General features: G+C 38.9%; 2 protein-coding genes and 1 long non-coding RNA gene across 7 annotated transcripts; 2 read left to right on the forward strand and 1 right to left on the reverse strand.

The window, feature by feature from the left end:
* Window positions 1–58,494: 58,494 nt before the first annotated feature.
* Window positions 58,495–61,108, reverse strand: LOC120234763. Its single transcript, XR_005529192.1, has 3 exons — window positions 60,982–61,108; window positions 60,578–60,636; window positions 58,495–58,667 (listed from the first exon to the last, which is right to left on the reverse strand). It is a non-coding gene; the product is annotated as an uncharacterized LOC120234763 (long non-coding RNA).
* A 63-nt stretch (window positions 61,109–61,171) lies between these two features.
* Window positions 61,172–76,300, forward strand: HTATIP2 (HIV-1 Tat interactive protein 2). Of its 4 annotated transcripts, none has more exons than XM_039236760.1 (6): window positions 61,172–61,227; window positions 61,774–61,969; window positions 64,517–64,624; window positions 72,604–72,741; window positions 74,788–74,849; window positions 75,567–76,300. In XM_039236760.1, the coding sequence occupies exons 2-6, from the start codon at window positions 61,775–61,777 to the stop codon at window positions 75,775–75,777; spliced, it is 714 nt and encodes a 237-aa protein (XP_039092691.1). In that variant the 5' UTR covers window positions 61,172–61,227; window position 61,774; the 3' UTR covers window positions 75,778–76,300. The 4 variants fall into 4 exon arrangements, with proteins under 4 accessions (XP_039092691.1, XP_039092687.1, XP_039092688.1 ...); XM_039236756.1 differs by lacking the exon at window positions 61,172–61,227 and adding an exon at window positions 61,234–61,434; XM_039236758.1 differs by lacking the exon at window positions 61,172–61,227 and adding an exon at window positions 61,424–61,510.
* Window positions 76,301–78,740: 2,440 nt separating this feature from the next.
* PRMT3 (protein arginine methyltransferase 3) lies at window positions 78,741–208,600 on the forward strand. Of its 2 annotated transcripts, XM_039236752.1 has the most exons (16): window positions 78,741–78,956; window positions 79,219–79,354; window positions 80,963–81,045; window positions 83,103–83,152; window positions 83,783–83,885; window positions 90,806–90,965; window positions 92,726–92,870; window positions 97,343–97,408; window positions 104,931–105,052; window positions 124,508–124,607; window positions 148,033–148,111; window positions 158,325–158,512; window positions 160,389–160,475; window positions 189,628–189,678; window positions 189,874–189,961; window positions 204,656–208,600. In XM_039236752.1, exons 1-16 carry the CDS (start codon window positions 78,929–78,931, stop codon window positions 204,763–204,765), a joined length of 1,596 nt encoding a protein of 531 aa, XP_039092683.1. In that variant the 5' UTR covers window positions 78,741–78,928; the 3' UTR covers window positions 204,766–208,600. The 2 variants fall into 2 exon arrangements, with proteins under 2 accessions (XP_039092683.1, XP_039092684.1); XM_039236753.1 differs by lacking the exons at window positions 78,741–78,956; window positions 79,219–79,354 and having other exon boundaries at window positions 81,014–81,045; window positions 83,103–83,649.
* The last annotated feature ends 58,472 nt before the right edge of the window (window positions 208,601–267,072 follow it).

Consider the following 267,072-nt stretch of genomic DNA (forward strand, 5'->3'; position numbering starts at 1 on the left):
ACATAGTTGGTTAATTTCTTCTCCTGGTGGCAATGGCTGTATAAGAGAGCATGAAGTTTGAAGTCAGTGTTTCCTTATCATCTAATATCTGCAGGACCTAGGAAGATAATTTCTCTGCAGGATATCAGAGTGATAATAATGTATGCAGCTTACAGAGTTTTCGTAAGGATCAAGTGAGGTGGTATATCCTATTGTGATGTGTAAGGAGTAATAAAATATTAGTCTTATCACTTTACTTCGAATTAATGACCATTAAGCTCTCAGTGCTAGTTATCACATTACACTGTCAGGCCCTCATGGCAAATTGATGTTATTACCACAAAGTTAAAGCTGTGTCCTTGTTTTTTTCCTGCTATATCTTACTGCCTTTCTGCAAATGCCTAGACTGTCTGGATTCCAGAAGCTTGCTTGAAACTCTTTCCATGATGAAGAATTGTAGTCCCTCTCGCAATCTCATCCAAGGAACATCTGCTCTGAGAAGCCAGTCAATATTGTGGAGAAGTTCAAAGAATGCAGACCATTAGTAGTGTCAGCTTTACAACCAGGAGGTAATGGCATTAAAGGGAATGGTCATAATACCCAACAAAAGTGACCTCATTAACCAGTGATTTATCATGATGAAAAGACCTGTTTAACCTTTGGTCTCCACAAGCTTTCTCCTTTTAACAAAAAGGTCTATTATTTCAAGTTGTCAGGAGATAATTTGTGAGTTGTTAAAGGACAGATTCAATTACTCTTAAGACAATTATGTGGAAAATGTACTCACTGCAAGGTGCCTGCACCACAATTTTTGTTTTCTTCAGTCATTTTTCTGGGAACAAACAAAAAACCCAGGAGTTCGATGAGCTTTTCCAGAAGAAACAATTGTAGTTGTACGTTCTTATTGCTCTGCTGTAGATATCTGATTACAAATGGGGCTTTCTTTGAAACTAGTGCAAAGGGGACTTGAATGAGGTAAGTTCATTGACATATAAGGTGACATGTCAACTCTTCTGCCAATTCTATGTAACATTTATGGAGGGCCTATCCTGAGATCAGCCAAGTTGGGCATTGTGGTAGGGGATCCAGCAACGGGTAGGCGGGCTCTGCCTTCCAGAAGCTCCGAGACTTCTGTGGGGTGTTCTCTCAGTTTGCATTTTTTAGGCCCTTCTATGGTTCATGAAATGATTGTGTTCCTGTAGGTCTCCCACCGCTTAGATCTGGCAATGACTGAGGGGCAACATCTCTCTCCCTAAGGCAACTGATCAGAACATCAGGGAACTAGGAAAAAAAGAGACAGAAAAGGTGCCTTTTGGGGGCGGTACAGATTACTTGGAGGGATTAACTCTGCTGTGTGAATTTTGTCCCTCTGCTCCAAACCGAGGAATGAGAAAAACTATAACATCTGTGCCACTCCAGATCTGGGCCTCTTTAGAGCAGAAACTGTCAGTTGTGACAAATTGAGCCCAATTGTATGGAGGCTTTTGTGAGGTAGACAAATGTCCATCAGGGTCTCAAATGGCCACCAAACTCAGTTCACTTGTGCTTTCTCTCTAATTTACACCCTGGGTCCCTGAGGTGAGAGACCCTGCTATTTGATTGCCTGACCACAGTAAATAACACCAACTAGAGAACTTTTAAATGAAGATGTTTAGAAAAAGTCCAACTTTCAGAATGTGATGGAAGGCATTTCAGTTGCTTGCTTACATTGTTTCATTACTGATGCAGGGGGTAGAAGAGATATTGGAAATAGAATCACCTTTGATGAAGCTTGTATTCCACAGTAAACCTGAGCCCCAGAGTTTGGTTATAGGTTAAAATTTTTGATGCTGTCCTTAATAAAACATGTTGCTTATCATTCATGTTGCCCAACTACCTTGTGTATTATTTTGAATTTTTGTTCTTAAAGACTAATATCAAATTTTTACACTGGGGTTTCCTTAGGGTATAGGATTCCTCACTATCTGGTTTTAGCTGCTTGTGAAATTTTTAATTTTTGTTTTTTAAAAATTATCTTTTCAGTTTTTTGTTGTTGGGTTTTTTTTTTTTTTTTTTTATTTAGAAATCTAGACAGTCATCCTTGATGTGACTAGGAGGTAAACAATACCCAATTTTCTGTAATAAATATTTCTACCTGATTATATCATTACATGGATTGCATTGAAAGAAATACATCTAGGTTCTTGGAAGACCTTGAGAGGTAAGTAATTAAACCAAATAGTAGTAAAAAGAGAGGAAGGACCTAATAGAACCCATTCTTAAACAGCCAACATTAGTTTAATCTGTCTGCTTTTGAGTTGTATGCCTGCCAACTTCCATGGGAGTTCTGAGCTTAAATAAAGTTGCAAGACAGATTTTTTAAAGATGATATAAAGGAAAGATTAAGTAATTATAAACCAGAGACATAACCTTTGGCTTAAACCAAAGGGAACTAAGATAAATTATATAAATCCTAATTTATAATTAATGGAAATACGTGGTTTATCAGGAAAGTCAGATCTTTTCCTAAAAAATCCAGAAAGAAGTTTTTTTATTGATGGTTGGATTTTAAACAATTAGTCTCAAAATGAAAATCAGTTAGATCATTATCTCTTAAGGGTGTGGCCTTCATGTTTCAGCAAAGAAAAAGACTAGAAGATAGGATGTCTATATACACCTTATATTCCACCACTTGAAAGTATCAGCAAACCAGAGGAAGTTAATGCTGTGTATGTTATGTCAGGTGAAGAACTTCTAAGTAAGTATGTAAGTAAATACAGAAAGATTTTAAGCAAAAACCCAAGGCAATAGGAGAAAACAGTGCTTTATCAATATCAAGCTGTTACCTAAGGAAAAAAACACAGTTAAATGTTTCTTGATAGTTGTTGATCTTACTGGCTTTGAAATCACTGTTTTGAAGAACAATTTTTGTCATAAAATAAGCTATACACTCTTGGAGGACACAGATTTTACCTTGTTCACCATCCCTGTTATAGAGCTGTTAGATGAGCATGGGCCTGATAAAGAGTAGGTAGGTATCTAAAACCATTGGCTAGGTTGAAGGGAAGTATCCAGGATGAAAAGAACTAGAGTAAGGAGATTACTCTGTGCATTGACTCTAGCAAACACCCCACACATTATTTGTTTGTTTTATATAAACCCTTGGTAGAATCTTAGGGTGTTACAACTGGAAGGATCTTCGTGTTAAAGTTTGATGTGTCCAGTCATACCCACTGCCCTGCCAATTTCAGAAAGAGTTGAGAATTAGTCATAGATAGCCAGTAGAGCTGAACTGGAAAATAATTTTGTATTCGAGATCCAGTGGAATTTCAGAAACTATCACCTATTTATGAAGAGAAGATTGGGTCTGCAGGATGGACAGAGACTCAAAGCAATTACAAGGGAAACAACACACACACACGCACACATGCACACACGGATGGGCCTCTACACCTTCCTCTAGAATGGTACTTCTAGAACTATCTGTACTAAAGAACCAATTTGGAATGAAAATTTTAACTTTAGAAAATTTAGATAATTTAGATTAAAAATGAGAGTGAAGTCACTATTAACATTTTGAGCTAGCTTTGTAATATGTTCTAATATCTAATATCTCGGATGACAAACTGTGTCCTTCACACTGTTTGTAATACTTTTTAAAAAGTTCTAGACTATTCTCAGACCTTAGTGCTCTGGATGTACTTAAAATTATATCTGAGTTTTAAAATATGCAATTGGAATTTTTATTGAAATTCATCAAATTTATAGATGAGTCTGAAAAGAATTTACGGCTTTATAATAATCAGTCTTATCACTGAAGGACATGCTAGGTCTTAACCATTTACTCAAGTTTTCATTTATGTGCTTCAGTGAAGTTTTATAGTTATTTTAATTATTTTATTTTAATTCCAGTATAGTTAACATATGGTGTCATATTAGTTTCAGGTGTAGAATTTAGTGATTCATCACCTACGTACACCACCCTGTGCTCATCATGATGGGTGTACTCCTTGATCTCCATCACCTATTTATCCCATCCCCCCACCCCCCCCTCTGGAGACTATAGTTCTCTATAGTTAAGAGTCTGTTTCTTGGTTTGTCTCTCTCTCTTTGTCTTGTTTTTAAAATTACACCTATGAATGAAATTTGTTTTTAAAATTACACCTATGAATGAAATAATATGAAATCAAATGAAATCATTTGTCTTTCTCTGGCATATTTCACTTACCATTATACTGTCTAGCTCCAACTATGCCATTGCAAATGGCAAGATTTAAGTTTTTTAATTTTTGGGTTTTTTTTAATGTTTATTTATTTTTGAGAGAGAGAGAGAGAGAGAGAGAGAGAAAGAGGGAGAGAGAGAGAGAGAGAACACAAGCAAGAAAGGAGCAGAGCGAGAGACAGAGGATCTGAAGCAGGTTCTGTGCTGTCAGTGCAGAGCCTGATGTGGGGCTCAAACTCACGAACCATGAGATCATGACCTGAGTGAAAATCAGACACTTAACTGACTGAGCCAGCCAGGTGCCCCAAGACTTTATATATGTGATATATATGTCACATCTTATATATATATATATATCACATCTTCTTTATCCATAGATCTACTGATGGACACTTAGGCTGCTTCCATTACTTTGCTGTCATAAAAAATGCTGCAATAAATATAGAGGTGCATGTGTCCCTTTGAATGAATGTTTTTGTTTTTTGGGGTTAAATACCCAGTAGTGTGATTACTGGATCATAGGGTATTTCTATTTTTAACTTTTTGAGGAATCTTCATACTATTTTGCACAGTGGCTGCACTAGTTTGCATTCCCACCAACAGTGCAGGTGGGTTCCTTTTTCTCCACATCCTCACCAACACTTGCTCTGTGTTGTTGATTTTAGCCCTTCTGACAGGTCTCAGGTGATATCTCATTGTAGTTTTGATTTGTATTTACCTGCTGATGACTGAAAGTGAGCCACTTTTCATGTGTCTGTTGGCCATCTGGATATCTTCTTTGGAGAATTGTCTGTTCATGTCTCCTGCCCATTTTTAATTGGATTATTTGTTTTCTGGGGTGTTGATCTGTATAAATTCTTTATAGGTTCTGTATACTAACCCTTTATTGGATATTTGCAAATATCTTCTCCCATTCAGTAGGTTGCGTTTCAGTTTTGTTGGTTGTTTCCTTCACTGTAGTGAAGCTTTTAATTTGATGTAGTACCAATAGTTTATTTTATTTTATTTTATTGCTTTTTATTTTTTTATTTCCCTTGCCTCAGGAGACATATCTAGGAATTATAATTTTTTAAAATAGGTTCTGCAAGTTTTGCTTCATCCAAAGTATTATATTGTAGTGCTTGTCATTAATACTGGCACCTGTTTTTCCATTATATTTTCCAACTGGTCGCTACTTTTCTATAGCATTTTAAGTTATTGTTCAATAATAGACAAATATTCTAATTAGTTCCAATAACAATTTTCTTTGGTTAGAGAAACGTATAACATAAAATTTACAACGTTAACCATTTTAAGTATACACGACAGCAGGTTAATTATGTGCATATTCTTGTGCAAAAAGATCTGTAAAACTTTCTCACCTTGCAAAACTGATACTCTATACCCATTGAATAACAACTCCCTTTTCCCCTCTTCCAGCCCTTGGTAACCACATTGTAACTCCTTTCTATTGGTTTGACAACTTCAGATGCTTCATATAAATTAGAGAAAACAGTTTGTATCTTTTTGTGACTGGCTTATTTTACTTAGTATAATGTTCTCGAGGTTCATCTATGCTGTTAACATATAACAGGATTTCCTTGACTTTATTTCTTGAATTTTCTAAATGGCCAATCAAATAATCTATAAGCAATTAGCACTTTCTCTACTTTTCTGATTTTTTTATTTCGTATCTTCTTCTGGTGTTTTATTATTTAGAAGAATCTTGGCTGATAATTTGAGATAATTCCTCATAATGTCATATTTTAGTAGCATACTAAGTTACATTGTTACTTATTCTGTTTATTGAAGTTTTCTTAAGTCAAGAACAAATGTTAATAGATAATCTTATGGTGAAACATTTTTGAAATTTTAGAATAAACCCTATTTGGCTATGTCCTGTCACTCTTTTAAAAATATACTCCCATAGGGGCTCCTGGGTGGCTCTGTGGGCTGAACATCCCACTCTTAATTTTGGCTCAGGTAATGATCTCAGGGTCATGGGATCAACCCCTGTGTCAGGCTCTACACTGATCGTGGAGCCTGCTTGGGATTCTCTCTCTCTCTCTCTCTCTCTCTGTCCCTTTCCCCAGCTTGCGCACTCTCTCTCTAAAATAAGTTTTTAAAATGAAAAAAAAATTAATATGCCCAAATGGGTTTGCTATTATTTCATCTGATATATTTATATCTATAATAGTAACCCTGGCATTTTTTTAAAATTGCTATCTGATAAAATGTGCTATCAGTTTTGGACTGGAAAAAATCTTCATGATTTTCTGTCCTCTGGAATAGTTTAAATGCAGGAGGATACCTGTCCTTTAAGAGGTACACTCATCTCACATACTGGTTTTGTTTCAAAACTCTTTTATAGGAAGCATCAGCAATGACACTCTAAAAACAGAAATCAGGTTTGTTGAGATATAATTTACATAGAATAAAATTCACCCTTTTTTAATGTATAGCTCGACGAGTTTTGTGATATATGAAGCCATGTAAACACCAACCACTCAAGATATAAAATAGTCCAATTATCTCTCTAAAATGTAACCTCATGCTAGCCCCTGGTAACTTTGATCCTGTTTTGCTTAAAATTTTTTAGTGACAGAGAGAGAGCATGAGCAGGGGAGGGGCAGAGGAAGAGGAAGACACAGAATGAGAAGCAGCCCCCAGGCTCTGAGCTGTCAGCACAGAGCCCAATGCAGGGCATGAGGCTCGAACCCGTGAACCATGAGAACCCACGAACCATAGCCGAAGTCAGAGCCTTCACTGACTGAGCCACCCAAGCACCCCAAAAGTCATATAAATATTAAAGGGGACTCTTTGAATGGAAAGGAAAGACCAAAAGTAACAAAGACAAGAAAGGAACAGAGAAAATTTCCAGAAACAATGACAAAACAAGTAATAAAAAGTCACATAAATGGAACCATATAGCATATAGCCATTGGTGTCTGACTTCTTTGACTCAACATAATGCTATAGAGGGGCGCCTGGGTGGCTTAGTTGGTTAAGCGTCCGACTTTCGCTTAGGTCATGATCTCACAGTTAGTGGGTTCGAGCCCCGCGTCGGGCTCTGTGCTGACTGCCAGCTCAGAGCCTGGAGCCTGTTTCAGGGTCTGTGACTCCCTCTCTCTCTGACCCTCCCCTGCTCATGCTGTCTCTCTCTCTCCTATAAATAAATAAAAATATTTAAAAAAAAACAAAAAAAACAAAAAGAAACCATAATGCTTTTGTGACTTGTCATGTTATTACATGTATGAGTAATTCATTTCATTGTTGAGTGTATTTTTCATTGTTGAGTGGGTTGGATTTAAGAAACTTTGTTTCCCCATTCACCGGTTGATAAACATTTGGGCTGTTTCTAATTTTTAGTGACTCTGAATCAAGTTGCCAGCAACAGTCACCTATAGGGTTTTTTTTGTACATGTGTCTTCATTCCTTTTGGGCAAATAGCTAGAAGTGGAGTTTCTGGGTCATATGGTAAGTACATTGTTAACTTTGTAAGAAGACATCACATTGTTTTCCAAAGTGACTGTACTATTGTGTATACCCACCAGCAAAGTATGAGAGTTCTATTTGCTCCACATCCTCACTTGAGCTTCCTATTGTCAGCTTTCTTTTCTTATAGCCATTCTAATAAGTGGTATCTTATTGTAGCTTTAATTTGTGTTTCTCTACAGATGTTAGCATGTGTACATGTGCTTACTGGCCATCCAAATCTCTTTTTTGGTGATGTGTATGTTCAAATGTTTTGCTAATTAAATTTTTTTTCTGGGGCATCTGGGTGGCTCAGTTGGTTAAGCGTCTGACTTCAGCTCAGGTCATGATCATGCGGCTCATGGGTTCAAGCCCTGTGTTGGGGTCTGTGCTGCTCTGTACTGGAGCCTGCTTCAGATTCTGTCTCTCTCTCTCTCTCTGCCCCTCCCCTGTTTGTTCTCTGTCTCTCTCTCAAAAATAAATAATCATTAATTTTTTTCTTATTACCGAGTTATAAAGAGTTCTTTAGACATTCTGAAGGTAAGCCCTTTATCAATTTTTTTGCAAATATTTTCTCTTTGTGGCTTGATTCTTTTATTTCTTAGTAATGTCTTTTAAAGAACAGAAATAAAAATTTTTATTAAGTCCATTTTATCAACTTTTTGTGTGTCTCAAATTTAAGAAATATTTGCTTAAATATAAAATCATAAAGACTTTTCCCCATGAACTTTATACTTTCGAGCTTTACATTTGGGTATATGACCATTTTGGGTTAACTTCTATACATGTGAATAAAATTGAGATTTTATTTAATTTTATTTGTTTTTGGCATATAAACGTTCTATTTATCCAGCACCATTTCCTAGAAAAGATTACACTTTGTCCATTGAATTACCTGAACACCTTTGTTAAGAATCAATTGACTGTATCTGTGAAAAATTTGTAGACCCTCTATTCTGTTTTATTGATCTATATGCCTTATATACTTGAATATCTCACTGTCTTTATTAGTGTAGCATTATAGTAAGTCTTTTTTTTTTTTTTTTTTAGGTATTGTTGACCCACAATGTTACCTTAGTTTCATGTGTACCACTTAGTGGTGTAACAACTTTTTCTGTTATCCTATGTTCACCACAAGTGTAGCTACAATCTGTCCCATTCCATCCCTATGATAATATCATGACTATATTCTTATGCTATGCCTTTTATTGTTGTGACTTATTTATTCCATAATTGGAAGCCTGTATCTCCCTGACCCTTAACCCATTTTGACTACTCTCCTGCCGCACTTCCCTCTGGTAACCATCACATTGTTCTCTGTGTTTATAGGTCTGGTTCTGCTTTTTGTTTGTTTATTCATTTGCTTGTTTTAGACTGCAATTACGAATGGAATCATATGGTATTTGTCTTTCTCATTCTGACTTATTTCACTTAGCATAATACCCTTTAGGTCCATCCATGTTGTCTCAAATGACACAATTTCATTCCTTTTACGACTATAACATTGTTTATGTTTACTATATTTTCCCTATCCTTTTTTTTTTTTTTCTTTTTTGAGAAGGAGAGAGAGTGTATGTGTGAGTTGGGGAAGGAGCAGAGGGGGAGAGAGAGAGAATCTTAAGCATATTCCATGCTTAGCATGGAGCCCAACATGGGGCTTGATCCCACAACCCTGGGATCATGACCTGAGCTGAAATCAAGAGTCAGTCACAGAACTGACTGAGCTACCCAGGTACTCAGTCATCTGTTGATCGACACTGAGGTTGCTTCTGTATCTTGGCTATTGTAAATAATGCTGCAATAAATATAGTGGTGCATTTGCCTTCTCAAATTCGCATTTTCATTTTCTTTGGGTAAATACCCAATAATACATTTATTGAATCATATGGTTATTTCTATTTTTATTTTTTCAAGGAACCTCCATAATTTTTTTTATACATACTAATTTATGTTTCTGCCAATAGTGCACAAAGTTTCCTTGAAATCAGTTGATGTTTTACTTTTTCAAAGTTGTTTTGACTATTTTAGGTACTAGATTCTCTATATTAATTTTAGAATAAGCATCTGATTTATAATTTATGCAAAATATCCTACTGGGATTATGATTGAGATTGAGTCAAATCTATAGATCCATTTGAGGAAATTGACATCTTCCAGTATTGAGTCTTGCAGTCCATGAATATAGTATATCTGTTTATGTAAGATTCACTTTCTTTCATCAGTGCTTTAGAGTTTTCAGCACATAAATCTTGCACATATTTGGTTATATTTATTTCATGTTTTTTCAGTGTGACTAGCGCATGTTTTAATTCCATTGCAAACGGCATTTAAAAATTTAATTTCTGACTGTTCATTGCTAGTAGATAGCTATAACTGAGTTTTGTAAATTGACTTGCATACTGCAACCTTGCTAAACTCACTTATTCTAGTACCATTAAAAATAGATTATGTGGGATTTTCTACTTAAACGATCATGTTGTCTGCAAATAAAGAGTTTTATTTCTTCCTTTACAATTATTTTATTTCTTTTTCTTGCATCTTTGCACTAGTTACAATCTCCAGTATAATGATGAACAAGGGTAGTAAGAGCATTGTTGCTTCTTTGATTTAGTGAGAAAAGCATTCTGTTTCTTACCACTAAGTATAACATTAGCTATAGGTTTTCATAGATGGACTTTATAAGGTTGAGGAAGTGCCTTTCTATTCCTAGATTGTTGAAAATGTTATCATTAATGGATGTTGGATTGTGTCAAATAGTCCTTTTTTTTTTTTTTTGCATCTATTGCTATGAGCACAGAGCATTTTGCTTTTTGTTCATTGACATGATTTGTTAACTTTCAAATATTGAATGAACCTTACATTTTGGAGACAAACTATTTGATTGTGTTGTATAATCTTTTGTATATTGATAGATTCAATTTGACAAAATTTTATTAGGGATTTTTGTGTTAGGATTCATGAGATTCTTTTCCTATAATGTCTTTCTCTGTGTTTGTTATTAGGATGATGCTGGCTTCATAAAATGACTTGGGAAATGTTTTCTTCTATTTTATGTACACAATTGTACAAAATTGGCATATTTCTTCCTTAAATGTTTGGTAGAATTTACCAGCGAATCCATCTAGGCCTGAAGTAGTTTGTATCTTTCAAGAAATTTGTCCATTTCTCCTAAACTATCAATTCATTGGCTTAAAGATGTTTACAATATTATCTTATTTATATTGATGTCCTTTCTTTCATCGCTAATATTGGTAATTTGTGTCTTCCTGCTTCTTTTTTTCTTGATCAGCATGGCTAGAAGTTTATCAGTTTTATTGATCTTTTCAAAGGATAACTTTTAACTTCATTGATTTTTCTCTATTTTTCATATTTTATTGATTTCTGCTCTTTATTATGTCTTTCCCTTTGCTTGCTTTGGTTTTGATTTCTTTTTTTAAATTTCATAAAAGGAATCTTAGATTATTGATTAAAAGACTTACTTGTTCTCCAATATAAATATTTAATGCTACATATTTTCCTCTTGGCTACAGCAATGTGAAGAATGAACTTGCTTCATGCTTATTAGTTAACCCAGTCTAGGTTGAATTGACAATTTCTAAGTGCTTAATGACAGTGTCTGCATTACTTATCATTGATTGGTCATAATCATTTTGGTCAGTAGATCACATTTGAGTATCTCTGCTTTAGATAATGGAACCTGGGTTCTAATCCAGGTTTGCTCATCACATGGATTAAGAGTGAGGGCTGGAAGGAGAGTATTGCACCTGTAACCTGTGGGCCAGCCAACCAGAAAGAGAAAGAGACAGGCCTTGTGGAAATAGCAACTTTAATGTCTTATATCCCCCAGGAGAAAGAAGTAGCAGCTAGGAATCAGATTCTAGCCCTCTCCCACCTTAGGGAGTAGCCATTAGGAGGAAGGGCTCTCATTCTAATATCCAGAAGAAAGTGGAAATTCTGTCTCTACAAACCTATATAAATAAGGAGAGAGACAAAGATCCCACTCTCTTTGTCACTCTCCTATTACCATCCACTTTCCTGATTCACCCACCTTAAAAATCAATTATATTTAATCATTTCCTAAGTAAACTCACAGTGCTTAAGTGCAATGCATGAACTCAACTAGTTTGTTAGTGTTAACAAAAGAGAATGGAAGATTTCTTGACTCTTAGCCTAATGGATTCTTTTCACAATAGTAACTTTAAATTATCTTTCCCTTGCCTTTTAGCTTATATTCAAAGTGAAGGGGTGTGTGTGTGTGTGTGTGTGTGTGTAAAGAGAGAAAGAGAAATGTAGATTTTCATTATTTAAAGGTTTTGATCAATCAACTTCTGGTTAATAGATATAAATATCATAACAAAGATTTCTTTATTAAGAAATAGGAATTTGAATATACCATATGTCAGCAGTGAGATATGTCAAAGTCACTGAACTTTTGGATCTGGGATCTGTATGACTCAAAACTCTGTGCTCTTTTCAGTTCATCTCTGCTTCTCACATGTGATTACAAGTCCCAAGTCATAAAGGCACTTGGCTTTCAAGTCCCAGAAGCATCATTTTCTTGCTGTTTTCTCAATTGCACAGCACTTGTCCCCAGAGTACTGACCCTGGGACATAGGGCTCTAACTGACTGCCCTTATTCTCACTTTACAAGAGGAACGAAGGTTTTCATGGAGTAGAGTGAAGCTGAAACTAGTGTTGAAAGAACAGTTGCTCCTCTTACTAAATTGTCCCAAGAGCAAGGAGTCCATTTGCTCTCTCCTCCCAGCCAGCCTCCCACCCCCAACTCACACCCCTTTTACCAAAGCAAAGGAGTATGCATCTATCTGCATAGTCATTAAAATGCACCAAGTCTCAGAACTGGCTTTCTCTCCCCCCCATTCTACTGCTTGACAAAGGATTTGTGACAAAAGACCTTCTTCCCAGTTTGTAAAACAGTTGTGTAAAACTCGGACTGTAAAGTCACAGTTGACTGCTTTAATGTGGAACAGCTGGGAGGGTGTAGACACACTGGCAGGTTGAGACAGGGACTGGGAATGGTCCCCCATTCTGCAAAGGGTCGACTTAGTCACACCACCTGCTGCCCCTATTATTTCAAGAGCAAACCAGTCATGACAGCCTCAACAGACGGACACACGGCACCAGACGGTGCAAGGGAAGTTAAGAAAAGATAAATTAAGTGATCAATAAAGATAAGGGACCTGCTCAGCAGTAAATGGTGCTGACAGACCAGACAAAACATGAAGCAAACGGGCATTTGATAATGTGTCGGGGTGCGTGGAGCTTAGCGTCAACCTTCATAGTATTGACATTTCAGAGACCATTGGGACATTGGCAGTGGATTTTCCTGGCTGGGCTGACTTGAGCTGGAGGTGGTTGCCTTTATCTTTCCATTGTAGATGTAGAAGGGTTCAGGGTCCATTTTAGAAGTGTACTAAGCTATATACATGGAAGAAGTTGTAGCAGCCTTGACACAAGCCAAACTAGATGGTGCATGAGTATGAAGTTTGAGATCTAACGTCCACAGAGATGCCTCTTCTTTTGACTTATTTGTTGAACATTCATTAGTTTGTTCATTCCATGTAATCTTGAACAGGCATCTATTATGGACTAGGCCCCGTGCTAGTCCATACTAGGTATGGGGATATGGTGGTTGTCATGGTGATGGTGGTACAAAATTGCAGTCCTTTCCTGGAATGTATTATAGACTAATGAGAGAGACACTCCCAATACCCCACCCCCAAAACCAGTTTAGATACAATATTACTCTTAAGTACTATAGTGGAGAGATGTACAACATGCCAGGGAGAGAATTGGTCTGCTTGAAGGAATCAAGAACATTTTTATAGAGGAAGGTAGGAGGGAGAAAGTCAGGGAAAGACATTTCTGGCACAAAAAAACAACACAAAAAGTGCAGAGATATGACAAATGTGGCCTTCCTTCCCACATTTAGATCTAAGGAATTCTCAGACCCACAGGCTACTCAAGGGCGAGTGATTTAAATAGTTTAGTTTTATTATTGTAAACACAAGTGTATACTAAAGGAGAATGAAAATTCAAATTAATTTTTCAAGATAAAATCTAATGCTTCCAAGAAATTCTGGGCTTTTCTATAAGTCTGCTTCAAGCTTTCTCCTCAGATATTCCTGGAGTTTATGCTTATTCTTCTCTGCCATGAGTAGAAAAGGTCGAAACTTGTGTTCAATATGGTAGAGCTAGAAAATGAGATGCCTGGAAGGGGAGGCTGAGATGGACAGGAGAAGAGAGCAGGAACAAGGCTGGTCAGAGGGGTTGTGGCCATACTGAAAAGATGTCTCAATGCCTCCTGTTTAGATGGAGTTTTACAAGATATAAAGTACTTTTACAGAGTTATTTCATCTGACCTTCATCATGACCCTGTCAATGACTTTGAAATGGGGATAACCTGAGCATATCTGTGGACATTGTTGTTTCATATTTGAATTCAAGAAAGGCTCTCTGGCTTTTGTAAGAAGAATGTACTTGATGGAAAGAGAAAAGAATGAAACTACAATTACTGATGGCCTACAGTCGGCCAAATACTTCATTATCTTACATAGATCTGGCCACAGCTGACAGAAAACTCAAAATAAAATTATCTTAAAGAGGTGGATTATTTTAATTATTCATAGGGATATTCAGAGGGAGTCTTTGCAGGGCTGGCATGGGAGACCCACTGTCTCAGGATTTGGGACCCTCCAGCTCTCTGTTCAGCCTTCCTCAGGGGCCGAGAAGTTTGTTGAGTTCTAGCCATCATGCCTTTGTTTCAAGAAATAGGAAAAATTAAAGGGCATGGAACACTCCTAATTATATCTTACTGGCCGACTTCAGTCATGTGACCACAGCTAGCTGCAGAAGATGTTGGGAAATGTAGTCTTCTAACCAGGCAGCAATGTGCTCAGATAAGAAGGAAGAGCATGGATCCTGACATGCTGGAAAATTGTCAATTCCAGCTGACAACTGGAAATTTTGCCACAGAATTATCATCCAGGTGTTCAGAAAAGATAGATGATTTGTTCCAAGTCACAAAACCGTAACACTGCAGAGCATAGGTTCAATTCTAGTTCTTACTGCATCTGAATCTGATGCTGCTTCTACAGTTGTGCTTCACTTGGGCATGGGCTACTGGTGGGTAAGGAACAGTAAAATTAAAGCTGAAAATTAGAAGTACATCGAGTAGCATAATGAAGATATGAATTGATTAAAAAAAAAACTCTTAAACCATATGTTGGATAATAATAACGAACGACCATGTCTTGAATCTTGGCCACATATAAAGCTTTCTTCTACATTAGCTCATTAGTTCTCCCAAATTTGGGAGATAGTTATCATTCATTCATATTTACAGATCAGGAAACCAAGACTCAGGTTAAGTAATATGCCCAAGTATGATTCTCTGTTCAAGTTTCATGCCATGCTACCTCTCAGTGTATCACTAGAAAGTAAATATTTTGATTTATGGATTTTTGTTTATCTCCAGTTTTTCTAAAATATTACTATCATAATCCAGTACTGAAAGGAACCGTAGTCTTACTATTCAATTTCCTTTTCGGGACACCAAAGCACAGGAATGTAACAATGGCAACAACATCAATGACAGTGATTACAGTTACAGTATGTTGGGTGCTCTAAGGTAGGAGAGTCTCCAGCCTTGTCTCCCAGTGCCTACCTCCACTGACCATCTTCCATGACCCCTGTCAAGGGAAGAATTGCTAAATGAATAACAAGAATCTAAAACATTGAATGAGCCATGACTACCAACAGACAAGGTCACTATGTTAAAACACTTCTACCGTTGGGGCAGTAGGAGGAGCATCTGACTTCAACTCAGGTCATGATCTTACAGTTCATGAGTTTGAGTCCTGCATCGGGCTCACTGTTTCAGCACAGAGCCCACTTTGGATCCTCTGTCCCTCTCTCTTTGCCCCTTCACCACTTTCTCTCTCTCTCTCTCTCCTTCTCTTTCTCTGTCTCTCTCTCAAAAACAAATCTTAACACACACACACACACACCAGTGCTACCATTTCCTCCCTCCTCTGTGTGATAAGCAGATCTAGACAGGGCCTGGCACATCAGTGTGGGCCCAATCATTTCTCTTTTTCTTCCTCTCCCCACCCCCTCCTCCTCCCTCTGCTGCTTCTTCCTTCTTTCCTTCTCTCTCTCTCTCTCTCTCTCCTTTGCAAACCCAGCCAACTTTTTATTTCTCTTTTTTGACTTCCTTTTCCCATGAATCCCCTAGATGGTAGCTGATTCTGAGGTTGAAATGTGGGAGGAGGGTGCAGAGGTTCTGCCTAGTCGTCAAGTCGAAACCATGTGCTCCACCAAAGCTTTTCCAAAACTCAGGACAAGGGTGTGCCAGCAGCTAATATCAAGAAGCGAATTTTAATTCCCATCCGCTTTTGTTCCTCATGTGTTTAGCTCCTTCCAAGGGAGGGGAGATTTCAGGGTAGGATTTGGTGATGCCTGGGTTCCTCACTCTGATATTATCAATTCACCCTTCACCAATAAGAAGAGTTTACCATGTGCCAGGCTCGGTGCTCAGCACTTCATGTGTATGATTTCACACACTCTACACACATCAGCCATCTAAAGATACTCTTATTACTAAAGAGGAAATCAAGATTCACAAAGTGAAGGACTTGCCCAGTGCATGGCCATCCCACCAGGATCAAAGTCCAGGTCTGTCTGGATGGCGTTTATCGATCCCCTCCAATGTGCAAAAGTAAGCCCTGGCCTGACAGCTATAGCAATCCTAGATTTAATGGAAGATCCCAGTTTTTTACAAGCTCTTCCAGTCATGATCATCCTAGTCTTTGGTTAATGCTTTGCATCTATGAGATGGACCAAGCTGGCCATCAAAGTATTTCCTTTTATGAACTGGCCTCCATGACTCTAGTCCTGAGAAGGCCATGGCCCATTAGTGCTGTCGGCTCTGCTCAATAGGGACACGACATCCAAGCATGATCTCAGCAAACAACTGGAAGTGTAATGCCAGGGTGTGGAATTCACCAGTGGCAGTCACCATATGCTTTGTTTGGCTGTTCTGCCTTCATCTAGCCAAGTTTTTCTTAGCAATTTCTGGGAATCTTTTTCTTCCTCACATGACAATTACTAATCTAAGTAAGTGAGACTTTGGGACATTGTCGGGAAGCTTATAAAAGAGTGCCTGAAACACCTGTCCTAATCCTCGCTCTTCTCTGTGCTAGCTTTGGACCTCTCTGAGGCTTAACTTCTTGGCACACCAGTGTCTTCAGCTGCTTAATAGGGACGACAGAATGCCATTGAGCTCCAGTGAGTTAGTAATGCATAGCAGTATCTTGTGAAATAACCAAACAAATGTCATTTTTTGGGTAACGTTTTTCACTCTAGAATCTGAGCTTTTTGAGAAAAGGGACCTGTCACCAGAGAGAATAACACCTAAGCTACCAGATTCTTTTAAGAATCAAATGAAAACCTCTCTGCAAAGCACCCAACATGGAGCCTATATAAAGAGGTGGGAAATGAATATCAAATCTCCCCCACATGACCCCTTTGTTTTGTGCCCCCAGCTCTTAGCACACAGTAGACATTAGCAAATATTGAGATAGGCAGTATGACGTATGGATTATGAACAGCAGCAGTAACAGTCATTATTAATACTCATGGACATGCTGTCCCAGGCGGTATTCTAAGTGCTTTAAATATATCTAGTCACTTAATCCTCATAACTACCCTTCTAGGAAAGTCCTGTTATTATCCTCATTTTACAGATGAGGAAACAGACAGCAAGAGGTCACTTACATTTCCCAAGGCATCACAGCTAACACCTAGCAAAGCCAAGATTTGAACAAAGCTCTGGCTCTAGAGTTAAGAGATCACAGACCACGTGTTCAATGGCAAATGGTCAACAATTCCTTACAGCTCTTCCCATCAAGAGGCAGAATCTATTTGCCCACCCATTGAGCCTGGACTGACTTTGTGACTTGCTTTGATCAACAGAAAGAGTTCTTAGCCTAGACCTCAGTAGGCCTTGTAGTTTCTGCTCTCACTGTCTTGAAAGGCTGCCACCATCTGAACACATCAATATTAGCCTCCTTAAGGATGATATGAAGAGAGGACCAGCCCTGTAAGTGAGGCCATCCTAGACCACCTAGTCCCAGCCACACGAGCCCAGAGCAACATAACCTCCCAGCCAAACCACAGAATCATGAGAAACAATAAAATGGCTGTTGTTTTCAACCATGAGGTTTGAAGTGATTTGTTATATAATAGGAGGTTGATCTGCTTAGAGGCTGTGTGTCCTTGGGTAGGCTCCTTAGCGTCCCTGACCTCAATGTCATTACTTATAAATGAGACTAATTATTCCCACTTCACAGGAGACTGCATGTTTGACACGTATGAGAAGGAGGTACTCAAAGTATGTTTTTTCCCCATGCAGAGTACACTATGCAGAGATAAGCTTTAGAGAGATCAAAGTGGCTAGAAGATCAATTTGTAGATCAGGATTACAAAAATGTTAGAACATGGCAGGTCACAAATGCTTGGAACAAGTAAGGGGGTATATTGAATTTTTGCTAAATTCATTATTTATTCAGAGTGTGGGTTGCAGGGTTGGGTTTGAGGACCTTTAACATTTGTTCTATTCCTGAGGTTTGATGACTCTCTGGCATCAAGGATCATATGAACCAGGTTAAAACCTTTCCTCTTCTCTTTTCCTTCCTATCTTTCCCAATTACATTGCCTTTAATGCGTGCTGGTAATGCCTGATTGTGGTTGAAACTATGCATGATTTGTCAAGTGACTGTCTTTCTAACTCTAATTTAAACACAGCAGAGGGTAGGGGCTCAAAAATGTTAGCTAAATTGAGCATCCAGCACAGAGGATCCAACTGGTTTTACTAAAATCTTACCAGGAGTGGACAAAATAATTAAAATAATAAAAGCAGAAGGAGACAGAAATAGAAAGCTTCATTTTGCAGGCTGATAAAACACACATCAGTGTGCCCGTAGGATGATGATGTTACGGTGTTTTATTCATCTGTTTGGTTTTCTGGCTTGCTTGCTTGTTTTTTTATTTTGCTTTTAAAGATTTGATTTTACTATGGGAGGCCTTTTATAACAACTGGAATTGCTGATTCTCTGTTGCTTACAGGGATCTCATTTGAGTCCCTTAATCTCACTGGCCAATTTCACTAAAAACCCTGCAAATGACCGAAGTCAGACTTGCATTTGATGGATATTTTAACGTGTTCCTTCAGTAAAGACATTCAAAAGCATAAACCTAATTGAGATGGAATATTTCAACAATTGGTCAAAGTATTTGCACAGTCCATTTCACAGCAGAATTTGGGGTGTGTGTGCAGGGGTGGTGGCCTTTAATGAAGAAAACTAAAAATATAAAATCAACCCACAGAGAATCTAAGTGAGTTGAAAGGTTCTCCTGTACTTCTCTCAATATTTTCATGGAGGAAAAACAAAGTTCCTCCTCCGCTTTTCCCTTCTGTATTCCGTGGCTTCAAACTCTCGCCTTGTGATCCCTCTCCATTTCCCTTCTTCACGCTTTTCTGGTGCAAGTCATCTCTCAGCTTTGCAAACCCCAGCACGCTGATGAATAAACATCGTTCCGTCTGTGGCGCCCCATACACTTTGGAGACAATGTTCAGCTTCAAAGTTTTCAGAATTGCCTGGTCCGGTTTTGTTAACGACATTAGTGGGACCGCATTGTCGGGGTTAGGGGCGAGACAATGGCGCATCTCTTACATCATCAGGCACAAGGAGCTCCGTCTCCAGCTGTACAAACAGCACAGGAAATGGATTTTTTTCCTTCGTGTTATGTTTCGTCTATTAAAATTATGCAAACCCGGCAAATACAACAATCGCTTTGTTAAGACTCCGAAATGTCTAACCATTCATTTCCCAAGTAAGGAGCCTGCGGTGCGTTTGATGCTGAGGATTGTTAATCCCAAATGTGGAGAACTAATAAAATAATCAAAAAAGGGCCCCAGAAGTGTTGATAAATTTCAATTATCTCTTGCTCTGTATCCCAGGATTGGACTAGCAGGATGGGACTGTCTTCAAGTAGTACTTGAGTCGGGCTGCGTTTTCTCCTCGTCGGGCCCCTAGGCACCAACGTCTCTCCTTTGTGGCTGAATCGCCTTAGCAGGGCTGGTGTGTGGAGGTGCTCAGGGCCAGAGGAGACAAAGCGGGCCCGCGGCACAAAGGCGAGGGAGCCAAAGAAAGCAAAATTGAATCTCTAGCACCCTGCTCCTGAGTAAACAGACAAAACTAATGGGTCTGCCATTTCTCCTCCCATCCAATTACTGGGTTCCAGTAGAGAGAATATGGCAACATCAGCTCACACAAATCCTAATACTCTTAATCCCTTCCATACATATAAACCTCACATCCACCCACATGACTTCATTACCCAAACCACCCAGGCAGACAGTGTGAAGGAATGGGCCCACCAGCTGCAGAAACCTGCCTTCTTCAGGTTTTAATCAGCTAATGAGGGATATGCAAATGAAAAGCTTATGGGATTATGGCTTGTCCGACAGCAGGTCACCCCTAGCGATAGAGGACTAATACAGGTGTTAGTAAACGGGCTATTAGGCCCGGCCTAATTTAGGCCTATTCATGCTGCGCTTGCACTCTTAGCCTAAACTTTGATCCTCATCCTGGGCGCCCAGTAGGAGCCATCTTTAGGCCCTGTGGTAGGTCTCGCATGAACTCCTTGCTAAAGGTATGAAGTTAATAAATCCGGCCATTGGGTGTTTAGGCATACACAGCGACATGAGAGTGGCCTCTGGTAGGGGCTTTTTTTTTCTTTCCCCACCGGAGGGGGGGGGGGGGGGGGGGGGGGGGGAGGGCCTGAGAAACTGCTGGGGAGTGAGAGGGAGTTTTACTCAACATCGTTCACCACTTACTTTGATTCACAAAGAGATAGGGACAGAGACATGTTTAACAATCAGCTCTCTAGAAGAGAAAAAAGGGCCCCGATTCGTGAGTCCACTGATCTCTGTGGAGTAAATGCTCCTACCATGGATCCCGCCAGCTGGCCAATGTGACGTCAAGCGTCTTGCAAAAAGTTAACGAGTCAGGCAGTATGTGGTGGCTCTACCAGCGCCCCACTGGACACAGCTCTTGACCCCATGTTACTTACAGTCTAGCACATTCAGGGTGAGTCTGTGAGGTCACAGCTATTTTTACTTTATGCTAAGATGCTATTTGCCCTTGCTTCACAGGTTGGTATCCTCCCTGTCGGTGCAGAACAGTGGTGATGTAACTGGAAGCTTAGATCAACACTGTTCGGATCTTTGTGTTCTCCACTGCCACTTGCTTGCAGGAAAACAAAAAAATTCCAGCATCTCTTAAGAATTTCCTTGATGAAGCAGTAAAAGCTATTAATTTGATCAAGTCTTGACCCTTGAATGCATGTCTTTTTAACATTCTGGGTGATGACCGAGGAAGTGCATGTCTTCACACCAAAATATGATGATTACCTCGAACAAGCACTGTGTGATTGTTTAAGTTCTGAGCTGAACTAGCTGCTTTCTCATGAAATGCCATTTTGACCTGAAAGAGTGACAAGCTATGCTTATTCAGACTTGGTTGTTTGACAGACATTTTCTTGCAAATGAATGAGATGGGCCTGTCATTTCAAGGAAAACAATTCATGGTATCTGTTGCTAATGCTAAAATTTGAGATTTCAAGCAAAAATTAAAACCTTAGAAAGCTGTCTCCCCACATTATGAATTTGACATATCTCAATATAAAGGCTTATATGAGATTAGTAGTGCTACTAGTGCAAGTGATGTTCCAAAGTCATATAATGAATTATGTCAACATTTGAAAGATCTGCATAACTTAGTGAACCAACATTTTCCAAATCACCAATGCACGATGTTAACAAAATCAGGCATGGATAAAAAAATCCATTCAAAGTGCCTGATGGACCAATGCGTATGAAAATCCCATTAAAATCGTTTGAAATTTCATGTTGCAACTCTGATCTTTAAGAAATTACTTCTTGCTGGGGCGCCTGGGTGGCTCAGTCAGTTAAGTGTCTGACTTCGGCTCAGGTCATGATCTTGTGCTTCGTGGGTTCAGGCCCCACATCAGGCTCTGTGCTGACAGCTCAGAGCCTGGAATCTGTTTTGGACTCTCTGTCTCCCTCTCTGTCTCTGCACCTCCCTGGCTCTCACTGTCTCTCTCTCAGAAATAAATAAACGTTAAAAAAGAAAAAGAAAAAGAGAAAGAAATCACTGCTTGTTTATCTTAGGTATAATATTGAAGAATAAAACCCGGTTACATGAAGTGGTTATTAAAATGCTCATTTTTTCCCCAACCTCATATCTGCGAGGCCAGATATTCTTCATACACTGCAACCAAAATAATGTATCCCAATAGATCAAGTGCAGAGGCAGATAGGAGAATTCAATGTCTTCTACTGAGCCCGACACTAACGGGGTTTGCAAAAATGTGAAACAAAGTCACTCTCTTTACCAAACATGTTTATTTTTGGAAGCTTTTCATAAAAACATGTTATTTATATTGTTTTTATTTAAAAATTTTTAATATTCAGAAAAGCTTTATTGATAATAGTAAAAAACAAAGCAAGAAACAATGCCAATGTCTACAGACAGAATGGATAAATTAAGACAGCAAAGAAAACAAATCTCAAATATAATGTTCAGTGAAAACACCAAGCACAGAAGACTATGCACAGTCAATATCATTTACAGAAAGTTCAGTTAATGAGCAAAGAAAAGCAATATATGTGGTAATGCAGCAAGTGACAGTAAGAGACTGACAAATATGAAATACTAAAAGGTCTAGTGCATTATCAATATTTGGCCCAAACCAAATATCATCATGGAACAAACTTATGGGAGACAAAAACAAACCCGAAACTTCATTTTTAAAAAGAATTGTTGCTACATTTCCGTTAGTAAACATTTTATTTTTTATTTTTTTAATGTTTGTTTTTGAGAGTGAGCGCTCGTGCTCGTGCTTATGTGTGGGGGAGGGGCAGAGAGCGAGGGAGACACAGACTCCAAAGCAGGCTCCAGGCTCTGAGCTGTCAGCACGGAGCCCGACGTGTGGCTCGAAGTCACGAACCAAGAAGTCATGACCTCAGCGAAAGTTGGACACTTAGCTGACTGAGCCACCCAAGCACCCCAGATGTGTTATGTTTCTTTTAATGAATAAATGTTTTTAAGCTTTTCAGTTTTAACTTCTCATACTGCAAGTATAAGGAGATATAACCCTCACCAACAAAAAACATTGGCATTTTCAATAAGTTTTAAGAGTGACCAGGGATCCCAAGACCAAAAGTTGAAGAACCATTGGTCTAATGAACAGTACTTTTTGTCTTAAATAATAGGTAGGAGTTTGCTAGATGAAGGTGATGGGAAAGGAGTGGTCAAACAAGAAGTGCAAAGCCAAGAGGACATGCACTTGGCCTTCCATAGGAGAGGCAGCACAGCTGGACATTAGGTGTGTGTGGTAGTGGGGGAGCAAGCTGGGGCAAGGACAGCTTGCAAAGCTGCAGGCGTACGTGGGGGTCTTGTCCCCTCCCTACATATTTTGTGGCATCCAGGAGCCACAGGAAGCCTTTAAGCGGGGTCATGACCTGATCTACAGCTTAGAAAGATTGCTCTGACCCCAGGGGTCTTAGCACATTTATCCAGGGGCCAAAGGCTGATGAGTGAGAACCCAATTTCAGAAGTTTTCTTTAGCTGGCACTGTGTTTTGAAAGTTTAGAATTTGACAGCTGGAATGTTCCAGGTCCCATCATTCCCTGTGGTCTTACACTCCCCCACCCCCATGTTGATGTTATCTTCCTAGTCCTTACGATGATGTAAACCTGAGAAGATGGGTACACTCATGGGTACTCTCTCTCTACTGGGCAAAACTGGCAACTTCTCCATGCTTTGTGAGGGTTCTCATTGGTCCAAGGGTTTTTGAAATGCAAGTGATCTTTGGCACAAACAGAAAGAAAAGAAGGGCTTGTGTAAAGAGCAGAATCAGGCTTAGAGAATTTCAGGCTTTAAGATTTCTCTAATGTTCTCTTAGAGAAGAAAGACCATTACATGTTATGACTTGATTTCCTACAAACTATCTCTACTGGAAAATAGTAAATATACATGCCTGTTATCATAAGGAGTATCTCTTACTCTCCTGGGGATAATCTTACAATCTGTTGGACTTTTAAAAATTATAACTCTTATTTGTTCTCCAAGGATCAGTGAGACGTAATAAAAAGCCTAAGGTGGAGAGAGAAGAGGAAAGAAAGACAAATTACCTCTAATCCCCCTCCACACAGTTTTTATTATTTTTTTCATGGTCTCTCCCAGTATTGGCCCCCACACATACACAATGATTACGTAGTTGTCATCCTAAGCTAGAAATAATTTTATATCCTACCCTTACTTTTCAGTAAGGCAAAGAGAAAGACGGACACACCTGAATGCCTGCTGCATCCCAGGGATTGCTAGATGTTGTAACATGCTTTATCTTATTGATTCTTACAGTCACTTAACAAAATGGGTATTATTCAGACTTTGACACAGAGGTTATGCGACATAATTAGAGGTTAGACTAATACTAATTGGTTATCAAGTTAACCAGCTTGTGAATGACACTGAGGAAGGATTCAAACCTCCTTTCTCTGGCTGGACATCCCCTTCCTCTTTGCGTTGTATTCTTTCCATGTTGCTTCATCATCTCCGATGCTGTAACTTGTGTTGGCTTGACTATAATCTAGTCCATCATAAACTGCCTGAAGGCAATTTTACTTGTCTTCATCCCCAGCACCTAGCACAGTGCCTGGCCAGTCATAGGTATTGGATCAATATTTGTTGGATAAATGCAATCCCTGTACCCACCTTTCTCAGAGTTTAGGGCTAATGAGGGCCTCCTCCTCCTTACTTACTTTATTTGACAAAATTTAATTAAACTGATGCAGGCCGGCCAGGTCTGAGAACCCAAGGGAGGGTCCCACAGGACCAGCCAAGAGGGTCCTTGGCTTCATGCAGGGTAGAAATCAAACGCAAGCCAGAGAAAGTGGAAACAGTTTATTGGATAGTATGAGTGAAAGGATAGCAGATGGAGTGTGGGGGCCACTGGGAAAGGAGAGAAGAAAGTCTCGTTGTTGCTTGGGGTTAGGGATTTATATTGGAAAGAGATCTAGGGTAGGTGTTCTTTTGGGAATTTAGGGTAGGGTCCTATCAAAGGTGAGTGTCAGGTGAATAGGTGTTATTTCATAGATTGCTGAAGGTAGGGGTATTGATGCCAATGTTAGCTGAGGTTTGCTTAAAGCTAATATTCTGGAACATGCGTAGGATCTGGCTCTTCTTAGGTGTTATCAGGTATTTGGGTCGTAGGACAAAACTCAGAGAATGATTAACTTACTTGCTTCCCCCTTGAGCTGGGAACACAGCTTTGTTGGCTTATTCAGAGGCAATGTATGGAACATGAGTAAATGGGGTCTGGCAGAAAAACAGCAGAGACAAAGCCTTTCTAAATTGGTGTGCCTTCAGCTCTCCACTTCAAAACTAGTATGTCCTGGGCCTTGACCAGCTACGCAGAAATAAAGACCAAAGCTCCCTGAAGGGATGCAGGCAGGATACTGGGAGAGAGTGTTCCATGGAGGTACCCGCAGGCAGCAACCCAGGGAGAAGCAGCTAGGGATGTGTGGGATCATCTGGGGTGGCTCCACAGGAGAGGTGACTTTCTTCTATCGTCTACAAATAGCACCTCAGTCTCCATCAGCCATCTTTTGAGAATGTGTCCTTGGTTACAGAGGCCAGAGATGAGAAGAATTTCATGTTGCTAAGGGTTGGGGTTTCAGGCTTGTTGTTTGCCTTTGAGGCATTTCATTTTAGCTTACACAGAAAGTACGTGACTCAACTTTTTGTTTCCTGTGTATCATATTTAAATCCATTAAGGCATCTTGCAGTCTGAAAGAATTCTATTTGCAGTTCCTTCTATAAACGTAACAATTGCCACCGCCATTGCCCCTCCCCCTTTTGTCTTTTGTCTGGATCCATACACTAAATTCTCTAAATTTTGTACTTTATAGAGCGTGGAGTTAGTGTCATGTACAAAAACTTTGATTTTTAAAACATTCTGCCCTGTCATTGCAAAATCGAGGTAAGCTTGTAATCGATTGGTGCCAGTTTCAATCACATTAGTGAATCCATGTGTCCTATCTATGCCAACACCTTCAGAACTCAGGGAAGTGATATGAGAGTTCTGGTGCTTGATGAAATTGACCAGGTGCCTTTTCAGAATATGTTGTACAAACGCCTGAAGAAATGCGTTTTTCTCCCTTCAAAAATGTCATTTTCCAGGTGCATGATCTCATTGCTCTAGAATTCCATCTTTGAATAACAATATAGCCAAAGTCAGTGCTTAAATACTTTGCGGGATGGCTGAAGAAAATTTTTCTGGCCTTTGGAGTGCATGGGGTTAGGGGGTGGGGAGGAGGTATCCAATTACACTTCTCTTTCCTCCAGCTCTAAAATGGTCTCCTTCCTCCTGCCCTTTCCCCAAGCCTAGATTTCCCTGGAGAATTCATAGTCCTAAAATGTAGAAAAGATATTGGCGGTATTTAGATGCCAGAGTACCAGGGAGTCATAGGTACTTCTTGGAAGTTCTGCTTGGCCTCAGTGGAAGAGTGATCCCGAATGAACGTTGTTCAAGAGGGAACTGTATCAACTGATGCTGAGAACTCAGAACACGAAACAAGCTTTAGTGTTTTTTATGTGTAATCATCTCCTTGAAATAGGGAGGAGATTTTTAACGGTTTTGGTTCCCTGGGAGAAGAGAGGACCCAACTAGATTTCTTGAATTCTTCCTTACAAAAGTCTTTTTTTGTTCTCTAAATACTTTTGCTATCGGAAATAAAGAACTCAGCAGACTTAAGTCTTTCAGCAAATGTTCTAAACACCTAATTTGGGCTGACACCTTGTCCTGGGATTGGCCTGTTAACCTTTCACCCTTTACCCAGGCTGCCATGGGGGGATGATCCTCTTAGAATCCTCCCCAGGCAAGACCACAACATGGGATTCTTAAGTCTATTTAACCTGGGGATTTGGGGAGGCGGCTTTTCCACCGGGCATTGTTCATCATCGCCATTTGTTTTCTATAGTTCCTTCCAATTAGTTGGCCAGGGCTTTGATGACACATGTGATTCTAATGCCTTGTAGACCATTCCTCTATTCTGACAGGGAGAAATAAGAGCAGTCTCATGACATCTGATAAGATGCCATCAGGCTTACAGATCTGAACATAGTCCATAAAGAAATAGGTATCCCACATATTAGAGCATATGTTAATAATAATAATTGACATTTGTAACACCATTTGGAATGCAAAATTATTTTCTATGTCTTAACTTCCTTAGCTTCCTACAGTAACCCTGTGGGGGTAGATGGTGATTATAAATGCCAGTTTTCGGATGAGCAAACTAACTGAGTAAGCAAAGGACATTCCAAAGTTGCTCAGTTAGGCAAGACTGACCCATTGCCTGTTTCCATTTCCTTTCTTCATTTGAATAATACTTCAATTAAATAATTTGCTGTTTCACTTGATTAATTCATTTTTCTTAGGAAAGTATGGCTTACCATAAGCCTACTGCTCTCTCAGTATAGGACTGGTAAGTGCATAGAAAAATAAAAGAAAAGTAAAGCACTGGAGCCAAATAGAAAAAAAAGATCTAGTGCATTTGGGAGCTTAAAATATGAGATGTGGCATTCTATTTCAGGAAAAATAAATGTTTTCTTTTATAAATGGTATTGGTGAACTTCCTAGAAGTAAAAGACCCTCTTACCTTACACCTTATATAAAATTTGTAGGTGGATTAAATATTTCAATGTTTTAAAATGAAATTATAATTTTAGAAAAATGTTTGTAGAAACCTGTTATGTTGGAAATGTTCCCATTCACAGGAACCCCAGAAGCCATGACAAAAGAGAGATGTTTATTATGTGACAAAAATACCATGACAAAATTAAAAAAGCAGTAGTAGCCTAGGAAAAAATATGAAATACATGGCAAAGAAAGCTTAATATTTCTACTATGATGTATGCTCCCACAAATCTTAAAAGGCAAAACTTAGAATTGGGCAAATAATATAAATAGGAAATTCACGTAAGAGGAAATCCAAAAGTCCTAAAACACAAGAAAAAAGACTTCATCTCGGCAATCAGGGAGACACCAAATATCGGAATAATGAAGCACCATTTTGACCCATCAAATTGGCAAAACATAGAAAGAGCAATACGGTTGTGAATTAGAGAAGATGCTAGAAAACTGTCATTTCATAAATTAATGGGATGTGGGAATCTGTCTATTATTACAACCTTTTTGGGAAGTAATCTGGCAATATATATTATAATAGAGTTCATTTTAATATATGAAACTTCCATTGGCTCTAACCATCCTATTAAAAAAATATATTCCATAAAAATAAAAGCATTAAGAATAAGGTTCTAAGTTCAATGATGCTTCCTATAGCAATGCTTATAATTATAGATATAAAAATTAAACAAAACTGAAAAGTGTTCATTAATAGTGGTATCTGGCAAATAGTAAAATAAATGAGTGTATCTGCTCTATAGAATACTTTCCAGTTTCTAAACAAATTACATTATATCTTTATCTCTTAACCCAGATGGACCACAATGTATTTATTAAATGAAAAAAATGAGAGAGAGAAATGAATCTGGTACATTTTTACTTTATAAAATTTTATGTGTGTATGTATGTGTGTGTGTATCTGTACATACTATGAACTTATCTAAACCAGTTTAGTTATGCACCACTTTTAGGGTCATATTTGTAAATAATATTAACCTTAAAGTCTTAGGTAGGTTGTGTTAGCAAGTATCAGCTTCAATCCCACTGTGTGCATGAACATTTATAGCAAGCAAGCACATACAGTTCACATCACCAGTTCTGGAAGCTCCATGAAGTCAAGCTCGATTCTTCAGTTGTTTTAGCTACCATCTTGCATGACAGGTTCCCTTGAGCCAGATGTGACAGTATGGCAGGGGCAGGATTCTATTCCTGTTATGATCTATATCAGACCATCAGAAATCCTCCCAAACTGGACCAGTATCCTTTATAATCAAGCCTTAGACACCATCTATAAAGGAGTAGGCTATACAGACTTTGCTAGACTTTCAAACCCTATCCATGCAAGGAAGTGGAGTATCTCTTAAAAGAGTTCAGATAAGTCATATCTAATTGAATACTACCAATTTCACCAATGAGAACCCAGTTTAAACATCTTATCATGCTAACAAGCTACTAATTTCTCCTGTGAAAAACCCATTTCTGACATCCACTATACTAATCAGCAAAATGTCTTTGCATTTTGATTACTGATGCGGTTTACTGATGCGGTTTGATTACTGATGCGGTTTATTGATGAGGATTACTGATGCGGTTATAGGAGCCACATCTGAATTAAAGCAACAGACTTTCCCTGGCTTGTGTCTTAAACCAACTAATACACATTAATATCACATTGTTTGGTTCTAAGCATTTTAAAACAAATTAGCTACACATAACAGAACAACAGGAAGGAGGTAGAGTGTTCTACACAAGAACAATTCATATTGGTTTGGTAGACATGGAATGGGGATGGAGAGAGAATATTAACTTATTTTTATAGACCTTTATATCATTTCCTTTGGCCCAACATACTCATGTCATTTCTGTGCTTTAACAATCTTAACACATATTTTTAAAAGAGGAGTTAACTTTTACAAAGTAAAAGCAAGGATTGCCTTTGCACATGGGTCTTAATTCTATGTAGACCATCTCCCTCTTGTTTTATGTTAGCAGTGGTCTGCTCTTCCTCCAGCTCTCAGTTTGAACACTATGTCCTTTGTGAAGGCTCCAGACGGTCACATGCTTGTTCTCTATGCTCCTCCATCACCCTAAACAGTTCCTAGCAGAAGAATCATAACAATCCCTATCTGTTTGTTTTTCCTGTTACATATGCCTTTTAGGAGAGTAGGAACTTTGCCTTATTCAGTGCTACGTTTCCTAACACCAAGCCCAGCAGCAGTTAAGTGCTTGACAAATATGTGCTGAATTCATGGATGAATGAATAAGTGAGCGAATGTTGAGATACAGCATTTAGGGTTTTTATGGGATTTTTGCCTTTACAATGCTTATGAAATAGGCTCAATAAGATTTAAACTTTCTTGCTCAGCCAGTTTCTTATCATCTTTTCATGCAACAATACATGCGTCACTGGCCTAATTTTCAATACCAACATCTGCAATCCATAAGGAAGAAATAAAAATCTCCCCCTATAATAAGTTGTCAGGCATCATGGAGTAGTAGGTGAAATTATACTCCTCCAGACCTACTTTTTGAGTCCTGGGCTCACCATTTATTAAGTGTGGAATTTTGGAAGAGACTTTTAACAACTCCCTCTGAGTTTCAATTTCATCATCTGTAAAATGGAATAAAAATCGCTACTTCAAAGATTTATGGTAGGGATCAAATGAAATAATATACATGAAAACACTTTGTTAACTATAAAGTAAGAGGTATATATTTTTATTATAATGCAGGAAGGATGAAGCACGTCTCACATTTAATTCTGGAGCATTAAGGTTTTTCCATTGTTGGGACTAGGTGCGCCACATTTCATCTTTTGGGCACCTCAGAAGGGAAGAATCATAGAATGATAAAATATTAGAGTCTGAAGAGATCACAAAATCCTAGGCCACCCCCCCCCCCGCCTTTTTTTTCTGTAGTTAGGAAAACTAAGGTCCAGGGAAATGTTCTGACTTTACTCAGGCCATAGGGCAAGTTAGTTCAATGGAGGTCATCATATGCAAAGGATTGTCTTAACATCTTTTCACCAAGTCACTTTTTGGGGGCTGCAAAAAGAAACTCATTTCAGGCAGAATTTGCCTTGCTTTGACAGAAAGAAGTACTCTTAATCCCAAGGACAACACAAAGACTTCTTTGAAGAATTTATTCATGTGTTGAGCGGTGAATTCAATTATTGCATGACAAATGCAAATTTCTTTGAAAGAAAAAAAGTGTCATCTGTTGGGCAATTCATAAATGAATCTTACTGCACAGTCTCCATGAGCTTGTGTAAGCCTTGTGCAGCCCCAGGGAAACAAATATTAATGGCTATGAAAAAACCCACCAAGACCCTCAAGTCCAACACAATATAAAGAAAGACTGTGAACCACAACTCTGCCGTCCCATTGATACTGTGTTGGGGGAATTGTTTTGGGAAGAGAGCTTGGGGTTTTGTTTTTAGGATGGGGACAATAAAGACCCCTTACATTTCTGAAGGCCTTCAGAATTTTCAAAGCGAGATCACGCACATTCTCACTTTGATCCTCACAACAGCCCTGTGATAGAACCATGCAATTTTCTAAGAAAATCCACTCATGTGTTTCAACCGATCTCCTCTTTTGTTTCAGGCATATTGCGACTCAAGAAGCTACAAGTCTCAAGTGCAAAGAGTCAGAATAATTCAGAAAGACAGACATAATGGTTGGGTTTTTCAGAAGGAGCTCTGTGTGTGTGTGTGTGTGTGTGTGTGTGTTATGTGAATGATGAAGAAATAATAAGCAAATGTGGGAGAGGCGTGGTGGAGAGTAAGAATTCCAGTAGCCTATGGGAATAGAATACCCACAGCAACTGGATTTACTCTTTTACATTTTCTATTTATATGCTTATCTTCAGATAAGGCTAAAGACTTTGTAGCCTCAATTTTGAATAATTTTTAAGTTTGTCGTGGTGGTGGCAGTCATGGTTGGATGATTTCTCTAATAACAGATATCAGCAGCTATATGATAGCAACATTTGGGACAATATAATATGGTGGGTAGGAGTGTGGACTCTGGAGTCAGACTATCTGAGTTCAAATCCCAGATTCAAAACTTAACTGGTTGTATGTATTGCTGGGTACATCAGTAAACCTCTCTGCTTCACTTCCTCTTCTGAAAAATGGGTATAGTAATAGTACTTACCTTGAAATGAATTGAATGAGTTAGTATATATAAAGTGCTAGGGACAGTGTCTGATACAAAATAAGTACTGTCTGTGTTTATTATTCAGCATCACTGATCATCAATGTTGTTTCTGAGTCTGTGTCCCCAGCCCCTCTTTTCACTAGGTATTGGAGTGCTAAGTGTGTCTTATGATGTACAAGATTTTATATTTAGGGATCAGTATTTTCTGAACCTTTTCACATAATAAATTAATGTGGAAGTATGTTGCAACTCATTTTGGAATTTCTTACACAGGGATTAGGAGTCCTGGCCCTAGAAACAGACTACATGCATAAAATCTGTCCTCAACTATTTGTAAGCTATGTGAGGTAGTCGAGTTATTTAATCTAATGGTGCCCACCTCCCTGGGTTGTTTGAGGCTTAAATGAGATAATATATGCATAGAGCTTGCCAAAAGGGCTCCATATGGTTGTGGAATTACTGTTCATCAGCATAAGAGAAGGAGGAAAAGAAATATATTTGTACTCAGAAACTAAACTTCCATTAAAAAAAAACCAAGGAATCAAAGGCTAAAATGTAACAGGGACTTCCTGTTTGTGCCAAATCTTATATTAAGGTCTTATAAGTCTTATATTAAGCTTACATATGTACATTATCTCATTTAATTATATCATTTACAGATGATAAGTATAAATAAATATAAGTATAAAATAAATAAACATATAAATATATATTTCTCATTTCTAGTATATTTTTCTCCTCTTTTATTCTATGGCTCAATTTTGAGGTCATTTTTTCCCTGTCCTTTTCTTTAATCAATTCCTGTCAGCAGGGCTGGATTTATGATGCTTTAGTGAGAATGCTAAAAAAGTGAGAACTGTGTCAACTTCTTCAACAATTTTCAAGACATCAAAGTCTCCATTGTAAGGTGCTCTAGAGAGGGGCATTATGCATTGTACTGCTAACACATGCCTTCCACAGGGGCACCTGGGTGGCTCAGTCAGTTAAGTGTCCAACTTTAGCTCAGGTCACGATTTCATGATTCGTGGGTTCAAGCCTGGTGTCGGGCTCTGTGCTGACAGCTAGTTCAGAGCCTGGATCCTGTTTCAGATTCTATATCTCCCTCTCTCTCTGACCCTCCCCTGCTCATGTGTCTCTCTCTCTCAGGAATAATTTTTTTGAAAAACATTAAAAATTAAAAAAAAAGACACGTCTTCCATAGTCAACAATGTGCTTACTTACTAGCGCAGTGGAAAAAATACCCATGGGAAATGAAAATTAAAAATATCTCATTTTAAGTGCTAATACATCTTGGACTAATTTCTTTTTCTATTGTTTTTTTTTTTTTTTTAAATATTTTTTAATGTTTATTTAGTTTTGACAGACAGAGACAGAGCACGAGTGGGGAAGGAGCAGAGAGAGAGGGAGACACAGAATCTGAAGAGAGGCTCCAGGCTCTGAGCTGTCGGCACAGAACCCGATGTGGGGCTTGAACTCACAAACTGCGAGATCATGACCTGAGCCGAAGTTGGATGCCTAACCGACTGAGCCACCCAGGCGCCCCTCTATTGTTTTTTTAAATTAAAGTACAGTTGACACACGATGTTACATCAGTTTCAAGCGTATAACATAATGATTCAACAAGTCCATACATTATGCTATGGTCACCATCTGTTACTACACAGCACCATGACGATACCATTAGCTATATTTTCTACACTGTACTTTTTATCCCAGTGGTTTTACTCATTCCATAACTGGAAGCCTTTACCTCCTACTCCCCTTCACCCATTTTGTCCATCCCTCCATCCCTCTCCCCTGTGGCAACCACTAGTTTGTTTTCTGTATCTATGGGTCTGTTTCTGTTTGCTTGTTTATTCATTTGTTTTGTTAGATGCCACATAAATGTGAAATCATATGGTATTTGCCTGATTTAACTCACTTAGCATAATACCCCCTAGATCCATCCATGCTTTCACAAATGGCAAGATCTCATCCTTTTTTATGGCTGAGTAATATTCCACACTATCCTATTTAACCATCATCCATCTACCATTAGGCACTTAGGTTGCTTCCTTAGCTTGGTTATTATAAATAATGCATATATATTATTATATAATTAATTTTATATAATTATTATATAATAAAGACATAGGGATACCTATGTCTGTTCAAACCAGTTTTTGTTTTCTTTGGGTAAACAAACACCCAATAGTGAAATTACTGTATCATGTATTTATATTTTTAATATTTTGAAGAACCTGTATATTGTTTTCCACAGTGGCTGTACCAGTTTACATTCCCACCGGCAGTAAGTACATGAGGATCCCTTTTTTTCCACACTCTTGCCAATGCCTTTTATTTGTTGTCTTTTTGATTCTAGCCATTCTGACAAGTATAAGGTGATATATTATTATGGTTATGATTTGCATTTCCCTGATGATTAGTGATGTTGAGTATCTTCACATGTGTCTCTTTGCCATTTGTATGTATTTGGACAAATGCCTATTCAGGCCCTCTGCCTATTTTTATTCAGATTATTTGTGTCTTTTTGGTGTTGACTTGTATAAATTCTTTATACATTTTGGATATTAACCTGTTATCAGATATATCATTTGTGAATATTTCATCCCATTCAGTAGGTTACCTTTTTGTTTTATTGATGGTTTCCTTTGCTGTGCAAAAACTTTAATTTGACGTAGTCCCAGTAGTTTATTTTTGTGTTTGTTTTCCTTGCCTGAGACATATCTAGAAGAATGTTCCTAAGGCCATTGTCAAAGAAATTACTGGCTGTGTTTTCTGCTAGGAGCTTTATGGTTTAATGTCTCACATACAGGCCATTAATCCATTTCGAGTTTATTTTTGTGTATGGTGTAAGAAAGTGGTTGCACTATATTCTTAAGAAGATGCTCAGTTAAAATCCCTGTTCTTTGAGAGCCAATGCTGACTAAAGAGATAAACTGCTAGCTGCAAAAGCAACCTGATTGCTTGAAGGTATTGATCATCCTTTTGCTCTAAAGCAAATCCTGGATTGTACGGTATGCCTATTATAGGTGATGTTGTATATTTAGTCTAATAACTAGATATTATGAAAACATTGATGTAGGCTTTATGCTTTCTTTTCACAAACAATATAGATAATGCAGACTTTTTGGCTGAAATTATCTAGATCGGCACAGCAGTGATTAAAGTGTTCCATATTGGCACCATTCTCTGTGGCTGTCACTGTCCGCATGTGGCGCTTGAGCACTGGAAATGTGGTCAGTGCAACTCAAGTATTGAATTTTTAATTTTACTTATTTTAATGTTAAATTCAAATAGGCAGGTAGCACTATTATCTGTGGCTCCATGCCTTCTTCTTTTAAAGTCCGCCTACCGAAAAAAACCTGGAGCAGGAAAGGGCCTAGAAGAAGCAAAACCCAAAAGCACAGCAATCTAGTGCCCAGATCTTGGCTCTTAAATGCCATTCTCTACTAAGAGGGACCACAGAGCTCCTTTGACAAATGCCTGATTCAAGATTGGGGGCAAGAAAGCTATGAGCCCGGGGTATCTTGTTGAATCAGAAAGCAAGGACATGTTCAACAAATAATGGAGACATGTTAAAAAGACACAGAGGAGTTTTGATCAAGATGGAACAAGCATACTTCACTCAATTGCTTCCATTGGCTACAACTAAAACCCTGGATAGAATGTGTAGAGCAACCATAGAGGACTCTGGGAGGGGGATGGAGCAGGTGACCGTGTAGGGAAACCCATTGTTTGAGGGACAACCCAGCAGTGAACCCCCTAGATTGCTTCTCTTTTCCCTCCTAGATATCCCATCTCGGGCCCTAAGGCAGCCCGTTCCCTAGAACTACAGACAGAAAAGGCTTTAAGAAAAGCCCATGCTTTATAACCATATGACTTAGAGAGGGGAGTCCTGTGGAGCTTGACTTTCCCCCTCCAAATGAGAGCCAGCAGGTCGCCCCTCCTCTTTGGTGGCAGCAGCAGCACTGGAAGCGGCCCCTGTGGCATGACGCTCCTGGGATTCTCCCCACCCTTTACCAGGTGAGCTCCATGCGTGTGGTTGGAGGTTGCCGCTACAGGGCTGAGCCCTTGTGAGTTTCCAGCACATACCAAGCGAGCACTAGCCACAAAGGGGAATTACTGAGATACACTTTCTGCTGTGGCCGACAATTCAAGAGGGTTGTTTCTCCTTGAGGTGAAAAAAGCTAAATCCTTTATCAACACTATGGATAGTACAAAGGAAGGAGACAGAATATGGAAGAGGAAATAATATTGGGACCTCAGTATAACCATGCAACAGGGAAGCCTGACCCTTGCTGTCACTCTTTAACACCTGCCGCTGTGTACTCCCTGTCCGGCTCTTGTAGACAGCCATCCATTGGGATGCAGCCTAGAGGCAAAAGAACATTCACCGTTTCCCACCTGGGGGTATCATTTTGCCTGCAGCAGCCAAGGTGGCACCTGGTGATCAGAGTGGGAAATAGAGTGGTAAGACTCCTGCTAGGAGACCCAAGCCACAAGAGTGGTGGCTCTGTTCAGGGATCATGGACAGGATTTCTGTGGACCTGACTCCACTGTCACTAGCAGAATACTCACAGTCTAGCAGCCTACCATGATTTCAAGGGTCATTGCTGCCAGAGAGACCGCAAGCTTGCAAAAAAAAAAAAAAAAAAAAAAAAAAGTCTCAGGATCAATCAGCTTCTTTTGCAACCCCTAGATGCCAGAACTGAAACCAGTAGAGAGAACTGCTGAAGCAGTACAGCCCTCAGAACAGGAATCCTTTTAGAATATACCTTCCTGGAGTGGCCACAAGACAAAGGACAATTGGGTTTCTGTCACTTGCAAGCTAAAAAGCCTTTACTAATACAAACAGAACTTTGTTTCTGTGTATACTCCTCCCAGATCTTACCAGGCCCAAGATCTGCTCTGCGGGTCACCCTTCCAAGTTCATCCTGAGAGCAGAACTGAAAGCAGAGAAGAAAGAGGGACCATATTCCCTTTGAGCCCAGCTGTCATCTGGATGTTCCGAGCCTGGCCTGGTATGTTTTGCCCACTTTCAGACATACTCCAGCTTTGATAGACTTCAACACTACTGATTGCAATTTCCTTATTATCTGTTAAATTGAGAGTTTGAACTATACGAGTATTCAAGTTTTTTTTTTCCAGATTCCTCTGGGGCCCAGGACTCGGGCATCTCATTAACGAAAGTGCACCCTATTTAAGGAGCCACGGCATATGAATGGGCCCCTCTAATTCCCTGGCACAATGCCATGGCCGCAGTAGGTTTCTTAGTGACGATTCCATTGATTACTAATCTGGGGCAAAGCCAACACGGCTAAACCTTTTTCCATATAGGTTCATTTTGCCTTACTGTTCTTGCCTTGGGCTGTTGTCTTTTGATGAAGGTCTTAAATTAACAAGCTCATTTCACATCTAGAACTAAGACAACCTTTCCTGTTCTCCCCATTCCAAATGAGAACAATTTCATCCCTATCACTCCAAGATCCCCTGTCCCCAAAAGCTCAGACACCAATTAGCCTCCATTGGAGATTAATAAACAATACAATAATGACAGATAAAAAGACTAATTCTTTGGCTGAGAGAATCACTTTAATTAATTTAATCCCGGCTGAAAGATCAGCTGTGCTCAGGCCTGCTCACCAGCAGGGTCCATTTATCCCAGTCTGTCCCTTCCTTGAAAGCCAGGGTGAGTCTGGGAGCTGGCACTTAAGCAACAATGAGAAACAGATTGTACTGTCAGGCTTCATTAAAGGTCATCATTAGTATTCCAATTTGAAGACTGTCGCTCTAGCTCAACCTTTTACCAATTCTTCCCTGGCGCATTGTGAAGTTTGGTTCAGCTGTGAAACGTAAAAATTCTCCCTGGGCTCCCCACGTCAGGGTGGGTATCATTTGACGCCTGTCGCTTTGCAGCTTAAGGGGCAAATCTCCTGGGAAGTGACGGTCCCAGGGCTCTCTTTGAAAATCAAGCCATGTGCAGCTGCCTTGGATCGGAGCATTTCAAGGGATGGAACTTTCTAGCAGTCAGCCATAGATAGCAATCAGAAATAGGATGGCCTTGTTATCTTCCCTGGGAATCTATTCCAACTGTTCTCTTGCAAAAGAGCTGAAAAGGGCTTCTTAGTGGAACCCAGGCTGGGGACAAATCGGATTCAAAGTGGGAAATAGCTTGGGGCCAAGGCTCAGTAGAGGGATAGGAAACTACCCAGGTCTGCCTTTCCAGCGCTCAGAGCACATGCTCATCTGGCTTTGGGAGACAGTTTTCAGCCGGCTCACTTTGCACCGGATATGACATGGTAGTTTTCTTTCTCTGCAAAGAGCCAATTTTTAACTGCTTTCCCTCTGCTGAAGCAATCTGTATTATTTTTTTTTAGGTGATTCTGTGCACAGGGGTAAAATTGTACATGCTTTTTACCCTTTTTTTTTTCCTAGTAAGTAGAGCAACAGCCTTGTCTGCCTGTTTTTGGAATTAGGTCACCTCTGCTGGGGGGTCATCCCTCGCCTTTCTTTTCTCACTCCTGTTGGGTTGTTTTCAGCTGCTTATTTGGTTGATATTCTTTTGCCCCTTTTAACCTGCATGTCTCACATCTTACTTGGTGCTGGGCCATGCTGTTCCTTTTTAAAACTCTCTCTCTCTTTTTTAATGTTAATTTATTTGTGTGTGTGTGTGTGTGTGAGAGAGAGAGAGAGAGAGAGAGAGCGCGAGCGCAGGAGCAAGTGAAGGAGGGGGATGGAGGATCCGAAGTGGTTCTGCACTGACAACACAGAGCCCAGTGCAGGGCTCAAACCCAAGAACCATGAGATCATGAGCTGAGCCGAAGTTGGACGCTCACCTGCCAGCCACCCAGGCGCCCCTAAAACTAGTGTCTCTTTTTCACTGGATTCTAATCTCCAAATCAGTATGTCCCTGGAATAATCTCTGTCCCTTCCTTCTTCCTTCTTTCCCTCCTTTCCTCCATCCCTCCCTCCCTTCCTGCCTTCCTTCCTTCCTTGACTCCCCCTTCCCTCCTCCTCCCTCCCCCTCTCTCTCCTTTGCCTCTCCTCCACATTCTCTCTTGTTTCATTTGCCATCATTCAGGTTGGTAAACATTGTCAAGGAGAGAAAAAGTTAAAGCAGGAAAATCAGTGGACTGTCAACCACACTTGCCAACAAATACCTGATCTCAGAGTGATATGTTACCGACGACAAGGTCTCACTGGGGACGTTTTAACAAAATCAGGGGCAAACTAATTTTTAAAAAACTGCACTTATAAAGGAGCCAAATTAAGCCTAAATCCACCTTGCTGCAGTTGTTTCTGTTTCATGAGTGTCTTCTGAAGCTGGATATTTTGAATGGTCCAGCATTAACCATACGGATCAAGTCTTAACATTCACAGATCTGTCTGATGAACTCAGCTTCTGACATGGCTCAGGCATGTCAGTGTTTCCTCAGAGCTTCCTCCGATGTCCTCTCTCCAATTAGAAGTGACAGCAATTGGGGTGCCTGGGTGGCTCAGTCGGTTAAGCATCGGACTTCGGCTCAGGTCATGATCTCACGGTTCATGGGTTTGAGCTCCGCATCTGGCTCTGTGCTGGGATTCTGCTTGGGATTCTATGTCTCCATCTCTCTCTCTCTGCCCCTCCCCTGCTCATGCTCTTTCTCTGTCTCTGTCTCTGTCTGTCTCTCTCTCACCCTCTCTCTCATAAATAAATAAACAAACACTTAAAAAAAATAAGTAACAGCAGCCTCCTCTGAGCCTGTAGCTGTCCAAGTACATCTTGAATGACAGCGATTCTAGTATGTCATTCTAGCTGCTGGTTTAGGTGTTTGTGACTGGCCTGCAAGCAAGGAGCGTTATGGTTGTTCTCCTTTGCTTTATGTTTTTAATCCTTGTATCCCTAGTACAGGCCCGGCACAGAAAGAGCATTAAGTACAGATTGACTCAAAGAAATTATAATCACCACATGGCTCTCAGCCCTCAGCTAGCTGGATTGTAAATTCTGTGAGGACACTGACTGCAACATCTTGTTCACTGCCCTAACCTCGGCAGCCACCACACTGTCTGGAGGTGGTAAAAGATCAGATGCTCAAAAAGTAGTTTTGGAGCTCCTTCCTCATCACACAAGGCCCTACTCTATTGGAAACTGAAGCAAGGATCATATTTTGAGCCTCTCAGATCTACTCCAGAATGATGTTGATAATAATGGAAATCCCTAATTATCTGGGTGATATTCTAGAGTTCACAGAGCCTGGCTCTCTAATCTGCCCTGTTACTCCTATGGTACCAGTGCCTTTGGGAAGTAGTGAGTCAAGAAAAATGTCGATGATCTCTCGGAGTTGTTGTTTTGCTAGACAGATTAATCAGTTGACAAGTACCTGCTGCCTGGGAGATAGCAGGCACATGAATACTCATCAAATGAACAAATTCATGAAGTATGTACTGAGCATGGACTGAATATATAGCTCTGTGTTAGGGGTCCTGGCAAATATGTTTTTTAAAGAGTATAAGATATAGGGGCGCCTGGGTGGCTTAGTCGGTTAAGCGTCCGACTTTCGCTTGGGTCATGATCTCGCAGTTCGTGGGTTCGAGCCCCACGTCAGGCTCTGTGCTGACTGCCAGCTCAGAGCCTGGAGCTTGTTTCAGTCTGTGACTCCCTCTCTCTCTGACCCTCCCCTGCTCACACTGTCTCTCTCTCTCTCCTAGAAATAAATAAAACATTAAAAAAAAAAGAGTATAAGATATAGATCGTTGCAAAATAGGCAGAGGCAGCCCTCAGGAACCCTGTTTGTGCCCTGCCCTTCTGCCCAAAAGGGCCCTTCTGCCTTGATTCATCTGGATATCTATGCTTCTTACAACTAGTAGGTTGTAAGGAAAACAAATCCAGTAAGTCATTCATACTTTAGTGTAAATTAGTGACAAAAACTCCCACCATAGGTTGAATTATGCTTCTCAAGTGCCCATGGTAGGGCTGAGCACTAAGTAGAAAGTCTATAAATTTGTAGAATTTGATTGAAATAGGAGTGGAGGAAGAGGACCCCAAAGGAGAGTATCATCAATGGAAGGATTTGCAGTATATACTAAGGCGGCAGTGTCTGCTAGCGTTCCCTTAAGCCCTAAACAGACCTTCTTTACCTAATCCATGCAAGACCCCATGCATTCTGCAGAACCGTAAGAGATCAATTAAATGCCCTTTGCTACAAACCGTTGAGTTTGGGGAATGGTTTATTATGCAGCTTTATTTCAGCAATAGATGACATAGTGTTGCACAGGTGCCTTAGGGGGCTTGGCGGGACCAGGGGCAGGGAGGATGTCGATGACACGGGGGAAGCTACACAGGTGGCTCGGGGCTGCACCCGGCTTCAATCACAGCCGCCGTACTTTTATCTACTTTATGTACCAGGCTTAGAAGAAGGGCAAAAACACTTTCAAACCAGGGTGCTATTTGATCTAATGACTTTTGCAGATTGGAGCTTCTAGGATTCTATGAAAACTCCCAAGTTCTGAATTTCAGTCTCACTGGAAGTAAATGTGAATCCCAGAAGTAAATACTATAGGGATGGAGAAACAGCCCTAGCCACTGGACCTTTCCTGAGCTGCAGAGATTTTGTCTGCTCCTCAGATGCCCTGTGTGTCACATAAATGAAACAAATGAGAATTTGGAACTTCATTAGGTCCCTTCTTGTTACTCATCCGTGGTACTGTCTTGCTACCCATACCATGCCACTTTTCAGTCCCCAGGGTGTGGCAGAGGTAGCCTTTTCAGATGGCAGGCTCAGTTGTCAATGGAAAATGCTTGAGTGCAGAAGTCCCTGTAGTGGGCAATTGCCATTATTTGGCTGCCCAGCAATTAGTCCCACTACTTTTTAAAAAATGCCTTTATTGAGATATAATCCATATACAAAAACTGCACATATTTAATGTATACAATTTGATGAGTTCAGACATATGCACATACCCATGGTACTAACACCGCAATGAAGATAATAAACATAACCTTCACCTTCAAAAGCTCTTTTGTGTCCTCCTTTTTTGTTTTGTGTCCATCCTGATAAGAATGCTTAATTTGAGATATACCCACTTAATAAATTTTAAGAGCACAATACCATGTTAACTGTAGGCACCATGTTGTACAGCAGAACTTTAGAACTTATGCCTCTCGTATAACCAAAACTTTATACCCATTGAACAACAGTTCATCCTTTCCAGTTCCTGGAAACCAGACTCTACTCTGCTTTTATAAGTCTGACTATTCATATAAGTGGAATCCTACGGTATTTGTCTTTCTGAGATTGGATTATTTCACCTCCAAATTATGTCTTCCAGGTTAATCCATGTTATTGCAAGTGGTAGGATTTCCTTCGTGTTTAAGGCTGAAGACTCTTTCAATGTGTGTATATGCCACATTTTTTTTATCCACTCATTTGTTGATTGCCATTCTTTTGTACATATACCTGGAAGTAGAATTGCTAGATACTATGGCAGTTTAATTTTAGTTGTTTGAGGAATCTCCATACTGTTTTCCTTAAGGGTTGTACCATTTTTCATTCCCACCAACACTGTACGGGGGTTCCAATTTCTTCACATCTTTGCCCATGCTTATCTTATTTTTTTTTTTTTAATAATAACTCTCCTAACAGGTGTGAGGTGATATGTCATTGCGGTTTGGATTTGCATTTCCCTGATGATGAGTGATGCTGAGCACATATTCATGCTTCAGTGGCCATTTCATATATCTTCTTTGGAGAAATTTCTATTCAAGTCCTTTACCCATGTCTTAAGGTTATTTGAGGTTTTTTGTTTTTTTTTTTGCTATTGAATTGTAGGTCCCACTTCTTATTTCCTTTCTGGATACTTCTCTTTTGTGTGTAGTCTTGGTAGGAGGTAGTAGCTACCTCCTATCCCGGAAGCCCAAAGTGCTAGATTTCACAAACTTTGGCTTGACGGTTGGTATGGCTGATCTGATGCTTAATCTTCCAGGTATCTCATACTTTCTTCATTGTCTCCAAGCCTGGTCCCTTAGCCTCCTGTCAATTCTGTGAGAACCTAGTGTCTACTTAATGGACTCCTTTTCCCCCCTAATATAGCCAGAGTCTGTTTTCATTGTTGCAATAAAAAATATTCTAATTATATTCTCTGTAAGTTCACTTTCCATCTGCCTCTCCCTCTATAGATTCCATGAGAAGAAAGTGGTATATATATTACATGTCTGAAGGGAAGGATACAGGCAAGAGACCTGAACTCTTGTTTATAGACTATCATGTTTATACAGTCTCAGACCACTTTCTCTCTGTCTTTGGAATAAGAATAAATGGACTGTGCTTTACCACGTAGTTAGCTTAGAGCCGGCCCTACAGTCATTAAAGGTTATGATAGGAAAACCTGGAATAGACTGTGTTCTTCCAGCCTTTCTCTTTCAGGGCTATCCAATGGTTCCCAGTCTTTAGTATGACTAAAGGTTATCTGAAATATTATTAAGACATAAACTTCATGGATACTCTCTCCCCACACTACCTCCCCAGATTCTACCTCAATAGGAGATTCTGATGAGGGTGGCCTTAGGATCATACTTTGAAAAATGTGGGAAGCCAGTCTGAGGATGAAACCTTTACAGAAAGAAGGAGAAATCAGAGAAATTCAGAAAGAAAGGTAGAGCCCTAATCTATAAATTAGAGCCCTACTTCCTAAAGCTGAATCCACCTCTGGAGTTAAGAGAACACATTCCTTGCATTATTTAAGCTAACACTAAAATTCGTTTTCTCTTACTTACGACTAAAGCATCCTAGCTGATATGAAAATACGTTCATCTCATACATATGATTGGTTAATCATAACCAATTAAAACTAAAATCAGTTAAAACTAAAATCACTGGTTTTGGTTTTATTCCTCTTATCAGATGATGAAAACAACTTTTTTAAAAAGCTGGAATCTTTGCTTAAATCAAGCATAATTTAGAGTCAGATCCATGGAGGTAGATCTTCTTAAGGAATAATGACCCTATTTTAGGAAAAATAGGATTTTTGCCCCTACTCATACTGATTTTGTGTTCCATTACCTTCCTGATGTCTTTTCTGAAAACTCTGATATTCATTATGTGACTACCAATTGAAAACAGATTCAGTGTTGGAGATATATAATTTTGTTGCTCTTAATATGGTTTTAAGTTTCAATATTTGTCTTTTTTTCTCCAACTCTATTGTGAGTTTCTCAAAGACCACATCTTGAATCCCTCGCATTCCCTAGAAGATTGCTAATTATTGGATCACTGAATTAAAACAAAAGGGCAGGTAAACCCAAAGGTAAAATAAACTGGTTTACACAAATGTGTAACTTAGTTCCAGTAGTTTCTGACACAAAGTTTGTCCTCACTAAATGTTTGCTGAATGAATGAATGAATGAATGAATATCAATTGAGTCTTTCTGTTGTCATGAAACTCCACATCCATGACATTGGAGAGTAGGCTTTTTAGTGAAATGCTGAAAAACTAACAGCAGATTAATATAAGGTCCCACCTTGTCTTCAAAGAATAATGCTTTGAGGCTGACCACAATTTGAAGATTCTATGGGATGCTTTTAGCATCAGTACTAGTAGCACTAACCATGAGATGTTTATAACCCAACTATCATATAATTTAAGATCAATATTTCTGTTTTGTTATACAGTACAGAGCAAGAACTGAATTACACTCAATAAAAATTACAGCATACTCAGACCACAGATTAGGATCCATATGGCAAAAAAGATTAAAGAGTTAAGGAATCCAAGCACTGCCAAGGACCAAAGATAGAGATTTTAGATTTTATAATATGTGCCTACCACATTTTAATAATATTAATAATTACAAAACCTAAGTTTGCCTAAGTCATAAAAGTTCAAAAATCTGCCCAAAGGTTGGCATTTCAACATGGTATGGTAGACTAGAAAGCAATTATTTTAGACCCAAACACCTGATTTCATTTCTAGCCCTAACACTTACATGGTATGGATGGACCTTAGGCAGGTCGTGAACCTGAGACTTCTTTCCTCTTTGGTTAAAGGGAGATGACACTAAAACCCACTCTACTGAGTGAGTCATTGGGATGGCCCAGTTATACAATATAGAATGCAAAAGTACTTTATTAAATATATCATTTAGGATGATTTGTGTGCCAAGAACAGAAAATCAATGTCAAAGTAGCTTAAATACAGAGAGAGGGTATTGGCTTTCATAACAGAAAAGCCCTGAGATGGATTAGGCTCCACCTCTTTTCTCAATGCATCTCTTCTCTTCCGAGTATTTATCACTGGATTGGCTTCATTCTTAGCTGTACAATGGCTACCAGCAGGATGCTGGGCTGTGGACTTTCTTATTCACATCCTGGGAGGAAAGGATGCTTCCTATATCCTTCAAACAAAAGTTCTAGGTTTTCTTGTGATTGGACTCCTCCTGAATAATGACAGAGGTCAGGGTTATTCAGATTGCCCTAGAGCCAACTCTAAGACCAACTCTAAGACCAAGAGATGAGGTCAATACTACCAAAAGTACATAGATGCTAGAAAATGAGTAATGTTTTCTCAAAGGGAAGTTGGAAAATTGGGGGGTGGGGGAGGGGAGGTAATAAATGTTGAGTGGGCACAAACTTCACTCCATTATATAAATGGCACAGCTTTATATTTTGATTGATATTAGTATCATAGCTCAATCTAGTATACATCTGTGTATTTAATCTATATTACAGTTTGGCTTTAAGATATTTAAATGGTTAACTCATGCTATTTCCTTCCTTACTTTTTGTTGCCACTTCTCAAATTACTGAGAGTGCTCTCATAATGAGAGTCATATACACATTTGATTTGTAGCATATGGAAGAGCATAGAGAACTGGAAAGCACAATGCAAATGGCAGATACTTTCCATGCTACTTTGCTTGTTAATATGGGCCTTTGACTGTGGGGATGCCCACTAGTATGTTAGGGCTGTGTGATTCTCTGGATGGTCAAATTCCTTGGAAGATAGATTTATTCATAAAGGATATGCTTTATATGTTCCAAGAAGAAATCCCTCAACCCAGGCCTTATTATATAATCTAGCCTCAGGCTTTTCTTAAACAGGTGGCTTACTGGTTCTTAGTATAATAGTACTAGTCATTTTGATAACAGCTTAATTTGTATAATGACTGACAGTTCACAAACTGCTTAAAAAGAGTCTAAGAGCAATGGATGGATGTAGACCTTTTATAAAATTTAGGCCAAAGTGTCAGATCCCGGAGTGAGTTGGTATGGCTAGTGCAGCCTGAGAACAATCATAACCAAAATTCCTAGTAGCATAATTTTAAGATCTAAACCCTAAATCTTTATTTCTTTATAAACTTCCTAAGTGTCTGGAGCTTTATAATTAGTGCGTGTAGTCACATACCTTAGCTCAGTTGATTCCCACAACCTCCTTTGCTAAGGATTATAAGCTTTACTTTACAGGTAAGGAAACTGAACCCCAGAAAGGATAAAGGATTTACCAAAGGTCAAATAGAAAGTGTCAGGGCAACTGGGTGGCTCAGTCAATGAAGTGTCCGACTTCAGCTCAGGTCATGATCTCACAGTTCATGAGTTTAAGCCCCGTGTTGGGCTCTGTGCTGACAGCTCAGAGCCTGGAGCCTGCTTTGGATTCTGTGTCTCCCTTTCTCTCTGACCCTCCACTGCTCAAACTCTGTTTCTCTCTCTCTCTCTCTCTCAAATAAATAAACATTAAAAAAATAAAATAGAAGTGTCAAGTCCAAATCTTTTGATTCCAAGTTCAGTGTGCTTTCTAAATGCATACCGGATTCACTCTGGACTCCAGGAAAAGACTTAAACATTTGTGTTAGTAAGCGCATAGAATCAATTAGTAAGATAGGAATAGAATCTTAGGGAGTTTTACAAGGACAGAAGACTCCCCACCTTAATCCAAACAGAGGCAGCAGGAAGAACTAAATAGCTTAAAAATTTTTTCCAACTGTTAAATTCTGGAACTCTGGAATCCATAGTTCAAGGGTAGATCGTCATTCCAAGAGCTTTGAATTCATTGTCAGGAATGACTTACCCATCTTAAAGCATCTGTTTCTGACAGTTAGCATGTTTTACTAACAATTAGGTTCTTTTGAACCATGACCGTAGAATGAACTAATGTTCTCTGGCAGTCCATCTTATCCCAGGGAAAGAGTAATACCAACCAAATGAATTCATGTTGGCCCTATCGGAAGTATGTGATCTCCTCCGTGCCGTTCCGAGGGAAAGGGCTATCCAGCTTTAAGTTGAAGAATTTGGTTGACAGATCAAGTCATTCATGTTATTGAAGTTGATAAGCACTACTCTCTTAGAATTAGACTAGGTTTGACTTAAATCACTCGTTTTCCTCCAAAGAACGTATTTTTGCTTTTTGTTGAGTAGTCCTATATGCATAGTCCTTGCAATTCAGATAGTTGCAGTGTGCATTTCATTACAAAAGCACAATACATTTAAGATAGTACTTTTATATCCATTTTTGTAGCATATTAGAAAGCCAAAAGATGATTCTGTAATACACAGAGCTAATTAAAGCCAAAGCTTTTGAAGTTACAGGGGAGGGTGGTGAATCATCTCCAATAAATTATAGATGTGGGGAGATTGTATTTTGTTGTATTAGCAAAGTAAGAACATTACCCAAGTAATGTCATCTTCAAATAAATGCTTGAGTTTTGGATGCTTTATCTTGATAAGCATGTATAGTTATTTTCACACAACAAGCACATGTTTATCTTAAAAGGTAATTACTATGTTTGCATTTCATTTCATTTACATGTAGTTGCATGTGTACCATAGAAGATATAAGGCAGGATGCTACATTTTATTTACGGTAAGATTTTAAAAATGCTTATGTAGAGTATTTCAGATCGTCATCAAACAACAACAAAACCAAAATATTAGCAGCTAACTTTGCACTCTTCCTTTTGTTTATATACAATTTGAAAATGAACTTAATAAGCCTTCCCACTTTTTAATTCCCAAGCGAATTCTTGATTCAGCCTGAATTTGTCGAGGCCAGTACCAGTAGTGATGGTAGAAATCTTTTTGAACCTGCAGAATTTTTACTGCTATTAAATATTAGGCTCTCATGCAATAATCTCTAGGGGACTAGCAAGCTTTAGTGACTCCTGGTCATTGGTGCTCCTTTCTTTTTTTTTTTCTTTTTCTAATGTTTTATTTATTTCTGAGAGAGAGAGAGAGAGAGAGAGACAGCGTGAGCAGGGGAGGGTCAGAGAGAGAGAGAGAGAGAGAGACAGAATCTGAAGCAGGCTCCAGGCTCTGAGCTGGCTGTCAGCATAGAGCCCTATGTGGGGCTTAAACTCACAAACCGTGAGATCATGACCTGAGCCGAAGTTCGACGCTTAACCGACTGAGCCACCCAGGCTCCCCAGGCTCCTTTCTTAAAATGCTCATCAGTCACCATTTATTTGCTAAGTGATTTATCCACAGCACAGCAACTTATTGTGATAGACATCATGGCAGGATGGCTACCACATGCCCAGGTGAATTCTTTTCACTAACGAAGGCTTGAAAAAATAAGTCTTTTTTTTGGAAAAATAAGGACTATCATTATCATTATGACTGTTATTAGATCAGCTATTGGGGTTTGACAAGAAAAATGGTATTGAATTCTTGGCTTGCTGGGCTCTACTCACAAACCTTTCTTTGTTGTCATTGTTGTTGTTTTTAAGATTTTAGGGGCTCAAACTCACAACCCTGAAATTAAGAGTCAAATACTCTACCAACTGAGCCGGCCAGGTGCCCCTCATCAACCTTTCTTTAAAAACATGTTAATATAGGGGCGCCTGGGTGGCTTAGTCGGTTAAGCGTCCGATTTTCGCTTAGGTCATGATCTCGCCGTTCGCGGGCTCGAGCCCCGCGTCGGGCTCTGTGCTGACTGCCAGCTCAGAGCCTGGAGCCTGTTTCAGAGTCTGTCACTCCCTCTCTCTCTGACCCTCCCCTGCTCACACTGTCTCTCTCTCTCTCTCTCCTAGAAATAAATAAAATATTTAAAAAATTTTAAAAAAAAGTTAATATATAATAGGACCTTTTCATCGGCTGTGTATCTGCAAGAACTCTGATTTCTATCTTCGAATGAGTTATACTGATCTCCATAGTTAGTACATGGTTTTTCAGCCTGGAAATGAACATGGCAGGCGTAAACTAATAACACTTTTCAACCAGGATGAGGATACAAATGAACCGTCTGCTGCTGTAATCAGATTGTATATTGTTTTGTTCAGAAATGGGGTTTGAAAATAAAATGTGGCAATAATAATAATAATCCGTTATGCTGCAGCTATATTGTCCCAAGCGCTTCCCATACATTTATTTAATCCTCCCAAGAATCCTGTGTCCCAAGGAATCCATTTTACGTTCTGTAAACGCTTTCCACGCTTCCCCCACCTCCCAGCCCCTGACCAACAGCATCCCACTCTATTTCTAGGAGTTAAACTTTTTTCCTTCCCTAATGGCCTGTTTGTCTTTGCAGTCAGCTCTGGGATAGTTAGCACTGCACTGCCCCCTTGTGTTTGTGTCTGAATTTACAACCTCAAGATGAGTAAAATACTCTCCCTGCCAGCCTCCCACCCAATCTTTCCTTTTGCACTTCAACCGTGGAGTTTGCCCTCTAGTTTTAAAATTTAAATTGAGTTTTAGAAGGCTCTTAGCAGATAATGGTGGCTTTGTCCACACTGGAACCCTGAATGCTTCCTCTCTTGCACTCAAGATTTTCTCCCCTTCACTGCTCTCACTTAACAGTAGATTGCATAAAAGTGGTAAAAAGACCCCCAAATAGCCAGTTTCTCAGAGTTCAGATATTTGAACGGGAAACTGCAATATTTATTGAGCTAAGAAGCTGACTGTGTTCTGACAATTCATTTTCATAATTTCTCAATTATGAATTCCCAGTTATAAATAATTAATCAATGTTAAACAGATCCCCTGAGAGGAAATACATTTGACAAATGGCCAAACCGATGAAAAAGCCAACTCAAAGGAGTACTTAAAATGACATAACAGGAAAAGAAAAGAAACAGAAATTCTTAAAAATGACAAAAATGCTAAAAGATGTAAAAAAAAAAAAAACCCTCTCTCTCCCCAAAGTAAACCAAAACAACAAATTTCTGTAAAACCAATAACTGAGAAAAATAAGTCTTCTCACCGAACTATTATTTTGACCAAATTGTCCTATGAGCCAATTAATTTCAACCTAATTGGTTTCTTCCAAATCATATTTGGCTAAATTATTTCCAATTTGCATTTGGCCAAAGCCTATGCTATCCTCACAAGCTAATCACTTTAAGGAATTCTGTCATCAAAAGGAGATTTTTTAAAACTCCTTTTACCCAGCAATGGTAATGGTATATATTAAAGTTAGGTCTTCCTTTATATATCTTGCATGGTTTTCCAGTCTTTTCATAACCATACAATTGATCCTCACAAAAAGCTGGGAGATCATCCTTATTTTACACCTGAGGAAACTGACGTTCAGTGAGGCTAAAAGATTAATGGCAAGGCTAGGATGAGACCCCAGATCTTTTAGGCTCTATGCTGTGGCCGATGGAACCTAGAACAGAGGAATATTCATATTCAGTTCCAATGTACTAACCAGGATTCTGCTGTGGAATCTGAAAAGAAGGAGTTCCTTTTAAGGATAGAGTTGAAAGATCTATCAGTCAACACGTGTGTGTGTGTGTGTGTGTGTGTGTGTGTGTGTGTGTGCGCGCGCGCATGCGCGCACATGTTTAGCTCCTACAATGTGACAATATGGAAGACATAGACAAAAAGGATTTTTGACCAATGTTGTCAAATGTGTAATATTCTCAAGTAATCTAGTCTCCAAGTTGTCCAATGTGGTCAAGGAAAGCTAACCCACATTTGTTCATTCATTCATTCAAAAAATATTTAGTGCCTATATTGCATCAGACATCATCCCAGGTGTTGGGGATATGACAGTGAACAACACAAAGTCCTGCCCTCATAGACTATTCATTCTAGTGAGGCAGTTACTAAATAGGAGAGCACAGTAGGTAGCGGGATAAATTGGGGGGCTCTGGAAGCCACCGTGGCCAATACTCAGGGAAAGGAACATCAGTGAAGGTTCTAGTGATGTGGAAATGTGCCTGTTACATACAGCCTCAAATGAATGAAGTCATGCTTTCTAAACATGTGTTACACCAGCGCATATTTTTGTCATTTCTGGGAATATCAATTTAGTAAAAAGAGTAGGACTAGAAATGGACTCAGTTCTTGATTCTTTCATTTATTAGTTGTGTGACCTTAGGTGGGCTACTTAACAGTTTTTACTCCCATTTCATCTGCAAAATGAGAATAATATCTCTACCTATCTCATCTCTACCTTATAGAGCTATGCTGAGAATGAAAAGAAAAGATATGGAGAGCGCTTTGCACAGAAATTGACACAAGTTTAAAAATTAATAAATACAGCTGGGTTCTTTCAGTTGATCCACTTATTTGATTGAAACAAAAGAGAATTTACTGCCTTGCATAATTATATCAAACAGTGCCTTAGGACCTAATTTCTCTGTGATTTCAGCTGGATGGGTAATATCTGAATGTGAATGAATAGACACTGAGCTCTTAAACATGACACAGTTCCAAGAACTTTGCATGAATTATCAGAGTGAATCTTCACAACACCCAACAAGGTAGGTACTGTAACGACCCCAGTTTACAAACGAGGAAAGGAGGGCCAAGAGAGGTTGATAGCTAGAAAGTGGCAGAACTGGGAATCTAACCAGCTGTCTTACTTCAAGGCCTCTGTGCTTATCCCTTCCATGCACTTCCTGTGAAGACATTTAATGGTGAATAGATGGAGAGAATAAGGAGAGTAGCATTTTTTTGACTTGTGAACTACTGATGAGTTCAGTGGAAAGTCATGTGTTCACTTCTCATGGTACAGCCAGCATCTAACCAGCAGTCACAGAGAAAGCAGCTAATAGACATTTGACAAATGAATTAATTCATCGCCTACAATCTCCTTTACTTCTGCATTCTCTAACACTGCTTACTTATTTTAGCTTTTTCATTTGTGAGCTACACACCTGGCCCAAGAGTATTAGCCAGTGCTAATACTTATACACACTTATGCACACAGTCGTTTCATTTCTTAAATAAAATTCAAAAGAACTGATAGTAAGTATCCTTACACATACATGAAGATCAGAGAGGATTTTCTAACAGTGAGGAGGGTCCCTGGAACAAAAGTTTCTGCCTTCTCTGGCGCCCCCTGGTGCTTTGCGGCAGAAACTAACAGGCTGCTGATGCTGGCTGGAGCTGAGGAAGCATGAACCTGAACGTGGATTTGTCTTCTGCATTGTACACACACAGCCTTACAGATCACACTTTTGTTTTCTTTCTCTGCACGCTACTCTAACCAGTGCCTGTGTCAGGAACTGTAAAATATGTGACCTGGGTTTACCCAGTCCCACTGGCTGTGATCTACTTTATCAGCTTGACTTTCCTTCAGCTCCTTTTCCTAGAAACTCACACAGCCTAAGTGTGTGTCCCATGTGTTGTCTGGCAAGACTGTTCTAATTGGCCTCTCTCTCTCTCTCTCTCTCTCTCTCTCCCCCCCCTCCCTTTACCTCTGGCCAATGATCTGAATTCCTTGGAAAGTTAAAGCTGCAGGAAGTTCTCTTTGGAAAAGGTGTGAAGAAGACACACCTGCTCTCCATTCATTTTCCCTTTAATTAAAGGGGCGCTCAAAGCAGCACTGCTTGCCCTTCAGAAGACACTGGAGTACAGAACTTGTGTCGTTGCTAGCAAAATGGGCCTTGTAGCTCTTCATGTCCTCCTGCGCACCGAAGGACCCTTACACACAAGTGCTGGAAATTAACGGAGGTTCAGAAGGTAAATGCAAGTAACAGGTCCTACGTTGCCTTCAATCAAGTGTCCTGCTTCAAATCAGAGGACTCTAGATGCTGGCGAGGATGTGGAGAAACGGGCACCCTCCTACACTGTTGGTGGGAATGTAAACTGGTACAGCCCCTCTGAAAAACGGTGTGGAGGTTCCTCAAAAAATTAACAATAGAACTCCCCTATGACCCAGCAATAGCACTGCTAGGAATTTACCCAAGAGATATAGAAATGCTGAGGCATAGGAGCACATGTACCCCAATGTTCATAGCAGCACTCTCAACAACAGCCAAAACATGGAAGAGCCTAAGTGTCCATCAATGGACGAATGGATCAAGAAGATGTGGTTTATCTATATGATGGAATACTACATGGCAATGAGAAAGAAGGAAATCTGGGCTTGTGTAGCAACATGGATGGACCTTGAGGGTGTTATGCTGAGCGAAATAAGTCAGGCAGAGAAGGACAAATATCATATGTTTGCACGTATAGGAGGATTAGGAGGAACTTGATGGAGGACCATGGGGGAGAAGAAGGGGGGAAATGGTGTTGAAAGGGAGAGAGGCAAACCATAAGAGACTCTTGAATGCTGAGAACAAACTGAAGACTGATGGATGTGGGGGGGGAGGGGGGAAGATGGGCACAGAGGGGGGCACTTGTGGGGATGAGCCCTGGGTGTTATATGGAAACCAACTTGACAATAAACTATTTGTAAAAAAAAATTTTTTTAAAGTTTACAAAAATTAAAAATGATAAATATATAATATGTATTTATAAACATTAAAAAAAAGTGTCCTGCTTCAGCAGCTGGAAAATAGGCTCAGACCTTTAAGATTCTTGGACTTAAGCTGGAACCTGCATTATATTTCCATGTAACTGAATGATTAGTGATAAACATATTAAAATTATGAATAATAATGACTGGCTTCCATTTGATGCTTAGTAAAGTGTAATGCATTGCTGATTACTCTACCTACAGTCTCTCTTAATTTTCACAAGTCCCCTATGAAATAATGTGATGATCTTCATTTTACAGATAGGGAAAGTGAGGTTTAGAGAAGTTACATGCTTGAGAGACACTATAGCTTTGAGAGAATCCATCTGATGTAGTTGTTCAAGCCAGAAGACTGCCGTTCCAATACTGGTGCTCCCTGCCACTTTTTAGCTGGGTAAATATGGCGAGCTGCTTAACCTTTCTGTGCCTCAGTTTTCTTATCTGTAAATTCCTACTTCATAAGGATGTTGTGGGTATTGAATGAATCAATACATATAAAGTGATTACTGGTACTTGACACATGATAAGTATACACTTTATTAAAAGGAGACGTCAAGCTTGGATTGCTTCGGGCCACTTGTACGGTCTCCTAAAAGTAAAGACTCTAACAGTTCTCCTTATGGATATTATTAGGAAATGGATCCTAATAATGTGTCCTGCCATGGTAAATTTCTCCTTTGTGCGGCAGATTCATCTGAGGAGCTTTAAAAACTATAGATTTTGGGGGCTCCTGAGTGACTCAGCTGGTTAAGTGTCTGACTTTGGCTCAGATCATGAGCTCATGGGTTCGTGAGTTTGAGCCCCGCATTGAGCTCTGTACTGACTGCTTAGAGCCTGGAGCCTGCTTTGGATTCTATGTCTCTGTCTCTCTCTGCCCCTCCCCTGCTTGTGCTCTGTTTCTACCTCTCTCACAAAAATAAATATTTAAGAAAAATTTTTTAGAACTATAGACCTTGATTCGGTAGGTGTGGGGCAAGGCCCAGGCATCTTCATTTTTCTGAAGCTTCAAGAGATGTTTCAGTGTAGTCAGTGTTGTGCCTGATTCGCGAGTCCCCAGAGACCACCAAGGAGCCGACACCGATGCAAGTACAAAAGGGTCTTTATTACAAGCTCGAGCAGGGGCTCACCCGCCTACTGGTGTAGTGGCAGCAAGGTGAAGCCCTAAACAATAGCGAGCAGGGTTTTTATGGGGTAAGGGATGGAGGTATTACAGTGCACACATTATACATAAAGCATCATCACATAAGCAACAATAAAAATTGAACAGCACCCATGGTAACAGCTTTGACCATTCAGTATCTGTGAGGTGTTCGTTACTTTTGGTGGGACCCAATCATGACTTTTGAGAATCCTTTGAAAGTGACCAATTATGAGGTGAGTTCAAAGGGCCCACGTGGGGTTCAGGCAAGCGGTGAGAAATTGGCTAGTTTGTATAAAATAACTGTCTGCAGTTTCCAGCCTTGACTCAGACCATAGGAGTGTTTTTTGATTAGCTGATCTGAGGGTGGTCTGAGGATGGCTTTAGCCTTGAACAATCTGAGGCTTTTCCTGGAACTGGGGCTACGTGCAGCCTGAGGTTGCTCTTAATGGAGGCCTTAATCTCAAAATGATGTTACTTAGGCTCTTCATCAGAATTGCAAGTCACATTCATAGTACTTAGATTTTTTTTTTTTTACAAAGTTTACTAAGTTCTTCCCTGTAATAAGACATTTATTCAGTGCTTGCTATATGCTACACAGTAAGTGCTTTATTCGTTCTTTTATAATGTTTATTTTTGAGGGGGGAGGGACAAAGAGAGGGGGAGAGATGATCTGAAACGGGATCTATGCTGATGTGGAGCTCAAACTCATGAGCCATGAGATCATGACCTGAGCCAAAGTCCGGTGTTCAACTGGCTGAGCCACGCAGATACCCCACTAAGTGCTTTATTCGGATTTCTCATTAAGACCCCAACAGAACCTGCATGAGTTAGGTAATTATTATCATTCACACTTTACAGGAGGAAAAACCAAGGAAGAGAAAGCCTAAGGAACTTGCTGAAAGTCACTGAGCTAGCTGGTGGCAGAGCAGGGATTTAAAGCCAGGTGCACTAATGCCAAGGCACGTACGCTTAACTACTAGCCTGTACCGCCTTCCCACGTCCTGTCTAATTTGAACTTTGCCTTGAATCTGTGCAGTAAGCTGCTTTTGCCATCACCCACCCTGTCTGCTTATAGATGAGGAAACTACAACTAAAGACTTGACCAAATATACACAGCTAGTCAGTGTATATACGCTGGGGCTTTCCCCTGGGTCTTATAACTTGAAATCCTATGTTCTTTTTATATTGTAGAGAACTTTAAATAACCAAAGATGGTAGTTATTTGATAAGGTCTTTCATATGCATTACTTTCTTCTCTTTCCTGCCGCGAATTTCTGGTCCACACCTTCATCCCATAGATTACTCAGGCCAGGGCTTCATGCACAAGCCTTCTTCTGTCTTTGTCCCTTTTCTGCACACTACTTCTGGCTTCATCTTCATCCACTAAATGTAGAGATCATCAAGAAACTCTCTTTTTAAAACATTTCAAAAATTTCCCCATTTTTACATACTGTATTAAATGCATCCACAATAATGAGTACTAATAAATGTACTAATAGCAATTGAAGTAATATGCCACTACCTTAAAATGAAGAAAATAATTGAATATGCAATGAAAAGAAATCAAGTTAGTAAATTTTAAAACTAAGTAGTAATTACACATGTTAGTTTATCTTATGAGGTCCTCCTGTATAGTCTGGACCCCAACTGCCTCTCCAGTGTCATCTCCCCAACACTCTGCCCCATGCTTTTGTCCCTCTGTTTTAGCCAAATTGATTTTTTGGCCCCTCAAAACCAGCCACACTTCCACCTACCACGTTCCCACAACATAGATCACTGAGAGAACACACTCCAAAATGCTAGGGAAAGTGAATAATACAACCAATATAGGACAATCAGCTCCTTTAAGAGGAACTGTGCTTTCACGGAAAAGATCCTAGAATTGCCGTAGATATTTTGTCAATGATCTGGATATCTAGGTTCTTGTCCTGATTAACTCTGATCTTAGATAAAATATTTAACAGATATGTGACTTAGTTTTTCCACCTCTAAAATGAAAAAAAAAAATTAGCATGGAGGCAGGAAACACAGGCACATATGCCAGCAGCTCTCTGCTCCCACAACTTTCAAAGGGGAAAAAAATTACTGTCAAGAACATAATAGATAAACTAAATCAGCTACTTCAATTGTTGAATGCAATTAATGGTTACATTTGTTCTGTGATAGGGGAATATTAGAAAATTTTCTTCCAAAACCTACCTCTGCCAAAACCTTCCTCTACCTCTACCCCAACCTGTGCCCAATCACATGTCTCAGTCATACTATATTTATTTATAGAACTGCTTTGCAAAAATAAATTATCCAGTATAGATATTTATGAATAAACGGGATAACAAATGGAGAAGTATGGCCACTTTAGAAGCCATTTAACATCCGTGCTTCTTTCTTTTTGTAATAGTAACCACTACTTTTCTTGAGGGCTCTACCCTCTACCTCCTTCCCTACTCTCAGACGTGTGGGATGAGTTGGCCCTATCCAGGCTTCATTCCCTCAGTTACAGTGATGATCAGGATATAATTGGAATGAAGGAGATACAGTGGGGGACTTCTGCTTACAATTGTGCCCTTTTCTGCTAGACTTGAGTCTGGGAAGATGCACTCAATATCTTGAACGATCCACTCTCCTCATCTCTTCCCCCTGGTCCAGCCCTGAAGAAACCTGGTCTGCACAATGTAAGTTCCCCCAATTTCTAGTTGAGTTCTGCCAATTAGAAGTCCCAGCAAGAAATCAAAAGGCAAGAGAAGAGAGAGGTTGGGGTATTATTCCCCCGACTTCTCCTTGGTGGGGTCTCCTTGACTGAAAATCACAGCTCCTATGAGACAGTCCTCTCTAAGTTTTAGTAGCTTATCCCCTCCCCAACCTTTGAACGTTTAGACACCACCCATTTAGTACACTGACCCTAGATTACCCACTTTAAGTGCCATTATCCTTCCTATCTTTGACCCTGGGTAAAAGGCTGGAGCTGCTCACAACCTTCAGGTCATCTTGTGGCATCTAAGAGAAGATCAACATGAAGGAGACCAGAGCTAAGAGAGCTAACGGTACTGAATCCTGGCCTTGCTGGCTGGGGCCTGATTCCAGTTATGCCTGAGGCTGTCACACACACTAATGTTTCAGTTGCATGAGCCAGTATATTTTCTTTTTTGTTTAAAACATTTTGAGTTGGTATTTCAATTGCTTGAAATGGAAAGAGTCTTAATTAAGGTATAACTAAAAATATAGCTCTAAAGTGAAGATGTATGGATCCCCAATCCTAAAGCCTCTCCATTTGATCTAAATGCAGAACTACCTTCCCATGAGGCCCAATCCTCAGAAGATTCTATTTTCAGGTTTCTCTGAGATTTTGTCTCCCTTACACAAATTGTGTATCCTTACAGAATTCACAGTCTTTACTCAAGCTAACATGTGTGAGTCTCTGTTCCTTGGAGCAAAATGAACATAATAAAATGGCTCCTATTTTACAGATAACAAAGTGGAGGCCAAGATAAATGAAGAAACTTCACTTAAAGGTGACGTCAAACCTTCCTGGACTTAGCAGGTAGGTCTTCTGGCCCAAGATCGTTCTATGCTCCTTTTTTCCTCCTTCCCTTATGCTTTTCTTTTCCTATTTGCCTTAGTCATTTGTCACCCTGCGCCCTAGTAGCCTAGGACATGTCACATTATCTCAGGGCCTTGATGCTAGCCAACTGTCAGAGAACAAAAGTCATGGGTTTGTGCTTCTCTGGGTTTCTATCTCCGTGTGTATACTCATTTGGCATTTAGCATGTGCTAACCTATGAAGGTTTGGGGGATGCTTGACAATGTTAACATGTACTTTTATTTAGTCCCCCAAGTATTCATGACCTGCCATGTCAGGTGAGAGTAAATTTATCTGGTATCTGATTCATCTTGGAAAAATCCAGAGTGCCTAGCACAGTATTTAGCTCATGTTAAATAATCACTCAGTACCCATTGACGAGATTGACTAAAAGGATTTTATGTTATGCAAATACTGTCTAAGCTGCTGAAGCAAAATTATGGTAGCTCCAACATGACTTAAGTTTACTTCTCTCCAGTTGCCCACAGATGGGCAGACAGTCCAGGGTAGGTGAGGGTCTCTGTTCTTTGAAGTCATCTAGGGACTCTGGTTCTCACTTCTTGCTCTGCCACCTTCTAGGGTATTTTTCTTCCCATGATCAGAGCTGGCTCACTAGTACCACATTCACATTCTGGCCTAATGATAGGAGGAAAGGGAAAGTGAAGGGAAAGCAGGTAACTTCCTTATTAAAATGCGATTCAAATATGCACGTATTATCTCTGCTTGAGGCTTATCAGCTAAAACATTGTCACACGGTCACATTGACTTGCAAGCGATACCAGGAAATATAGAATCTAAATGCACAGCCATGTGGTCAGACATAACTCAGAGCCCGAGTGCTCAAAGAAAGACAAGGAGCCATTTGATCATTCAACATCCATGAAATGACTAAAATTAAAAAGCTTAATGATACCAAGTGGGTAGGAGAAGAAAATGGCATGTGCACCTTAGCGAATGCTTTGGTCGTTCCTCTTGTAGGCATTTACCTAAAAGTACTGAAAACCTATGCCCACAAAATGACTGGTACAGAGTGCTCATAGAAGTCTTATTCATAATAGCCCAAACCAGGAAACAAACCAAATGTCCATCGACAAGAGAATGATGGAACATGTGGTATATTCATGCAGTGGAATGCCAGTCGGCAACAGAGGAACAAAGTACTGATACACGAAATAGCCAAGGCTGACTTATCCAATTGGCACAGTAGGCACAGTGCCCAGGTCCATGAGTATATTCTAATTTCTTTAAAATCAGAAGGAAAAAATGAACTGTCAGGCTGAAGAAAACATTTTATTAATATATAATATGGATATGTTTGTTTTTATATATATTTTATTATAATATATATGTAATTATATATAATTATATAAAATAATTTTTTAACTTCATTTTTTATGAAGAAAGGGGCCCATGAAGTCGCAAGGGCCCTTGGAGGTCAAAATGCAGCCCTATAAACAACAGGGATGAGTCTTAAGAACATTATGTTGAGCAGAAAAAACTTGGGGCACAAAAGAGTATATGCTGAATAATTTTATTTAATGAAGTTCTGTAACAGACAAAACTACTCTGTATTAATAGAGGTCAGAAAATGGTTTCTTCTGGGATGGGGAGGGATTGCCTAGAAAGAAGAACGAAGCTGCTTTCCAGGATGACAGAAATGTTCTGTATCTTGTTTTAGGTGGGTTACCTAGGTGTATACACAGTTGTCTAAAGTCATGCAACAGAACATTTAGGACCTGGGTATTTTACTGTATAGCAATTATGTCACAACAAAGAAAAGGAAAGAAGGGGAGAATGGACACTGGGGACAATTAATTTCTGCAACGGATTTGATGAATGAACTCTTGAGCAGTGCTAGCAGACAAGATTTTAAATTGTGTTTTAGTGGAAAAGCTTTAGGAACTCAAAGGGAAGGGTGCAAACACTGTGACAGGTCAGTGGGGAATGAATCACTCTGCTTTGTATCATTCGAGGTCTTTTATTGCAAGCAAGAGAAAGTAGCTCTGCCTAGCTGAAGCAGAAAACAAAATTATTGGAAGAATAACAGAAACTATAAAGAACAGGCTCTGTAAACAGGCAGGAATTAAGGAGGCAAAACACAAGAAAGGATCACACCATCAGCTGTCTGACAGATCAGAGGATGATGCCCTTATCCTGTGCCTTTGTCTCGCCCAGTCCAACACTATCTCAGGCTTGCACTGCATCTACTTATTACTCCCCCAGAAGTGAAAACCTGGATGGCAGTATCTGCTGAATTGAGTCTGGGTCTCACCTACATGTAACAATTCCCAAGGAGTTGGGTGAGGAAACACATGGTTCACTTGACTTCTAGAGGGAGAGGTGGGGTCCTGTGTTCCACATACTTTGGAATTCCCAAAAATAGGGATAGCGTTTGAATGCTGGGCAGCCCAAAATAACCAACATTTAGGACACAGAGTTTAGGAATCTCTGTTCCGACTCCTACTTGTGATTTTGATTCCTGTCTGGGACTTCCCAAGATCCAGGGCAGGCCCACTGTAGATTGTTATGTTCTAAACACCACTGACCTGAGAGAGTGAACCACAGGATCAGGTGTAGAAGATCATCCTGGCTCACCAGCTGGGACCTGGGCAGGGAAACCAGTTTTACTGGTAAGCTATGGTGAGAGCGAGAATTACACAAGAGAAATATCTGAAAGGCAGATAGGATGACAGGATTTGGTGATCAATCTGGACTGTGGAAAGGCCAGGAAACAAGGAGTCAAAAGGGATAGCCCAATTTCTGACTCGAGAGAGGAGGGGTGAGGAATGTGAAAATATATAGGCACAGTGAGACTCAAAAGAGAGGCAAGGAGGAAATCTGTTTAATTTCGGTTCGGGGTAGTTGGATGGGAACGGTTAAGGTTCTGACGTGTTGAATTCGAGACAGAGATGCCCAATACAAACTGAAATTACAGATTTTAGAAACAGACCAGCGAAGGCGAAGGTCAAGTCTGTTGGCTGAGGCCTTGGGTAAGGGTGAGCTTAGCCTAAGTGGCGGCACGAAGGTCGGAGAAAGATGCCGGCGATTGCTGACATTTAGGAGGCGGTCTCCAAGCTTCCCACCCAGCCGCGCTGCGCACGTGTTCGAGGCCCGCCCCGCGCCCTCCCCCCAGGCCCCGCCCCCTCTGGGCGGGGCGAAGCAGCGGCTCAGCTAAGTCACCGGAAGACTCTGTCGGGTAGGGCCGGCGCTGGGGCCGCCTGCGACCCTCGCGCACATTTGGGAGGGGCATCCGCCAAATGGGGCGAGGGGACGCGCAACCGCGGGCACCGGGGGGTTCCCTGATGCCAGGGCCCGCGGCGCTAAGCGCGGCGGCGGCGGCGGCACTGATGGCCGCCTTGTTCCTGCTGTGGCTTGAGGACGCGGGGCCAGGGGCCGGCTCCAGGTAACCCCTCCGTGCTGGGGACCGAGCTAGGCCCCCGCATCCCAGTGGGCGGAGGAAGAAGCCCTTGGAACCGGAGGTACCGGTGAAGAACCACGCCCCTGGGTGCCGTGGCACCTGGGCGCATTCTCCTTAGGGCCCCTTCTGAGCAGTAGATTGCCTTGGGTGCGGGGATGGCCAGGGCGCCACGCCCTGCAGGTGATTCAGCACTTTCCCCTGGGCCCATACCGCGGAGAATAATACCTTTTTTCTAGAACAAATAAGCCGCCATTGTTACCCATGATAAGCAAGGGCCAGCCCTTAAACATCCTAAGACCGCATCTGTCGATGTTATTTCTGTAGCATGGCCAAGACTGAGGCGCTGGCGAAGCTTCGGGAAGACTTCAGGATGCAGAATAAATCTGTCTTTATTCTGGGTGCCAGCGGGGAAACCGGCAAAGTGCTCTTAAAAGAAATCTTGGAACAGAACCTGTTTTCCAAAGTCACGCTCATTGGCCGGAGAAAGCTCAGCTTCGATGAGGAAGCTTATAAAAACGTGGTGGGTATTTTAGCTGGGACTCAAAAATGTATTTGCAGTGGTTCTGCGGAGTGAACATATTTTTATACCTAAAGGCTGAACATTGCCCGTCCAGTGGTAGAGTAGAGGTGATCAGAATGTGGCCAAGAATAGTCTGTGAGACCCTTCCCTGGAAGCTTTTGTCGTGGATTTAAGCCCAGGTCGGACTTCCTACTCTCTGTGTGACCTTGGGCTAAGCCCTTATTTCAATCTAGACTCGTATAAGACAGCCCTTGATTGTAATGGGGGCTGGGGAGACAGAGAAGAGCACATTTTCAGGGCCATTCAAGCTGGGCTCTAGAAGCAGACCTGTAACCCTGGGCAATGTTCTCAACCACTTTGCTTGTTTTGTTTACCTGTCCACTCCATACTAATGTCAGGGAATTGCGAGCAGAGTGAATGGCAGTGAAAGGTGCGGTTGTTCACTTATAAGAATTGCCCTCTTAACTTCCCAGGGCTGCAGGCCTAGTGGAATATTCTTTTCACTGTAATGCTTACATGGTTAACCAAATGATATGCCAGATTCCCCTAAATATTTGAAGTCTGAGCTTTGTAGAGATTCCTTTCTTCATTTAAAGGGAGTTGTGAACTGCAGTAAATTATAATGTAATCCTGAGACCCCACAGCTATAGAACTTGGTCACACAGGCTTTACAGGTGAAACATTCTAGATAACAAAAGTCTCACAATGTGTGTTCTTTTTTTCTTTTCTTTTCTTTTTTTTTAAATTTATTTCTGAGAGAGAGACAGCATGAGCAGGGGAAGGTCAGAGAGAGAGGGAGACACAGAATCCGAAACAGGCTCCAGGCTCTGAGCTACCTGTCAGCACAGAGCCCAACGCGGGGCTCGAACCCACAAACTGCAAGATCATGACTTGAACTGAAGTCGGACGCCCAACCGACTGAGCCACCCAGGCACCCCACACAATGTGTGTTCTTAACCCCTATATATCCATGGCCAGTCATTTTGCATAGATCTTATGTCCATCAGGACTTTTTAATTTAAAACGGACATCTTTGCTCAGAGTTAGGTAATAAGTGGTTTTCATAGTCTGGCTTCATGGAGTATCAAATACCTCTGGTAATTAAAAACTGAAATTGAGTTCTGTACTTTGATAAACGAGTTCTGGTGGCACATCTTTTGGTCAGGCCCTTAATGGAAACATACTTTTCTTCAGCATTGCATGTAGTGCCAGGAAAATCCTTTTGAAGGAGTTGATGGTAGGGAAGGAAAACTACATTTTATTTGAATTCCTGAGTGATGGGAACTTCTCAATCTTTTGTTTTTTTAATCTTTATTTATTTTGAGAGAGAGCATGCACGTGCACACACAAGTTGGGGGGGCAGAGAGAGAAGGGCAGAGGATCCTAGGCAGGCTGACAGTATAGAGCCCTATGTGGGGCTTGAACCCACAAACCAAATCCACAAACGCAAAATCATGACCCAAACTGAAATCTGACGCGTAACTGCTTGAGCCACCCAGGAGTCCCTCAATCTTTCTTTTTTAGATTTCACAACAAATTTATGAGGTCACATTTGTTAAATTTGAGGGAGCATGAAAATTACTGAGGGTGCTTTTTAAAGGGCATTTTCTGCTTCAGAAGTATGTGTTCAACACCTAGGAATCAGCCTTTCTATCAAAGCATTCACAGGCTGATTCTAACATAGGTGAGAATTGGACTGGAGGAAAGATTATCATTTACATTTTATTGCTGAAAAAACTGAGGCACCTGGTAAATAACTTGGCCAAAATCACAGGCTTAGTAAGTAGCAGGCTCAAGAGTTGAACCTAGGTCTTTGAGATTGCAAATACCATTCCTTGTCCTGACATTCATTATACCTGATTGGTATCCCTCTTGCTAGTATAGACAGGTCTTTTGTTTTTCCAAAGAGAAAATGATAATCGAACTTGACTTTAGACTTCTAGGGATCACTTATAGTCCAATTATGTGTACTGTGGACATCTAAGTGCATTGTTGATTTTTGAGTTCAGATTAATTACTTTTTAGTGGGAGAAAATGAGCTGGCAGATTTTTTTATAACATGATTATGCATTTTCCTCAATTGAATTTCTGTTATTTTACTAAACTCGGTTTGTCTCCCGGCAAAATATCAATTTTTTAAATAGTATCTGTAACGATCAACTGGTCATAGATCTTAAAAACTACCCAGCACCTTGTTAATTCTGTGTCAATTACTAAATGTATCCATGCTTAATGTCTAATGCCCCAATTTTCTGCCACTCTGCACCAATGCTGCTCTGGCTATTTCCGAGGTTTCTTACTAAGTAAAATAAACACTATGTAGAATCGCAATTTCCATACCTAGGAATCTACCCTGCTAAATAGGCTAACATGGAAAAGATAGAAGCAGACTGGCAGGAGAAAGAGATGCCAGAGCTTACAAAATTTGATGGTAAGTGGGCAGCCTCTTCAGTAATGTTCTGTAACTTATTCCTTAAATCTGGAGGGGTATTTTTCTCTGTCTTTTAATAGCATCAAGTTATATACAGCTATGTCCTTGTCGTCTAGAATCAAGAAGTGGTGGACTTTGAAAAGTTGGATGACTACGCTTCTGCCTTTCAAGGTCATGATGTTGGATTCTGTTGCTTGGGCACCACTAGAAAAAAAGCCGGGGCGGTAAGGAAGAAATAGACTCCTTTCCCCTTTCGCTGGCCAGTAACCTCAAAGATTCCTTTCTTGCTTACTCTTTTTCTTTATGTTTGTGGTGCTTAAATGTAAATAGGCTTTTATCATTTAATATTTCATATGCTGCCCTAGCTTTTGCTATTCTTCGGATAGTACTGATAAATTCATCTTTCCTTCAAAGTAATCTTTGAGTTCAGGCCTTCGTGCTGAGAGACATCATAAATATTTACGAGCTCTTGCCTCTTGCAAATATTGCTGTCACTACGTCCCCTGACTAAGGCAAACCATTATGTCTGAGTAAAAGTAACTGGCTCATGCTGTTAGCAGTAAACTGTTTTTGTTTTCTATCTAAATGTTCTAAACTTAAAGCGTTCTCTCTCACATGAATGATTTGCCTCAACCTATTTTCGTGCCAAGCTTTAAACTTCTGATGTAGGACTTCAGAACAGAGGCACGATTCAGCGAGCCTTTAGTGATGACTCAGCCTTCTGCGATGATTCAACCCCAGTGGTGATTCAGCCTTAACTGACGCAGAAGTGTTCTAATCCATGTTTTATTTTCTTTTTAATGGTATTCTAAATTGCATCGGCCTCTGTCCAGGAGCCATCGTTTGCTACCTAGTTAGAAGTCATTGCTTACTACGTAGATCCTTGGCAAGTGTTAATACCTCTTAATTTATACCCTGGCTATAGTTTATCCCTCTGATAGAGGATTGCTGGAGCCAAATGTGTCTAGTAAATATGCAGGACCACAATGCTGCCATGGGGGCGTATCACAGATTTATCAACAGGCCCCATGCACAGAACCATTAGGAGAGTGCATGGTTAAGAACTCTTGGTTTATACCAGCTAAGGAGTTTAGCTCACATGTATTTCTCTGGGTCTGCTGGTGATCCAAAGAATAATTCTGTTCATGCTTTCGGTAGTGATGCATTTCCAGGTCTTCTGCAGTTCTGTCATGTCCACTTTGGAACCCGGCTGGGTTTGTGCTCTGTGCTGGGCAGTATGGATTATAGACAAATTTGACTCTCTCGGGAATTGGCGCAGTATGTCTCCTAGAAAGGGTCATGTTCCCGCTCAGTAGCTGGTGCAGTCTTTTCGGGCCCAGGGACGGTCACAAGCAGCATGCCCTCTGAGAGCACTGAAAAACTTTTGTTCTAGCACATTGCAGGTTGAACGGTTTCAAGGGCCAACCTGATTTTGGTGGTGACTCAGCAAAATAAAAAACACTGCATTAGGTATGGAGCAGTTGATACTCATGACAGAAAGCAAATCTCATTTGCCTCAGGAAAAAGTCTAAACTGTTTTGTTGCATTCAAATTGTGTAAAGCAATTTTCATCAGAGGAACCGGGTGTCTGCCCTATCCAGAATATTTTTTTACATGGAGATGGTTTCCTCCCCTTCCCCCTCCCCCCTTGCACTGTTCCTCTACTCCCCTCAACTCAGGCTACTTGATACGTTTTGTTCTCCAAAATCAGTTTGTTGTTTTTTTTTAACATTTATTTATTTTTGAGAGACAGAGAGAGACAGAGCATGAACAGGGGAGGGACAGAGAGAGAAAGAGACACAGAATCCGAAGCAGGCTCCAGGCTCTGAGCTAGCAGTCAGCCCAGAGCCCGACCCAGGACTCAAACCCATGAACCATGAGATCATGACCTGAGCTAAAGTCGGATGCTCAACTGACTGAGCCACCCAGGTGCCCCCAAAATCAGTTTTAAAAGATAAAAGAATTGATGGGTAAACAAGAGAAAAAAATCTAGTAACCCAACTATAATCTCAGAAATTAGTTGGGGTTTAAATGGTTGAAGAGGATAGTGGCAGAAAGGAAGCTGACATTTCCTCCAGAAAGTCTTTTTTTTTTTTTTTTTTTCCCATTTGAAACTAATTTAGATTGGATGTAATATAAAGTTTGGGGGTTGTGATAACTTTAGGTAATTTAAAAGCAATGACAGTTCACCAGTGGCTAGGTAATAGTATCTGCTGATGGGGGTTGGTGGATTTCCAAGCTCACCCTACCCGGAGTTCTGGGTTGGCAGCCCTCTCTGTAGAAAAAGAGCTCGTCAGGTGAATACTGCAAAGCTGATGCAAGTCTAGTGTCATTTGGTAGCTGTTTTGTAACTGGAACACCCCACATTTTTCCTCAGCAATATGACTTTCCATTAGAGAAACTCCAAGAAACTCATAGTTTCTGTCTTATTCATTGTTGACCCTTTCTGAGCGGCCATCTTACCTCCCTGTGATCTTCAGTGTCTGAATTTGTTGAGGCTCTTACAACAAAGTACCATAACCAGGGTGGCTTAAACAACAGAAATGTAGTGTCGCTCAGCTCTGGAGGCCAGAAGTCTGAGAACCAGGTGTTGGCAGGTTTGGTTGCCCTGAGGGCTGTGAGGGAAGGAACTTTTCCAGGCTTCTCTTCTTGACTCATAGATGACCGTCCTCTCTGGACGTCTCTTGAGTTGACGTTTTTCCTGTGTGCATGTGGCTCCGTCCAAGTCGCTCCTTTTTACAATAGTCCAATTAGATTAAGAACCATCCAACCCAGTATAACTTCACCTCAACTCATATCAGGAACCACCCTGTTTCCAAATAAGGTCACATTATGAGGTACTGTAGGGTACAACTTCAACATAGGAATTTGGGGGAGAACATTGCAACCCATAAAATTCAGCCTGCCCAGATTTCTCCTGAAACCAGGACTCAGGCCTGTTAGCTTTGTCAGCTGTTTGGAAAACCGTTTCCTGTGGTCGTGTTAGGTGCCGCTCTTCTTTTTCACCTTCACAAGCCACAGTTGTCTCATCAGGGCAGCGGCTTCCTTACTTGGCGGCAGTCCAGATCTGCTGGATCAGAATCTCTAAGGTTGAAAGCTTGGCACCTTATTTTTAGCAAGCTCCTTGGGAGATTGTGATGCAAGCCAACCTCCCTCTTGTTGGACCCGTGTTCGGGAGGCTGCTTTTCTAGGTACTATGGTCCCTAGGTGGCCTTCACCTTGCGTTAATACGTAACTTGTGTGCTGGTGAAGGTTGAAATACCCTTTGAAACCCAGATCTATACTGGCCTGGGCTGTGGAGCAAATACTCACAGATGTCACTGAGAATAGCGCTTTCCCCTTATGTGTATTAAGGGGAGGATGCAGTTAGTGAGTGTGAGGTGGTGTAATAACGGTTTCACCTCTTCATTAGTTTCCTTGCAATCCGGGTTCTTAGATTCTGTTGAGTGGACAGTGCCGTTCATGTGATTCATGCAGCCATTGTAATGTTCATTAGGCATCGTCAGAGCCTCCTGGCTTCTGATTTTAATGATACATTCTTCTAATCCAGGTCGCAGACCACAGACTGTGGCTCACACACAGCCCACCTGTTTTGGGGCAGCCCATTGAGCTAAGAATGTTTTTATATTTTTAAATGGCTAAAAAATACTTAAAAGGGGAATAATGTGTCATGATGTGAAAGTATGAGAAATTCACATTTTAGTTCCCATGAATGTAGCGTTCCTGGGACACAGCAGTTCTCATTCCGTAATGTATTCTCTGTGGCTGCTGTTGTGCCATGAAGGCAGAGCTGGGGAACCGTAACCCACGCCTGCAAGGCTGAACATTTTTGCTATCTCATCCTTTACAGGAAAAGCTTGCTGACTCCTTTCGTAATCTGTACTGTTTAATTTGATGTCTAGGAGGCTGCTTGTGAAGTGATAGGGTGCCCGACAGTTCGAGGCTCAGGATACTAAATAGCCACAGGCCCTTGGATGTGCTGGGTAGCTCCCATGAGCCAGCACCTCCTCGTTGGTAATAAGAGGGATGTGACACCTTTAGTCTGCAGAATTCTTTGACTTCCATCACACAGAGAGAAGAATGCCCCAAATGGAATCATTTTGTGAGGACACAGAGATGAACTCCGGAATCTCTGTACCCGTTTGATTTTTATTTTTCTCTCCAGAGCTTTTTCTCTAACCAAGCTCTTGCTTCTGCTGCTCTACATCAAATACAACGATGCCCTCCGGGACACAAACAAATGGGGTTCAGATTCTTACATTTGTTGTTTGTCAGCATCTCTGTTTTCTAGTCTAACCCTATGTGCTGGATTGCAAAGGGAGTAGAGGAGAAAGAATCAGAAGCAGGAATATGGCTACGTGGTCCCCTTTACAGGATGATAGATCCTCCCTCCGTGGAGAAGGAGGCCCCAGAGGTCGAGTCATTGTGGCAGGCTCGTTAGCCATGCCGGTCAGTGCTGATATACTGTGATAGCACGACTTGTTCTTAAGTCACAGTGTCCCCACTTTTCAAACACGTGTAAAGAAGAGGAGAAGAAATACTTAGTAGCTTTGGATTTTAATTTGATTTAAAGAGTCATTGGAGAATCTGTCTCCCTGGATGTTTGTGGAGCCTATGAAGATATCTCTGCTGAATTGTATTACATTGTGTTTATTCTTTTGAGCAGGTGCTGGGAAAGGAAATTTATGGTGGGAACTTATTTAGTCAATTCTTTTTTCTAGCCTAGAGTAGGGCACACTGACTATGGAATCATAAAGATACTATAACAGAATGGACGTAATGTTCTCCGAAGAGATATCTTTTCTCCTGCCATATGGTTAGGGAAACTAAACACTGTTTTTCCGAAAATTGTGTTTCCGGAATATGAAGTAGCTTGTTTTAGCTTGTTCCTCCTGTTGTTGTTTTTTATTTGTGCCGTTAGAGCACAAGAAAGGATGTTAATAAGATTTCAAAGATAGCTTCCTTCTATCTCTAAATGGAATCTTCCTCACTCCAGAGAAAATTCATGTGGGTTGGTATCTCTGAGCCTGTCACCAGGATCCACGTTTAAGTTTGGTTTCTAAGTCCTTGAAAGCCGTTGACCTCTTTGCTTTTTTGAGTTTCATTCACAGCTAAAAGGCCACGCATCGGGGCGGGGGAAGTGAAATTCAGAATTTGTGGGGCTTGGAAAAACGCGTATCTATAATCAGCTTGAGGGCTCAGAGGATTTGTGAAATCATTTTGGATTAACAGCCATTGATTGCTAATAAAACAATCTTTAGCTTTGTCCGGAGAACAGCAATGGAGAAAGGTATGGGCACCTTGTCAACAGGGCCCATTGAGCAGGGATGACGGGCTAAGCGTGGGGGTCTCTGCAGCGGCGTGGGTGCTCGTCCTTCAAGGAGTGGTTGTCAGTTGTTCGTCTGGCCGGTGAAAGGAAGGACGCCAGAGTGTGATGGCTGGGGTGGTATTGATGTGCTTTAGCGGACTAATCAGATTGAAAAAGTCCCATGGCATTTATGTCACTCTAATTTTCATCTAACAATTGGAGACGGCAGCACTCTATTAAGGAGAGGTTGATCCAGAACTAAAGCCAAATAAATTAGGGTCTCAGTTTAATCAAATTATCCCTCTACTGGCCCTGGATTAAGCGAGGGAGACAGCGTCGGTCCAGGGACTTGTGATTGGCCGAATCTTTCCTTTATTTTTACAGAAGCTGATGGAAGAAAAAGGATTTTAACGGCGACAGCTATGATAACGCTCCCAAGAAATAGTGCTAAAACAGCAGCAATGACAAAAAGGAATTTACTCCACTAGTTAGCTCTGTAATTTCATGTGAATAATGAACCCGTTATTGAAATCAGAGTTTGGGGAGTTAGGGCGAGGGGAAGAAAGAGACGTGGAAGAGGAGCCGAGGGCTTTAGAATTTTTCTGTGTCACTTCGGATTGTCTTTACTGGCACACGTTCAGCACATGTAAAATCCCAGTTCGGAGAGTGACCCTGAAGAGAACCCCTGCCTCAGGATGAGCTGAGCCGTAAACGCGGTTTGCTTCATCCTGGTGTAAAAGAGCAGCATTGAGAGTTGGAAGGAGCGTGGGTGAGTGTGCTGCGAGGAATGAGTGTGCAGGTGTACAACACAGAAGGAGATGGTGATGATGTGTGGGGACAGAGTGAAGTTCCTGTTGCCTGAGTGAGGCAGAAACACGACACTGCCCCCTGAGTGAGGCAGAAACACGACACTGCCCTGCAGCTAGTGGGGGTAGTTGGAAATGTACTGTCCGTGAAGACAAAGGAGGACAGGGTAGGCTTTGGGGGAGGGGCGATGTAGTTCCTGATCTGGGAGTCGGTTGCAGAAGATGTTCAGTTTATGAAAATTCATCGAGCTCTTTATTTACATGTTCACTTTTCTTTTACGATCGATTTCTATACAAAGTTGAAAAAGTTTGCTTGGGCCTGTTGTTTTCAAATTGAAATCTGTATTAGTTTCCTGTGGCTGCTGTAATCAATCGCCTCAAATTTAGTGGCGTAAAACCACATACATTTTTCATCTTGCCGTTCTGGAAGTTAGAAATCTGACACGAATTTCGCTGGAATAAAATCAAGGTGTTGACAGGGCTGTGTTCCCTTCTGGAGGCTCTGGGGACCAATCCATTTCTTGACCTTTTCCAGTTTCTAGAATCTGCCAGAGTGCAGCCTCTAGCCTCAGGGCCGGCAACCAGGGACTGAGTGCTCCTCACACTTTCCCACTCCCTTTTTGCACCTCTGAGGACTTTTGTGATTACATTGGGCCCAGTTGGATAATACAGAATAATCTTATTTTAAGGTCAGATGATTAGCAACCTTAATTCCACCTGCAGCCTGAATTCCCCTCTGCCGTGTAACCTAATCTATTCAAAAAGGTATGGGGATCAGGAAGGGACATCTTTGAGGGGCCATTATTCTGCCCATCCCAGTTATGAATTAGTCATTGTCATTGGCTAGAGGCAGTGTGAGATAAGAAGGAAGATGGGTACGATGGAGATACCACTCAGAGTCCAGAATTCGCATTCTGCTGTCAGTTTTCTCAGCCGGAAGCTCACCAGACTGGCCCTTGTTTTCACATCTCCATGATGACGGGGTTGGACGTGATGCTTCCTGAAGTAAAAGACAAACATTTCCTTACGAAATAAAACATTTAGGGTCCGTAAGGACTACAGGGCAAAATTTTTTTGAACAGAAAATCACGAAGATGGCAATGTAGTCTTTCAGAATTGAAATTGTCGTCACAGGAAACCTCATTATAGAGTTACGGGTATTTATGAACTTCAGCTTCACTAGGTTGTAGACTCCTCTCCAGCTGTGTGGAGTTCGAGGATGCTAGCATTGGTGGTGGTGCTGAGCGGCTGTTACTTCATGGAATTCCCTTTCTGGGTACAGGCATGTGTCCTTCCATCGGGCCCTGGAAATGAGTTTACACTGTGTTGTTTACACCATGCTTTCCCTTCCTCCTTCATTGCCACTTAGTCCTTTTTTTTTTTCCTCTCTCTCTCTAATTGGCTTTGCCTTTTCTCTGCTTTTGTCGGACTTTTATTCATTCATTCAGATATTTTTAGAGTACCTCTCATGTGCCAGGCATAAACTGATGCTGAGATAGGAATTAAGAAGAAAGACCCTATCACTGCCCTCACCAGCCTGAGTCTAGACCAGGGGCCCCCAAACCTTCCTGATCATACATCTGTCAGGAAAACAATTTGAGGATTCACTCTTTATTGATATATAAAGTATGATGTAAAACATACACAAAAATTGGAAATTAAATAGGCTTCATTCTGGTCGTGCCTGGCTAGTGCTCTCGGCTGTGCACGAGACCCTGCACGTTAGAGCTGACACAGACACAATAGAGAAAAGAGAGAGAGAGTTGTAAGCTTGTAAAGTTATTGAAAGACAGAGAAACGTGTGACTTAAAGCAGTTTATCATCCTGACCTTATTGTTCCTTCTGCTCCTTGCACATCTGTTAGGTGTCTGTGTTTCCACGTCACCATCCTTATTTTCTCGCTGGCCTTGCTGTGAAAGCTGGTCCGTCTATCCTGAGGCTCATACTTGGAGCCTTTCCCAGGGTCTATGCTCGGATGCATTTTATTTAGATCTCCAGTCCCCCGCAGGCCCGCCACCCAACCTGAATAGCAATCTTTAAGATGAACTCACAGCTTTTTGGAAATAACGTCCATCCTTTTCGCCCTCAGGAAGGATTTGTTCGCGTCGATCGAGATTATGTCCTCAAGTGTGCGGAGCTGGCAAAAGCTGGAGGCTGCAAACATTTTAACTTGCTGTCTTCTAAAGGAGCAGATAAGTCAAGCAATTTTTTATATCTGCAAGTTAAGGTTTGTGCACATTTCTGTCTTTCATATATTTCGGAGAACCCTGGCTAATTGGGAATCCTAAATAATGTAACATGCTAAATAATACAGAAAGGCATGAAGTGGATTAGATTCACTTTTTTTAAAAATAATTACAGGGACTGTATTTTGCAGGGATATGTTTAGTAAACAGGAGTGAGTTGAAAGATAATCCCCAGTACCTTTCCCCCTGCTGATTATCTAGTAATTATGAAATAAGATGTGGCAGCTCTGGTTCTTGAATACCAGTGTGGAATGTTATGTCAGAAGAGACGTGGAGGCAGCAACTCTTAACCTTTTCCTGAGTAGATGATATTTCGTTATTGGGTATGGCTCTTGCCCCTAAGGTGTCCCTAATTGGCTTATTTGGAGATACCCAAGGCTAGCCCCGAGTTTGGTAAGTTGAGAGAAGGTCTCTCAGGACCCAGCATATAGTTACACTCAAAGCTACGACGTATTACAGTGAAAGGATAGAAAGCAAAGGCAATCAACAGGGAAGGATGCATGCGGTGAAGTCCAGGGTTAAGAGGCTCAAGCTTCCAAGAGTCCTGTCTCAGTAGAGTTACACAGGCTTAATTTCACCAGCAATGTGTGTTGAGAATACGAGAGAAATTTGGCGGAGCCCAGGATTTCAGGGTTTTTATGGGGTCAGTCACGTTGGCATACCCTGAGCCTGGAAAAAATTATAAGCTTCCAGGAGGCAGCCAAGTGTTCAGCATAAACCACATTGTTTGTACAGTTTAGGCACTGTAAACTAGCCTGCCAGTTAGGTAATGATGGGGCCATTCCTGACACCCAAGTTCCCAGACACAAGCCAAAGGTCAAGCTTGCAAGCGGGCCTTTCTAAGATAGAGTCTCAGCTTGCTACCTTAACTCTCTTATGCACGCTGCTAAGAGAGACAAAACACACCTTTGTAAAAGCTAAGAGATTAGTTCACATAAACACTTGTATATGGAAGTTCACAGAAGCATGATTCATAATAGCTGAAGTGTTAACAACCCAAATGTCCATCAGCTGATGAATGGATGAATAAAATATTCATATTTTATACCAACAAAAGAATATTATTCAGCCATAAAAAAGCATGATACATGTTATAACATGGGTGAACCTTGAAAACACCATGAAGTGCTTGTCACAAAAGACGACAACTTGTATGATTCCATTTACATGAAATACCCAGAATCTGCAGAGACAGAAAGATTAGTGGTTGGACAGGGCTTGGGGGAAGGGGATGGGAGTGAATGCTGGTTGGTGTGGGGTGTTTTGGGGGGGAAGGTGATGAAATAATTCTAAACTTAGATGGTGGTGAAGGTGGCAGAGCTCTGTATATATACTAAAAAACATTAATTTTACAAAAGTGTTTAGCAAAGCTACCCAAGATTATGCGATGCATCAGGTTAGGTGCCAAGTGAATGGTATGAACAGTCCAAGAAAGAGGAGAATTATTCATGCCACTGACTTCACACAGCCTTTAGATGTCCCTGTGGCCTGAGCTTCTCTGGCGTTTCTGTCCATAGAGATGTCTGGCATGAAAATTCAGTTTGTTAAACAAATTTAATTGAAAGCCATCATGTAGATGTAACCTCACAGTCTCCTGAAATTTGATGGGATTTTTGAGGTAGGGAGTAATATAGAGGATCTTCTGACCCACTGGAACTATCTGGAAACCAAAAAAAGGTTGATGTCCATCAGCCTGCAACATTAACCCTAGACCAAGGGGAGGTTATTCATTGATGGCTGAACTCCTAACATGTTCCTTACTCTGGATCTATTTTAAAATCAGTCACATGAGAGGCCGGACTGACTATGCAGCCACCTCTCCTCAGTATGTCTTTTTGACATCTAGAGATCAGGATTACATGATCTCTTCCTTAACTTCCCAGAATCTAAAATTCTAGATAAGGAAATTTATAACTATTGGACCTGCAGAAGCAGATTATCTTCAAAACCCCCGAGTTATTACCTCTTAAGCATTATGATAAATTTGTCTTCTTGATTAAATGTTAAAATTTGGTTTTTATTAACAGGGAGAAGTGGAAGCTAGGGTAGAAGAATTAGAATTCGAACGGTACTCTGTGTTTAGGCCCGGGTAAGCATTCATACTGTCCAGGAGTATGCCGCTGTTCATTATTCTTTAGAAGTTAGTTTGTCTTTTGAAGAGGCTGACAACTAAGCTCCCTAAGTTATGAGAGAAGTTAGCTGGAGATGGATTGCTTCTCTAAAGAACATACCTTTGGCTTTGGAGGAAAAGATGGACAGTTTGGTGGTGCCAGGCTCAGAGTAGTCTGGAATTTCCTGGGTAGCTTTTGCTGCCTTTAAAAAAAAAAAAATCCTCGTTATTCACCAAATAAAACCTTTTACCCATTGTATTCACCTGTTTAGGCTGCTATAACAGAATAACACTGCAGACTGGAAGGCTTAAGCAACAGAAATTTATTTTCTCACAATTCTGGAAGCTAGAAGTGCAAAATCGAATTGCCATCAGAGTTAGTATCTGGTGAGGCCTCTCTTCCTGGTTTGTAGATGGCCTGGCATGGTCTTTCCCTTGTGTGCAGATGATGAGATCTCTGATATCTCTCCCTCTTCTGTAAGGATACCAGTCCTATCAGATCAGGGTCCTATCCTTATGACCTAATTTAACCTTAGTTACCCTCATGAATGCACTGCTTTCAAATACAACCACGTTGGGGGGTTAGAGCTTCAACCTGAATTTGGGGGAGGGCGAGGGCATCATTCAGTTCATAACACCCTCTATGGTCTGAATACAATAAACCATCTCTTCCTCTGCTTTTCTTTTTCTCTTTAGAGTTCTATTGTGTGATAGGCAAGAATCTCGTCCAGGTGAATGGTTGGTTAGGAAGTTCTTTGGCTCCTTACCAGAATCTTGGGCCAGTGGGCACTCTGTGCCGGTGACGACTGTGGTCAGGGCAATGCTCAACAACGCAGTGAGCCCAAGTGGCAAGAAGAAGGAACTGCTGGAAAATAAGGCCATCCAAGACCTGGGAAAAGCCGATTAACTCTCTCAAGCCATGACCACACTGGAGAAATGCTTCCCTCTGTAAAACTCGGCGCTCACTACCTAATTGTTACTTTCAGGGTCTAAAAAAAGTCAGTGCATTTTAGCTGTGGTTTCACTATTCTCAGCTGCCCAGATCCAATAAAAAATTATTGTGTTCTGCATCAGCAGTGCAGAGCCTGCTTGTACGTATATATTCATCACCCAGGGAGCTTTTCAAAAATAGATTCATAGGCTCTACCTCAAACTCTGAATCAGAATCTTCAGGGGTGAGCACAGGAATCTGTTGTTTTGTTCAAGCTTCCTATAGTGATTGTGGTGCCACTGGTGGGGTGGCCTGCTTTGAAAGGCTTGTCTGCAGTGGTAGCAGCGGTACAAACCTTTTGTATTTTGCAGATGAGTTCTGTTCTAAAATTGTCATTTGTGTTCCTTAGTTACCTGGTGCTGACTGCCGTGTTTGTGTGAATGAACATTGTGCCTTACTACTTCTTTAGAATATGTAATAAAAGTTATTATATAACTGGCTTGTATAATCATGGGAGAATTAAATATAGGAAGAAAAATAAATGGACAAGTCCTGGGTGCCTCTTACACTGTCAGAAAATGTCCAAGTATCAGTGGTAATAGGTAGCATTGTGGCCAGTGGGATGGTATAATAGAGTTTAGGATTTATCAAGTGCCAGCCTTTAAATATGCTATGCATCTTATAGTCCTTCAATAATCCTTATAATCTTAATAGGTTTGACTATCATCTCCATATCTCAGATGGAGAAACTGAGCCTCCCTGTGGTTAAGTGTCTTGCCCAAGCGTCCTAAGCTGAAGACCCAAAGTTAGGAAATGGCAGAGCCAGGATTCTAACCGAAGTCTGCCTGACCTCATAGCTTGTATTTTTAACCACTCTGTAAAAGCCTCCAGTATCTGTATGTTTCCAACAAGTTCCATTAATTGTGACTGGATTAGTACATGCTATGGATGAATAAAATTGAAGTATGTGGTTTCTTTTATAGGGTCTAGGATCCCTGTAGTAATTAACCATAAAATGCTCATATAGCTAGTAGAAGTGTATGTCAAGGTGTCACACTTTAAAAACTATGGAAAAGGAAGGAAAGATGCAGAAGGAAGGGTTCAAGTCAAGAGGAGTACACACTGTTAATTTCCATCTAGGAACAAAGGATAGTGATGAAACCTGTCTTAACTTCTGTGCTGAGGGAAACAGTGATTCCATTTTTACAGGGTCTAGGGGATGCCAGGGACATTCCAAGCTTCAGTGAACACCAGGATAAAGGCCATCCCCTTTAATGGGGAGTGTGTATCTGTAGAACGGATTGGACATTCCCATTCTCAATCATCGAAGAAAGAGACAGATGTTAGGATGCGGTAGGGTCTTAGGATGTGGGGAGAGAGCCTCTTCCTCCTGCGAGGCAGGGTTCCTTTGGGGCTGGACTCTGGAGAGCCTGTGCTTTGGGTGACAACAAGCGTGGGCTCCAAGAAGGGAGGCATGAAATGAGGGGACCCTATGAGGATATACTGCGGCCTGTGGGAAACTTAATATTTGATCGATTCTGTCCTCTAGGAGAGGAATACATTCAGAAGGGTTTAGCAATACAGGGCATCATTCATTCAGCAAATTTACTGAGTACCTAGTAGGCGTTAGGCCGTGTTTATATGCCAGAGAAATGAAAGCAAAGAGACAAGGCTTTTACCCTCATACAGAATGCTGGGGGTATGACCCCCCCCCCCCAAAAAAAAACCCCACCAAAACAAAGCAAATGGTAGGTATAAGAAAGAAACTAAGTGGGGGCTGCTGGAATGGCAATGGAAACTTCTTTAGAGATGGTGGTTTGTATTTGTAGAGCATTCTTAGCAAAGGCTTAATTAGCTCTAAATCAGAGGCTGGAGGGGTGGGACCCAGGGTGAAGGGATGAGCTGAGATGATGACAGGCAGACAGGATTACGCAGAGCCCAGAGCAAGGTAGTGCATTTAGTGGGATAAACATGCGAGGCTCTGGGACTAGAAGCTTGAGACAATTACCTACTGAAATTACTGCAAGTCAACTTCCTCCTAACAAAGCATTCTGTGGTTTGAGTACATGCTCGGAAGGGAGAAAATGGCATGAGGAAGGAGAACGTTTCTGTTCCTCCCACATAGCGGCCACAACATTACTTTCTAAACGTACGGAAGAGCATCACTCCGTCGGTTAATCGAACGGATCAACTGCTGCCCATTGTTCAGGACGAAGGTAACACTTATGTCTAAGCACTTTACATGTACTAAGTCATTTTATCCTTACAGTAGCTCTGGGGCTAGGGCAGCCATTGTCCCCGTTTTGTAATTGAGGAAGTGGCGGCGCGGCGGTGAGAGGTCTTGATCTTGCTCAAGACCACAGCAACAAAGTGACAGAAGTAGGATTCAGACGGAGTAGGTCAGCTGCGGAGTCTCTGCTCTCATTTAACCACTGCGCTTTAAAGACTAACATCCTTAACTCGGGGCGCCAGGCTTTGGTCCCTATGTAGGCTCCAGTACACTCCCGCGGCCTCCCGCGGTTCCCTGTCTCCACCCGCTGCACCCCAACGGGATCAGAAGCTCAGGAAGCGTGGAGACCCAGGCTCTTGCCTGCGCTTTGCCTCCTCCGCCACCAGACGGCGCCCCAAGCGGGCCGCTCCTCCACTAACAGCTCATTCCTAAAATAAGCGACGCACAGAGGGCGCGGTGCCCACTGCAAAGCCGCTGCGGCGTCTCTCCGCCTCTGGGCTCGGGGGCGCGAGTGAGAACCTCCCGCTAAGACCTGCCGCAGCGCGAGGAGGAGACAAAAGTCACGTCAACGCCTGCGACGTTCCCTCCCCGCTTCAGCGCTTACTCTGCACGCGCTACGTCAACCCGGCGGCTGGAGGAGGCCGAGCCTGGGCTTTCGCCCCGCCCACCCGCCTCACGTGACCGACAACCGCGGCCTCGGGGCCGGAAGCGCTCCCAAACCCACGCGCGCGCTCCCGCGTTTCTAGGCGACCCCTGAGCCTTCCCAACTCTGGGCCCTGCCGCGCGCTGGCGCTCGTCCCCGGGATTCCGGGCCCGGAGAGCTCGGAAGCGGCTGCGCGCGCGCTGCGCAGCCCGGTCCCCGCCCCCAGGCGCGCGGGGTTCCGGGGAAATACCGCCATGTGCTCGTTAGCGCCGGGCGCAGCGGGTGGGTATCCCCGGCCCCTTAGCACCCGGCTCGCCCCGCTCGCAGGCCGCGCCGCCGCGGGGCGGGAGAGACACCCGCGTGTCCCGCTGCGTCCCCTGGACGCGGGGCCGGACGGTGGGGCCTGGCCAGGAGGGTGAAGGAGATGCGCTGGCCGGGGCCGCGGGGAGCGGGGCGGGGGCCGCGCACCCCCGCCGCTGCTCCGCGTGTGCCCGGCTCGCCCCGGCGTCCGTCTCGGGCAGGGCTAATCGTTTGCGTGTACTAGGCGGCCGGGGCACTGTGGAGGACGAGGACGACCCGCCAGAGCTGTCCGACAGCGGTGACGAGGCCGCCTGGGAGGATGAGGACGATGCCGATCTCCCCCACGACAAGCAGCAGACTCCCTGCCTGTTCTGTGACAGGTTCGTCCCGCCCAGTGCCAGGCGCCACCCCCAGGGTGCCGGGCCCTGTGGGTACGTGTGGTCCGCAGTCAAGCCCGAGCGGACCGCCCTCGAATCCTTGAACCAGTGGTGTGGAGTGATGCTTTGTTAAGGCAGAAGCCCAGTGGCTATAGAGGGAGAGCCGTGAACTGGAAGCCAGGTTATACTAGTTCTCTTCGACAGGCCTCAGTTTCCCCTCGTGTGAAATGAGAGGGTTTGGGACTGAATCTATGGTTCCCAAATCTAGTTGTGCAGCCTTGTCACCTGAGACTTAAAAAAGAGACTGAACTCTGCACCACACCCCTTCTAAATCAGTCATGGAGTCTAGGAATTTCCTATTTTTATAAAGACATTTTCTAAGGTTATTCTAAAGAGTAACATGTCTGGGAGTCACTAAACTGGATAACCCCTCGGGACCCTTCCAGCTTTACCACTCTATAATTCATTAATAAGTAGAGAACTTCTCAAGTGACAGCATTATTTCCATTTTGAACCATCTGAAGAATCATGTTTCTTAGGAAGGGGCTCCCCACCTATCGAAGAGAAAGGAATTGATGCATTTTTCACTTAGTGAAAAAGACACTACAGTATCAACTTGTTCGAGGTCACAATGCTGTTGTTTGTCTCATATCCAAATCCCTATTCTTTGCACTTAAAATTCTGCCTGTTCATCTCAGTAAGCTTTGACTTTGGCTGACTTTCTGGGCAAGTGGGTAAGAAAGAGACCTGCTTGGCACTGGCCAGCGTTACTTTAATAAACGTTTGCCAGTTTCCCATAAATCTGGGCATGGTGCCAGTTGGTGGTGTATTAGCTCCTCTTGATTCATCATTGGTCTCACATGTAGCCTCATTTGCATAGGTACAGAATGTTTACATATACTTTAGTTGTCATAAAATAATTTGAATTGAGCATCAGGGTTGTACTTCTCTGTGATGGGCTGTACAAGCACAGCAAGGTAAACATTTGTTGAAAACTAACTGCTGCATTTGTGCCAGGCACTCAGATGAATGCAGCTTTTCTGCTGTATATTCCTGTCTCAGGTGTGCTTGGGTTTTGCAGGTCACAGAATAAAGAGGTCTGATCCTCACGATGTCCGTAACACCAGTACTTTCAGAACACTACAAGATTACCTCTGAAATATGGCGCTTTGGGAATACGCCAGCTGTAAAAATTACATTTTACGCTTTGTTTCTAAAAGCAGTCTGAGGTGTTGTAGTTCAAAGCCTCTGGAAGCAGCACTGACGGAGAGGAGAAAAGAATCTTCTGTAGGGAATTTTCATGACTTGAGGGAAATAGACTCTATCAAAGGGAGTTCTCTTCCTTAAAAGCCTTTTGATAATCTCAGTGCCATTATTTGGCAAATAAATTAACTTTGACGTTTAAAAAGTTGTTCGGGGTATAAAATGGGACTCAGAAGTACTAATTCCCTGTAGTAGTGCTGGGTTCCTCTCATGTACAGGTATGTTTGTTTCTTCTTAGTTGTATGTAAAACTAGAAACCAGCAGAAGGGGTTAGTGTATATTTAACATGAAATCCATATTTAGACTTTTGAGGTGACTATTTCATATAGCTATTATTTGATTTTTCAGGTTATTTACATCTGCTGAAGAAACATTTTCACATTGTAAGTCTGAGCATCAATTTAATATTGATAACATGGTCCATAAACATGGTGAGTATGGTTTAGAATAAAGACAATTTTTGTTGTGAAATTTATGTTCAAACTCTGTATTCTTCCAGAACTTTCCTTTCCTCTGCAAGTTCAATATAGTGAAAAATATAGGAGCAGCCTGTCTAATGAAGTTTTTTTTGAAAGTGGCCTTTGAAAAAGGACTAATTATAAGTCATTCTTCTAGATGAGATTCACTGTATTTAAGGTTATATTGACTTCACAACCAAAAAGGAAAAAACAACATTGGCATGTGATTGCATTTTTATTTTATTAGAATTAGGGAGAGCAAGGACAGAGGTGGAATGTGGAAAAAGAGGTAGTCATTATGAAAAAGGACAGTTTACCAGGTCAAAGCATAACATGAGCTTCAGGGCATACAAAGTTGAGTTTGGTAAGAGTATAGAAAAAGAAGTGATTAGGTTAAGGTGGTGAGCGAAATATTTGGATGATGATTCTTTTGAAATTTGCATTTACACATACTTCCTTTTTTTGTTGTTAATTTTTGTTTATTTTTGAGAGAGACAGAGCATGAGCATAAGCATGAGCAGGGGGAGGGGCAGAGAGAGAAGGAGACACAGAATCTGAAACAGGCTCCAGGCTCTGAGCTATCAGCACAGAGCTCAACGCGGGGCTTGAACCCACAAACTAGAAGATCATGACCTGAGCCCAAGTCAGATGCTTAACCGACTGAGCCATCCAGGCACCCCGTCACATACTTCCCTTATAATTAAAGTCTACTTCTTTAAATGGATGCAGAAGAGCTACACTATTCCACTAAAATTAAATACAGAATTGTTTTTTTAGTCCTTGTATTTACTATCAACTAGAAAAGACATTAAACGTGATACGTTTATAAATCATAAATTCAACTGCACCTGCTTTTGTAAGACATAAATGACTTATTCATTTTTTTATGTGCCATTTTATAATGTTTATTTATCTGAGAGAGTAAGAGAGCGTGTGCCACGAGTAGGGGAGGGACAGAGAGTGAGGTAGAGAGAATCCCAAGCAGGCTCTGTGCCATCAGGGCATGCCTTTAGTGCATTTTTAAACTGAATTGGAATCATACTTTAAATATAATTTTGAGGTATGCCTGGGTGGCTCATTTGGTTAAGCGTCTGACTTCACCTCAAGTTCATGAGCTTGAGCCCCAAACTGAGAGCTCAGACCTTGGAACCTTCTTTAGATTCTGTGTCTCCCTCTCTCTCTCTGCTCCTCTCCTGTTTGTGTGCTTGCTTTCTCTCTCAAAAATAAATAAATTTTTAAAATTAATTTTGTAATTTTTTTTCATTTAATAAGGTTTTTGAATGCCATTTTCCATATAAAACCTTTTAAACGCTGTTATATTTCTCATAACAACATTATTCATGACAAATAATACCCAGTTGGTTGGATATTCTATTGCTTTTCCTTTTTTCAAATCCTGCTTCATTTCTGGAAAGAAGAGAACCAGAGAACAAGCCTCATTGTTTTTTAACTTACATCATTTAACTTAACGTAAAAGCTATTTCACTTTGTATACTCTATATCTTGAAGGAGCCTCCAGGCTCTGAGCTAGCTGTCAGCACAGAGCCCAACGCGGGGCTCAAACCCATCAATTGTGAGATCATGACCTGAGCCGAAGTTGGAGACTTAACCGACTGAGCTACCCAGGCGCCCCTGTATACTCCATATCTTTACAAAATTATAATTTGGTAGGCACCTAAAAATAGAGGCTTTAAAACTTCTGGCTCTATTATCAGCTGTCAAATACTTGTTAAAATCTACAACCAAATTTTTCTGATTTGTGTTGTTCTTACAAATGAGGATTTGAATTCTAAAAACTAATTTCCTACTTTTTAGAAATGCAAGAACAGCATTAAAAATGTCATCTGTGTGACTGATTCTTAAATATTCAGAAGTATTAAAGTTACTATTTCTAGATCTTAAGAAATTCAAAACATTGTAAGTTGTATTTTAGAGGACTGAAATATTTTATTATCTAACCCCTATAGAACAGGTCAGTTTAGCAAAACTCTTACATTAAAATAGGTGAATTATTTTTTTTTTCTTTTTAGGACTGGAATTTTATGGATACATTAAACTAATAAATTTTATTAGACTTAAGGTAAGTTGGTAGCTTAATTTATAATTTTGGAGACTGAAGAAATACCATGGGGACCAATGATGCACTGATTTTAGAAAAATACAAAGAACTGCTAAATGAAGAACTGGTTTAGATTTTAGCATCATATTGGGGGAATCATGGACATTAGGAACTAGTATAACATGGAGCACCAAGTAAATGAATATACACCATGCTTCATAAGGTGTCATTTTTAACTATTTCTAGGAGGTGAATCGATGTTACGTGAAAAAGTAATACAGTGTCCAATAATGGGAAATATTGATACACAGTATTTCTCTAAAATCAGAAAGAATTTGTAGTGTGATTTCAAGTATTGTGATTGTCTTTTCTATTTTTCAAATACTTTGTCCTTTTTTCTATTCAAATGAATGTTTATGTTGCCACTTCCTCCAAATCCAAACAATATTGAATCCAATATTGAAGCCATGTTGCATATTAATGTAAGCAGTCATCCAGTCAAGTTAATGAAATGACAGGTGAACAGAGACTCCTTAGAGGTTTTATGTAACGTAGACATGGTTCCTTTTTTAATTTAATTTTCCTAGTTTTTACTAGGGGGCTTTTGTGATTATATACAGTGAAAAAACATGCAATTAATTTTACATCCAGAATCCTACAGTTGAGTATATGAATTCCATATACAATCCAGTGCCTTGGGAGAAGGAAGAGTATTTGAAGCCAGTATTAGAAGATGACCTATTACTTCAATTTGGTAAGATGAACTCACAGTATCTATTTAACGTAGGGTCATTTGTAATAGCAAAATGGTGGTTAAAAGTGTTCTAGGAAAATATATCACCTCCTTAATTCTCTAAAGACTAGTTGGTTTCAGTGGGAAGGTTAAATTTAAGAACTGCCAGTCACACTGATCATTACCAGAGAGTAATTTAGAAATACGAGCTTGTTTAAATATTGTATACACGATGCTCTGAAACATAGGGGGACTTGAGAGAATAATTTTTAGTTGTAGGCTACTTTTTAGTCTGCTGCCATTGACTAAAATTTTAATTTAGTTCACTAAAATGAATTATACTTTATTTTAAATTAACCATAATTTTAAAATCTACTGATTCAAAATAATTTTAAAGTAGATTTAATAATATCTGCTGCTTTTGTCTGACATATTTAAGTCTGATAATTGACTTTTCGTAAGATATCCAGTTTCCTGAGATTTTGTTTGGAGGCAGAACAGATGCCGCTCCAATTTCCATGAGCTTACCTACATACACAACCTCTGCGGCCTTCCTCGGGGCAGAGCCACTCTCATCTCCTGACTGGAGCTTTCTTACTTAGTTACTTGCTCTGTGCTTGGGCCATTCCTTATTGAACATGGATCTTATGAAAAGTCTGTCGGCTTCTTACAGATACTTTAATGTTCTTACTTAACCAGGGTTAATGATTTCTGTTATTTCCCCTTATTTGTATTTTCTTCTTTGTTTCTTGTGTCAGTAAGGTAAGGTAGAGGGTTTGCTCTTTTCAGACCAGTAAGTCCATTTTAAACAGACATATACCTTCACATATAGTAGTTTGACAATGTGTAATTGAGCAGTTCTCTGATTAGTGAGAACTGTGGGCAACTACTCATTTCCTTGAGTAGTACCACCGTTAGGTTGTGTGGTGGTGCAGTTTGGCAGTGAGGACCTTAATGTAGGAGTCAGGAACTATGTGACCCTGGAGAGAGCTTTCTGTTATTCAGTCGTCATCCAAAAATGAAGAACCCAGGCCAGATTTCTAATATTCTTTCTAGCTCTAAAATTTGGTGAGTCCCAGATTGATTCCTTCCTGTTTTTACAAATTCTCTTTAATCTCCTTTCTCCCCAGAGTGGCCAAAGTGATGTCTTTGATAAATGACAAAGTGCCCACTAAGTGCTCCTCATGACTTCCTAAACTCAAAATCATTCATGGATCTCTCACAGGATGAAAGTAGTATGTTAAATGCTTTAAAAACATGAATAAGTGAATCCTTCCCATTGGGAGCCCACAATCTTATAATAGTGAAAGTGTTTTGTTTTTAAATGTCTGGCATTTATTGTAATATAGATCAAATATTATAAGGTCAAATGTGGGAAGTTTCATGAGAAGTAGAAAAGGTAGTATAGTTCAGAAGAGGAAGAGATTATTCAGACCAACAAATATTGAGTGTTGTTTACTGGTCACTGTGGGTTTAGATCAGTATTGAATCTAACTCTCCAATTGTACATAATTTCTTTCAGCCTTAATTTGTAAAAAGGTGATAATGATACCTACCATATAAAATTGTTGCAAAGATAATGCGTATTAGCACAGTATCTGTCAGAGGGCAAATGCTTAATAAAGGAGAATTAATGTTATTAGTAAATAAATTCGGCCTAAAGGAGTTTGGATGAAGTCATGACTGCAATCTGGAACACTTAAAGAGACCTAGTTAAAAAAGGAGAACTTGAACCAGGTATGCCCTTGAGTGCACTGCCTGTGTTCTCGGTCTGTGCTGCTAGCCATTGGTGGAGAGGGATGGAAGAGAAGGTTGTCACTCCCCGGGCTCCAAGCTTGATTACTGACCATTGTACCTCCACTGCCTTTCAGTAAATATTTATTGAGCATCTGTTAAGTGTTAGGCTTTGAGGATGTATAAGATGCTAAATTAATAAAGATGATTAAGGAAATAAGCAATGAAGGTATGGGGGGGTAGGTAACTTTACAAGGGAGAAACCTGGCAAACACTACCACAGCCAGGTAATCTTACATCAGTGATCCACCATGTTGATGGTGTGAGCTCTTTATATGATGTCGTGAGAATGGTACTTTCCCTCTAGCCTTCCTCCCAAAACTGTTAACTTCAGTCTCACCATGGAAAACCATCAGACACTCAAAGTAAGGGTCATCGTACAAACTTCCTGACCAGTACCCCTCAAAACTGTTAAGGTTGTCAAAAACAAGGAACGTCTGAGAGACTGTTATTGCCAATGAGAGGCTTAAGGAGACATGACAATTGAATAGATTAAAGTGTCCTGGATAGGATCTTGGAACAGAAAGGGGACATGAGGGAAAAACTAATGAAATATGAGTAAATAAAATGAGTTCTTGTTTTAAGTGCTGTGTAATATTTGAAACATTCCACAACATTCCACAAAGGGTTAATACTCTTTTACATAAAGAAATTGTAAACATTGAGGGACAAAGGATCAAACACTTGATGGAACATGAGTAGATAGTTCACTCAAAAAGGTTCAAAAATTGCCCAACAGTGAGGTACCATTTCTTACCTATCAGACAGGTAAATATTTTTAAAGTATGACAGCATGTTCTGTTGCCAGGGTTGTGGAGATGCAAGCACTGTCATATATTGCTAGTAGAATGCACATTTGTCGACAACCTCACCAAACTCTATATGCACTTACTTTTTAATACAACAGTTTATCTGATAATAATCTGCCTCAAGGTCTCCAACTTGAAAAAATATAGACACAAGATAATTCAGTATAACATTATAGTTTCCAAATATTGACAACAACCCAAATGCCCATACACAGGAGATTAATAGAGTAAGCTTTGTTGTGTCCATGCTGTGGAGTAGTATACATCTATTAAAAATCATGGAGACCTCTGACCTGGTAGAGTGACAAAGCTCAGAGGAGTACCTATGGTATGATACTCTGTTCATGTAAGAAAGGGATTTGAGAAAATGCATGTGTCTGCTCATTTGTCAAAATTAATACAGGAAGGATAAACTAGAAACTAAAGAGAGTAGTTACTTATGGAGTTTAGTGGGACAGGGATGGGAAGAAATACACAATGGGGTTGAAGTTACACGGATAATGAGGGAGTGACACTTCTCTGAGGGTACCTCTGTTTAGCTCTGACTCTTAGAACTGTGGTAGTATTTCTCATAGCCTTTGTGTAATAAAAAAAAAAACAACAAAGCATCCGGGATGTGTGTGTGTGAAGGCACAAATGGAACACAAACACTAACAAATGAACTTAACTATATTACAGAGGAATAATGCAGTAGAGAAGTGGGTAGGGAAGGAAAGAACTTTGTGAGTAACTGAAACCTTGACTGGATATTGTGCCGAGGCTGTAGGTAAAAAGAAGTACATAAATGCTGCAATCTAGTAAGTAAAGGTGTTTCCAGCAGAATATGGATTAGCAATTCTGGCACTACTTTCTGTATGTAGCAGCATGGACAAGTAAGTAAATATGTTATGGATAATAAGAGCTAGGTTTCTCATTGTTAGAAAAGGAGGTTCAAAGAAGGAAATAGGGAAGGTTAAAATGAGTCCTGTGGTGATTAGGTATATCAGAAGTATCGGTATAAGTATAAATTCTACAGTTTTTAATATCTGTTCAGAATACAGATATGTGTACATGTGCAGGTTAGTATAGACACATATATTTCGTAGCTCTGTTGAAAGAGCCTAGAAAAACCCCGATAGCAATGAGCACACTTATTGCTGAGATTTTAACAACATTATCCAGAAAAGGAACGAAGGCTTTTTTGAGAAGTGATTCCTTGGATGGGGCAGGATGATACGAGGTGAGTCTGGAAGAGCTTGTGCCACAAATTAAGGACATACTTGAAAAGAAAAGGTTGGGGAGGAGGGGACTTGCCAAAAGAATATAGGAGCCAACTCCAAGAATGAAGGAATCCTCATGGCCAAAGCAGGAGGAGTTTGAGCAACACAGGAAGTGATACTATTGGGTTTTAATCCATAGGATAGAAAATATCCATGAATCCATAATGATTTAGGCAACCAAATAAACAAATGGAGAAGGAAAGCTTGATCTTAGAGTAAAACTTTCATTAATGTAGAAGGGAAGAGAGAAATAGAAAATCACCATTAGGCAAACACCACAGTAATAACTGGCAGAAAAGATCACCAGTGGATGCTGAGATTAGTGGGCAGAAATTTAAGGTGAAACAGGTTGAGAGTATCTCCATCAAGAAATTTAAGTACGAAGGAGATGTTAACTTTTCCAGTAGACACTACCACAACCAAGTGATCAAGGTTAACATCATCATTAATAAGTTAATATTGACACCAAGAAACCCCTTGGTAAAATGCACTCAGAACACATTTTTCTGTTCTTGCCAAAACTGTATAACTTTATTCCAGTAATGAAAAAACATCAGGGAGCGCCTGGGTGGCTTAGTCAGTTAAGTGTCCGACTTTCGCTTGGGTCATGATCTTGCGGGTCGTGGGTTCGAGCCCCGCATTGGGCTCTGTGCTGACTGACAGCTCAGAGCCTGGAGCCTGTTTCAGAGTCTGTGACTCCGTCTCTCTCTGACCCTCCCCTGCTCACGCTGTCTCTCTCTCTCTCCTAGAAATAAATAAAACATTAAAAAAAATTAAAAAAACATCAGAAAAACCTAGGTTGATGGACAGACTACAAAATTAGTGATCAATACTCCACGGAAGTGTGATAGAGTTCTTGGGTGCAATATTCTAAAAATAATTAGTTCAAGGTACTGAATATTTTAGTTCTGGTCTTTTATATGTTTTTGGATTTTTCTAATTCATCAGTTGTTGAGAGAAGGTGTATTTACATTTCTGTGATTGAAGAATTGTCTGTTTTTGCCTTTTAATTCTGTCAGCTTTTGCTTTTTTGAGGTTTATACTCATTTATAATTGTTACATCTTCTTGATAAATTGACCATCCTTTGTGGTAGTTCTCAGCTGCCAAAATGAAGTATCCAGGTGATTTGAACCTCCTAAGACAGAATGTAGATGTGGAAATTCATCTTCCCGAATATGGTTTAAGACTTTGAATTAGACTGTTTTGATAAATTGTAGTTATGGATCTTAACGTTTACTGAGTCTGTCCTCCTTTTCAACATTTAACCTTTAGTATATGGTTATCTACATATTATTAGTGTTGAAAGTTTTTACTTTGTCTTTTATTGCAGCAAAAAGCAAAATAGAGAAACAACAAAACCAAGAAATCAATTCTTTTAATCAGTTCTAATCTGTAACTTACACTAACAAGTTGGCTCGCAAACAGTTTGAAAAAAGGTTTTTTTTGTTTTTTTAATGTTTATTTTTGAGAAAGAGACAAGCGCACAGAGAATACAGTGGGGGAGGGGCAGAGAGAGAGACGGAGACCCAGAATCCAAAGCAGGCTCGAGGCTCTGAGCTGTCAGCACAGAGCCCAGTGTGGGGCTCAAACCCACGAACTGTGAAATGACCTGAGCCAAAGTTGGGCGCTTAACCCACTGAGCCACCCAGGTGCCACTTGAAGAAATTTGAAAACGAAATATACAGAGTTGTAGTATGAAGTAGAAAATATGGTGCTGTCCCTAAATAGTTTGGACATATTTTGTTGCTCTCATTAATTTTTGATGAATTAAATAGTGAATGAATCTATAGTGGTTTTTTTTCTGCCAGACTGATAGGAGTTTAGTGGTGTACTGCTGGACTGCTTTTATAAGAAGTTCCACTTAGGCTCTAGTCTCTAAGTTATAATATTCTCATGTACTTGTTTCTTCTTTTTTTTAATCTTTATTTTTTGAGAGAGAGAGAGAGACAGAGAATCCAGTCAGGCTCCACGCTTAGCATGGAGCCCAATGCAGGGTTCAGTCTTACAACTATGAGATCATAACCTGAGCTGAAATCAAGAGTCGGATGCTTAACTCACTGAGCCACCCAGGCACCCCTCTCATGTATTTGTTAAGCTTAGTTATTTTGTCCCAACTCTAAAGAAGTGTCACAACTAACAACTGGTGATAAGTAAAAAAAAAAAAAAAAAAAAACCATGTTTCACCCAGTGCTGTACTGAAGAGAAAAAGTATCTTCATTGCTTTTATTACTTTACATTGATCTGAAATTTAATTGGACTGGAAAATAGACCCTGGGCTTTTATAACTCTCACTAGCTTTGTGTATTAATCTCTTTTTGTGGAGTTATTAGTTCTACAGTGGAAGTTAATGATTATACATAGTGAAATTAAATTTAAACCAAGAATTTTTAATAATATTAGGAATCAGGATATTCAATAATATCAGCAATCCCTCAGTATATAGATTACACTACCCCTTAGGATGAAAAACTTAACTGAGTATATAGAACTCTTTATGTACACACTGTCCTTAATGAATGTGTGAATCTAATACCTGTTATTTTATAGATAAAGACTCAGAGTCTGAGAAAGAACCATGTGTAGTGGCAAGAACATGAGCTAGGAGGGCAGGCATGTGTTTGAATCATAGTTTTTAAATTAAACATTCAAATGACTTTGAGCTAGTCACTTAATTACTCTGTAATTTGTTTTTCCCATGCTCTAAAATAGAGATATTTATATCTTAGGTTTGTTTTGAGGATGAAACGAAATGTAATGTGTGTACTTGAAAGAAATCTGGTGATAAGTACATATTAGGGCTTTTTCCTTCCACCTTTTTGTTTCTTCTTGGGTTTGGTTCAGTATAGTTAACACTTTTGTGTGTGGTTAACTTAACTACCTAATGAAAAACTGTAACAGCATGTTCTTTACATTTAAATGGAAACAGTTTGGATATTAAATATTTAGTTAGGAGTACTTTCACAAGTTTTTCTCATCTGGCTGCTTAATAGGCACTCAGAATATATTTATTGCTAACATGTTTGTATTTGCTTCGTTGTTAGAAGATGGCTTAATGATAACGTCCACTCATTTCTTTAGATGTGGAAGATCTTTATGAACCTGTGTCAGTCCCATTCTCGTACCCCAATGGACTCAGTGAAAATACATCTGTGGTTGAAAAATTGAAACATATGGAAGCCAGAGCACTGTCTGCTGAAGCTGCACTAGCTAGAGCACGTGAGGATCTGCAAAGAATGAAGTAATTTATCAGTCTTACAGAAAATTTGTTATTTAGATCCCGAAAGTAATTCAACTTCTAATAAAGTGGAATATGGTAAAACATTTTGCGTATTGGAAAGCACAATGTAGGTATCTAACTTTAAATTTATTTTAAATTAATTTTAATTAATGATATGCAACATTTTTATATGTTATAGTTGATCAGTGTAAAATTCTGTGGTTTTTACCTGTTCTCACATACTTCTTTATAATTACTTTTGTACTAATGGTAATTTTTCTGGGAGTGTTATTCTCTTGAGTACTTTTGTTCTTTGAATTACTCTGTATCTAATAGGTTTCTCCATTTTACTTTTTCTCTCCTAGGCTTTCACAGGGAAGTGATTAATATTTTTGAAGCTTGGGGAAAATACAGTTTGAAATTTTTGTTTTTGAAGAATCAAAATATAATTATGTAGTATTTAGTTAGAAAACCACTGGGCTCCTGGGTTGGCTCAAGTCATGATCTCACGGTTTGTGAGTTTGAGCCCCGCATCAGACTCTGTGCTGATAGCTCAGAGCCTGGAGCCTGCTTTGGATTCTGTGTGTCCCTGTCTGTCTACCTCTCCCCTACTTATGCTCTGTCTCTCTCAAAAATAAACAAACATTAAAAAAAAATTTTAAAATTTAAAAAAGAAAGAAAACCAGATACATGGAATGATTTTCTTCAGTGAGTAAATTAACTTTCTGTTAGCAGTACTTCTCAGAATTTAATGTGCATAATGAATCACCGCGGAATTGTTTAAACTGTGGATTCTGGTTCAGAGGTCTGAAACAGGGCCTGAGATTCTGCATTTCTTCCTAGTGTTAGATATTGTATTTGTAAGTTGGTTGCCATTCCCTCAGTACCCATTTGATGGTTTGCCAGGATGTTCAACAGGGAGGATAGTACGACTGATTGTGGTTCTCTTTTCCTGTTTTTGAGATTTCATGCTGGATAATCTAGTAACAACAACAACTCTCCTATCTGCCTCTGCATTTCTCCCCCATTGTATACATTATAAATTATTTTTTTTATGTTTATATTTGAAAGAGAGAGAGAGTGCGTGCATACGCACTCCCGTGAGCAGGGGAAGGGCAGAGAGAGAGGGAGACAGAGAATTTAAAGCAAGCTTCGTGCTGTCAGTGCAGAGAGCTCGATGTGGGGGCTCAGACTCGGGAACCATCAGATTATAACCTGAGCAGAAATCAAGAATCAGATGCTCAACCAACTGGGCTACCCGGGTGCCCCATTATCGATTCTTAATGTGTTGTGTTCAGAGAGAGAACGGAGTTTTAGAGCTGGAGTGCATGGTGATGGTGTGTGTACATAATTCTCAATTTGGGTCAACTTTTTGCTCATATAACCTTTCCATGACATAATATGGTTTTAAAGAATATTCATAGTGTTGAAATAAACCACATTGATTCAGCTGCTAAAAATAAGATTTTAGAACCATAGAAATAGTAAAGTTTAATAAAGACAATGTGCTTTTGTTAAGTTGAAAGATACAAAGAGCTCTAAGCTGCAGTTGGCAGTGTTTCTGAGGTTTGCGGAAGGAATGTTTACAACCCATTTTGCATACACCATTGCTTAAGGTCCAGCAGGGGGAGCTCTCACTTGCTTAAGATAGATTGTGAGTTAGAAAGCTCATCACACCACATACCCCACTCCCTCCCCATTCCTCTCCCTCAACCTCTAGCCTTTCCTTTTTTCACGGTCCAATAAACCTGTCTCAAGGGTCTATTTCAAATTGATTACAGGCAATTTGCTCAGGATTTTGTGATGAACGCAGATGTCAGAACCTGCTCGTCATCTACTACTGCCATTGCAGACCTCCAGGAAGATGAGGATGGTGTTTATTTCAGCTCATACGGGCATTATGGGATACATGAAGAAATGCTAAAGGTTAGAAAACAGCACAAATGTACCAAGTCCATCCTAAAGGAAAAATAGAATAAAACAGGTTCTTAATATATATGCTGTAAGAGAACTAGTCGTTTTTTGTTTTGTTTTTTTTAGAACTGCTTTTTAAATCTCTTTGGTGCTTAATAGGACATCTTGGGTTGAAAAGGCTACAGGAGCATCACAGTCACTATAAATTCTATTGAAGATTAGTATTATATCATTATTTACTCTATTAGTAAATCTTTTGCTTGAAATAGAACATTGGAAAAAACAACTGCTGCTGATTTTCGTCTTCTTAGGAGCAACTGTTAAATAGGAACAATTAATTTCAGTGTGATATAGCAGTATTGACCTCAGTTTGAGAAAATAATTCTTTGGTACAAAGTTTATAAATAATTCTCACAATTGTCACGGCGTAACTTTTTTACATTTGAAATCAATTTCCTAAGTTGGTCAAATCAAGTTTTTAAATTTGGTTGGTTTTGATTTTTATAACGATAACATCCATATAAAATATAAGTAGATTTCTGGCTATACTTGGTAATTATATATTTTATCATGTATTATAGATTGTAAAATGGTAAGATGTAAAAAATATCTATAGTTAAACAAATGTTGGAATGTAAAAAATTGATTGAAAATGTTAGAAGTTTATTTCTGTGCATTTTTTGGAGGCCACTACTTTTTCTTAAAACCAACCAGCAAAAAATTCATTCCTAAATCCTTCCTTACAAGAATGTTTTGTTTTATGGAAGCCCAAAGACCATGTTCCCTGACACATATGCATTTAAAATAACCAGGAATATTTAATAACATGTATGTATTTTGTGGAGTCAGATTTGCAAGATCACAGAGGGGAGGTCTGCTGATTAATAGTAATAATAATTACTTGGGTCTTTTAAAGCAGTGTCATGTCATTTCTTTCCCAGTGACATGTCACAGTTGGTTGTACTTTCTGTTGCCACTTGAGTAATGGCATAGCATTACAAATAATAGTTATCTTATCAATGATGAATTATTTTAAGTCCAGAGTGAGTTTGTTTGAAAGAAATTGATTTGCTCTGTTTTCTATGTTAAAATTAATTTTATTGCATCTAGAATTTTTCTTTTTAAGTTCACTTTAGCCCATCTTTGTCATTTTAAATCGCCCCCATCAATTTAAATGCCATGAACCTTTTAATGGCTTTGGTATGGAAATTGCATTGAGTTTTTCTGACCGATAAGGTTACTGAGACTCCAGGTTGGTAGTATACAAAAGTGTCTTAGGTGCAGTCATCAGGGAAATTTAGTTTGTCTGTCTTGGACATTTGTAGCAGTATATCCGTAACTAGAGGATCTTCACAGCTGATCATATATTGATAAGTCCTTTTGACATACATATGGATTTAAGAAGTTCCACCTTGAAGTTTCCACTGCTACTCTTTTCATTTTAGAGAATCATTTAAGAATCCCTATTGGGGCGCCTGGGTGGCTTAGTTGGTTGAGCGTCTGACTTTCGCTTAGGTCATGATCTCGCGGTTTGTGGGTTCGAGCCCCACGTCGGGCTCAGAGCCTGGAGCCTGTTTCAGTCTGTGACTCCCTCTCTCTCTGACCCTCCCCTGCTCACGCTGTCTCTCTCTCTCTCTCCTAGAAATAAATAAAAATATTAAAAAAAAAAAAAAGAATCCCTATTAATACAGTTTTCCATGCCTCACTTCCTGTTAGCTGTTACACAACGTAATTACCTCTCCTTGGGGATGACTTGATTAAGTGTTCATTGGAAATATGTATTTATTCCATGCAAAGAAAACTATTTATATTTTGCTAAGTTGTGTGCTGTGGATGAGTAGGAAATGTCCTGTATATCAAGTAATATTTTGTTTCTTATCAAAACTGTTTTTAGCACACATAATCTATTTAAGGTTATGCTACCACCAGCATCTCACTTGCTCTTTATAAATAACTTAAAATTGAGAAACATGTATAGGGCTTCTATTTATGCTTAGAATTGGCCTTGCTTTTATAGGAAAAGTATTTAGATTTTTGATTGCTTAGTCTCAGATAGTTCAGTGACACTATTTTGGCATTGTTGTGATTATAATTACAAATATAGGTGCTTTGTGATCTTATTTTCCGGAGTTCCGATGAAAATAATGTTTTTGAATTCCAGAGAGACAGTCAATGGAGGGATGGATTACGTGAGCTTTCAAAATCCTTCGCTACTTTATCTTTCAGAAGAAGAGTCATTGTTGACTAATGTTGTAAATCTGAGATGCATCACTCTCTTTTTTTCCTAAGAAAAGCATTCTTCATCCTGATGGACATTTATCACAGATCATAGTACCATTAAATAACTTTGCTTTACTGGACTTGTGCTGCCCCTCCGGGCTCCATCCACCTGTCCATTTGAAACACACTGCTGTTGGGGCACCTGGGTGGCTCAGTTGGTTAAGCTTCCGACTTCGGCTCAGGTCATGATCTCGCGGTTCATGGGTTCGAGCCCTACGTCAGGCTCTGGAGCCTGTTTCGGATTCTGTGTCTCCCTCTCTCTCTGACCCTCCCCTGCTCACGCTGTCTCTATCTCTCTCTCTCTCTCTTTCTCTCTCAGAAATAAATAGAACATTAAAACTTTTTAAAAAAAAGAAACACACTGCTGTTCATATGTACATAAATTTTATAGTATATAACTCTTCTGTAGTCTCATTCTTAATATTTTTTTTTATATTTGTATGAATGATTCCGTGGGACTTTACTAGTCTTTAAAAGATTGTTTTGCTTCTTAGTAATTTTATTTTTCTTTTGTGTTCCTTGGTTTTAATAGGTTGGTGCAAAAGGTAATTTTGTAAATTTCTATTTACGTTATTCTGTATTGAAGTGTCAGTCTTTTCTGAGAATACATTTTTGGAAGTGGTCATTAGTGCCAGCCTTTTATTTCTTGCATTGTCATGTTGAGTGGATTCTTTCAGTTATGAAATTGAAGGTCTGCCATGTCCAGGGCCCTGTGTTTGGTGTACTGTGGATTTTATCGCAGCAAGGTGAGCATGTGGACCAAAGCACAGGATTCTGTAGGGTGAGCCCGGGACAGAGGGCTGCGGTTGTAGGCAGAGGTGCTCGGATTTAGGGCAGGGGTTGGGGTGCTCGTGCTGAAGTTGGAGTAGCGCTGAAGTTGGAGTAGCGTGAAGCAGCGTGATTGGTGAGAGCTGATGGGCTGATGTGTATGCGGCCAAAAATCCCTGCCTGTAGTAGAAGAAGAGTATAAAAATGACCAAAAAATATATGGAGTGGTATATTTTTTTTAAAAAAGACTTTGCATTATTTAACATGTGTGAATTTATTTAAACATTAGACTCTCTTGGTAATTCTTAAATTAACCTCAGGGAAAGGTTAAAGAAACCTGATTTAAACATTTTTTTGTAAAGCAATTAGAATTCCAACAGAAAACACGGAATTCATTCTGCACCTCCCCATTTTTATGTCCTGTGATTAAGTAAAAACAACATGGCTTTTAATCTCAGAACTTCTTTATATTTTTCTAATAAGTTTGCCAGTATTGGCCTACAAATGTTTTTTAAAGTATATGTATTTTGATATTTTGATATTGTAGCATTTGTATCAAAATTTTGATATTGTAGCATTTGGTGTAACATTTCTTTTTACCTAGTGTGAAACCCCAAATTGGAATTCCTAATCTCTTTTTATTGTGCTCATTTTATTTACTTGGCAGCAGAGCCCCTTACTGCTTAATTTGCTGTCTGTGTTAAGTCTCAGTTGAAGTAATTTAAAAGTGAATGGGCTCTTTTCAGGAGTTAAACGAAATGTTAGTGTTTGATGCCTGCCTTAGGTACAGGTCATGTGAGACCCCAGAGTGTAGAAGTCTCATAAATGTGGGCTGCGGGGCTCAAATGATTTATCTTTAGGATTCTAGGCTTTTAAGCATCATTTCCTACAACAGACATTTCTATAAACAAAACAGGATTATAAATCAGATAGGCGCTGATTGGTGACTCTCTTAGAAAAACCATACTCCGTGTAAATTCGTTTTTTATATGTAACTGTAACTTTTGCACTTATCTGGATATTTTGCTCCCATATTTTCATATAGCATTTTAACATTTAACATAGTAGTCTCCCTCTGCTGCAAGGAGTCAGCCTCTATTTAAAGGAGCAAGACATTGTGTTCATCTTCTATTCACTTTAATTATTAGTTCATGTTTTATAATGACAGTGCATGTCAAGACAAAAAATGGGTACATCTTTTAAGAACTTAGATCCTATTTGACTTTTAGTGATTCTCTGAAACATGTTCTTTGTGTGTTGTTGGTATTTCTATTTTTTATTGTTTTCTTTTAGGACAAAAAAATTAAGCTTGGCTTTCCAAGCGAGTAATAGCCATGAAAATTAGCAATTTGTGATAAAATAACAAATATCTTCCTAAGATTTTTTATATTTTCAGTCTATCCTGTAAACAGAATGTTTTTTTCTCTCCGCTCTAGGACAAAGTGCGAACAGAAAGTTACCGAGATTTTATATACCAAAATCCACATATCTTCAAAGACAAGGTGAGTAGCACAGGCTACAGAATTGGACATTTCATGTGGATCTTGGGTAGTAGAAGTCCTCCCTCGGGCCGTCATTGTGTTAGCAGTTGATGTAGTGCAGTCTGGCTTTATGTCATGGAAGACTTTTACGGTGCTGCTCTGCAGTGCAGAGTACCGACTGCAGACATGCTCGCTGGTGCTGTCATTCAGTACACTGATTTTTTAAATTGGAATTCGTTAATTACAGTGACATGGCTTAGTGAAACTTTGCTTATCCAGATTATGTTGCTTAAACCATATTTTTGATTTACTGTGATTCCTGTGAATTTCATGTATCAGATAAGCCCCATACCAAAGCATACTTTTAATGATTATTGTAGTTTGTGTTAATTAGTTAAAAATTGATAATTTTAGGAAGTTATTAGTAATAAGTAGGGTCAAATATTGTAAGGTAGAACTTGTTTTAGGTGCTTTCTTTTAAGATCTCATTTACTCCTTTATGAGACAGTTTATATCTTACAGTTAGTCTTAGTACTGTTTCAGGTTATTTCAAAGATGAAATTTCACAGTGTGTGTGTGTGTGTGTGTGTGTGTGTGTGTGTGTGTGTCTGTTTGAAATTTGTGTCATTTATTTTTCCTCCCTTGTGAATTGTATTTATTTTTTTCTTCTTTACTTCCTCCTTCCTTCCCTTTCTGCTATGGCATGTTTACCTAAAAGTTCAGTGTTACTGTCTGTTCTTCCTTATTGGAAATTAGTCCACTAATTTAGTCAAATATCATCTCTACCACATATATACCTTTGGGAATTTTCCTGACTTTTTCCAAATCAAGAACATGTATATTGTTAACATACCAGCTTTTTATAATTCCCCTTTCACCTTTATTTTAAAAGGTGCTTCTTCAAGCTATTTCATAAGCTTCACATGACATTGCAGCAATAGCTAACAATTTTTATATTTTGAAAAATTTCTTTTCTTGATTCTTATGTTCTTTAGAATATAATACAGGCTAAGTAGAGACTAAGAATTTTTTTTATATAGTTGGCTTTTGTACTTACACTCAAGTTCTGGAACAATTTATCTTATATATCTAAAAAAACCCTTTGTTTTCAGTGAAGCAAATATATTACTATTAAAAATTTCACTTTATATTTATAGTTAGGTTATGTCCAGATTTTTATTTTATCTTTTCATTAATATGTTGTAGAGAAATTAAGCATGTGCTGGTCTGGGCATCATTAGTCCTGCCTGGCGTCTCCAGAACCAGATATATAATAACTTTAGATAAGTAGTGGATCTCTTTAGGCGTCATCTGTAAAATGGAATCATTTTAACCCCTCTGGGTCAAAAATTTTATGATTTTTTTAAATTGCAGAATCATGGTCTTTGATCTGTCTTTTCTTAATGCTTTTTGATATGAATATCATAAGAATTCGTTAAGTAAAATTAAGTTAGAAGTTTCTTTTTCTGTATGCTTCTGAATATTTTGTCTTATGTAAGAATATACTGAAAAGGCACAAATACATTTAAAAAAATTTTTAATGTTTATTTTTGAGAGAGAGAGAGAGACAGACAGAGGACGGGGGTGGGGATGGGCAGAGAGAGGGGGAAACATAGAATGTGAAGCAGGCTCCAGGCTCCAAGCTGTCAGCACAGGGCCTGACACAGGGCTTGAACTCACAGACTGTGAGATCAGTCTGACCTGAGCCAAAATCGGACACTTAATCAACTGAGCCACCCAGGCACCCTGAAAAAGCACTAATATTTATAAGCAGATTCATCATTGAGAAATTAAATAATTCTTTATATTTCAATGTATATGGAATGAATCTTACGAGGTTTATTGACTTATATAGTCACTTTCTGCTTCTAGTTTATTATTCGTAACAGTATTATAGAAATGTTATGTATAGGAGGTGTCTGGGTGGCTCAGTCAGTTATGCGTCTGACTCTTGATCTAGGCTCAGGCCATGATCTCATGGTTTTTGAGTTTGAGCCCCAAGCCCCATGTCACATTCTGTGTGGGCAGTGCAGAGTCTGCTTGATATTCTCTCTCTCTCTCTGCTCCTCCTTTGCTCTCTCATGGTCTCTTTTTCTCTCTCTAAAAATAAATGAAAACTCTTTAATACACAAAAAAAAGAAATGTTATGTTTTCAGACAGAATACATGCCTATGGAAAATAATAATATTTCAGTTATTTTGTGTTTTACTTACTGTTCTTACTGAAGACATTAACTCTGCCAAAATCAGGAAACAGCTTATTAATAAGTTGGGAGCGTTTTTCCTTAACACTTTGTCTAAAATGCTTTCGTTTAAGTTATGTGTGATTAGTTTTGCTTGGCACTTATAATAGCTTTCGTATTTTTTAAATGATTTGTGATACTTTATTATGCTACGGTTACAGAATTAGAAAATACTTTACCATATATTTAAGTAGCGTTTGATAATTTATAGATTGCTTTCAAACATGCTGTCTCCTTATTACTATACAATATACTTGTAACAGGGCAGGGCAAGTATTTATCTCCTTTTGCACATGTAGATATTTGAGGCCAGTAGATTAATTACACTGAAACAGGCAACTGAAACAAAAACAATTTACTCCTTGTTTCGTGCCCTTAACCATGTGCTGCTACACTTAAACTCCATTATATTAAAAATAGAATGAGTGATTAGGGTAGGATGCATTAATTACATTTTAAGTCACATTATTTTCTATGTATAGGCTGTATGATTTCTGTGTGCCATGACAGAATATAGTCATAAAATTTTTTAAATCTAATTCTTTTTAAAAATGTATTAAATCACTTGTTTTCCTAAGTTTTATTACCATTGTTTCTGTTTGCTTTTATTCCCCATCAGGTAGTCAAACTTCATACACTAGCTCCTATATTGTATTATGTAGTGCATAGTAGAGATTTATTTTTCAAAAAGGTACTAATAGTTAAAAATGTGTTTTTTCCTCTTTTTCTTCTCTTCTTCCTCCTTCCCTTGCTTCCTGCTTCCTTTCCTTGGTTTCTTTTCTTTTTTTTTTTTTTTTTTAAGTTTATTTATTTTGACAGAAAGAGAGAGAGAGAGTATGTACATGAGCAGGGGAGGAGCAGAGAGAGGGAGAGCAAGAGAAAATCCCAAGCAGGCTCCACACTATCAGTGCAGAGCAGGGTTCCGTCCAGCCAACCCTGAAATCGTGACATACTGAAGCCAAAATCAAGAGTTGGAAGCTCAACTGACTGAGCCACCCAGGCGCCGCCCCTCCTTCATTTCTTTCTCAATATTGTTTCCATTCACAAAGCTCCTGTGGAGGCCATATGGTTTCTCAGATTTAATTTAACTTTGTGTGGCATTTAATCGTGTTATCACCCACTCATAATTAATTTCTATTTGTAGTCCATTGAAGAAATTCACAGTGAGGTGCCTTCTCTATGCTTTTGATTATTATCCACAGTTAAATAGATTCACTTTTTTTTTTAGAAGTGAATCAAATTCCTTCATCATTTTATAAAATAATGCTGGTTTATTCTGTTCATTTCTACCTTCCTCTGATTTGTTTTACTTTCTTACCTAATTAGCTAATTTTGAGCTAGATGTAATATATAATTAATATATAATTAAAAAAATATTTTAAATATGTTTTAGAAGCAGATTGACCTTTGCATGCTAGCTTTATAAATTACCAGCTATATAATCTGGGACCTGTTAACCTTCCCTCTCTCAAGCTCTCTCACTTTCCTTGTGTGCAAGATGAGAATTAAATAAGACATATATATATAAATTATATATGTGTGTGTGTGTGTGTGTGTGTATGTATGTGTTACAAAAGAACACATACTCTAATTGAAGTATATGACATATATCCTTCTCTACTTAGCATTCTTACTCAGCAACTTTTCTTAGAGATGATTCTTTATCATCTTTCTTTTCATGGCTCATATGTCCAATGTAAGAATGTGTCCATAAGTTGTAAGTTGTAAATTTTAATATTAGAAACAATGCATATAAAAATATAAAATATTTAAAATTCTTTAAATATATGTGAGAGTATAGTAATAAGATAAAATCCTAACAGGGGACTTCCTGAGTCAAAAAAGTAATTTATGAGGTGCATAGGTGGTTTAGTCAGTTGAGCATCTGACTCTTGATTTTGACTCAGGTCATGGTCTCATGGCCCTGAGGTTGAGCCCCGTGTCAGGCTCAGTGTGGAGTGGAGCCTGCTTGGGATTTTCTCTCTCTCCCTCTCTCTCTGCCCCTCCCCCACTTGCTGACAGTGCGAGCCTGCTTCAGATTCTCTGTCCCTACACCCACCCCTACCCCTCTATCTCCCTCTCCTGTTCTCTGTCTCTCTCTCTATCCCTTCTCAAAACTAAATAAACTTAAAAAAAAGTATATTAATGAAACCATAAATGTACTAGAAGAAAATGTATGAGGATGAAATAGAAATAGGGGAGAATAGGGGGAAGGTCAGTCTAATTACAATCACAATTCGGTAGGAAGCCATAAAAGAAATGATTAATGAGTTTTACTATAAGTAAAGAATATCTGCATAGCAAAAATCACTGTCAGCAGAATCAAAATACAGAATTATATGCTGAGAGAAACCTTGCAGGTTATAGAGGTCTTATCTCCTTCACTTACAAAGAACTGTTATTTGATAAGATTTGTTAAGAAAATTTTGATTAGAGGGGCACCTGGTTGGCTTAGTCGGTTAAGCGTCCGACTTTCGCTTAGGTCATGATCTCGCGGTTCGTGGGTTCGAGCCCCGCGTCGGGCTCTGTGCTGACTGCCAGCTCAGAGCCTGGAGCCTGTTTCAGAGTCTGTGACTCCCTCTCTCTCTGACCCTCCCCTGCTCATGCTGTCTCTCTCTCCCAGAAATAAATAAAACGTTTAGAAAAAAAAAAAAGAAAATTTTGATTAGAAATTTCATAAGAAAAAGACTAACAGCTCTGTGGAAAAATAGAGAAAGAATATAAGTAGATATTTTATGTAAAAAGAACTACAGATGGGTCTACAACGTATGGAATGATGCTAGACCTCATGATAATGGAAATGCATGTTATAACTAGGCTAGTATATCATAATTTTGTACTTGCAAGATTGGCAAAAAGTCAAAAGTTTGATGGTATGATCCGTAGGCTAGTCTCACCTGTAAGGACATCAGCACTTAACCATTGCTGGTTAGAGTCCCCGTGAGTAGAATTGCCCTATGGAAGGTAACTTGGTTATGTCTGGCACAATTATAAATATGCATATTCTCTCTTGCACAATATTTTCACTTCTAGGAATATATTCTGTAGGTTGACTCATGTGTGAATGGGGTTAGATATAAGACTGTATTTACAGTATTAATTGTCATAGTAAACTTTGAAACTACCTAAATGTCTGTCAGTAGAGAACTAAATCGGTAGATTATGGTATAGTCATAATATTGAGTCCTATATACACCTATGTGAGAGAAAGAAGTTCTGTAAACTGACACAGAAAGATCCTTACATTACATTGTTAAATACGAAAAGCGGTGTGTAGCGAATGCAGTGGCATAATATGCTTCCATTTATGTAAAAAGGGGGAGGAAAAATTTGTTACATAATCTTTACATAAAAATTCTGTTGAAGGATAAATAAGAAATACAGTTTTTGATGTTAAACTATGTGGTTGTATTACCGAGTTGAAGAATAAAGTAATGTTAAAGTTTAATAGATTCTTAATTCTAGTTCTGTTGTTCTTACAGTAGCTTCCCATTACTCAGAATAAAATCCAAAGGCTCTGTGTGACCTGGCCCCTGCTTAACCCTCATCTCACTACCAAGCAACCTTTCCTCACCCAGCTCGGCCACACTGGTCTTCTTGCTTTGCCTGGAATCTTGTGCCTTGCTTTTAATACCCTCCATGGGCTTGGAAGACACTCCTCCACATCTCTACGTGGCCTACTCCTTTACTTCAGTCAGTTTCTGCTCACATATATCAGAGATGTGTTCACAGACCTATTTAAAATTCTAAAATTTTAAATCCCCTCTTCCCTGCTCTAACTTCTGTTCTGGTGCTTGAGTTTTCTTTATAACACTACTACCTGACCTTATTTTGTATTTGTTTAATTTGTTGTCTGTAGCTCCTTTAAGACAGAGGCTTGGTCTTGTGTGTTACTGTCCCCCATCACTGTGATTGTGCTTGCACTTAGGAATGCTCAGCAAATATTTATAGGAGAATATTGACATACTTTCACATTTTGAGATAAGTCCATTGGATTTTAGGCCATTGATATTGAAAGATTTAAGGCACTGCAGATTTCAGGAATTTCACAGAATACTATACCTCTTGAGTATTTTGCTTAATGTGTTTCCTCAATAATTTGTTTCTGTTTTTTACTTTGAATGGAACAGCTTCCACTGTACTATCCTGGAAATAACCTGCAATTCCTTTTTTTTTTTTTTTTTACAAATAGTTTATTGTCAAATTAGTTTCCACATAACACTCAGTGCTCATCCCCAAAGTGCCCTCCTCCATGCCCATCCCCCCCTTCCCCCCACTCTTCCTTTAATTCCTTAAGGAAAATAGTGTTTATTTTATAAAGTCACTGTTTTCTGCCAATGTTAGNCCTCAGTTAAGTTCCTCCTAATCCTCCTGTACGTGCAAACATGTGATATTTGTCCTTCTCTGCCTGACTTATTTCGCTCAGCAGAACACCCTCAAGGTCCATCCATGTTGCTACACATGGCCGGATTTCATTGTTTCTCATTGCCATGTAGTATTCCATAATAACCTGCAATTCTTGATTTAGAAATAATGCTTTCTACCTGTCCCCAATATCATCTTAAACTTTGGTTCTTTCTACCTTCATCATTGATCTTGAGTATTACTTTAAAAAACTTATATTCTGAGAAGGCTGAATTCTAGAAGCAATTTGTTTTTGTTATACCATGTATTGTTTAAGTGAGTTGAATATTTAATTTTGGAAATGGAGGGGAGATGGCAATATTCTACATCTAAGATTCCTTTTTGAGCATTTTTTAGTTGTATTGGATCGGGCTCTCCTGCTTAAGTTAATTCTTGCCTCTCAAACTTGAGAAAATTTATTTCTGCTACAATTTAGAATTACTAAGCCTAAATTAGGGCATGCATACAATGGAAAAATTAAAAATAGAGAATACTTCCCTATTAAGTCTGTTGAAATTACTTATTTCCTAAAAGACATCTCTTAATTTACATTGTTGCAGCTGATTGTAGCAGAATGTGGCAAAAAAAAAAAAAACCCACAAAAACCTGTTAAGAATTTAAAACAAGTTGGAGTGCAAACAGCTTGGGGCGCCTGGCAGGCTCAGTTGGTAGAGCATAGGACTCTTGATCTTGGGGTCATAAGTTCAAGCTCTATGCTGAGTGCAGAGCTTATGTGAAAAAAAAAAAAAGAAAAATTTAGAACAACTCATTGTATTGATATCTTCAGTTTCTTCAAATAGAAAGAAATTATTAGACTTTTAAGTTCTAATTAATTAGAACTTAAAATATTAGATCTTTTCAATAATATCTGTTTTTTTGTTTTTTTTTTTATTCCAGGTAGTTCTGGATGTTGGCTGTGGAACTGGAATTCTCTCTATGTTTGCAGCTAAAGCTGGGGCAAAGAAGGTTCTTGGAGTTGATCAATCTGAAATACTTTACCAGGCAATGGATATCATAAGGTAGATGTATTTTAAGGGTTGATTTTAAATTATTTTTAAACATGATGATTAACAGTCTTGTTGTCATTAATGGCTGTCTCATGTAGACTCAGCACATTTGTCTTTTAGTAAAAATTCATTCTAGAATAATAGGATTTTAGGTCATACTCAGCCAGACATGTTTGAGCTATGAATAATCTCTTCACAGTTCTCATTGATACAAATTATTTTTATAGAATCTCCTGTCTTTCCAATTATGATTATGAATACGCTAATTATAATACAGAATTAGAGAGGTGCCTGGGTGGTTTGCTCAGGTCATGATCCCAGGGTCATGGGATAGGGCTCCCCATTGAGCTCTGCTCTGAACGTGGAGCCTGCTTAAGATTCTCTCTTTCCCTCTGCCCTTCTCCCCAGCTCGTATATGCACATGATTTCACTTCCTCTCTCTCTCTCAAGTAAAAAAGGATTAAAAATAGTAATACGAAATTAGAAATCATTGACATCAGGTAATATTGTTAGAGGACTCTGCATAACTGAATATTTCAGTTCTGTTTCTTTTAGCAAATAGTGATCACATTAAAGACCAAGGGTTATCTTTTTTTTTTTTTTTATAGCACTAACCTTTGTGTCTCCAAATTAAAATAAGTAAATTCAAGAATGACTATAAACAAAGCAAAGTGGATTCACCTTATCCCCTAAAACTTAATTTTATTCTCTAAAAGTATTTCCTATTTCTGAGGAGTTAAGTTAGGTTAATGAATCAAGGATGGATTTTATGACTGGCTTATATCATAGTAAGAAGGTCTTTATTCGAATTACAGCTTATAGAACTAGATTTCTTTAGCTGTGTACTTAAAAGCACCACAAAAGCGCCTTACATTTGGAACTTAGGAGTAATTTCCAGAGTAAATCACTAATAGGAGCTTCTCAGTAATTCTTGTTTTCTCCTCAGATTTATTGAGATAGAATTGACACATAGCATTGTATAAATGTAAGATACATATTGTGTTGCATTGATACTTTTATGTATTGCAGAATGATTACCACCATAGCATTAGCTAACCGCCCCTCCCCATTGCATCTCATAATTACCATCTCTTTTTGTGTGTGGTGAGAACATTTAAGAGCTATGCTCTTAGCAACCTTCAAGTGTATAAATACAATATTACTAACTATAATCACCATGCATTAGTTAAAACCCCAACAATTTTTTAAATGTTTATTTATTTATTTTTTTTAATAGTTTATTGTCAAGTTGGTTTCCATATAACACCCAGTGCTCATCCCCACAGGTGCCCTCCTCCATGCCCATCCCTCCCCTCACCTCCCCCTCCCCAACAACAATTCTTAAGTGTCCTCCCATTGACACTTATGTTCTGTTCTTAAAATTGATTAATGTTAATTCTTCCTCATTAACATTAAATATAATTATGATGTTTAAGTTTTTAGGTATTACTGCATAATGTAGAAGTGTAGTGTTGTGGTTAAGAGTACAAGGTTTAGGGGCACGTGGGTGGCTTAGTCAGTTAAGCGTCCGACTCTACCTCAGGTCATGATCTCACGGTTTGTGGGTTCAAGCCCCTTGTCTGGTTCTGTGCTGACCGCTCAGAGCCTGGAGCCTGCTTCAGATTCTGTGTCTCCCTCTCTCTCTGCCCCTTCTCACTTGTACTCTGTCTCTCTCTCTCTCAAAAACAATAAATAAACATTAAAAAAAATTTTTTTAAATGAGTATAAGGTTTAAGTCAGGATTGGCTTGAATCTGTACTCTCTGACTTACCAGTTATTTGAACTTAAGTTAAATTATATCTAATCTTTTTGAAACCTCAGTTGTTCCACTCTTTTTTTTTTTTTTTAATGTTTTATTTATTTCTAGGGGAGAGAGAGAGAGAGAGAGACAGCGTGAGCAGGGAAGGGTCAGAGAGAGAGTCACAGACTGAAACAGGCTCCAGGCTCTGAGCTGGCAGTCAGCACAGAGCCCGAAGCGGGGCTCGAACCCACGAACTGCGAGATCATGACCTAAGCGAAAGTCGGACGCTTAACCAACTAAGCCACCCAGGCGCCCCATCAGTTGTTCCACTCTTAAAATAAAAATAATATTGACTGCCTCATATGATTATGAGCAAAAATATAAGTTGTAAGTAAGATATACATATAAATCTCTTTGGCATATTGCTTGACACATAATAGGTATTTGAAAGTTACCTACTATTATTATTTACAAGTGCCAAATTGATATTAATGAAAAACTTACATTGATCTTGCTTAGATTTTTCATAGATCCTAGGTTTGTGATTACGATTTTCTTTCTTTAAAAGTTCATTTATTTATTTGGAGAGAGAGAGAACATGCGGGGGTGGAGCAGAGAGAGGAAAGCAGAGAATCCTAAACAGGCTCTGCACTGTCAGCACAGAGCTTGACATGGGGCTCCATCCCAGAACCCTAAGATCATGACCTGAGCTGAAATCAAGAGTTGGATGCCTAACCCATTGAACCACTCAGGCACCCCTGTGGTTATGATTTTCATATTGGAGAATATGCATATGTGTTGTCACTCTATAATCTGGTAAAGTTTTTCCTGGTTCTTATGGTACCATTATGAATATCTTCATCATCTTTGAGGTTCCGTAAAGAGTAGCTTCACTTGCTTGTACTTTGCCATACAAACAAATATGAGAAACACTAAAGAAGATATTGTTTTAGAAGAATTATCAAAAATTTATTGTGGATAGTAAGATTATGGTAAGATATTTCTCTTTTTTTTTTTTTTTTTTTTTTGAGAGAGGAAGTATAAGCAGGGAGGGGCAAAGGGAGAGGGTCAGGTCAGGCAGGCTCTATTCCTAGTGCAAAGCCACACCTGGGGTTTGATCCCATAACTGGGAAACCATGACTGAGCCAAAATCAAGAGTCAGATGTTCACCCAGCTGAGCCACCCAGGCACCCTGGTAAGAAATTTCTATTAGAAGCCTGATCTTATAAAAGATCGTGTCTATTTACATATTTGTCATTTTTGGCTTCTATGAAGTGAGGCTAGCTGTGTTCTCATTTTCATTCTTTTATAGAAGAAAAGAAAAAGAATAGTAGTAACACTTATTTTGTATTGCTTTGTTTCATTTTATTTCACGTAAGATTCCTAGTGGCTTTTTAGAAATATCCTGTATAGTGATTATATTCGAATTCATTGTGTATAAATTTAGTGCTGCCATGTATGGAACTTTTGCATAAGAGCATTTATTGAAAATGACTTAGTACTCAATTTTAGGTGCTTGATTTTAGTAATAAAAATTGCTAACGTTGGGGCGCCTGGGTGGCTTAGTCGGTTAAGCGTCCGACTTTTGCTTAGGTCATGATCTTGCGGTTCGTGGGTTCGAGTCCCGCGTCGGTCTCTGTGCTGACTGCCAGCTCAGAGCCTGGAGCCTGTTACAGTCTGTGACTCCCTCTCTCTCTGACCCTACCCTGTTCACGCTGTCTCTCTCTCTCTCCTAGAAATAAATAAAGCATTTTAAAAAAAAATTGCTAACGTTAATTTAGTACTCTATTGAGTTTCCTTTGAAGTACATATAATTACAATGTATTGTTATCCTTATTACAGAGATTAAGAAATTGAGGCAGAGAGATTAAGTTACTCTCCTTACTTGTAGTGGAGCCAGAATTAGCTCCCAGGCAGCCCGACTCAATAGTTCATACTCACAGCCAATTTACTATATGTATCTGCCTTTCACCACTTACAGGGCATGTGTCAGTTGCAGTTAATCGTTTGCTTTATGTGAAATCTGTAGACTTTGAGGGATGCCTGGATGGCTCAGTCAGTTAAGCATCCAACTCTTGATTTCAGCTCAGGTCATGATTTATCTCATGGTTCATGAGTTTGAGTCCTACGTCAGTCTCTGTGCTGACAGTGTGGAGCCTGCTTGGGGTTCTCTCTTTTTGCCTCTCTACCCATCCCCCACTCGTGTGCACTTGCACACAGATGCTTATTCTCTCTCTCCCTGTCAAAAAAAAAAAATCTATAGAGTTTGAAAATCAGACCTTTTTGCTTTAGATAAGTTCTGTTTTGGAAAGCCAACTTTATACTATTTCTTCAGAGATACTATCCATTGCCTATTTTATATTGTGAAAAAGTTACTTCTATAGTGTCTATGAGCATCTCTCCCTTGTTTTCCATGTAAAAATTTGAAATTCATACTTGGGTAAAATAACTTCTGTCCTTCTGTTTGTAAATGTGTCTATAAAAGGGTATGCAGGAAACAGTTTACCATTCATATTCCCACAATTTACTGGCTCATCATTCTACCAGTTGATGAGGCGTATAGCATATTCCTCTCAGCATCTGGAATCACACAGCTCGATTTCTGATTTTGGCTTTTTGATTAATTAGCTATATAATAATGGGAAAATTACTTAAATTCTTTAATCTCTGGTTTTCTTCATTTATAAAGTGAGGTTGATGGTGGTATCTGTCTTAAGACTGTTATAAGGATTGAATCCATTTACGGTGCTTTGCAACATGGCTGGCCTGTAACTGCTTATTAAATTTTAGCAGTAAATCGTATTAGTAGTAATAGTGGTATATTTAGCTTGGCACTAGTGCCCCAAATAATATTTTATATTTGTTTGGTTTTATTTCTAAAATAATCATTTGGGGTGCCTAGCAGGTTCAATGAGTGGGCATGTGGCGCTTGATCCCAGGGTTGTAGATATGAGCCCCATAGTGGGTGTAGAGATTGCTTGAAAAAACAAAATCTGAAAACATAATAATAATCATAATAATAATAATAAATAAAAATAATCATTTATTGTAGTTTCTCCCCCCACCCCCCAAAATATGATGGCTCTCTGCATTTTTCCAGTTGCTCACAGTTTACTCTCTTATGCCTTAAAACTTATAGATTTGGCCAATTTCTTTTCTGTGCTGACTCTCTTTCCTTGAAATCTACTCTCAACTTCTCTTATGCGTTTCTCCATTGTACATTGGAGCCTTCTACAAGTATCGTCAGTCAGTGAAGAGAGCTCTTCCATTTAGCAGGCTGTGAGTTGTCTTCAGCTCTTCTGAGGCATCTTTGTGGGAAGCGTGTACACAGTAGAATTTCTGTAAAACTCTGTCAGCTTACATCTATAAAAAGGTTAAATTCCAGAAGAGAGATACTTTTAAAATGCATTTTTCATTACTTTAAAAATATACTGTGTTACAGTCCTTGAATTGTGTTCAAAATGATAAAATAATTTGTGTTGTTTTTTATTTAAGAGAGATCTAATTTTTAAAGAAATGTGTTTAGAATGAAGTAAATATTGATTTTAATGTAGACTGACATATTTGTTAGAGCTTATATGTAAAATATATATGTAAATATTAGGACTTAAGAAGAAGGTTAGGCTTGCAGTTCTGAGGTTACAGACATGAATAAAGTAAAGTATAGATTTTCAAAGATGTTATATTAGCAGGCGCAAATAGAACTCAAAGTGATAACATGGAGGGAATGAGAAATTGTTTCTTATTTGTGCTGTCATACTTCAAACTCTGCAGTGAATAATCATTTTAGAAACATAAACTTATGTAAGGATAGCAAAGTTATCCAGTGGCAGACAGTTGTATACTGTTTTGCCCTCCGGAAGCAGGGGTAGCTTCTGGTAATATTTTTACCATTACTGTGGCTGCCTTTGGCTTCTCATTGACTCAACCATGGAATAGCTCATTATTCAGACTGCTGAATGTTATTGCAGAGGAGCTTTTCTGAGAAGGTTGATCCATCGTGAGGCTACAGTGCAATACTTTAAATCGCACTATGACATTAAAGATGCAATCTTTTATATTGCCTGTATCTAGAATACTGTTAGAAATGAAACATTTGAAAAGCCTACAGGATATTTGATCTGTTGTCATGTTTATGTAAGTGTCCTCTAGATTCTAGGACAGGAGCTATATCTTCTCAATCTTTTTATCCCTAATACCTAGCAAAATGCCTGATTCACAATAGATTCTTAGTACAGGTCTTTGAGAATGAACTTAACAAAATGATTTTGAAGGTAGTGGTGACCTCTATGTCAGATTTGGAACAACATCACAAAATATACCAGGAAAAATTCTTGAAGTAATGTTCCTTCATATTTTGTTTCTAAATTTAATAGAAATAATACAGAAGAGTGAAGAGAACTTGGAACTGCTGATGAGGTTAAAATGGTGAAAAACATACTTGTTCCAAAAAAAAAAAAAAACGCATAGAATTCTACTGAAGGTAGTGAAGGCGATGAAGACAGTTTACAAGAAAACTAAATTCATTTCTTCTCCCAGCCCATTAAACCATTCATCTCCTGTCCACTCAGTGACCCTGTCTTGGGGATCTCATAACTACCCACTAGTTCAGTGGTTCACTGGAAGAACAAAGCTTCGTATAAAGTTGTATTCACAGCTAAGATTTATTACAACAAAGGCACAGTTCAGGGACAGCAGGAAAAAAGATATCCATCAGTAAGAAGTCAGGTACAGGCTCCCAGGTAATCTTTTCTTTGCAAGAGTCACACAAATGTACTTTTTCTCTCTAGCTGCAAACACATGTGAGATGTTTCTACCCAAGGAATTTTGCTTGAGTCGTAGAGCCTGTAGTTCTCAAAAAGAGCTGATCATAGGGGCACCTCCTATGTGACCATGGTATAAATGCATGTCATGATATAAATGCATGTCAGACACCAGGTGCCCATCAGGAATATTCATGTTTGTGTTAAATAAACATGCTGCCATCCTCGTTTATCTTGCTACATGGATTTGGGCATATAGAATAGTATCATTACCCAGTGACTATGTGAATGTTGTTTTTATTAGAGTTTAGTCAGGAATTATTGCCATGGTTACAGAGATAAGTAAGAACTAATGGAATATACCTGTATTGACTCCTTTCTCACAGGTAAAAATTATAAACCTGGGATTCATACTTGACCTTTGCTTCTTTTTTACTACCAACATACCTGTTGGAAAGAGTCCTATTAATTGAGAAACCTCAATGTTTCTCAGTCATCCCTTGTCTGCCACTTATGTGTCTTAAATCTATCTTAATTCACATTTTTACTTTTCTCACCAGAATTAATACAGCTGCATGTAACAGGCTGGGTTATTTGTACTTCATCTTTGCCTCCCAGCAGCTGTCATCCATTCTGTCCAGGACAGCCATACTGATTTCCCTGCTCAATTCTCCCACCTTTCAAGTAAAAAAGAAAAGGGGCGGGGGAGAAGGATGTATTTTGTGTTGGGAAGACATAAGAGAGGATAAAGAAGAAACTAAAGGTTACCTGTGATCCTAGTGTAAGAGATCACTATCAACATTTTGGTAAGGCTTTTTAAAGCCTTAGGTCACACGAAATGAAATACATAGAAATGTAAGTTTTACTAGAATATCAGCTCCTCAATGTTAGGAATTTTTCTCTTTTTTGTTCATTGATGTGTCTGAACCACCTGGAAGGGTAACCTGGAACATAGTAGGTATTCAATTTAAATACTTATTTAATGAATGAACTAATAAATTAATTAACTTTCAAGACCCAGGACATCAAAACTGAAAGCCAGGTAAATCATCATCAAACCTGAAAACCCAGGTCTCTGCTTGTCTCTGCTTGAATCCAGATGATTCTTTTCATCTGTTTTTCATTGTATTAGAAGTTGAATTATTGCTAATTTTAAACAATAAATGTTCTCAATGTCAGTAATTCCACAGCTACACATCTATAACAAATGATACATTTGGGAAGGAGCCAGTTCGTTGAATAGCCTTATTTTGGCTTTGTGTCTGGGCCCTGTATTTGAAATGATCTGTCTGTAGAGTTTATTTTTCATGAATTGTACTTAGTCTGCCCTTTGTCTCATATGGTTGAGAATCCTTGTCTTTTGTTTGCATTTATGAGTGGAGGATTAGATTTCCTAATAAAGGTAACTGATATATATTTTCTCTCTGAGGGGAATGGAGGGAGATCTCCCTTTCTTCCATTGATTTTTCAGTTTCTTGTCACTTCCATTTTGTATACCTCTTGACTCGAGGGGTTCGAGTTGTGAAGAATGGCTTTCCCCTCCAACTCTCATTTTCTCTGATGTGTGCACGGAGCATTGGATCCATTGGGTTTGCCAGTAAATTTAATCCCCCCTTTTCTCCCATGAAATTATCAGAATCCTTGCCCTTGTTATCACTTCTAAAATATTGATGCATTTATCAATTTTATTACAGTATTTTGTATTACTTTATTGTTAGTTTGCTTTGGGAACTAAAGAGAAGTATTTATGCTCGGATGCCATAGTGAAATGAAAGCAAAGTAATATACTGATATACCTTGTGTATTTTTATATCAGAGTATTCCCTCCCCACCCTTCTGTAGTACTCATGGATTCTTCTAGAGGAACTTTATAATTATTTTATCACAAACTTTCAGTGCCACTTATTTGACTAGGCATTCACTGCATGAACTACTATGATACTTTATGCTGCTTGCATGTCTTTGGACCTAGACCAGGTCTTTAAGCCACATTGAGGAGAAGTACATTACAAATTGATCTGATATTTCCCATTCTAAAAATCCTGAAATGACTCTTTATTGTCTTTGAATAAAATCTAGACTCTTTAGTATCTATCACCTTTATTCCCAACAAAAATATATTGTCCCTATAGACCTTTTGTTGCTCTAATCATACTGAGTTATTTATAACTATTCAAATTTCCCTTTTCTCTTCTGTACACACGCACACACACAGAGGTATTTTGTGCACACAAATATATGTGTACTCCCTTATCCCTATACCCACATACATCTTTCTAGGTGCTCTATCTTTTCCTAGAGCTAATTTCCTAAACTCAAATGCCCCTCACTTAATGGCTTTTTATATAAGCTACTATGATACCCTATGCTGTTACTGTTGTCTGCCTTAGACCATATTCCTAAGTGCCTGGACTGTGTCTTTCATTTCTGTAGGCTCAGTTTAAGATAATTAAGCTTGCTGGTGATCCTATATCATGAAATAAAGTTAAATTGCTACTTTTTAGATAGAATAACAAATATTTTCCTTATTTCCTAACAAAATTTTCACTCAGAAAAATAGATGATTTCAATACTTACCAGATTACTTAAGAGACATACATAACATACCCTTTTGATGGGGCGCCTGGGTGGCTCAGTCAGTTAAGGGTCTGACTTCAGCTCAGGTCATGGTCTCACGGTTCATGGGTTCAAGCTGCACGTCTGTGCTGACAGCTAGCTTGGAGCCTGGAGCCTGTTTCAAATTCTGTGACTCCCTCTCTCTCTGACCCTCCCCTGCTCATGCTGTCTGTCTGTCTGTCTGTTTGTCTCTCTCTCTCTCAGAAATAAATAAAACATTAAAAAAATTTTTTTTAAAAATACCCTTTTGATTACAATGTCATATTTCTAGAGATTAAAGCCAGTTTTTGAGCAGGTGATTCTAGAGATAGAATTCATTTGGAATGCTTTTTTCGCTAAAGAGAGGTTTAGTGAGTAGCCACTTGAGAAAGGTAAAATATATAGTTTTTTTCATGAATGGGAAATCAGGTGGTGATTAAGATGAACAGTCTCATGAGAGAGGTTATCTATGTGAATGATCTCTGTGTTGAGCTGTTTAATACAGAATTACTGGGAATTATGGCCTTTGTCTTTTTTTCTGTGTATTGCCTGAAGTCTTAATCTTTCCTGTTATATTTATATTTGAACAAGTAATTACTGATGCAAGTAAGATTATGACTTGTAGCAGACAGTAAACAGCCTGAGCAGATGGCCTCTTACAGAACACAGCTTGTTCCAGCAGTAGCATTCTGAAGGTATTTCTAGGCAATGGGAACATTTTGCTCTTTTAAGGAGCTCACTTTTCGTTTCCTCTAAAGTGTTTCTAGTTGTTAAAGCAGAAATAAATATTTCAGTAAATAGTAAGCAACTACAGCAGTTCTATCAAGAAGAATTTTATTAAATATTTCTTTTAAAAAACCCAAATATGCAAGCATCTTTTCCTTTTCCTTTTGTGTGAAATGTAACATATGTATTAAAAGTGTATAAAACATAAGTTATGTTGTAATATGCATAAGTATGCATAAAATAGTAAGAAATGGAATATTACCTCACTTTAGAATCCCACCCACCTGCATTTGCCCTTTTGCGGTCATATGCTGCCCCTTCCTGGTTGAGGTAACTCCTGTCCTGACTTGGATGGTAATCACTCCCTTTGTTTGCTTTATACTTTAGCCACTTACACGGCTATCCATTTAAGATAGTTCAGTTTACTCAACTTTGATTTTTAAATAAATGAAATGACACATTAGGCATTCTTTTTGTCTAGCTTGTTTTGCTAAACATTATTCTTAGTGTTTATTCATGTTGTATGTAACTGTAGTTCATTCATTTTTATTATTGTAAAGAAGGCCACTGATGACTGTATCACAGTTTATCTGATCTGTTCTTGATGGACATATTTTGGGTTTTCCAGTCTATTATGAACAATTCTGTTACGAACTTTTTGTACATAACAATTCTGGTTGGCATTGTCTTATCTTTAAAAATGTTTTCCAGGTGGTCTTATTGCAATTTAAATTTGTATTTCTTTGTTTGTTAATGAGGCTGAGCACCTTTTCATGTGAATGTTGGCCCTTTGAGTTTCCTTTTCTGTGAGATATCGGTTTATATCTTTATCATATTTTTGTTAAGTTGGATCTTTTTCTTATTTATTTGTAGGCGATCTTTATTTAGAGTTTTACTTACTTATAGGTTTTATGTAATGCAGATGTCTTCTTCCATTCTTGCTTGCCTTTTTGCTCTCTTCATAGTGTCTTTTGATATACTGAAGTTCTCAGTTTTCACATAGCAACATTCTTCTTAAAAGCCGTTGTTTGTGAGTTGAATAAGAAACCTTAGTGAGGGGTGCCTTCGTGGCTCAATTGGTTAAGCGTCCAACTTCAGCTCAGGTCACGATCTCATGGTTTGTGGGTTCGAGCCCCGCGTTGGGCTATGTGCTGACAGCTAGTTCAGAGCCTAGAGCCTGCTTCAGATTCTGTGTCTCCCTTTCTCTCTGACCCTCCCCTGCTCATGCTCGCTCACTCTCTCTCTCTCTCTCTCTCAGAAATAAATAAAAAAAACATTGAAAAATTAAAAAAAAAAGAAACCTTATTGAGATATTCTATTATATTCTGTTGTAAATGCTTTATAGTTGCGTTTTTTACATTTAGGCATCGTATTGGGCATTGTTTTAGTATATGGCATGATGTAGGGATCCAGTTTTATTCTTTTGTTTTTGTTTTTGTTTTTAATATATAACCTGTTTAAATGACCTAGTTGTTGCAGTCTTACTTATGATAGAGACCGTTCTTTCCTTTCCACTTTGCAGTGTCATTCATCTTTGTCAAGAATCAAGCATCCATATATGAGAGCAGTATATAACCTTTATACTGAAATTCTACTAAGGCAATAGAAGAGAAAATTACAGGTCACTCATTCATGAACATATATGCAAAAATCTTCATCAAAATATTAGAAAACTAATTGAGCAATATATTGGAAGGTAAAGTTTATCCCAGGAATACAAGGTTGGTTAAGTATGAGAAAGTCAACCAGAACAGTCTATTGAGATAATCTCAATAGATGCAAAAAAAGGGTTTGATAAAATTCCATATCCATTCAGTACAGCCGTATATTAAAATTCTTAGCAAATTAGGACTAAAAATGAATGTTCTGACATAATATATAGTATCTGAAAATAAACAAACAAAAAATCTATAGCCTGTATCTTGATGAAGCATTGAAAGCATTTGCTTTAAGTTCAGGAATAGGCCAGAGGCACCTGACATCACCTCTTCAATTTAATACTATAAGGAGGATCCCAGTACAGCAAGGCAGTAAAAAGAAAGTTATAAGAATTGGAAATGAAGAAAGAAAACTATTCTTACTCATTAATAGTACATTTGTAAATATGAACCTCAGAAATAAACTATAAATAATTTCAATGATAAAATTATCAAGGTGCTGAATACACAATACACAGAAATCAATTTTATTTCTGTAAGGAACATGAAATACTTAGACATTAAAAATTAAAATATATCAAAGTGTATTGTTAATATTTCGAACCTCGCAGACGATGCAAGGACATTAAGTCATTTTTAATGGAAAATTCACCCAGGGGATGAATATCCCCCGGTAAAGGTTGTGCATGAGTCACGAGTGAGCTATTTTAACATCTTCCCCAGTCTACCTTCTGACCTTGGTCACTGTCTCACTGCCTTATATTTCTCGGTATCTGTAATATTACAATATTTTCTGCAGTAATTTCTGCTAAGAATAAGCCTGTAAAGACCCTAACAACCCTACTAGGATTTGAACCATCCTCTACAAAGTTTGTGAGTAACTCCTTAATAGAGACCTTATCTAATTCCTCCACTGTTTTTCAAAAGCCATTTAAACTGCCTTTCTCAATGAGCTGGTTTTTGTTTCCTCCGTCTTTTCTCTTACTGGTGCCCACTTTCTTTTGTATGTCAAGAACATCAGGCAGTCCCATTCTTAGTAATTAAATAAGGCAGTCACATATTGCCTCTGGATTACGTATCAAGGTTATATAAAGTGGTCAAGAATGAGGAGTCACTGAGTTTCATATCTGTCATCATCTCTGTCAATAGCATTCAGTTATATTGTTATTGCAAAGCCAGTCTAAGTTTATTTGCACTCACAGCATTCTTTCTGCTTCAGAGAACTATCTGTACATTGGGAAGAGGGCTGAGCAGTTACCCTCTTGGGGTATATATACTATAGCCCAGCTTTTACTCACTGAACAGTTTAGTTGTACCACCTAGAAGCACCTATTCATTGCCACATAGGGATCTGTCATCAACCCAAGTAATCCAACTCTGTTTTATGTAAAATAAGTGATACATCCTTCTGATTGTCCATGCCAATAATTGATTCACTAGGCTTTTCTGGTATGTCTCTGTGAAATACCCTATTTCTTTCACAAAATACTCTCAGCACTCAGGAATTCTCTGACCTTGTCCTCCACCCACCTATATTATCTTTGGGATAACCTAAAGCCTTAGTTCATTACTTTCTTAGTGGAGAGTTCATATCCCCAAAGTAGCTATATAGGCATAAGAAGGCCTTCCAGTGAGAGGAAAAACTGTATATATTTTTTCTCTTACCATTATCTCCTCCCTAAAAGGGTTGGCATTTATCAAACATGCTAGTAACAGCTAGATAATAGAAGTTTTCACTGTCTTCCCCTCTGCCTACTGATCCCTGTCAGACCAGTGGCCAGTTTCTTGGAGTCTTCCCATTTCGTACCAAAGATGTCTTGGTAACTATCCCAGGATTATAGCCTCCTATTTTTTTAGTCCCTTCCTTTTCTGCTTAAAAAGTACCTAAGCCTTTGTGACTCATGCATCTGTATGAGAGTCCTCCTAATAACATCACCCCGAGCTAACAGATTTTTCAGTCAGATTCTCACAAACCTCATTACCCAGGGATCTTACCCAGTATTAAGCTTCATTAATAATTTCAAAGATATTGGCAATCAAGAGATTGACAAGTAGGAAGTGATCTGGTACATGGAGAGGGCCCTCACTTAGAGACAGAGTGCATGCCTGACATAGAGAAGGAAAGACCTAAGCAGCTGCCTTTATCTTTAATGTCCCAGACTCCTCCCTAATTACTCTGGACCACTTAATTGCCCCTGTTTTTGAAATTGTTTGTAAAGCTTGACCCTAGGTAAAATCTGTGGTTAATGTGAGTTAGAGTTCACAGTCTGATCTTTTGTATTCACTCACCCATATATGTCCATTATCTTTTCTTATTCCTTCATATTTCACTGTCTTGGATCATTTTCCTTCTTCCTGAACTTATTTTTTAACATTTTTTTCATTGTACATTTATGGCTGTAGCCAAACAACAATGATGTTGGTTCTTTTGAAAATATATTTTGCTTCTGTCTTGGAGGTGCGTTTCTCTGCATGGAGACTTTAGGTTGGTGGTGACAATGCTCTAGTATGGAAGTCAATAAACTTGAGCCATGGACCAACCACTTGTTTTGTAAGTAAAGTTAGGACACAGCCATACCCTTTTGTTTACATACTGTCTATTGCTGCTGTCATCCAACAATAGCACTTGAATAGTTGCAGCAGAAATCATATGGCCTGCAAGTCTAAAATATTGATTATTTGTCAATTTAATAAAAAGTTTGCCCATTTTTGCTCTAGTTCATTGGTAATATCATTCCATTGCCTTCTGGCTTCTGCTTTTGCTCGTAAGAAGTCACCTATCAGAGTAATTGTTATTTTATGGGAGGTAATCTGTCTTTCTTGAAAATTTTTTCTTTGTTTTGATTTTTTGGAGTTGTACTTTATGTAATACATGGATCTAAAAAAAAAAATAGCCTTTTGGAGATTCTTTGGATTTGTCTGTGGCTTAATGCTTTTTATCAGTTCTAGATAACTCTCATCCTTTACCAAGTTCAAAATATTTTTCTGTTCCTTTTATTTCTTCTCTTTCTGCAACCTCATTTAATTCTATTCTAGATGTTTTCATTATATTCTTTGTCCTGGCTAGGCTTTTGTAGTGTTGTTGTTGTTGTTGTTGTTGAAGTTTATTTATTTTGAGAAAGGCAGAGAGAGAGCCAGTGGGGGAGGGGGAGAGAAAGAGGGAGAATCTCAAGCAGGTTTCATGCTGTCAGTGGAGAGCCCACGTGGGGCTCAAACTCATGAGAGCATAAGATCATGACCCGAGGTAAAATCAAGAGTCAGACACTTAACTGATTGAGCACCTGGGTGGCTCAGTTGAGTGTCTTGATTTCAGCTCAGGTCATGATCCTAGGATTGTGGGATCAAGCCCTGTGTCAGGCTCTGCACTGAGCCTGGAGTCTGCTTAAGATATTCTCTCTCTCTGCCTTCTTCTGCCACTCCTGCACACTTTTGCGCTTGACCTCTCTCTTTCTCTTTAAAATTAAAAAAAATTTTGGGGCACCTGGGTGGCTCAGTCAGTTAAGCATCCAACTTCAGCTCAGGTCATGATCTCACAGTTCGTGGGTTCGAGCCCTGCATCAGGCTCTGTGCAGACATCTAACTCAGAGCCTGGAGCCTGCTTTGGATTCTGTGTCTCCCTCTCTCTCTGACCCTCCCCTGCTCACACTGCCTCTCTTTCTCTCTCTCTCTCTCAGAAATAAATAAAACATTTAAAAATTTAAAAAAAATTAAATTAAATTAAAAAAATTTTTTAATGTTTTAAAAGATATGGTAGAGAAAGAAAAGTTAAATATACCTGACGAAAAAGGTAAAGAACAGAAATCAGTGCAGTACAAGACAAAACAATAGAGAAAATTAATGAAAACAAAGTTTATTTTTAAAAGAATTGAGGAGCACCTGGGTGGCTCAGTCAGTTGAGCGTCCGGCTTCAGCTCAGGTCATGATCTCACGGTTCGTGGGTTCGAGGCCCACATCAGGCTCTGTGCCAACAGTTCAGAGCCTGGAGCCTGCTTTGGATTCTGCGTCTCCCTCTCTCTGTTCATGCTCGCTCGCTCTCTCTTTCTCAAAAATAAAGAAACACTAAAAAACATTTAAAAAATAGATAAAAGAATTGATAAACCTCTAACTAGAATTATCAAGAAGAAAAGATACAAATTACCAATATTAGAATTGAAGGGGAACATCACTACAGATCCTATAGACTAAAAGAATAATAGAGAATTATTATGAAAACCTTTATGCCAATAAATATGACAGTTTAGGTAAAATGGAGAAATATTCTGAAAAATCAGTTATCAAAATCGATTCAAGAAGAACTAGAAAATCTGAATATCTCTAGATTTAGTAAGGAAAATGAGTTGGTAGTTATAATCCTTCCAACAAATTAAACTCCAGACTCAACTAACAAATATAACATTTAATGAAGAAGTAATATGAAACTCTTAGAAGTGGACAGCACCTTTTGCAACTTACTTTATTAGGCTGCCATTACAATGATACTAAACCTGAACGGATATTCCAAGAAAAGTAGACTACAGATGAATATCCCTATGAATATAGATGGAAACATTTTTTAATTGAAGAAGAAAATATACAGTATTACATTTCAGGTGAATAACTTAGTGATTAAATATTTATATACATTACAAAATAAGCACCATGGTAAGTCTAGGAGATGGAAACATTTAAAATAAAAAATTAGCAAATTGAATCCAGCAATATATAAACAGGATAATAAGCTATGACCAAGTAAAGTTAATCCTAGAAAGCAAGATAGGTTTAATATTTGAAAAATAGTATAATTTATCATACTAACAGAAAATAAATGAAAACTATAGAATCATCTTAATAGATGCAGAAAAACTGTTAGAATTTGCAACTCATTCATAAGGAAAACTCAGCAAACTAGGAAAAAAAAGGGAACTTTCTCACTTGGTAAAGATAAGTAATGTCATATATAATAATAGCTAATGAATATTTTCCCTCTATAATTGGAAGCAAAACAAGAGATGTCTACTTCCACCACTTTTATTCACTGTTGTCCTGGGAATCTAATAAGGGCGATAAACCAAGAAAAAGAAATAAAAGATTTGAAGGAAGTAAAACTGTTGTTACTCCCAGATGACATGATTATGTACATGTAAAGTCCTAAGAAATCTATAAAATAAATCACTATGTTGTATGCCTGAAAGTAATATAATACTTTTATAAAAAGAAATAAATGAGTTTAATATTTTTTTAAAAAAGGTATCTATAAATTAGCCATTAAAACTGCTAAAACTAAAACCTTTTTCACAGTCATGGGAATAAAGGTCAAAATATGAAAATTAATTATACTTCTTTTTATTAGTAGCCACAAGCAACTAGAAATAGAAACTTAAAAATATATACCATTTACAGTACGACCAAAATCATCAAGCATGTAGGATAAATTTAACAAGGTGTGTCTAAGATATCAACACTGAAAAGAACATTACATTACCAAGAGTTGATGTTAAAATTTATATAGAAACCCAAATGACCCAGAATAGCCAAAATAATTTTCTTAAGACAGAATAAATTTGAAGGATATACACTGTCAGATTTTATTACTTAATTTAAAGCTATCGTAATCAACAAAGTGTTGTATCAGCATAAGGATGCTTATCTATATGGTGGGGCAGAAATGAAAGCCAGAAATGAACCTACATATATGTATGGTTAATTGATTTTTGACAAGGATACCAAAGTAATCCTATGGGTTAGTGATACTTTTTCTTCAAGAAAGTTGGAAGAAATACCTCCCTTGTGAGGTATTGATATGAGGGAAAAATAAAAATGATACCAAATGAAAAAATTAACTCAAATGGAAACAAAAATGTTAAAATAGAGGTGAAAAGATTTGGTAAAGGCAAAAATGTACCACAAAAGAAAAAAGTGATTAATTGGTCATTATCAAAATCAAAAACTAGCTCTTCCAAATATACCATTAAAACATGAAAAAGCCTGGGGTGCCTAGGTGGCTCACTCAGTTAAGGGCAGACTTCTGGCTCAGGTCACGATCTCGCAACTCATGAGTTCCAGCTCCTCATTGAGCCCTCTGTTGACAGCACAGATCCTGAAGCCTGCTAAAGATTCTGTGACTCCTCTTACTCTCTGCCCCTCCCCCCGCTCACACTCTGTCTCTCTCTCTCTCTCTCTCTCTCTGTCTCAAAAATAAAAATAGTAAATAAAATAAAAATTTTCTTGAACATAAAAAAATTTTCAAAGATATAAAAAAGCCGCAGTATGATAGGAATTATTCACTATAAGTATATCTCACAGGGTTTTTGTCTAGAATATATCAAGAACTCTTAAAATTCAATAATAAGATACAACGGATGCATTTTTTTAAATGGGCAAAAAATTGGAACGACAGGTGATGTGGGAGTATGGTCAATGAGCTCATAATAAATGCTTGATCATTAGAAGAATGCAATTGGTAACTATGAGATCTCATCACATAGTTAAAATCTAAAAGCTTTACAATACTGGGTGTTGACAAGGATGTGACACAATAAAAATCTACACATGTATTGCTGGTAGAATTTAAAAATGTATATGTACTTTGTAAAATAGAATGACAGTTTCTTTAAAAGTTGCCTAGACACTTTGTTTTGACAGAACAATTTTTCTTGTACACAAATGTTTATGGTAGCATTATTCTTATAGACCAAAGCTGGAAACATTCCAGAATTCCATCCATGTGTGGATAAACAAAATTGTTTTATCCATGCAGTGGAATACTACCTAGCAACAGTAAAGAATGAACTACTGCTATACACAAAAGTATGAATGAATGTAAGAAATATGGTTATTGAAAGAAACCAGACACAGAAAGGTACATTTGTTATGATTCCATTTATATGAGACTCTACAAAATACAAATCTAGTATGTAGGGAAAGAAAGAAAATCAGTGGTTGCTTCTTCAGGATAAGTTTCTGGGAAGTGAGTGCTAGTGAATATTTTTGAGGAGATAGACATGTTCTATATATTGATAATAGCGATCGTTCAACTATCTCTATTTTTTTTAAATTCAACAAAAGTTACTCTTAAAATGATTGCAATTAATTTTATGTAAATAATATGTCAATGAGTTTGAGGAAAGACTTCTTTTATTAGCAGAAAAAATCCTTTGTAATTCAGATGCACATCCTCTGAGGATTGGGAGTTTATTTATTTAACTAGATACCAACTTTGTAGCTTGTTTTAGGTTTTTTAAAATAATCTCAACTCTTTTTTATTTCAAATTGCAAAAGGAAGATGAAAAATATGTGCTAGTCTTAGATCAAGCATATAAAGTTATCTAATGAATGTCACTGGACAAGATTAAAACATTTAAGATTGTAGTAGATATTCAGGTTTTATGCAGCATATGTTTTGAGAAAATATGTGCTGAGGACGTGTGTGCTGCTTTCACAAATACTTGATTCTCATACTAGGTTATGAAGTAGATAGAGCAAGTATTCTCTTACACATGAGCACACAGGCTTAGGGAGGTTATGATATAATGTGGTAAAGGTCGCTTAGTGCTCGCTTCGGCAGCACATGTACTAAAATTGATGAAGATCACTTAGCTGACAATTACTAGAGGATCTGGAGTTCAGAGAAAGAGCTTCTGGTTTCTAGTTCTTTCTCTACTGTGACACACTACTTGCCTTTAAAATGTACTTTTGGTGTCATTTGTATGTCTCACTCCACCTCTCCCTTAAAAAAAACAGTAATTTTTTTGACATGTATTCTTGACGAAATTCAGATTTCTTTTCAAGCTGAAGTGTTTAATATTTGTTCAGAGTGTTGCCATATTAATCAGAAACATTCTTGGACATTCATGTAATGGTCAAAAGTAATTCTAATGGCCAGGGAATAATGGAACTTAACATGAAACAAACTTTGAATATGAACAGTTGCCAAGGAATTATGTAATTTGACTAGTTTTCTGAATCTGTTTAATGTACTAATTTAATTCATTGTGATAATTTTCAGACTAAATAAACTTGAAGATACTATTATACTAATTAAAGGAAAGATTGAAGAAGTTTGCCTTCCTGTAGAAAAAGTGGATGTCATTATATCTGAGTGGATGGTAAGTATTTACAGAAAAAAATACTTTTATTGGTTTAAAAAAAAAGAAAACAAGGCATAAGTAGTTTGTCTGCATTTAATTAAGTTTGACAAATGGCAGAATAGTGGGATTATTTTAAAAACAGCTACAGTCTTTATGGTAGTTTATTCTGATATGGTACTTATTCACAGGCCGTTTATAATCTTTTTAAAAAGAGAAAATTAGCTTCTTGTAAATTCGTTATAAAGGATTATTGTTTCTCTACTTTGTAAATTTGTAAAGACCTAAAATGTTTGCTAAAAAGCCTCTGAGGACTAGTAAGAACTTACCAGGACTGTTTCGTCAAAATTAACATGATGTCGCCACTGTTGCCATCACACTGAATGTGCTGGCTTTCTTATGTCTGGCCATGTGGTCAGTATTCCTTATCACATAAAATAGAATTTATTAGCGTTATTAACATATAAAATTAAAATATATCATGTTGCTTTAGAATTTGCTTTTCAAATCATAAGTTAAGTGCAGAATGTTTATTTTTAAAGGTACATAAAGTGGAACTAATGGTATTTAACAGCTTATTTGACTTGTTGATATGCCAATTTGATGACGACAAGTTAGTATTTCTAGATAAAGATTTTCTAACCATTTGGAGAGGTTTTAAGCCTTTAAAAAAATCATATGATATAATATATTTTCACTAAGTGAATTTATCAAAAAATTTTGAAAAGAATGCATTTTGATTTATAATTATGTATAAATTTGGAATAAACTAACAATTCTAGCAAAATAGCAGGAATTTCAGGGAGCTTTTGGGATGTTCAGATTTAATGTGTTAGTAAATTTCACTCTAGAATCACTGATGGTCACTGTTGCTGGTAGTTACTCTTTTGTACATGAAAGAGTATATTCATTTTTATTTTTATGCTAGGGTTGGCTTTTAATAATTCTTAATCATAGTGTCTTATACTAAAGAATTTGTATCAACACTTTGATTTTTTTAATGAATTGAGTGAAAAGGTATGGATTTAGTTATATGTAATTAAAAATCCAAGGTATGCTCAGGAGTCTGGGTGGCTCGGTGGGTTAAGTGTCCCAACTCCTGATTTCTGCTCATGTCTTGATTGAGCCCCTGTAGGAGCTCTGCGCTGAATGTGGAGCCTGCTTAAGAAACTCTCTCCCTCTCCCTTGGCCCCTCTCCCACTCGTGCATGCACTCTCTCTCTCTCTCTCTCTCTCTCAAAATAAATAAATAAATCTCAAAATATAGAATACAAAAATATTTTTAAAAATAGAAACCCAGCATCTTTTTAAGGACAACAAAAGGGTTCTTTCGAATAAGCACATTAGAGTCAGTTCCACAGCAATAATTTAAAACACTGTATACTAAATGTTGGCTGACATCCTCATTCCTCTAGGAACCATTTTATTTTTCTTGGAAAATGCATCTCTTAAATTATTCTAAATTAGGCTATAAGCAAACTAAAAGACAGACTTTACTGAACTTCCTGTCCTGTCAATTGAACATTTTTACATATCTGGGTATAACTAAGTAACTATTTGAATAATTCTTGCCCTGCCTAGCAGGATTTTACTTAGAGATATGGATATTCTAGAAATTTTCATTTTAAAATCTGAAAAGATTATCGAGAAATATTAATATTCAGTTGAAATCTTAGAGCTATTTGTCATAATAACAAAAAAGTGGCTTGATTAGGTGAATTTATAAGATGGTCACATTTACAATATGAACTTTATTCAAAAGGTGTACTGGTCTTGGGCTTGTTTGCCCTCAGGTGCCTTTTACACTCTTCTCCTGCTTGCTTCTGTGCTGACAGACAGCTAACTCTGCAGGTCACATTTTCTAGGCTTCAGGGACAGCCATCTTGCCCAGGGTTTGGGAAACCCAATGGGAAACATGGAAGATTTCAGAAGAGGAGAAGCCAGGGCATTTCTTTGCTTCTCTTTGCCTCTAGTTATATTGCTGGCAGAAGCTATTTCTTTTCTGATTCCAATTCCCACTCATAATCCCAGTGTCCTCTATGTGACTCTGGCCCTGGACTCTGGCAGCACTGCTTCTTCCTTCTGTCTCTCTAGCTTAAGAGTGTTAGTTATTTCCTGGTGTCATTGACGTCCAGTTGTCTCACTTCCTTCTTGATGATTTCCTTTGTGTAACCAACTTCCTGCATTAATTTTTCTCTATTTTCATTGCCTGTGGTTTCTGTTCTCCTAGGCTCTAATTGATGTAAAGGGTACCTTTCATTTTGGAGGTTTGATCAGGTATAATCTCTTTGTGTTTGTAACACAGACAATACTGAGTCACTGGAATCTAAAATGAAAACCAGTTGTTTGGAACCAAGGTGCTTTTAGAAGCCCTTCACCCAGGAAAGTAAATCAGTGTATTCGGGACGTGTTAAGAACTTGCCTTATCCCTCTTCACAAAAGTGTAACTTAAGAGTTTGCATTATCTTACTGTCTGTCCTCCTTTTAAGCATCAGTGGCATTGAAGTCTAGCAGATTGTGTTAATTGCACTGAGTAGAGCATTAGACACTAACTTATGGCAGTTATTCTAAGGCAGTCAACTTTGGATAGCCTTTTTTCTCTAGTGAAATTTGCATTAAGCTTTTTAAGTAGGCTTGTGCTGGAACGTTTTGAGTCAGCTTTGTGGATTGGCAATAAAATTTATAGAACCTTCTAAATCCTGTAAATTCCCTCCTAACTTGGGTGTATCTAGTAGGATTTCTGAGCTGCGTAGCTGGAAAACTCCAAGTGTATAATTAAACAAGGACAGGTATGCTTTCTAAAATATCCAACATTTTTCACACTCCTACTTGGGCTGAAGTGGGTAAATGGCTGACTATTTTAAATCCACTTTAAAGCCACATTTTCATGAACCAACATTTTAAAATTAAAATATGCTGCATAGAATCCTATCTTTGATTTATTTTTTTACATATAGTGGTAAAGATGCAAAAATCTAGAAAAAACACAATTTTAAGCCATAGCTTATATTTTTTCTCCCTTTTTAAAAGTATTTTCAACAAAGAAGGGCAAAAAAAGAATATACCCTGCATAGTTGGGCACAGATGTTTAATGGACTTGTAATGCAGTATAGCACCGTAGCCATCCTATATTGCGGAGATGTCCATCTGTTCTCTTCTCCTGTGGTCCACTAACGTTTCCGTGTTAATCTAGATATGTTTTTTTTGTCTACAGCTATTCATGAACTTTGCCTTTATTTTGGAAGGTGTTCTTAGTTAAGAATGTAATTTTAAAAGCCAGATCATTTCTGTCAGCATCTTATTTAATAAACTGTCACTTGCCTCTTAATGTTTATGAATTTCCAGATGTAGGCCTCCCTTAAGTTTTATATTTTCATTTTTATTGAATGGAATTTCTACTTCAGAAAATTATTAGTTAAATAAATAACTGACATTAAATAAATATTCTTTAAATCAGTTTAATCTCTACAGGATGTTAATATTTATGCCTGTGAGTATCTCTTTTCATTTTTCCTATTTTACAGTACCAGTAGAGCCATTCTTTGTGACATCTTATTGCTGATTGCCTAATAAAACTGTTCAAAGTGGGGCGGCTGGATGGCTCAGTCAGTTAAGCGTGTGCTTTAGCTCAGGTCATGATCTCACCGTTCGTGAGTTCGACCCCCACAAGGGCTCTCTACTATCATTGTGGAGCCTGCTTTGAATCATCGCTTTCCCTCTCTTTCTGTCCCTCCTGCACATGCTAGCTTTCTGTCTCTGTCTCTGTCTCTGACTCTCTCTCTCCCCTCTCAAAAATCAACTAAAAAAAAAACAAAAATAAACTATTCAAAGTGTCTCCAATTCAGTTAAGCCAGATTGACTCATTTGGTGTTGCTGTTTTCCATCTATGTTTTCAGTATGACCTCCTTACAAATACATAGATAAGATCCTCGCATCATATGGTACAATTGCCTGTGATGATTCTTGTTTCCCTCTTTGTTTTCTTCTGTCATCAGGATTATCAGAATTACACATTAGGTAAACTTTATATTTCATTGTCATGGTCATTCACAACATACATTCAAATTGTCTAAAGTCCCTTGTAGTTTTTCTATCTAGGCTTGCTTTTCACAGAAGCTACCTAAAATTTCTCTTTCTTGGATTTGTCCTTGAAACTTAAGAAATAACTTTCCTACCTTCACCAGCACGAGTATATCTGTATAATATGCATGTATTAACATACCCACACCCACATGATGGTATGTCTTTTGTTCATATTTAATACTCTTTATAGTTGATGAGTAGTGTGTCAGGATATCATTTAGAAAACATGGCTGTCATTTGGCTTATCAATTTTAAACTGACCATGAAACCTGTCATAGGTCACATTTTAAACTGGTGGATGTTAAAATGTTTTTGTTGACTTTAGTTTGGTCTGACAGTAGAGCCATGTTATTTCAGCCAACGGCCATGAGGATAGGTGGCCTTTCCTGATCTGTTTTTAACAACATAAATTTTCACTTATGCAGGTGCACTTTCTTTTTTTGGCAAGAAATATGCTTATGACCTAAATTTAAGAATTTTTTAAAAATTCTTATATTTTTCTTCTTTTACATATATTATTCAGAAAACTTTAAGCTAAATAAATTTTATAAATTTAGTATGTATTTTTTATTTATTTAAAATACTTTCTGGGGGTGCCAAGATGGCTCTGTTGATTAAGCATCCAACTTCAGCTTAGGTCATGATCTCACAGTAAGTGGATTGGAGCCCCCATCTCAGGCTCTGTGCTGACATCTCAGAACTGGAGCCTGCTTTAGATTCTATGTCTCCCCCCACCCTCTCTCTCTGCCCCTTCCCTACTTGCACTCTGTCTCTCTCTTAAAAATAAATAAATGTTCAAAAAAATTTTTCTGAAATAATTTCACATGTTCAGTGGTTCAAGATAAGAAATATAACATACTTCCTCCCTAACTCTATACCTCTTAACATTTTTTTCCTTGCATTTATTTATTCCATTTTTGTTCCATTAGAGAAAAACAAGAGACACCTTTTCACTACAGGATTTCTTGTACTTAAAAAAATTAATGAAAGTAAAAATCAATAATAAAATTCTCACCAAATTTAAAACACAAAAATAAATGACAAAGCTACATAAAATGAACTCTTTAGAATGTTCTTTTGATGACAGAGATTACTGTTTTTTAATGTCTTTTATTTCTATTTCTTTTTTTTTAATGTTCATTTATTTTTGAGAGAGAGAGTGCATGAGCAGGGGAGGGACAGAGAGAGAATGAGACAGATCATCTGAAGCAGGCTTCACACTGTCAGCTCAAAGCCCAATGTGGGGCTCAGACCCACAAAGCATGAGATCATGACCTTAGCCAAAGTCGGACACTCAGCCAACTGAGCCCCTACTCCTGTTTCTGTTATCATGTTTTTTTAGTGTATTTCTGGCAGAAACAGTTTGCCCCTTAATGGAAGATAGTGAGGATTAGTGAGACCAAAATATGTGTTAGCAAATTGCCTTATTTCTTTTAAATGTGTTATATCTTCTCTGTCTGGCAGACTCCTCATAGTTCTTTTAAGACTCCTCTCAGACACCACCCCCATGAAGTTTTCTGATGTATTCCTTGATCACATATAAAATCTCTCTTTTCCCTCTCTTTTATACTTCATTTTAAGATTCTGTTTTCAGGTTTTTGCACTGTATTGTAATTACTTGTTGATGTACCTTTTTCCATTCTCTCAAGAATGGAAGCTAGGATTTACTTGGTGTGGCCAGATTTTATCATAAGGCTTAGCATTAGTGAATAATGGAATGTATAAGAACTTTCCCACATAGAAATTCACTGGCCACAGATATGATCTTATTTAGAGTTTTCAGTACAGCATATGAAAGCATGGAGGTAGCATATGACAGGGACTTGGGTGAAGAACATTCTTTAGTGCTTTCCTCTTGGTTTATGAGCCCTTTGTTAAAGCACATGATGCTCTGTTTCCATGGCTAGCATTTACTTATTGACCCTGCCTATATTTAGTGCAAAGAAATATGAAAATCACCTGATAGATATGGATTATTAGGGTTGGGGATACTTTTAGCATTTTCTTAATGTTAATTAAAATTATTATATGTATGTTTCAAGCAAAATTCTCTTTGTTCCTAGTATACAGTTTTTAGGCAATACTGATAATATGTAATTTTTAAGTATAAAATATACTTTTTATTGTAATATTTTTGAGTACACTAAATATTAACAGGGAGATAGTTACAGTACTTGAACAATGAAAGGAAAATTGTGGTTTATAAGATTTTTTTATGGATGTGCTGACTTCTGGATTAAGAATAAAATGAAAACTAAGGGAATAAAAATGTAATTAAGAATAGGTCCCTTATGTATAATTATTTCAATTTTATAATATTTACACTTATCTGAGCTCTTAACTACTCCCCATCCTCTTCTTTACTTAATAGTAATATTTCTTTAAATTAGAATTCACATCATACTCTGTGGCCATTTTACTTCATACTCTAGAAAGGGGAATATTTTATAATAGTCGGATCTTAGTATCTATAGAGAACATGTAACCCTTTGAGAAATCCTTAAAGTGGACCTTAGGAGGGGCGCCTGGGTGGCTTAGTCGGTTAAGCGTCCGACTTTCGCTTAGGTCATGATCTTGCGGTTCGTGGGTTCGAGCCCCACATCGGGCTGTGTGCTGACTGCCAGCTCAGAGCCTGGAGCCTGTTTCAGAGTCTGTGTCTCCCTCTCTCTGACCCTCCCCTGCTCACGCTGTCTCTCTCTCTGTCTCCTAGAAATAAATAAAAAATAGGAGCGCCTGGGTGGCTTAGTCGGTTGAGCGTCCGACTTTCGCTTAGGTCGTGATCTCGCAGTTCGTGGGTTCGAGCCCCGCATTGGGCTCTGTGCTGACTGCCAGCTCAGAGCCTGGAGCCTGTTTCAGTCTGTGACTCCCTCTCTCTCTGACCCTCCCCTGCTCACGCTGTCTCTCTCTCTCTCTCCTAGAAATAAATAAAACATTTAAAAAAATTAAAAAAAAAAAAAAAGAAAGAAAGAAAAAATAAAAAAAAAAGGGGACCTTAGGATATTTAATAGTTGTGGGTACATTAAAAAGTTTAGTAACATACATTATTCAAATGTATGTTCTTTTTTTCTATGCTTGATACCACATCTAAGTGAAATTATTTAGTGCTTTAAGCAAAGTTGTTTATATTGAAACAATTATGTGTTATGGGGAAATTTTAGTTTAGGTGTTTTATATCATTTTCATCAGATTTTTGGAGGTTGCCTTTGCCAGGAGAGTCAGTATATCATGAGTGATTGATTTGATGGTATTTATTTGCTTTGTGGCCCTATGTTATTCCCTATGCCATATTCCATTTTAGTGTTCTTCTATCATGGCCTGTTATGAATTGCTTTTTTAGTAAATCTTTTTGTTCAGTAAGTAAATTATTCTGATGATGAAGATAAAGAAGATAAGTTATTCAGGAATATGAGTCAATTGCCTATAGGAAAATTTCTCAGTTATGCTAGTCAGAGAACATGAAATATTTGTTAGTTTTGATATCAAACTCTGAAATTATATAGCAATTTATGAAGTTTTCAGTAGTAGTGTTTACTTCTACCTCATAATGAAAGAGAGCTCTTAAAATTTACAGTTTGCATTTTCAGAGAATTGGGCATTTAATATAAACACAGATTTTCCTGTGTAACTGAGTTGACACAGTTCTAAGTATAATAATGTGTGAAGTGGTTCTATTTAAAAATTATCCATGAGCAGATATTTGATTCACAAGACTTGAGTAATCATATAAATGCCACCAATTTGTAGTAAAGAAAACTTGTTGTTCCTGTACTTCCACTGGATTTAGAGAGCTGCCTGCCAGTCATGTGTTCCAGAAGTAACAAACTAGATATGGTATGAAGATTTGGGAGGGAAAAAGCATTATTTGTATTTTTTTGGAGTGGAGTATAAAGTTTACAAAATTTTCAGATAAAATATTAGCCTTCATAGCTATTTGAGCCCTTGCAGGGCTGATTTTAGTAAGTTCTTCCTTGTTCCTTGGGAATTTCAGTTCATTCTCTTTTGCCTTTAGAGATGCTTCAAGGGACAAGTTTAAGAAGCCATGACTGGGGCACCTGGATGGCTCAGTCGGTTAAGTGCCCGACTTCAGCTCAGTTCATGATTTCATGGTTCATGGGTTTGAGCCCCACGTCAGGCTCTGTGCTGACAGCTCAGAGCCAGAGCCTGCTTCAGATTCTGTGATTCCCTCTCTTCTCTCTGCCCCTCCCCAACTTCCTCTCTCCCTCCCTGTTTCTCTCTCTCTGTCTCTCTCTGTCTCTCTCTCTCTCTCTCTCTCACACACACACACACACACACACACAAATAAATAAATAAACATTAAAAATTTTTAAAAGCCATGACTTAACAGTGCTTTTTGAAACTGATTCAAAAAGGCTTGATGAAGATAATTGTCCTCTTCGGTTTTCTTGGAGTATAGATCTTTCACATGTTATACTGTCTATCATAGAGTCTCCAAATTGGCAAAATTTAGATGGCAGGACTATGAAGTCATTGTTTATTTAGATTAAGTGAGAATTTTAGGGCAGAAGTTAGTTACAGTAAGTGTTGATCTGTTCTTATGAATGGTTTTTCTGACCTATGCTTGGTAGATTACTTATTTTGAGTAAATTTTTCAGTAGTGGTGATGCATTGATTTGGTCTGCTCCATTTTCCATTCTCTTTCCTTTATCCTTTTTCAATACTGGAATATTTATTTGGGAGTACGCAACTTAAAGTAACTTGAAGTTGAATGAATGTGAGGCTACTTGACCTTTCCAGGAATTCAGTCTGCAGCCTTACTTTTATTAATATGTGTTACTATCCAATAAAAGTACATGACCAGAGGGGAACCCATGGCTTAATCTATTCCCTGTTATTAGGAAATAACATCTAATTTGTCTTAATCAGTTTTGCTAAGGATTTGTCCCTTTCTGCTATTTTCAAAGAACCCAAATTGTGGCTTTGTTGATTTTTCTTTATCAACATCTGTTTTCTATTGTATTGATTTCCACTTCAGTCTTTATTATTTCCTTATATTCTCTTAGAGTTTGATTTGCTGCTCTCTATCTAGCTTCTTGAAATGGAAGCTTAGGGGTGCCTGAGTGGCTCAGTCAGTTAAGCGTCTGACTTTGGCTCAGGTTTTGATTTTGTTCAGGAGTTCGAACCCCACATTGAGCTCTGTGCTGACAGGTCAGAGCCTGGAGCCTGCTTCAGATTCTGTCTCTTTCTCTCTCTACCCCTGCCCAACTTGTGCAGGTTCTCTCTCTCTCTCTCTTTCAAAAATAAATAAAAACATTAAAAAAAATTTTTTTTAAATGGAAGCTTAGATCATTGATTTTCAGCTTTTCTTTTTCTAATATTTGGCATTTGAGGCCAATATTTCTTTTATGTATACGTATATATATGTATATACATACGCTTTTTTTTTTCATTTTATTTATTTGAGAGAGAGCTTGAGTGTGGATGGGGGAGAGAGGCAGAGGAAGGGAGAGAGAAAGAATACTAAGCAGGCTTAATGCTTGCCACTGAGCCAAAGGCACGGGGCTTATCTCCCGACCCTGAGATCATTACCTGAGCCAAAAATCAGATCAGAAGCTCCACCCAGGTGCCTCAAGGCCAATATTTGTAAGTACTGATTTAGCTGAATCCCACATTCAAGTGATTTCTAAAAATAGTTCTAAGTATTACTTTTTTCTTGGATGATAATTTTTCATGCTATTATTAAGAAACACTGAAGTACTATCATACTTGAGAGAGAATCTACCATTAGAAAGATAAAGGCATTGGCACTTTTACCCTCCACGTAAGTTGATTAAGTGCTCTAAGGACTAAGTCCTGAAGAACACACATTTTATATATTTTTTCTTATGGATATTAGTTTTGGTGTTATTTCCTCTTTCCTTCTTCAGTTCTACGTGACCACTGTGTTTTAGAAGAGAAAGAACACACTTTTATTATTAAATAAGCATTCAGCGAGAGTGTGATGCACATCACAGGCAATTGCTAAGAGATTGCAGAGACAGAGATCTCATTCTTGTATTTATACCCGCAGATACAACTCACGCATTACAGGCGTGTTCCTAAGATTAATAAATACTGTGACTATTTTAATTGCTACTTTTTTCCACTTCATTTTGTAATCAGAGGGAAATTCTGGAATGCAATTATATAAGAATTTGAGAGGCAGTACATAATTCAAATACTTAATAATGTTTAAAAAACTAACAATTCTGGGGCGCCTGGGTGGCTCAGTCAGTTGAGCATCCAACTTCAGCTCAGGTCATGATCTCACGGTTCGTGGGTTCGAGCCCCACATCGGGCTCTGTGCTGATAGCTAGCTCAGAGCCTGGAGCCTGTTTCAGATTCTGTGCCTCCCTCTCTCTCTGATCCTCCCCTGTTCATGCTGTCTCTATCTCTCTCTCAAAAATAAATAAAATATTAAAAAAAAAGAACTAACAATTCTGAGGGGCACCTGGGTGGCTCAGTCAGTTAAACATCCGACTTCGGCTCAGGTCATGATATCACGGTTCATGGATTCAAGCCCTGTGTCGGGCTCTGTGCTGACAGCTGGCTCAGAGCCTGAAGCCTGCTCCGGATTCTGTGTCCCCTCTCTCTCTGACCCTTCCCTGCTCATGCTATATCTGTCTCTCTCTCTCTCAGCAATAAGTAAAACCATTTAAAAAAATTTTTTTAAACAAAAAATTAAAAAAAAAAAAGAACTAACAATTCTGAGACTCAGTGTGTTTATGGCTCATTTTGGCATTCTGTGAAATTTCAGCTAATTTCTTTGGCCTGTCTTTCTCTTGGGTATGTTTATCTTTTTATTATTTTTCTGAAAGTTCCTTATTTATTCTACTTGCCAGTTTGTTGTTAGAGCTCTTCTCCTGTCTTCTGCCTCTCTTGGTTTCTGGGCACATATTAGAATTTTACTCTGTCCCCTTTGAAGGTAGATGTGGCCCTGTGACTTATTTTGGGCTGTGAAAGTCATATCCAGACAGAATGTTTAACAGCCAGTACACAATTTACCACATCCCCTTTCTTTGCATCAGTGATTGTGGAAGCATGTATCAATATGAACCTTCTGTCAGCCTGACTCCTGGGTAATTATAATAAGCAATGACTCTTGTCAGCCTGTGATGTAAGAAATAAATCTTTTTTTGTTTTGAGTGATGATTTGGATATTGTTTGCTAATGTAGGATAACCTAGCTTTGTCTTGATAATTGTCTATCACTTGTTTGTTATCAGCATGTGGCTTTTCGTTGCACTATGTTTTTGATGTGATTTGATGAATAGACATTCTTAACATTTAATGTATTATCAGAATTCTTTTATCATGAGTGCTTGTATCTTGTTTAATAAATCTTTCTAGAATTGCTATTACACATTTATTGCACTTCTCTATCTTCTCTGCCTCTTACACTTCTTCAAATTTTCGATTATTCTCTAACTTTTGGGGCTGCATTCTGGATAACTTCTTCAGTTCAGTATTACCAACTCACTGATTTTTTCTGAAGCTCTTTCTAATTGTTAAACTCATCTGTTGAGTTTTTTAAATTTCAATTTATCTTTTTTTTCACTTCTAGGAATTTTCTTAGGGTCTTTTAAATTTTTTCTTGCTTGTTATTATCTTCAAGCCACTTTTAATCTCATGAATCAAATAGTATCAGAGAGTTTGCAGGTCCACTTTTGCTGATTGTTGTTTCTACTAGCCTTTATTCATGGTGCTTGGTACTTGTTTATTTGAGTGGTTAGTATTGTTTGATATTCTGCTACATATTTTCTCAGTCTTTATCTGTGGAAAATTCTTTGATGCCTGAGTTTTACCCCCAAATTATTTATACTCATTTTTGCTCTGTACTTGGAACATATACAAATGCAGACCACTGTTACTTATTGTTTTTGATTTTTAAAAGCACTTTGTTAGGGAAAATTTCCAGTGTAAAAAATTAAGAATGAATGTTTCATTGAACAATTGTACTATCACCTAGCCTCAACAGTTACCAGTGTTTGCCATTTTTGTTTTATTTATTTTTGTGCTATTATATGTTTTTTGATATCTTTAGCTAATACTTATAAAAGTGTGTGCTTATTATGCCTTTATTCATTATGTTATTGAGCCTAACAAAATTATCAGTGTAGCCACAATTCCATATTACAAAAATATTCTTAATATACAGTCTGTGCTCACATTTCCCTGGTTGTTTCATGAATTTTATAGACATTTTTTACTTTCGATTTGTTTGAATCAGGATCTGAGTTATGTCTACATGTTGCATTTGATTAATTTGTTTCATAAATCCTTTTGATTAAACTTTTTTTGAGATAATTGTAGGTTATCACATGCAGTTCAGGTTAGGGTTAGGGTTAGGAATAATACAGAAAGATGCCTTTTACTCTTTACCCAGTTTCTCTCAATGATAACAGCTTTAAAAACTGGTGAGACAGCACAACCAGAATATTGATTCTGATAACATTTAGATACAGAACAGTTTCCTCAGTACAAGGAGCCCTCCTATTATCCTTTTATGGCCATGCCCACTTCTCTCTTCTGGTCCCCAACCTTGACCTCTAGCAAACTCTAGTCAGCTCTCAATTTCTATAATTTTATCATTTCAAGAATGAAATGGAATCATATAGGATGTGACCTTTTCGGATTGGCTTTTTTCACTTCGCTTAATTCCCCAGAGAGTCATCCAAATTATTGTACATATTAATAATCTCTTCCTTATTTCCATGCTATGGATATACCAGAGTATTTTAACCATTTAACTTTTTAAGAATATCCAGTCTATGGTTCTTACAAATAAAGCTGTATGAACATTTGTATATATAATTTAGTGTGAACATAAGTTTTCATTTCTCTCATATATATGCCCAAGAGTACAATAGCTAGTCATATGGTAATTGCATATTTAGTCCCATAAGAAACTGCCAAACTGCTTCCCAAACGGGCTGTACCATTTTATATTCTTACCACCAATATGACTGTTCTAGTGACCACATCCATCTACATTCTTGCCAATATATATTGTCACTATTTTTTGTTGAAGCCATTCTGATAGGTGTGTAGTGATATTTCATGTGATTTTAATTTGCATTTCCCTAATGGCTGATGATATTACATATACATGATATTTCATATACATATTTGCCTTCTGTATCTTTTCTTCAGTAAAATGTCTATTTGTGTCTTTTGCTCATTCTCTAATTGGATTTTTTATTTAATGCTGAATTTGGTAGTTCTTTTTTGCAAGCCCTTTATTAGATTTGTTGTTCGCAAATATTTTTTCCAGTCTGTAGCCAGTTCCCTAACAAGGCCTTTCACAGAATAGAAGTTTTTCATTTTGATGAAGTCCAGTTTATTTGTATTTTATGGATCATGCTTTTGGTGTCAAGTATAAAATCTATAGTCTATAGGTTCACCTCCTCCCTTTTTTCTCTTGCCGTTCTTTGAAGAAACTAGGTCAGTTGTCCTGTAGAATTTTCCACATTCTAGATTTTGATGATTGCATCCTCATGGTGTCATTTAACATGTTTTTCTATCCCTGGTATTTCTTGTGGACCAGAAATAATGAGGTCCAGAAATAGAGGTTTAACAAGTTAAAGTTGTGTTTTGTTTTCTGTTTTGATTTTTTTTTTCCCCATAGAATACTTCTTGGAGGGTGATGGTGGCTAGTTTCTCTTGCATTGAATCAAGGGACTCTTAATGCCTGGTTGTCTCTTTCTATTATATTAAGGTTGTTAAGTGGCTTTTGGAATTGTCAGCCCAATCTATTCATTATAAACCTACTTAATGGTTTTAGAAGCTAATGAAAATGATTTCTTGGATTCATTATTTCATTAAAAGTTGCAAAACTGTGATAATTTTTATGTATTATTTGTTCTCTATTAGCTGAAATTATTCCATAAGTATTATCTCTCATCAAATATTTAGTTATGAACTGTAGTTTATATAGGAAAATTAGGATAAATTGCCAATACTTCCTGTTTACCATTTTCAGAGTAATGAATTGTCATTGGAATGTCTTTGCTTGTGTATTCTTTTAGTGGACAGATGTACCTATTTTTAATATAAAGATTATGAGTTTATACTGATTTTCCCAATTTAAGATTATAGAATTTTTACTTGAAGTTTTTTAATTTTATACTTGTATTTTTTCCATGCAGAAAAACTTGATTTCTAAGATAATTCTAATTAGTTATTTGCTTTATTATGGTTTCACAAATCTTATACCAACTTTACTACTAAACAGTAAGGCTTCTAAATGCAGTTGAAGATTTTTTTATATTATCTTTTGTTCTAGAATACATCTCATGAGAAATGTACAGGTCTAAATATTGTGTTTGAAAGTCATTTGAAGTAATTGTTTTCACTGGTTATGTAACCAACTTGACATATAACCAGACTTATTTATTTCCTTTTTCAACTGGGGAATTGCTTTCATCTTTGTTTAGTTTAATGTTATTTTTTAATTATAAAGAGATTATGTGGTTCCATTTCTTTTGCCCTTAAGTGAATAGATAACTTTTTAAAAGCTTTCAACTTATTAAAAAAGTTACCTATGTATGTATTTATATTTTTACCCATATGTCATATATACAAAAGTTAGCATACTTTACACATTGTTATATATATATACATACACACTTGAATGTATTTCTCTTTAATAAAAGTGCTAGCTAACATTTTAGGTGCAATTTTTAAGTTGAATATCCAGTTATAATTAGAGATTTTTATTATCTGGCAGGGGATTGGGAACACTTTTAAATGTCAGTATGCATTGGGGTGCCTGGCTGGCTCAGTCAGTGGAGGAAACAACTCTTGATCTTGGGATTATAATCAAGCCCCATGTTAGGTACAGACATTACTTTAAAATAATTTTTTTAATAGAAATTAATATGGATACTCTACCCTTATCGTTGGAAACCAATCCTGTAACTCTGGAATAAGACCCACTGTGCATATGAAAAGATCTTGAGATGATTCAGTTTTGCCCTTGAAATAGTTGCTTATTGGACCATTTGCTACAATTTGAAGAACCAATTTGACTGTTAGTCTTCTGTTCATTAAATGAGAGTGCCATCTAGTGGGAGAAAGACTTTTAAACTGATAAAAAGTTTTTTCAAACTTTAGAAGAGTATTATGCATAAGGAATTATTACAACTATTATTTAAGGTATAAGAAGCAGAAGGAAGTAATCTTTCAGAGAGTAGCAAGCACACAATAGTTGCTTAATAAATGGTAGGTACTAGAATTATTCCTCTTGTATGGAAGATAGTGATCAAATGAAATAACAATGGAATAGGAGCTGCTCTGACAAATTATTTGTTATATATATTTAAAATTTTATTTTTGTTTTCTGACTATATAATAATACATAGAAGTTCCAAATTTCATCTTGTCTTTACCACTCAGGACCTACACAAAATCCCCCAGCAAAATCTGTTACCGGTTTCTAGTATATCCTTCCTGAGAAATTATAATAAGTTATAAAACATATTACCGATACCCCTTGGCACACTCATTCCTTGAACAAATATTGTGTGGCTGCTGTGTGTCTGGCACTACTCTAGGTAGGATAAAGCAATGAACAAAATACATGACAAACCCCACCCTTGTATTTAGGGCAGGGTAAGCATATTTTGCATATTGTTCTGCACTTAGCTTTTTTCATCTTTTTTTTTAAATTTTTTAAAAATGTTTTATTTATTTCTGAGAGAGAGAGAGAGAGCATGAGCAAGGGAGGGTCAGAGAGAGAGGGAGAGACAGAATCTGAAACAGGCTCCAAGCTCTGAGCTGGCTGTCAGCACAGAGCCCGACGCAGGGTTCAAACCCAGAACCGTGAGATCATGACCTGAGCTGACTGAGCCACCAAGCACCCCTCTTTTTTCATCTCTTAAATAAATTTCCCATTATGACGGTTGTAGCTTTATCCCACAAATTATTTTATTCAACTCAAAATATTACCTCAGGATCTCTGCTTTGATCAGCGAATTACTTAGAAGTGTGTTGTTTAATTTCTAAGGGTTTGGCAATTTTTTAGGTATCTTTGTTTTATTGATATGATTTAATTCGGTTGATATCAAAGGACATACTGTGTATGTTATCATTCCATTAAATTTGTTCAGACTTGCTTTATGGCCCAGAATATGGTCTATTTTGTTGAATGTTCCACATTCATTTAAGTGAATGTGTATTCTGCTGTTGATGAATGGACTGTTACATAATTGTCAATTGGATCAAGTTGGTTGATAGTATGATTCAGGTCTTTTAAATGCATACTATTTTACATCTACTTGTTCTATTAACTACTAAAAGAATAATACAGTTTTTACCTGTGCTTCAGGAATTGTTTCTCTTTTCACTTCTGCCAGTTTTTGCTTCAGCTATTTTTATGTGGTTTGGAGTGCATATACATTAGAATTGTTATGTATTGTTGATAAAATTTGGCTTCTTTATGAAGTATTTTTCTTTGTCCCTGATAATATTCTTGGTTCTTTAATCTACTTTAGCATTTTTCTAATAAATCGTGTACTGTTCCAGACATGTTCTAAGCATTTACAAACAAATTTGAGTGTATGTCCCTTTTGCTTTCTCCAGACTATTGTGTATTATATAACAAGGCATGTAAATCTTCCCTTTAATAAGTTGTGAAATACAACATATACAGAAGATTGCATAAGCTTACAGTATAAAAAATAGTTACGTAATGAACACGTGTACAGTCACCAGTCAGATCAAAAGATGGAAGGCAGCTGCCAAGTATGTTTTCAGCTTTTTTCAAACATCTTTATAGTCTGATTTCATCTTCAGATGTCTTTCTTATATATTTTTTCAAATGTCAGTATCTTTTCATCTTTTAATTATATCTGTTAGGACTTCCTTACTACCCCAGAGAGGTTACCACTCGCCTGGCATCTATGGTAATCATTTCCTTTCTTTTCTTTATGTTTTTGCCACTTTATCAATATTGCCAGTATGCATAATTTGTTCATTTTCATTTCTGTATATTCTGTGTAAATATACAACAGTGTGTTTATTATCGTACAGTTGGTGGGCACTGGATCATTCCCAGTTCTTTCACAATGATGAATACTAATGCCATAGTATACTTTTACATGTATGCTGTTACACTCGTGTGTGCTTTTTTAGAAGTATATTTAGAGGTAGAATTGCTAGGTAACAGGGTGCAGTGCTCTTCTGCATTATTAGATACTTTTTCAAAGTAATAAGATTTTTCTTTATTGCTCCATAAACTTGTCAACACTGAACATTGTATGACTTCATAATTCTTGCCACTCTGCTGTCAGTAGTAGTTTCTCATTGTGTTTGAATTACCTATAAGTTCACCATCTCTGTATATGATTATTGACTATTTGGATTTTCTGTTTTGTGAAGAAATTGTGTAGAATTCTTTTGTCCATTTTCCTTTGAATTGCCTGTTTTTCTTAATGATTAGTTTTCTTTGTGGCAGGCGTGTGTGTGTGTGTGTGTGTGTGTGTGTGTGTGTGTGTATTTGCTATTTTTTCAAACCCACACTTGCCTTTTAGTTCTTTTTATGTTTTTTTGTTGAACAGAGGTTCTGAATTTTAATCCAGTCAAACTTATTAGCTTTTTTCTTCAGAGTTAGTTCTCTCCCCACTCCAGAATATGAAAATATTCTCCACAAACTTTATCTCTTTTTCATCTACATATTAGTCTTTAATTCACTTATATAGTTGTGAGGATAAAAGTTGTCAGTCAGTTTTTGGAGGCAGTTTGATGATACAGATCAAAATATTTTTTTAATGTTTATTTTTGAGAGAGAGAGAGAAAGTGGGGGAGGGGTAGAGAGAGGAGACAGGATCTGAAGCAGGCTCCGAGCTGACAGCAGAGAGCCCAAAGCAAGATTTGAGGTGAGATCATGACCTGAGCTGAAGTCAGATATTTAACCAACTGAGCCACCCAGGCACCCCAATACAGATCAAAATCTTAAATGTGCATGTCCTTTAATCCAGAAATTCTACTTTAAAAAATTTCTTAGCCAAACACATAAAACATTGAGAAGATATCTGTGTGTGGACGTGTGTGCGCAAACATGTTCAAAACATTATTTTCCTACCCGTTCTACAGTAAGTTAACGTAAAGGATAGATATTCGTGTTGCTTGATATCAGCAGCCACCTTGCATTTGCCAAGTGTGTACACATAATATCTCTCAGTGATTGTAAGGAAAGTACCTTACCCAAAATGGTTTTACATAATTTTTTAAATCTCATATAACTTCATTAGCACATTTGTGATAAATTCATTAGCATTAGCACATTTTAAATTCAGACAGTCAAGGGATAGACTGAGGAATCATTGAAAAAACTTTACAATTCAGGGATTCAGTGTGTAAGACTATTATGAATGTAACAGTGAAATAAATAGAGGTTATATCATATCCTGTAAAAAACTTGAGAGGGGCGCCTGGGTGGTTCAGTCAGTGAAGCTTCCAACTTTGGCTCAGGTCATAATCTCATGGTTCGGTTCTTGAGTTTGAGCCCCGCATCGGGCTCTGTGCTACCACGAAGAGCCTGCTTCAGATCCTCTATCTCTGTCTCTCTCTGCCCCTCCCCTGCTTGTTCTCATTCCCTCTCAGTAATAAAGAACAAAAAACCTTTTAAGTTTGGTACATTTTTAGCAGAGAGCACTGTAGATTAGGAGGAAATACTTACCTCATTACTTTTTTGATGTCTCTAGAACAGTAGTTTGCAGTGGTGAGAGTGTCTAGTTTTGTCCACCTGGAGATAGTTTGGCAATGAGAAATGTCTGGAAACATCTTAGGTTTTTACAGCGGGAAGCTTGGGAGGGTGAGAGACAGGAGGGAAGTGCCATTGGTTTTTGGTAGGTAGAAGCAAGGGGTACTGCTGAACGTCATACAATGGACAGGACTGCCGCTACAGTAAAGTTATGTGGCCCAAAATGTCAACATGCCAAGGTTGAAAAACCTTGCTTTAAAGTTCTCATTTGTATGCATTGATAATAATTCGACCTCTAAATGATATTATATTATAAAGGCCACCTGACCTAGTATGGGACATAAGGGAAGATTTTCCTTAAAAGGTGGCATCATTAAGAATACATTTTGTCACATGAATGTACAATAGATGCTTCCTTAACCAGCCTGTGTTTAATTCATCAAATTAATGATGTTCTTTATTCTTTTTTGTGTAACTTGCTAAATTCCATGTCTAACTGAACCCTTAAAGCTGATAAATTGCCTTTTATTCTACTGCTCTTGTTTTGCTCTTATTTTTTTTTAATATTTTATTTATTTCTAGGAGAGAGAGAGAGAGAGTGAGCGAGCAGGGGAGGGTCAGAGAGAGAGGGAGTCACAGACTGAAACAGACTCCAGGCTCTGAGCTAGCTGTCAGCACAGAGCCCAACATGGGGCTCGAACCCACGAACCGCGAGATCATGACCTAAGCGAAAGTCGGACGCTTAACCGACTAAGCCACCCAGGCGCCCCTTGTTTTGCTCTTATTAGTTGTATTTCATGTTTACCAAGAGCTTATTGTGCTTGTTTCCCTGCTTTATGTAATATCAGTTAATATTAGTTATATCAGTTAGTATAAACTTGTGAACAAGATTTAAAAACAGATTTCTGCTGAGTAAAATAGTGAGTAAATCAGTTATGAAAGACTAAGTGGGAAGGTGGGAGTCACCGTATTCAGCAAGTCTCCACTTGGCAAGTACCCTTAGATTATTTTTTCTATCTTAAAATAGCCAAAACTGGGAATTACTTACAATCCATTACAAGTTGGTTTATGCAAGGAAGATTGTGAAAATTCTAATTGATAGATTTACCCTCAAAGAGTATTAGTAAACAAAACTATACTTATTTGTATTTTTTCTTAAAATGTACTGTTTTCAGTGTACAACAAACTAAGTCCCAATAACATTGGATAGCAACGCTATCTACAAGAAACTTTATAGAATTGAGAGTAGTATTGTAAAAAGGTGTCATGAAATATTTATTATGCTTTAGAAATATACTAAAAATTGGGGTTTAGATTTAGTAGCCTCACTTACTTGTTAGAAGTAATCCTTTATCTTTAGGTAAATTCAGTTATTGAGTATTTGTCACTAGACTTTCTATATTAACTCTTCATTTTATTTGTAATCTCTCCTGCCTCTTTTTTTGAATAGTTAATTCTGTGTATGAATGTATCCATAATTTGCACTTAAAAAAATTAGAGAAGACATTAGACTGAAGGTATCACAAGTCTCTTTTATCATTAATTTATCCCAAGAAGATATGAGCAGGAATTTTAAAAATAAGATTCCCATTTCAATGAATAATGTTAATGTCTTAGTCCCAGATTTAATCTTGTGTTCCTATTGTAGTAATTAATTTTTGAAGTGTAAATGCAAATTTTAATTTTAAAAAGTAAATGTCAGTTTGGAAAGAAGAGTGCCCCATGAGCATCATGGGAGAAAATACTGGGTATAATTCTCTTCCAGATGGCACCCCTACAGGTGAGGCAGCAGCCTGTGAAATTACAGTCTGAATTACACTGCAGATGAGCTGGGCATTTGGAGCAGCGCCTTCTGATATCAGTAATAAATGACTTGGTTCAGAACCAAGGACAGTTCCCACGAAATTAAAGGCTATTCTGTCATGTAGGGAGCCTATAGTAAAATGAAGTTTAGCAAAGTGGAAAGTTGAGAAAAAGGACAACAGTTAGCAGTACATACATGAATCTTTTTATCTGCTAATATTTTAAACTAGATGTATTTATCGCATAGATGTCATTTATTGGGTCTACATATATTCTAATATTTGCATTGATTTTCCAAACATAATTTTCATAGACAGTGGCTAAGAGCCAGTTGCCAACTAAGTTATCACTCTGAAATATTATAAATCATATACCTATTATAAATTCTAATCTTGTTTAATATGCTCTATGGGAAATTTTTCATTTCAAAACATTTGAGTCTTTATAAATACTAAATCTTATTTTCAACTAGGTAAATCAATTTAAGATGCAACATAGAAGAGTTATACAGAACATGACTCTGTAGTTAGACACACCAAGGTTCAGATTCTGGCTCATTCAGCTGTTTCTGTGACTATGAACTTTTTTTAAGTTACTCAACATTGTAAGCCATATCAGTTAAATGGAAATAACAGAAAATGTGCTTTAAGAAAGAATTAAATAAGTTAATCCTTATAAAGACACTTAATACAGTAAAATTCAGTAACTATTACTATTGCTATTTGAGAAATTTAATTTGAAAGCAAAACAGCATTTTAAAATAACCAGTTTTGTTTTGTGCCAGATAAATAAAAAAAAGCAGATACTGTTTCATTTTAACAAATATAACAATGTATGTTATTAGTAACTCTGATTCTTTTATTCATTCAAAACATTTCTTACTGAGTTACTGCTCTCTACCAGCCACATTTTGTAGCCCTTAGGAATATAGCTTCATACAGTATAGATAGAGGCACCTGGGTGGCTCAGTTGGTTAAGTGCCCAGCTTTGGCTCAGGTCATGATCTCACAGTTTGTGGGTTCAAGCCCCGTGTTGGGCTCTGTGCTGACGCCTAGAGCCTGCTTCGGATTCTGTGTCTCCCTCTCTCTCTCTGCCCCTCCCCCACTTGCTCTGTCTCTGCCTCTCTCTCTCTCTCAAAAATAAAACATTAAAAAAATAGAGAAATAAAGTCCTTGCCCCTCTTGGAGCTTACATTTTAATTTTAGTCAGAAGTTAAAATAAACACAAAAATATACATTTGAATTAATGAGTGCACAGATGATATGATTAGGGAACTAACTTGTAAGAGTCAGACATATTACTGAAATACTGTAGCCAGAAGAACAGTTTTCACCAAATCCTTAATTTTCTTAATGTGAACACATTAATGAAAGAGCTTTGTTGCTTAGTCTTTCTTTTGTAGGCAAGTATTTTCTTCTCACTGAATTGTTGTGTTCCTGGAAGTGGGTAAACATCAATGTAGAGTTGCTAATGTCCACTTAATTAGGTTTTTTTTTAAATGATTCAGGCTTAAGAGCTGTATTTTTTATAAATTTAAGTGTGCTGTTATTAATCTCTTGTGAAGATTATCTGTCCCAGGTGTGCGGGTTTTTCTTGTTCTAGAGGCTCCTTTAAAAAGTCTTTGTTCATGTGGTTAAAGAATATTGTATTTTTCCTGTCAGTTATTTGTGCACAGAACAAATAAGTAAGTGAGAACAGTTTTGATTTAGAATGCTGTCATTAGGGCAGAATTCATGTTGTTTCACTCGAAGCAGTAATAAAGTATTTTATGTGCTAAGCACTGTGCTGAGAACTTGACTCTCCCTGCTTCTCCAGTAGTTGCGGGATAGGCTCTAGAAGAAGGACTGACTCAAACTGACATTGATCCTTCACTCATGATACCAGTAGTGGTAAATTTTCTTTTCACCCATACTGTGATTATCCTTTCATAGCAGAGGATTTCATTACTGGTCTCTAAAATCTGGAGTACTCCAAAGCTGTATTCCATGAACATAGAACAACAGGAGTTGTGCAAGGTGTTGATAGACGTACTATGTGAAAAAAGAAAAAGAGGTTTGTAGTAAAAAGTGGGTAACGCATGGTTAGGGTGTGTTCAACAATCTTCATTACTATACCACTTTCCAGAACTATTAAAGCATCTATGTTTCATAAAGATTATCTCCCTTCCTTTTTTTTTTTTTATTTAACAAAAGAAAAAGTCACTAGGCAGGAAGCCCTTTGGGAAATGGTGTTCTAGATCATGATTTCTTAACTTTAACCCTATCAACATTTGGGGCTAGACAAGTGTTTGTTGTGGGGGGAGGGGCGGCTTCCTGTGTATGTTGTAGCATGTTTGTCAGTCTCTTGGCTTTACCTATTAGATGCCAGTAGCACCCTACCTTCCCCCGCTACCCTGCCCCACCAAGTTGTGACAGTCAAAAATGACACTAGACATTGCCAGATGTCCTGCGGGCGAGGGCTAAATTTAGTTGAGAATCACTGTCTAGGTTATTAATATTGCAGTATTCCAAGGAGTTAGAGGGTATTTTAACAATTTCTGTTTCAGACTCTCCTTTTAATGAGGAGGAAATAATAGTCTAGAAAGTGGAAGCACAGATAAAGAAGGTTCAGTACATCAACCATAATAAACTTTCTAGGTCCACTTTATACCCTGGCCTGATTTTCTAATAATTACTTGGAGAATTTAATACACAAAGTAATTTCAAACTTTCCAGAAAAGTATATGGCAGAGGTAAAAACAAACAAACAAACAAACAAAACATACCTTTTATAAAAAGAGTATCCCAGATATTTAAAATGTTACATATGAGGATATTGATTGTGCATTTCTAAAATCCTTTTCTTTAATGTTTTTTATACAGGGCTATTTTCTTCTTTTTGAGTCTATGTTAGATTCTGTCCTTTATGCAAAGAACAAATACTTGGCAAAAGGAGGATCGGGTGAGTATAAAATTCTAGTTTTAATAATGTGATTTTAGTCTGGCAGAACCAAGTGAACCTTTGGATTTCAAATAAACTATGCATGACTGAGAAAGTTCCCAATAGAAATGAAAGATGTTTCAATTAGACGAAGCTTGAAGACAGTCGTTTACTATACTGTTGATAGTAGAACATTGTAGAAGATACACAGGACTCTTAAGTTAATGGTATTCTCAAGAATGCTTCTTATAAAAATGCTAAGGACTAAGGACTAGGTTTGAAAGCTATTTGATATTGAAATCAAAATCTAACAGAAACTCCTTTTAAATTTTAATCCTTATGACATTTAGTTCTTTTTTTTTTTTCTTTCCAATAGAGCATTTCATACTAGGTTGGAAATTACATACTTTACTGGCAGATTTTCCATGACTTCACTAAATATATAAATCTGTCATCTCTGTGATTTAATGAGAACATTTAAAAATCCACTGGTTTCTACTAAGTTTTTAAAGTGCAACATATGCAGTCAGGATTTTTATATTGGGTATACTGGATTTTTTTTTTATCAGTTCTTTTTATTGGATCCCTATAAATTTGGAAAGCTTTCTCATATTAACTCTGTATATATGAAGTGAAATTATGTTTTTATAAGCTCTCTGCTATGAACATTATATACAAACAGTCCTTTTCAGAGCAGAGATCATGTTTTGTTCCACTTGGATTCTTCAGCGAGCTCCGCAGCTCCTGGAACATAGATGGAACATTGTGTGAGTTTATTGAATCAAATCATTAAAACTGAATTGAAGAGCCTCTATCTCCCTTTATTCACCTCTCCCTGCACCTTCACTTTCTCAAAGCTTCAAGATCGTCAGATGGTTGCCATAGTCAGTACAGTTGATAAAACTGCTATATAAAAGTAGATTAAAATGAGACATTTTGAAGTAGTGACATAAAGCACTTAATCATACTCATGCCTCCTGCCCATCCATATTCTATGAAATCACTTTGGCAATTATGATACAGTAAAAATCAGTGAGACCAAAACATAGAGCACAGAAAATTCTCCAGCACAATAGAATTCTTTTGTAATAGCTTTTAAATGGATTGTGTTTCTTTTTCAAAATGTTCTTATTTTATTACTATATTTTCTGCAAGCATTTCAAGATGTGTTCCTGATCTCTGCCATGAATCTGGCTAGAATTTTTAGACTACTCTACCCTACAAAAATTAGCTATATCTTTCTATAATTTCAGTGGCTTTTTAAAAAAATGACTATTATACATAATGACTGAAAGTAATGTTATCTACCATTTGTGGATTGTCTACTAGCTGCCAAATACTATACTTTTTTTATATATTATTATATGTGTAATCCTCACAATAGCCAAAGGTGTCCTAGAGGATACACATTACATGGTTAACCCTTGACTGTTGTTTTTTTTAAATCATGATCTGCCAATTCAAGTATTCATGTTCTTTTCAGCATCCCTTTTTGTTTCCCTATTAAAATGAACTTTATTAAATCTGATTCTTGCTTTGGAGTTCTAGGAAAGATTCTGTTTCCATACCTCCCTGAATGACATCCATTGAACGTACTGAAGGACTGACAGCAATTTAATACATTTAAATTGACCTCTTGATGAAATTCGTTAAAAACTTATACCATGAAAATAATGAGGTTCTAGTTGAGGAAACAATAGCAGAGTATTTCCCATCATCAAGGATGAAGTGGAGGCTCATAACTCTAGTTCTTTTCTTGTTTTTATATAGCTAATATTAACATTGTGGTAATCTGGAGGCATATTGAAGAGAGGTCAGCATTTAACTGCCTGGACTAGTGCTAGTGAATATTGCTTGTTAGCAGAATAAAAAGAAAAGAAGCAAAAATCAGAAATGAGTAACATGAAATAGCCTATTTAGCTTACTTTGTGTTTTGAGTGTGCCTTGATGAATATAACCAATCATGTACATGCTCGTTTTCCTTTTGCAAAGTTTTCTTTATGTTCAGTAAACCTTTCTAAGCAATTACTAGTGCAAAGACTTTGGAAAGAACTATTGAATTATGAGAGAGGGAACATATTGAAAATTAATATAAGCATAAAGAGACCACAAGTTTATTTTTACATGACTTTTGGTTCAGTTTATATATATATATATTTGGTTCAGTTTACATATGTATATAAATACATATTTATATATATTATACTCCATACCATTATATGTATATAATGTTATATGTATATAACGGTATGGAGTATAAGACACAGTCAGCCAGTAATGAATATCTGTTCTCCCTGTTATTGCCATTGCCAAGCAAACTCTGCAGTATTTTGTAGGTATTCACTTACTGCTTTTACTACTAATAAAAACAGTTGTATAAAGTTGATGAAAATGGGTTTACTAAAGACTACTTCTGTTTTTAGCTAAGATTTACTAAGCCCAAGTTGTGTGTCAGGAATTGTAGTGTTTTACATTCAACCAACTTATAGATAAAGAGAAAAACTTAAGAAAATGATTTATTAGAGGGAAGGAGGATACATTAAATAGGTGATGAGTATTAAGGAGGGCACTTGTGATGAGCACCAGGTGTTGTATATAAGTGATGTCTGTGCCTGAAACTAATACTGCATTGTATGTTAACTAGCTGGAATTTAAATAACAACTTAGGAGAAAAAAGAAAGTGATTTGCTGTGACCAATCATATTTTTACAATTAGAATTAGGACAAAAATGTAGGTTTTAGGATAACTACATAGAGCGTAAATATTTTGCTCCCTAACAATGTCAAATACTGCATCTTACAAAAATTTGAAAGGGAATGCAGAAGGCAGGTGAGAGGGAGTGTGTACTTGAGTTGCTTTATCTTTAATAGCAGGAATTCATTGAATCTCATTTCAAATCAAGTAATAGAATTATAAACACATTTAGTACGACAAAATTAATATTAAAATAATACTATTGATTAAAATTTACTGGTGAGGTTTGTGATGATAGATTCTATCTATATCTTGATTGTGGTGGTGACTGTATTTATCAAATCATGTAGAACTATACACCGAAAAGACCAAAAAGAGTGAGTTTTATTACTGCATGTGAATTATACCTTAATAAAGCTGATATTTAAAAGAAAAGTGAAGTGGCATTTTCCACCTTCACGTCAACTGAATTATGACATGGTTTGATTTCTATCTTTTCAAAAGAACATATTAAAGCTGTGTACTAACTCTATGTCCACCTCTGTATTTGCTGTTAGTATTACCAATACATCTCTCTTTTTAATTAAAAAAATTATAAGGAAAAACAGGGAGGGGAGGAATAAAGAAATATACTAATTTTACCATTACTTATGATAGGAGATTAATAAATAGTGTTGAAAATAGAGAATAAAAGGTATTCTATAATGTAATTACAAAGTTAGCTACTAAAACAAAAACATAGAAGTTCCTAAATGTAAGAACTAATACTTAGGAAGAAGTCAAAAGGACCATGTAGTCAACTACTTAAAAGCAAAACAAAACTAAACTAAAGATATAGGAAAGATAACATAAAATGGTGGATGAAAATGGGTCCTATCAGTAAATGTAAATGGGTTAAACTGACCTATTCAAAGAAAAAGAATTTTAGATTGGATCACCACAAAACCTCTGAATTCTCTATACTTTATAGAGTCACACCTAAAGCAAGATTATTTGGGAAAGTTAAAAGGATGAAAAAGATATTCAGTGAGCAATTCCTCCAAATGAAAGTAGCAGTCATGGTATTGATACCAGACAAGAGGGAACTGGAGCAAACTATTATGTAACCAATCGTATGAATAAGGCTTAGAGCTAAGACATAAAATCATGCCCCTATTCATAAATAATAAAAAGATTTTTGACAAAATACAATTTACATTCATGACTTTTTTATGAAAATATAAGAATAGTCAGACCCTAGCTTATATGATAAAGTATATTATTTTAGCTGAAAGCCTGCATCATGTCTAATTGGGAGATACTAACATTTGCCTTTTAGGCAAATCAAGATTTGGATGGCCACTGTTATACCATCACGTAATATTTTATCAGAGGTACTAGCTGGTGCTATTAGAAAAGAGAAAGAACATAGAAGATAAGTATAAAAGACACATAGACCAATGGAACAGAATTGAGAACTCAGAAGTGGACCCAAAAGTATACAGCCAACTAATCCTTGACAAAGCAGGAAAGAATATCCAATGGAAAAAAGATGGCCTTTTTAACAGACGGTGTTGGGAGAACTGGACAGCAACATGCAGAAGAATGAAACTAGATCATTTTCTCACACCATGCACAAAAATAAACTCAAAATGCATTTTCCTTTCTATTAATGAAAGTTACTACTGAAAGAAATAAAAATCGACCCTGGCTATTCAATAGCGAAAGAAGGACTTTATTAAAAGGATAGGTAGGGTAGGTTACTAAGTTTTTGTGAGAACTGAAAAACCAGGCTTGAAGGTTATACAGCCAGGAATAATGTCCAAAATTGTGGTACAGGACTGGCTTAGAAGTGATACCACTTCCCTAATACTGGACACTAGCTGACATTACATTGCTGATCTTACCAGCAGTAGGTATAGCTGCCTCTGAAAAGTAGCCAGAACTTTAGGTGCTTATCCTTAGTGGACGTAGGTCATGTGTACATGCCTAAGCTGCAAGGGAGAGAGAGAAAGCAAACTTCTGTCATTTTCAGATTCTGTATGGGAAAGCTGGCCCTACCTTGTAATACAGAGAATTTCACAAATAGTTCAGAAAGGAGCAGCAAAATAGAGTGGCAGATATATAAATACATATTGGTCACCAGTAGATCTGTTAGAAAGTTTTGCATTGGGATTTGCATTGGAAACCTAATCTATGCTAATAAGAAATTAAGAAATTTCCTCTGTTACAAAGTCCAGCTTTGCTTCTGTATCTTACTTATATTTTCTTCTGTATATGGAAAGCTGAATTGTACAGCTCACTTTTCCCTCATTTCTGCCTGTTTGCTTTCCTTTTTAGTGTTTCTTTTTGCCCCATGATCTCCTTCCTTAACTCAGCTGAAATAAGTAAAGCTGAACGGTTCCATTTTCCTCACATTGCCCTGAAATTTTATTAATCTCCAATCTTTCTCAGCTCCTTACTCCTCCTCCTTTCTCTTCCCAATAGTATCCATTTACCTAAGGAAAATAGGGTTCCTCTTTCCCTTTCTTCCATTTGAAAAGCATAAAATGTAGCATCATGCATAACGGGAAGCATTTAGATTTTGCAGTTAGACCATATGTTGACCCAGCTTTGTCAGATGACTTGTTATCTAGTTAGCTGATTAAGACCAGTAACTTGGGCAAGTTACTTTGCCCCTCTGAACTTTAGTTTTCTTATCTATAAAATGAAGATTATAATCTAGCTTTGTTGAATCAGACAAAAGTATAAATGAGATGCCTAAAATGAAGTAGTTGCCCAATAAAGATTAATTCCCCTCCTAAGTTACATCTGATAAACTGTAGATTTATGGTAAAATGAGCTATAGCTAGTAAAATGAGATTAGTGTTAGGTTTATACCTTATAAAAATTTCAAAATGAATTTAGGCATCATGCTATTAAGACTTGATGTTCACATAGCTTATCTAAGCATAATCAGCCATTGACCATGGTTCATAGTGCTTGGAGGTTTCCTTTAGTATTTCCATAATATACTACTTCCTCATCTTCAAATCTGTTTTTCACACTTGTTATTTTTCTTTTGTTCAGTGTAACTGCAAGTAGTATCATTTTCTACTTTTTTTCAGTACATAATTTTCCAATGCATATTGCAGCCACATTTTGGCCTAGCTAAACTAGGCTTAGTCACTGTTTTATAAGTTAAAGATGGGAAAATGTGTCCAATTTCCAAATAAGTATTAATTAGTATTTTAAAATATCCTTATTATATAAATTAGAAATTCTAAGCTTATAATTCCAGAATATTTGCTGATTTAGTAACTTAGTAGTATACTTCCCTTTATAAATATCAATCATTTTGTCTTTGACTCTTAGTTTAGCAAAATCTTTCTCCATGTTGTTAACGTATATTGTGAAAAGAATAGTTTTGCTTACTATCTCCTTCTGTTCTAAACCTTTTTACTCTGGTTTTAACATGTATGCAGTGATGTCACTGCTTACTAGGAATTGTTTCTTTATGCTTCTCAGTCTTATCCTTTAGTGTCCCAAAGTTTGTGAGGCATTTGTGAGGGATAAAGGATTTCCCATCTTTATCTATTCACCATGTGAGCTGTTCTAGTGACAAATGAATTCTGGGCAGTGAATCGAGAAGGACACAGATGTCAAAGCCATGAATTTATAAATGGTCTGTTAAGAGGGTGCTTTGTCCAATCAGCACTTTGTTAATTTCACCTACAAGAAGGAGTAATTATTCAATTATGCTTCTATCTGACAAAAATCAAAAGACAAATGTGTCAGAATGTGAAGGTAAAGGGTCAGATTCTGGCAGGTGGCCCAAAATTTTAGCCAGCTGTGAGGAGGTGGATATGGAACTAGACTGACCTATAACATTGATTACAGGCCCTTTATGAATATTCATAGCTCTTACTAACAAAGATTAAAAATAATTTCATTTGTCAATGCTAACAAATACAAAACTTTTTTTTTCTGTATCTTTGTGAAATATAATTAGCTTGAAAAATGGACCTCAACATTAGAATAAGTAAAATCAGATTCCTCCTTAGTTTGTTTCTTCTTAGTACCAAAATATTTTTTAAACATTTGCAAACTTATTGTGGTAAATTGTAGTTTTTCCTGATGAAAAAGTTATCCTTACTTCTTAGTAGTATTGTTAGTATATCATATTGCTTAATATAGAGCCTGAGATCCCCAAACTTTTTCTACAGAAGGCCAGATAATGTATTTTCAGCTTTGTAACCCATACAGTCGCTGTCCAAGCTACTCACCTTTGCCACTGGAACACCGTGTAGCCATAGACCATAGGGAAATAAATACGGATGGCACTGTTGCAGTTAAACTGTTTACAAAAACAGCCAGGGGGCTGACTTTGATCTATGGACCATAATTTGCCAGCCTTGATATAGAGACTGATGATACTTTAAATTTTTTTCACTAAGATTTTTAATAATTTCTGAAATAGAAGAACTCTGTGGGCTATATTAAGTAATTTGAATGTCAGTGCACTACACCACTCCAATATTCAGTTTCCCATAGACTACAGAGTGACTGATACTCCCTGAAGTAGTACAGTATGGTGGCCCTGATAATGACCTCCCTCATACATTTCTCCCACATCTATATCAGCGGTATCCGTATCTGGCCTGCTGCCTGTTTTTGTAGATAAAGTTTTATTGGAACATAGCCAAGCTGATTTATTTACATATTATCTGTGGCTGCTTTCACAGTACAGCAGCAGAGATGAATAGTTTCAACAAAGACCATATGGCCCACAGAACCTGAAATAGTTACTTAACAGAAAATGTTTGCTGATCCCTGATCTGTACCGTTACTATATTCCTCTTTAAGTATGAAATTACAGGGCAAAATATGGGAAACTTGTATGATTGTCTTATTAAGTCCCACAAAGGATATCTAAAGAAATTGCCAAATACCTAAAGTTGCTGTTAAATTCGAACTCTTCATTGTTTCTGATCTAAGGACCTGGTTTGAGAAACTAAACATACTTCCATGTAGCTGATACTCTTGCTGGTTCAGCATATTCAATAACAAATCAGATTCTTTGAAGAATTTGTATTATCAGGAATTTAAACACAGTCAAGAGGCTTACCGTGTCTGTGAAGGCAGAGAGTAGAAGTAACTCACCTTGCATGACAAGTTGGCTCTAGCCCAGTGCAGCGGTCACATCTAACTCGCATGCCCTCTTAGGGATGACTTGAGAAATTTCTTCTCAGTGACATAGCACCAAGTGTTTTTTCTGGGTATCTCATGTCAGGCTTTAAAGGAGCCATTGCTTTGATGCCAGCAGATCTTATCGTGGGCTTTATTTGGAAGATAATGTAGTGCTGCTCTCATTGAATAATAAATTCCTAAGGCTGTGGATAGAAACATGGAGCTTAAGGGAAGAGGAGAATTACTTCTCTGCTGTTTAAATCCCAAGGCTGGTTAATAATCATGAAATTATTTCTTTTGTGCATTTCTTATGTACATACGTACTTGCTTTCAGTTTATTTATATAAGAAAATGATTTGTATTTTAATTCATGAATCCCCTGAATCTTCTTTGAAGGACAAAGTTAACTTTGTTATTTATTTGTCAAAGGAAAAAATTAAATCAATATTATTTTTTTAATTTGGTGTTATACAGGCTTTTTTATACCCTTATGATTGATTGGACTAGAGTTTCTTCCTGAATCACTCTCTTCCCTCACCTCTCTTCACACTTATTCTCTTGGTTTTGTTCTTCAGTGGCCACAGCTTTTCAGCCATTTATTACCAGTCTCCTTTTCTTCGATACGTACCTTAAATTCTCGTATGTATCATGTACTCTCCCTCGATGACCTCATGAGCTTGCATAACTTACACTTCCATTCATATGACGATGGTCTCAAATTTGTAGCTTTGACCCAGATCATCTCTTGAGTTTCAGGCCCATCTATTCAGCTGCTTATTGGATATTTTTACCCATTTGTCACATAGCATTGGACTTTCATATTCCTCTTGAATCTGCCCTTATTTATTCCCTAAAGTATTGGTTACTACTATAATCTGCCCAGCTGCTAAAACTAAAACCCTGTGAGCTCTTTCTCCTAAATATCCCTTGAATATGCAGTTGATCCCTTGAACAATGTGGGAGTTATGGGCATCAACCACCCTACCCCCTGTGTAGTAAAAAATCTGCGTAACTTTTGACTCCCCCAGAACTTAACTACTAATAGTCTCCTGTTGACTGGAAGCCCTAACAATAACACAAACAGTCTATTAATATGTGTTTTGTATGTTGTGTGTCTTATATAGTGTATTCTCACAATAAAATAAGCTAGAGAAAAGAAAATGTTATTGATAAAATAATGAAAAAGAAAAATACATTTATAGCACTATACTGTATTTATCCAAAAAAAAAAAAAATCCATGTGGAAGTGGATCCGCACAGTTCAAACCTGTGTTGTCCAAGGGTCAGTTATATGTATCTACCCCTTTCCATTCCCACAGTCGTTACTCTACTTCAGATCATCTGAGTTGTTACAACTATCTCTTATTTGGTCTCTATCTTAATCTTGCACCTTCCCATTCATTCTCCACAGTATACTCCATCTGGCTTTCCCAAAACCAACATCTGCTCAAGTTGCTACCTATGTAAAAATTTTCACAGGCTTGTCATTATTCTTAGAATAAAATCCAATTTACTAATATGGTTTATGCAGTCATGTTTTCTTTGCTCCCTTCTTACCTTTGTAGCCTTATAGCTCACTTTCTCTTAAATTGGAGCATATATTAATTGTGACCCTATGTGCATAGTGTTTGCTCTACCTAGAACACTCGTTCTCTCCCTACTCCTAACTTAAGTGGTTTTCAGTTCTTATTTTACATAATATCCCTGTACCCCTGCTATGGCCAAATCTGAATTAGCTATTTTTGCTGTGAGCTTCCCTAGTACCTTATACTTCCCCTTGCTTAGTATTTATCATATCGCAAGTAATTGTCCATTTATTTATCAAAATTGTCTAAATATACGTTTCCTGAGAGTGGGGACATGGACATGGATCCACAGTCTATAAATGAGAATAACTTCCTGGCACATACTGGATGCTCATAAATATTTCCTCTTTTAATAAATAAGAGAGGTTAATACAAACCAGTCTTCTACACAACTATAAAATTCCATCATATTGTTTTTTACATGTCTCATATCTTCTTTAATGATGTTTCTTTCTGTATGTTTCAGAGTAACGTATAAAGATTTAGTATCTTTTTAAAGTCAGCATATTGTAAGTTTAATATTAATATGCTCTTTTCATGTTTATTTAATTGGGCCATCTTGTTTTAATTATTGTAATAGGAACTTTATTTTAACTGTGCCATTACCATAAGAATTTTTTTTAAGAAGCTACAAGATGGAACTTGGTTATTTACTCTGATCTACACCTCTGTTAACACCCCACTGCTAGTAATCAACTGCTAATAATTCATACTGATGATTTTGCTGTTTATACTTAGTCTTTTAAAGTATATCTTGCCATAAAGGGAGATACTGGTACACTGTTGGGTATTTTATGTGTTACAGTGTACCCTGATATTTGCACCATCAGCCTTGTGGCAGTAAGTGATACGAATAAGCATGCCGATAGAATTGCTTTTTGGGATAATGTTTATGGCTTCAACATGTCCTGTATGAAGAAAGCAGTTATTCCAGAAGCTGTTGTGGAAGTTTTAGATCCAACAACTGTTATTTCAGATGCTTGTAGTATTAAGGTAGGTGTTTTTACCAATTTTATTTTAACAGAATTGCCATTTTTATTAGGTTTTTTTTATGAGTTCAGTATTTAAAATTAATATGTTGATATTATGTGTGGTCCTTCAAAACAGTGATTATTCTCCATATATTAATCTGTCGAATGCACCTTGAGGTAATGATATTTACCAGTTGATTATATCAGCCTTTGGAATCACTTCTCTTTGTTTTGAAATTCATTATACCAAAGGGCTTGAAGGCTAAAAGTCACTTCTGCTTCATCACCACCTCCCTGGCCTTATTCTGGTTTCTCCTTTACAGCCAGATTATTCATTCAGATCATGTATTCTACACAGTTTAACTTCTCACATTCACATTTCGTCCACTTTTTCAGGGTAAATAATAACAGTGAATTTGCCTATGAAACTAAAGTCCTAACTTCAGATTTCTTGGTTAATTCCTTTTGTGTTTTAAAATCTTATTATTCACAGGGTCAGTCTCTAGTTTTATTGCAAATTTTGCTGTGTCAAATTTACGTGGGGTAAATAATAACTTTGCAATGAAAAGTCATATTGCTTCAATTAGATATAAATAAATATTGTTTGTTCAGTTTCAGGTTCAGAACACTGTCTGCTTTTTATAGTCACACTGTTACTTTCATAGCATCAATAATTATTCTCTGCATAAAATGGATATTCAGTAAATATTTGTTAATTTTCTTAATAGATAAACTATTTAAAGTTGGCATAGAATAATAAACATGTAAAGTTTCTCAACAAGAGCAAGCTGATTAAAATTGCTTTTAGCTTTTAAGAAAATAAAAACTATAGCTTGTTAATGATTATAGGACTGTTCAGTGCTATGATACACTGATAGTAAGAGATTTATTTGGATTCTTTAGTTCAAGGTAGGAGAGTACAGTTATAGCCAACTCAACCTCAAGGCTAAGCAAAAAGAGGAGAGTTGTTGGGGGTAGGGGCTAATTTTTCTTTCTATGATCACTTTGTTTAATGCCAAAAACTAGTATGAATAAGTAATTGAAATAGAAGATTTTAGACTGAAAACCAAGGTGTTTAAAAGGTACACATATGCTTTCTCTTTTTTTAAACATTAATTGATCATTTGTTTGTTTAGGTAAATATGGTTTGTTCCCTGTTCCACAGTTCTCTACAAATAAAAGGCAACCACACTGTAACTTCTTTTAAATTTTCTCAAGCTCCTTTAAAGAGGGTAATGCCTCAAGCATATAGTTCTGTATATTGTGTATGCTGTGTCATAATCTGTTCATGGCAAGTCAGGCCTCCACAGCATCCCTCCTGGTTTTACTGCCATGGCTTATCTCCGTCTGCTCTCCATAGTCAAGTGAAGAAGGACTTGAACTAGGGCAGAACAGGAGCATAAGGCTCTTTGGCCATTTTTTTCCTGAGTTGAATCTTCATAGTTGGTTTGGCTCTTTGGTTTTAACTGTTATGGTTTTTCCTAATATCTACCAAACTTATCTTCAAATCCAGTTACAAAAAGGAATTCTGAAACACCTTATCCTTTTCATTGCCATATGTGTTCAAGTTGGCATTTCCTATGAAAATGTTGACTCTTATCATGCATAATTTATACCAAATGTATACAAGAGTCATGACTTGATGTATAGTATTCTTACAGGAAGTCTAACTAAAAATACTAATTTGGTTTAAATAAAAATTAACTAAATGATAGTGCTTGTAGCCCTTAAATTTGGAAACAATCCCAGAAGTGGGGTTTGAATGATTAAACCTTACCAAACATTGGTTTACAGTAATCCTTTTTGCATAAAAAAGAAGTGATATTTATCTGTTTGTTTTTGGTTTTGTTTTCACTATTTTTACTAAATTCTTCCCTCTACTCTTTTTTAACGGGTAGCAAATAGATTGCCATACAACGTCTGTCTCAGCTTTGGAGTTTTCTTCAGATTTTACCCTGAAAATTACAAAGACATCCATGTGCACGGTAAGCTCTTTCATTCTATACTCACAAATTTCACTAGCAGTGCAGTTGATTGGCAGGCTAATGAATTAATTACCAGATTTGTGATAAATGGAAAAGACTATTGCCTTTGACAGTCTATCTTTGCCTTTGTCAGGCTATTGAGCAGATCTGATTTGATAGGTCAGTAGACTTTAAAAAAGTTAGTTTAGTTCAAAGGACAAAGTCTTAGGACACTATGTTTGCATAATGATTTTTTTTATAAACTCTTCTTTGTTGCCTCTCATGTAACTAATTGAGAACACTCATCTTTATCCTCATAGAAGTTCATGTCCACAACCCTCATAACTCATAACATTCAGTGTAGATGGAAGTAAAATATGTATATTTGGTATAATATTTTATATTCCTGTGTGAGACATAATAAGCTGATGATTTACCTTTCTGTAAAGAAGATTGGGGTGTAACAGAAAAGGTATGAGCATTAGAAAAGTTAGACAAATCTGGATTCACATTTGGTTCTGCCAGTCACTAGCTTGTTAACTTTATTCAAGTTACCTAGATTGTAATCTGTACCTCAGACTAATCAGCTGCTTTAAGAAAAATGGTAATAATTTCTGTCTTAAAGACTAATTACACAGATTAATGAATTAATATATGTGGGAAGCACCTAAAAAGTAGCCAGAAAAGTTATTAAAATATATTAATATTTTTTTCTTAAATAATATATAAATGTATATTAATACTAAGATAACAATATTTGTTTTTGCCAGAAGATTAAAAGGTTAATAAAATGTGGGCCTTTATTTAAGAATGTATGTATTTACATAGGTGATATTGATATATTTATATTATTTAAAAAATTGTATAGGCTTTGGAATACTAATCCTGAGTTGAATCCTCCAACTATCTTCTGCTCTTTGAGGCAGTGCCAGCTCCTTACACTCTTTTGCCTATACAAGATTACCTCTACCTGGGCGCCTGGGTGGCTCAGTCGGTTGAGTGTCCGACTTCAGCTCAGGTCATGATCTCAAGGTTTGTGGGTTCAGTCCCCACGTCGGGCTCTGTGCTGACAGCCCAGAGCCTGGAGCCTGCTTTGGATTCTGTGTCTCCTTCTCTCTCTGCCCCTCGCGCCTTCATGTTCTGTCTCTCTCTGTCTCTCAATAACAAATAAACGTAAAAAAAAAAAAAAAAAAATTTTTTTTTTTTTTTAAAACAAGATTACCTCTACAGAATTACAATTTGGGGGGCACCTGTCTGGCTTAGTCAGTTAAGCATCCGACTTCAGCTCAGGTCATGACCTCATGACTCATGAGTTCAAGCCCCACGTCAGGCCCTCTGTTGTCAGTGTAGAGCCTGCATTGGATCCTCTGTCTCCCTCTCTCTTTGCCCCTCCCCCACTCTTTTTCTTTTAAAAAAATTCACTAAAACTATATAGTTAGGAACTGTGTGAAACAGGTTATAGTTATGTTCACTTGAACTCTTAAATCTGATTTTTTAAAACATTGACACATAAAACACTTTATGGCTTTTTAAAAATTGTTTCAGTTCATTTTCATCCAATAATTATTTTATATCCAAATGAGTTTAACAATGTGCTTTGATGTTTTGAGGAATTCTTTTTGATAAAGTTGGTTTTACCTTTTTTAAAAGGTAAATATCTAGATTGCAGATTTATGATTTGGGGCAATCATTATATTCATTTAACTCATAAAAACAAAATTTCATTCTTCCCATTCATTCCTCCCATATTTTCTAATTGTCCTTTTTAGTAACTGAACTGATTTGCTCAATTGAAACTATAGGCTAAAGGGTTTAACTCCTAGATTTACTCTGTGTTTTGATGTTAGTATCTTTGAGAGTTTAAAATAAAAAAGCCTCTAGATTAATGACAGTTGATCAGTCTATAAAGGAATTCTTAGATAGAAAATGCCATATTACCAATATTATTAAATAATAATATTTCAAGCGTACTTCAGTATCCTTCACATGAATCAAAGGAAAGCAAAGGTAAAACTGTAGTGAAGACCTCAAAAGCTGTTTTTAGTTGTGTATATTTTTTAACATTATGTAGACAGATGAGTTTATTGAATTTTTTTTTTTTTAATTTTTTTTTTTAATGTTTTATTTATTTCTAGGAGAGAGAGAGAGAGAGACAGCATGAGCAGGGGAGGGTCAGAGAGAGAGGGAGTCACAGATTGAAACAGGCTCCAGGCTCTGAGCTGGCAGTCAGCACAGAGCCCGACGCGGGGCTCGAACCCACGAACCGCGAGATCATGACCTAAGCGAAAGTCGGACACTTAACCGACTAAGCCACCCAGGCGCCCCGAGTTTATTGAATTTTTAAAAAATGTTATTTATTTTTTGGGATATTGGTCAAGGTTCTTAGTTTCAGACAACAAAGTCCAAATCACTTGTTAAAGCAGAAGGGGATTTACTAAAGAGTTAAATAACATAATTTCCAGACACATTGGAAGAGGTAAAGGAATAGTCTATATTTTGAACTTCTAGAAAATACTCTTTTTTTTTTATTTTTATTTTTTATTTTGAGAGAGAAAGAGCATGCACATGCGTGAGCAGGATGGGGGCAGCAAGAGAGGGAGAAATTGAGAATCCCACGTAGGCTCCGCACTGGTAGTGCAGGGCTTGATACAGTGGCTTGAACTCCTGAACCACTGTAAGATTATGACCTGAGCTGAAACCAAGAGTCAGATGCTTAACCAACTGAACCACCCGGGTGCCTGTAGAAAATACTCTGAAAGCACATCTGAAAGCACATCTTAGCATTAGCCTGCCACAAAGCTGCCTTCACCACTGCAGGCCCTATAAGCCCGAATGCCCTCAGCCCACTCAGTAAGTGGTAGCCACCGCTGTCAATCCCAGATGAACAGAACTCTTACTACCATTCTGTTCTTATCCCCCTTGCCCCAACTCATGCTATCCAGTTCCTCCTTACACATCTTCATTCAGCATATCTGTTTGGCTACACATAGATCATGTTATACCTTAGCAGTTACAAAGTCTTGGAAAGTAGTTTTAGCTGTAGTAGTGTTAATGCTACAGAAAGAGTTTCACAATGCATATATAGAACTCTATTCTTATTATTTGCCATAGAGTACAAGAAACTTTATGTTGAAAGAAACTGTATTTATCCTTTAATGATCTTTGTTTTATTCTGTGTATTTAAAAGAGTAAAATAGAAATAAAACATGAAAAAATCTGGTAAAGTCTAACACAAAGATTGTAATCAAAACCTTTTTATTAAAGAATATATCAAGTAAGTATTTGCTGCATTTGTTCCTATACAATCAGCGTTCCATAAGAAAAATGAGTAAAAAATAAACTGTTATCTTATATCTGTAAAGAACCTTTTAGATTTATATTTTTATTTCCAACTTGCCTGAATGATTTTAATGTAAAAATCTGAAAATGCGATAGGTCTGGGGTTTAGGAAGAAAGTGGCAGAAGACTGGAGTGGACTTGTATGTGTCTGATCACTGCTGAGAACATGTTCTATAACTCACCTTGAGAGGAATGTGTAGTTTCAAACAATATATATTGAATGTGTGCCAGGTACCGAACATACAAATTCTAGGACTTATTCAATGTTAACCCTGCTGAGATTATTCTGTCAAATAATTAGTCAATATAAGTTGTCTTGGTCATAATGTCTGAGTCATTCAACACTTGCATGTCAAGCAGTGTGCTCATCACTTTAAAAGCATTATTTCATTTGGTCTTCTTAATAATCTGTTGAAGTGGGCACTAGTATTCCCATTTTATGGATGAAGAAAAATAAATCACTACGTTTTACTTGCGAAATATCTTGACCCCAGAAGACCTCCTTGGTAGGATTGAACAAACTATTAAAGGAACATAAAGAAAGTCAGGAATGAGATAATTCTGATGTGGAAGCATTCCAGGTAGCCTGTTGCATTTGAAACAGATCTGTAAAATCTAAACCATGTTGCACATAAAACGGATATGAAAAATGTGATTCCCAGCCAGTGGTCTAGCAGTTCTTGGGGGAGAGAGAAAGAGAGTGATCAAAATGCACTCTTTCTCCAAGATAAGGCTGACAGATTTATATAATAAAATAAGTCACATATCCCATCATCCTCTTTGCTGCAGAGAAAAGGTAGATCTTTAAAAAATTTTTTTCTTGGGTCACCTGAGTGGCCCAGTCGGTTAAGTGTCCAGTTTCAGCTCAGGTCACGATCTCATGGCTCTTGGGTTCGAGCCCTGCATCGGGCTCAGAGCCTGGAGCCTCCTTTCGATTCTGCATCTCCCCCTCTCTCTCTCTGCTCTTCTCCCACTCACGATCTCTCTCTCTCTCTCTCTCTCTCAAAAATAAATAAAACATAAAAAAATTTTTTTTTCATCACCCTTTCAGAGTAAATACGTCGTTATTTGGTCAAGCATCTACATTTCTTGCAAACTTTCTTTACTTCCCAGCATGCTTATCCTAACATGAGCGTGGCAGAGTAAGGTTTTGTGGCCTGCAATGCCTTTATTACATTTGAATTATTTGTAGAGTTCCAACTGCCCAACCGTATCTACTCCAACTATCTTCTGCTCTTCGAGGTGGTGCCAGCTCCTTACACTCTTTTGCTACCAACCATCTGGAGCTATTAGGCAAGCTTAGTCTCTAAGGCTACTTTTGAATAGATAGATTATTCGCCTGGTTACTTGGGAATAATCCATAACAAAGATATTAAAAAGGATGAGTGCCTAATTGGAACTTTGTTTCTCATTTATGTTATAAGAAGAATTAGTGAAAATACTAACAAAAAACAATGCCTGGCAAAAAGATGGAAAGAGTTACTTTGGGGAGAAAGAGGTGCAGCTTTTTTAGATGGAATGAAGAAAAAGGTATCTAGTTTTACATTGCTAAGTACAAACCTTTAAATAAAATAAATACTTCTTTTCTTGGGCTTAAAACTTGAATGTGTAGCCAAAAAAGTAAGATGGATGATTTCTCTGAGTAGTTAAGCCCATTTTAAATATATGCATAACCATTTATTTCTAATGAGATTCTAAATTTGTAGCCTAATTAAAATATTAGAGGAAATTGGATTTTTCAAACTAACAAGATGCTAAGAACACCCCCTTTGCATTTAATTTCAAAAGCATGTGTGCTGTAGTCTGATAGTGTTTTTAGATGGTTTTCTCAAGTTTCTTAAAACCTTTAATAGAAAACATCTTTTCTTTGTGGTCTTCACCACCAACACACACAGGCACATACACATACCACAAAAGGAATTTGATAGCATTTTGAATGTAGAGTTTTGCATTAACAGACTGTTTCGGGGGGGAATTTAACATGATGTGATATTCATATGTAAATGTCTTGGGTCTTGGTTAAAGGATAATTTTCTTCTGAATACTAGTAGCACATACATAGCAGTTTTCCAAATTTCCAATAATCATAATATTATTGACATTTAGGTCAAATTGCCGTTGCTTTTATGATGGGATTTAAAGTTTAGTTAGCAACTGACTTTCTATCAGAACAGCCTGCCTAACCTTGTAGTAAATAAATAATTAGGTCTATAATTTTATGGAAAGTTTGTAAGTGTCCAAAAGCGAATGGTTTAAGGCCATACAATTTAGAACTAATATGTTTTATGTTGTGAGTTCTAGTTAATTTTTAATGTCGTTTTAGTAATGGTGTGATAATCTCTCCCTTGTGTTCCAGCAGCATTTATATTGGCACCTGTCTTTATAAGCTCCTTAAAGTCATAGCCAAGCATCCGTTTTCATAACCCTAGATATACATTAAATGACTTTTCATACTGCCTTTTGTATAACAAATGAGTTGTTTACTTTAAAAATGAAAATATTTAGGATGATTTTATCAGATTACATACTCACATAAATCTTTGACATATAAAGATTTTTGATACAGTTGATATGTTCCTTAACATATTTATAATCATTCTTTTAAGGTCCACTTGCTACTTCCCTGAGCCAACTGTGATTCTACTTCTGTTGCTTTTTTACTTCTGATTATTGGCCATTTTGCTGTTTTTTCTTATATTTCATAATTTTGTATTTTGTGGTAGCCACTATACGAATGGACAGTACAGACTAAGATAGGTAATATTTTCTTCTAGAAGGTCTTCCACTTACCTCTGTCTGGCAGCTAGGATTGTTGGGGGGTGGGGCTGATGATCCCTTTTATCTAATCTGGAACTGATATTGGTTAGGGCTGGGTATCACTGCAGGTAATTTCCAAAGTCTTGGACCCAGGATCAGGCCCCTTCCTCTCACCAACTTCCTGGGAAGACCATGAAAATATAGCTGAGTTTAGGGAGGAAGACAAAGTCAGGATATTTATGAGGTCTGAGAAATCTGATTTGCAGTGGATCTCTCAATGCAGACAAAGGGTGTACTAGGGAGAGGAAAGGTCCCGATACGGATTTGACATGGCTCATGGCCTCACTCAGAATTGGTAGACCCAATGAGGGATGAGTTTCAAAGTGCATCTTGAAGAATAAACAGTCTGTGAGTCTTCTCTTTAGAAGAGAATATTTGCTCTCAGGATTAGTTGAAAGGTCTGTTGTTCATATAAACAGGTTTTCTTGAGGTGTCTGAAATAACCTCGTCTTCCTGGGCAAGAGTTTCTAGAATAGCAGAGTGTTGAATAGTAATATAACGTTAATGGTGACAGTGAATTGTGTGGTTGCAGATGATTTTGGCTTTGTGATCTAAGCATTGCAAGCAAACCTCTTCTTCCAGCTTTGTAGCGCAGCCAGCAGCTTCATCCGTCTTTTTGGTTTGCTAGTTCTGCCTTTCAGGCTTCCGGATTCTAGTGCACCATACTAACTCAGACCTGCCCATTAAAATTGGACGAGCTCCCCTTGCCCCAGCTAAGTTGCTGTGCCTGTGGTATTTTTGCTCCTTTTCCCACCCAGGGCCCAGCATTGGGTAAACGCCACTAAGTATGAAAGCCAGTGTTTCTCTCTGCTCAGCTAGGGAGCGCTGGCTCATTCCTCTCTGAAAATAGTTTATCTAGACTTCTTTGCATCCAAGGCTCTTCAATGGTTTTCATGAAAAATATGATTATTTAGCTTAGCCAATGCTTTGTTGTTGTTGTTCTATCAGAGTGAGGATCTTTTGCAAACCTCTAAATCCTAGGTAGAAACAGAAGTATGTGTTATTTTTAAAAGCCCACTCTGGAAAATCTGGGCCAACATATTAAAGATTTTTGAAAGTTAGGAGAAGTAAATGAACATAAACGTATTTAGTTCATGAACTAAAAATAAATTGTATGTTACTTCCCAATTCTCATTTTGGTTTTCCCTTTTTTTAAATGAAATACTTGATAACGGTAGATATATTTAAGAAGCACTAATATGTAGCTTTTGATGGAGTCAAAACAAGTCTTTGGGTTAACAAATTTTTAAGGCTACTGCAAGTGTTATTTTTAAATTTTTATTTTATTTTATTTATTTACTTTCTTTTTTTATTTTGAGAGAGAGTGAGTACAGTGTGCAAGCAGGGGAGAGAGGCAGAGGGAGAAAGAGAGAGAATCTTAAGCAGGCTCCATGCTCATTGTGGAACCCGCAGTGGGCCTCCAACCCACAACCCTGGGATCATGACTTGAGCCAAAACCAAGAGTCAGACACATAACCGACTAAGACACCCTAGCACCGCAATCAATGCAAGTGTTATCAGACTTTAAAATGTTTAAAATTCAAACTGTAGTGATTCCTTACATATAGTACTCTTTGTTATTTTACTTTTAATTAAGCTTTAAATTTTTCTAATAGCTTACAAAAAAACTTCAGATGAGCCTATTTCTTTGTAATTGTATACTTAAATCTTCTTTTAAGGCTCTTGAAAAACCTCTGACAGTGGAAACCTGCTAATTTCTTGAGTTTTAAATCAGTTCTTAGTACTTTTAGGTGTAAATTGACCTAATTTTGACCTTGCAAAGCTAATCAGCTAGAAAAACTAATTATTAAAACACATCTGTGCTGCTTAGAAATAGTAAGATTTGTTTTGAACGTGCATCATAGATTCTAGTGGGACATCTGGTATATATTTTAATAGGCTTCATTAAGTAAATTTTATGTGTGTGAGGGGAGAACATTTCTAATTATGTGACTCCATCTCTACAGTCAGTTTTAGACCGTATGATCTAGAGCATGGTCCTGAACTTTGTGCTCTTCTCTGAAACCTGAGCCTTTGTAGTTATAGATAGTGGTGAGAATACTTAAATCTCTTCACGTAGTCCCAGAAACTGTTTTTGAGTAGTAGTATGTGCTAAGAGCTCTGAGGCATTGGGAATATAATAACAAGCCAGAACAGCTGATGAAGCATAAATGAGGGAAGCAGATATTTAAATTCACCTTATGTTACGTGTAATAGCATTTTAGTTATATAAGAAAATGTCCATATTTTTCAGAGATGTAAACTGAAGTATGTATATAGGGGAGAAATGACATATCAGCAGTTGTTTCAAAACAGTTCAGCAAGAAAAGAGGGTAGAAGAAGAATAGATGAAGTAAATGTGCCAAATACTGGTAACTGTTGAATATAGGTGATAGGTACTCAGAGGTTCTATAATTGTATAAATGCTTGAAATTTTTCATACATGGATGTTTTTAAAAAGTCATACTAATGACAGAAGTCTTAGAAATGCACAAGAGTGATGAGGCAAAGGTACTGTGCTAAATTGTTTCCGTACAACTCAGCTCCCTGTTGCAGCTACCAAAGCTGAACACATGCTTATTCTATGGCTTAACCATTTCACTCTTGGGCCTTTTACTCTGAGAAATGTGTTTGTTCATGTGCTTACCAAAAGGCATGTACACAAGTGTCCATTGCAGCACACTTCATTATAATCCCAGACTGAAAACTAGCTAAACACTTGTCAGTAGTGCAATGGATAAATAAATGTGGTATATTTATGGAGTAGTATATATCAATGAAAAAAAGATGATCTTGACTGTACATCACAACATGGATGAATTTGACAAAAAAAGCCAGATACAGAAAAATTTCAGTATTTAAATTTCTAAAACAAGCTAAACTCATAACATGGTAGTAAAAATGTAGGGAGGACTTAATCATTAGAAAGATGATAAAGATCTAGGGTCTGTGTCTTTTTCTTTTAGTATTTATTTTTGAGAAAGAGCGTGCGCATGCACGAGTAGAGAAGGGTTAGAGACAGACAGAGACACAGAATCGGAAGCAGGCTCCAGGCTCCGAGCTGTCAGCACAGAGCCTGATACGGGGCTCGAACTCACAGACCACGAGATCATGACCTGAGCCAAAGTCGGATGCTTAATCAACTGAACCACCAAGGCACTCCCTGGGGTCTTTATCTTGATCTGAGTAGTGGTTGAATGTACTCACTTTGTATAAGTCTATTGAGTTAAATCACAATGATTTGCTCACTTTTACATGTGTGTTGTGTATTTTATACATGTGTACTTCAGTAAAACTTTTTTTCAGAATAGAAAATAATTCGTACATTAGCTTTAAATGTCTATACTTTTTACATGTATGTAATATTTCAATTTAAAAGTTTATCAAAAAGAAACCAAAAGAGGGCATCTAGTGACAAGCAGAATGAGTGAAAGGAATGGTGAGAGAAGCCCAAGCTGGAACATGGAGATCGTGGTGTTTAGGGAGGGTAGAGAGCTGTCTGGATCATTAGCACCTTGTGCTGTCGGGCCTTTTTCTTAGACTAGTGGGAAATAATCAAAGATTTTTTTAGCAGAGAGTGATGTATCTGAAGGGCACTTTGGAAGATCATGGCTGGAACATGGAGAACAAGTGGAGATCAAGGTGGATGTGAGACACCTGTGGGTAGGCTGTTACCGGAGCTCAGGCAAGAAACGGCAATACCTTAACGAAAGGCAATTTTAGTGGAAATGAAGAAGAGTAGACTTATTCAAGAGTGATCTAGAGGATGAAATTGACAGGACATGATAATGGAAGATGAGGAAAAGAGATGACAGTGGTGACTCCAGGGTTTCTTGCTTTCACATTTTGCAGAGTGATGGTTCTCTCTTTTAAGACAAAGAAAACTAGAACAGGCTTAGAGGTTGATGATTGGAGCTCAATTATTGTATGCTGAATTTGAAATACCTTTAAGATTAAAGTGGTACCCAGTACGGAATTGGAATATTCATTTGTGGGCTGTCTTGTCAAGTCAGACCTGGGACACACTTGGTCCACATATCATGGATGAGAATAGAATCAAAGGATGATTTGTGGGAGGATATTTTGAAAATATCCCTCAACTAAGGTGACACTGTTTAGCAAAGCATTTTAGAAAAGCAATTATAAAGTTACATAAATTGCTCTTGAACTTAGGATGTATTTTTTATTTAAAAAATTTTTTTAATGTTTTTTATTTATTTCTGAGAGAGAGAGAAAGAGACAGCATGAGCAGGGGAGGGTCAGAGAGAGAGGGAGGTACAGAATCTGAAACAGGCTCCAGGCTCTGAGCTAGCTGTCAGCACAGAGCCCAACACGGGGCTTGAACCCATGAACCGCGAGATCATGACCTGAGCCGAAGTCAGACGCCCAACCGACTGAGCCACCCAGGTGCCCCAGGATGTATTTTTTAACCTGTACAACTTGATGAAGTTAATGGGCTCCAAAATGTTTTTTAGGTTGTTTTTGTTTGTTTAGCAAATCTAATGGAGTAGCATCTTGTGTATATATAACTTGATCCAAATAAAGTATTAAGGTAAAAACAGAGAAAGAGAGAGAGAGAGAGAGACCATGAGAGAAATAACTAAATGGTGCATCATAACTAAATGATTCTAGCTTACATTTTATTTAGTGAACATGTGCCTCCAAAGGAGGACAATGTGGAAAAACACATTTGCCATTTCTTCAGTTATTATCAGCTTCCAAATCTTTCTCTAGTATGAGCACCTTGGTGGAGTGTGTGTGATTCCTACCTGTAAAAGTATGTATTTATAATAGAACATGGCACTCTATTATAAGCCATCTACTTCCTCTGGAGCCCAGCCAAAGAAGTGGTGATTTGTGCCGTTGTCAGGAGAACTGGTTGTATTGAACTTACTGAGGGATGGTTTATATGTGAGTCTCCAATGTAAAATTTAATTAACCATTTTCCAGAGTTATTTTATTTTATTTTTTTAGTTTTTTTAATGTTTCTTTATTTTAGAGAGAGAGAGCACAAGCAGTGAAGGGGCAGAAAGAGGGAGACAGAATCTGAAGCAGCTCCAGGCTCTGAGCTGTCAGCACAGAGCCCAACGTGGGGCTAGAACTCATGAACTGCAAGATCATGACCTGAGCCAAAGTCAGGTGCTTAACTGACTGAGCCACCCAGGCGCCCCCAGAGTAATTTTAATTACCTGAGATTTTCCCATTATGTGACTAATTCTGAATGTAATATATGACTCTCCTGTAAAAGGAAGCATTGTCTCATATTCAGAAGGGTCCTATCTAGTTCTAATATTGTTTAGATTTGATATAAGTCCAGGTATACCCTATGCATTGCCTATAAAATTTTGGATACTTCCACTTGATTCTGCCCCCTCCCCCTTATCTTTCATTTTTTCCCAGCCACGGAGTCTAACCTTCTGAACTGGACCAGAGAGGATTTTAGCCTTTTTAAAATCTGGATTTCTTCAACTCATTTTCCATGTTTAGCTGCTTTTCCATTTCTGTACTCTCCTTGAAAACATACCATTAAGAAAAACTTTTTTTTGAGAGAGAGAACGCTCATGAACAAGCAAGGGGCAGAAGGAGAGAGAGAGAGGATATCCTAGGCAGGCTCCACACCCAGCATGGAGCCCTATGCTGGGCTCAATCTCATGACTGAGACCATGACCTGAGCCAAAATCAAGAGTTGGACACTTAACTGACGAAGCCACCCTGGCACCCCAAGAAAACTTAACTTTTTAAAAAGACAAGTTTCCCACTTATTAACTTTGAGGTGTATGTTCGTTGAGTAGTGAGAGGAATCACCTGCAGTATTAAAACATTATTTAAACCTACTCAAAGAGGATGCAAAAGTCCATAAAGTAAAAAACTCTGAATTTGAGTAAAATAACTTGTCCTTAGAGTAGATAGAAATTCCTGTGTTTGCTCCTTCTTTGAAAGCCGTAGTATAAATAGTGCCTCTGAATTGGCATTTTAAAAAATTCATTACAGTGGTTTTAAAGCTGCCAGTTGAGTTATATTATAAAAGGATTAGCACATCATATTGTTCTAAAATATAATTTGAGTAGACTGTTGAAATTCTTAAGCTATGTAACAATCACAATTTAATTCTAGATAGGAATAGGGTCATGCTTGAAATCCTTAATGCCAAGGGTCAGAATAAATCTGAGAGAAATAATCACACTCAAGCAGGACTGAAATAGTTATCTCAAGCACAGCAATAAGCATAAAAATGGTTTACTCATCAAATAATCAATAATAGTGGACTCTTGACTGGACATGTCAAGGGAGTTCTCCTTAGACTTATCTCAGAGGCTGCCAATTAGCATTATTAGGTTGTGATAATAAATGAGTTTGACCAGGTATTTTCCTCTTTGATTCAGGCAGTTATCCCTAGAGTATTAACCTGTAAGGAAGTAATCTCAGTTCAGATTCCCTTTGACTTATGCTCTGACAGAAGCTATCGTGAATATTGGCATTCAGAAATTCTCAAAATCCTAAAGCACCTACTGCTTTAGGATGCTTAACTAACTGAGCCACCCAGGTGCCCCTATTTTGAACATCCGTTTGGTTAGGGGGATTTTGGATTGTGAGACTTGATAGATGGAATTTACTTTTTCCATCAGTATTGAATAAGTATGATTAATTTGGCTTATAAGTACCACCTCAGTAAGACTAGTGTCTTTACAGGCAAAGGTAATACAATGAAAACTCTTTAATCTGTCCATATCCCAGAATAACTAAGGTATTGGAGAAACAAGACCTTTCTTCAGAATGTATCATTTATGCAGATCAGCTGCTTCTCAAAGCAAAATCTCTTCTGCCTACAGTTTTACAGGGTCACATTTTAAATTTCTAGATCACAAAGACAGTGACCTAACTATTACAGAATACCCTTTGCTTTAACAAGTGCTATGTTCTGGCTGTCCCCAAAGGCTGCACCATAGTGTTCCATCCCATTTCTTTTTCTCCTTTCCTCCTCATCCTTTCATTCATCATCCAACCCCATGGATACAGGATGGGCCAGAGTGAATCCTGGGGCCCCAGAGATGGAATTACAAATATAAAGCCAGAACTTAAGACAACTGGTATAATTACCTTCTTTGAAAAATTATAGCCTCAAAGGACAAACATAAGTGAACACTACCAGGTCTTTAGTTCTCACTTCAGATGCTGGATACTTTTTTAGTAGGGCTCAGATTAGGAGGTGGAAACCCTCTTTTTACCTGAACTTTTTCAAAGAGAAAATATCCTGTCCATTTATGGAAAGTATATCACATCTACCTACCCCTTTACTGTCTGTCAAAATTTCTTTCAGTGTTCACCTCTTCATTTTGTAAAACAAAAGGCTTGTAAAGACAAGTAACATTTGGTAGAGTAGAGCTTGGCCACCTAGCCACAAAAGTGAATTAATATTTTTTAGTTTTAAACGTCTTCAGCTGTCACAAAACAGTATCCTTTTTGTTGTGCATTGGTTTTTAAATTCAGTATATTTGCTATTTTGTTCTTTTTTTTTTTTTTTTAATTTTTTATTTATTTTTAGGAGAGAGAGACAGCGTGAGCAGGGGAGGGCCAGAGAGAGAGGGAGTCACAGACTGAAACAGGCTCCAGGCTCTGAGCTGGCAGTCAGCACAGAGCCCGACGCGGGGCTCGAACCCACGAACCGCGAGATCATGACCCAAGCGAAAGTCGGACGCTTAACCGACTAAGCCACCCAGGCGGCCCTTTGCTATTTTGTTCTTAAAATGTATAATGTTTACTTACCTCTGGTAGTGTTTTCTGCCGTTTGAGGAATTAGGAATGGGCCCTAGAGCCTTTAGTCGATGGTTTCTAGGGAAAGCATGCTGCTTTTTAATGGAATATAAGGAAATTTCAAAGGAACATAAGGGAACAATAAACACCAATATAAAACAGTAAGAAACTGATGATACATCCGGAATCAGGTAGCAGACAAATCTAGAGAAGTGGTAGGCTGCAGTTTTTAAGTGGCAAGCACACACATACACACAAAATACTGCCCAAGACAACTTTTCATTTAAACAACATGTATTAGTACCGATACTAGTACCAGCGTCTGTGTTAAGCACTGTGAATACAACTCAGAATATAATCTCTGACCCCAAAGACCTTTGTTTAGTAGGAGAAGCCAACATATAAATAAATAATTGTCATATGGTGTTCTATAAGAGAATTTAATAATAGAGGCATATAAAAGATACCCTTGGCCTGGCACACTCTTACCTACTTTTTTTTCCTCAATAATCCTACTCATATTTAAGGTTATGCTTTAGGCATGGCTCCTTCCCAGAAGCCTTCCTAATACTGTAGCATTAGAATAGTAGGAAGTGAGTGATTGCTGTTGGTACAGACATCAGGAATCGTTTCTCAAAAGTAGTTGATAACCAATATCAGTTTTGAATTTTTAAAAATAGGAAGTTGTAAGAGATAAAGCATCATGATTTTCTTTTCCCAAAGGTTCATAGGAGTTGAGCATACCATGTCATTTCATCATTTATTTATTGGTTCACTCAGTTAGTGAATCTTTATTAATTTCCTATAGTCCCTGCACATCCCACGCTCTTTCATGCCTTTGTAACTGCACAGTTGTCTTCACTGTTGAGGTAGAATGTCCAGGCATTGTGCTTGGGTGGTGAGGATACGGAAGTGAGCACAGACATACTGAGACTGCCCTTAAGGGCCTATTAGGGTCTGTAATTAAACAAAAAGCATTATCAGCATGGAAGTGTTATTACAGGTAGTGCAGGAACCTCATTCTGTGGGATTAGGGAAGACTGCCCAGAGGAAGTAACGTGTAAATGGAGACATAGTAAGTGAGAGGAAGCTAGTTTAGGGAATGGAGGACAGTGTTAGAGGCCAGGAGCCTTAGGTAGGAAGAAATAATGCAATAATGAATCTGCCTCCTGTAATGGTGGACTACATAAAATCGAGTGACCCTTTTGCTGGAACAACTACAAAAGCTAAAGAAAATATAAAACGCTATCTCTTTGAAGACATCAGAAAAGTAAGTTAGTAAAGCATTACCAACCCAAGACTCAGGAAAGAAGAAAATCCAAAGAAATGAGACTGACATTTGGGACTGCTTTTGCCCCATAGGCATTTACCAATTCAGAAGAAGTAGCTAAAAGACTTGTGCAGCCCTCTGACAGGTTCACATGGGTCAGAATACAAAAGTAAGGCCTTTATGATTTCTCAGTGTTTGTAATGCAACCCTGAAAGACTGCATCCAAGAATAGGGTAAGATTAAAGATAAATAAGCCCTTGCATGGACTACAGCCTCGCTTCAAATTATCTGGGCGGCCCAGGAAACTCTTAAACCCCATTATTAGATTTAAGATGATCTCAGTGTTTGCTAGCACTCCCAAATTCCTTGTACAAACTAAGATTCTTTGTAAAAGATTATTTTCATAGGTCTTAAATTATTTTTACAAACAGTGTTTCCGATATAATGTTCAGAGCATAATCAAAGGTAATCAGTCACACAAGGCCACAGGACAACATAATAATCAGCTTACAATAGTAAGCAACAAAAACAGAGCTCCAGATACCTGGAACACCAGGTATCAAATATGGACTTTAAGGATAACTATGTAGGTGTCTGGCTAGCTTAGTCAGTAGAGCATTCAACTCTTTATCTTAGGGTCATGAGTTCAAGCCCCATGTTGGGCATGGAGCCTACTTAAAAAAAAAAAAAAAAGAAAAAGAAAAATAGCTGTGCATACTAAGTTGAAGGACAAAAGAAAGTACAAATTTCAAGCAAAGAATTAGAAACATTTAAAAAGGATTATAGCAGGGGCGCCTGGGTGGCTCAGTCGGTTGAGCATCCGACTTTGGCTCAGGTCATGAACTTAAGGTTCATAGGTTTGAGCCCCACATCGGGCTCTGTGCTGACAGCTAGCTCAGAGTCTGGAGCCTGTTTCAGATTCTGTGTCTTCCTTTCTTTCTGACCCTCCCCTCCAATCTCTCTCTCTCTCTCAGAAATAAATAAAACATTAAAAAAAATTTTTCTAATAAAAAGAATTATAGCAGATTTGAAAAAGACAGATGTTCTGAAACTGAACTAACACTTGTTATTTCTTGTGTTTTTATTTTAGCCATTCTGATAGATATAAAGTGATATCCCATTATGGTTTTTGTTTATTTTTCCCTGATGATTACTGATATTGTATGTCTTTTCATGTGTTTTTTTTGGCCATCTGTATGTCATCTTTGTAAAAATGTCTATTTTTAATGCCCATTTTTAATCAGATAATGGGGGGTGTCAGTTTTGGTGTTCAGTTGCATTAGTTCTTTATATATTTTGAATATGAAGCCCTTATCAGATATATCATTTGTAAATATCTTCTCCCATTCAGCAGCTTGTCTTTTTATTTTGTTGATGGTTTCCTTTACCGTGCAAAAGCTTTTTATGTTGGTGTAGTCCCAATAGTTTAATTCTACTTTTTGTTTTCCTTGCCAGGGGAGGTATAGAAACAAACATATTTATACAGCTGATTCAAAGAAATCACTGCCTGTGTTTTCTTCTAAAAATGTTATAGTTTTGGGTCTCACATTTAGGTCTTTAATCCATTTTAAGTTTATGACTAAGGTTGCTTTTAAAAGTTCATCCACTTCTAGGCATATACACAAGAGAAATGAAAACATATGTCCACACAAACACTTGTACGTGAATGCTCATAGCAGCATTATTCATAAAGCTAGAAAGTGGAAACAAACCAGATGTCCATCACCTAAAGAATGAATAAACAAAATATGGTATATCCATAGAGTGAAGTAATATCTGGCCATAAAACAAAGTAGGTACTTGTACATGATACAACACGGATGAGCCTTGAAAACGTTATGCTAAGTATATCTGCAGAAAGATTCCATTTATGTGAAATGTTCAGAATAGATAAATCTGTAGACAGGGCTGGGATTAAAAGGGGAATGGCTACAAGATTTCTTTTTGGGGTAATAAGAATGTTCTAAAATTAGATTCTTGTATAAGTCTAACTATTCTTTAAAAACTGAATTATATGGCTTATTTAAATAAAAGAATTTTCTGGTATGTGAACTATATCAAAAAGAGGAAGGAAAAAAACCTACACCTAGGACATCCTAGTAAAACTATAGAATTAAAGGAGACTTTTTTTTTTTAACGTTTCTTTATTTTTGAGGGAGAGAGCACAACAGGGGAGGGGTAGAGAGTGAGGGATACAGGACCCAAGCAGGCTCTGCCCTGTCAGTGCAAAGCCCAATGCGGGGCTCAAGTTCATGAACTATGAGATCACAACCTTTGCTGAAGTTGGATGGTTACCCAACGGGGAGCCACCAGATGCCCCAAGGAGAAAATCTTAAAAGCAGTCGGTGGGGCTATGAGTAGAGTGCTGGAATTACCTTCAAGGGAGTGGTAAACAGACAAGTAAATGTTATCTTAACAGAAACAACAACATGGAAAAGATAATACAGTGACAACATCCTCAGTGTACTAAAAGAAAATAGCTGCCAACCCTGAATTTTATGCAACTAAAATGTCTTTTAAGAGTGAATCGGGGTGGGGGACACCTAGGTGGCTGAGTCGGTTAAGCGTCCGACTTCAGCTCAGGTCATGATCTCAGGTTTGTGGGTTCAAGCCCCATGTCGGGCTCTGTGCTGACAGCTCAGAGCCTGAAACCTGCTTTGGATTCTGTGTCTCCCTCTCTCTCTACCCCTCCCCTGCTCACGTTGTCTCTGTTTCTGTCTCTGTCTCTCAGAAATAAATAAAAAATTTTTTTTTAATTTTTAAAAAACTGAATCTGAGGGTACCTGTGTGGCTCATTTGGTCATGATCCCATGGTTTGTGAGTTCAGGCCTCATATTGGGCTTTCTGCTGTCACCTCAGGGTCTGCTTTGGATCCTCTGTCCCCTCTCTCTGTCCCTCCCCCACTTGCATGCTCTCTGTCTCTCTGTCTCTCTCAAAACTAAATAAATATTTTTTAAAAAGATTTAAAAAGGGTGGCACCTGGGTGGCTCAGCTGGTAAAGTGTCCAACTTCAGCTCAGGTCATGATCTCACAATTTGTGGGTTCAAGCCCCACATTGAGTTCTGTGTGGACAGCTGGAGCCTGGAGCCTGCTTCTGATTCTGTGTCTCCCTTTCTCTCTGCCATGCCCCTGCTTGTGCTCTCTCTCTCTCGCTCTCTCAAAAATAAATAAACATTTTTTTAAAAAAAGATTAAAGAAAAGAATCTGAAATTTTAAAACTTTCTGAAATTAAAAAATTTCAGATGAACAGATAAAAAGATAAAAAGACAGTTTGTCCCAGAGAACCTGTACTAACCAATACTATACCCAGGAGATGCTAATAGGTATTCAGGCAAGCAGAATGACCCCATAGAAGGCCAATATATAGGAAAAAATAAAGATTAACAAAAGTGGTAAATATGTACATACCAGTAGTTCCACTGTTAGGTGTACACCCAAGAACAGTTAATACATATGTTCACCAAAAGACGTAGTCATTAGAGAATGTTCATAGTGCTTCTCATCAAAGCCCCGGCTTAAAATTACTTAGTGCCTGTCAAGAGTAGACTGGATAAATAAACTGTGTAGTTAACATATGCCTTACAGCCATATAACAGTTTAAGTAACACACAGCAGTATAAGTGAATCTAAGAAACAACAAATAAGCATGATGTATGCTTCCCTTTCTATTGAAGTATATAATCAGAGAAATGGATCTGTGATCTTAGAAATAAGGATAATGGTGAGGTAACAAGTGTTGGTGAGGATGTAGAGAAAAGGAAACCCTTGTGCATTGTTGGTAGGAATGTAAATTGGGACAGCCACTATGGAAAACAGTTATGGGGGTACCTCAAAAAATTAAAAATAGAACTAACGGGCTCCTGGGTGGCTTAGTTAGTTAAGCGTCTGACTCCTGATTTCAGCTCACATCATGGTCTTAAAGTTCATGGGTTTGAGCCCCACATCAGCACAGAGCCTGCATGGGATTCTGTCTGTGTCCCTTTCTCTCTGCCCCTCTACTGCTTGCTCTCTGTCTCTCTCTCAAAATAAATAAAAAATAAAAACTTTAAAAGAAAATAGAACTAACATACGATCCAGCAATCCCACTTCTGCATATATGTCCAAAGGAAATAAAAACAGGATCTCAAGGAGATAGATGGACTACCATATTCTTTGCAGTACTATTCACACCAGCCAAAATATGGGAGCAAACTAAGTCCATCAATAGATGAATGGATAGAGAAGATATGGTATGTGTGTGTATACACGCACACACACATACACACACACATTGGAGTATATTATTCAGCCGTAAAATGAAGGAAATCTTGCCATTTTCAACAACATGGATACTCCTTGAGGGAGCTACACTAAGTGAAAGAAGTCAAAGACAAAAGCTGCATACTGTCATTTATATGTGCAATCTCAAAAAGCTAAACGCACAGGGGACACCTGGATGGCTCAGTAGGTTAAGCCTCTGACTTGGGTTCAGGTCATGATCTTGTGGCTCATGGGTTCGACACCCCTCTCCCCCAAGGCTTTGTGCTGACAGCTCAGAGCCGGGAGCCTGCTTGGGATTCTGTGTCTCCCTCTCTCTCTGTGCTTCTCCTGTTCATTCTCTCTCTCTCAATCTCTCTCTCTCTCAATCTCTCTCTCTCTCTCTCTCTCTCTCAAAAGTACACGTTAAAAAATTAAAATTACAGCTTTTTAGAAGTGAAAATAATAATATGTTAGTAAATGTCAATGAATTTCGAGTGTATAAAACAGTATCTTGTGTTTATAGCTAGGAAGAAATGTCGAGCAGTTAGGACATGTCAAATATCAATTTGTGAAATGTCAGAGTGAAAGTACTGTTATTATAGGCTCTAAAGAGGTGATCCCTTCTGCCCCCTAAAATCACTTTAATAAGCAATTTTGAAATTACAAGGGAACCAGACTAAGTAAATCTAAAAGAAATTTCAATTATAATCTGGGAATTCTTAAGTAGATCAAAAATTAATTACATTAAAGTTTTCACTAAAAGTATCTTTTTAAAAATATTTTTAGACCTATTGTCTGTTTTGCTACTTCCCATATTGCTCGGTCTGTTTCTAAACGCTACTCAATTTGGCAGTATCCCTTGAGAATTATATGGCACTTAATGTGTATTGTTCCCTAGAGGAATCATGAAAGAAAGAAAAGATGCACATTTTCTCTTGAGATAAAATAGAAAATTAATTGAAGAAGAAAGAGTTCATAATATAACCTATAGTTAATATTGGGCTAAAATGATAATATATAATTTTCGTATTGGTTGATTACATCTTCTGAGTCTAAATACCAGTTCTTACTAGCAGGGTACATAGTCTTTATGCAGCAGCTTGCATGGCTTACGTTTGTCGTTTCACCTTGTTTGTATATACTGATGTAAGCTGTAGTAATCATTCTTATGCATGATCTTCTTACTCTTTCTTTACTTGTTTCAGACTCATCAGTTGGCTTTTGAATTCTGTATTAAGATTTTGAAAGAAATACTCCAACAAAAACATGAATTGTATTTTTGTCATAGTGATTCTGCTGCATGGATTACAAACACTCTATCTCCATGCTTGGATAAACTCCATCAAAAGCACATTATCCTCCTACTTCTGTGGCCAGCTGCCTAATTGTATCTGCTGTAACCACACGCTGTTGGAACATGATACCAATGAAGAACAGAAATGATAAATTACTCCCTGCAGGTGATAGTGATAATGATAATTTTTAATTTCCTTCTTCCTCAGAAGGTCTAGTCGGATCTTACTTCATTGGCTACGATCCTGTTACATACACACATGATACGTTTTCTTTAAAGAAATACTCATCCCACAAAAATACATGAGAAAATTGTTGTTATTCCAAGTCATTGTTCTTCAAATGAACATGTATAAAATGAACTGCATCTACCTTTGTGTGTATGGGATAAACAAGAAAAATGTGGCTAAAAACAGGTATTCAATTTACAAATACTGTGAGTTCTTTTCTTTGTTTTTTTGTGAAATCCACAAAGAAGAACAAACAACTCATTTTTGAAAAACCGTATTCTAAGGCTTAGGAATGTTTAAGATGCACAACAAAGCTACACGCCTGAATTATTTTCCTGTATATACTTGGAAGTAATTGTGGAGGATTCCCACCAAATTACGAATGTGATCAAACTGCCCAGAAGTTTACTGTATGTGCATGTATTTTCCTTTTATTCTGTTTCCTTCTATTATGATCGTTCTTGTTAATTACCACAGATTCTCCTTTCTCTTAGTCTGAGGACTTTATAACTAAAATTTTTCTGACACTGATATAATTCAGTGAAATTTTATTTATTTAACTGTGACCTTGTCTCCACAGATTAACTCAGTTACTACAGATATTTTATTTTAATGCGTATTTTTCCCCTCAGCAGCTCCCTTTGCCCCTGACAAGATATACATGTGGAACAAAAGAGAAATTTATTCTGTGCTCAGGCCTCATAACCTATCTGATCTTTCTCAAGCACTTGTCAGGCTCTGCTCCAGTTATTTATTACCATTGCCTATTAGTCATCATTTTCAATTTCCTGTGGTTGTTGTTTATTCTTATATTTGAATGACTTCCACAGAGAGAGTGTAAGTTCATTGAAATTAACGTTGGAAATACCTAGAGATAGGCTGTCAAAGCGCTGGTAACAAGGTGTTGAAACTAATTGAAAAACAGTGGCATGTTTACGTTCTGCCGCAAAATAAATAGCTTTCTCTCCAAGTCAGCTGACATATTTGATTGGTTATAATGGCTTTGCAGAAATAAAAGCACTAATCCTAGTTCAGTTGGGTTTTAGGACTATGATTCAAGTTTAAGATTTTTTTCCTCCTTTTTTAATACCTTATTTTAATTATTAAAGAGCACTTAACATATCAGTGAGGAAGGGGTGGTGGTGATGGTGGAGGGAGCCCTTTTCTTTATTTAAATGGCATTCTATTTGAGGGTTAATATCCATTCTAAAACCAGAAATTCCCTTTGGCTTTTTTGGAGCAAGAGTTTTCTACTTGTTCAGTTAGGTGAATGTTCACGGCCTGATGAGTAGATTATCTGCACATAATTTTTTTTTTTTTTTTTAATATGTTAGCACCAAAGTTTTTTTTTTTTTTTTTAATGTTTTTTTTTTTATTTATTTATTTCTAGGAGAGAGAGAGAGACAGCGTGAGCAGGGGAGGGTCAGAGAGAGAGGGAGTGACAGACTCTGAAACAGGCTCCAGGCTCTGAGCCGACAGTCAGCACAGAGCCCGACGCGGGGCTCGAACCCACGAACTGTGAGATCATGACCCAAGCGAAAGTTGGACGCCTAACCGACTAAGCCACCCAGGCGCCCCTATCTGCACATAATTTTTTAACATAGTTGAAATTCTTCCTAACTTCTTATGCTTCTGTTTAATGTGTGCTATGGAACTGATTTTAATATTACCCACCACGAAGCATCATTAGGAAGGTAAATCTGCTTCAGGAGTTGAAGAAACTCCATTTCAAAGGGAACTGTAAACTAGATGTGACTTCAAATCTATCTTTATCATAGGTCCCTGCCAAATTCTCAAAACCAAGATGAATTATACTTTCCATTTTTATTTATTCATCTTGAGACTTAAAACCTATTTTATTGTTACCCCAAACTATGCAGTATCTCTTTCACTGTATTTTGGGGGGTTTAGGGGAAAGTTAATTTCTTCTTTGATTTTTAACTAAATTTCATAGGTAGTTCCTTTTGGGGATCAGAAGACAGTTCTAAAGTATCTTTGTATTCACACATATTTTGACTTTTTAATTTTGTTCTAAACTCATGCATCAGCCTCTCTTCTTTGTTACAGCCTATACTCTATTGTAATTACAAATGTTCTACCATAATAATATTGTCAGTCTGTCTTTTACCAGAGTTAAATGTAGGTTGTTTTACTTTGTTTTCTTTATACAGTTCAGACTTAGGTCACATTTTCTGACCATGTAAATTGTTGTTATGGAAATGTTGTTATTGTACCATAGTTGGCAGAAAACTGTCTTTTTTTTACCTCAAATTCATGTAGTTCCTGTTACATATTAGATACTGCCATAGCCCTAGGGGTGCAGATATGAGTAACTTTGAGGTGTCACTAAGGGAGCTGATATAATAGTTGAATTGAGTTCCTCTTGTTGCAATACTATATAGATCAGTTAGCTCAAAAATGATTTATTATTGTCACAGAAGCTTTTACTTTTATGGGAAATGTAAATTATAGATAAGGGTAAAGAATGTGAACTTTCCAAATCTGTCATCCACTTTCAGTAGCTTGGTGAATATCTTTTCAGATATGTACATATATACTCACATTTGCTTAACATGTAATAAGGGCCCATAATACATGTATTGTTCTTTTTATCTAATATCCAAATGGACAAATATTTACCTACAAGTCTACTTTTGGTGGCGAAAATGTTATTCCATGATATGGAAGTATTATGATTTATTAACTGGTCACCTGTTGTTGAAAATTTGGGCTAAAATTGGCCTCTTGTGGCTAAATCTTTACAAGCATACTTGACAATTTCCATAGAATTTTTTTTGGAAAGTTTAGAATTATTGGGTCAGTGAGTATATGCATTTGATTGAGTCCATAACATATACTCACACAACAGAAAAGTGCACAAACCTTAAGTGTAGTTTGATAAAATTGCATGAAGTGAATACCTACCACGTATCCAGGACTCAGCTGAAGAGACAGAATCTTACCAGCAGCCCAAGAGCGTTCCATGTCACTCTTTCCAGTTTCCATTGCTATTGCAAGGCCTGGCTTGTAACAGTGTAAGTTAGTTGTGCTATTTTTGAATTTTCTATATATAGATAGAATCATATATTTTGTGTCTGACTTCTTTTTAATACAGATGGTTTGCCTTTTAATATGTATTGCTAAGTTCCCTGTAGAAAGGTTATTTCAGTTTGTTTACTTTCCCCATTTACTGTGGCTATTATTAAAGATGTGTTTTCCCCATCGTGATCAAGGAAGACTGTGTCTGGTTGTTTTAATTTACTGTTTTTCTAAATAGGTCAAATATTTTTTATATATGCTTTATTATTTGATTTTTCTTTTCTAAATTTCCTGCTTTGTCTTTTAATTTCTTGTAACACCATCTTACTAATTTGTAGTAGCTTAATGTACAAAGGACAGTCACTATTTGTAATATATATTGCAAATATTCTCAGATTTCTTCATCTTTTAATTTTGACACTAAAATTTTATTTTTTTATTGAGGTGTAATTAACGTAAAGTGTCATATTAGTTTTGGATGTACAACGTAATGATTCAACAATTCTATACATTACTCAGTGTTCACTATGATAAATGTCATTACTGTTTGTCACCGGAGAACATTATCACAATATTATTGACTATATTTTCTATTCTCTACTTCACTTTTCATCTCCATGCTGTATTTATTTTTATGACTGGAAGTTTGTACCTCTTAATCACTTGATCTGTTTTACCCATCTCCTCCCACCTCCCCTGCAACAGCTGCTAGTTTATTCTGTATTTTATGTTCTGGGGTTTGTTGTTTGCCTGTTTCTTAGTTTTGTTTTTTCAGATTCTACATATAAGTGAAATCATGTGGTATTTGTGTTTCTCTGACTTCACTTAGCAAAATACCCTCTATGTCCATCCATGTTACTGTGAATGACAAGATTTCTTTTTCTTTTTTCTTTTCTTTTTTTTTTTTTTTTTGAGGGAAAGAGAGAGAATCAGAGCATGGGTTTGGGGGCAGAGAGAGAGAGGAGGAGGGGGGAAAGAGAGAAAGAGAAAGAATCCCAAGCAGGTTCCACACAGTCAGCACAAAGCCTGACATGGGCCTTGAACCCATGAATTGCGAGATCATGACCCAAACCAAAATCAAAATTGGACGTATAACTTGACTGAGCTACCCAGGCACCCCTAGATTTCATTCTTTTTTAAGGCAGAGTAATATTCCATTGTAAATATATACTACATCCTTTTTATCCATTCATCTGTTGATGGACATTTAGGTTGCTTCCATATCTTGGCTATTATAAATAATGTTGCAGTAAACAGAGGTGCCTATATCTTTTCAAATTAATTTTTTTGTTTTCGTGGATAAATACCCAGCAGTGAAATTACTAAATCATATAGTAGTTCTGTTTTTAACTTTTTGAGGAACTTCCATATTATTTTCCACGGTGGCTGTGCCCACTTACATTCCCACCAACAGAGCACAGGGTTCCTTTTTCTTCACATCGCCATCAACACTTACTATTTCTTGCATTTTTTATTCTAGCAATCTAACAGACATAAGGCAGTATCTCATTTTGGTTTTGATATCAAAATTTTAAACTTCCCTTATACTAACTTTCTATTTTTGTGTGATGCTTAAAAAACCTTCTTCAGGGCCGCCTGGGTGGCTCATTCGGTTAAGCATCCAACTTCGGCTCAGGTCATGATCTCATGGTTCATGGATTCGAGCCCCGCGTCGGACTCTGTGCTGACTGCCAGCTCAGAGCCTAGAGCCTGCTTCAGATTCTGTATCTCCCTCTCTCTCAGACCCTCCCCTGCTCACACTGTCTCTCTCTCAGAAATAAATAAAACATTAAAAAAATTTTTTTAAAGCCTTCTTCACTTCTGGATTTTATAAACACTTGTATATGTTGGGGTAATTTTACTCTTCTCCTTCAAACCCCTACCCCCTGCACTGATCTTTCTGAATACATAAGCATACATGGAAAATGCTACCAGATGATATAATTTTTCCTTAAACAATCCTAAGTATTTTAAAGGAATTTAGAGGGAAAATGTAATCTTTTGTATCTACCCAACTGTTTATCATTTCTGTTGTTTTCCTGTGTTTTTGATGTTTCACATTTCCTCCCCATACTATTTCTCCTCACCCAGAAGAACTGCCTTATTTAACATCTCTTCTAAAAGTCTTTTGGCAATGAATTCTTTTAGTTTTCCTTTACTTGAAAATGTATTTATTTTGCCTTCATTCCTGAAGGACATTTTTGCTGGATATAGAATTTTGAAAGGTTTTTCTTGCTCCAATATTTTTTTCTTTTCGATCTGAACTTCCAGTTACGTGTATGTTAGATCCATAGGTCCCTGAGTCTCTTGCATTATTTTTTTCAATTTTTTCTCCAGTTTTTTTTTTTTTTTTTTTTTGGAGAGAGAGAGAGCACATGAGCGGGGGAGGGTCAAAGGAAGAGGGAGAGAGAATCCCAAGCAGGCTCCCCACCCTGCAAGGAGCCCAGGGGCTACATCTCACGAGATCATGACCTGTGTTAAAATCCAGAGTTGGACATTTAACCAGTTGAACCACGCAGGCACCCCCTGCCTCTTTTGTTTTCAAATTAGATACTTTCTAGTGATTTGTCTTCAGATTCACTGATTTTTTTTTTCTCTGTCATCTCCATTCTGCAGTTCAGCCCAGGGAGCTTTTTGTTTCAGTTATTGCGTTTTTTAATTCTAAAATTTCCATTACGCTTTTCTGTGTGTGTGGTTTCTGTTTCTCTACTGAGAATTCCTGTTTTTCACTTCATTTCAGTGTGTTTTCTATAACCTCATTTCTATTCCTTCAGAACAGCATAATTACAATTCCTGCTGTAAGATCTTTGTCTCCTAGTACTCGGAGGCATCTCAGAGCTGGCATCTTTTCTCTTGAAAGTTAGCTATATTTTCCTGGTTCTCTGTCTGTTGAGTAATTTTGGATTATGTTCTGCATGTCGTGCGTGGCGTGTTGTGTGTAGTCTCGGTCGTGTTGTAATGGTCTGGAAAGTGTTGTTTGGTGTAAGCAGGCAGCCATCCCAGTTAAAGTCAAAGCATCAACTCTGTCAGCAATGCCTGGGCAGACGGTGGGTCACATCTCCGCTCCATTCTCTGAACATTTGCTGTACTGTTGGGGTCTCTCCCGCACATAGGCTGTTCAGGCATGAGTCTGACCTGTACCAGTTTTTCAGATCTTTGTTTTGTTCTCTAGATCTTTACTTGTTGATTTAGGCTTTTCCGGTGCACATTTTATTCAGGGTTAATCCTGAGACCTGTGCTAGTGATTCAGGTTTTAGTTCCATTCTCTCAGCCTTTGTTATGTTGATTTGGATCTAGCCTGCATAGTTCAGAGGTTAGGTTGAGACCTTGGTAGGTTCATACATAGAATTAATTAGAGGATCCTCTCCTCCACCATATGTATCTCACATTCTTCATGGTTTTTTTTTTTAAGAGTTGAAAATTATTAGGTCTATCTAAGTTTACTCATTGATTTCATAAAGTATCCCAACTACATAAGAAGACTTAGTTATCATTAAGAAACTGAAGACTGAAATTTTAATTAAAATTTATTGAGAATCTGTTATCTACCAGACTTGTGCGAGGTAAGGGGCACAGCAGTATGGGTTACGCATAGGCTTTGGTCTTAAATACATTGCAGTCTGGTAGGGCAGCTAACTATACTATGGTAAGTACTGTATATAATCACATTGTCCTAGCAAATACTACTGTGTGCTGCCGGCCAGGCACTGCTCTAGGGACTAAGGGTACAGTGGTGAACAAGACTGGCATATAGGAATAAATTTAATAAAACACTTGAATTAATCTGTGAAGGAAATCAACTGAAAAAGTTCTGTTTTAGAAATGCTCTGATTAACTACATGGTTTTCTATAGCAATTTGTATTTGAGTCCCATATTGCTTTATATATATCTATCTGACAGAATTATAAATAGTATTTTGATTCTCTCTTGGTATCTAAAATATAATGAACCTCAACATTAAATATTGAACTTGTTTTGGACCCAATTCATATTACCCTTACAGACCAATAAATTAACTTCACATTCTCAACAAAAGCAACAGGGTGCACAAATTAGCTTTATACTGATTTTTCAATAATCAGTGTGCTGTTTTTAACACTTTATAAGCTTTTTTTAATGCCAGTTTTAAAAATAGATTAAGCTAGTTCCATTAGTGAAAAAAAAAGGAATGTTATCATTTAAATTTTAAATAAAAGAAATGAAAAATATATATTTATCTGAATATTTATCATATCACAGTAACCCTTAGTTATTTTAAAGGTTCTCCTTTGGGAACATGCTTAAACATAAGTTTTATATGAATACTATTGTATGTTTTATCATTAGAAAAAAATGTGACATTTCAAAATTCCATTGATTTCATCATAAAATAGTCCTAGCGATTTATTTAAAATTGGATGCACAAGACCAGAAGAAATTAAATGAGATGTTTGTATAAAAGAATATGTTTAGATTACATTTATTGCCAGGTAGCAAGCCACTCTAAAAGTGAGTGCCTTGAAGTCACACTCCTTTGGATTTGTTTGTGTATGATTCCACAACCTAGACTGTCCTTATGTACTAGTTCTGCTGGTCTGCCCTCGGGTCTCATGCTGCTACAGGTGTCTGGTGTGACTAGAGCGAAAAGGGACCGAGATGGCTCAAGTTGTACAACAGCCTCCTTGGGAGAGTGGGTCTGCGGGGGGCCAGCTGAGCCTTCTTCCTTCTTGTAACTTCTCACCTTTCGATAGCCTACCACAGTCATTTCTCCACTCAAACACCTATTGATTATCGGATTAGCCTCATTGCCCTTATTATTATATTATTTCTGTAGGGGAAAGCCAAGTTATCTTACATTATTTTTACGTGTAACATCTTCTCTGGGAAAAATAGTGACCTAAGTTTAAGAAGTATCTAGTTTTGAAATGGTTTCTTTTGCTAAGCTTTTTTTTTTAAGAGAGAGAGAGCGTGAGCAGAGGAGGGAACAGAGTGGGAGAGGGAAAGAAACTCAGGCAGCTCCACGCTCAGTGAGGAGCCTGACCCGGGGTTCAATCCCACTACCCTGGGATCATGACCTGAGCCAAAATTCAGAGTAGGACACTCAACCAACTGAGCCACTCAGACTTCCCTCTTTTGGCCAAGTCTTTAAAGACTGAATAATTGTTATGTCATGTAATTAGTTTAATAATTATTTATCCCTTGTCTTGAAAACAGGCAATTGCTGGCTACTTCGATATATATTTTGAGAAGAATTGTCACAGTAGGGTAAGTATCTTGAGTTTTCTCATAAGAATTAATTATGTGAAATGCATTTATTTTATTTTTGTGCCCCAAGGTGTTTGATCATAAGCATTTTGCTGTTGTAAGCAATTGGAGCTTGTATTTGATGTAGTAGATTAATGTAGCATGATATTAAAAATCTTGTACTTCATCAGATACTTTTGAACTCTACCAATGCAGGTTGTGTTCTCCACGGGCCCCCAGAGTGCCAAAACACACTGGAAGCAAACGGTATTTCTATTGGAAAAGCCATTTTCAGTTAAAGCAGGTGAGAAATAATAGTACAGGGGGAGAAATGTCTTACTCATTTTGAAGTAAACAGTATTTCTTCATTCTGCACAATTTTTTGTGTGCTCACTGTCTTTGAATTAATATAACAGATGCTGAGGTAAGAGGTTCTCAGAGCTACATGAATTTTAGATAGGATATCATTTCATTAAAGTAGTAATTTAAAGAAAACTCTTTAAATCTAGTTCCCGCCAGTTAAAATGTATGTGACTTACTATGTAGCTTTATTTTGAGTACCACAAATAATTCAGAAAACGTTTCTTTAAGCAGTAACTAGTATTGACTAAGTTGCAAGTATAACTAAAAATATTTTTATTTCCAAAGTGACTAAAGAGAAATATCATCAATAGAGATGAAGTATAAATTAAAGAGAATGCCAGTCAGTAATTATTGTATTCAGTATGTATATCTAGAATGCTCTCCACAGTCTCCCCTGCTCAGATCTTACAGTGTTCAAGGAACGGTCCAATTGTACCTTCCTTTGTTTTACACCTCACTGATTGTTCACTTAGATGAACACCTTTAGTTCTTATATACCTACACCCTTAACTCCACAAGTTAGAACTTGATCATGGAATCTTTTTTTTTTAATGTAAATGAGTTATTATATGTCAGTTGTCCTGTCTCACTTTCACTGAAAGCTTTCTGACTCTATGAAAGCTGAATGTACAACTAACGTAGATGAAAAGATACTCAACATCACTAGTAACTCAGGAGAGGCCAGTTAAAACTTTGTAAGAGTCTGTTTCTTAAATATCACTCCAGGGGGTGGGGGGAACACATAAAACTTAACAGTGCTGAGTGCTGGCAATAATGTAGCCAAATGGAACTTTTAAACTCTTCTGCTGGTAGTCTTAATTGATACAACTTTAGAAAACAGTTTGCTGCCATCAAGTATAGATGTATAAGTATCCGTCACTACAGCCACCTTTTCCCTAGGCACGTGTTCTCAGTGGTCTCCCCACAGCCTGTGTGCAGCAATCTTGACAACAGTACGGTTTGTAGAAGTGAACAGTTGGAGGCAGCCTTAATGTCAGTTAACTCAAGATAGAGAAATATGGTAGTTGCATACAGTAAAATCTCTGTAATAGATAAATCATATATACGTGTCTGTCAGAAGCAACATGAAGCAAAAGAAATTTCAGAAGGATTCCTACAGTGCACTGCTATTATGGAGTTTGAAAACGTGTAACAATTATACATGCACACACATAGTAAAAATAAGCTGCGCTTAAAAATGATAACTGCAGGGGCACCTGGGTGGCTTAGTCGGTTAAGCGTCTGACTTTCACTTAGGTCATGATTTCGCGGTTCGTGGGTTCGAGCCCAGCGTAGGGCTCTGTGCTGACTGCCAGCTCAGAGCCTGGAGCCTGTTTCAGAGTCTGTGTCTCCCTCTCTCTCTGACCCTCCCCCGTTTACGCTGTCTATCTCTCTCTCTCCTAGAAATAAATAAAAATTAAAAAAAAAAAAAAATAACTGCAGACTCCAGTGTAGTGGCCACCTCTGGGGAAGGATAGAAGTAGGTTCAGGGAAGGCTGTAAAGGGGGTTCAGTGCCACGTATCTGAATTATTTCTTTTAGAAATTGAGGGAACTCGGGGCGCCTGGGTGGCTTAGTCGGTTAAGCGTCCGACTTTCGCTTGGGTCATGATCTCGCGGTTCGTGGGTTCGAGCCCCGCGTCGGGCTCTGTGCTGACTGCCAGCTCAGAGCCTGGAGCCTGTTTCAGTCTGTGACTCCCTTTCTCTCTGACCCTCCCCTGCTCACGCTGTCTCTCTCTCTCTCTCTCTCTCTCCTAGAAATAAATAAAACATTAAAAAAAAAAAAAAAGAAATTGAGGGAACTGTGGGAGAATGATAAGATTTGACAAGGCTGAGTGGTGGGTCCCGGGTGGTCATTATATTGTTCTCTGCATGTATAAAATATAATTTCATAAAATTCATATATAGCTTTGATTTCATCATTGATGCATAAATTGAGTTTAGTAGATGCAAATGAACACGATTAGAGTGAAGCAGCACCTTGTTGCCATGTGTTCATTTTAAGATCGCAATGCTATGGAATTGATACCTTGATAAGTATCATTTTCTCTTTCTCCAAAAAGCATGAACACAGCAAAACAAGTGAAGCAAGCACAAATGGAATTTTAATACATTTTCTTTCTTTTTTTTTTTTTGGCTTGTTTGGTTTTTGTATAACTTTGGTATTTGGACTGATATTTGGAAACTTGAAAATATTGCTTTCTTCTTCACCGTAACCATTTTATTGTTTTAATGATAGAATTTTATCATTTTTTAAAAGTTTATTTGTTCATTTTGAGAGAGAGAGACAGCACAAGTGGGAAAGGGGCAGAGAGAGAGACTCCCAAGGAGGCTCTGCACTGCCAGCATAGAACCCGTTGCAGGGCTCAAACTCATGAACTGTGAGATCATGACCCACGCCAAAACCAAGAGTCAGGCTCAACCGACTGAGCCACCTGGGAACCTCTTAATGCTAGAATTTTAAATACACCACTAATTCATCCATGTTTTAACCTTAAAGGAGATTTAAGATAATATTTGAGTTTTCTCCTAATTACAACAAAATAGTATTTGATGTCTAATGAAATTTTGAAATACTAACAATCCTTAGACTAATTGAGTCAGCTTTTTTAGAATACTGTGAAGGAGATGTGTGATTTTAATGTTTCCTTCTGGCACCATCTACATTCTTTATTTCTTTCACTGCCATTGAATGTGTACTTGTATTTAAATAGTAGGGCCAATACATCAAAAATATTAGAATCCTCTTTTATTCTTTTTAATTTTTGTAATGTTTATTATTTTGAGAGAGAGAGAAAGAAACAGAGTGCAAGCGGGAGAGGGTCAAAGAGAGAGGGAGACACAGAATCTGAAGCAGGCTCCAAGCTCTGAACTGTCAGCACAGAGCCCAACGCGGGGCTCACCGCAGGATCATGACCTGAACCGAAGTCAGACGCTGAACCAACTGAACCACCAGGTGCCCCTAGATTCCCCTTTTAAAGTACAACCAGAAAAGACTTGAAAGGGAAGTTTCAAAAGTAAGAAAAATGTGGTCATTTCAGCTATGGAAATATAAAGAAAGGATTATATAAGGAAACACAACATCTTTTTTTTTTTTTTTTTTTAACCCTGCTGAGCCTCTGGTGGTAGTACTAAATGAATAGAAGCCGGAAGTTGCGGGGTAGAGTACTAAAAAGGACATACTGTTCAGAAAAAGAGCTCCAGAAATCTACACGTGATGTCCCCTTGAGTTTTGGGTGAGTACTAAGATGCATAGTACTGAGGTCAGACATGTAGGATGTAGGATGAAATGCCTGAGGTCAGGCAAAGCATCTGGGACAGCTCTGACTGAAACAGTTCCCAGAGTTTAAGTGGGGCTGTAGGATTTCAGGTTTCAACCAGCAAGAGTGGGAAGTCCTAAGCTTCATAATGGGAATGAGCTACCCCTAGAATAAAGGCTAACCTGCATGCTCCTTAACAAAGCTTAACAACAAGCCTTAGAAGAAAAAAACTGGGCTCAAATAACTTTAATGGCAACAAAAGAAAACAACTCAGACATTGAGCAACATGAAATTCTTCATGGCCAAAACTTTTCATCAAACACTGAATGCAGGAAAATGTCAGTAAACAGAAACAGACCCAGGAATGAAATTCACACACAAGCATATTGAAGCATATTATAATGACTTTTGTATAATGAGCATAATGAGAATATGAGAAGATATTTAAAATCCAAGTAGAACTTCTAGAGATGGAAATTACAATATCTAAAGCGAAAATGTCATTTGATGGAGTTAACAGAAGGTTGGTGTTCTTGAAGATACAGCATAAAATGTATCCAAAATGAAGCACAGAGAGGAAAAAAAGATTTATTTAAAGAAAATGAACAGGGCCACAGTAGCCTATGGGAAAATGAGAAGCACTCCAATTTAAGTGTGATAAAAGAAGGCCCTGAAAGAAGCAGGGCAGAAAGTATATTTAAAGAAATAATAATGGCCAAATATTTTTTACATTTGTTAAAAACTATAACCCACAGATTGGGGTTATAAACTATATATAGATATAGATATAGATATAGATATATAGATATATAAACTCAGTGAACCCCAAGTAAGATCAATACAAAGTAAACAACACCAACACATATCACAAACAAATTGCCAATAAACAAGTGATAATAATGTAAAAAATTGTAAAATGAACCAGAAAAAAATGAAACAGGAACAAAGAATAACTTCGGAATATTTTTCAGAAACCATGTAAGCCAGGTGATAATCAAATGATATTTTCAAAGTGCTAAAAGAAACTCAACCTAGATTCTGTATCTTGAATAAATATATTTCAAAAATGAAGGCTAAATAAAACTTTTGCAATAGAAAAACACTGAAAGAATTCATCTTCAGCAGACCATCAATACAAGATATAGTAAAGTAAGTTCCTCAAGTGAAAGGAAAATATCAAGTTTCCAAGTGGTAACTTGAATCTAAGCAAAGGAATAGGAAATGTAAGAAATGGTACATGTATAAGTTTGTAAAAAAAAAAAAAAAAAGACTTTGTTTTCTCATATTTTTAATTTTGTAAAGGATAATTGACCATTTAGAGCAAAAATAATGTATTATGGAAGACCAAGGAGCATGGGTGGCTCAGTCAGTTGAGCATTCAACTCTTGATTTCAACTCAGGTCATGATCCCAGGGTCATGGGATCAAACCCCACATCAGGCTCCATGCTGAGCGTGGAGCCTGCTTAAGATTCTCATTCTTTCTCTGTCTCTGTCTCTCCTTCCTTCCCTCTCCCTGTGCCCCTCTCCCCTGCTCGTGCTCTCTCTCTAAAAAAAAATATATAATTTAAAAAACATGGAGACATAAAATGTATAGCAGTGATCAAAAACATTAATGAGAAAATGGAACTGCATTAAGTTCCTACATGGTACATAAAGCAATTTAATGGTAAATTATGATAAATATGTACATTATAAATGCCAGAGGAACTAATTAAAATTTTAAATTAAGCCACAAAATATAGCTAATAAGCTAGTAGTGAAGATAAAATGGAATCTTGAGGGGGAAAAAAAAGAAGATACAAACCTAAGCAGATGGACCAATAGAAAACAAATGATATGATGGTAGACTTAAATTCAACATTAGTAACTATATTAAAAATTAGTGCTCTGCACATCCACACAATGGAATATTTTTAATGCTAAAAAGAAATAAACTGTCAAGCTATGAGATGACATGGAAGAATCTTAAATGCATATTACTAAGTGAAAGGAGCTAATCTGAAAAGGCTACATACTGTGTGATTCCACCTATAGGACATTCTGAAAAAAGCAAAACCATGGAGACAGTGAAAATAGTGATTGCTGAGGATAGGGGATAGGTATAAGTAGAGCACAGAGGATTTTTAGGGCAGTGAAAATAAGTTCTCTCACCAAATGCAACTTTAATACCAGAATGCATGAAACAGCTACTTGACATCTCTGAAAAGTAAATAACATCAGATAAATTGGAGAAGACCAGCATTCAAAGTACCCAGAAGTGGTGGTAAATGTATGATTTATTTGGTTCTAGTAACCCCCAGTCTGCACTCCAGACAGCCTGAAACCCAGAAGGAGGGCATTAGCACAGACAGAAAGAACTCCCAACAGAGCCCTCTGCCTCTAACTTAAGGAATAGGGAAAGAGTCTTCTAATGAATGCTCAGAGAGGATGGAGGAAATTCCTTTTTTCTTTTCTGTTTTTCTCTTTGTTCTCTCCTACACCAAACCCCAGCTAACCCCACAGTGGTAGCAATAGTAACTGTGGCAGCAGTGGGGATCCACAGACAACTTAAACTGTGGGGGACAGTAGGTAAATGAGTGGGTATGGCTGTGTTCCAATTAAATTTTATTTACAAAAGCAGGAAGCCAGCCTCAAATCCATCTCCAGGTATAGATTGCTTCATTGCAAGTTCTTCCAACCCTTAAAAAAGAAATAATACCAATTCTATACAATATCTTCCAGAAAATAGAGGAGAACTAATTTTATGAGGGCCTTGATACCAAAAACTAGATAAAAATTGTACAAGAAAATTAAACTACATCTCATGAATATAGATGCACAGATTCTCAACAAAATTCTAGCAAATTGAATCCAGCAATATATGAAAAAAAAATAGAACAGCACACTATGACTAAGTGGGATTTAGTCCAGGAATACAAGACTGATTTAATAATTTAAATTTTTAAAATATTTTAGAATCATTTAATGTAGCCAACCATGCTAACCATCTAAAGAAGAAAAACCACATGGTCACATCAATGGGTACAAAAAAAGCATTTGACAAAATTCAGTATCTATTCATGATGAATACTAAAACTAGAAATAAAAAGAGAACTTCCTGAACCTGATAAAAGGCATCCACACAAAGTCCACAGCTAGCATCATACTGAATGGAGCAAGACTGAGTGGGTTTCCCTCTGTTTGGGACGAGGCAAGAATGTTAACTCTCATCACTCCGATTCTCTTGTATTGGAGGTCTTAGCAAGTGCAATAAGGAAGGAAGAAAGAATTTTTTAAAAACATTGGAAGGGAAGAAATAGAACTGTCATTATTTATAGATAACATGATTGTATACACAGAAAATTCCAAGGAATCTACCAAAAAAAAAAAAACTACCAGAATTAGTAAGTGAATTTAGCAAGGTAGAAATTGATAGGCTGATTCTAAAATGTGTATGCAAATACAAAAGACCTAGAGTAGCCAAACAGTTTTCCAAAAATCATTGGAACCCTTATACTATGTGATTTCTAAACTTACTAAAAAGTTATATTAACCCAGAGAGTAAGGTATTATACATAAACATTAGTTTATAGACATAAACATTAATGTAACAAATAGAGAATCTAGAAATAGACCTGCTTTTGTATAGATAATTGTATTTTTCCAAAGAGTCAGTGTAATTCAATAGGAAAATGATAGTCTTTTCCAGAAGCGGTGCTTAAACCAAGTATTTATATAGGAAAAAAAAAATCTCAATGCTTGCCTTATACGAAAACCAACTCTAAATGGGTCATAAACCTAAATATAAAAGTGTAAAACTGCCAGATTTCTAGAAGATAACTTAAGAGATCATCTTTGAGACTTGGAGTAGGCAAAAGTTCACAAAGATGAGATAATGGTGAAACTCACCGAACTCCACATGTAAAATGTGCGCGTTTTGCTGTATGTATATTATGCCTTACTAAAGTTAGTTTAAAAAAACCCTCACTGGATTGTCAGTATTTCCAGGATAATATCCAAATTCTTTACCATGGCCCTTTATAAGCTGATCATTTTTCATCATCATCAGTCCCACTCTGTTACAGCCCCACATAATAAACACATCATATGCTCCAGCTTGTATGGTCTTATACAGATTGCTCATTTTATAGCTAACTTTCCTATCTTTTCTTACTCCTTATCTTTGTCTAAGTCTACTTAGAAAGCTGTTTTGACCTCTTTCACTTCATAAATTTCAGTTTTCTCTTCATTACCCAGCTTAGTTTTGTAAATCTTTTTTCTTCACTGTCCTCAGAAAATTAATTGCTGTCTTTGTTCTCCTAGATCAATTCATGCATACATCTGTGTTATCACATCTCAGTGTGCTGTGATAAAGGATTCTAATAGAAGAGGAGTCTTTCTCCTTTTTGATCTGATATAGTATTTGCCATATTGTAAATATTCTGCTAAATATACAAATAAGTATAGTAATATGCAGTGTCATTGAAATCTGATTTCCTTTAATCACCTTGAATGACATCGTGCCAAAGGCATTTACTAGCTGTTTTATTTGGTGGTCCCATTTCGTCAACTCCAATGTTTTTAAAAATTTCGTCATATTATTGCACTTGAATAGATCAGTATTCAAATTTGCCTTGGCATTGCTGAAGAGTTCTCTGTACTTGGGTTTTAGTTAAACTAAAAGTAGTTTTTGACTCTAAAATTATTAGATAAAATTAAATAAAATCAAGAGGCTAATCAGAATGATTTATAATATATATAAATCTTAGTGTCCAAAAAGTAATAGAAAAAATTTTTTAATAAAAATATTATAAATATTCCTATACAGTTATGCTGCCTAGATTGTTTGGGGAGGGGGGGAGCAGGCCAGTGTGTGCATATCTTCAGTAATGGTAAATCTCTATTTGGTAATGGTAAGTCTATCCTTCAGAGTGGACTTGATATTTAGAAAGCAAGAAAAGACACTGTGAATAGGGACTTTCTCAGATTAAGATTAAGAATTGTACATTTGGCCCAAAGCAAAATGGAACATAAAGTAATGAGCTTAGTTTGTTTTGTTTTTTTGGTTGTTCTTTTTTTTTAATTATTCACAACCTAAATCTAAAAATAATTCAGAAGAAATGTTCTCAACATTTGAGCCTTTCCAGCATTCTGGGAGTAATAAACCAGCCTCCCAGAATGAATACTTTTAAAGTAATTAAAGAACACTTACTTTAAATTTTAAATTCAGAGGGTTTTTCCTCTTTCCTTTAATGTACAGTTTTATTGTGCATTAAATGTACAGTGTGTGTACATTTAACTGCCAATGATGGCAGTGTTTACTTATAAAATCCAGATCTTTTTCATGTAATTTGGCTTTGAAAATATGACTAAAATCAGACTTATTTCTCTTTCTTTATATATATCTGGTAAGCTTTTATATGATGGAAAAATCCACTTCTTTTTTTCTTTCATTCTTTAACTCTAAGCTTTAATAGTGATAATAATGATTTTTAAGTTTTTCCCCCTTCTGGGGAAATGAAATTTCATTGCTCTAGAAGAAATTAATTTAAAAAAAACACTAGAACAGAATTGAAATGAAATCAGTTTGTTCTTGACTGAACTGCAACATTGCTTTGTGGTTCTAATAGCCGTCTGCCGACGATAAAAACAAGGTGATCAGCTCGACTTCACAGAGTGTCCTTTGCAGCCCTCACCACAGTGTACACACTTAACAACATCAGTCATTTTATATCTATTTGACACTGATAAATGACTACGATCTATTCTTGTATTATAGCCACTGTCTTGGCACTTTTGTCAGGCCTAAACAATTGAAGGGAGTTCAGCAGTGTGAATTACGTATTTATTACCGTGACCCTTCATGCTATTTAATTAACTTAAATAAGTGCCGTTTACACCTTCATTTTAAAACTAAGATTATTATAGAGATAGTTGTTTTGCTTGTAATTCATTTTAAGACATTAAATTACCATATCAGCTTATATGGCAGTTACTGCTATGACTTTTTAATTATTCAGATGTTTTGTTTAATATTGATGCTTAAAATTTTTTTGGTGAAAATTTAACTTAAGTATCCATTACTAGTTCATTTTGACTTGTGCTATATTTCTAAATTAAATGAAACAGCAGCAGCCATTAGAGGACCTGCAGTAAAAAGAAACAATTGCAACAAAAACTCATATATATCAACAAAATCACTCATGTAAATGCGCAAAGGTTTTTTGTGTATGTGGTGGTTAAACATTTAAAATAATTGAAATAATACCCATCATCACTGATAATCACTGAAATGCAAAACAAAGCAGTCAGACTCTGATGGTTATTTATCTAAATAACAAAAATATTTTTTATTTTCTTTTACTCATTTTTTGTTTGGTTTCTTTTTTTGTTTGTTTTTAATGTTTATTTTTGAAAGACAAAGAGAGAGAGGAAAACACAATCCAAAGCAGGCTTCAGGCTCTGAGCTGTCAGCACAGACCCTGACACAGGGTTTGACCTTACGTGACAGTGAGATCACAACCTGGGCCAAAGTTGAACACTTAACTCACTGAGCCACCCAGATTCCCCTTTTGTTTGGTTTCTAATAACACCCAGAGTTGATGAAGATGACAGGAATATAAAACTGGAATATACTTTACATCTTTTTTGGAGGTATTTCACTTCCGGCCATTCATCCTAAGGAATCAAATCACAATTCACTTTTTAAAAATATTTGTGATTCTAAGAAGTGAAAGCAATAGTTTTAAGTTGCTTTTCTTTCTTCAGAGTATCTTATTATGTAGAAGTTTGTTTGCACTTAAATATAATCAAATCTTCAAACTTCCTTACAAAGCTATCCATACATATCTTAATTGTATGCCTTGTATATCTTGATGAGTTATGACAATTGTACGCACCTTCCTAATCAAGATAAAGAGTATTTACATCAATATAAATGGTTTCTTCCTTCATCCCCTGTGTGGTTAGTCATCCCCAGGTCCAATCCCCAGACCAAGACAACCATTTTATCTGCTTTCTGTCACTATATATTAGTATTACTAATACTAATAAAGTACTAGTATTCTTTTAGAATTTTCTAATCAAAATTTTATAATCAAAGTAGTTCTATAGAATGTACTCCAGCTTCTTAGCGTATTTTGAGGTACGTCTGTGTATCAGTAGTTTGTTCTTTTTTTATTCTCAAATAGTATTCCTTTATATGGCCATACCACAGTTTACTTCCACATTCACCTGTTACTAGACTTTGGATTGTTTCCATTTAGGGGCCACTGTGAATGAAGTTGCTACAAATACTCACATAAAATCATTTCTTCATGTGGACATACGTTTTCATTTCTCTTGGGTAAATACCTGCAAGTGGGATTATTGGATTTTATGGTGTCTCTTTATAAGAAACTAGCAAATTTTTTCAAAATACTCATTCAGCGTTCCTACCACCATTGTGACTCCAGCTGCTCCCCATCCTTGTTAGCACTTGGAGAAAAGGTCATTTAAGTCATTTTGTTTTCTGTGGAGCAATAGCTGTGCTTTTAATTAGCATTTGCCTGATGACTAATAATGTTGAGCAGCTTTTCATATGTTTATTGGTCATTTGCATATTCTGTGTGTGTGGTTTTTGTTAAAATATTTTGCTGATTTCTTAAGATGTTTGTCAACTTACTGAGTTAAAAGAATCTTTATATGTGTGGGTACAAGTTCTTTGCCATATATATGTGTTGCTAATGTTTTATCCCAATCCCTGGCATGTCTTCTCATTTTCTTCATATCTTTTGAAGTTTGTACTTTTGTGTTCTAATTAGGAAATCTTTGCTACCCTAAGTCTTTCTTATATGTTTCTTCTAAAACTGTTAACAGTTTTTCCTTGTACGTTTAGGTCTAGAATGTATTTCATGTTAATTTTAAAAAATAGTTCATCTTTTCCCAAATGAATATTAGGTTATTTCATCATCATTTCTTGAAGTCTGTCCTTTTCCAATTTAATCACTTGGCTCCTTAGTCAGAAAGTAATTGACCATACGTGGATATGACTGTTTCTGAGCTCTGTTTTGTTCCATTGATCTGTGGCTATCTCTATGGCTGTTAGACACTGTCTTTATAAGAGGATATCAGTGCTCCTGCTGTTTTTTCTCCAAAATTGTTCTCACTATTCTAGATCCTTTAAATTTCCATATACATTTTAAAATCTAGTTGTTCTAACCCAAAAAACTTGCTAGGATTTTGATTGGAATTATGTTGAATCTATAGATTATTTTGAGAACTGACATCTTAACAGTATTGTGTCTTTCATCCACAAGCAAAATGTATCTGTTCATTTACAGTTGACCCTTGAACAATATGGCCAACCCCCCCCCCATGGAGTTGAAAATCTGCATTATCACTTCTGACGCCCTATAGTTTTAACTACTGATAGCCTTCTGTTGACTAAAAGCCTTTCCAATAACGTAAACAGCCAATAAATACTTATTTTGTATATGTATTATATAATTACAGTATATATTCTTACAATAAAGTAAGCTATTAAAAAGAAAATGTTAAGAAAATCATATGGAGAGAGGTGCCTGGGTGGTTTAGTCGGTTAAGCGTCCGACTTCAGCTCAGGTCATGATCTCGTGGGTTTGAGCCCCGCATCAGGCACTCTGCTGACAGCTAGCTCAGAGCCTGAAGCCTGTCTTTGGATTCTGTATCTCTCTCTCTGACCCTTCCCTGCTCATGCTGTCTCTCTCTGACTCTCAAAAGTAAATTTAAAAAAAAAAAAAAGAAAAAATCATAGGGAGAAGAAAATGCATTTACAGTACTGTACTATATTTATTTTAAAAAGATCCACAATAAATGGACCTATGCAGTTCAGACGTGTGTTGTTAAGGGTCAGCTGTAACATGATCATCTTTGCACTGTTTTGTAGTTTTATGTGACGAAATATTGCACACATGTTACATTTATCTTAAGTATTGTATGCTTTCTTGATGCTTTTGTAAATGCTCTTGTGGGTATTTATTTCAGTTTCTAATTCTGTATTGCTAGCATATAGAAATGTGATTTGTTTTATATTAACCTTATATCCTAGGATTGCTAAACCATCTTACAGTTCTAATAGCTTTTTTTGCATATTAGAATTTTTTTAAATGTTTATTTATTTTTGAGAAAGAGAGCGCAAGCAGGGAAGGGGGGTGCAGAAAGAGAGGGAGACATAGAATCTAAAGCAGGCTCCAGGCTCCCAGCTGTCAGCACAGAGTCCAATGCAGGGCTCAAACCCACAAGCCATGAGATCATGACCTGAACCAAAGTCGGACACTTAACCAACTGAGCCACCCAGGGGCCCTGCATATTAGAATTTTCTATGTATGAGACCATGTGGTCTGCAAATAAAGACTGTTTTGCTTCTTTTTTTCCCCCCCCAATCTATATCCTTTTTTATTCCTTCATCCATACTTTAATACTTTCACTAGTACATCCAATAGAATACTGATTAGAGGTGGTCAGAATGATCATCCTTACTGCAGTCCCAGTCTTAGGAAGAATACAGTCAGTCCTTCACCATTAAGAATGATGTTATTGGAGTTTCTCATAGAGTCCCTTTTTCACCTTGAGGAAGATCCCTTCTATTGCTAGCTTACTGAAAGTTGTTACAGATTAATGTTGTCAGATGGCTTTTCTATATTTTAAGAGACAGTAATATAATTTTTTTGTTTTTGTTCAAAGGATGTTTGAATCTTTGTTTATGAGGGATATTTATCTGTAGTTTTCCTTTAATGAATTTATCTTGTTTCAGTATCAAGGTAGGTAGTGCTGCCCTGAAGAGGTGTGTTGAATATTCTCTCCTTTCTTTTTTGTAAGAATTTATGTAATTTGTTACTATTTTTCCTTAAACACTTGATAGAATTCACCAGTGAAGACATCTGTGCTTGTTTCCTTTGCTTTCTAATATGAGCTTTTAAAACTATAAATTTTTCGTCAAAGCACTATTTGAGTTATAGGTCACAAATTTTTGTATGTTGTGATTCATTATCATTCAGATCAAATGCTGCTTAATTTTCCTTATGATTTTTATTCTGATTTATGGAATATTTAAAAGTCTGTTGCTTAATTCCTAAATGTTTAGGATTATTCAAGTATTTTTATGTTGAAATGTATTAAGGTATGTTTTATGACCCAACATATATAGATGTGATCTATCTTGGTTCTGTAAATGTCAGCCAGGTCAAGTTGGTTAATAGTGTGTTAAGTCTTCCATATTCTTTCTGGTTTTCTGTCTCGTTGTCATTCCAGTGTTATTGCAATTATTGACAGAGGAGAGGTGAAATATCCAGTGATAATTATGGATTATCTCTTTCTTCCTATGGTTCTGTCAGATATGCATCATGCACTTTGAAACTCTGTAGTCATACATACATAAGAGTTTGTTATGTCTCGTTTATGCATTGAATAACATATCATTTTAAAATGTGTCTCTTTATCTCATCTCTGGTTATAGTTCTTTTCCTGAAGTCATCTTTGTCTGAAATTAATACTTCCATTTCAGATTTTTATGATTAATATTTATATATAAAATATCTTTCTCCTTCCTTTTACTTTGACCTTGTCTTTCTATTTAAAGTATATTGAACAGGGGCGCCTGGGTGGCTTAGTCGGTTAAGCGCCCGACTTTCGCTTAGGTCATGATCTCGCGGTTCGTGGGTTCGAGCCCCGCGTCGGGCTCTGTGCTGACTGCCAGCTCAGAGCCTGGAGCCTGTTTCAGTCTGTGACTCCCTTTCACTCTGACCCTCCCCTGCTCACGCTGTCTCTCTCTCTAGCCTAGAAATAAATAAAACATTAAAAAAATATTTTTAAAATAAAATAAATAAATAAAGTATATTGAACACATTTACCTGTAATGTTATTATGTGTGATATTATATTTAATTCTGTTATTTGTTTTCTGTTTTTCCCCTCTGTCATTTATTTCTCTTTTCCTTCTTGCCTTTTTTTTATTGAATACTCTCTGTTATTTTATCTATACCCATAGATAATTAACTATACCTGTTGGGTTTGTTTTTATAATTGTTGCTCTAGAGTTCTAGCATGCATCTTTAGCTTACTACAGACTACCATCAAGCATTATTATGCAGTTTCATCTATATTTTAATACTCTTTCAGTAGGATACTTTCATTTACACCCTCCAATCTTTTGAGCTATTATCATAAAAATTTCACTTCCCCAAATATTGCTGTACCTATATTGTAGATCTACTTTGTTACAAAATTAAACATAAAATTGCCCTAAAAATTAAGTCTTGATTTTTTTTAAATAACAAAACATCTCACAACAAAAAAAAAGAGAAGTACCAGGTATACATTACATTTGTGCTAGACTGTATTCCTTGAATTCTCAAACACATCTTCTGCCTTTCATTTATAGGTGAAGCCTTGAAAGGAAAGATCACAGTCCACAAGAATAAGAAAGATCCACGTTCGCTCATTGTGACCCTCACATTGAATAATTCAACTCAAACTTATGGTCTCCAGTGAAAAGCCCACAGAACCACAACTAACTGGGGTTCTTATGGGGGGGGGGGTATGGGTAGGGGGTGGAGTGAGGGGCTTTATGTGAGCATGTGGATGATCCTTTCCTGATGCTTCTCCTCAGTACGAGAAACACATGGTAAGAACCTAATATAATTCAGCTAAAGAAGGAAAAGCACCTGAGCCTAGTGGAGTGCCTCCATAATCACAGTCTTAGACGTCTGGCCAGCAAGATTTTACTAGATATACCCCTACATTGAATTTAGCCATATTGAAAACAATTTAAATAGGCCTGAATTTGGAACAGAGGTATCCTTTTGTTGGTTTTAATGTTTCTTACTATAAATTTTAAACACTGGTAACTGATTAGTTAGTTAATGTTTTATTAAACTAGTAACTATACACAAGCTAGTGTACATTTTATTGCAGATTTCTGCTCTGAGGAGTAGTTTTTAATTGTATTATTGAAAAGAGTATCAGCATATAATAGATTAAAGAGCAAGTGGAAGGGACCAAAATTTGGAAAAGAGCGTCACACAAATCATATTTAAAGACAGCTTAGTTGATTATCCTCTAGTTCTGAACTTCTCATTTTACAGCTGCTTTCCTCCTCACAAATACTCTTTCACCACAGAGTTTTCTGGGGCTGCCCAGGAAATCCAATTTCAGTACATTTATCCTAGGTTTCATGTAAACTTTTAAAGGTTTGGAAAAATAAGTACCTATTTACTAATGTATCTTTTTCAAACTAGATTTATGCGCAAAGTTAAACATGTAAATGTTAATAGACATCTGTCCCTCTGTACAACTGTGTCACTTACAGTTATTTACACAATTTGAAGTGCAGAGTAGAAAACATTCAATACACTGTATACAATAACCAATAGCATTATAAAATGATATTTTAACATACTAAAGCCTTTTATAAAATCGGAAACATTTAAAACAATTCTTAAGAAAGGAATCATCTTTTAAGAAAACAGGGATTTAAAGGCAGCTAGGTCACATATTTCTTTTCAGTTCAAAAGCTGGTTCTTTTTCAAAAGGCATACACAAGGCAGCGTAGCATAGTGTTGAGAATCATGAGCTGTGGAAGTCAGTGTGTAGGTTCAAGCTTTGGTGCCAGCTCTTACTTGCTATGTGATCTTAGTCATGTTCCTAACCTCTCTCTCCCACTATGAATGTGCCAGCTCATGAGTTAACACATTTTAACTACTTCGATCAGTGCCTGGCACATAGAAGGCAGTAAATGCTGGGTGATAGTACCCTCATCATCATGCAGTCAAGGGTCTGTTCCATGGAATATGTGGTGTCTACTTAGATTAGGAATTGTCACTTCATCCAATACTTAAGTATATGAATGGGTGGGAAGATTTCAGCAAAAATTAATGTTTACTATACCAAAAATGATCAAAAATTTGTCTTTTGGTGTTTATTAGAGAACTGGAGTTCTAACAATGGGAAGATTAACACCTTCAAATGATGTGTTTCAGACCATAGTCTCTTAAGTCTTGCTTCTTACATAAGCATGATTTCTGTTGTCACCGGGTGAAACCAGCAGCTTGTTTTCACATAATGCTCTAATTTGAATTTAGAGCATTACTGGAAATATGTGGTGCTAATAGTATAGTGCAAAGTACTTTAAATTTTGTCTGGAATGGCCTCATGTACAAATTTGAGTATGGTGGGGTGATGAAAATGAGGAAGCATAAGATTCACTGGATTTTTAAAGTAACCAAAAAACATCTTACTTTTTTTTGCCTTATTTTTCTTTAAGTGCATAACAATTTTTTTTACTATTTAAAAAAATGTATTTCTCAAAAATGATGTTTTAAAAAGTCTTTTTGATTTGCATGGGATTTTCATCCAGGGGCTCTTTTGAGTTTCTCCTGGTTATAAATAGCCCAACCATAGTTGGTAGATTTCTGTTCTTTTCAGTTCCCATTCCCAGGCTGGAACATTTTAATGTATGTATCTAAACATTTTATGAGAATATGAGAGTTCAAATATTAGCTCTTTGATTGGAATTTCAGCTGTCAACCTACTATGAAAAATAAGTACTTCAGAGTCTTTGACAGTGATAAATACGTTCATGCTGTGGCAGCTGCACATTTACGGATAGCAAACGACTTTGTCCCAAAGATTTTATTTCATTTCAATTAAGAAAATATATTTTTTCCTCCTATTTTTCTTTGTGAAAATTAACATTGTTATGCTGTAATGTGTAGGGTTCATCCAAATATAATTATCATCTCTGTTCAGTGGAACAGTATTTTCTGAATGAGCATTTTGGAAGGAGTGTTTCACCAAAACAACTTTTCAGGGCATGCAGAGTTGCAAAAGTGGTCCAAGAAGTAGCCCCAACTGCTAAGGACACACTTTAAGATAAATGAGGGAGCTGTCATTTCACTTTGAAATAATCCCTGTTTGAAGGGGAGGGCAAGTAATTCTGGTCCTACAGAGTTACTTGCTTTCTTACCACATTAATCTGGATTAACTGTTGTGGTCTACCTGTGTCCTTTAGCGTTCTACCTTTCTCAGTTTTTAAAGGGAAATATCTGAAATGTATTGTGTGAAATAAAGGACTTGAGATCAGCCCATACCAATCTCACCAATCATACTATCAAGTAGAGCAAGTATGCCAACAGTACTGCTAAGAACATTCAATGGGGAGATTAAAACAGGATGATATGGATGATACGTTACTTAGCTCCTGCCCACTATGCCAGAAATGATCATTTAGGCTACTGAGCTGTAGCATAGACCCAAAACAGCTAGGGATTCAGATTTTTCTGTGGAGAATATCTCCAAAACATACTAAGTATCCAATACTGTCATGGAGTTTGAATCTATGATGAAAGGCAAGGTCAGTGAGATAGCTGAGGTCAATCATTGCCTGTTGTAGGGTTAGCAAACTACAGCCTGAGGCCAAATCCACCCCATTGCCCATTTTGATAAAATTTAATTGGAGCAGAGATAGCTAATACTGAAGGTAGAAGAATTTCTTCACAAGATTCATTAATGGCCATGGCAGAGAATATACATCCAATAAAGCACATTACAAAGACTACAGTTTTTACAAACATGGAGCTAAGCAGTGGGATGTACTTCATGTATGAGGGTTAGAGGACCAACCAAGACTTACCGTAATTAAAAAAAAATACACACACACACACACACACACGGTGTTTACATTCTTGAGATGGGTGTCTAGAATTGTAACTGTTGTAATTGTGCAAAGAGAATCAGTACACTAAAACTTTATAGCTGATAATCAACTTTATTTAGAAAGTTTAGTAAAACCAGAAAAGGGTACAAAAGAACTTTTCACAGTTAGAGATGGATTTACCCCGCCCACAGCTACAAACTAAACTAATGAAGGACTTGGATGAATGTCACTAACCTCTGGGTTTTTAAGAGGGCTCTGGATCCAAAACCAGCTGCCAACATTAGGAGAAACAGTTAGGGAAATTGCTTTATATCAGCACTTTTGAACATGCTTTGGTGTCTTCCTTGCTGGGTTCTCACCCTAGAATGTGGTGTTCCTGTTGTACTTAGGCACTAGGCCCCATGGGAAGGCATGTAATCAAATGAGGCCACCTATCAAATGAGGCCATGTTGCCTTGGAGGTACATGTATTTTTAATGATTTTGTGTTTCTTTCCTTGCTATAAAGTTAGGGTGAACTTTTCCAAGCAGAATGACGAACAAGCAAAGCACATTTAAAGTGTCTTAGCAATTCACTTGTCCTTTCTAATAAAGTTTTGAGCGCAAAAAAAAAAAGGGGGGGGGTGCCCAGATGGCTCAGTTGATTAAGCGTCCGACTTCAGCTCAAGTCATGATCTCACAGTTCCTGGGTTTGAGCCCCATGTCAGGCTCTGTGCTGACAGCTTGGAACCTGGAGCCTGCTTCAGATTCTGTATCTCCCTCTCTCTGCGCCTCCCCTGCTCATACTCTGTCACTCAAAAGTAAATAAACTATTTTTAAAAGCCTACAAAAGAAATGGTTTTCATATATTCCCACAACATCTTGGATGATGTGGAATAGTTAGCATTCATTTAGCTCTAGAGTGTAGCTAAATATATGCAAAAGTTGTCTATCATTGAGTTCATTGTAATTGTTTAAAATGAAGATAACAATAGTTTAATAAATAGTCAAAGAAGATGAAGCCCAGACCTCCCAGGTTGTTCCGCATTCCCGTTTCTTACCCCGATACAGTTCTGTAGATCTCTCCTTTTCTCTCTAAAATCCCTTACCCTTCTGAAGTTACTGTTTCCCCTATAGACCTCATATTGTGACTGTCCTGCCCAACACCACTAATCTCCCTAGACTTGGGTGTGAGATAGGTGACATTGTTGCTTCTTGTTGCAGCGACAGACCGTTCTCCCCCAAAGTCCTTTCCATCCCCTCCTGTCTTTATCTCTTTTCATCAAGAACACACTTTATTTTGTCACTGTCAACTCCCCACCTCCAGATCAGTCTCCATTACTTGAAAGTTTTAGTTGCCAACACTGCCCCACACTGCTCCTGCTTAATCAGTGAGTAGATGATCCTTTTATACTCCGACCTTTTAGCTCATTGACCTCATCCAATGATCTTGCCCTCCACCTTACCTCAGCCACTCACTCCTGTGGTCATCCTCTAGAACTGGCCATACCCAGAACTCAAGCTCTCTTGTAAATCTCCACATTAAGTATTGTAACTACCTCTCTTTTCAGCTCACTCTCTTTGGTATTCCAATTTCAGCAATTCTTCAACTCCATCAAGACCAAATCCATTAATTCCTATCACATGGTCATTGTCCCTTACCTCTTCATGTTTATACCTCCCTCTTGGATCAGTTTAAACTCCATAGTCCATCATTATAAACACTTCCTTTCAGATAGCTGCAATTTCTTTGCCTCTCCACTTTTCTGTACTCGGGTACACCACAGTTCCACTTCAAATCCAAACACATGACCGCATGTGTATAGCTCAGTGAGGCTGGAGGAAAACAGCCATGTTGATGGTCTAGTCTTAAATTCATGAGTCCTAATCTCAACTGTACAGAAGTCAGTCCTTATTTCTCTGGTCCATTTATCTCACACTCTCATCAAGGATAATTTTATACCTTCTCTCCTCCAACCTCTAGAACATCCTCATTTTTCAGCTGAGGTCCTTATTCCCTATGTTACTGAGAAAATAGAACCAATCTGAGAACTTTCACAGGTTTCCATAGCACACACCCCCACCAAACATTTACCTATGCCCATCTACTGCTTTCCCACTAAGTGAACTTCCACTACTTCTAGCCAAAGCCAGTTTCTCCCTGTGTCCCACATCCCACTCTCTCAGTAGTTCCAAATTGTTTCAGCATGTTCCCTCCCCAACTCTCTTATTAACCTGCAAATAAGCTATTATCTTACCTATGATTTAAAAAAAAAATTAACTCCACTTTTCCCTTCTGCTATTGGCATATTTCTAATTTTCCTTTTACATTAAGGCCACTCAGAAGAGTTGTCCATGGGGTGCCTGAGTGGCCTAGTCAGTTAAGCATCCATCTTCGGCTCAGGTCATGATCTCCCAATTCATGAGATCGTAACCCACATCGCATTCTGTGCTGAGAGCTCAGAGCCTGGAGCCTACTTCAGATTCTGTGTCTCCCTCTCTCTCTGCCCCTTCCCCACTCACATTCTGTCTCTCTCTCAAAAAACAAACATTAAAGAAAGTTTCTTTAGTTAAAAAAAAAAAAGAGTTGTATGTGTTCACTGTCAGTGTTAACCTCTCTTCCCATTATTTTTTAAAGAACTGTATTGAGGTATAATGTATATACAATAAAATGTACATGTTAAGTGTACAGTATGACAACTTTTGACAGCTTTATGCATGTACTCATCACCCCTATTAATATTTAGAACACTTCCTTCACACCAGCAGATTTTCTTGTGCTACTTTGCAGTCAACATTTATCCCCACTCCCATCCCCGATTTCCATCAAGATAAATTTGTTTTTCCTGTTTTAGAACTTCATGTAAATGGGGTCATATAGTATGTACTCTTTAATTTCCAGCTTCTTTTGGCACAGTTTTTGAGATTCATCATGTTGATGTGTGTCAATAGTCCATTTCGTTTTATTGCTGAATATTATTCCATTTTATAAATAGAATTCTACCCATTTGTTTATCCATTCACCTCTTGATAAACATTTAGATTGTTTCCAGGCTGAAGCCATTATGAACATTTGTCTACACATCTTTTTTGAACCCATTCTCATAAGGATTTCTGCCTCTATCACTTCATTGAAACTACTCTTATCAGGGTCACCAGTGAACCACGTGTTGCTACATCCAGTGACCAGTTCTCAGCCCTCATTTTACTTGAGCTACTAGCAGTACTGGATGCTGATAATCATGCTCTTGGAGACATTGGTCTTGGCCTTCCCCACTCTCCTTCCTCCTTGACCATTCTTCAGGTTTCCTTTGTTGGCTTTTCCTCACCCCTTCACCTTTACGCATTGGCACCTTTGTCCTGGAATTTCTTTTCTGCCCGTCTTCCCTCCCTTGGTGATTTAATCTGGTTTTATGGCTTTAAATACCTAGATGTTGATGACTCTTTAATGTATCTCCAGCCATCTATCCTCCACTGCAGTCTATATCCAACTGCCTACATGACATGTCTACTGAGATGTCTCCTGCAGCTCAAACTTAGCATTTCCCCCAAACTCTGCTCCTGCTGTCTTTCTCTACTTCACTTAATAGAATTTCCTTTTCAGTAGCCCAGGCCAGAAACATGAAGGTCCTCGACCCTTTTCTTCTTGACTCCACATCTAAGCTGGCCAGCAAACCTTATAAGATCTACTTTTAAAATATATCCAGAACCAAAATAGTTGCACTGCTGCCATCCTGGCCCAAATCAGCATCATCTTTCACTTCAATCATTAGTTCTGAGAATGTAGACAGCAGACCCCTAGTGACTCCAAAATAAAACTCTTGCAGGAGTTCCAAACTATTTTTGCAATAATACTAACACATCGTTTGCCTTGTTCACTGTATTGGCATTTACAGTGATGATGAAAAAGCAATTGTGGGTAAAAGTGCTGGCCCTTTAGCACAAATCAAGGCACCAAACTATACTGAAGTAATCATTTTATTCTTCACTGACATACTCTAAAAAGTCCTTGGTGAAGTGGTAAGTATTAATTTCACTAGATCTTGACCCTTGAGAACATGTCTTTTCAATATTCTGTATGATACTAATAAAATGTGTCTGCTGCATGCTATTTGTCTCCAGGGAATGCACTTGTGCAACTGATTTGTGAGCTATATTAGCCCCTTTTTTCATGGAATATTATTTTTATTTGAAAGAATGGCTAACTATGGCAGACACTGTCCTGCCAAGGAACACACTGAGCTTATCACTTCAAATAAAACAACTGGTAGAATTTGTTGCCAATGATAAAATACTAGTTTTCAAGCTAAAATTATAATTTTAGAAAGCCTATATCTGTCACTATGACTTTGAGGACTGCTTAAATTCTTAAAGATTTAAATGGCATAAGGGAAGAAAGAGGGCTGCTCCAAGTTCTTAAAAGACTTAAATGGCTTCAGGGAAAAAAATATCTTTTCTCTGCTTTTATGTATTGACTATGATCCATGTCAATTAAGACACAGATCTTAGACAAATTAACAAGAGAAAAGCTTACACATTTATTTAACACTTACTTTGTTTTTATTATACTTTGTTTAAATTGTTTTTAATGTTTATTTTTGAGAGAAAGAGAGAGAAATAGCACGTGAGCAGGGGAAGGGCAGAAATAGAGGGAGACACAGAATCTGAAGCAGACTCCAAGTTTTGAGCTGTCAGCACCAGAGCCTGGCGTGGGGCTGGAACCCATGAACTATGGAATCATGACTTGAGCTGAAGTTGGATGCCTAACCAACTGAACCACCCAGGTGCCCCTATTGCACTTTGCTTTATTGTGCTTCACAGATTTTTTGTAAAATGAAGGTTTGCAGCAACCCTGCATTGATCAGCAAGTGTGTCAGTGCCATTTTTCCACAGGCATTTTATATGTCTGTAATTTTGGTAATTCTCACAATATTTCTAATTTTGTCATTGTTACTGTATTTGTTATAATATGTGATCGGTGATATTTGATGTTACCATTATTGTTTGGGGGCACCACAAACTGCACCCATATGAGACAATGAACTTAAATGTGATTGTTCTGACTGCTCCATGGACTAGACATTCCCGTCTCTCTCCCTCTTCTTGGGCCTCCCCTATTCCCTTTTGAAAACCGCAATATTGAAATGAGGCAAATTAATAACCCTACAATAACCTCTAAGTGTTAAAGTGAAAGGAGAAGCCACACATCTTTTGCTTTAAATCAAAAGCTAGAAATGATTAAACTTAATGGGGAAGGCATGTCAAAGGCAGAGACAGGCTGAAAGCTAAGCCTCTTGCACCAGCTACCCAAGTTGTGCATGCAAAGGAAAAGTTCTTGAAGGAAATTCAAAGTCCTGCTCCAGCAAAGCAGCCTTATTGCTGATATGGAGGAAGCTTTAGTGGGTGAGATAGAATATCAAACCAGAAGCAACGTTCCTTTAAGCCAAAGGCTAATCCAGAGCAAGACCCTAACTCTCTTCAATACTATGAAGGCCGAGAGAATTGAGGTCACTGCAGAAGAAAAGCCTGAAAGTAGCAGAGGTTGTTAATTGAGTTTAAGGAAAGAAGCCATCTCCATAACATCAAAGTGCAAGATGAAGCAGCAAGTGCTGATAAAGAAGCTCCAACAAGATATCCAGAAGATCTAGCTAGATAATGAAGGTGGCTACACTAAACAACAGAGTTTCAGGGCAGACAAAACAGGCTTCTATTGGAAGAAGATGTCTTCTAGGGCTTTCATAGCTAGAGAGAAGTGCCAGCCTTCAAAGTTTCAGAAGACAGGCTGGTTCTCTTACTGGGAGTTAATGCAGGTGGTGACTTTAAGTTTAAGCTAGGGTTCTTCTACCATTCCGAAAATCTTAAGGGCCTGAAGGATTATGCTAAATCTACTCTGCCTGTGCTCTGTAACTGGAAGAACAAAGCCTGGCCGACAGCATATCTGTTTACAGCATGGTTCACTGAATACTTTAAGCCCACTCTTGAGATGTGCTGCCCAGAAAAATCTTCATTTCATAATTTTACTGCTCATTGACAATGCATCTGGTCACCCAAGAGCTCTGATGGAGATCTATGAGATGAATGTTATTTTCATGCCTGCTAACATAACATCCATTCTGCAGCCCATGGGTCAAGGAGTAATTTCAACTTTCAATTTTTATTTAAGAAATACATTACAGTACAACTCTAGCTGTCACAGATAGTGATTCCTCTGATGGATCTGGGCAAAGTAAATTGAAAAACTTCTGGAAAGGATTCACCATTATGGATGCTAGTAAGAACATTTGTGATTCATGGGAAGAGGTCAAAATATCAACATGAATGGGAGTTTGGAAGAAGTTGATTCCAATCCTCATGGATAATTTTGAGAAGTTCAAGACTTCAATCAAGGAAGTACCTGCAGAGGTAGTGGAAATAGTAAGAGAATAAAATTGGAAACACAGTCTGAAGATGTAGCTTGCTGAAATTGATTATAAAACTTAGGCTGAGGACTTCCTTCTTATGGATAAGCACTGAAAGTGGTTTCTTAGATAGAATCTGGTCCTGGTAAGTATTGTTGAAATGACAACAGAGGATTTAGAATATTACCTAAAGTTAGCTGATAAAGCAGAAATTTGAGAGGACTGGCTTTAATTTTGAAAAAGTTCTGGAGGTAAAATGCTATCACATAGCATCACATGCTACAGAAAAATTGTAGAGAAGAGTCCATCAACATGGCATACTTCATTGTTGTCTTATTTAAAAAACTGCCACAGCCACCCCAACCTCCAGCCACCACAACCTAATCGGTCAACAGCCATCAATATCATGGCAAAACCCTCCACCAGCAAAAATATTAGACATAATGCTATTGTGGAATTAATACACTACAGTAGAGTGTAAACCAGAAAACCAAATAATTCACTTGACTCACTTTATTGTGACATTTGCTTTTTTGCAGTGGTCTAGAACTAAACCCATAATACAGCTGAGGTATGCCTCTTTAAGTTTTACCTGACACAGGAGCCTTCATAAGGAAGCAAATGAAGACGCGAAGAAAACCTGAAGTTTTCATGCGAGGTTTGATGAAGAACAGAAGGTTGTAGGAAGATGAGATCCGACAAAGATAAGCTAAGTGTAGTTAACTAGGGGAACCTTAGCAAGGCCTGTTTGTTTGAGGGCTGTCCTTTCTGTGTTCCTTCATTTTTGGAGATACTATATTCTTTTTCTCCCAGGACAGAAGAGCCCCTCTCACATGAGGGTTTGATGACCTATTTGGGGGGAAAGTCCGTTTTTTTTTTTTCTGAAGGAAGAAATCATAAGAACAGATCAAATATGTTTGTTCTAATAGCCACTGTTGAACACTGTGGGTTCACCTGTATTCTGAGAAGCAGCAAGTCACAAGCAGAGCTAACCAAATAGAAAAAAGGAAGAGAGGGAGGGAGAATCCTTCCTGCATATGCCATTTCTCAAATTCCTTCAACTTGAAATATTCAATATGCCAAGATGCCACATTTGGGAGTACCATATCCTGAACCTAATTAGAAGTAATAATAACATCTGTGATTTTTGATACCAAAAATGAAATGAAATGTGTATATATTTGAAAGGTCTACATAATTCAGTGAACTGATATTCCCCCACCCACCCAAAATGCATAGTGTTACAAAGATTCATTCAAAGGGCAAGATAAACCCCTGGATTTTAATGAAACAATATATAAGTTTACTGATAAAGTTTTAGATTCCACATTGCAACTCATCTTTAAGAAATTATTGCTTGTCAAGTTTCAGTTGGATATTGAAGAAGATTATATGAGTCTTCTTCATATACCTCATATTTTCTTCATATACCTCAACCAAAAATACAAACTGCAATAGACTAAATGCAGAAGCAACTATGAGAATCCCGGTGTATTCTACTAAACCAGAGAATAAGGTGATTTGTAAAAATGCTAAACAACACTCTTCTTACTAAATATTTTCATTTTGAAAAATACAGAATTTATAGAAATTTTATTTCCATAAAATGTTATTTCTGTTAATGTGGATTTATTATTATTTGGTGAATTAATAACTAAATATTATAAAATGTTTCTCGGTTTTAATGTCTACTATGGTAAAATATCAGTAGATGTAACCCACATGAACAAAAGCTCTTTGGGGTTCTTAAGAATTGGTAAAGGGGTCCTAAAACCAAAAAAGTTTGAGAACCACTGACCTAGATTATTTTAAGAGCCTCTTTTCTGCTTCTGACCCATTTCACACTTACCTCTTCTTTCCTCAGTACATCAGCCAAGGAAATCCTCTTAAGATGTAAATCGGATTGTTACTCATTTATTCAAACACTCTCAAAAGTTTCTCATCTTGCTCAGAATAAAAGGTAAAATCCATACATTGATCTACAAAGCCCTACGACCGACTCATCTCCAGCCCTGCTGGCTTTCCTGTCCATCCTCACACTTGATGGGCACACTTTTGTCTGAGGCTGTTCCTTCTGCCTAGAAAGCTCTTCCCACAGATGGTCACCTAACTGACTCCCTCATCTCCTTCAGGTCTGGGCTCGAGTCACTTTCTCAACAAGATTTCTCTTACTGGACAGTTTAAAGTTGGCAAAACCCATGCTCACACTCCCAGTTCCCTTCCCTCCTTCATTTTTCTCATAGCATTATTGCCATCTAATATACTATGTTTTATCAGTTCATCTTTATTTTTTTTTAATTTTTTTAATGTTTTTTTATTTATTTCTAGGAGAGAGAGAGAGAGACAGCGTGAGCAGGAGAGGGTCAGAGAGAGAGGGAGACACAGAATCCAAAGCAGGCTCCAGGCTCTGAGCTGGCAGCCAGCACAGAGCCCGACGCGGGGCTCGAACCCACGAACCGCGAGATCATGACCTAAGTGAAAGTAGGACGCTTAACCGACTAAGCCACCCAGGCTCCCCTCAGTTCATCTTTATTATTTTCTTTCTCCCTCCTCTAAATACCTGCTGAATGAAAAAGCTGAGAAATAAGCCCGCTGCCCCCAATCAAAGGAGGGACATGGAGATTCGGAGCACATGGAAAAGAGGCTTTAGTCAACTTTCTTGCAAGAGCGGGTGTGTGATGGACAGGCACACTCGGGGCAGTTACAGCAGGCAATTTATCTCCTAGCGTGAAGTCCCCCCCCCCCCTTTCCTCATTGGCTGAGTACTGCAGAGGTTACAGCGTTATCCGGATGTGAGGCAGAGACTTCAGTTCTTTGGCTCATGCTCATTGCAAAGCCCACGAAAAATAAGCCTGCAGAATGGAGAGGGAAGAAGAACCAGGAAGCGAAGTGTCTAAGGGTTTGGGACTCCATTGTAGCCAGGGATGGGGATGGGGTAGCGGTGAGTGGGGGTGGGGTAAGGGTCGTACATATTTCCAACAGGCTGTAAACTTATTTTTACAGCACAGCTTTTATCTGGTGTTTCTGAAAATGAATCATCTCACTTCTCACAAAATGAATGCAGCATCTAATGACCAATAATCTAGGCTGGTAATTTGATATAATTAACCAGTGATAATATGGTAGTGTTTCCTCTTCAACTACTTATTTTATTATCTATGAATTACTTTATTTTGCCTCTCTGAGTGAGGAAACCTTTCAGGTGTCAGTAGTGCACGTTTAAATGTTTCTTTTTATCTCAACCACGGTGATGTTTTAAAACTTCAGAGCCTAAGACCGTCAAATGGTTCTGAGCCCACGGAAAAACCCTGAATTTGCATATGGATGGGTCATTTAGGCAGCATATACACATTTAAATGATTTTTGGTTTTTTAGTATAGTTGGCACACAGTGTTACATTAGGTTCAGGTGTACAGCATAATGATCCCACAGGCTTATACTTTATGCTTTGTTCACCACAACTGTAGCTAGTATCGGTCCTGACACATCACTGTTACGGCATCTTGACTATTTCTTATGTTGTGCCTTTTATTCTCGTGACTTACTCATTCTATAGCCAGAAGCCTGTGTTTCCCACTCACCCTAATTTAAATGGTTTTTAATTTACTTGCATGTTGATCCTTTTCAAAAAGTAAATAATCTGATATATTGGCAAAGGCTAATTCTGCTGTATTGGTTAAGTATATGAAAACTGCATGGATAGAATTTATATTTCCTTAATAAGATAAACTATATTATTTCTAGATTCTCTCCCTCCCTCTGCCCATCATTCCTCACTCATGCTTTCTCCCAAAATAGATAAACTGAAAAGAGGTCGCCTGGGTGGCTCAGTAGGTTTAGTGTCCGACTTCAGCTCAGGTCATGATTTCACAGGTTCATGAGTCTGAACCCCACATCCGGCTCTGCACTGACAGCAAGGATCCTGCCTGGGATTCTATCTCTCCCTCTCTCACTCTGCTCCTCCTCCACTCATGCCTCTCTCGCTCTCTCTCCCTCTCTCTCTTTCAAAATAAATGACTTTTTAAAAGATCAAATATATTATTTCTAAAACATAATATTATTTCACTTATTAATTAATCGGTAATGAAACAATGAAAAATTATGAGTAACTCCAAAAATGTCTTCAACACACAGCCACATAAACTAATAATATCAATAATTAGGAATAGTTTAATGAGAAATCTTGATCAGAAAACTTTCTTAAGCCTTATAGATATAGTTTTAGAGCAATAGTGACAGCAAGAATTTCTTTTAAAATAGTGTTTTTTTCCCATCTCTATCCTAAAGGTTTTTGAAAGAATAAAACCTTTTGCATAGTTGGAGTGCCTTTGAAATATTTTCAAAAAGTAAGCAGAATATGCTTTTTTCCTCTTTAGAACTGGAGCTGAGACTACGTGAACATGAGTGGAGCCCCAGGTCTTTCTCTCATAAGTGTGTGTCTCCAATGGCTTTCCCGCTGGGACCCTAATGAGATTTATTCCCCTTACACCTTCATCTGCCCTGGCTCTTCATGCTGCTATATGATTTTCAGTTTAATGAGATAACTCCTGTGATCCAGGGCAAAAAAAAAAAGAGAGAGAGAGAGAGCTTATTTTTTCTTTAAATGGACAAAAGGATAGCTGAGGGAATTCAAAATTTATGTTCTCTGTTTGCTGTCATTTTATGTGACCAACATTTGATGGCAATCTTGAGTATTCTGAGGCAAGAAAATGACAGTAGCCACTTAATCTCAAAATCTCAGCCATGGCTAGGCAGATTACACCTCACAGAAGCCTATTTGACCTTGATAACGTAGAAGGACAGAAGACAGCTGGGAGGTGTCGGCTGGGGTGCAGAACAGCAGAGAGAGAGTAGGAATTCTAAAATTCTTTTTATGAGGTAAGAACTTAAAACAATCTAGTGTCGATGGAATAAGCAATAAAAGTGTATGTGTAAAATGTTTAGAGTAATTGGGAAGTAGAAGTAAGTAACTGGCAGTAGAAGTAAGTGAAATCCTCTTCTATCATAGAGAAAGGGAACAGATGATGTCTAAAATGGATGAATCAAAAAATAGAGATAATAAATACATTATTTAGGAAGGTAAAAGTGACCACAAGAAAAATTTTAAACAAATTATTTAATAAATTTAAAGAGGTTGGTTCTGAGGAGGAGTTGGGTTGGAGAGGACTGGAGCAAGGGAATCTTGTTTTATTATTATTATGATCTCTTCTCTTATACCCTTTGATTTTATAACTGTGTGTGTGTATGTGTGTGTGTGTGTGTGTGTGTGTGTGTGTATACGGATATATACACATGTATTTTTATAAAAATATATTTTTATATATAGTATAATATACACATATATTTTTATAAAATATTTTCTTATATATAGTATAATCTACATAGTAAAAATGGAATAGGTAGCAAATCTGACTTTGCTAGTCAGGCTAGGGCTGGAGAGAGAGAAGGAACAGGATCTGGGATGTCTGGCCAAGCTGCTTATATGGTCTATTCACTTTTGCTGTTGGCCTTGTTCAGTTGTGGATGATGAGCAAGAGGATTTGCGTGGCCTGCCATAGTCCTGGTATCTTGGACTACCTGTCCAGATGTGGATGCAAGACAGGTAAAAAAGCTCGTGATGGTCAAGACCATTACAAAGTGCAGTTTCAAAACAGTTATTTCCATATCCTTCAGATGGCTTAGGGAAATGGTCCTATCATGGTCAAGTTACCTTTGGAGGATTACAGACACAAAATAGCTTTGGGGAGGGTAGGCCCTTTCTCTGCCTTGACCCCGTAACAAGTCATACTTCAGAAAAAGAAATTTTGATTGTGTGCTTGCAGCTTATGCTGGGGTTGGAAGAGATGCATGACTCCTCACAACTTCTTGGTTCAGAAATCTTCTCTACTGATAGGTTTAACCACTTGTGCCCAAATGCAGGTCTGCATGTTCCGGGGAGCTTTATCGAAAGTGCAGACCTCTGGGCACCATCCCAGGAGATTCTCATGCTGAGGTCTTGAATAGCATCAGGACCCTGTAGGGATTCTGATGTGCAGCCAGATATGGGAGCCACTGCTTTAATCCAGTCTGGTTTATGTAACCCGTGCAACAATCTTAAGAGATGGAAGACCAAAGCTAAAAAACACAACGTCATTTCCCCAAATCGCACTTAACAGTGAAGTCAGTATTTTAAGCATGTGTGTCTGCAGTGGTGTGCTGGTTGATGTTTAACCTCCAGTCCTCCCAAAACAGACCTCTTCCCCTCCGAAGAGCCATGATGTGGAGGCTTTGCCAGTTTTGGTGGTGTCAGTACCCATATTGCAGCTAATTTCAAGTGACCAGCATGCCATCAGTGAACGTGGAGTTGGGAAGAGATCCTCAAGAGGACAGGAATATTTCTACCATATAGACACAATGACCTAAGTAGACGTATATCCATAACCTTAAGAGCCTAGAGTAAAGTGCAGTAAAATACTGGAAGTGGTAAGTCTTGAGTAACCATTACGTGTATAATATAATGTATTCAATTGTAAGTTTAATTCTTAATAATGAGGTGAGCCACTGGCTTTCACAATCACCTGGAAATTTAATAACTGGCTCTCACAAGCTGACACAAGTCTGTGTTCCTTCTATATTAGTGTTTAACAACATGTGGTCTGTGGAATATGAGTTCTTTAAAATCTCTTCTGAAGCAAGATTTTAAAGGTCAGATATGTTTGGGAAGTGCTGCATAGTTGATTTGCTTTTTTTTTTTTAAGTTTTTGTTTATTAGAGAGAGACAGAGAGAGAACCAGTGGGGGAAGGGCAGAGAGAGGCGGGGAAGAGGATCCAAAGAGGGCTCTGTGCTGACAGCAGAGAGCCTGATGCAGGGCTTGAACTCATGAACCATTAGATCACGACCTGACCCGAAGTCAGACACTTAACTGTCTGAACCACCCAGACGCCCCTGATTTGCTTTTTTAAAAATCTGGGGCGCCTGGGTGGCTTAGTCGGTTAAGCGTCCGACTTTCGCTTAGGTCATGATCTCCCGGTTCGTGGGTTCGAGCCCCGCGTCGGGCTCTGTGCTGACTGCCAGCTCAGAGCCTGAAGCCTGTTTCAGTCTGTGACTCCCTCTCNCCCGCGTCGGGCTCTGTGCTGACTGCCAGCTCAGAGCCTGAAGCCTGTTTCAGTCTGTGACTCCCTCTCTCTCTGACCCTCCCCTGCTCACGCTCTCTCTCTCTCTCTCTCTCTCTCTCCTAGAAATAAATAAAACATTAAAAAATTTTAAAAAAAAAATCTGCCATTTAGCTTGGTATATGTAGTCCCTAAGAAATGCTAGAGTGAAGAGACCTATTAACCTCAACCCTAGGTTTCCCTTTGCCTGGGACATGCCTGCCTGATGGTTGCTCCTTTGAATCCACTTTGGGACATGCTGTGCATCTGGGGCAATCCTAGCAAAGTGATTCAAGCACCGGCTCTGGAGCCAAGGCACCTGAGTTTGAATCCTGGTGCCACCATTTACTAGTTGTGGCTCTTTGGGCAAATATAAACTGCCTGTCTTCATTTCCTTATAGTAATAGTTCCTATTTCATGTGGTCATGCCCAGGATGAAATGAGTTAGCATAGATATGAAGTGCTTAGAGCAATGCCAGGCACCTGAGAAGCACCACCTGGGTACATGCCATGATTACCTTTATTCTCGTACCCTCGGCCTCCAGTCAAATCCCCAGTCTCCCCAAATCCTCTGTCGCCCTGACTCTCAGGTTTCCCAGCAAGCGGTATGGAAGAAGCCAACAGAAGGGGAACAAAAAGTCTCTTGACAGTCTTTCCTGAGTTCGAAGCATTTCTAGCCACCCAAGAAGGATTTAGGATTTGTCATTTTCTTCCCAGAACCTACCAACTCAGACTGTGATTTTAGATTTTACATTTAAATAAAAGTGCTCTTAATTAGAAACTACTTCAATATCCTGCCACACTGATTAGAGAGAAATTTTCTCTTGCCATCAAGAAAATAATGGTGACTTTACAGCAGGCCTCTTCCTTCTGAGTCAGCACTGTCAAAACAGACACCGTCACCCTTCACAGAAGACTGGTTCCAGGTCCTGGCCTTCCTAGCTCTGTCACATCCATGGCTTCTCCCCGGTCACCTGAAGGACTTGAACCCCTCTGATGCCTTGCCTTCCTGACAACTTAGCCAACTGCATTCTGCCTGAGTAAAGGGGAGGGCAATGAGGTGACAGCACCCACCATAAGCTGGGTTTGGAGAAGCTGGTTGTGACTTAACCTTATTCTTGTGGAAATCTGATTTTATTTGAAAAAGAGTGAGTATAGGCAAGGGGCATGAGGAGGTCACTCAAAAAAATACATAAAAGACCAACATAAAAGTATTTCTAACCTCACTAATAATAAACAAAGAAATATGATAAACGTAAGGCATCGTAGTTCTTATATCAAGGCAAAAATTTTTTTTCTAACTGACAAAACCTAGTAGTGGCAAAAGTGTGAGAAAACCAGCACTCTCTTACACTATTGTTAGGGACTTTAGAATCTTCTTGGAACACTATTAAATATGTATCAGGGGTGCCTGGGTGGCTCCATTGGTTAAGCTTCCAACTTCGGTTGAGGTCATAATCTCAGTTTGTGGGTTTGAGCCCCACATCAGACTCTGTGCTGACAGCTCAGAGCCTGGAGCCTGGTTCACATTCTGTGTCTCCCTCTTTCGCTGTCCCTTCCCTACTCACACTCTGTCTCTGTCTCTCAAAAATAAATAAACATTAAAAAACAGTTTTAAGCAATATGAATCAATATCTGAAATGGATATGTCCTTTGGCACAGCTTTGAGTTTAGAAATTTATCACAAGAAGACAAAATTAGATGAGTAAAGAGAAACATATGTTCAAAGAGGCTCAAAATGGCTCATAATTATAAAAACAAAACTAAGTATGTATGTGGTAGATTAAATTGTTGGTCCCAATTCTTCATCACAATCTGTACTCACAAGTCTACATCCTAAGCAAAGTCTATTTCTCCATCCCTTTACTTTGGACTTGGCCATGTAGTGTGCTTTCAATGGTATGTAGCCAATTCTTTGCTTCAGGAAGAGGATGAGAGACATGGAGTAGAGCCACTCTTGCCCCTATAGACAGTGCAGCTATAAATTGAAGCAGAACTACCCAGCTGAGGCCAGCCTAAGTCAGCCAAATTGCAGCCAACTTGCAGGCATGTGATACATATGCCCATGTATATATATCCATCTGTATCTATATGTGGGATTTATAGGATATGTTATAAGTCTATAACTTATGCATTATATATAAATCACTCTTTTAAGTCACTGCAGTTGAAGGGTGATTTGTTAAGCAGCAGTTAGTTCACCAAGATAGTCCATATGTGTAATACCATACTATGCATCTGTTACAAATGATGGTATGATCTATACTTACTGGCATGGAAAGATGTCTACCCAATATTGTTAAGTGAATGAAATCAGATTTCAGAACACAACCTATCTAGGTACAATTACACAAATATACACATACAGAAAAGATGTTTTACAATGGTTCTTTCTGGAGGGTGGGAATCAGGATTTTTTCCCCTTTCCTCTGTAGTTTTGTGTACCAATTTTATTTTTCAAAGAGCACGCATGTTTTTTATAATTGGAAACATGGCAATGGTAGTGATTATAATATGTACTGAGAGAATAAAAAGATGAGTCTTTTTTGAATAAAGAGAAAGGCAGTTAGGAAAAGAGGAGCCCAGGTTACATGCAGCCTTTGAGAGGCAGACAGAGTTCAGGGGTGATGTATTAAGAACTAGCTGTAGACATAAGAATAGTTAGCATTGAGTAGTATTCCCTCTGTGTATGCTGGGAAGTGAACGACCTCAGGTGGTCCTTGTGGCAACCCCATTAAGGTCATAATCTTAATTTTCCCCATTTCACAGAAAAAGAAACAGCTTCAGCGAGGAGAAATAATTTGCTCCAGATCACACAGCTTGGATTTGAACCAGGTCTGTCTCCAGAGCCCATCCTCCTTCCAGTACACATGCTTATTCTTATTGCGTGGCTTTGAGCAGAAGGAATGACATGGAGGAGTGACAAGGAGACACAAGGTATGAAGTCCAAGTACCTGAGCTCTTACAACTTGAGGGGCTGTGGATGAAGGATAGGTGGAGGACGGCGCAGAGCGTAGGGTGGAGAATCAGCCAGAATCAGAGGTGCAGTCGTATCTCTGTACTTAGGAGCTGAGTGTGCATGAGTTCCTCAGGCTCCTCTAACCCGAGCTTTATCCTTCCATGAAAATATAGAATAAGTAATAAATACCTCCTTCATAGTCACAAGAATCACCTCAGTGCCTGGCACATACATCACCAGTTAATGGTTGCGAGTATTTTAAAATAAGTAAAAGCACTTTGGAAAAGGTAAAATGCCAGTCAGACTCGTAGTTGCAATCTACAATTTTACTACCCACAATGTTTAAGGGAAATTGATCATGTGGGCTGAAGAGTGGTTAGAGTGGACTGAGAGACTGCCTGCCCTGCCTCAGAGCGCCCTAGTGAGCTTGGCTGGGGGGTCGACAGTGGGAATGCCAGGTTAGGCAGGGAGACGTTCCAATGCCCAAATCCACAGGACTTTGCAACCGTCTGGCACAAGTTTAAAACGTCACCAACGTTTTAGGTCTGGAAAAATAGTGACGATCTTGACGAAGAAAGCTTCATTACTGATTTGTGGAAAGTGTGTTGAAAGTCATGTTGTGGCAGTGAAAGCTGTGTAGAAAGGATGTGTTCCTTCACCCATTCACAAACATCTACCATGTGCCCGCCGTGTGCCCGGCACCATACTATACTCAAGCACATTATGGTGTGAGGCTGTGGTGGGGAGTTGATCTTCCTCAAATGGCCACCCAAATAAATGCAAAAAGCACCTGTGATAAATGTGGCATGAAGAGGTACCTGGGTTATGAAAATAAAGAACTGGAAGATGTTTTCCTGAGAAACTGATGATTCAGATAAGATCTGAGGGATGAATAGAAATTTAAACAATTTAGTTCAGGTTGTTATTCTGCCGATGTGTTACTGGTTTTCTGAGAGGCGGTTTATTTTTTTTTAAATTTTGTTAAAGTTTATTTATGGGGAGGAAGGGGCAGAGAGAGACAGAGAGAAAATTCCAAGCAGGCTTTGCACTGTCAGCGTAGAGCCCAAATTTGGGCTTGAACTCATGAACCATGAGATCTTGAGCCAAAATCAAGAGTCAGATGATTAACTGAGCCACCCAGGCACCCCATGAGTGGCAGTTTACATTTGGTCATGGAAATCAAAGGTTATTAAACTTGAATGTGCACTTGAATCACAGGGAGGGCTTGCTAATACACCAGCTGCTGTTGCCCACAGAGCATCTGGGCTGGGGCCTAGGAGGCCTGCTGATGCTCTGATCTGGGGCCACATTTTGAGAACCACTACTGTACATTAACACCCATACTACCTCTTGCCAACTAACAGAACTAAACAGGAGCAACTTCTAACAAATGTTTTCCAGGGTGCTTACCGCAAAAATCAATTTCCAAAGTCTTTTGGTAGAAGTGTTTTTACACCAGGTTGAATGTTAACATTACATGTTCAACCTTTCTCTTTATTGAAAAATGAAAAAACAAAAAACGCCGCTGTAATTGTAGCCTCGCCCCGCAGTTAGGTCTGGGTGAAAAATGTCAAAGCACTGGAAACAACGCTAATGGAATCTTTGAAGGGGAAGATGAGTGCCTGGCCTTCGACACCACACGGCAGTGGGCGCACAGCCAAACAAGGGGCGTGCCGGTGGGGGGAGTGGGTTGGTTCGGGATGATCCTATAATTTATGGCAAAGGAATTCTGTTCCTTGGAGGCTGGGAAAAGGGAAAGCTGTCAACTATCAACCACTGATATATTTTAATACAACATTATACAAGAAGTACGTGAATATATTGCCTTTCTAAACAAACCAAAGCAGTAGAGATAAAGCCTCCTCAGCACTCATTCTTCTCTTCCTTTCTCCAGAACTAATTTATGTTGTCAGTTGGCGTTTATGTTTCCAGACCCTCTTCTATGCAGTTTCTATGGGAACGATTGATTGTGGTTTCCTGTGAAGGTGTCATACTCTGCACTGTTCCACAACTGACTCTTTTTTCCACTCCTTGGTATGTCCTATGGATTTTCCATATCAGTACATAACTCCATCATGCTCTTCTTTTTTGCATATTTCTGCATAATATAGAACTAATGAAGTTCACTTAAAGACAGACATTTAAGCTGCTTCCTCTCCTTCCAGTTTTGTTGCTATTTTGTTCTGGGTTTTTTTAGTACCTACAAGCAATACTGGAGCGAACATTCTTGCACATGCCTTCCCATAGGCAGGTGTGGGTGAATCTTGAAGGCGCATATTGAGAAGACAACCACTCAGGCCCAGTATTTGTTTTATGTTTTAACAGATAATTGCCAGATTGGGCCCCTACTCCCACCCACGAGGGTCACTGCTTCCTTATACAGGAACCAGTAATTGGTAATCCCAAACATCTTGCAAGCCCCATCCTAGTGGGTGAGAAAACAGTATTTCATTTGTGTTTTGATCTTCATTTCCTTCATTAGTAGTAAATTTGAGCACATTTTCGTATTTCCACTGCCCAGTTGATTATCTGAGCTATGAATCACCTAGTCATGATCTGCTCATCCTTCTTTTGGGATAGCTCTTTCTTGTTGATTTGAGGCATTCCTTATGTAATCTAAACGTGAATCTTTTGTCTGTGTGTGTTTCACAAATACTTTTGCCCACATGTTTTCATTGTAACTTTTTGTTTACGGATATCTCATCTAGAATGGAGAAGTTTTCATTTGAAAATAGTCAAATTCATCATCCTTTTCCTTTTAAGGGCTTTGCTTTCTGCATCTTGCTTAAGAGGGTCTTTATTTCCATCTGCAACTATCTTGGACCCTCCTGAGTGAATTATCTTTAATGTTAGCAAGTTGTAGAGTCAAAAGTGATCTTACAAATGTGGCATTCTAAAGCTGAGGAAATAAGGCACGAGCAGGGGATGGGGTGTGTAATGCTAACACAACTCCCCCGCCCCGTGGCCCAGTGACAGAGCCAGGCCCCAGTCCAGGGGTTCAGACCCCAAGGAAGGTGACTCTAAGTCTGTCCCTGATGCATCCACCATGACTTTGAACAGGTTAATCCAGAGAACCCTCTGACAGAGAGCAGTCCACTACAATTGGCACCGGGACCCAGATAGTCAAAGGGCTTGGGGGAGATGGAAGCCCCTCCCCAGAGCCAGGCTGCCTATCCACTCTGTTATGGGGACACAGCATGGCTCCACTACCTACAAGCTGTATGACCTTGAGGAAGTGCCATACTGCCCCAGTTTCCTTGTCTGCATGGTAGAGACCAGTAATAACACATACTGTAAAGGGGTATTGTGAGGTTAAATGAAATGATTTATCCATAAGGATTTAGCATGTAATCCATGTCCAATAAATACTAGCTATTATTTATTAATAATGATAACAGCATATCATTATTCTTGCTTGTTTCTAGAAACTTTTCTAACTCAGGTTTCTGAGGCCTTACCAGCTCCTGGGTGTCTGTTTTGGACATCTCTTGTCTATTCTGCCAGATCCCACCAGCCCACTTTGGATTCCAGCCAACTGGTGACACGTTAAACACTGACTTCGGCCTGCTTTGAGGAGGCGCATCTGTGAGTACTTCCCCTTGGGCCACTTCTCTTGTCCCAGGCCTTCTGTGACTCCCTGGCAGAGATGCCTGAGAAGTTACTAGAAGTGCTAGGCAATTAACACCCATAGGCCACTGTGACCAGTGGGGGACTCAAGCTTGTCCCTTTGTCCCCTGGGCAAACAGCCCTGAGGTGATGCTGTTGAACTCCCAGAAGCTTCCACGCATCATGGGGCGGCTGACCAAACAACACATCCTTCTATAGTGATCCTTCTATGTGTCACTTCTCCTTGTCTCTCCCTCCTGCTCCTCAGGATCATATTCCCAAATAAATTAATTCCATACAAGCCTTTATCTCAGTCTCTACCTTCAGGGAGCCCAGGCTAAGACCTACTGGGATAGAGGTATCTCAACTGCCACATATTGGTCTCCAGCACAGGACCTCAGGCTCAGCCCCATAATCCAGCACCTTCCTCGTCTTTCATTATTTCTGGGAATCTTCAGAGTCAGCTCGCCTGTTTCCATGAGTCTCCCTCATGTGTTCTTTACCCTGAGACCCTCTGATAGTCACTGCCTGAGAAGCCACTTAAGGTATTATTTGTCCCTTCCAATCTTGCCTGTGTCTGGTGAGGATGCATTCCTCCTTAAAGCACTGTGTTCTGGTGTTTCCTGACATGAGCCCTAAGGAATGAAGGCACCATTTTGTTCCTAGAATGCTCTCTCAGTTAAGCCACAAGAGCATGTGGGAAGGAGGACATGCCCCCTCACCCTCTCGTGACCTGTAACTTCAGCAGGCTGCTCAGGTCCCCAGGTCTCACACAGTGCCTCATGCAAATGGCTCCTCCAGCCTCCATCTGCCCTCAGACACAAGTCTTTGGGACCAGGCTGGAGACCAAGAGCCTGGCAGATACCCTCCTCCCCTTCCCAACCCTGTCTTTTCTCCTAAACTCCAGACACTTTTCAGGATTAGGGACTCGAACTCATCTGTTTCTCTCACAAATGTCTGAACCCCGTTTCAGACTATAGCCCAGACCTCTGGTAGACTTGAAAGATAAAGGGCCACATGCATTTTAGTGGTGCTGATGTCTGCATTTCAGAGAGAATCGTTTCACTGGGCCTAAGCATACCTGGTAATTGTCATTCACTGGGACTTGGTTCAGCCGTTATGGCCCTTGCACCCCTCCTCCAGGCCGAGTTTAGAGTTCCTTTTGATATCAGACGGAACCCCATGTGGAATCTGACTCCTGTCTATGTTGCAGTCATTCATATGCTGACACTCCTATCACATTGGCCACATCTTGAAAACAGATGGTCTTGCTTACCTTTAAATTACCAGTTTACAGGCTGGCACTTCTAGGCAGAAAATGTTTTTCAAGTGAACGAATAAGGCCATGTGCATTGAGATCTTCTGGGGAGTGGAGCTATCACTAACAGCTGCATTCAGGCACAGACCAGCTCCACAAGGCCACAAGGCAAGGTAGCACAGTGGCACCTAAATGCTTGCTTGTTGATTGTCCCTTCCTCTAGGCTGTGTGCTTCATGACAACAAAGAGTCCGGGTTTACTGCTGTATCCTGATCTCTAGAAGAGAGGTGGGAACATATAGATTTCCGTCTGTTTTCTCTCTGGACACACCAACCGTCTTGAATGTTCTGGTTTCCCCCCGCCTCCCAGGGAGGAAGAGAGCATGGAGCTAATCTTCCCCCGCCCAACACAACGGTGCACTGCAGATGCATTTTTTGCAGATGTAAGCTTGAACCTCAATGTCAGGCAAGCCAGAAGTGCACCCCAGAGAGCTAGGGTGAGCAGTCATCCAGAAACACAGCGCGATAGATGGGCTGAGGGAAGGCAGGTGAGAATTTGGCCAGTGAACTGAAACTGGAGGGCAGAAGGTAGAGGGTTTTGTGGTATATTTTTCTTTTGATTTATTGCTTTTGTAAGAAGTGGTTCACGTACCCAGAGAGCTATGGAGATAAAGTAAAAATCAGTACAAATCCTGCATTCCTGAGGGAAACACTGTTAACATGATGATGAACATCCCTGCAGGAATTTCTGTGTGCGTATGCACACCCACATGTTTGCGTGTGTTAGGTTATGTGCACCTACAAATGACAGACGAGCAAAATAATGATGATGCAAACATGATTGAAGCTCATTTCTCTCTCACACGGAAGTCTGCGTAGGTGGTTCAGGATTGGCAAGGTTCTTCACAGCCGTCAGCCACCCCGGCTCATCCATCCCATCTTGTCAGTACATTGTATGTGGCTTCCACCTCATGGTCCCAAGGACAGCATCTGCATTCTAGAAAACAGAGGAAAGAACAAAAACGAGAGATTGTGAGAGAGGCCAAAGGAATACCAATATTTCTGCTTATATCCCATTGGCCCAAACTAAGTTACAGAGCTACAAAGGATATTGGGAAATGTAGTCCTTGTTTGTGGCAGCCGTATGCCCAGCTAAAAATCCTAATACCATGGAAGAAGGGAGAAACAAATATTCAAAGGTATCCCCCAGTCCCTGTCATAGTGTTTAGGCAGTATTAGGTAACAGAATCAAAGAGACAGGATAATATAGATTACAAGCTCTGGGGATAGCCATGGGTTGAAATCTGGCTTAGCCCATTACTCTGGTTTGCTTGTCTATAAACTCGGGGATTATAACTGAATAAACCTATTTCACAGGACTATTGTGATGATTTTGTGTTGACTGAATGAGCTAATGTATGTAAAAGGGCTTAGCCTGTTGCCTGACAATAAGCTCTCGGGAAAGTGGCCTGTTAATCTTTTTTTTTTTTTTTTTTTTAATGCTCACCAATATAGGTTTGCTTATCTTATCCTTTTAGTGGCTGCATAGGATTCCATTATGTGGAAAGAATGTAATTTATTTAGCTAATCCTCCCTTGATCACCATTTCAGGTTGTTCCTAATTTTGCCATTATCAACAATACTTGCATCAACATTATTTTGTACTGGCATGATTATCTTCTTAGGGTAAATTTCTACACGTGGGACAGCTGGATCAAGTTCACATAAGCAATTTTTACAAGTAATGACATATCACCAAATATGAGTATTATTAACAGCTGAGGACATGGGAGTATTCTGTTATAACCAAGTTTTGAGCACCTACTATATGCTGAACCTTGTGCTAATTGTTACAGAGGGTCCAGAGATAGATAAGCCATGCCCTGCAATTGAGGAGGGAATAACCAATCAGGATTTGTGAATAAAAAATTTGGATGCTGTGAATTGACATGGGGCTCGAGGTAGGGTGGGAGTCTGAGAGGGTCTCTGTGAGGAAATGCTATGTCATCTGGGGCCTGATTCCCAAAACATGTGTGGGTATGGGACGGGGGAGGAATGGAGCAGAAAGCACATTCCAAGGGGGGGAAAGGAACGTGTGCTGGAAAGGATAAGATAATGGTTAACAGCATATACTCTGAAGCCACAGTGTCTGGGTCCAAGTCAGGGCTCTGCCACTTATTACCTGAGAATGACTTCTTTATGCCTCAGTTTTCTCATCTTTACAACGAGGATGGTAGTAATAGCAGGGCTATTATAAAGATTGAATAAGTTAATGCATGGAAGTATTTAGAAGAGCTCCCGGCAGCTACAAAGCACACTGTATCAGCTAGTTGTTGTTTTTTTTAAAAACTTTTAAAAATGTATTTCTTTTTGAGGGAGTGCAAGAGCATGAGTGGGGAAGGGACAGAAAAGGGAAGAGAGAGAATCCCAAGCAGCATGGAGCCTGATGCAGGGCTGTAAGTCAGAAACCTGAGATCATGACCTGAGCCAAAGTCAGGAGTCAGATGCTTAACCGACTGTGCCAGCCAGGTGCCCCTGTGTCAGCTAGTATTAATGCTTTCATCTTCCCCCCTTTGCATAAAGTCTGCTCAAAACTAAGAGTTCAACAGTTGTCATCAAAGCCACCTATTCATTTTCCCCAAGGGTTTCCTCTTTCACCCTTTCAACATGTCTTACTGAACATGTTGAGTGTAAGCAAAATAGTCCCAGGCCCAGGCTTCAAGAAACAACTGTCCGGTGGTGAGGCGGTGAGAGATAACAGAAGTAAAAAACCTCACACAAGCAGAAGCCCAGTTACCTACAAACCAATCTGAGTTGTGTGTGCAGAGAAGCACAAGGTGAACTGTGAGAGGCAAGACCCAGAGGATTAGGGAGTTCGGAGGAGTAGACCGGCAGAGGGAGCAGCCTATGGAAGGAGCCTGAGGAGGCACGTCTAGCCCATCCCGGGCCTGAAAGATGGCAGTGAGATAACAGGAGAAGCTGGTGAGGGCATTGGCACAGAGGGAAGTGCAGCAGGAGGCAGGGGCCGGGTCACAGGAGGTCCCTAGCCCCCAAGCAAAGACAATCCTTGGGCTCTCAGAGTGAGAGTGCCAACTGAGTCCTAACATAAACACCTGGGTAGCCTCTCCAAGGTTTTCATTTTTGCCAGCCGAAAGGTACCTTCCTTCCAGCCAACCAGGTTCTCAAAACTTTCCTTGTACATGGCTCCCAGATAATCCTGGAGCCCAGCAGAGAAGTCCTCCAAACCAGCACTTTTTCAAGAAAGCAGCAGCATTTACTGAATGGCTATTATGGACCAAGGAATGCTCTGGTCTTTTACCCATCTTACCACAGCTACTGCCTAACCATCCATGCAATAAGTAGTATTACCTCCTTTTGATAAATAAGAAAGTAGAGGCCCAGAGAGCATAAGTAACTTGCCCAAAGTCACACAGCCTACCAGACAGTAGAGTCGCGTCTCTGAGGGCAAAGTCGGGTCAAAGTCAGACCATAGGGCAGGCATGGTGTTTCACATGGGCATGTTAGAATCTCAAGAAACCACTCCACTGTGCAGTGTGGTACCGTTTTAGGCAGCAGCAAGCTGAAAATTACAGAAACCTCTTTTCAACCAAGTGTAGAGTTCATTAAGCTGCAGGGAGCTCTTAATATCTTCAGCGTTTCAAGGCAGCTCTATGCTCCATGAATAAAGGAAAGAACTAATACCCATCCCTAAAAAGGTGAATGAAAGCTTTTGCTAACTAAATGCTGCAGATAAGCATCTTCCCCATTTGGCCGCAATTACCTCGGTTGGTCCCAAGTTACATCATTGCTAGTGAAATGATTAACAAAATAATGGTAATGATACCGACGGTAAATTAAATGGAAATAAAAGGAGCTCAGTGTACTATTCAATTTCCCACTTGGGGACCACTCCTAAGTTGTGTTCTTCAGCTTCCCACTGGGAATTTCCACATGTAAATAAATATGCCTGGTTGAAACTGCAAACTTAGACCTCTGTACAGGGCTAACACTGAAATCTAACCCTTCTCTCTCACCCCAGGGAGAGCTCCAGAGGCTAATGTCAATGAAGATGGATTCCCCCTCCCCCCAAAATGTTCCAATGAATTATGTAAATAGAGACAAACACCTTATAGGACTGACCCTTGTCACAGAATTTGACATCCTCCTGCCCTCGCCAAACCAAGTGGAAAATTGGATTTAAAGAAAATGAATCAGGACTTCCATTGCAACCCAGATGGTTTGTGGTATCTGGGTTCTCACCACCACAAATCAACACAACCCTACCAAGAGAGATTACCAACAGATGTGACAAGGAATGGGCATATCATTGGGGGTCCAGTTCATGTCATCAGAAGGTTCCTATCTTGTCAGAAGCCCTTTTATTAGGGTTTCAGCCAGTCATTAGTTTTTCTAAGAGTTCACCCTACAAGAAGAATGAGGACCCTGGGTTTAAAATCCAGCTCTGCCTCTTATTAACTGTGTGATTTCAGAAATGTTACTTAAAAAGCTTTTTGAGAACCATTTCCTCGCCTTTAAAATAAGGATAATATTAGTAGCTATTTACCATGTGGCTTTGAGAGGTAGAAAGAGAATACATGTTGCAATGCCTGACCCAGACTAATTGCTCAAGAAATGAGGTCTGTTCTTATTACTATTAGCCTCCAGTTAAAGGCTGACAGCATTTCAGGATGAGCATAAATTTGGTTTTAGACTCTGATTTTTAACATGACTTGAGACTCTCTTAGGTCTTGATGTTATATTGATATCAGGTTGTATAAAAAAATTAAGCTGTTCTTTAAAGAATTACTTGCCTGACACTTATTAGCAATGCAATTTGGAGCAAATCCTACCTTCACAGGGTCTCAGTTTCCTTTTTTGCTCAAGTGAAATTGAGCAAGGAAGATAAAATGATAAGAGAAATGAAATTATAAGACTCTTTGAAGAAAATATGGGAGTAAACTCGATGACTTTGGATTAGGCAATGATCTCTTAGATATGACAAAAAGTGTACAAGTGACAGAGATTTACAAGTTGGAAGAGATCAGAATTGAAATGTTTTGTGCTTCAAAGGAAACCATCAAGACAACCCACAAGATGGTATAAAATATTTGCAAGTCATATATATTAGATAAAACTTGAATCCAGAATATGTAAAGAACACTTACAGCTGATCAACAAAAAGACAAACAAAACCATTTTCTTTTATTTTTTTTTAAATGTTTTATTTATTTCCAGGAGAGAGAGACAGCGTGAGCAGGGGAGGGTCAGAGAGAGAGGGAGACACAGACTGAAACAGGCTCCAGGCTCTGAGCTGGCAGTCAGCACAGAGCCCAACGCGGGGCCCGAACACACGAACCGCGAGATCATGACCTAAGCGAAAGTCGGACGCTTAACCGACTAAGCCACCCAGGCGCCCCAAACAAAACCATTTTAGAATGGGCACAAGATTTGAATAGACCTTTCTCCATAGACGGAATACAAATGGCCAATAAACATATGAAAAGATGCTCAATCAACACCACTGGCCAGCAGGGAAATACAAATGAAAACCCTATGAGATAGTACTCCCCACCTACCAGAATGACTGTAATGAGGACAGACAATAACAAGTTTTGGTGAAAATGTGGAGAAATTGGAACCCTCATACATTTCCAGTATAAACGTGAAAAGGTGCAGCCACTATTGGAAAAGAGTCTGGCAGAGTTACTTAGTGACCCAGGAGCTTCATTCCTGGTCAAAAACATATGTCCACATGAAAACTCGTACAGAATATTCACAGCAGCATTATTCATAATAGCCCCAAAGTGGAAATGACCCAAAGGTCTACTGACTGATGATGAACCTTGAAATCATTAGGCTAAGTGAAGAAAGTCACTAGACTTCTATTATACCATTTATTATATGATTCCATTTTTATAAAATGTTCAGTATAGGCAAATTGGTAGAGACAGCCTCCACAAGGCTGGGAGAGAGAGGGTTGGGGGAAAATAGGAAATGACTGCTGGTGGGTACAGTTTCTATTTAGGGGGCTGACGAAAATGACTTAAAATTAGATTACGGTGATCATTGGTCAACTCTGCAATTCAAAAACCATTGGATTTACATTTTAAAAAATTAAATGGTCTGAACAAGATGAGTTATTTGGATCTTGCGCAATTTAACATTTTGTAGAATAGAAGCAGATCTTGAAATGGCCCTGGGCGCTGCAGGAAAAGAATGACCCTCTTCATGTGTGGGCACAACGAAGGCAGAGAAGTGAACGTAGCCCGTGTACAGTGACAAATCTCACCACCTTCTACAAAAATTAGCTAATTCACAGGGTAGCTGCTGCATATGCAAACCTGTGGTCTAGCGCGTAATCGCCACTGATGTTTGATGGGATACTCATCATATGCCTGGTCCTGTTCTAAGCATTTTCCATGAATCTCATTTAATCACAGCAGCCCTATGCGGGTTCTGAGATACTGAGGCTCAGAGGGTTGCAAAGACAGGAAGTTGAGGGGTTATGTGCAAATGCAAACAGCTTGACTCTAATGCCTGTGGCCGCACTTCTTTCTATACTGCCTGCCTAGCTTTCTCCATCCATCTACCTGGGTGCAGGGAAACTCTGTGCTTAATCAGCAGTGAGCAAATAACTGGGTTAAAAATAACCTTATCATCTCTTGCGCTAGTTCTTAAACGCAGGTGGTATGATCATTTCGTTTTTTAAAGCCGTGAATTCAGCTTTCCCAGATGCTCAGGCAGGCACTGCGATTTGCTTGCAAGGCACATACTTCCGGCTTCCCCGGGCTCGATATGCGCCTCTTATCTAAACCAGGTTGACTGTTCTTTTTCATTTTTCCTTTGTAAATGTAATGGAGCAGCTTCCCAGAGGGTTCCTGGAGCTCTGGAATGCTCTGCAGCTGGGGAGTAGGAGCTACAGAAGCCCTAAAGAAGCCAGATTTCAAAGTTCCCGTCCCACAGCCCTTGATTCCTCCGTCGTAAACACAAGCTAGTGACTCCTGGAATTTGGGGAGCTGGAGGAGGCGGCAAGTTCTGAAGCCCCGCCATCACCGCAGGCTGCAGGGCCGTGGGGGCGGGGGCGGCGTGGGCTCGTGCCCCTCCCGGCCCTCCCTTCTCTTCCTGCGCGCGCGGCGCGCTGGAGGCCGGCCTCGGCCGCTGCAGCCTCCTCCAGCTCAGGCCAAGGCCCAGCCCCGCGCCCAAGCCCAGCAGGCTGTTGAGAGAACCCGGCTGGCCTAGGACCCAGAAAGCTCAGTGTAGCTCCGGAGTTTACCACAGATAAACGCAAGGTTGGTGCCCACCCTGGGCAAGAGTAGCCAGGCTCCGCATGGGCACTTGGGCCTCCACCATGTGGACGACCGTGCTGGGCAGGACGAGGCTGCCGTCCAGCCCGGGTCCCTGCCAGGGTCCCCGCCCAGTGTAAGTGGCGTGCGCCCAAGAAGGCCACGCAACCGTATCCTGGGTGAGCTCCCCAGTCGCCAAGGCCCAGTGGGCTGCTGTGGGCACTAGACGTTCCATTGGAATGAGCTTCCTTAGCAGGTAACTAGCGCTTGTAAGAAGTGCCAAGGTGTGTGTGTGGGGGGGGGGGGTGTTAAGAGGTTTAGAGAAAAAAAATTTTTTTCATGTCTGTATTTTTTGAGAGAAAGAGAGACAGAGTGTTAGCGGGGGAGGAGCAGAGAGAGAGGGAAACACAGAATCCGAAGCAGGCTCCAGGCTCCAGCCCCATGTGGGGCTCCAACTCATGAACCATGAGATCATGACCTGAGCCTAAGTCAGAGGCTTAACTGACTGAGCCACCCAGGCTCCCCAAGGTCTGTGTTTTAAAAACAAGAAAAACCCACCTAAACCCTAAAATCCAGAGGTGTATGATGGCCTCACCTGCGGTGACAAAACAGCCCCAGAACACAGGACCCCCCCTTCCACCCTACCCCCACTTCCAAAGAGTGTTCCCTGCGCGATGCTGAGCCCAGCTTTGGGAATCCCTGTCTGTAGCAGATGTACCCGAGGAGCCAGAGAGGGGCCCCTCCCGGGGTGGCCTGATCTCCCAGGGTCAGGCTCTGATGAATATTCCTCTCTTCTTTCACTGCTAAGGCAGCACAGAGAGGGGGAAGAATCTGGCAGGATGCAGAGCCAGATCAAGTTGCCATCAGCTGTGTCCAGCCCCTGCACAGAGAAGCAAGAAAACACTGAGGAAGGGAATGCCCTGGAGAGCATTTCATTTTCTGGGACTTCAGGGAGGTAAAGTAACACAGGCACATGTTTGATAAACCGCTTGAAGTGGGTGCAGGTGCTGAGACCTCCCAGACTCCCTTGCCTGAGTCACACCAGGTAAGTGCTGCCTCCTTACCTGGGAAGGTTGGGTCAGGTTAATTGGAGAGGAGGCACTTGGCCAGAGCTGCTTGGGTGAGGCAGAAGGGGCCTGCTCTCTATGTTCATTTCAGTCTCTCCCTTCCCAAGCTCAGTCTCTTCTCTGAAAGACTGAGGTCTGATGAAGAGACATCTAGTTATGAGGCTTCCAGAATCCCCCAGACCTGGTCAGCTTGTGTGGCCTGTGAGTCCTCCCCTCCCCCCACCCTGGTGCCAGCAGCCCATTCTGCATTTGTAGAACGTGGGGCTGGAGCTGCGGGGTCAGTGTGAGTGTGTGCTGTTCCTCACAGTGAAACCCAGAGTAATAGAGTCTGAAGATCTTCCTGTACATTTTCCTCTTTTTATAATTTTTTAATGTTTATTTATTTTTGAAAGAGAGAGAGTGCAAGCAGGGAAGGGGCAGAAAGAGAGGGAGACACAGAATCCAAAATCCAAAGCAGGCTCCAGGCTCTGAGCAGTCAGCACAGAGCCAGACGCGGGGCTCTAATTCAGGAACCGTGGGATCATGACCTGAGCCGAAGTCGGACACTTAACTCATTGAGCCACCCAGGTACCCCTCTTTCTGTACATTTTCAAGATGTTTTCTTGGGTTTGTTTGTTCTTCTCTCTCCCATTCTGGCCTAAAAGAGCTAGGCCACAATAAGATGATCAAAGCACCTGGTGCAAGATTGCTTCGATTTGCTGTTTGCTTCAAATCCGGATTACCAGCCTTTCTAATGAAGCCACCCTGAGCACAGGATTTAAAAACGCACAGGCATCAGGGCCCTGACAGTCATTAGAACTTCCCTATCTGTCTCAAGACCCCCTTTAATCTCTAAAAAATATTTTATATACCCTCTTTACTGTCCTGAAACTCATAAATAATATAAGCAACCTGCATATCTGATTTTTAAAAATCATCCTAATACCCTTATTATATAGGAGAAATTAAAAGAAAGTCATTTATTAGAAATAATACATACTTTAATGTAGACATTTTGGGTACAACCCAACTAGAGACATGATGAAGTCAGAACCTGTACCATCCATGAAATCACGTATGTGATTCAATGTATATGCCTGCATAAGCTGCAAATGCACGTGGACTCAAGAGTGCTGTGTTGGTGATTCAGATACCATGAATAGTGTCAGTTTTCCAAAATGAGTTCCAAAAGAGTTTAAACAACTCTTGATTACAGTAATAGTAATAATAATAAAGTAACCCAACAAACCCCACTCCTAAGGACATGTTCAAGAGAAAGAGAAACACATGTCCATGCAAAGACTTGTACGGGCATGTTCACAGCAGCATTATTCACGATAGCTGGGACAGGGGATCGTCCAAATGTCCATCAGTTAGTAATGGGTTGAAATGAAATATGTGGTACACTTTGGCAGAATACTATTGCAGCAATAATGAGAAGCAAACTAATGATCCGTGGCACAGTACACATGAACATCAAAAAACATTATGCAAAGTTAAAAAAGAGAAATACAAAAGACTACATGTTGTATGGTTCTACTTATGTAAAATTTCTAGAAAAAAACAATGCTATTGGGACAGAAAGCAGATCAGTGGCTACCTGGGGTTGGGGTGGGAGTGCTAATTGACTAAAAACAGGTGCAAGGAATAGGAATGTTCTGAGTCAGCATCGAGGCGATGGCTGCATGCCTTACCAAGTTTACCGGCACCACTGAACTGATGAAACACTTCACTGAACTGATAATGTTTTAAAAGGGAGTGAATTTTATAGTATGTAAATCATAACTCAGTACAACTATTTTTAAGGTGTACTCTACCCTTGATTTATATGACGATTCCATTTTTCAAAAACTTGATGTACACCAGTTGTGCCAAAAATGAATTGTGTTCATGTTTAAAGTAGGGCTAGAGTTCGACATCAGATAATTATGAGCAAATTTTTCCTGCATGTGAGTGTCCAGTAGGACATGGGACAGATGCAAGGGACAGTTCACTGTGAGGGACTGTCCTACTATTAATAGATTGTCTTCCATTCCTGTCTCCTGCCCACTAAATCCCAGACAACCTCTAATCACTATGGCCCTGAAAAGTGTCCCTATAGAAATCCAAATCACCCCCTAGGAAGTGGTTTATCCCCACTAATGATTCCTGATGTCACGATTTCCCATCATCACGTGGGGAAATTCAAGCCAAGGGAGGGGCCCAGACTTGCCCAGGGTCATAAAATGAGTTAGTGCTTAGTGGTATTCGACCCCGACACTCTAAACCACACTTCAGAGCTCTCTGGTTTATATCAGATCTTATCGCTTTTGTTTTTCTTTCCCTCCAGACTGCTCCATCCCGGGGTACCTAGCATGTAAACAGCTCAGCCTCATTCAGAGTTATGGAAGAGGCAGGCAGGGGTCCAGAAATTGTCAGTATTACACTAGCACAGGAAATTCACCTTCAGGGAGCTCAAGCAATGGGAGCAGCTGGTTCTGTGAGTCCCAAATGTGAAGTTTCAGTGAGTGGACAGGCCCAGGAATGTCAAATACCCACCGTACCTCTCCTCCTGTGGCAAACATGACTCATTGATTAGGGCACGCCTGCCTTCTGAGACCGGATACAGACTCTGCCTCTTTCTCACAGCAGCCATTGTATTTTTTTTTTTTTTATGTTTTATTTATTTCTGAGAGAGAGAGACAGCATGAACAGGGGAGGGTCAGAGAGAGAGGGAGACACAGAATCCGAAATAGGCTCCAGGCTCTGAGCTAGCTGTCAGCACAGAGCCTGACGCAGGGCTCAAACCCACAACTGTGAGATCATGACCTGAGCCGAAGTCAGACGCTTAACCGACTGAGCCCCCCAGGCGCCCCTCACAACAGCCATTGTTAATTAACTGAAATTTCAGAAGAGGCAAGTGGTTACTGTCCTAGAAGTACTGGGCGCAGAGAAAGGAAATGGACTGGATGCAGGCATGAGACAAACAGCCACCCTACATTCCGGGAGGAGGAGAAAGCTTCTGGGTGTGATAAAGAGAGGAACAGAACAAAGTGAAAGACTAGGCAAGGACATTGGAAACCACACTTCAGGCTTTGGTTCAGACAGATGGGTCCTCGGAGAGCAGATGCTCAGTAACTGCTTGATGAATGACCACTGAGAGAAGAACCAAGGCGGTCTGTCCTGGTTGTGGAGCAATCTCTTGGTCAGAGCCCAAGTAGGTAGGTGCGCACTGCTCCCCAAAGTGAGGCTGGAATCCAGGGTCTGTGAAGCTGAGCTCATAGCCTAGGCTCTCTGGAGAGTTCTTGTTTTATATTAGAGGAGATTCATCCTGGACCCAAGGAGTTCTCCAGCACAGATAAACATGATCACAAGAACAGGTTTCTCTTACAGAGAGCTAGAGACTCATGCAGTGTCTGAGATTTGGGGAATGGAGTCTGGTGGCCAAGTACCTGAGCTTTGGAGTCAGATAGACATGGGTTTAGATTTCCAGCGTCACCAGTTACTAGCTTTGTGATTTTGAGCAAGTTGCTAACTTCTCAGAAGTCATTTTTCTCATCTCTCCAGGGGATCTAATTCACAGAGTGTTGTGAGGGTCAAATGAATGGACACTCATCTTGCTTTCAAATTTATCTCTCTGCCCATTTGTTTTTTTTTTGTTTTTTTTTTTTTTTAAATATTTATTTTTAGGAGAGCTAGGGAGAGAGAGACAGCGTGAGCAGGGGAGGGTCAGAGAGAGAGGGAGACACAGACTCTGAAATAGGCTCCAGGCTCTGAGCTGGCAGTCAGCACAGAGCCCGACGCGGGGCTTGAACCCACAAACCGCGAGATCATGACCTAAGCGAAAGTCGGACGCTTAACCGACTAAGCCACCCAGGCGCCCCTCTCTCTGCCCATTTGAAAGTAGCCATGCAATTTAGTTAGGATGGCCTGCATCGCAAGCTTCAAGGATAGACCATGGCTGACCTAATCCTGCAGGATAATCCCAGCCCTGTTGCCCCACTGACTGTTCAGGGATGAATTACTTAGGATCCGCCAATCAACATGTGGTTTCCTCCTAGTTCAGTCTGGTTTTGTTGGAGTCAAGTTTAAAAATGGTGTGTGGTGGTAGGAAGAAGACTGTCTCTTTCTCTTTGTCTCTCTGTTTCTGTCACTCTTTTTCTTTCTCTTTCTCCTCCTTGATATGAATGAGGCATTATGTGGCCTCATTTCTGCCAGAGGCTATTTTGCATCCATGAATAAAAATCTGGCCTGTGGAAAGTTTAACGCATGGAATAGGACAGAGCTAAACCACAGAGAAACTGAGCCAGACCCCTGATCAAACCTTACCTGACCCAATCTGAACTGTCCCTGGACTTTTAAAGCAAAATATGGATTGGGCTTCCTGTTATTTAAAATGTAAAGGGCTAGCACATTTATTTTTTTATTTTTTATTTTTTAATAGTTTACTGTCAAGTTGGTTTCCATATAATACCCAGTGCTCATCCCCACAAGTGCCCTCCTCCATGCCCATCAACCCCCTTCCCCTCTCTCCCACCCCTATCAGCCCTCAGTTTGTTCTCCGCATTCAAGAGTCTCTCATGGTTTGCCTCCCCCCCTCTCCCCAACTATTTTCCCCCTTCTTCCCCCCCATGGTCCTCCTTTAAGTTCCTCCTAATCCACCTATACGTACAAACATATGGTATCTGTCCTTCTCTGCCTGACTTATTTCACTCAGCATAACACCCTCAAGTTCCATCCATATTGCTACAAATGGCCAGATTTCATTCTTTCTCATTGTAATGTGGTATCCCATTGTATAGATAAACCATATCTTCTTGATCCATTCATCAGTTGATGGACATTTAGCCTCTTTCCATGATTTGGCTATTGTTGAAAGTGCTGCTATGAACATTAGTGTACATGTGCCCCTATGCATCAGCACTCCCGCATCCCTTGACAATGTCCCAGTTTCTATCAAAGACCAAGCGCTTCACTTGTGCTCAGGAGCTGATCACTATCTCCTTCTCAAAGACTTTACTCCTAAAAGTACTACTGTTTAATCTTTCATATTGAAAGTCACTCTCGAGGCTAGAAGCAATGATGCCATAGTAGCAATGAATGAGCACAACTGGGGCCAGGTGGCAGTTTTCTAAATATTAATACCTAATAAAAGGAACCCATGCTTCTTGGAGACTGGTTGATTCCAGTGCTGAGTTAGGGAAAGTACATGATGAGCATATTGTGGTATCAGAAAGCAAGGAAATGTACATACAGAGAGAGAGAGAGAGAGACAGACAGACAGACAGAGACAGAGACAGGGAATTTTTTTTCAAAAAAAGTCTGTAGTCTTCATTCAGTTTCCCTATGACCTACTTCTTTTTATATATATATAAATAGTTTATTGTCAAGTTGGTTTCCATATAACACCTGGTGCTCATCCCCACAAGTGCCCTCCTCCATGTCCATCTCCCCCCTCCCCCCACCCCATCTGCCTTCAGTTTGTTCTCAGCATTCAAGAGTCTCTCNCATAACACCCTCAAGTTCCATCCATATTGCTACAAATGGCCAGATTTCATTCTTTCTCATTGCCATGTAGGATTCCATTGTATAGATAAACCACATCTTCTTGAAGGGCTAGCACATTTAAGTGCTCAGTAAATGCTAGTAATCTAAACCATTTGTATTTTGATCAGAAGGATTACTAACTAATTAAAGCCCCAAAAAGGGCTTGAAATTTTCATCCCAAGATACAGCACAGTTTCCCAATGGTATTAATCTATTTCACAAATTTATCACGCAAATTCATCAACAAATAATAATTGAGTTCCTACTGTGTGACCAGCCTCCCGCTAGATGCACAGTTAACAGTGGCGAGCAAGACACACTTGGTACTGCCAAATGGCCAGACCCACTGACCTGGGAAGCCTTGTCCCATCACCACCCCTCAGAGAGGTCTCCTTGCTGAGCTGAAAGGGTGAGCTGCGTGCTCACAAACATGGGCATACTGAATGGAAAACCTTGCAAAATGATAATGCATGTGGAAGCTCTCCGTGAAATTCAAGTGGTTTTTAGTGTGGAGATGGCAGGATTCACTCTTCTTTCTTTTTAAAATTTTTTTTCAATGCTTATTTATTTTGAGAGAGAGGATAAGGGAGGGAGACAGAGAATCCCAAGCAGACTCCATGCTGTCAACACAGAGACCGATCTGAGGCTCGATCTCACAAACTGAGATCATGACCTGAGCTCAAATCAAGAGCCAGATGCTTAACCAACTGAGCCACCCAGGTGCCCCCACTCTTACTTCTTCCTCCCTCCACATACTTCAGTTCAGCCAGGTTTACCCTCCTCACCTTCCTCTCCCTTCTTCACCTTCATCTGCCTTCCAGACATCACCAGAAACTCTAGAAGAAGCTTCCTGGCTGAGCAGCTCGCCCTCCTCCTCGTGGGACTTCACAGCCGTTTCCTTTGCACCTCACCCTTCTCTGAGCCCTCAGCCAGTCTGGGTCTCCCAGCTTCCAGCTGTCCATTCTTCCAGCTGCCCTGCCCGGCCCACTGCTCTCACCCAAGGGCTCACTTTAAACCTGCCCAGATTCCCACTTGCCCACCGGTGGCTTCTAGGAGTTCTGAAGATAATCCCATTGTGCCTAGATTGCTGACTTCTATTGTAGCTCCTGGCCCCCAGCCTGGACTTGCCTGGTGCCTAAATAAAGTCCTACCTTTAACATAATGGGGACAGTGCCTTGTCCTGACTCAAAAACTACATTGCATAAAAGAAAAGAAAACGCTGCAATCTATCCCGTTTTCCCCAGCCTTGATTTTTCTTTTGTTATATTCACTTAAAGCAAACAAGTAGCACATGTTTAAGGGGGAAAACTCAAATGATGGCATTTGATAAAATAGAAAGGGAAAGCCTTCCATCCGCTTTCCCTCAGTCCCTCTCCCCAGAGGCAGCCGTGGAGTCGTGGGATCTAGAGGCAGATCACCTGGATTCAAATCCTAGCTCTACCACTTATTAGCTGTAGATGTTGAACCATCTAGCCAACCTCCCTGAGTCTTGGTATACTTACGTGTAAAACTAGGATAATAACAAAACCTATTGGGTGGGCATGGAGGGAACTGAAAATAAAAAAGGCAGTAAAGCACTCAGAATAGTGATTGACATATGGTTAAATGCTTCATAAATGCAAGTAATCATCTACCTTATTTTTTGTAACAGCTACATAGGGTTCCATAGTTGGATGTCTTTTAATATAAGCCCGTGTGGTTTATAGATTTCACTGACCAGTTACTCCAGACTCATACTTCAATACTGAGAGTGCATATTTGAAGTCTGGCATGCTTGGAAAACCCAGAATCTGGTTTTGGTTTTCTTGTGGGGAATCCAGTGACCTTGTTCATCCTGGCTAGAAGATACGCTAAGAGACCATTTTTAGCGAAGGTCACTTCAGCTCTCTTCTAAACATGTTCTCGAACCACACACCTTTCTTTTCTCCCAAGGTCTGTGTCCTGGGTAGCCAGCACCCTGGATGGCGAGCTCTGCTCTGAGTTTACTACCAATTGGAATGAGAACAGTTTTTCTCTCTGCTCTTCAACACGCTGGGCAGGCAACACCCTGGCTTTCTAGCAGGTTAAAGCAATCACAAAGTATCTTTGAATAGTTCTTTCCTGGAGAAAAAGAAAGGAGAGAAGCAACAGACCAGATGGATCTAAATTGAACACACTTTTCTCAGCACTTAATTTCCCTTACACCGAGCACAAGAGTCATTTGGTGGCCTTTTGGGAATACTTCCCAAGCAATGCCTGGAGTTTTAACCATTTGACAGCCGTTAACCATATTGAGCCGCACAGGGCTTAGCTCCCCACCCACCACTGAGGAGCATGATCAGAAACTACCATTTACCCTGAGAAAACGTCCTGTAAGTGGCACCAACCAATCTTCCCCAATACAAGCAGGCCACAAACAGTGCTGACAACCACGCGCAGCAGAACCTTGACATGGGGGAGAATGAGAAAGATCCAAGATAGCCCCTCAGGAGCAAATTTTCCACCTCAGTCAATTAAGTTGTCCATGCCTCTGTTGTCTCCTTTGGTTTGTGGTGTTATCCCATGGCAGTGGGATTCACCATCACTGTTTCTTTTTCAACTCTCACGTCCAGTCAACTAGCTAGTCAAATCTACTCAGTGATGCATCCTCCATCCATCCCTAAATTTTGCAGCTCTACCATCTGTTTTCTGGTTCAACAAAGTGTATGGGAACTCCCGGGGGCTTTGTTAATACTAAGCTGAGAGAACAAATCCTAACAATGCTCCTTATTAATTGTGTGACCTCCAGCAAGTCACCTCACCTCACCGAGTCTTGTAGTCTCATCTGTTAAAGGGGAAACCAATGCCTAATGCAATGTGTTACTGTACAGATTAAATGAGAGCTGCATCACAAGTGCTAATACCCACTAGGTGCTCAATAAATATCTCCTGGACGGATAAAGAAGTGAATGGAGACTTGCAGTTAAATGTGATGGAACTGACTTGAATGTCTACTTTTATTTCTTTCCAAAACCATAATAAAATGGAGATAAAGGGATCAAGAGAAATGTAACCTTACAGGAATACATAGAAGAAAAACAGCATAGCCTTGATCTGTAATCCCTAAGTACACAGGAAACAAATGTGGAAACTTCAACGTGACACCTATGCATCAGTTAGTACTTGCATAACAAACCACTCCAAGACATAATAGCTTACTACAAAAATAATTTTATTTGTTCACAAGTGTGTGAGTTGGTGGTTTGGGCTGGGCTGAGGTGGGTGGTACTTCTGCTGGTATTAACTGAGTTCACTCCTTGTTTTTTTTTTTTAATGTTTTATTTATTTCTAGGAGAGAGAGTGAGAGACAGCGTGAGCAGGGGAGAGTCAGAGAGAGAGGGAGTCACAGACTGAAGCAGGCTCCAGGCTCTGAGCTGGCAGTCAGCACAGAGCCCGATGCGGGGCTCGAACCCACGAACCGCGAGATCATGACCTAAGCAAAAGTCGGACGCTTAACCGACTAAGCCACCCAGGCGTCCCCTGAGTTCACCCCTTTGCAGTCCGCTGGTAGCTGGTGTGACTGAGGGCTGGGGTCTGCTGGGACGGTTAAAGTCTCCCTGCCTGTTGTCTCTCACGTTGCAGGAGGTTGGCTTTTGCTTCTTCACCCTGTGGTCTCAAGGTTCCTAGCAATCAGAGAATAACACCCAGTGCTCAAACTTCTGCTTGACTCATATTTGCTAATATCCCGTCGGCAAAGCACAGATTCAGTGTGGGAGGGGACTACAAAAAGTCACGGATACCTTGATTCATTGGGGAACATTATACAACATTGTTGCACAACCTCTGAAGCACAGTCCCCATCTTTCTCAGTTAAGATGATCATGTCTTTGTTGCCTCTCAATAGAGACACTCTCCAGTGGTACTGACAGAGTCAAAGGTGGATCAAAAGAGATACAAGCAGGTGGACAAGCAAGACCAACTTAGCAGACCAGAGAAAACAGAAAGCAAAGCCTGAAGTGGGGGACACCAAGAAGGAAACTAGTTCCTGCTATAGATTCCCAGAGATTCAGAAATTTAAGGCACCAAGTACATCTGAAATTCAGAGCTCTGGTGGGGCTACCAACAGAAGAATGGGATGAAAGTCTGTTTAAGAGGCACCATCATGACCCTCTGCATCTTTGGCCCTGCCCCACACAGTCAAGTGAATACCTGTCCATATCCCAGAGTGAAGATGTACCCTGGGAGAGGTGAAGCCAGAAGGATTCATATTGGAGTACAGAGGCACTGCTGAAGGTGGAGGCACCTTACTAAACACAGGGGGATTACTCAGTTGACAGTAAAATAACAAGAATAAGAAAATTAGGTGATGCCACAAGTGATCAATAGAAATACCAGAGAGAAAAAATAAGTGAAAAATTTATGAAAGGTGTCAGTAATTTCAATAAAGTTTCTCAAAACTTAAGGAAATGAGTTCCCAAATTGAAAAGGCCCACTAAGCACTTTGCAAAATGAAATTGAAAGGGGGGGAAAATAGAACTAAGGCAAATCACTGTGGAAGTTCGGGATACCAGGAATAAAGAGAAAATCCTAACAGCTTCCACAGAGAAAAAAATCAGACAAATAAACAATCAACAATGAAAACATGGCAGTGAAACCCACACAGCATCAGACTTAGTGGCCACAGTAGATGGCAGAAGATAACGGAGAGATGATTTCAAAATAGTGAAGGGAAATGGTTTTTATACTAGAATGCCATACTTAACCAAACTGTAATTTGTGATGGTAGGCTGATGATATTTTAGACATTAAAGACCTAAAGAAAATTATCCGCACTTTCTTAGGAAGTTGCAAGAAATCAGGAAGACATGAAAAACAGGAAACAGAACCTGCCTATTATTAGCACATTGTCTCACAACTGCAAACTCATATTTCTAATACTCTGCTACATGAGGCTGAGGTCCAGACTCTGAAAATCCCTTCTGCTTTGGTCAGCTGGCTCCCTGTTAAGCTGTGCTACTGAGGAAGGGGCTTGCTAGAAGGGAATTTGAGTACTGGAGAAGGAAGAAGGGACTTGCTCCTTCCTGTTCACTTCCTATCTCCTTGCAGTTCCTGAGAGGAACACACTGGCCACTTCTTCACCCTGGCAGAAGAACCTTCCTCTTGAAGCAACAGCTGAATCCAGTCTTTCCAACACTTGCAGAATCTACAGTGCCCTCAGAGATACCAGCACCAGCTGAGCCATGACCTTCACCCCTCACCCCATCTTCCTGTGTACGCAGTTAAAATCACTGGTGTGGTTTCAGAAACCTGGCGGTAGTGAGAGGAGCCCCCAGCACAATGGCTATGCCTCAGACTGCTGGGTTGCTTCATTGGTAGCCCCAGTGTGTGACCTTCCTATATCTGTGCTCTTTGCAGACTGACTTTCAGAGTCTTTCACTAAAACTTGGAATCTATTCTACCCCTTCATTATGGACTGCCATTGTGACTTGTTTGGCCAGTAAAATGTGATGGAAGTCATATTGAACCAGTTCTAATCCTAACCTCAAGAGGTCTTGGTTATCTACTTCCTCTGTCTTTGCGGTCCTTGTCTCCACCATGCAATCCAGGCTAATCCGCTGGAGGATATGAGATCATGGGGCATACCATCCCAGAGCCGGCTACCCCACCCTTACCCCTGTAAGCGGGGCTGCAGTGAACTGCAGATGCCTGAGGAAGTCCAGCTGAGCCTAGGAGGACCAGTGTGCAGAGTTCAGCCCAATTCACCAACCTGCAGAATTGTCAGCTGAATACTTCTTGTTTTTAACCGCTACATTCTAAAGCAATTTGTGTTGTAGAAATAGCTGATTGATGCACAGACTTAGTTAGAGAGCAGCCAGTCCACATTGGAACAGGAGGACTGAAGGCTCACCAATGGATGTAGTCAAGAGACAAAATGAAATCATTAGATAAGCTAATGTTTTGAATATTGAAACAATATTTACATTTCTAGGGGAGAGTTACACAATGATTTACTTTTAGATTCATAGAAAGCTAGGCAATTTATAATCAAAAAAGTTCTAAAGGAAAGAAAATGCATCATAATGTTCAACATGTCTCCTCTACAAATAATATTCACACAAGCATAATAAAGCAAATACTGAATATTGTTTTAACTCCAACATTATGATATACTAATATTGGGAGGCTTGGGGGTTAGGTGTGACTTGTGCACACGTGTGACGGAAGATGAAGAGGTGAAACAGGGAGAAATCGAAATCCTGTCTTCAATAATTAGAAGTCAAGAAATAGAATGATTGTGTTGAGTTCATCGAGATAGATTTCAGAAGAGATAACTAAATTAAGTAAATGCCTTTGCAGAGGAGCAATGTTAGTGGGGTGAATTGGGATTCTTATTGTAAGCCTTGAAGAACTATTTAATATGACTGTATGTGTGTGTGTAGGTGTAAAATAAAATTCAAATTTACCAAAATGGATGGCTTTTGTGGATTTCTGTCTGTAGTAATTGCCAACTCACTATTGTGAACTTGAATCCCAAGGCTGGGTTTCAGCACTTCTGTCTTTTTTCATGGTAGTGTTTTTACTAGCAGAAATACAGATAATATCACTCACAGTTCTCTTGTGCCCCTATGGCCCTTGCTCCCAAATCTAATCACTATCTTTACCTCTCCATCCCAAATATGGTGGCCCACCTCTCTCCACCACCATGTATGTGCAACAGCTTAGGACATCTTCCCAACTACTTTCTCTGCCTCTTATCTTTCTTGTTCCCTTCAAATATTCTTCACTGAGCTGCTAAAAATGATCTTTCTAAATAAGTCATCTCAGGTCATGGCCCTGTCTAAAATTCTTTATTGGTTTTCCTTAGTCTACCGGACAAAGTGTATACCCACTAAGATGTCATGCATGGTCCTTAATGGTCTGGGCTCTCACCTCTTGCCACCTATCAAGCTTATCTCTAGCTCACCGAACTTCTTCCCACCCCTTGTTTTTATCATGTTCTGGTTTTCTGCTTAGTTTTTGCACTTGGGATTCCCTCAACACCCTATTGGCTACCAACTCAAAATTCACCCTTCCTTTGCTTTTTACCTAAAAGAATCGTAGAAATTCAATAGTCTCAGGGAAGGCAGGCCCTTGTCCTACTCTGGAGGTGAGCATATAACTCAGTTCTGGCTAACGATTTGTAAAAGAAAGTTGGTATGGGACATATGGAAAGATTTTCCCTTCCTGATAAGAGAAAGGTATGCAAGCAAAAACTCTCAACCCCTTGATCCCCTAGCTGTCTTTCCCAGAGATGGGCTAGGGACGTGGACGTGTGGTAGAGCAGTGGAAGGCTCCTCCCAGAACCCAGACGTCCTATACCCCCTGCACCAATGCTAGAAACAGCATCAGACATTTTGCTATAGAAAAATCACTCCCTCCTTGTTTATGCCACTGTTGACTGAGCATTACCTGAAGCTAAAAGTGTTTATGTTGGATACACTTACACTTCCCAGCCTAAATCCTGCTCATTAAAGAGCTCTGCCTGCTGACCCTGTGCACTTAGAGCATCTTTAATTATAGCATAATGGCTAAAAGCACCAGCTCTGAGGTCAGACTGCCCAGCTCCATCACCCAACTCGACTGCCAGCTAGTGGGTAACCTTAGACAAGTTATTTATCCTCTTTGTCTAGTAAATGGGAGTAAGAAATTATTAACTTTATCTAAATATCGTAGAGGGTAAATGAGTTAATGTATGTTAATGCATTTTGTAGCTTGCTCCTGATAATCATTCCATTAATGTTTACTGTTATTAACACAAACTTCATCATACTCAGTCACAATAGCCTAATAATCCTCTTCCCTGATAGGTTGTAAAGTTAATGAAGTCAGGGGTACATCTGCCTAGTTTATTATATTCTCAGGGATACTTTGCCTAGAGAGACTGCCCAGTAATTATTTACTGAATAAATAAACATAGTTCATACAATGTGAACGGTGCACAAAAAGTAAACCTAGTCAAACATCAACTCAATTGGAAAGTCTTTTTTCACATGAAGTCAGTGAAAAGAGTTATAAACTGGCAGCTTTGGGAGTTCTAGAAGGCCACTGTAGGGAAAATTCCCATCATTGATTCAAAAGACAAAACACTCATGTGCTCATAGGGCCCCCAATGAGCAAGCTTCATTCCATCAAGAAAAACCACAAGATCGGCCAAAAGATAGTCAACAGCCAGTGTTAGGCCAGTTGTGTGTAAGCAATTGCCTTGTCCTTGTCCAAATTTGTTTTTTTAAAGATGGAGGCTCTAATCAAAGATAGGATGTGGGAAATAACAGTAGTTCAAAGCACATCAATTCCAGGGAACTGTCCCTCCAGTATCTTAATTTATTTTGATTTTTCATACTTCTCCTTGCCACTCATACCAGTAGCAGAGGAACACCGACTGTCAGGGCTTTCAACTCATCCTTATCCCTCACTTTAGCTGGATTGTCATGACAAAGTTATCCTTTACAGTGTGTGTGTGTGTGTGTGTGTGTGTGTGTAATTAGGGGAGGAAAATCTAGCACAGGAATTGCAGTGCAAGTATTTTCTGGTCAGTAAGCAATTTTTCTTAAAAATTTTTAATGTTTTATTTATTTTTGAGAGAGAGGGAGAGACAGAGTATGAGCGGGGGAGGGACAGGGAAAGGGAGAGACACAGAAACTGAAACAGACTCCAGGCTCTGAGCCGTCAGCACAGCGCCTCATGTGGGGCTCAATGCACGTGAACTGGGAGATCATGACCTGAGCTGAAGCTGGACACTTAACTGACTGAGCCACTCAGGTGCCCTATTAGTATGCAGTTTTATTCCTTCATGTCTGCTGACAGGTAAGACAAGGGAAGATACTCCCTGGGTCTTCGGAAACCTTCTACCATTGATCATCATGAAAATTTACTTTCTTATCTCTCTTATCTCTTCACCTTGAGCAATTATGGCATCTTTCTTTGCAAAAGCTCAGTGATTGGAAAACTTGTTTATGAATCTGGTAACCTTTTCTTTCCTAAAGGTCCTGCCCTGAACCCATGACATAGAGAGCTAAGGGAAAGAAGAAAAGGAAGGAAGGAAGGAAGGAAGGAAGGAAGGAAGGAAGGAAGGAAGGAAGGAAGGAAGGAAGGAAGGAAGGAAATAGATCTCTATTTTGTGAGATCTATAAGGATGAAAATTGAATTTACTTAGCATTCCCACTTGTTACTTTTTAGGAAGAACTTGGAAAGAGGCACAAGAATTTAATCATTTGGGTAACAACAGGATTGAAGCTACATGAGGCATTTTCTTTTTAAAAATATGTATACTTTTGGGCTAGCTGGGTGGCTCAGTTGGTTAAGCATCCAACTCTTGATTTTGGCTCAGGTCATGATCTCATGGTTCATGAATTTGAGCCCTGCATCAGGCTCTGCACTGACAACTTGGAGCCTGCTTGGGATTCTCTTGTCACTCTCTCTGTGACTCTCTCCTGCTTTCTCTCTCTTTCTCCCCCTTAAAATAAATAAACTTAAAAAAATCTTTAAAAATATGTATCCTTTTTGTTTTTTAAGTAAACTCTAAGTCCAATCTGGGGCTTAAACTCATGACCCAGAGATCAAGAGTTGCATATTTTACCAACTAAGGCCAGGCATCCCCTTTTAAAAATATTTTTTTAAAAAGTTTGGTAGCCTCTGCATTTATCACATTTTTAATAATTTTTTAAATGTTTTATTTATTTCTGAGAGAGAGAGACAGCATGAGCAGAGGGGGGAGAGAGAGGAAGACACAGAATCTGAAACATCCTCCAGGCTCTGAGCTGGCTGTCAGTACAGAGCCCATCACGGGGCTCAAACCCGCGAACCATGAGATCATGACCTAAGCCAAAGTCAGATGCTTAACCAACTGAGCCACCCAGGCGCCCCCGCATTGATCACATTTTAAACCACCGTCTCCAGAGGTTATCAGCTATAGAGATCACTCCATAACAAAGAGAAATAAAAATAATAATATTAGTAACAGCGCACATGTATCCAGGACTATGCTAAGCACTTTTTATATAATACTTCATTCATTCCCAACAAATACATGGGCTAGGTCCTATTGTTATCTCATTTCCCAAAAAGGAAACTAAAGCACAGAGAAGTTAAAAATTCTTTGCCTGAGGTCATAGCCAAGAGCCCAAACTAGGTCTAACTTGAAAGCCCACACTCTCAACCAATGTGGGAACTTCTATAACATGCATGAGCCGTATAGGACAGTTATCTGGACCTGTTGTAAAACTGCATCCAGTTTTCCCAGGGCTTCTCCCTTCCAAGTGCTCATGTTTTGAGACACCTGGTTTTCATCAAAGAGGTAACCACAAAGAGTGGAAGCAGGAGGTGCAAAGTACAGCTGGTACATGTGCTTTTTTGCTCTAGAAGTATTTTTAAAGACAATATTATTAAGTATTTTTAATTCACAGCAACAGTCTCCATACCTTTCTGGGACCCACCATAAACCCAGAGAACATCTGTAGAGGACTCCCTGCAGTCAGCCTGGGGGAACATCACCCTCATCAGCCTCTCTTTAGCTATGTGATCTTGTGCAGGCTCTTCACCACCTAGTGCCTCCTTTGTCTTATTTGTAAAGTGAACATAATAATAGCACGTGCCTCAAGTAATGGGCCCAGATGGTAGAGCCTGCAACCATCGAGGATTGTTCCCAGGCCTTGACACCTGATGGAATTTTCACTGATGGGTTTAGACATTTTGCAAGGTTGACCTCTTTCTTCTTTCCATTTTCTCCCTTTTGGAATGGGAATGTCTATAACTGATAGCCCCACCCCTGTATTTTGGAAGTAGATAACTTGTTTTCTCATTTCACTGGTTCCTGGATGGAGAGGAATTTTGCCCTAGGATGGATCATACAGTCTCACCCATTCTTGATGTAGGTGATTTATTAATGATGAGATTTGGAACTACTGACTTAATGATATTTAGATGAGATTTTAGGTTTGAGTTGATGCCTTAATGGGTTGAAATTTTAGGGAATGTTGGGGTGGGGTGACTTTATTGTGCATGTAAGAAATATGAATTTGGGAGGCCAGAGGGCAGATAACAGTAGGCTGAAAAATGCCGCCACCCCCTCCCCCTCCACCCCCCCCCCAAAAAAAGAAATCCATGTTCAGATTCCTGGGATCTGTGAATGTTCTATGGAAAAAAAAAAAAAGTCTTTGTAGATGTGATGAAGTTAAGAACTTTTTGAGATGGTAAGATTATCCTGGGTTATCCAGAGGGGTACAAAATGCAATCACATGTATCCTTATAAAAGGGTGAAAATTTTCACACACAGAGAAGGTGATGTGGAGACAGACACAGAGATTGGAGAGATGTGGCCCCAAGCTAAGGAATGCTAGCAGGCTTTGGAAGCTGGAAGAGGCAGGAATAGATTCTCCCCAGAGCCTGTGGAGGGAGCACAGCCCTACAAGCACCTTCGCTTTAGCCCAGGGATGCTGATTACAGTCTTCTGGCATCCAAAACTGTGAGAAGATAAATAGTTTTAAGCCACCAAGCTTATTGAATATTTATTAGAAAAGCATCCCACTTCCAAGCACCAAAATCTGCATTAGCTTCTTGTGGCTGCTGGTGTTACTGGAAACATTAAATGATCACATATACATAAAGCCCTTAGAAAAGTGTCTTAAAACAGTTCTTTGTTTTTGTTAGGATTGTCATTATTATGGACATTGGAATGTTTTCAGGAAATAGAAATTTGCAGTGGTCCTTCAACAGTGGTTCATGGATGAATCCCCAGAATTTATGTGTAAAACTGCGATGTATGTGAATATGTATAGTTTCATATCATTTTGCCAGGACCACCAATTGGGTGGCTTAAACAACAGAAATTCATGGTCTCCAGTTCTGGAGGCTAAAAACTTCAGATCAAGGTATCAATCAGTAGGGCTGGTTTCTTTGAGGGCTATGAGGGAGGAATCTCCTCTAAGCCTCCCTTGATGGCCATCTTCTCTATGTCCTTCACAAGATCTTCTCTCTATTCTTGTCTGTCCCCATGTCCAAAATTATCCCTTTCCATAAGGATACTGGCCTTATTGGATTAGGACCTACCCTAATGACTTCATTTTCACTTGATTACCTCTGCAAAGACTTTCCTCCCAACAAGGTCACGTTCTGAGTTACTGGGACTTTGGACTATAAAATATTTTGGGAGGACACAATTCAACCCATAACAGTGTGGATGTTTCCATAGCTTTCATCGGATCTCAGAAGTACCCAGTACACATGCTGATACATGCATAATCACACTTGCTCACAGAGATTAAAAATCCTCTCAAAGGATAAAAGCCTAGAATGGTTTTGGGGAGGGACTAGTGAATGATTTGGGGGAAGGACTTCCAAGCCCTAGGATTCTCATCTCAGTAGGTAGATACCAGCTTTACTTAAGTAACATCAAACCATACTTGGAAATAGGCATTTCATTTGAAGGCAGTGCATGTAATGGAAGAAGCACAGGCTGTAGACTGACACCATTCCACCTTGACACCTAGGCTCTGCACGGCATCACTGAACCTCTGAGACTGTTTCTTGGTCTGAAAAATACTGCCTGCCTTAAGGCTATGAATATGAAACATCAAACTTGGTGTCTGGATCCTCGCAGGCATGCAAAGACCTATTCTCACTATGAGTGGGGTACAGCTAACGAATGGGAGCCAGCTCAACAGCATACAGAATGACAGAGTATTCTCTGACGCATGCCCTGTCCTCAATCTGATATAGACACTGCTTGCCTCTTGTAAGTGACATTGGCAGTCCAGGCTGACAGAAAATGGCTTTCAAGAAAAATGGCCCGTTGCAATGAGAAACAATGAAATCTGGCCATGTGTAGCAACATGGATGGACCTTGAGGGTGTTATGCTGAGCGAAATAAGTCAGGCAGAGAAGGACAAATATCATATGTGTGCACGTATAGGAGGATTAGGAGGAACTTGAAGGAGGAACAAGGGGGAGAAGAAGGGCGGAAATGGTGGGGGAAAGGGAGAGAGGCAAACCATGAGAGACTCTTGAATGCTGACAAAAACTGAGGACTGATGGATGTGGGGGGGAGGGGGTATGGGCATGGAGGAGGGCACTTTGGGGATGAGCACTGAGTGTTATGTAGAAACTAATTTGACAATAAACTATTTGTAAAAAAAAAAAAAAAAAAAAAATGGCCCGTTGGTCTTCCAATCAACCAGAGTGGCAGGTAATCCTGTAATCGGTTGCAAAGACACAGCCACAACCTGACAGAAGACTCTAGCTCCCACCTAGGGCAGGCTCAGTTTCACATTGTATGGAACATGCAGTGTGTTAGGGTAAAGTCTAAGTTGCTATAACAAAGAAGAAACGCCAAAGGAGATCAGTTTAACTAGATGCATTTATTTGTCTTTCATGTCATAGCTAAGAGATGGTAGGCTGCCTGGCCATTCTTTTTTTTTTTTTTTTTTTAAATATTTTTATTTATTTCTAGGAGAGAGAGAGAGGGAGAGAGAGAGAGACAGCGTGAACAGGAGAGGGTCAGAGAGAGAGAGAGAGATACAGACTCTGAAATAGGCTCCAGGCTCTGAGCTGGCAGTCAACACAGAGCCCGACGCGAAGCTCGAACCCACGAACCGCGAGATCATGACCTAAGCGAAAGTCGGACGCTTAACCGACTAAGCCACCCAGGCGCCCCTGCCGGGCCATTCTTAACACGTGGTTTTTACTTGTGGGTCTAGAGTTAGTTGCAGCTCTCATCATCTCTCAGCCAACAGGAAGGAGAAACATATACTCAAGGTTTTTAAGATAAGATCCTGAAGGTGCACATCACTTGCTCACACTCCACTGGCAGAATTTAGTGAAAAGGGCTCATTGAGCTCTAGAGAAGAAAAGGGTATGTCATCTTTAACTGGATTGCTGTGTGCCCAGCTAACCTCAATTACTATGGAAGAAGAAGAGAACAAATAGTGGAGGATACAGCTAGCAGATCAACCACATCTGGCTCATGGGACCATTTTCTTGTTCTAGGTCTATCAATGGCCCTATCTTTAGATATGTGACCTTCTCAGTCATGCTCCTCTTCAAGAAACACCCTTGTCCTACAATACACACACATACATGGACACCTGTGTGACTCAGAAAGGATCTATGGACCTCGGGTCCATGAACAGCGGAACAGCAGATTCAAGTTCTTATGACTGCATGGCATTTTGCAATTTACTAGCTCTCTCCATTCTGTTGTTTTATTTGATCTTGGCCTCCGCTTTGAGAGTTAGGCAAGATTTATTATCTCCATTTTACAATTGTAGTAACTTTTTCCAGCACAATGTAAACCTGCCCAGCTCAAGTGCAGAGTGCCCACAAGAGCTGGGGATTAACAGCCTCAGGAACAACCCTAAGCCAGTGAGGGAGAGTCTCCTCACTGCCTCCTACATTCCTTGTCCCCGGGTGGGAGAATTCTGCCGTGTGTTCCACATGGTGCCTCAGAGGGACCCCAGTGGGCCTGAACTACAATTTCCCACAGTGGTGACTCACTCATTAGTGCTGTCTTTACTGGCTCTTTTCCCACCCCTGTCTTACTTTCCTTGCTCCCTCATCTGGGACACCCTCCCAAATTACCCACCTACATCAAATTCCTTGTCTCAGGGCCTGGCCTCTTACAGTCTTTTCCCAAAACTTTCCAAACTGAAGTAGAGATATAGCTTTCTCTCTCCCCTTGGATGATAGTCTGTTAACATGGGAACTTAGAACTCTGGGTGGCATGATTTCTATGCCGTAAGAGTCTGAAAACATGTGGCAGATGGACCAGCAGGGTCCAAGACTCAGAGAGTATCCTGATACTGTGGGCAGCCTGGGACCCAGCCCACCTTGAAGCCAGCTCCATATTTACCTTGACCTAGCCATTACTTGATACCTTGAGCTTCAGGTAGTTTTGAGTTTGTTTCTGTCCCTTCCAAACAAAAGAGTCCTGGTGAGATGATGTTTATTTTCTTCTTTATGCTTATATTTTTCTGTAGTGTAAAACAAAACAAGAAGAAAAAAACATTTTCATGCCCAAAATGACAGAATAAAGTTCCAAAGGAAATAACAATTTTTGGAAATGTCTTTGACAGTGTCACCTTGAACAACCCATGTGGGGGCACAATCCACATTTTTCTCTTAGTATCAGTGAAACCAGGCCTTCATGAAACAATGGAATCACTGAACCATGAGTTGTCATAGGCAATCACACTCTCCAAATGCTCCCACAGTGCTGAATGACAGAGGGTCTTTTCTTTGTCAGCTCCACCAATCACCCAGACTCTTAGAATGGTTTGGATGTAGCTTCTCATTTGGCCCCAAAGCTGTGCCCAAGTTAATGACTTGGAAAAACATGCCATCATCCATATTATCTGTAAAAAACAGAGAGAGCCCTGAGTCAGGCGTTTCCACTGCAGAGGCAGCATTCACAAATCCTGCACATTTCAACGATGTTTGCATTATTTCTCACAACTGTTTAATTAAATCCTGAGTAAACAGATGGGCTTATCTGTTTGGTCCTAATAGTTGTAAAATTTGGATATTGTATGATGCAGACAATTAACAAATATTTGTATTTACCAAGTAATATTCTTTCCATTCAAAAATTCCTTTATGCTAAAGAGAAACCGATTTAGTCTTTATGGAAACATACTATGGGCTTCTTGTTCCCATGGCTTTTTTATAGCCAGAGGTATTCACAGATTTCTGGGCCTCATTGGGAAGAGGAGTGGAAACAAACCACAGAGCACCCACCCTCTGCTCAGAGCTTGAGTGCATCTTCATATACACTTCATATACATCTTCACTTCATATACACTTCATATACATCTTCACTTCATATACATCTTCATATACATCTTCATATACAAGTCCATGTCTTGGGGTCAGACATAAAAAAATCTGGTCCAGATAGGATAGGTTCAATTTTCAAAAATATGCAAGTCCTTTAAATAGTAACTTACATATAATTTATAATAAATATTGGAAACAACCCAAATGTGAAATAATTATTAAATTGTGGTGTACAATGAAATCTGCCCAACAATTAAAAATGGGGCACCTGGGTGGCTCAGTCGGTTAAGCGTCCACTTCGGCTCAGGTCATGATCACATGGTTTGTAGGTCTGGGCCCGGCGTCAGGCTCTGTGCTGACCACTAGCTCAGAGACTGGATCCTGCTTCCGATTCTGTATCTCCTTCTCTCTCTGACCCTCTCCTGCTCACTCTCTCTCTCTCTCTCTCTCTCTCAGAAATAAATAAAAATACATTTAAAAACATTTTTAAATGATTAAAAATGATAATGTACATTTTATGGCGATAGGGCAGAGCTATAGCAACTATATATTGTAAATGAAAAAATAAGGCAGTTCACAAAAGACTATGAACAGCATTATTTCAATTTTGTAAAAACAAAACCTACATTTCTATACATGAAAGTCTAGAAAATCTTACAGCAAAATGTTAATAGGATATATTTTCAGGTGGTGGAGTATATATTTTTATGTTCTTTGAGCTTTTCCAAATTTTCTGTAATAAACACATATATTTATAATGAGAAAAACTAGAATGAAAACTAATAAAAATACAAAATAATATGTTTTAGAGAAGGCAGTAAGGTGACATATAAGAAATTAGGAGGCTTGGGGCACATGGGTGGCTCAGTAAGTTAAGCACCTGACTTTGACTCAGGTCATGATCTCACGGTTCGTGGGTTCGAGCCCCTCATCGGGCTCTGTGCTGACAGCTCAGAGCCTGGAGCCTGCTTCAGATTCTGTGTCTCCCTCTCTGTCTGCCCCTCTCCCACTTATGCTGTCTCTCTCTCAAAAATAAAATAAAACATTAAAACTTCTTTTAAAAAAGAAATTAAGAGGCTATTTTAGGATTTTTAAGGTACTCATTCAAAAGCACTAAGTGCCTACTGTGTGTCAGTCCAAGTAGAAATACGTAGGCTTTTTAAAAATCAAGCTCTTCGGCCTTTGAAGTGTTCACAATTTAGAACAGCACTTTCAAATAGAGTTTTCTGCTATGATGGAAATGTTCTCTGCACTGTCCAGTGCAAGTAGATTTTGGGTACTAAGTATGTAGTTGGTGAGACTGAGGAATGGAATTTACACTTAATTTTAATTTAAACCTAATTGTCCACAGGTGGCTAGTGGCTTCTGTAGAAGAAAAGACACACATGGAAATAATTCGTATTCACTAAGTGCTAGAGAAGCACACGGATGGAGATATTCACTCTTCATCAAAAGTCTCTAAGAGGAGACACATGTTGGGCAATGGGTCTAAAGGTGTACTTCGAAATTCACTCTGGAGACCAGAGCATTTTGGGTAAAGGATACTGCAGATGCAGAGGTATAGACATGACCGGGGCTGGCACTTGTGAGAAAGAAAAAAACCCCAAAAATCAAAACAAAAGGACACTAGGCAAAGGTTATGTCCCATCAAGACAGAGACAGGGAATAAAACCTAGACAACAATCCAGTAATATTAAGATCTACAGAAACGAGCCATTTTGTTACTTGTCCAGGGGAATAGTGTCACAAGTCAGGTTGTAACTTTCGAGTCCACTAAAACCTGATTATCTTAAGGTAGGAGGAGCTTTTCACTATTCTAGAAGCTTTCATATACCTTCTCTTTTAATCACCACAGAAACTCCATTTTACCGAAAAGGGAAGCAAGGCTCACAGGATAAGTAACTGCCCAAGAACACACAGCTAGTAAGTGGCTGAACTTGTATAAGAACTGTTCGGTCTAATTTTAAATTACCATAAAAAGATCAAAATATGCAAATATGTCTTGTTAACTCCATGCAGGAAGACATTGAGATTGAAAATAGAAACACTCTGAAATAGAATGCAGACTCTGAGAGATTACGTTAAAAGATTTCATGGATCATTTCTAAGCTCTAATGGTGATATCCCAGGAGACAATTACCATCATAATAAATTAACTCTGGGCTGTCTGTCAAAGATCATAGATGAACTGGCCAATGTTTGATATTGTCTGATCTTGTATTGAATGCTGCAGATTACTCAAACCAACAGTACCAAGTTTGATGCCAATGTCCATGACCCCCCAGTTTACAAGGGTACCACCAAGTGACCAAATTATAAGGTCCTGAAACTTATCTGTGTTGCCTACTGATATAAAGAGTCTTGGATTTTCAAAGTCTCATCCTGGACCATTCTCCTCACCATTGTGCCTTTCTGAACCTTGTTCAGATTCGACTCAATAGCCTTGGTTAACTCTATCAATTGCTTTTATGGTGATGCTTCCCAACATCTGTTCTGCTCTACTTGTGGGAATTCCTGCTAGGTTTGCATGATGTTGAACTCCATTTTTTTAAAATCTCACTAACTAGGACAGCAACAGAGGCTAGGGGGAAAATGAACATTCAAGAGGAAAAAGAATCTTCTTTATTAACACTGTAAACATAAAATAGAAATTTTCTTGGACTTCATATATTAGAAATTTCTTATTTCCAGTAATGTGAGAGCTGACCTCAATTACAAGGCTGATAGCTCCCATCTTGGGGTTTGGGAAATTTGAGCAGATGGATAAACAGACAAGACTTAAACTTGGAAGGAGAATACTAATTAGTAACACATACAACTAGTAAAGCAGTTGTAAAAAGGACTAGCCAAAGAATGATAAGAAAAGGGAACTGAGGAAAGAAGTGAAGATGTTGTTTACCAGAAGAGCTTCAATGTTGTCATTATGGAAGAATTAGAAATCAAATTTTCTGATTTAGTGTAGTGTAATTTTTAGTTTATTTCATAGTTTAATGTACACTACAAGGATGGAGGTGGGAGGCTCAGATCATCTTCATATTCTCCAAGACCATGTTCTTTAAAGGTTCCACTCCAACAGAGCTAGGAGATATAAATGCCAGGACTTTAGGAGGAAGACTAGCCAAATAATAGTGGCTCGGGTCCTTAATTAACTCAATTCCTTTTTTTTGTGAGCTCTGCTCCTCAGAGGAAGACAGTAAAATAGATGGAGGCTGAGTACTTCCTAATAAAAGTAGCCTGTTTGGTGAATATCCTCATTTATTAAACTAGTAGTTTCTAGCACTGAATTAAAAAATTATGTATACATTTTTTATATGACAGTTACAACACTGACCGCCAATATGTGTGTGTGTGTCTCTCTTCCTCTCTCTCTCTCTCTCTTCTTTCTCTCTCTCTCTCTCTCTCTTTCTCTCTCTCTCTCTCTCTCACACACACACACACACACAATGGGATCATATTATACACACTTTAATGCATCTGGCTTTTCTCACACAATACTTTATGAAAATCTGTCTGAGCCAACTGTGTGGCTCTAAATCATTCTTTTTAACAGCTGCAAATCATTCCATATTTTAGCTATACTATTGATCTAATGTGTTATTTCTTCCCTAGTCTTTCATTTATCAGCCATGCTATAATAAACATCCTTGTACCATGCTATTGTCTCTTTTGGGTGGATTCCTAAGAGTGAGATTGCTGGATCAAAGGATAAGCATAGTTTTTTTTCTTTTTCTTTCCCTTTTAAAGAATAGATGCTATTTGTTTCTAATTTGCAAATAACCTTGAGCACTCACTTTTCCTCCCTCGACCTTTGTTTTCTCACTGGTAAAGGAGACATGTGGGAGTATAGATGACCTTGAATGTCCTTTGCAGCTTGTTCTAAACTTGTCTGCTTCTGCGCCTGCGCCCACTGCTCTGTGTTTTGCTGCAGTGAAGTGAGAATCAGCACTACTGCTGACTCAGGAACAAACGCCTGGCCTGTCGGAGTCTCAGGATTTGAGACTTACATTTTGCACACAGACTAGTCACTTAACTGAGCCAATGATTCCCAAATTCGGACTCTGCTGAAATGCCTTGGTGAGGGAAGCTGCCCTTGATTAGTTCGGTTCTCCCTGACACCCAAGGTCCAGATGAGAGCTGGGCATCAAAGCTAATTACAAAGCTCTAAGCTTCTGTCATTTTTGTTGAGATTTACCCCAATCTAAACAAAAGGTGTCCCAGGACACATTCGTAGCAGCCTCTGTGCTTGAGCACTTTTTCAGGATGCTCCCAATTTTCTTTTAATGAAGACAAATCCTTGATTATTGTGTGACCAAACTACTGAATGAGAAGCGGAAATGTTGCAAAAATGATTATCTACACTGTAAGCCTTTCTGCTCTGTGCATGTCTATCCATTTTCAACCATGTGGACCAGGGAGAAACAACTGTTTTACTTGCTAAACTCTGAGGGACTTCAAACAGATCATTTTCCCAGACTGAATAATAATAATTGTTTATTTATAGCAAACCAGGCAGCTGACCTCAGTCTAGGCACTTCACATGCCTACTGTCATTTAACCCTCAAACAACCCCTGAGGTAAGTTAATATTCTTATTATCCTTATTTTACAGCTCCAGGATCCTGCCTGTGCCCCTCCCCAAGGTCACAGAGGCTAGGATGTGGTGTAATCTGTCTGCAGAATCTATACTCTTAGCACAAAACAACACTGCGATGGAACTCAAAGTAGTGTGCAAGTGGGACAAAATTACTGCACGGCTTCTTAACTGCCTTGTTGATGTCACCTGAAACCCACACGGAGCCCTCGCATCCACCATCGGAAGAAATTTAAGGTGTTCACCCCTCAAAATCCGCTGAACACCGACCCGGGCGCTTGCATTATATCCCGCGTGGTGGGCGTGGACCAGAGTCAACACAGATTTGGGCTCAAGTCCTGGCTCTGCACGGTGGCCTTAGGCAAGTTTCTTCGTCCTTCTCTCAAATCAGCCCCTCACCGCCTTCTCACCCGCTGCCCCGAGGAGGCGAGGAGACTGTACGGTACCGCCAGCGCAGGCCCACACCGGAGCAGACGCTTGTAAAGCGCCGGCCCCTCCCGCTCCAGCCTCGCCCCCTCCTGCTGTGGAGGGCAGCACCTGCAATGCACGGGGCCACCCTCCAGGCCCTCTCCCGCCTGGGTTCCAGTTTGCCCCTCAATGTCGTGGCACCAACACTGGGTCAGGACTGCCACGGGATGGCCTCTTCTTCAGTAGACACCCACGCCCCCACGCCCTCCCCAGCAAATGCCGGATAGACTTGGGTTTTCAAACATAGCTATTTATTTGCTTATCTGCAAGGAGCGGGGGCAAAGTGATCGAGGGCGAAATCAATTACTATTTTTCATCTTTGACAAAGTAATTAAGGCAACAGTGACTGGTTAATTCCGACCGAATGGCTGCGCGGTGATGGATTCGGATTTACGGCCTCTTCGGCGGGCGGCCGAGCGCCGGCCGGATTATCACTCCAAACAGGCGGCTGCGTAGGGCGGGGGCGGAGGCCCGAGTCCGAAAGACGTGCGCTTTTTATTCTAATTCTTTTTTTTAATACCGCGGCTCCAACCCGGCGCTTCCAAGCGCTGACACATAGCCGTACGCACGACGAGCTGCCCCGGGCCACCGGCCTCTGAAGGCTGGCCCTCGCCCGCCCTCACACCCTTGCCCTGCTGCCCGCAGGTGCCCGACCCCCTGCAGGCTTCAGAGCGACCCCTCTCGGTCTCCCCGCCCCAGACCCTCCCTCCACTCGGAACGCACCCCCTCCTTTCTAGAATCTTGCGTCTGGAAGTGGGGTGAAGCGGGGAGCTCGAGCAGCGCCTCCACCACGGTTACGCCCCCACTCCGAAGCCTTCGCTCCGCGTCAACTTTCTCTGAACTGCCTGACGCGTGACCCGCGCCACGCGGGAACTCCACTGCGCACCGGGCCGGTTAGGGCCCGCAGGCCACTCGTCAGGCCTGGGGACGGATGGGGGCGGGAGCGTCACTTACACCCAGGGCTGCGGTTCACCGGCTCCCGCCCCAGCCTGGGACGTCAGCGCGCCCCGGAACGTTGGGGGTGCAGGTGGACGCTCCACCATCTTCCGCACTTGGCGGGGGCAGCTCCGATGCACGACGAAAGGCCAGAGCCTTTCAAAGTCGTGACTGTCCACGGTGGAAGTCTGCCCAGGGCCTGCAGAGGGGGGCCTAACCCGACCCAGGGGCGCACCTCTTGGCGCGGCAGTGTGGGATGTCAGGCCTGCCCTTACCCTTCTTGTAGCCTCGTTTGGCTCGTTGGAAACGGGTCTGTTTCGGAAGAAGCGTCCAGCAGGCTCCCTCGGCTTCCCCGGTGGTTCGGAGTCTAGGATGCTTCCTCGTGCGCAGCAAGACACGCGCCCCTGCGGGCTTCTCGGCCCCGCCTGCAGTGCTGACCCTTCTCCAGCCAGCGCCCAGCACGATCCCACCCGTCTCCCTTACCCCACCTCCCCGACCTCGCCCGACGTCTCTCTGAGCTGGCCTCCGGAGAGAGTGCAACTAGGCCCCCCGCGACGTGTCTGTGAGCGGGGTGGCGGGAGGGATTGTCCAGGTTTGAAAGCGACTTTCTAAACCCCAGTTTCCCTGGCTTTAGAACGGGGAATTTCTCAACGGTTGTTGCCAAAGCTAAATAGGGATAATTCATTGGAAAGCTCTTGCACAGTGGCTCAATATTGAGAGCTTAATAAATGTTAACTCCTAACTACAATAAAAAGGGCCTGAATCCCGCAAGGCGGCTCTCCAGGAAGGCTTTATCAGGGAACTTATGCGCGTTCCATCTTAGTGCAGATCGCGAGTCCCCAGCTGACTGCCCTCGGAAGGGCTAGGCTGGAGAGCCAGAGAGCGGCGACACCCGAGTAGTCCGGAAAAAGGCGGGAGGCCCCCCCCTCCCCCGCAGTGCCTGGGGCGCTCACCGCAATCTGCCACGGCAGCCTCCGCCTGCGGCCTCCACGGCTTTGTGCTCCCGCCGCGTGGGGACTGCGCAGCCGAGTGCAGCGGAGCCGAGCCCGAGGCTGTGCGCCGGGCTACGCGCGTCTGGGAAGGGACAAAGTGCCTTCCTTGACTCCTCACCTCTGGGGCCAGGCGTTCCCCGAATGAGGGCGGCCAGAAAGGAGATAAGGGGAGTGTTTTGTTACGAATCCCCTTTTAGTCTCCAAACGAAACCTTCTTTGTAAAGGCGTGTTCCCTTTCTTCTGATTATAGCCATTGCTTTGTACCAAGAAAGTCCATCTTTTTATCTTTAGGGCCACCCCTCCCTCACGCCGCAGTACGCAGCACGGTGGAACGTCCGCCTGTGGCTTCCCGGTGGGCCAGCCTGCCGCCTGGTTGTTGAAGATCGCTATTGGGAGCATCTCTCAGACCTTGCGCTTGCACATCTGGCCTGGCTGTGGTGGATTTTTATTGAGAGGGCTATGAAGAGAGAATGGGTTTCCGTTTGACTTTGAAAGTGACCTAAGAACGATATCACTGTTGGAAATAATGACCTCTTTATTTCTCGAAAGTATTTTCAGAGGAGTCTAAAAAATACAACGAGCATAGTCACAATTTTACTCAGAATTTAAAATAAATTAGGAATGCAAATACTAGACCTCAATGTGTAAGCGAAAGCCCTAGTTTTCGGGGGGCGGGAGTGCTCACAGCCCTCTAACAGTGGTTGTCTGTGAGTAGGGCTTTGGGGCTCTGAAGCATACACTCAGGCAGGCACACCGTTATAAATGCAGGACTCTTGATCACTGGCCATCGCAGAGCTGTGGCGTTCCGTGCAGACCCTCGATCTCTGGGTAATATTGCGGAATCCGCTGCCTGCAGATTCGGAGAAACAGCTACGGGATCCAGAGGAAGAGAAAGACGGAAACATGACAGTGATTTACTTCCTTCCCCCTCGCCCACCTCGCAGCCCAATCCGCTCTGTTGGCGGCTGCGCCTCGCCTTGGGTGCAGTGGGACGTGTCCCTCCCATGTTTCCCTTAATTAGGAGGAGGCAAACTTCTGTCATCCCCTCCCGCCGGCTTCGGTTTAGTAATCAGACCCACATGAGTCACGCCGAACACGCAGCCCCCTCCCGCCAGAGGGACAACTGGCCAGCGTACTCTCTGCTGTTGTCCCTTTAAAACTCGAATCCAAGGGGGTAATGATTTATCAAACTTGTATTATCAAGAAAATGTCA

This window comes from Hyaena hyaena, unplaced genomic scaffold (genome assembly GCF_003009895.1).
Source record: "Hyaena hyaena isolate Hyena2069 unplaced genomic scaffold, ASM300989v1 scaffold_116, whole genome shotgun sequence".
Classification (NCBI taxonomy): domain Eukaryota; kingdom Metazoa; phylum Chordata; class Mammalia; order Carnivora; family Hyaenidae; genus Hyaena; species Hyaena hyaena.

What these genes read in the sequence shown, in the direction of transcription:
- HTATIP2 (XM_039236756.1), top strand. Translation starts at nt 61,289, where the DNA reads ATGGGGCGAGGGGACGCGCAACCGCGGGCACCGGGGGGTTCCCTGATG. An exon ending in CTAGAAAAAAAGCCGGGGCG is followed by an intron (nt 64,625 to 72,603) that starts GTAAGGAAGAAA and finishes TTTCGCCCTCAG; the next exon opens with GAAGGATTTGTTCGCGTCGA. An exon ending in TTTTATATCTGCAAGTTAAG is followed by an intron (nt 72,742 to 74,787) that starts GTTTGTGCACAT and finishes TTTTATTAACAG; the next exon opens with GGAGAAGTGGAAGCTAGGGT.
- PRMT3 (XM_039236752.1), top strand. Translation starts at nt 78,929, where the DNA reads ATGTGCTCGTTAGCGCCGGGCGCAGCGG. An exon ending in CCCTGCCTGTTCTGTGACAG is followed by an intron (nt 79,355 to 80,962) that starts GTTCGTCCCGCC and finishes TTGATTTTTCAG; the next exon opens with GTTATTTACATCTGCTGAAG. An exon ending in GCCATTTTCAGTTAAAGCAG is followed by an intron (nt 189,962 to 204,655) that starts GTGAGAAATAAT and finishes TTTCATTTATAG; the next exon opens with GTGAAGCCTTGAAAGGAAAG.